Genomic DNA, 272866 nt, shown 5'->3' on the forward strand with positions numbered 1-272866 from the left:
TGCCAACGAGCAGTGCTGTGGTTCGACAAACCCCAGTGCTACTGATGTAGGAAATGTGCAGGTCTGGAGCCCAACAGCCAAGAAAGAACCCTTGAGATGTCTTTGGCGCAAACGGTGGTTTTACTAAAGCACAGGGATAAGACCCATGGGGAGAAAGCGCTGTGCTAGGGTCACAGAGAATGGCTGATCATATACTTCCGAGTTGGAAAGGGGATTAGGGAGAGCATAAGTCTCTAAGCAGGGTTTCCAGCACCCTGAGGAAGCCAGTTATTGTTAGGAAAAGGTCATTTATTACTGTCCAGTAAAGCCCTAGTCATGAGACCCTTCAGAGGTGTATCAGTGTGTCGTATGCTTGGAGAATGATGGCTAACATATATCTGGGGGGGGGGGGGGTGTTTAGAGATAAAGGAAGTTTCCAAGGGAATTTTTATATGTTAAAGTTGACTCACAGGATCCCGGGGGGATTGGGCTAAGACTGCCTTTTGCCCTTAGCAAAGTGTCAGCGTAGAGGCAGCTGAGATCCCTGAGGAAGGTCACTCTACCTGATTCGAGGACTTGTCAGTGGGTTGTAGGAAAAAAGGAAATTTAATTCTTTTTCTTTTGCCTTTGTTTCCCACATCACTTCTTCTTCTGATTGCACAATGCCCTTCAGCAATGACCATCAGGAAACTTCAAAAAAAATAAGGTTTATTTCTTAAAACACTGGAAATTACACAGCACACCTCGGGCCACACAGTGAGGTCACAGGTAGACAAACTGCTCACTGTTCCGGGATTCTACTTTTATTGCGGTCCACAGTGGGGGCTCGAGGGTGGTGGGCTCCCTCTTCACTGGTATATTAAAAATACAAGGGCAGGAATTTAAAGTGAGGGAGGAGCAAATACAAGTGGCCCAAATGGTCTGTTATCAGAATCAAGAAACGTTCTCAAACAAAGGAGCCTTAGCTGAGGGAGACAGTCTTGCCCCTTCCTCGCCGTGTGGCTGGCACTGTGTGTATACACAGCCTTCTTTGAAGTCGGCGCCTCTTTGAAATGGATGCCTCAGCTGTCAAAGCTTCAATCAGGCACTTGCATTAGAAAACCAAAAATAAAACTGTCCAAAATAAAACTGACATTGATGGGTGAATTTTTATGACAGGGGAAATGGAGGCTCAGAGAGATTAAACAATCTGCTTGAGGTCACACAGCAAAGCAGTAGCAAAGTTGAGACGGGGGCTCAGGCCTGCACTGCCCCATAGTCTCACCTTCCACCCTCGTGTCAATTACGCACAGCTCGGTCACCCACCATCAGCTGCACAAGCATCTGAAGATATCCCGCCGGCTGCCGCATTTCTGGCTTGCTGACCCTCATCTCCTCCTTTTGCGTAGTCCACCAGTACCGTGAGCGGAAAATCACTTCCGCCTTTTGTTCAGCTGCTCCCTTGAGTCCTACAAATCTGCTTCCAGTTCTTCAACTGTACCCATCTTGGCACTCATCGACTCTTGGCACACCCTAACCCTGGAGGCCACCAGCCACAACCTTTTCCCAGTGATGGAGCAACCAGTGATGGGGCAAGCCAAGAAGACAGGTGGACCGTCTGCACACAAAGCCATGTTACCCAACCTCAATTTCATTATCATTATGCCTGGGTAAGCCCTTCATACCTCCCGGTTTGATTCCCACATTCCCCGGACTCTTACTGCAAAGGTCTGTCCTCAGAGTCATGGCCACAGTCCCTTCTACCCTTTCCTCAATGAGAAGCTCACAATCCATTTCACCAAAGTCATGGAAGCCCTTCGACGAGACACACACAGCTTTCCCCTCGTCTTCTCAATCATGCGATTGCCTTGCTTCTATCTTAGGGGGAGAAAAATACTTCATCTCAGAATCTATACCATCATGCGTTACCCTTCCACAAATTAAATTACACAAAAAGGAAAGAATCAGTCAAATCCAGAATGTGAGGCATTCTACAATATAAATGGCTCAGTTTTTTCAACTAATAAATGGCATGCGATGAAAGGACTGTCCGGGAAAGGTAGTTGCAGATCGAGAGAGACGTAAAAGAAGTAATGACCAAGTGGAGACCCCACATGGATGCCAACTGGAACAAGCTCTGTGTAAAAAGGCTTTTGGAGACAAATGGGGACAATTTCAATATAGGCAAGGTATTAGGTAACAATGAGGAGTTGATGGCAATTTTTTAAGTTTAATAATAGCATTACGGTTATGAAAACAAAGGTACTTATGAGCATAGAGACGCCTATTAAATTATTATGAGTGAAATGATACATGGTATCTGGAATGTATTTCAGAATACTTTGGCAAATTTTTCTTTCCCCTGTGGCAAGCGGATGAAACATATTTTGGAAAGATTGGTAGCGATCCAAAGCTGGATGACAGGTAATTATAGGCTGTCTCCATTCTTGTGCGTGTTTGAAAATATACATGCTAAAAAAATTTTTAAATAATAAAGCAACTGAAAATCTTTCAAAAATCATTATTTAAAAATTATTCTCTCTCTCTAACTTGGTAAATCTACCTCCGTTTGATCATTCCTCCTTCTGTCTTCAAAACAAGCCTCCTCTGTCCTGATCTTCTCTGAATAGCACTGTTTGCAGACACTGTAATTATTTCCCTAGCTCTCCTGAAACCCTGACATTTTAAGAAAGGAGTCCAGATCACTTCTGTCCTGCCCAAATGACATTCACTCCCTATCCCTCCCTCCCCAGCCCCTCTCACCCCTGGCAATCTGACTGTTCTCACAGCCACTTTTCCAGCTCCAAAAATCTAGGTGCTGAGCCACTACCTAACACACAACAAACAGGTCTATCTCTCGAGCTCGCTCTGTCTGCAACCACCTCTCTCCTCTCTTCTAGACCACTCTAAAGACATGATTTACAACTATTAGCTCATCCTATTGGGTGGGTACTGGTATTATCCCCATTTTATGAAAGGGGGAAATTGAGGTTGAGGACAGTTAACTAACCCATCCATGCTCACACAGCTAGTAACTGGTGGGGCTGGCATCCTGGACAGGCTGACCTTTGGTCCATGACCTTAACCGCCTCACCAATCATCTCTTATTGGAGGCTACCACAAGGCTCCTTCTGCCCCACCAGCTTTGTGCATGCTATACAACGATATGAGATAAGAAAAACATCTGAGACTTGGAGGGTCTGTCACAGTGTCCCGCCTGTCCCCAAAGAGGGAACCATCTAATATTCAGCGTGGTAAATAACATCATGATGAAGTTCACTTGATTTTTAATAAATTAGTCAGCAAAAATGATACAAACATGACAAGCTAAAAGCTAAAAAGACAAAATAGCTAGTGAAAGGACAAGTACTTTGTTCTCTGATATCTCCTAAAGCCCGTGGCGATGATCCCACTCCAAGCTAATGGGAAGGTGAAGGTAGTTTAGGTAATGACAACGTGGCCGCTAGACATTCTATTTTTGTAAATCTTGTCATTTCAAATGGAGATAGATGGATCATCACTTTCCTCGGATGCAGCTGTTTTTCTTTTATTTTCAGCAGCTCCCCAGGAGAACGAAGGCCGGGTTCCCTTCTGCTGGTTCCCCTGCCCAGGAAACCAGCCTCACGGCTGCCTTCCACCACTTGCTGCTGTCTTCCACACAAGCTATCTGCACTTCCTGAGGGGCTGTGCAGTTTCAGCCCCAAGACCATGAGTACCTTCGTTTCCAGTGCATACGTATGAGCCACGCTAACTACAACCTCCTGCAGCCGTCCCTCTTCTCCACCCTTTGGACTCTCAGAGCTCTTTCCAGTGCCCGTATTTACATGCCTCTCACTCCGTTGTGACTATTTGTACCCATATTTTGAGGATCTCTGCTGAGCTGGGAGAGACGCAGCTGAGCTGTCAGGTGTAGGACACCCCATGAAAATGAAGCAAAAATGAAGGCATTGAGCCCTTCATCACATACTGCGATGTTACTATAAGTCAGAGTCTAAAACCAGAGGAAGCACCTGCTCCTCGTGGTCCATTTTCCCCCAGGGAATGGTAGACGGGTTGACCCACGCAGACGAGAAGGTCCTTCTCTTGCCTGAGTTTTGTTTCATGGACTCTGAAGTGGGATGCAGAGGGCACCCAAGGTGGGCTAGAAGTGAACTGAGTCATAGTGAGAGAAAAGGGTCTTCAAAATTCTCCCCCTCATTTCCTAGAAGGAGAGCTCACCGGGGCTGGGCACCTGCAGAGGACGCTGTCCGGACCCCAGCGAAGAGACGGGGGATGAAGGTACTGCACTGAGGTATGAAAAGATGTGAAAGATCAAAACGGCGAGTCCCTTCAGGCTTCAGGGCACCAGTTGAACCCCAAGCCTGCCACAGCTAGGATGACTTCTCCCTGAGGCCAGTCAGGAAAAGCCTTTGTAACTGACTTTAGTCCAGCCTGAAAGATCACAGCTGTGCTTTAACCTGCAGCTGGACTCCTCACACATCAGTCTGTCTGTCCCACTGAGTTTTACCTGCTTGAGGGCGTCAGTCATGACTCATCTTTGTTTCTCCACACAAAGTGGAGGCTCAACCACACCCAAGACCTTGTCGGATGGGTGAATATCTCTTTCACCTGGTATTTTTCCACTTGGGAAAATTCCACATTCCACCAAAATTCCACATCTTTTCCACTTGGATCCAACTGAAAACCACTGGAATAGAACACTCTCGCTCTGGTTGTCTTAGACATCGAATCTTAAAAGGTGCAAATTTAATAAATTTTTACAGTGTTATACCAAGATCCACCTGATTCAAATCTGTCCCAAAAAACAACTATAGTATTTTGTGCCACCTTGAAAAAAAAAAAAAACTAATTCTCTGGTTTAGTAAGTCCAGAAATTAACACAAAGAACTGCGGCGTGTACTATCAAGTTCATCTTGTGCTGATTCTGGTGTAGGACAAAGGTTTCAAAAGTACATGAATCTGATTAAGATTCAGAATTTAAGGCTTACAGTGATTATTGTTTGTTTTGTTTTGTTTTTTAACCTTCCCTTCATTCATTATTAATGTGAGGCATCTCGGGAATATCTGATTTTGTCTAGCATAGTTGTTTTCAGTCTGATTATCTTTGATATTGCAGAATCTAAATGCTCTTTGAGTACCGTGCCTTCAGGATTATTTCCCCAGGCAACCTGCAGGTCCGCACACCTAGGGGCCGTGCCTTCGTCCTCTCTCTTCCCCCAGTGTACACTATGGATCCTGGGATATACAAGGATTCAACATACATTTGTCAAGTTGAATTGACCTACACTTTACCTTAAATGTTTGATATTTAAACAATGGTCTCTCTTACTTTGTGGTTTATTTGGAGAAAGAGGTTCTTATTTTATGAAACATGACTGTGTGGAGATAGAAAAATATTCGCTTCATCCCGTCTAGGTTCTTTGGCTCGTCTAACAATCAAATTGACTCAAAAGAGATAAACAGGAGAAAAACAAATGTAATTACATGTATATGGGGTCTCCACAAGGACAGGAGATGCAAAGCCTTTTGGCTTTTGAGGCTTATGTGCCCTCCTGAGTTAAGTGAGAAGGGGTAGTGGTCTAGAGTCAAAGGGAAGGAAGATAATTCACAGGAAAAGCAAATGTATGGTAAACAAATGCATGCCACACCATGAAAATGAGCCTTTCTAATACAAAAATTATCTTTGGGAATAGATCTCTTCCTTATACAAGCCCTTATCTAAATTCTCTTAGGCAGGTAAGGTGGGGGTAAGAAAATTCTTCTGGAGTCTGTTGGGTCTTGATTGTCTTCAACCCAAAATAACCCACATGCCAAAGTGGCCCATTTTGGGGTAATGTATTCTGTGGCTCCTTAGTCTCTGGGTTAAGGCTTCCTGATTTCTCTATTGTATTTCTTCTCATATTATTATTACGTTATAACATATTATATGTTACGTATAACATATTATTGCGTTAATGGGGTCCCAGCAAACCACAATAACATTTCAGATTTTATCACCCAGCATTACCAGTCTTGTTTTTGATGAAATTAGATATTAACTTTTGATCACACATATTTACGGACTAGGAAGCTTCAGTTGAAGATACTATCATTAGGTTTTATGCATCATTTCTAAGCTGGTGTCCTGAGTCTCCTAAAGAGATTGTTCCTACTTCTTCCTTTGCTTATTAACTGTAAATCATAGATTTTCTTCACCCACATCTGTTCTCTTTCTCATTTGTATTCTGCCAGGTATTAATTATCTTTTGTAGAGATTGGGAAAGAGGGTGTTTGAGAAATGCTTGAAAAATACGATTTATGTACAAACACATGGCACAAGTAATAAAAAGTACTGAATGAAAGTCCTCAACCAAACCATAAGCACAGAAACACAATTAATGCCAAGTGAACTATGAAAAAGAGCCAACACACAGCTTTTAAACTTTAATTATTGCCTGTGTGACACAGAAGGGGAAAAAAAAACCTGTTTCTAGCACTTTGTGTACCTGCTGACGACTCTAAATGGAATCAGACATACAGGTATTTCTCTGGTAGTTAAAGAGGTCAGTACCCAAGTACTGTGTAAAGACATTAATTAAATCCCAATTTCAATCTGCACTAAGACACTGCTCTCTTGAAGCTGTAAATAAATGAGAACTCTTCCAAACAGATTCGGTGCACTGCACGTCAAGGAGAAACAGGAGTGAGGGCATGTCAACAGATGCATTATGAATTAGCTCTTCCAGGGAGAAGAAAAAGGAAAAGGTAGAGGAACAGAAGTGAGGTCTTATTAGATGTGGCTGAGTCGCAGATCACAGTACTAATGGGGCTGGACCGCTCACGTATAAATATGTATGAAGCCCCTACTGTAGCATAGAAACATATAGTGCCCAAAGGCCCTCAGAATAAGTTGATGAAAAAACACACAAATTCAGAAAAAGGCATTGTCACAAGTGTCCACATACAAGATCAACACACAAAAATCAATCACGTTTTTAAACATTTACAATGGCTGTGAAGAAACTGAAATTTTAAAACACAGTATTATTTAAAAATTTCTTCAAAGAAGATGAAATGCTTAGGTATAAACCGAACAAAATAAGTACAGGATCTGTGTGGGAGAGAAGCTACAAAACACTGATGAAAGAAATCAAAGAAAGCCCACCTGGAGAGAAACACTGTTCATGGGCTGGTGAACTCAACACAGCAACAATGTCAGTTCTCTCTAAATTGATCTATAGATGTAATTTAATTTCCATCTAAATCTCACCAAGGTATTTTGTGGGCACACATAAGTTGACTCTAAAATTGATATGGAAAGGGGCACCTGGGTGGCTCAGTCAGTTAAGTATCTGCCTTCAGCTCAGGTCATGATCCCAGAGCTCTGGGATGGAGCCTCACATTGGGCTCCCTGCTCAATTGGGTCTGCTTCTCCCTTTCCCTCTCCCCCTGCTTGTGTTCCCTCTCTCTCTCTTTCTCTTTCTTGCTCTTTCTTGGTCTCTCTCTCAAATAAATAAATAAAATCTTTAAATAAAATAAAATTTATATGGAAAGACCTAGAAGAGCTGAGAAAATCTTGAAAAAGAAGACTATAGTAGGAAGAATCACTTAATTTGATGTTAAAACTGACTATACAGCTGCAGTAATCAAGAGAGCATGATATTGGCAAAGGGATAAATACACAGGTCACTGGGAGAGAGAATCCAGAAATATAAATACACAGGTCACTGGGAGAGAGAATCCAGAAATATAAATACACAGGTCACTGGGAGAGAGAATCCAGAAATATAAATACACAGGTCAATGGGAGAGAGAATCCAGAAATATAAATACACAGGTCGCTGGGAGAGAGAATCCAGAAATATAAATACACAGGTCGCTGGGAGAGAGAATCCAGAAATATAAATACACAGGTCGCTGGGAGAGAGAATCCAGAAATATAAATACACAGGTCGCTGGGAGAGAGAATCCAGAAATATAAATACACAGGTCGCTGGGAGAGAGAATCCAGAAATATAAATACACAGGTCGCTGGGAGAGAGAATCCAGAAATATAAATACACAGGTCAATGGGAGAGAGAATCCAGAAATATAAATACACAGGTCAATGGAAGAGAGAATCCAGAAAAAAACCCGCAGCTTTATGCTTAGCTGATTTTTGGCAAAGGTGCAAATGCAGTTCAATAGAAAAAAGATAGCCTTTTTAGCAAACGGTGCTAGAGTAACTGGATATTCATGAGTCAAAAATGAATCTCAACCCAAACCTCAGGCCTCATGCTAACATATTTTTTTTAAGAGTTTATTTATTTGAGAGAGAGAGAGAGTGAGAGAGAGAGAGAGAGAGAGGAGAAGAAGAGAGCAGAAGCAGGGGGAGAGAGAGAAGCAGACTCCTTGCTGAGCAGGGAGCCAGACCCAGGGCTCAATCCCAGGACCCTGAAATCAAGACCTGAGCTGAGAGCAGACATTTATATATAGATAGATATATAGATATATATATAGATATATAGACCTTATTTCAATATTGACTCAAAATCACCTTGGGCTTAAATGTGAAACAGAAAATATAGAATTTTTAGGAAAAAAAAAAAAGAAAATCTTCAGGACCTAGGGTTAAGCAGAGAGTTCTTAAACTTGATACCATCAACAAAATTCATAAAAGAACACAATGAATTAACCGGACTTTGTTACAATGTTAAAATACGTGTTTTGTGAAAGACCCTGTTAGATAAAAAGATGAGCAACCAGCAGACATGAAAGTATGTGCAAACCACATGTCTGGCAAAGGACTAGTACTTAGAATATATAAAGAACTTTCAAAACTCAACAACAAAAAAAGCAAACAATCCAATTAGAAAAGGGACAAGAGATATAAAGGAACATATTATTATAGAGAATAGTCAGATGGTAAACTAGCACATGAAAAATAGTTCAACCTCACTAGCCATTAAAGAAATGCAAATTAAGACCACATGGGATATTATTACATACCACCAACACAGCTAAAATAAAAAATTGTGGGGGCACCTGGGATGTTCAGTCAATTAAGTATCTGCCTTCAGCTCAAATTATGATCTCAGGGTCCTGGGATCGAGCCCCACATCGGGCTCTCTGCTCAGCGGGGAGCCTGCTTCCCCCACTCTCTCTCTCTGCCTGCCTCTCTGTCTACTTGTGATCTCTCTCTCTCTCTCTATCTCTATCTCTAATAAATAAATAAAATATTTTTTTAAATTGTGATAACACCAAATGCCAGCATGGATACAGAGAAAATCAACCTTCCATACATTGCCAATGCGAATGCAAAATTACACTTCTGGAATACAAATGGCAATTTCTTATAATAACTAAATATGCAAGTACCATATGACCCAGCAACTACATTCTTGGGCATCTACCCTAGAGAAATGAAGACTTATGTTTACACAAAAACCTATACATGAATGTTGATAGCAGCTTAATTTATCATAGTCAAAGCTGGAGACAAGCCAAATACCCTTCAACAGTGAATGACTTAAAAAATCGTGGAAAAAGACAAAAGGTGAATATGTGGGTTGATGGGTTGTGAACTGTTTGTGGGAACTTTGACAATGTATATCAAATCACCACACTGTATGTTTTAAATACATTATAATTTTATTTGTCAATTATATTTCAATAACGCTAAAAAAATCCTGTGGTATATCCTTACCTTGGTATAGTAACCAGCAATAATTAAGAACAAAATACTGATACAAAAACTTTCATCATATTCCAACTTCAAAAGAAGTAAGAGAAAATGGATTCTTCCACTATGATACATGTTTATTGAGATTTTGAACATGATGGGATCTTACCAAGTCCAACTTCCGCTTCCAACAGATGGGAAACCTGAATTTTGACAGGGAAGGGACTTACCTGAGGCCACATAGCTAGAGAGAGGAACTGAGAGCAGGTCAGATACAACGAACCAACTGGTTGGCAAAATGGAAGTGATTATAACTTTGGGAGAAACCAAACATGTGTTAAGACTCCTTGATATCCAAATAGGGGAATTCTGACCCACATTAGAGGTAGACTTGAGATTTTAAAAAGTTAACAAAAAAAAAAAAATTTTCAGATAGGCTATCTAAAAACAAGTAGAGACCCATATTAGGGAAGAAATACTTACATAGATATCTGGAAAGATACTTTTTAAAGACTACATGCAACAGATAGAATGAAAAAGACTTCATCAACATTAAATGACAAATGAATTACACAGACCTATAATCCTATAATTTGAATAATGTCAGAAGAACTAAACCCCAGAACCCACTATAAAAACAAATTAAATTAAATGAGATAAAATAAATTAGCAATAACAATAGTAAAAAATAACTAAGAACAGTTAGCAAAATTAAACGGCTTTTTAAATTGTTCTCTGAGAAAAGAAGAATAAGAGTTTTATCCATTTCTGAAAGCGATGGTTTTATATTATTTGACCAAATTAATATATTTGCAAAATACATTTTATTAAATATATTATATTTATTAAATATGTTATAGAAGCAAAATCAGCTCAGATTTCATTCTGCATTCTCTGTTGAAGAAATGCATCTGAGTCATAAAAGTGAACAACAAACCTGTTGCAGGGAACAGGGTATAATATTCATCCATTTCTTCACCCATTCTCACCCCCCAAAAAAAATTTAGGCTCACACAATATGCTAGGTATTTCTCAAGGGGTACAAAGTGGCGTAAACATGGCACAGAAGGTAAAAAAGTGACAAGGATCTAAAAGTGAGCAAAACCAGGAGACGTATGTTTCCTCAAAAAGTTCACTGATTTACTGTAGGAGACATACTAATGCAATTGTCACCCAAATAAGTGTTAGATCACATTTCCAAAGTGCTACAAAGGAGAAGTGTGTGGTGGTATGATTTGGGAAGATCTGATTTAGAGGAAAAGAGGAGTGTGTCAGGACATGATTGGGACAGGCTTCCTTAGGGAAGGATGACTGGGCTGAGATCTGAAGATGAGTGTGAGCTAAAGTCCGATAAAAACAAGACAGAGAAGAGCCCGGCTGCAGGAGGTAGTTACCAGGGCAAGATCAGGGAAGCAAGGTGTGTACGCTCAGGTACAGAAAGAAGACCACAGTGGCCACGGATGAAGACGTAGGTGGAGTGCAGTGTAGCTGCAGAGGTAGGCAGGGCAAGCCTGGGCTGTGCTTTCTAAGCCACAGTCAAGATTTTAACTTTTATTCCAGAATAAAGGGAACTCAGTATAGAATGATATGATCAGACTCATACCTCAGAAGAGCAGCATGCACCTCAGGACTTGCCCCAGGTGCCCAATTAGGAAGCTATTTCCTCAGCCGAGGCGAGAAATCATGTACTTTGAACTGGTATAGGAGAAGGGGCGTTAATAAGAAGAGGGGAAATGTGAAAACTATTTTGAGAAGGTATGATCCATTGAATTTTTTTGATGGATTGGATATGGAGTAAGATGTTCATGACTGTTTTCTAGTCATGGTTTGCTGAATTGCCTAGATGGTGGTGCCCTTCACCAAGCTAAAATACCACAAAGACGACCATAGTTGGGTGTGGATATCAGGAGTTCAAGATAGTCTGAATCATGTTTGAGACATCCCAATGAAGATGTCAAATTGGCAGTTGGATACGTAATTCTGGCACCTAGAGGCAAGGTTTCAATCATGGAGGAGATTCTACGAAAGCCTTTTGCTGATTCCCAGATGTTAAAGTCTCATACATATAGAGATCAATATAGATGTACAGATAGATAAAAATATCTAGTATTTACTCAGGTATCAAGAAAAACTGTAGATAGAATCTTGGATCTATGGTTCCTCACCTTTTAGGAATCATGCATTGAAGGATTAAGTACCACAAGAATGGGAATGGGAACGGACAATTATTTTGAAGGCAGAAAGGCTGACTCCACAAACATAAATGGGTTGAGTTCAAATTAAAGCACCGAAGAACTCTAGAGTAGATGAGTAATAGTATGATTTGTGAGATCGCCAAAAAGGAAACCCTAATTACCAAGTACCGGAACAGATCAAAGATTAGTCAGATTCATGGGATCTCCTTAATCTAAAGAATTAGCATGAAAATGTGTTAGAACTAGGACCTGGATTTCAGCAAGTCACTTGACAAACAGGCTCCAAATACCCCCAAGGAGCAAGATAACCCATATGGTGATAATGTTAGAGGGACTGACAGCTGCCTCCAAAAAGTAGATTTATGGTCCGTCAAGAAGAAGGTAATGATGATTTGCAGTGCTTTGATGATAGTCCTGTCCTTTTGCTAACATTATTACTTTTAAAATTTTAATTAGTAGATAATAAAGTCAAAATAAAAAAGGAATACCTTGAATCCTAATGTTCTGTACAAGTCCATATCTTCTCAACTGGGGGTGATTTTGTGCCTCCTCCCAAAGACATTTTAGAAATGTCTAAAGGTATATTTTGTTTTCACAACTCAGGGGAAGGAGGGAGAGAGATGGGGGAAGGTGGTACTATGAATATCTAGGGGGTAAGGCCAGACATGCTGATAAACATCCCACAATGCCAAGGACAGCCCCATCCCTGCTTCCATCAACCAAGAAAGAATTTTCCAATCCAAAAATCACTAGTGTCGCTGTTGAGAAAACCTGATATAAGTGAAGAGGTTAGAACAAAGAGTCAAATATAGCAACATTTAATACAGATCATTATTGCCTTTTTTTTTAAAGATTTTATTTATTTATTTCACAGACAGAGATCACAAGTAGGCAGAGAGGCAGGCAGAGAGAGAGGGAGAAGCAGGCTCCCCGCTGAGCAGAGAGCCCGATGCGGGGCCCAATCCCAGGACCCTGGGACCACGACTCGAGCCGAAGGCAGAGGCGTTAACCCACTGAGCCACCCAGGTGCCCCACTTCCTCCCGGAATAAAGGGAATCAACTGAAAATCATGGGCAAGGAATTAAGTGTCACTTCCTTCCACTATGGTAGTGTCCGGAGGGGGTCTTCTTGTTCCTGCTACTCATTTTAAGAATAGAAACCCATTCCCACAGACTGACTTATGTCTCAGGGCTTGTTTCTCTCTTTGTATAAAGAGGAGGTTGAACAAGATGGTATTTGTTGTAGGCTGGAAAACAGCCCCCCCCCAAAGACATCCCCCTTCGAATACCCGGAGCCATATTTGAATAAAGGACTCTTTGCATGTGACTAAATTGAGGGTAGTGGTGCAGAGATTACCCCAGATTCTCTTGGTGGGTCCTAAGTGCCATCGCAAAGGTCTTAATAAGAAAGAGGCAGAGGGAAATGACACCACAGAGGAGAAGGAGGCACTGTGCCCATACAGGAGAGACTGGAAGGATGCTGTCGGGACTCACAGAATGCCCTCAGCTAACAGAAGCCAGAAGAGGCAAGGCATGGGTTCTCTCCTAGAGCCTCTGGAGGGGGCACAGTCATGCAAATGCCTTGATTTGGGTCCAGGCTTACTAATTTCAAACTTGGGGTTTCCAGAACCATGAAAGGATACACTGCTTAAAGCCATCAAGTCTAGGCGATTTACTACAGCGGCCATGAGAAACGAGCAGGGTTTGTTCAGGATGGGTGTCGAGAAGAGGAATCTCCCCTGTATGATCCAGGTGGTCTCTAAATGCAATGATATTCACCCTTATAAGAAAGATGCAGAGGGAGTTTGGGGGCAGACCCACAAAGGTGAAGGCAATATACAGATGACCTTGAGATGCAGTCACAAGCCAAGGAATGCCAATGGCATCGGAAGCTGAAAAAGGCCAGGAAGAGATTGTCCCCTAGAGCCCTGGAGGCCGTACAGCTGCAGACTTCTGGCCTCCAGAGCTGGGAGAGAATAAATTTCTGTTCTTTGGACCTACCAAGTTTGTGTTAATTTATTGCAGCAACTTTGAGAAACTAACATAATATTCTACGATTCTTTTTTTTTTTAATGGTTTTATTTATTTGAGGGAGAGAGAGCACCCACACATGTAGTCAGGGGGAGGGGCAGAGGAGGAGGGAGAAGGACAAGCAGACTCCCCGCTGAGCACTGATTCCCAGGACCCTGAGATCATGAACTGACCCAAAATCAAAAGTCGCCCCTCAACTAACTGAGCCACCCAGGTGCCCCAATATGCTACAGTTCTAAAAATAAAATGGAGAGCTATAATGTCGTAACAGTAAATAACTTTTGTAACTTAAATAACCAAGGTTTCCATGGGCCTGTGTACTCAGAGTTACGTTGCTGTCATAAATGTAATGTAGCCTAGACTTCCTGAACAGAAGATCCAGTATAAAGAGGCTGATGCCCTGTTAACCCCACAGTATGCTTGGATACAATTATTTTAAAGATTTTTTATTTTTAAGTAGTCTCTATACCCAACAGGGTCTTGAACTCAACCCTGAGATCAAGGGTTGTATGCTCCACTGACTGAGCCAGCCAGAAGTCCCATCTGTGCTATAATTTTAAAAAACAATTGACATACTGAAATTTGGTCAAAGAAAAAAGACTGAGAGGAAAGAGAAGCCAAGCATATGCCAAAGTTGAAAAAAAACTTAGTAGTATTAGCGCATATCTTGAAAAAAAAAGATACAAGGGATATGGCCCTTGTCCTCAAACTACACAGAAGTCTGCCTTGTGGGGGAGGGAAGAGCTGATGTTTTCTTTGGCTCTAAAGTTCAGGACGTGGATCGAAGGAGAGGCTACACGGATGTAGATTTGCACGCCATAAATTAAAACCCTCAAATTTTTATGGAAATGCCCAAGTGGCGCTGCATTGTCTGACACCTGAGGTGGTGAATGGATGGTTACGTACTGGGAAATGTGGTCTGGGGAATTCCTGCAGAAAGTCACATATTAGATGAGAAGCCCCAAGGACTCATTCAAATATGACTGTGTAACGGCCACTGCCATTAAGAAAGCGGAAAAAGTCAAGTCCTGTCCTACAACATTTGAAGATTTGTTCATTCACGGCTTAGCCTCTCTTTCTACAGACTGATGAATGGCGGCTTCTTTGATCCTCACTGAGAGTACTGTCACCCAACATTAAAGCACTCTTCACCTTCTCTGAACATGCCAAGTTCTTCTTGACTTCCCCAGCTGCAGAGTCTAGTTCAAATCCCAGCCCCGAACCTGGGTGTGATCAATTAGAGGCAGAACCAGAAAGCAGCAGCTTATATTCTGTTTTCCTGTTAAATCATGTCCCAGTACAAACTCACATTTGCTTTTCTAAAACGGTGAACCATTCAACCTTTGCCTCTACCCTGAGTATTTCTGAACTTCATTTTGTAAAGCTTCCTGAGCCTTTCCATATGAATAAGATACACTTGGAAGGAACTGAACTTAGTTCTGTTTGTTTCTAACCTCTAATTAAATGCTAATCCTATCCTCGAGAGGGCTGCTGTCCTCAGCCAACTTACACTACTTTCTCTTCCTTTCCTCATGTTCTCCAACCAACTAGATAAACAATACAGAACCCAGGGGAGAACTCTGAACCCTCCTCTTTGGCTTTGCCTATAAAAGAGAAACGCAATCTGGAAATCAAAGAACCAGTTATTTGAAAAAGAGAAAACCAAACCACTGGTTTGTCTACTGTTTTAACTGCTTCTGGACCAGCAAAGTGGCTGTGATCTCCTTCCAAGCTTAAAGTGTTTTATGAATGGCCACCTTGTGGGCGTGACCTAGTACGTCCATGGCTCGAGCCTACAATGTAATTACCTAGGAGAAATTAAATCTCTGTCCGTGGTTTCCAAGTATTCCACAGGAGCCTACAATTCTAACAGAGGTTCCCCTTTTTAGGAAGAAATTTAGGAAGAAATTCTTGAGAGGTACCATAATTATGCACTATCATTTACAATATGCCCACCGTGGTGTTGTGAGTTATGGTAAGAAATATATATTTGGTCCTCATTCACCTTCTTGGCACACAACTCTCAAATCTTTTGGAATATGCTAAGTGAGGAGAGCAATAAGGGTGTCTTCTGTTATGCTGATGATATAACATTTGGAAAGCCCTTAGGTAGCCTAAGGATGAGGGCTGGTTGCCAGGAGGCTTACTCATGCGATTAGAGAGTGGGAAATTTCAGTCTCAACATGGAACCTCAACCTCCAAGGAGGGGAGAGGAGTTGCAGGTTGAGTCAATCACCAATGTCCAGTGATTTTTTTTTAAAGATTTTATTTATTTATTTATTTGAGAGAGAGGGCACAAGCAGGACTGGGAGAAGTAGAAGGAGAGAGAGAGGCAGATTCCCCGCTGAGCAGGGAGCACAATGTGGGGCTTCAACCCATGACTCTGGGATCATGCCCTGAGCAAAAAGGTAGAAACTTAACTGACTGAGCCCCCCAGGCATCCACCAATGGCCAATGACTCAATCAGTCACGACTATATAAGGAAGCTTCCACAAAACCCCGAAAGGACGGGGTTTGGGGGGCTTCCAGGCTGGGGAACACGTGGAGATCTGGGGAAGAGTGGTGCACTCAGAGAGGTCATGGAAGCTCCTGCCCTCTCCCCATACCTTGCCCAATGCAAGTCTTCCATCTGGCTGTTCCTAGCTTATTTCCTTTTATAATAAACTAGTAATCTGATAAGTAAAATGTTTCTCCAAGTTCTATGAGCCACTCTGAATAAATTAATGGAATACAAGAAGATGGTTGTTGGAACCTCAAATCTATAAGCAGTAGGTCAAAAGCATGGGTAGTAACCTGGTTTTATGACTGGTGTCTGCAGTGCGGGGAGGGAGTCTGGTAAGACTGAACCCTTAACCTGCAGGAGCTGAAACTATCCCCAGGTAGACAGTGTCAAAATTGAGCTGAATTACAGGATACCCAGTTGGCATGGGAGAAATCCTTGGTGTGGGGGAAGGGACTACACACTGGAATTGGGTACAGAATCATACCCATCAAAAACACACTAAAGTGGAAACTAAAGGGCCCATTACCAAAAAAATTAGATTGACAGATTCTGAGACTTGCTTCCATTGAATGCTTCCTACCTAAGCATTTAGGCACATAATTTTGACTTCAGTTTTCCTGGAACAAAACTGATAACCCATTTTAACTAACATGCCAAATTTATTTCTAAAACACACAAACTAGCAAAGGTTTATTTGAATCCATTGATTGTAGTCTGCAAATGAATTATGAAGTCAAGATATTCAACTTAAATCTAACCTTGCATCTAAAAATTGGAAATGGTGGGGTGCCTGGGTGACTCAGTCATTAAGTGTCTGCCTTCGGCTCAGGTCATGATCCCAGGGTCCTTGGATCAAGCCCCACACTGGGCTCCCTGCTCAGCGGGAAGCCTGCTTCTCCCTCTCCCACTCCCCCTGTTTGTGTTCCCTCTCTCTCTGTCTGTCAAATAAATAAAATCTTAAAAAATTAAAAATTTAAAAAATTAAAGAAATAAATAAAAATTGGAAATGGAATGTTATACCCTAAGTTTGTTTTGTTTTCTTTTACATAAAACAATTCACTCATCAACCAACACAAATGCACGGAAATCCCAAAAGGCACATGATCATTACTAATAAAAATGACTGGAATGCATTTTATTCATATAAAAATATGACGTAAATGCCAAATAATTATAAGTCATTATTTCAATCTGATTTGAGAGGCAAAGCATCTCCATTTGGCAAGACTTGTCCTCTGCGCCTAATCACTGAGCAACCTTGAAATTCACTATCAACAATGACTGGCATCTTATTCACAAAAGCTTTCACATTTTCAAGTTATATCATTTTATGCCAGTTTGGAAGAGTTCTTATTTCGCCCACCTCATGGAAGAGTCACAAAAGTTGAGACAGTGAAGGGTAGAAGTATTTTCTAGGAAGGAGAAAACCAACTTGGTTTCCATGAGCAGCATAAAGAGCATGCCTCCAAAGCAGGACCAGCTGGTATATTAAAGTGAGTTCAGTGAGCCAATCCTCCACAAATACAAACTATCCATTAGCACAGAATATATTAAACTCCATTCTCCCTTAAAGCTAAAGGACTACATCTTTCCCTCATAGAGCAATCTTATATTCTCTCAAGTATTACATTGATGTTCAAACTGTGTTCTGAAGGTCCCCAGGAGTGCGGCTCTGAGTCAGAATCCTACATGGGATCCTCCTGATGCAAACACAGGCCATGCCTGGGAGACCTCACCGTGAGAAAGCCGCCCTCTCAGAGTGAGACTTGGTGCAAAGCCGGTCCACCGCCGTCGCCGGAAGGGGTGGCTTTCAAGGGCTGTGCCTGCCTCACCCTCCCACCCACCAACCACGCTCATACACGGATTTGCATTTCCGGTCTAGGCACCTCCATTCGGAAGCCTCATTGAGTGTGTTGGGAAAGAAGGGGCTGCTCTCCATTCCCCTCAACCCCAGGCCATCAAATGGCAGGAGGCTTTTATCTGGGGGCTCCCGGAGCAGAGAGACCATCCCCTGCCCCCATCTGTGCTGATCCATCTAAATGGTTATGCCATTTTGGAAAGGCAAGAGCCCAGCATAACCAGTCAGGTCATCAATCATTACAGACCACTCTCAGACCAGGGAGGGCTCAGCCATCACAGTCAAGGGGATCCTAAGACTGTATCAAAGTTGTAAAGAGCATGATGGGCATTAACACATATCTTTACTGGAATTTTCCATTCAAGGAGAGGGAAGAGGTGGACACATATCTTATATGGAATCAGTGATTAACAGACACGAGGGTTCTTCCTAGGAAACACCATAATTGGCACCATACCCCAGTGCCTACCGTTGAGTGAATAGCCACATCGCAAACACACACCAGACAGGGAATTCTCATACTTCGTCGGAATTAATCTTTTAACAAAACCTTGAAGTATAATCCCCATTTACTGATGAAGTAACCGAAACTTGAAGGGTTTGAATGATATTTCCAAGGCCACCCAGTAGATGAATTCCAACCGCATCTTAACCAGTTTTTTTTTAAGATTTTATTATTTATTTGACAGAGAGAGAGATCACAAGTAGGCAGAGAGGCAGGCAGAAGGAGGGGGAAGCAGACTCCCCACTGAGCAGAGAGCCCGATGTGGGGCTCAATCCCAGGACCCTGGGATCATGACCGGAGTGGAAGGCAGAGGTTTTAACCCACTGAGCCACCCAGGCGTCCCTAACCAGTTTTATTACAGTCTATGTTTTCAACTCCTACTCAATCACCCCCCCAACATTCCAACCTGCACCACCCAGAAATAATATCTGTTCTATTACTTGTCCCTTGTACTGGGCACCTGGGTAACAGACAACCGACGAAAGAGTATTTCCAGATAGTCAAAGCAAACTAGCTCTGATGTGCTCAGACGTACGCAGGGAAACAAAGCCAACAAACAAAAACAAAACCTAAGGACCCAACCAAATTTTCAACCAGTCACGGGCCCAAACCATATGTGATGTCTTTTTCATCTTTCTACCTAACCATCTCCCCTCAGAGAATGAAGAGTGAATAGGAGGTCCCATCAGCAAACTGCAGGAACATCTGGTTTGACTTTTTCCCTAAACCAGTGATCATTTTCAGTTACTCTCCCCCCACACTCTTGCTTGCCGTGCAATCAAAAACTAGGTCTTCTGATTGTGACAATAAACTAGAAAGATGTTAAACAGCGGTCTGTGGGTTTTGAACACGCTGTCGTGAATTTTCTACTGACCCGTGTTTTAATGAATTCACTGTTAAGATCCAAATCCCAGAAAACGCGACACACGAATTCTCCCTTCTGCCCCCGTGCTCCCCCGACACCTTGACAACACTTCTCACTCCCAGCCCACTCCACGATGCATATATTCCAGAAGAGAATGTAAACTTGAGGCAGCAAAATACTTTTAAAATTAGCCCACTGCCCAGCTCTTTCTCACTTGAGTTAATTTGCATCCGTGAGCAATTAAGCCAAGAAGGTATATTTCTGTGTCCCCGTGCGTGCCTTGGCTGTCGTTTGTCAGTATGACTTCATTGTTAGCCACCGCCCAGAAAGTAAATCTCTCCCACTTCTCCACCGCTTTCAGGGTCAGTTAATAGAGCCCCATCTAGTTGCTAATCCATTCAGCTGAAATTCAATGAACTGTCACTGTAAGTGGCTTAAATGGCAAGTTTGCAACCTACCAGGACAGGTGTCATACAGTCTCCAAGCTCCACCAAAGTACAAAGTACTTGCTCGGCGCAAGTCAGGGCACAGCCGACTTACCTGGCGGTGCTGCGGAGGACTCGCCGCGAGAGCCAGAGACACCGCCAGTGCGAATGACCCTGTCTCGTGACGTTTTCTCCATCTGTCAGCTCGGTTTTAAGATTGGCGGTTGCATTGCCCATTTCTTCTGCCTGAAAACAATCAAAATATCCAAGTCAATTCTAGCCAGATTGGCCTGTATCTTTCCTTGTAGGACTCCAAGACCATACGGGGCAACGGGCGCAAGAGAGTGGAAGCAGAACCTAATGCGCCTGGAGTGAGGTGATGCTGCTCGGCACCTCGCTGACTGGGGAGAACCCTCAGCTTCCGCCAGGTTCTGTCCCCTAGGATGGCGGGGAGCAGAGGTCAGTGAGGCAAGGGACGCGACTCCAGACGAGGAACATTTGTTGTTGTTGTTGTTGTTTAATTTCTATTAAATGACCGATTTTTTCCATTTTTATTATTATTATTTTTATTAACATATAATATATTATGTGCTCCAGGGGTACAGGTCTGTGAATCGTCAGGCTTACACACTTCACAGCACTCACCATAGCCCATGCCCTCCCCAGTGTCCATCACCCAGCCACCCCATCCCTGCCCGACCCCCAGCAACCCTCAGTTTGTTTCCTGGGATTAAGAGTCTCTTATGGTTTGCCAGAACATTTGTACTTCAAAAAGAATTTCCTACGATGATGCTGACTCCGGCTCTCTAGAATGCTGGTACCTCAGGAATCTTGGTATCTCTGCAAATTCTTCCACAAAATAACAGCAATAATGATGATGATGATGATGATAATTTTTTAAATTACATTATTATAATATAATGCTATAATATAATAATATTATAATAAATATGATCGCTGTTATTATTATTAATGGAACCCTTACTCTGTGCTAGGCATTATACTTACTGTTTCATTCATATTAACTCGTTTTATCTTGCAACCCCAGCAAGTAGGCAAGAATCATTCTCTATTCCTACCTGTGAGGCAGCAGATCCAAGCAGTAAGGGGGATGGAACCTAGAGCCAAAGGGCTAATGGGCTCTGCCTCCTAGTAACTCTATCACCCTGGACCTACCCCACGGGGTGATTTTTGCAATTTAAGGTGTGGCCATGCAGAAAGCCCTCAGTCAGCATGCGGGCTGGCTATGATCACTGCCACACCATCAGGGGTTAACTGGGAGCCACAGAGCAGGGACCAGGGCAGTGGATGTGACCCAGTGGCTCCCCCGAGACCCAGCTCTGAAGAAGCACTGCTAGTCAGAAGGCTGCGGTATGGGAGCAGCCCTCATCAGAGACGATAGCCCAGATATTCATCCTTCGTCTGCTGTGAATGTAGCCATCCACAGACCAGCAAAAGACAAGAGGGCGCCATTTCTCTAATAATGCCAAAACCAGATCCTTGCTTCTAGGAAAAGAATGTACCCACAGTCCCTGTCCTTGTGCTCAAATTCCGACCCAGTGGCAAACATCTATTCAAGACAAATTTCCCTCAGTAAGACAGATATAGTTTTTGCCTTATCTGGGGTCCCCTAGAAGCAGAGCCTGAGACAAGGGTTTGGCAAACAAGATTTTTTGAGGGGGTAGGTGCTCCTGAAAAATCCTGAAGGGGAGAAAGAGAGAGAATCAGACTAGGGAAAGGAAAAAAACTGAGCTGGGACGTGGTCTCAGATCAATGGCAGCCTCAACCTGGTCCACAGAGGATTCTAGAATATGAGTCACATCACAAAGTCGTCCTCACCTTGAAGCAAGGGCCCCGGTCCTTTGCACCCTCCTATCAGTGAGTCATTAGCCATGAAGAGCTTCCAGGGTGAATGGCAGCCAAGGGTAGTTCTACAGGAGGGGCAGAGGAGGTGCGTGATAAGCCGTGGGCAGCCAATCCCCATGGCAGCTGGGTGATTGGACAGGGCAGCGAAAGCACCTACTACATTCCTGTCAGGCACAGAGCTATAGAAACAAAGTAATTGCCCCTCACGCCCTTTACACAAGGAGACTCCATAAAGAAAGAGTTTAACACAGAGGATTAAATGGCTAATTTGCCTTCTCATATTTTAAAACCACCAACGTAAAATCTCTGCATCTCAAAGATCAACCCAAGCTAAGCAGACTCAGCAGGGTTCTTTGTTTTCGGGGGGACATGATAGGCTGGAGCTCATCGCCACAAGAAGTTCCAGCTAGCAGTTCTCTTGCCCATCCCCTGAATAAACCTGTTGTTCTGGCTTAGCTCTGCCGAAATGGACACAGGCTAAAGGAAATCGCTTCTGACGCTTATTGGCAGAGAAATTCAGGGTAAGGAAGAATGTTCTCAACATTCCTTCTCTAAGGAAATTACAAGAGTGAGACAGTTCAGTTACAGGAGTGTAATTAATGTTATTAAATCACTGTTGGGGAATGATTATGCCTTGAATTTAGAGGTCACCTCCCCACAGGGATTCACGAAGGAAAAATCCTTCCCTTACATGGTCTTACTCATCTTGACAGCACCTCCTGTGAGACAGGCTGACAATCTGCTGCAGTGTGTGTGGCCTTCCTGGGCAAGCACACACATTTAATTTAGCATCCCCTGATGCTTCTCCTGGAGGACTGGCTTCCTGCACGCCTTTCTGCATTGCGCGCAGCTCCAGCTCTGAGGACGTGTGACCTGCACAGTTGCACAGGGCTCCGCACTTAGAACTTCGGATGCTACCTTCTTGGAACTCCTAATGATTTTTAAATAAGGGGCCACACGTTTTACACTGGACCCCACAAATCTTATAGCCACCCCTGGGTGCCTGTCTTCAGCTGAACCTGGGAAGTATGTAAGGAACGGTCTCAGCAAGCTGACTACGGCATGTAACTCCCCAGGGATTCTGTATCTCCGGGATGTGGTAGGCATTAGCACTGCTGATCAGGAATTTGGGGTTCTTCTTGCAGAACGAGGAAGAGATTGGCCTGGAACTTGCTGCTGATAAAATGTGAGCCGGCTGTGACGATGTCACATCTGGGCAAAAGGTTTAGAGGCCAGAACTCCATTTGCCACATCCCCTTTCTCCTGCCTGGATCACTAGGATGGAGCTTCTCTTGGCGAGTCCCTGAGAGAGACAGAGCCTGCAGCCAACCTGCAATGAGCATGTTCTACGAGCTAGAGAAACTGTGGTTTGAAGCCACCGAGATTTATTTTTTCCCATAATGTAGCCTATCCTGACGGACATGGAGGATGATAAGCAGATTCTCAAAACATCCTTTGCATTCCTTAGAGACTGAGCTGGGGAGAAGGAGCAGGGTGCGAGGCAACGATGTTTCTGAAAACGAAGAAGGCTCCTACACAAAGGGAGGGGTGGGTGGGAGCCCTACAGGCTACTGTTTAATTTATTTAGTCCTACTGTTCACCACTGGACACACAAAATACAGCATTAGCAGGGTTCCTTTGTAACGGTCTCAACAACAAATCCGTTGTGTCACAGGAAAAAAAAAAATGTGATACAATTTGTATATTCTTCCATCTCCGCCATTTTGTTAGTCAAACACTCGGCAAATGCAAATTGCTCCTTTCTGTGGGATGAGGAAAAGGGGGAAAGATAAAATGATCCTAAAAGACCCCAAAAACTTTCCTGGGGCTGACTAGTGTGGCTCAGCAAATACACAGTATTTGAATGAAATGTCTGATTTGATATTTGTCTCTCTCCTAAGCAAGGAAGTCAAGGTCACTGTGAAGGTACAGTAGCCTCTGGAACAGCTCTGTAAAGAAGGGTCTTGTCCTGCCTGCAAGCTGGAACAGCTGCTGAGTTCTTTTATTCATGACCAAATGTTTCCAGAATGATTAAACTAGCACTGTAAATGTGTAGTCTGTATCAGCTGAGTGACAAGGATTAAGCGAGGTTCAGATTAAAATGCTAAGTGAGTTTGTCCCAAGATCAAGCCAGATATATGGTTAACACGAAGAAAATACATGCTGAAGAAGAAGTGTAAAAACAACCACCTAGAGAAAACCTCAGAATAACAAATTGTACCAGAGCAAGTGTCTTGAATGGCAAGTAAGCCAGTGTGGGCTGAAATTACCTTTTTGAAAGTACGACTGCTCAGCGATATTTAGGAAAAATATACAGTGAACCAACAACTTCATCAACATGCGTGTTCACAGTTGGTTCGGTTCTGAGGGGAATGTGCCACTTTGGCATCTGGATTATTTTGAGCTGAAGACAATCGAGGCCCATAAACTCGGGAAGAGATTTTAACTTTGCTCTCAACTACCTGTAAGAATTTAGATAGAGGGCTACCACCAGAGACAACTACAGAGTCTGGGCCAGGTGTGGTCCGCTGCAGGGAGCTGGACAGGGCCTGCATGTTCAAAGCCCTCTCTCTCCGTGTCCTGCTCTCTCCCACTGGCATGGCAAACATCTGTTTATCAAACATTCGCTCTTCCCATCTTCCTGCGAATTGTTTTCCTTCCTGGCCTTGAGTCTCACATTCTGGGGCTCCCATATATAAGAAATTGATTTTTTTTTCTCCTGTTGATCTGGCTTGGATGTCAATTCAGGTAACAGACCAACCAAAAGAACTTGGAATAGTAGAAGAAAAAATTTTCCTCCCCTACAGTTTGAAAAAAAAGGGGGATACAATAATAAAAATCTATTTCATTGACACAATAAATATTGATAAACAAATTTCAGAACAAAATATAAGTTGGAAACCAAAAGTTGCTATTAGAACTGCTAGATTTCCTACTCCAGAAGAATAAGAATGTTTTGCATCATGTAGAGTTTTTCTCCCAGAAAATCCACAATCAAAAGCCGAAGCGAATGCAAATTTATTATTTACCAAATAGTAGCATAACAGAATAAAAAGAAAACACCATGAGAAAAAAAATCTGCACCCACTGCATGAGTAATGCCTTGAAATGTTTCTGTATAATGAATAGAAATAAAATCACATACCCTTTTGCCTTTAACGACATTTAAAGTGATCTGAGACACTGATGAAAAAATAGGGTATTTGAATTGATGCCCTCAAACCTCTCTACCTGTGGCTTTCTCATCTTCTCTAAATCATCTCACATTCCATGGAACTTACTCCCATCGGCGGCAGGTCTTTGCTACAACCTGCATTTTTGCCCGGGAAATTTCCCCTGTTGATTTCATGGGAACAGTCCTTCTCAGACTCATCAGACAATCTTTTTCTTTTCTTTTCTTTTTTTTTTCTTCGTCAGACACCTGGTATGTGCTCCTGGGGGCTGAGTATATATACCCCTCACTCATGAAGCACCGAAAAGAAACAGTGGAACGGTGGTTCTCTTTGCACACTTGGTGACAAAGGAGGGACAGAGACGTGGCCAGGATAAGATAAGTTGGACCCTACAGGGTACAGTGCTTAAGAACAAGGGCTCTGAGTCCATCCAACCTAAGTGTGAACTTCCTGTTGCTCTAGTTTCCACATCTGGGCATAGGGACGGTAATAACACAGAACACCTCATAAGCCAAATAATCTTTGTACATGGACAAATCTTTTTATGGACTATCTTTCACATAGGATGTCAGCAATATTGGGATTGTGATTACAGTGAATTCTCTCTGGGAAAAATCGAGAGACACGCCAAGGCTCTTGGCTCCTCCCACCCTCCTTGAAGAATCACAGATTTCTCCTTCTGTGCTAAGGATACTGATATAAAATAGGTGAACAGATGTGGCTGTCCCAAAATTGGACGGAAAGATAAAATATAGAGTGTTCAAGAAAGGTCAGAAAGAGGCAGCTGCACAGGAAGATGAAGTAGAAAACAATATTTAAGGTCCGACCCCTGATGAGGTGTTAAATGGCCGGTGGGAGCGATCCCAGCTGTAATCCAGTTAACATTTAGCACCTAATTATCACTTCTCAGCAGCGTCCAGACTAGATAATTGTGAACTGCAACCTCCGAGCTACACAGGAAATGTTTGATGCTACTAAGCTGCAGATTCAATCATTTAATAGGCACTGGCTATCCAGGAGCAAGTAACAAGAGCTGTAGGGTATTATTACTCTACTTAACCAGTAAGGCACCATCTCTCCTTGGGATCTAGCACACAGTTCAGCTGATTTTCACCAAACAAGAAGTGGATGATTTTTTTTTTAAGATTTCATTTATTTATTTGAGAAAGAGAGAGAGATACAGCATGAGCAGTGGGCATGGAGCAGAGGAAGAAGCAGACTCCTCTCTGAGCAGAGAGCCCGATGTGGGACTCGATCTCAGGACCCTGGGATCATGACCTGAGCTGAAGGCAGATGCTGAACTGACTGAGCCACCCAGACCCCCAGACGCGGATGATTTATACCAAGATTTCCTTCTAAATTGTCTTCATGATCAATTTCCTCATCTTTCCAATCTTCTGAAAATTATTTCTTTTTCTCAGTATCTCAACAAGACACCTGCTGATGGGGACATAATAATGACAAAACACAAGTCCTACTCACAAGAAGCTCTAATATGAAATTTTAATAATGAACACTAAGGGAAAAGGTGAAGATTTTCCATATAATAATAAGAGCGACCAAAAAAAAAAAAAAAACAAAAAGTGTGGGAAAACAGAAGGCAGAGCAATTAAATCTGCAATGCTATTTATGTCACATCTCGAGAATAAGTAGGAGAAAGAAAAGACTTTCTGGGCAGAAGGAAAGGCAAATAGAACAAGACTTGGAATGTGTGAAGTGGAAGTAGGAAGTAGGAAGTTTGTTGCTTGTGACGCAGATTTGGGGGCACGACGCTGGAGAGATGGGCAGAGGACGTGGAGGGAAACAGGATTTGAGGAATGTGATTAAAGAGACCTAGACATTTGGATTTAAGCCTGTAAGTACTGGGAAAAAATGGTGAGCTGTCTTTCAATTTTGTCCTCTGTTTTCTTTTCTTTCTTTTTTTTTTTAAGATTTTCGTTATTTATTTGACAGAAAGAGAGAGAAAGAAAGAGAAAGAGAGCACAAGCAGGGGGAGCAGAAGAGGGAGAAGCAGGCTCGCCCTGAGCAGGGAGCCCGATGCAGGGTTTGATCCTAGGACCCTGAGATCATGACCGAAGCCAAAGGCAGACACTCCACCAACTGAGCCACCCAGGTGTCCCTTGTTTTTGTTTTCAAGATAAGGAAGTGACACAAAGAGCTGTTCATTTTGAAACATGACTGTGGGTTTAGAGGATGTAGTCGAAAGGAAGGGAATGGGGATGATAAAACCAAGTAGGACATAGTTGTGACGGTCCAGGGAGGAAAGGCTGGGCTTGTGGGCAGTGGAGAGGGGAAGACAGGACAATTTCAAAAGACACTTATGAGATGCAACCCCAAGAAACCAGTGATACTGGATGTCTGGGATGAAGAAGGGAGTAAGTTAAGAATATGTTTGCAGTGAGTCATGGGATGAAAGCCATACTGCGGCACAGGGAGGGATGGAAAGAGAAGCCCTTGCAAGCAGCTTCGAGTGAATGGGAGTTTTTCCCTCATCTCCTTTATGGAGAAGGTCCATATCCTCAGGAAGACTGCGTGGGAGTCATGGAACAAAATGGAGGCTCGTCATGGGATAAAATGAAGCTAAAGGAGTCACCTTGGGTCTGCAGTTCACTAGCCTGGCCTCACCTGAACCACCTCCATCAACCAGCCGCACGCCAAAATTTTTCAAATGAGATACATTTACCAGGTGCATGCTTTCGTCAAGCAAAGCCAGAAAGCAATTGCTTCCAATAGCTCTGCCTTAACCTCAGTCCTCCAGATAGCAGAGCCCAAGACAGACGTGTGTACAAGAAAAGTGTCAAATGGGATCCCAGGAGCGGGAAGGTTAAGCAGGGAAGAAGGCAACTCAACAGAGATGTGTCAGCCGCTGCCACGGGCAGCCCGTTGTTCAAACCTCCAAGCATCCGCCAAAGATGCCACATGGACAAACAACTTCCTTGCCTCTCATTTACCCTCACCATTACTCCTTCTGATATTCAATCACTGAGTAATCACAGGTGTACACGTCTGCAAAACACACCTGTAGCATGCAAAGGACTGCAGAAGTATCCGTTGTTACGTGTACCCAGATCAACATGTTAAAGGTTTTATTCTCCAGGTTCAAGAGAGTTGGTCTGGCTGTGGGTAGCCACCCTTCCTTGCCATACACCTCTTATGCATCGGCGTTGTACACGATTGAATAGTGTCTCCCAAAATTCATGTCTACTCAGGATCTCTGGGTGCAACCTTCTGTGGAAATAGGACCTTTCCAGGTGCACCTGGGTGGCTCAGTGGGTTAAGCATGCCTTTGGCTCAGGTCATGCTTCCAGAGTTCTGGGATCAAGAATTTGCTCAGCAGCAAGTCTGCTTCTCCCTCTGCCCCCTTGCCCCCTGCTTGTGCTCAAGCTCTTTCTCCCCAATAGATACATAAGATCTTAAAAAGAAAAAAAAAGGAAATAGAATTTTTGCAGACACAGTGGGTTGTGATGAGGTCATACGGGATTAGAATGGCCCCTAAACCCAATGGCTGGTCTTCATAAGAGACAGGAAGACATCCAGGACACACGGGAGAAAAGAAGAATGTGAAAATGGACACAGAAATTTTGGTGACACATTTACAAGCCAAGAAGCACCAAGGACTGCTTGCGACCACCAGAACCCAGGACAGAGCCACCGGACAGTGTCTCCCCGCCAAGGCCCCCAGAGGCACCGAGGCTGCCGATAACTTGCTTTCAGATTTCAAAGTCTCCAGAACGTGAGAAATTGTTTGAGGCCTCCCAGTTTGTTATGACAGCCCTGGGAAACGGACATGGATTTCTGTGACAGTCCCCCGATCCGGGTATCGGAGTGTCTGGGATCCGTCCTGGAGCAGCCAAACCAGACCTCCAACTCCATAAAATACCTCCAACCAACTGGCTGCTGTAATTTTCCAAAATGTTCCACCAACCTGTGAGTGAACACTACATCTGCGTCCTCCAAAAAACACACAGAGTTTTATCCTGTAAAGCTGAGTTGAATATTTCTGCTACTGAATTATACTAACCTTCAGAAAACTTGTAGAAGGGCTCACAGACCATCTCTCTCTCTCTCTCTCTCTCTCTCACACACACACACACACACACACACACACACAAACACACACACTTTTTTTTTTAATCTGTAGGTGTTTTAGGGAAAAAGAGGTGGGGCATCCAATTCCAGTGCTTTTAAAATAAGGGCAAGGAGCTGAACTTCACATTATAAAAATGTTCGGGTCGTATTAGGGTCCCTGAAGGGAGAGGAGAAATAAGGGTAAGTGTATGAGAAGATACAAGGAAAAGAAAGAAAAAGAACAGAATAAAGAAACACCCTATTTCATCATTGCTAAGACATACATTCTTCCACAGACTATGTTCTGAAATCAAGGTGCATCACACCATTGGTAAGGTTTTATGATCATGAGGTAAATGTTATGCCATAGTTCCGTGAACATCTATCTTCCTTTGACAATTTCTGGAAAGATTAAAAAAAAAAAGGCAACAGTATCAAAGCACACTGGAATTGATGAAATGTGAGTAATAAGAAGGAAGAAGAGAGAACTTCTGTAGAAGACTTGCTCGTTCACACTGGAGAGGTCCCTGGGGTTTGGGGGACGATGAGCCACACCCTGATGGCCCTGCTCAATGGGGGATGCAGAATCTGGCTTTGGACCCTAGAAAATGCATTCCGTTGTCAATGATGGCAAGATCTTTTTCTTTTAAATAAGAACCTTTGGGGGGGTGAGGGAATTTTACAGTTTTCACAGAACATGAAGGAATGACCAGGAATATTAAACTGGGGGAGGACACGGGTCTTCAGTGTATAATCTCGATTTTACAAACTCGTAAAATTGAAAGACAAAGAAATTAGGCGATGGGCACTAGGTTGCATTTCAGGTGCACTGAGAGCTGAGTATTCGAGATGGCACACGCATCTCCTAGGTTTTAGTGAGCCGTTTGGAAAGAACAATGTAAATTCACTACCTATGCCAAAAACTCATTACACCATCTTTAATCTTTCAAGAGTCATGGACGCTGCATTGCTAATACCTAAGAGTTACACTGAGCCCTGCAAGCCAAATCCAGACTTCTGGTCTAATTGGATCTTGGTTCATACAACATGTATTGTGTTGTCATTGTGAAAAAATGCTGATTATTAGAACTCTGACCTCAGAGGCATGGCATACCATACCTGTTCAATACAGCATAAACTCAATTAAGAATTAAATAGAACTTTTCAGGCATTACTGTCCAACTTCTTGTTGGACAGAAATGTCCAACAAGTAATGTTCAATTGAACAAGTAATGTGCAATTACTTGTCAACTGCTCTTCGGAAGCATTAAGCAGCTCCTCTGTAATTACTATGGCTGACGGTAATCCAGGGCTCAGCCACAGAAGTAGAACTCCATCTGCTCCTTCAGGGCCTCACACCTGAGGCACGAGCTGCTTTCATTGCCGGTCTTCGTTCTTGTATTTCCTTCATTAAGCTTTGGAATCGATACCAGCCAAACACAGACTTTCCTACTTCTATTCCCACTTTAAGCTCTTCAATTCCCTTTGCTATTAGAGATGCTGAGACTCTGTGGAAGATACTCCAAAAACCATTCCTCGTTTTAGACTGAAGCACTGGAGATGCACTAACATGTGTTATGGTGCATGCAATGTGGAAAGGACACCTCTGATTTCTGCCACAATCGGCCATGACCACTGTGACTTTACCACACTGAGCCACCATTCACCACTCAGGCCACCAAGGGAGGGACACAAGAGAGATGAACGGTGATAACACATTTACTCCACGGGTCCTCTCAGAGAAAGCAAGCATGGCTAAACAGCCTCAGGGACCAGGGTCAGAAAACAGCAGAGGCAAAAGGAAAACATTAATAAAAGGTTACAGAGAGAAGTTTCCCTTACTTAACAATGTGGGTTGAGACCTGACATCTGCAATAACAAACCCTCATCCTCTTTCCTCCTCTCTCTCTCTTACTCATTCTCTCCTACACACACACACACACACACACACACACACACACCATCATTCCTGCCATTTTAGTTCTGTATTCAGGGAAGAGATAATGTTCTACTTCATGACACCCATTATACCATTGTTGTGCGGTTAATGCATTAATATATGCAAAGCATTTAGAAGTACGGCAGACATAGGGTGGGTGTCTGTGATTATTATGTATCAATTATTACCACCACATGCTTCCATTTGTATTTTTCTCACACACACACGCGCGCACGCACACACGTTATCGAGACTCTCTCCAATGCCTCACACTGAAGCAGGTGTTACAGAAATGAAGAGACACCAAATTCCTGATTTTGAAGGTTCTGGTGTGATGAAGACACATGAAAACGGATGGTGTTTAAAATCCTTCTGCTAATCTGACGAGTTAAGCGCTGTTACATACCCATGCACAAGTCGAGATTTGGAGAAGTGACTTGGGAATCCACAGCTGATAAATCTTGAAGTTAGGACTTGAGACCAGGTCTGTCCAAAGCCAGATCAGAGCAGTGGTTCAGAGAGCATGACACGTGGTTGTTAGAGTTTTGAGAAGACTCCCGGGCCAATGGTTTGGAAAAGGAAACATAAGAGCGAGAAGGAACTAATTCTACCTGGGAAAATCAGGGAAATCTTCAGAGAGTCGGTGACACTTGGCCAGAGAGGAATTAAAAAAGAGAGAAAAAAGTAGAGGACCTTTCCGTTTAAGGAGAAGTCCCCTACATCAGGGCTTGAGGGATGGGGTCCAGGGACATCTGAGAGCTACTGAAGTCCTCTGCTCCCCTGTCCTTGTTTGGGACAGGTGATCTGCTCCCCTCAGGGACGATTTATGGAGCAACTACTATGGGACAGACATCACATTAGGCACCATGTTAGGCATCATCGTGGATACGAAGAAGATTCCAAACCACACTCCACCCCCAGGGATCTTCCTCCAGTAAGACGCTGAGCGGGTTAGCTCCTCCTTCAGCCTCTTTTTCGTGTTCAAAATCCATGTGTTTCTCCCCCTGCCCTGGCGTGGAAAGCAGGTGTAAAATGTTTCTGGCTAGAGCACACTTCCTGTTGCTCCAAGACTTACTACTTTCTGGAATACCAGAATACAGGTTACAAAAAAATCCTTTTATTTTCAGAAGAGGCACACATGATAGACGTGCCCTAAATAACAAACGGGAAAAATAACAAGGAACCTAGTTTAACCTAGATTACGACTGCGAAACGTGATCCAAAATGGAGAGCACTCAGGATGAGAAACCCCGAGCTGGAAATAGGAGGTGAGCTCGGGACACCTGCAGAGTAGCAGGGTCAGAACCTGAACCGAGGTATAGATCGAAGGTTAAGAAGCCTTGTCCTTGGAGCCTGGTAAACATGATGAAAGGCATCTCCTTGGTCCTGGGGATGGGTGGAAGGTAACTGGGAAATCTAAGTAGTTTTTTTTTTTTTTAAGATTTTATTTATTTATTTGACAGAGAGAGAGATCCCAAGTAGGCAGAGAGGCAGGCAGAGAGAGAGAGGAGGAAGCAGGCTCCCCGCGGAGCAGAGAGCCTGATGCGGGGCTCGATCCCAGGACCCTGAGATCATGACCTGAGCTGAAGGCCGCGGCTTAATCCACTGAGCCACCCAGGCGCCCCAATCTAAGTAGTTTTTAAAGAATTTGAAAATCTATTACATTTGCTCTGATTCTATGACATAACATACTTCCATCATGGGCAGCACATTCTAGTCGCCCCACAGAAATGTACCTGAGTGAACGAGATGTGTCCCGTTCCTGTGGGTTCTCTAGTCAAGGCTGATGTGCTAACAGTCTGTGGGTTCCACCACCGCCACTAAGGACAGCAGCGGTAGCTGACAGGTGTTATTATCTTCATTCTATAGGTAAGTTGACCAAAACTCAGAGAAGTTTAGAAACTTTCCCAAAGAGACACCCTCCTCAAAGTCCCTGATTGCTCAGAGTAAGAGCAGAGGGGGCAACCTCAGACCCCATCGTGGCGGCTGGGCAAGGAGACAGAGGGAGCAACCAGGATTCAAACCCCGCTTGTGCGGCCCGCTACCCCGGCGAGACTGAGCACGGCACTAGACACCGGCCCTTATGCACACAAAGCGAACTTTATGGGGTGACAGGCTGTGCGTGTGCCAAAACAACACCCAGCGCTCACGGCTTCCCCTGTAAAGCTAGCTGGACTGAACAACCAAGAAAACTGTAAGTGAGAGGACAAAATGAGAATTTACCAAACTTAAGTTTTCACTCCCGTCCGCAAAGAGAAGGACCTGTCTAGGATACGGTTAACAGAAGAATCTTTCTAATGCAGATGAGCCATGATGTGATTTGCAAACATTAGTGTTGCCTGACTCCCCCGCACGGCACGTTTACTGCGGGAAACCAGGTGTCCTGGAAGCGTAGTCACGAAGAGACGCCCCTCCCCAGATATGAAAAACTGCTTACAAGTCATCAGAAACTTCCCAAAATGTAACCCCCCCTAGTACTTATTCACATCAATGGGGACTTACACAGGGTGAAGGAGACTGGAAGATACTAATTGCCCAGCAGGTGCCGGGTTTGTTACAGAAGCATCAGCGGGTAGCTGCACTCACAGGGCTCACAAACCTTACACTCTGATACTTCCCGGCTGTCCGTCATCCAGACTCCCGGAGAGACAGTCCGTCCACCTACAGAGACTCCTCCCATCCCCCTAGAATGGCCTGGGCTTTCCAGCAGATTTTAAATATTCTCTCTTGTCGTCAGACTGCGTCTCCCAACATCAAGCTTAGAATATTTGCTCGTGTTATCTTTAACTTACAGCCAGTTTAAAACATGGATTCCTCTGACAGAAGGAAGGAGGAAAGAGAGGAAGAAAGAACAGAAGGGAAGGGAAGGGAAGAGAAAAGAAAGGGGAAAGGGAAAGCGGAAAGGGGAGGGAAGAAAAGACAAAAGAAAAGAGAGAAGAGAAAAGGAAAAAATGAAACACAAAGAGAAGCAGCGAACAAAGCTTTCCTTCTGCCCACGCGAGGACCTCAGGAGGCACACAGCACAATGACTGATCCAGACTGATGTGGGAGGCATGGGGACTCATTCACAAGGGGAAACTGCCGCCCTCCAAGAAACAAGAAGTATGACTGTGTCCAGCCTGGCAGTAAAGCCTCATTCGTAGGTCTGTCTTCCCTACTACTCCCCCCCACACACATTTTTATGTTACTCATGGTCATTTGAAGAACTAATCAACTGCTGGATGAGGTGTGAATTTGGAGTTTTTGCCTGTATATGGCAAGCCTGCCTCCCCTCCCTCCCCTGACAAATTAATTCTCTGCGAACACCTCCCAGCTGCCCAGGACCTTCTCAGATGAAGGAAAGGTGAGGGCAGGCGCTCAGCCTTTCAAAAGGCAAGCACAATGCATGAAGTGATGAAAACACAGGCTCTGACCTGGAGCCAGGACGGAGAGCCTGCTGTGGGTTCTTGGCGACATTGTTTTCATCAGCATCAGTACCACAGGGCCCAGGTCCCAGGACTGCCAGCAGAATGGACGGACTCCTTAGTGCCAGGCGGGAGGAGGGAAAAGTCATGGGGGCAAAGGAGCTGGTAGGAGAGAGGCTCCTGTAACTGGGCTCAGCCTGGGAAGTTCTCCAGGGGAAGAAGAGCGTTTCTTTCTTTTTTTTTTTTTTAAAGATTTTATTTTACTTACTTGACAGATAGAGATCACAAGTAGGCAGAGAGGCAGGCAGAGAGAGAGAGAGAGGAGAAAGCAGGCTCCCTGCCGAGCAGAGAGCCCGATGCGGGGCTCGATCTCAGGACCCCAGGATCATGACCTGAGCGAAAGGCAGAGGTTTAACCACCTGAGCCACCCAGGCGCCCCGGAAGAAGAGCTTTTCAAAGGGAGAAGAGGAGGAGGAGAGGACGGTGAAGCCACAGGGCCCCGCTGCCCCAGGGCAGCACCCTCCCTTTACTGGGGACGGAACAATGGCTTGTTGCCCCTGTGCAGGGACAGAGCTGGTTCTCGCTACAGCAGCCTCCTCATCGGCAGGAGCTTGCTTCCACGGTACCTTGCAATTTCTCCTTAATTGTTCCACCTAGATCAGGGCCTGGTTTTAAATGCCTCAAGGGCAGGAACCAAGATGGTTGTTTCATGTATAGCTTCCTACTGAGCCACACAGCATTTGTATAAAGTTTTAGGGCTTACAAAGCCGTCTTATGTACCAGCTCACCTGTTCTTGGCCATAACCTTGTGCGGAGGGGGGAGGCTGCTGTTATTATTCTCCACAGCGTCAGTGTACACATGAATGCTGCTTGCCCTGTGGACGGTTCATCCATTTTGTTAAAAGCCTAATGTGTTTTTCTTAATATACTGGGTACCCCTCACCCAGATATAGGAGAAGAAAACATGCACCACTTAGTGAACTTGTAAACTATAGTACAGGTTAAAGGCTTGGAGAATTCTGAACATGGGTTTTAGGTTAGAAAACCTCCAAGGAGTATAAAAGAATGTGACAAGAAACGAGGTCACACGAGATTGGCCGTGGTCTTCAAGTAAATCCAGCTGAGAAGGGGAGCTCCCTATCAGCCAGAATAAGTGGTTCTCCGGTCCTCGTGGACATCGAGCATTATCTGTAGCTGAAGTAACATGTCTCCTCTGCATACAGCTCTCTTGTGAACGATCAAATCACATTTAAGAATTAAGAGGGGCAGGTGCCTGGGTGGCTCAGTGGGTTAAAGAATTAAGAGGAGCACCTGGGTGTCTCAGTCAGTTGAGCATCGAACTCTTGATTTCAGCTTGGGTCAGGATCTCGGGGTAGTGGGATCAGGCCCCACATTGGGCTCCTTGCCCAGCAGGGAATGTACTTGAGATTCCCTCTCTCTCTCTCTTTTCCTTTGCCCTCCCTCCCACTCATATGGGTGCTCTCTCTTTCTCTCTCAGATAAGCCAATAAACCTTTAAAAAAAAAAAAGTATTACTCCACTCACAGTAGCAGTTTGTTCATTGTATATATTCTTGAACAACCGTCACTAGATGAACTACTGCTTTCCCCCGAGAGCCATCACTTTTCAAAGGGCCCCCGTGGGGTAGTTGGTCTCACTTATAGGGTCAGATCTTGGAATAGCCCCTGGATTCCTGAGTCCCAGACGATCCTCAAGAAATGTGTGAGCACGGCAGGTGTTGAATCACAGGTGTGCGTAAGGATCAGCCACAGAAGACATGAATGACAAGGGATCTCCGGAATCAACGGTCTCCTTGGATCTCATCCACACCGTGTTCCTAGGAGACTTCATCCAGGGAAAATTCTCCTCCAGGGAAAGAAGGAATAAACAGAGGAGATGGCTCATGGCTACCGCTGTAATCTTTGTTCGTCCCAATCAGCCTGTTTGGAGCTCCAGAAAATGCTCTGGCGGAAATCGGAGAGCGATCCTCAACATCCTCGTTGCCGGCCACCCGTTACTACTTCTCCCAAGCGGAACCCATGCGTTCGGTCTGATTCCAACCAGGGTCCAGCTGAGCGTCTTCACGTGACATTCAAACTGATCCCAGAACTCATTTGGAAGAGCAAATGGGCCAGAAAAGCCAAGATAATTCTCCAAGAGAACAGAACGGAGTCCAGCCCTCCCAGTGTCAGGACATACTAAAAATTACAGTAATTACACGGTAGCAGTGTAGGAATACATAGATTATTTCAAGAAAGTGGAAAACTAAAACGGATTCATGTATTGGTAGGAACTTAATATTTCACAAAAGTGACACTTTCTGAAGAAAGAGTAGATTAGTGAGCAAGTGACACTGGGGATACCAGACTTCCTTTGGAAACAAATAAATTTCCTTCATATGGAGATTCCACATGGATTCAAGGCAGAAATATAAAATAGGCATCTATAAAAGTGATAAAAAGTAGTAGATGATATCTCTGTGGCTTTGAGGGCAACAGAAGTTCTCCTTAAGATGCCAAAAAAGCAAGAATGACAAATTGAGCTACATCAAAATTTAACACTCATGTATACCAAAAGACACCACAAACAGACTCGAAACACAAACAGACATTGGGATAAAATATTTGCAACATAAAGAACAATGGATTAGTATTCCCTACCCGTTAAAAAAAAAAAAGTCAAACAAGCCAGTAGAAAAATGGGCAACATGGATTACCAGGCAAGTACCAGAAAAGAAAATATAAATGGCCAATAAACATATGAAAGGATCCTCAAACCCATTGGTAATTAGCTCATTAAAACAAATGACATACTTTTTCTTTTATCACACCCAAGATTATCAAAAAAATTTAAGGTGATGACAAGTTTGACAAGAAACTAGGGGAAAGGTCTCTCTCGCGTGTTGTGGTTATTCTTTAAATGGCACAGACACCTTGACTTTGCTGCCTTCTCTTAGAGTTAGAAAGGTGCTTGGAAATGATATGTCTTAGGGCACCTGGGTGGCTCAGTGGGTTAAGCTTCCAAATCTTGGTTTCGGCTCAGGTCATGATCTCAGGGTCCTGAGAGCAAGCCCCACCAAGACATGCTCCATGCTCAGCAGGGAGTCTGCTTCTCCCTCTCCTTCTGCCCCTCCCCTCACTCACACTCTTTGTCTCTCTCTCCCTCTCAAAATAAATAATATAATAAATGTTATAGAAAAGAAATGGCACGTCTCCTTGCCATACATAGGCATATAAGTCTTTCTCTAGAATAGGTATGAGGAATTTGAATTTCTGGGCCATGAAGTAAGCACAGATTGAACTTCGACAAATTTGATCAACCTGAGCCCCCAGGGTTGGCACACCCATTGACACCAGGCTAAGCCTGTCACTTTTCAGAGGAGGATGCTCTGGTCCAGGGACCAAAAGACCAGCCTCAACATCTCAGGCCAGCGTTCCCCAGCACGATGTGACATCCTGTCCCAGAACTTCATTCCAGTCCCAGACCAACGTTTCACAAACGCTGGGGTCCACAGGGCAGTGGTTAACCTCCATTAGGTGAGAGTCAAAGGCCACACAATGTTAATCTTCCACCGAAGGGATCCTGCAGCCAGTGGCAGTGGGTTTTAATTGGGTTTTCTATTAAAGTGATTTTCTTCTCAGTGATTTATCATAAAGAAATGAAACAATTAAGTTTCATTTGGAAACACTAGTGAATTATTTAGCATGAGTCCAGCAAAAAGAAAACATGAGCTCTGTTCGTCTCATTTGAGGTAGAAGAAGAAGAACGAGAAGAAACAGCCTAAGACCGCAGGAAGGCGGGGGGCGTGCTGGAGAGTTGCAGCTGTCCACACGAGCTCCTTCATTCCTGGGGACCTCCCACCCCAAGCTGTCCTGGACCGATTCACAAGAAAAAAAAAAAACTTGGTAAATTCTATTTTGGCCAGTCTTGTCCCTGTTTTCCACTGGCCCAGGTAATGAGGATAAAGTCCTTCAGCCTGGCCTCCAAAGCTCATTCTATGGATCTCTCCCTTTCTAGCCTTTACCTTTATTTTCCCACAGAAACCAGATGTGGCTAAGGCTCTGTGCTTCAAAGATGTCCTTTGAAGAGCCTATCCCCATGAACACTGTGTACCCCACGACCTCTGCACAGAAGACTTCACTGGGGAAACCAGACCCAGGCTGTCCTCACACCAATAGCCCCAACACGTCTAGATCTAAACTCCCAGCACATTCTCTACAGATCCTAACGAAGCCTGGCAGCAGACTCAACCACAAACACGGTTTATGTCAGCCCGTGTGCTGGAGAGAAAAATATCATAACTTAAAACAGCCTTTTCTGCGTGGGAAGAGAATAAAAGGACATTTCTCCATGAGGAAAGCTTTCTGAGATGGTGGTCTGCCACTAACTCTCCTGAAAAACCCAAAAGCACACAGACAACACCAGCAACTGATTTGTGACATTTGCCAATTTCTGTGGTGTAAAGACTCCTACTGTAGCCAGTAAGCCCCAAATTCTTGAACACTTAATGAATAGCTCTTTCCAGTCAGCCCTGGAAGGCTCCAGCATGCAGAGAACTCTCATTGGATTCTCAAATAACAGAGGTTAAGCCCCCAAAGACAGAAAAACAAAGAGCAACTGAATTAACTAGCAGCTGGCTCAAGCAAGGAATACAGTAAGTAGAGGAGTCCAGGAGGAGAGGCCAATGAGAAATTCCTGAACCGTCTCGCCTAAGGATTTTTAAAATCCAGTAGGGTATGTTCCTTTGATGTGAGTGATTTGCAACATTGTAATGGAAATTCCCTTAATAACTCTGAAGCTTCCATTAAAGTCGGCTCCGTCTCCGTCTCCACCCTGTGGGGATGGAATTCTTGGGAGCAAAAACATACCAGGAGGCATCCAACAGGGAATTACATGAGAAGGAGAAAAAGCCACTCAGGGCGCCAAGACAATGCCAGGAAACTGGGTGGTTAGGAGGAATGGGTATGTAGAGCTGAAGAAGGAAAACAATCCATTCCACAGCATCCATCCGGAAGTCCCCCCAGAGAGCCCGGAAGCTGGAGACATGAGGGTTCAAGTGCATTCCAGTTGACCTTCAGGAGGCCGAGTGACTTCAGGGAGCATCTGTATTACCAACTGTAATGGCTTTCCTTCTTATTTTGTCTTTATGTATCATGTGTCTGTCACACACACACACACACACACACACACACACACACACACAGAGAAGGACAGACTGGAAGAGTCAACGTTCCAGGGTCAGTTAGACATAAACCCAGCAGAGAATGAAATTCAGCTGCTGTGGGTACATCAGATCCCAACCAAAGTCTCAGAGGCAAGCAAAAGTGAGGAAGAGGAGGGAAGCGTTTTCCAAAGAGACAAGAGAAGTTCTGTGCCCAGAAGGCGAATATAGTCAAGTAGGACCAAAACTCAGTGAGTCAGCATTAGAAGAGTTGCAGAAGGGCAAGGCCAGCCTCGAGGTAAGGGACCTGGCAGCCAGAGAGGCAGGTCTCCATAGGGGGCACCTCAGCAATGGGTTGTGGTCAGAAAGCCAGCCGCGATGCTCATGGCCAGGCGTGGGGGTTCCCTCCTCCATATGGCTGTGACTGTGGCTGTTGGACGGAGGCAGAGGTCATGACCGGGGGCTCCAGCTGACAATGTGCTCTGGTGATTTTAAGGGTCTTTCGGCTCTGCTCTCGAGGCCAAAAACGCAGCCTACCAACTCCCTTGATTAAATTACAGGTGGCAAAGTTACCAACTTTTGTCTTTCTTCCTTCCCTGGGAAACCGGTTCTCCCAGAAGTTCCTGCCGGCTGTTGGTCAGTTCCAGCTGTCCCCGTGCAATGAGCCTGTGGACTTGCACTGGGCACCTGGCTCTCACTCTCCGAAACCATCAAGGAGAGCACGACATAACAGCTTTGGTGAGAGGAGAGGAACATTTTAAAGGACAATGGGATAACTGGCCAAACAAAATCAGGAAACATCGTGATCACCAGCCACCCTCGGAGCCTAGGATCAGCAGCTGTGGGGCAGACCAGGAGGATCACCGCTGGCTCTCTGGAGTGGGGTTTGTTCCCTCCACACTGAGCAAGATGATCTAGGATGCAACAGACTTACGAGAAAATGGATTATTTTGAAACACTGGCACATTTTTCTCGCAGAGATAAATTCTTTCAGTCTTCAGCCTCACGCAGCTAGGAAAAGCACGGGCGTGGCCATTAGCATGCTGCCCGCACACTCAGAAAACCACACACAGTCAGATGCACCCTGGAATTCATCTTGCTGATTTTATCAAGTCTCGCTCAGTTCTAAATTACTGATTCTGAGCTCAGAAATGGCTCCACGGGGGGCTGAAAGAGGTCATTTGGATTCCCAACGTTTCCACGTCCTCCTGCATCGTCTGGCCAACACATTACTTGCTGGGGGAATCAGGCAAGAACCTCAAGTATCGAATCATTTCCCCAAGCCATCGCCTCCTGCCAGCCCCTGGCAGCCCCTCATCCCAGCCTCTGCAGGGGGTCTACCCACACCCAGCCTCATGCCTTCCCAACTTCCACAGAGCAACCCAAAGAGACTTTGCCAGAAAACAAGTCTGATTATCTTCTTGCTCTGTTTAAAACCACACAGTACATTTCTATTGCTCCTAAGATGACTTAGAAGGGCCCACGTGTCTTGGCCTCCCACTTCAGCCACAGCTCCATCCCTCACTGCTGTTCCCCACCACAATCCCCCCAACCCCCTGTTCCCGCCATCATAAACATCAGGGCCTGGAGCAGCCCCTCTCTCCCATCTGTAAACTTTCATGCCCATTGCTCCTCTGGCTCAAACAGTGATCCTCTTGTCCCTTCACCTAATTAGGTCTCGTGCACTCCCTGCAAGGTAGACGAGGTTTATTCTGGGAAGCCTGTCCTGCCCCCAAGCTCTGAGTGAGGAACTCACCAGCTGTGGCCAGCATCTTCCCCCACCCCTTCACCCGCTCCCTGGACACTGTGATGGCTTGTCTGCTGGCCACGGCCGCACTAGCTGACTTCTTTTGGCAAAGCCAGGCACAGGGCTTGTCTGGTTCACAGACACCTCTGCAGCACTGGGCATAAAGCCTGACCACAGAAGTTACACAATCGGTATCTGCTGAGAGATACAGGAAAATAGGAAGTATTGACTATGTATAATATACTCCACATGCATTACCCCAAGTAAATTCAAAACAGACAGTGATGCATAAAATCTTAACGTCTTTCCTCAGTGTCTGACTTTTTTTTTCTTTCTAATCTCTGAGCCCCTCACCACTGTCAGGTTAGGGGTTTGGCAGGTAAATCTCAGTTCACAACCTCAGGGATTTCCCAGATGAAATCTGAAACCGGCCCCTTGTACCCTGAGGGCAGGGAGACCAAAGAAAGAGGCAGGCTCTGCAGGTGCGCAGAGGGTGAGATTCTAATACACAAAGGAGCCTACACATGAGGCTTGTTCTCTATGGCTGCCCGGTCAGTAGACCTCCCCATCTGTCCACAAGAACCTTAAAAATTTATATGGACAGCAAAGGCAAGGGAAGCAAGGGCAAAAATGAACTATTGGGATTTCATCAAGATCAAAAGCTTTTGCACAGCAAAGGAAACAGTTAACAAAACCAAAAGACAACTGACAGAATGGGAGAAGATATTTGCAAATGACATATCAGATAAAGGGCTAGTATCCAAAATCTATAAGGAACTTAGCAAACTCAACACCCAAAGAACAAACAATCCAATCAAGAAATGGGCAGAGGACATGAACAGACATTTCTGCAAAGAAGACATCCAGATGGCCAACAGACACATGAAAAAGTGCTCCACGTCACTCGGCATCAGGGAAATACAAATCAAAACCACAATGAGATATCACCTCACACCAGTCAGAATGGCTAAAATTAACAAGTCAGGAAAGGACAGATGCTGGCAAGGATGCGGAGAAAGGGGAACCCTCCTCCACTGTTGGTGGGAATGCAAGCTGGTGCAACCACTCTGGAAAACAGCATGGAGGTTCCTCAAAATGTTGAAAATAGAACTACCCTATGACCCAGCAATTGCACTACTGGGTATTTACCCTAAAGATACAAACATAGTGATCCGAAGGGGCACGTGTACCCGAATGTTTATAGCAGCAATGTCTACAATAGCCAGACTATGGAAAGAACCTAGATGTCCATCAACAGATGAATGGATAAAGAAGATGTGGTATACATACACAATGGAATACTATGCAGCCATCAAAAGAAATGAAATCTTGCCATTTGCGACGACGTGGATGGAACTAGAGGGTATCATGCTTAGTGAAATAAGTCAATCGGAGAAAGACAACTATCATATGATCTCCCTGATATGAGGACATGGAGAAGCAACATGGGGGGTTAGGGGGATAGGAGAAGAAAAAATGAAACAAGATGGGATTGAGAGGGAGACAAACCATAAATGACTCTTAATCTCACAAAACAAACTGGGGGTTGCTGGGGGGAGGTGGGGTTGGGAGAGGGGGAGGGGGTTATGGACATTGGGGACGGTATGTGCTATCGTGAGTGCTGTGAAGTGTGTAAACCTGGCGATTCACAGACCTGTACCCCTGGGGATAAAAATACATTATATGTTTATAAAAAAAAAAAAAATTGGAAGGGGAGGCGAACCATAAGAGACTATGGACTCTGAAAAACAACTTGAGGGTTTTGAAGGGTCAGGGGTAGGAGGTTGGGGGAACAGGTGGTGGGTAATAGGGAGGGCACGTTTTGCATGGAGCACTGGGTGTTGTGCAAAAACAATGAATACTGTTACGCTGAAAAAATAAATAAATTAAAAATGAAAAAAAATTTATATGGACACACATACAGTCCATATGGTCCCAGCAACACCTTACTCTCAAGGCTGTGTCCTTGAAAATGATCCCCACTGTGGGAATGGTGGAACATTCAGGGGCAGGGGAGGGGCTAGGGAGCCTGGGGCCAGCTCTCTGGTCAACCTGTGGTCACGTCTTCTTCTTGATGATCTCCTCCAACAGCAAGCCATGAAAGCACCTTCTCCCAAGTCCTCGTGCAAGGTCTTGCCAAAGCAAGCACTAGAGTCCTAACAGATTCTCTCTACTCTACCAGGCCCCCCACTATTCTCATGGGAGAAAAAAATCTGATTTCTAACAAAGAAAAGAGTTTCACAGGACTTCCCGATACAACCTTCAGACAGTGAAAGAGGTGATCGTGCAATTTATGATTATCTTCAGAAAATCTTCAGGTTATCAGCGGACTTCTATCTTTCTTCAAATTCTTGGAAGAAAAAAATTCATGTTGTGGACAATTTCATTTATCCATTTCATTTTTTTAAGAATATATTCAGGTCAAAGGACAAGAAACTCTAAAAATCCAAAAAAAAGAGCCATTTTCATGACACGACGCAACATCAGTCAGAGTTAAAATGCAGGGAGGAGGCTAACTGCGGTAGAAAGGGGAAGCTGACCAGTCAGAGATCCCAGCTCACCTGCTTCTCTGCCCTCTGAACTTGCTGTTCCTGAACAGCCCTGACATGTCCAAGTGCCACGCACACCCAGCAGGTACCAAGAAACCCAATTACCTCATTGTCAGAGAGAGAGAGAGAGAGAATGAGGAAGGGGGAGATAGAAACCGGAGCCAGTCTCTCCTAAGATATCTGAGAACTGCCTCCAAGGGAACCAACCCAAGTGGCAAGCATCTGGAAAGCGTTTGGTGAAGAGAGCCCTTCTTACCTGTCCTCCTTACAGAACAGTCTGCAAGCGTTTCTTAGCAGCAAGAAATCAACCAACGAGACATCAAGTAGCCACTCTGTCCCCTGCCCCTGTGTTTGGTGTAGTCCAGAATTTGAGAAGGTCCATTAGGGAGACCCTCCGCCCTCATGGAATTTCAAATCTCGCAGGAGAGCCAACATACATGGAAAGAGGGAAAGGTACGCAGATATGGACAGGGAGCTCACCACTGAAAATTAAGGCATTATTCCAACTTGCCAAACTGCAATGAGACACCACATCACACCCACTAGAAGGGCTAAACTCAAAATGGCTCAAAACACCACCTGGAATGCTCTCATATCGCTGGTGGGATTACAAAATCAGGGCAACCACTTTGGAAAACCTGTTTGGAAGTTTTTGATGGCGCTAAACATACACTTGGCTCAAACTGCCCACTCTGGTGCCCAAAAGAAATGAAAACACATGTCCACCAAAAGACTTGTATGAGAATGTTCACAGCATCCTTACTCACAGTAGCCCAAACTGGAAACAACCCAAATGCCCATCATCGGGAGAGGGATGAATAAACTGGGGCATCTCCCCGTAATGGAGTGCTACTCTGTGACTGCAAGGACGGATCTACTGACATATGAAATAGCATGACTGATGCTCAGATTATGCTGAGTGACAGGACCCAGGCACAAATCCGTAGATGTGACATGATGCCACTGATATGAAATCCCAAATACAGGGAAAATGAACACACTGTGACAGAAACCAGGAAGCTGTCAAGACCACAAAGCATACAGAGAACTCGCTGAGGGGGATGGGAGTTTTACATATATTATTTTGGGTGGTAACCACATAAGTGTATGTCGTCATCAGAATTCATCAAAAACCCGTAAGTTTTCTTTTGTGTTCATCCGTTCTCAGTTAAAAAACATAAAAGACCTAATTCGGCAGGTTAGCAACACGAGCCCTGTTCAGAGTTCCTGGTCTCTGTGACTTAACTGCCACGAGGTCTGGCCTTCTTTATACACCACAGATCTCCTAGAAGAGGGCCTTTTAAACATCTTCAGTTTTGGGGGGTAGATTTGGTACTCAGAGAAGACATCTATCCCATCTTACAACAGGAAGCAGAAGTTCAGAGAGCTTAAGCAACTCTCTCAAAGTCACCTAGCTGGCAAGCAAGAGAATCAACACTCAGTATCATATTACCTGTGTCTGAAGTTTATGCTTTTTCCAATATTCCTGTGACATCATTCCATAGGGTAGAAATCGGTGCCAGGATCCTGCATCTGGCAAAAGAAGGAGGGAATTTTATGACCTTAAGGGGAGATTAATATCCATCAATATGAGTATAAGGAAATTTACTCAACACCACAGAAAGGCATTCCCTTGTCATAAATTCAATAAACAAATCTTAGCATCCAAAAGATATAAAGACCTCCTACAATTTACTGAAGAAAAATACCAACAATCCACAGAAAAATAGCTAAAAGACATAGCAGCAATTTACAGAATATAAAAGCCAAAAAACCGTCTTGGTAACAAAGGAACACAAAGTGAATAATGAAATATGAATTCTGTCCATAAGTTTGTCAAATGTTTTTACAGATTGATAATATCCTGTGTTGGCAGGAATATGGATACTCACACATACAGTGCGAGAGAGTATAAATTGGTACAACATTTTTGGAAGACAATTTGACAGTATCTAACAAAATATAAAACACAAATTCCCTCCAACTCACAATCTCACTTTCATCTTACAGAAACACAGACACAAATCCACACTGACGTGTACGAAGATTTTCATTAAAGCGTTGTTTGCCACGGGGACAGTCGAAGCAATACCCGTGCGCGTGAATAGGGACGGAGTAAACAGAGGATGTTGAATTACATAATGAAATACTATGTAACTGTTAGAAAGAATACACTGGTCTTAAAATGGCAGAGGAAGGGTTATGCTTGGAAAGATGTCCTTGATACATAATGAATTACAGGAAATGTTGCTAGTTTCGCAAACTGGGTCCTGGGCACTGATTCCTCATTCAGTCCACTTTCAGATTGCGTAACATTGAGCCTTTGGGCACAGTAGAAACTCAAATACGGCTTGGGTTTGCTAACCTAGGCCACCAGAAAAGACGGGAGGTGCTGATCCTTGGCTGGCATCCTGGGGGCTGAGACAAGGTCGCGTCTTGGTAGCCCATTAAGATATAAATGACAGCCATGGTTTTTATTTCTTTAGCACTTCAGAACTGTTGAAGTACTTTCTCGTATATTCCCTCATCTAATACTCTCATCCCTTTCTTGGGGTTGGCGCTGTCCCCCACAGACCATGAGGAGGGCGTCTTCATTTAATCAAGTATTTTTTTTATTTATTTTTACAGCATAACAGTATTAATTGTTTTTGCACAACACCCAGTGCTCCATGCAAAACGTGCCCTCCCTATTACCCACCACCTGTTCCCCCAACCTCCCACCCCTGACCCTTCAAAACCCTCAAGTTGTTTTTCAGAGTCCATAGTCTCTTATGGTTCGCCTCCCCTCCCCAATGTCCATAACCCCCTCCCCCTCTCCCAACCCCACCTCCCCCCAGCAACCCCCAGTTTGTTTTGTGAGATTAAGAGTCATTTATGGTTTGTCTCCCTCCCAATCCCATCTTGTTTCATTTATTCTTCTCCTATCCCCCTAACCCCCCATGTTGCTTCTCCATGGAGGAGGGCGTCTTCAGATCGGCTCCCTGAGTAACGCACGTCCACTCCAGTCTGTGCAATTTCCCCACAGTGCTGCCGGGCTTTGGTCACCGTGCCCCGCACACAGGAAGGAAAGGGGTATTTCGTGAGTCTGCGTGTGAGTGGGTGGGTGGGTGAGTGAAAATGAGCAAATTCACTGTCACTTGTGACAGAAGCTCATTCCGCTCACCCCCACCCTTCCAGGTAGGCAGGCAGGGAGTGCCCGGTACGAGACAAGACGATCTCAAGAATACAACGCAAAATAGACAGTAGTGGAATTTAACGTCTCTGGGGCAGAAGCAATGGCAGCTCGTCTAGACGAGCATCTCTTGGGGCAGACTAACGAGCAGAGCTGCCCAGGAGGGTCCCCGTGAGGTCTAGCCCTTCACACCCTCTCATGTCTCTTCCATCAGAACATGGTGGAGTGGTACAGAGACCTGACTTCAGATCTCCGCTCGGTCCCTTGCTAACTTCGTGGACTGAGGACAATCGCGTAATTTCTCTGAGCTTGTTTCCTTGTCTGTACGGGAGGGACACTCATAGCTGCTGCCTAGCGAGGATATAAAGGGTTAATGGGATAATGCCGATGAAGCATGGCATCTGATACTTGGTTAATGAACATGCAAGAGTCCATCACCACCCGGCAGGACCAGCATCGGAAGTAGGACCACAGGCTATCTGCCGAGAGCACCTTAGGCAAAGGCGTCTGCATGCAAGCGTGTGTGTGCTGTTGAGCGCTGAGCAGAGGTGATTTTGTGGTTTGGTCAAAGGGAAGACCTATTTCAAAGAAGCTGTGTGACGAGTGGGGTTCTCAAACTGTGTTACTGTCCCCCTGGAAAACCAGTAAGACAATGCCCAGGCCCAGCCCAAAAGCTGGAGTCACCCCAGGTCTCTCTCCCCTGCCCGAGCAGCCTTTCTGACATCCCTCCCCACACGCGGGCACAATGGGGAAACCTGTAAGAAAGCTTTCTGACCGGAAGCTTGTTGTTTCAGTATTCGACCCCCCAAGAAGTGATGCTTTGCTACCTGACTACCGTGAGGAGTAAGAGAGAAGCCACAGTTCTCTGTGCTTTTGTGTCCCAATCACGTTGACTAATCAAGAGGCTCCATCTATTCCCAAATGTTTCCAGAGTGTCATTCCTCCAAACTGGAGAGGGCTTTTGCCATTTTGCTCGGAATCCGCAACTACTGGGGAAATGAAAAGAGGTAGTTTTCCGCCACCATCTTCATCTCCCACCTGAAATGTTTCTCTTCCCGCTGCTAAGAGAGCAGCGCCAGTCCCAGGAACTCAGCTGCGCTCCTCCCCTTGGCCGTGTTACCACGATGCTCTACGCAGGCGGCCCCCGGGAGTGCAGTCTGGGTTGGGCTGTCTTTCCACCCAAACCATCTAACACATAAGCTTAAGAAATGTCTTCACTGGGGCTATGGTGAGTGCTGTGAAGTGTGTAAGCCTGATGATTCACAGACCTGTGCCCCTGGGGCAAATAATACATTATATGTTAACAAAAATAATTAAAAAAACAAAAACAAAACAAGAGTCGGACATTCAGCCAACTGCTTCACCCAGATGCCCTGCACTTTTAAGTGTCTTACTGAAGAATGTTCATACAATCAAGTACACACACAAACAGACACACACACACACACACACACACACACACGTCCTGAGTGGCACAGGAAACAGAGAGGAGGAAAGACTTTCCAGAACAATCTGGTGTCTCCACAACGCCACACAAGCCCCTGCTCAAAAACTGAGCATTTCCCCAGCAGAACTGCCCATGCTGTTTCCTTCCATTTACTCCCCCACACCAGGCTGCCAGAATTCTCATGAGCTCCCCTGGGGAGAGCTTGTACTGATTTCTGGAGGCTGCTCACCCCTTCCCAGGGATGGCTCTGCTTAGATATGGCGTCAGGTGGCCATTTGCTTGTTTTAAGGATGCCGTAGACCCTGGGGGTCAGCACACACAGCAGAAACAGAGCCACAGACTGCAGGAGGCAGCGAGGAGGGACGGAAGGCTGGCTCTTAAGTAAAAGGAACCCTGGATGGCCCCTCCCAGTGGTTTCTAGATGAGCTGTCTGTTAACTAGGAGTCTCCCAGGAATATTCCAGAAAGGCCAACACAGAAGTTTCTGATTAGTTCCACGAACATGTAGATCATGCTAATGCTGAGTCTTTAAAAATGAGCACAGCACAGGCCTGGCCCTGAGCAACCCATGAGCTAACGCTGGGAGGTGCGCCTGAAACCTCGCCTGCCTGCTGCTCACCTGGTTCAAGCAGGGCTCCGAGGGTCAGTCCGCAGGCAGCGTCCAGTGACAAAGCAGCTGCCGGCCTGGACCAGAGCACACGGAACGGGGCGGGCGAGAGCACACGGAGGAGTTGCCCAGGGCGGCTAGTGCGTAGGCAAGGAATTATCTTCAGGCCTAGGGGCTCTGAGGCTGCAGTGGGAAGGGACAGGGGGTGACCTACTCCTTGCTTACTGTTTGGATAGCTTGAACTCTCTTTGCTATTCCAAAGACTGTAAAACTCCCATACAGATGTCGAGACTGGGGACCTGACTGGTTTGCAAAATGAGCCTTCACTCATCCCGACAGAGGGTACCCCGGCTCCCGGCCCAGTCCTCCAGCCACACCCCAGAGTGTGAGTGAGATTACTCAGCCAAGGAGAACCGTATGCAGTAGCGGACATGCTAGTTGTAGAAAAATAAAAACAGCCACATTTCTCCAAACCTTTACCAAAACTGAGTATAACCATTTACATTTTTTCACTTCAATGGGTGTTTTAATTACGCTACATCTATAAAATAAGATAATATATGGCTGTTGACAATTTGATTTTTGAAAAACAAAGACACGATACAGCTTCAGTTGTATTCCTGAAAAAGATGTGCTGAAGTCCTTACCCCCAGTGCCCGTGAGTGTGATCTTATCTGGAAATAAGGTCAATTAAGATGGGCCGGCCAATATTTTTTACCATATTTACTGGTCCCGTACTTCCTTCTGAGAATTATCTGCTCAAACCCTTCCAGGAAAGGTAATTTTTGAGGTTGAGAGTTAGCACTCCCGCCCAGGGCTCTCCAGCAGCTGCAGGGCTGGCCCCTTGGCTGCCCCACCTTGAGTCTCCTTCACTCCACTCTTTTATGCTCTGAAGATTAAAATCTGATCCCCTCAGATGCCCTTTAATTCCCTTCCAAGGGTCGGTTTGGCCAATGACCTGAGCTTCCTCTTTGGCAGAGAACAGATTCAGTGCAAAATTATTTAGCTTAAATTACTTCCAATGTTTCAAGCACATTTCCTGTTCCAGGATGGCAGAATTAATACAAGTACAATAGCTTAGGAACATTCGATATTGCATAATTGGCTGATTGGGGCTCTTAGTGTTGTCAAGCTCTTGACTGAGCACCTTTGGAATTTAAGATGGGCCTGAGAGGACGGGACGTACCTTCCTGTCCCTATGCATTCCCTTCCTTACCAAGCCATCTATCCTTAAAAGCCCAACACGGATAAGTAGGAATTCATAGGCATGAGAATGTGCGGTCTGCTGCCCTCCCTCCCTCAGCCCGCCCTCTTCCCCATCAATAACAAGCCACAGCCTCTGTCTCTCTCCAGAGGAAGCTGGCCACAGAGCAAGGCTGCTGGTGAGAGGGTAGGGCATGGCCATTTTACAGGAGACGCATTATGAGGTCAGTTGCTTATGGGGTACTTTCACACTGTACACTTTTCTCATATTGGGGGATTTCTAAAGACAATCTATAGTTCTAATTTTTCACAAGCAACCTACTGTCTGTTTTCCTCCCAAACTAATGATTCTCCAGTTGGGAATCCTCAAAGAAGTTATCAAGTGTAAACCCTGATTCTATTATAACCCTTATCACTCTGTATTGGTTTATGGGGTACAGGTATGGATTTGCATTACTAGACTATGAGCTCTTCAGTCCAAGGTCATGATTTATTTCTCTTTGTATTTCCCAGCCTGGATCCTAGATGGTACATGCTCTATACAGTCAATGTCCTTTTGAGGGAGATTTTGAAAGTTTGATCTGGCTTCCTCAGCCCCAGCGTGGGGCAGGATAGAGGGACAGGCAGAGAGAACTAGGAATCATCCACACACCCTTACACTGGGGTAGTTGGAACAGCTTAGGGAATGTCTCCCATAGGAGGTGACCTTCCAACCAGAGCAGGAAAAAAGACTATAATTTTACCCAGGGGGAAGGGGGAATGAAGGACAAGCCCAAAACAGTGTGCAAGCGAGTTTGTGTCATTACTTTGGTGTGACTGGAGCATAGGGCGGGCAGAAGGCCTGATGGAAACCTGCAAAAAGTTGCAAAATGTTCTCCCAGATTGAGCCTTCACCACTAATGAGTGTAGTCATTTTACCGTGGTCTGTTCCTGACTTTAAGTCCAGCCTGGCTCTCTCTCTCACTCAGCGGGCACACTGAGCATCTGCAGAATTTAAGACACTGTTAGGATTTGTATGTCTTGGTCCCGCCCCTACAGTGGGCCATCCACTGCTCTAGAAAGGTGATGCAGACATTCTGTGCCGTCTGCTTTAGCTCTGATCTTAAAGGATGAGCTAGAGATTGCATCTTTCATCCTTTCATATCTTCCCACCAAATACGCATAGATGTTTTATAGTTACGGGTATTCATAAGTGCTTTTGAGTTGAATTAAGCTATTCTCGGGTACAAGGATAGCAGAAGGAAGTGGGATAACAAGTGGGGAGGATAAACACAAAAGAAGAACACCTAGAAAGGAAAATGTTAGGGCAAGGGAGGAAATAATTAGAACAGAGAATAAAGGAGGTTGAATGAGAAATGTTCGAGAGCATAGAGTCTTGAGTCTAAAAGGATGAATCTTGGGTTTAGATGGGTTTCCAGAGACGAAACACTAAGGACACCTCGACTAGGAAGGAAGATGGGCAGGATTCTGACGCTCTCTAACGCTAAAGTTCTGGGCAGCATACAGCAACGTGGCTTGACTCGTATTTGACTAAGCAACTGCAGGCCTATTCACACACCCTCGAAGATACGGCCCTTAGGCCCTGTGCTGAGCCACCTGGCAAAAGGCCGGTGGTAGTTATAGCAGTTGAACCCACGCCTCAGGGTAAATTAGGTTGACAGAATTCCAAAGCATTAAAAAAAAAATCACAATAATCTTTCTTCTCGAAGTCCAAAATACAGTGTCCAAGTTTTGGACTCTGTGGAGGCAGAGGACCCGCCCCAGACTGTGTTATGTCTCCACATTCATTATTTCTGGCAAGCCAAGTGAGCAGCACCATTTCTAACTTGTGCAAATCAAACTGCTCTTCAGATTCGCTGCTTCCAGAGAGAGAAAATATTTCCCAATGTTCCATTTCCCCATTATGGTCTTGGTTGTCATACGGGCATCATAATAGTGACACATAACTCCCTTGTACTGTTTTTATTACATCAAGTTTCAGTGGACCTTGGGGAAGAGATGACTAATGACACCCCCTCCTTCTTCAGCGTGACAGAAATGAATCAGACACCCCACCAGGAAGCAGTGGAAATAGAACTAGCTTATGAATCAGCAATCGTGGCTCTTAGTAAGGTTTTGTCTCTAACTAGTGAGGAAATCTTGCAGACGTTTCTCCAAGCCTCACTGATCACCTCCTTTTAAAAATGTGTCCCTGTTAAACTTTAACATCCTTGTCTCTCAACCTTGCTTCCAAAAATCTAATTAAATTTCTATTTATGGTGAAATGGGTTTTATATGTTCATTGTCTGAGTGTTTTGGAGGACAGAGTATTCTCTCCAGGTATCTGGACACCTGCTGAATAACACCCAGCTGATGCATAAGATTTGCCTCCTCAGAAGCAATTAAAAGCAGAGGAAGAGTTTGGCATTGATTCCTCCAGAATTTAGAGAGGCCCCTTAAACAAAGTCTTCCATTTTGTCGGATGGACTTTTGCAGGCAGCGAAGCTGGAGCCCAGATGAGCTGAGAAAAAGGAGCGATACCATGCATTTCATTTCTCCTCCAAGAACTCAAAGAATTCATTCACTAGACTGCCACGTTAATACTGTAAGACAGAATGTAGAAAGGAAGAAATCTTTAGCTACTGGGTCCTCAAAGGGTAGAGACATTATCAAGCATTTTGAGCTATACCATTAATACTGTAAAGTACTAAATATGCTATTATTGGTACTGATAGTATTAAATTTGCCACCAAAAAAAAAAAAAAAAAGGTGGGAGATTTGTCTCTTTTTAATCCAAAATTTCTTCTCTGGTCCTGTTGACATTGCGGCCCTTCCCTTCAATGCGCGCGGGTCCTTTCTTGACTACCAGATCAAAGAATTATCAACCACTCTTGGAGAATTTGACATGATAAAAAGCTACATACTCGATGAAGGATACTTTGGAATATTTCTGAAATTAGGTAGAAGCTAGAGAAAGACTTTTTTGAGCAATGATCTTCCCTCGAGGCTATGAAATCAGAGTATTCCTACGTGTCAGCAATTTGGTGTCGTGTCACATAAAAAGCCTTCCAGCAAGCACGATGCCAACGAGGCATCACTTTATGGATCACCAGCAACTTTTAACATGAACCAATTACTTAGAAGTAAGTTCAGGTCCTGCCAGCTTCTCTTGGGATTCAAAACTGAACACCTAAGTCTGAAATGATGTTAGAAGCTTCCTAAGGCGGTAAGAGTGAGCCTGAGAAATGTGGACCTGGCCCAGGATGTCCTTCATAATAAATCAGAAGATGTCCCAGTTCAGGTCATGATCCCAGGGTCCTGGGATCGAGCCCCACATCGGGCTCTCTGCTCTGCGGGGAGCCTGCTTCCTCCTCTCTCTCTGCCTCCCTCTCTGCCTACTTGTGATTTCTCTCTGTCAAATAAATAAAATATTTAAAAAAAAAAAAAAAAAGAAGATGTCCCAGTTAACAAAGGTTTAGAATGAAGGGGATCAACACTTTTCTTCCATCCACCAGGCCACAGTGAGTTGCATAGCCATGACCCACCAAGAAGGGAACTGAATGGGTTTTAGCCTTTTGAGAAATAACCTACTTACAAAGTAAGGTCCTACTTACAAAGCCATCTTCTACATATCATAGCCACAAACTGCTATGTTTGACCTCTCTCTCTACTACCTACCTACCTATTAGTTTCTGTCTCAAATAATAACCTCATCCTTGACCTTGAAACCAGAGTAATGGTGAATTCTCTGCGGGGACCACAAAACAGACCTGAAATCAATCCCCATATTTACAACCTTCAATCCTTGTGTTTGAGATGTATCTCTCTCTCTCTCTCTCTCTCTCAATCTCATACACACACACACACACACACACACACACACACACACACTCCAGCCCGTTCTCACATCATACCAACTGGTTCTACAACATTTTCCCTCCAAACATTAGCCTTGACTTGAGAACAAATCTTGACACTCCTGTCTCCACTTCCATGAAGAACTAAAACCTCAGAAGGCAGCTACCATCATGACCACCAAACATTAATTCGTGTTCCAACATGTGCCAGGAACAAGAATTAGAAATACTTCAGAAGCTTCAAGTCTAATTGGGGGAGGTAGAGAAGAAACAGAACGAAAAAGGTAGTAACACTGAATGAAACTGTTGGCTCCTAGAGCTACAGGGCATCACGCTGGGCATTTTTTCCAGTCCCATCTCTGGATTTCCTCCCTGCAGTCACGAGTTTTAAAATTTCACTTGTATTTCAAAACCCAGGTCATTGGACACACTTTTTTAAAGTCTTTCAAAGCCTCAAATCTAAGATGTACTTCATTTATCCCCAAATCAGAAGTGATTTCTCAATTCTTTCAACTCCCACAGCAGCTTATCTGTTTCTCTCCTGGGATGCTTGTATCATAATTATTTATATACATGATTTATTTCCAGGGCCAGATTAGATTAGAAACCTCTGGAGGACAGAATCTATGTATCTATAAATCTCAATATAACCTAGCACAAGGGGCTGGGGAGGGAGGGAAATGGGGAAATGTCAGTCAAAAGTCAAAAACTTCCAGTGGGAAGATGAGTAAGTTCTAGGATCCGAAGGATAGCATGATACTTAGAGTCAGTAATAATGTATTACATTGTGTACATATACTGAAAGTTGCTGAGAGTAGAACTTAAATGTTCTCACCAGAAAAGGGAATGGTAATTACGGGAGGAGATGGAAGTATTAAGCAATGTTCTGGGGGTAATCATTTTGCAAGATATAAGTGTATAAATCAGTGTGTTGTGTACCTTAAACTCATACCATATTGCATGTGTCAATTATATCTCAATAAAGCTCTGGGAGGGAACACAGTAAAAAAAAAAAAAAAAAAAAAAACCAAATAAACAAACAAAAACCAGCATGGAAATACACTGCTGAGATCTGGGGGCAGCTTTCCATATTCTAAACCTCTGTTTTTGCCCAGCCCTATGATATTCCTTCTCCATCCCTAAAATCAATCTGTTATAAGAAAGGATCTAATTGACTTTTCCACTAATCACCAAAGTAGCAGCTAATATATTTTTGCCCTCCAAAGATAAACTTATCAAAGAAACTATTTCAAATACCAAATATTCTCTTGTACCTATTAGTTTACAAGATCCACAAAAGTTTTAGTGTTACTTATTGCTGGGGGGAAAGGAAGGCAGAAGAGCAAATATACTTGGGTAGAGACCAGGCCTGGGATGCCCTCCAATCACCCGCTCCACCTGAGCAAGGCCAAGACCATGCTTGCCCACTGTGCCTTCAGTCCATATGAATCTGCAAAACAAAAATTCCTGCAAAGGAAGCTGGGCCTCAGAACTGGGCTACACAGGATTTCTCAGCTACGGCGTTTCAGAAAATGTGAAATTGGATCTTGATCATTGGGAACCTGCCATCATCATTAAACAGAGAAAAGCAGACAGACATCTGTTCTGTCCGGGAACACAGACAGCATACTAATCACAAGCTACTGCCTGGTAAGGAACACTGTGGCCTCAGTCAGGGACAGGCTGCAGTCACCCTGGGAGCAAAGGAGGCCACCACCCAAGCGTCCTGCCTCTCATCAGTGAGTGAACGAATTATGTGGACCCCATTCTCCATCACTGTCCCCTCCTTCCCTTTGAGGTCCTGGATTCCAGGGACACATCTGAGAAGTGAAACTGTAGGCTGAATCTTGTGCTTTTCATTCCCTAAGCCCGTCATAATACTCTCCTCTCCTCCTTCTGTCCCAGTCTCATCCCCCTGGCAAGACTCATCCCCAGATCCTCGTTCTTCATCCACTGATTTATTCGTCTACCAAACATGAGTACTTACTTTATACAAAGTGATGTGCTAGTCCTTGTGCGAGATTCAAAGTGGATTGTGGGTAGATCCTTCTTTCACGATGTTTACAAGCCTGGAAAGCAAATAAGTACATAAATAATGCCAATAGAAGGCCAAAAAAAAAAAAAAAAGTGGCAGTAGCATAAGACAGATAAGACAGGATGCTATGTGTGTTCGAAATAAAGAGCAATGACCTCTATTCAAACATGTCAAATAAGGCTTCATTGAAAAGGTGGTGGTCACATTTGTACTTGAAGAATGAGCAGGACTTGGAGTCATAGATATGCAGGAAGAAGCACAAAGAACCAGCAAAGGAAATAAAGAAAGAACATGCAAGCTGTGTTTACAGAATACCGAATACATTCAGAGTGATGAGAAATGAACTTAGAAAGGAATCATGAAATATCTACATAGGCAGATTAAAGCCTAATCATAGCATCCCTTCTGGGAAAAAACTTGAGCATCGACAACCTCACCTGACGCACTCTCTCTGCGACTTTCCATAACACTTCTGTCTTCATCTCACCTTCTGAGCTCTGATTGGCACTCATTCCATAAATGTGTGTTGAATAATGAATTAACAAGACCTTCGCTGGTAAATGTTTTTATGTAACATAACCCAGGGAAATTGCGTAGTATGTTCTAAGTGAAAACTTAGTTGCTTCAAAATGATCATCTTTGTTCCCTAATGTTTGCAAAACTAATAAATAAAACCTATGGACTTGAGAAAGGCAAGATAACAGTGGTAACTCACATTTAAGGGCATCTTGAGATGTGTAAATCATCTTACTCTATCTCAAGTTACTTCAGACTGAGAAGGACCCAAAGGCAGACATGCTAGAGAACCTGGAAGAACTGGGTTGCCCCTGAGCTCCTGGACAGGCGCATCCCCAACCCCCAGGTCCCAGGTCCCATGCTACCTCATCAGGAACATCCACCCAGAGGCCAGAGATAGCATACATCTGGTGAAAGAAGAAATGAAGCAAATGGAGAATGTTTGGGAAACTGAGAAGACTTGAGACTCCCAGCTGAAATTCTTTATCAGCTCCCAAAACATTCAGCTAAGGGGTACCTGGGTGGCTCCACTGGCTGGGCGACTGCCTTCGGCTCACGTCATGATCCTGGTGTCCCAGGATCAAGTCACACATCAGGTTCCCTGCTCAGTGGGGAGTCTGCTTCTCCCTCTGACCTCTCCCCTCTCATGCTCTCTCTCTCTCTCTCAAATAAATAAAATCTTAAAAAAAAAAAAAAAACCATTCTGCTAAATCATCACCACCACCATTATCATCATCATCGTGATAATTTACTGAGTACTTCCTATGTATCCGGCATTGTGATAAATGCTTTACAAATAGAATTTCATTTAATACCCCTAACTACCATATGAAGCAATATTACTATAACCATTTTATAGATGAGGAGAATGAGATATACAGTGGTGAAGCCAGCGGACCAGTTTTAACAGCAGGAGTCAGCAGAACCAGGATGAAAACTCGGGTCTGTCCAATTCCAAGCCCTATTCAGACTACCTGTCTGCACGTCTAATGGATGATGGATTCTTCATGCACTGTCCGGGGAGTCCAGGACACTTAGCAGAAACCAACACGGTAGGCAACTGGCAGTCACCTTGACAGAACCGTGACAGGGCTCCTGGATTTTCTGCATGTGCACTGACTCTTACTGACTTTCAAGGATGGAAAACACAGCAGACATGTCACAACCTAAGAATAAATAAATGTTCACCAGATCCACTCACTGAATATAAGAAAACGGAGCTAACAAGCAACATGTCAAAACTCCTTAAAGAAGTACTTTTCGAAGACTGGGAAGGACCTACACGTTTCAACAGTATTGAAAAGTAGTGTAGAAACTTGGGGCAAGAGCTGAGAACCAGAAGAACGGAGAGCACACAGTCATCCCTGTGGTTCCGCCCCCTCGAAATATTTGCTCAGTATTTGCCTTGATGTGCCCCCCCCCACCTTTAATGAAAATAGAGTTGCTTGTGTTTTTTTTTTCCAGGCAAGATATCATTTATATGCTCAAGCCTGTCCGGGAGATACATCTACAGATTCCAGCCCTCCTCTCCCACGTAGTAACAGTGTGACCTGTGACAAGTCATCATGAGCCGTTGTCACTGTGGGTGCAAGCCACTTCTCTCTATACCTCGGCCTCCTCATCTGTAAAATTGGGATAATAAAGAACACCCCCCACACACAGAGCTGATGTGAGGGTTTAATATGCTTATAATTAGTAGATACGGAAGGTGCCTAAAGCAGTGTCTGCCCCGCACACAGTAAGCACCAGGTAAACTGAGGTGTTCTAATTCTCTGTGCAGAACGACTGGGCAGATACTATTTTTGCGGTCATTTCCATTAAATCCCACTTACCAGGGGTCTGCAGAGTCTCCCGAAGCAGGAGTCACTGTATTTACATGTTAACCTGCCCACACCTACACACATTTTTCTGAGATTTTCACAGGTAATTTCTAGTGTGTTCTTGCTTTCACGCATCAGTGTGTGTTTTTTTCTTGAACAACGTCCCTGAATTCACGCTCTTCGTCGTCCTTCCATCTCGCCCATGGGGAGTCCCTGACGTTGGGACCTCAAAGTGCTCAGCGGTGCCAAAGCGGGAAGGTTCTTTCAGCAGGGCCGCACTCCACCTGCCCGGCGGAGCTCGTCTCCTCGCGTGTCGCATCAAAGGCAAAACTTAGGGTCCAGAGAGGCCTCTGCATACCCCCAAATGTACCCCGAGTGGGGCGGTGGTGCAAAAAGCTCAGCTCAGGTCGGCATGCCTTCTCCACTTAGGTACCACGTGGTGCACCTGCTGGGCAGGCACCGTGCTGGGCCGCACAAGACACCAGGACTGCAGGAGGCCAGAGCTGGCGCCGCCGCTCCCCCAGGCCACAGCAGCCGCCGCCACACAGACGACCAGCCTCCTCCTCCAGCTGCCCCCCCGCCCCGCACCCCCGCCGGCGCGGCCGGGCGGGGACCGGGTCGGCGCAGGCGCCCGGCGGGGCCCCGCCCACGCGCCGCCCGAGCGCGCCCCGCGGACGCACGTGGCCCTTCCGGCGGCCGCCGCAGCTGCGCGGGCCTCGGGCGCGCGGGCCGCCCAGCTGTCAATCACGCGCGGGCTGAGCTCCGCACGGCGGGAGCGGCGGCGGCGGCGGCGGCGGCGGCGATGGGACCCCGGCGAGAGATCTGCGGCTAGCTGGCTGCACTTGCTCCACGGGTCAGGGGATCGGAGGGGGCAGGTAAAGCCTGGGGGAGCCCAGGGCAGGTTTTCTGTGCTGCATTTGTCTCTCCCCACTTCTCCCTCTCCTCCCTTCCTCTCTCCTGCTTCTCCCCTCACGCACACAAATTCCCGTTCTGTTTGTCTGTGTCTGTCACACATACACAATCACACACACACACAAGCACACACACACGCACACCCTTACTCATTCACGTTTATTATAGGTGCACGAATCTCTACAAAGATCATGCATATTAAAATCCGGGAACACATCCAAATTACGGGTAGCCAACTCCATGCTTTGGTGATTTGTGGCTTGTGTTACGTAAGAACTGGGGAGGTATACAGGGAAAACTTAAGAGTTTCTCTCCCGGGAAACAAGAAAAGTTATGTATTAGGTAAGAGTCAGATGTACGTATTGGAAGTTTGCAAAGCTGGTTTGATTTGTTTTCCAAGCTGAATTTACCCCACCCCCCACCCCCCACTTGCCCTCCCCATTCCTTTGCCATATTCAAAGATATGTGAGGAATTGGATATAATCTCAGGACCTACTTCTTTGTGTTGTTAGAAAGAGGCGTTGGGTGGGGGTCAGAGCTGATGACCTCAAAGAAAACACAGCTGCAGTTAAACAGCTGGTGTTGACTTAATTGGTTCCTGGCTCTGAAGCAGAAATATTTTCAGCACGCTGGAGAGATCCCGGGCTCCAGACCAAGCCAGCCTTCGGCGAAGGGCAAGTGGGGAGTCATTTCCTTCAGAGAAAAGAGGCAAAAAGACAGACAAAAAGAAGAGACATTTAATTGAGAGAGAGGCACGGGTGGGGACCAGGGGGGCTGGTGAAGACCACTTGTTTTCTTTCACTTATCCAGATCCAGGATCCTAATATAATTTGCTCCCCCCACCTCCCGCCAAATCTGTTCACATACCACCTACAAAATAAAATTTTAGGGCAAAGAAATGAGTCTTGAAGAAGGTTTTACTATGGCTCATAGAGGCTGAAACTGGAAAATACAGGAAACAATCTGTCAAGCCTCAACTAGACTTGCTCACCTCACGTCTTTGAGGTTCTCTTCCAAATGGAACTGCTCCTCAGCAAGAATTTTTAGTGACTTCTTGAAAAATATTGCCCAGCTATTGTTTTACTTCACATGACTAGAGTAATGTAGGGCGCCAGTATCTCGATAGCCAGCCCTGGCGTTTTAATTAAATCTTCCACGGGCACCTGCTTTTCTTAGGCAGACGGAAAGTAAAATGATCATGATAGGAAGAAATGGATGTAGGAGTAAAAAAATCAACCCAATGAGTAAATCATCTAGATAACCTTAATAAGTCTAAAATGCATGTAAACAGATCGAAAATACCATGGCTATAAGATTAATTTACTTTACAGTATGATGGAACAGGCACCAGAGAGATCAATTCTGGAGTATGTAGGGAGCAAATAAAGTTTTTATTTAGAATTTTTAAAATACAGGTGTATTAGTCTAGTTGTATTACTGACTATGCAGAATATAATTATATCAAAATAAGAATAGTGTTTGCATAATATGTTATAGTTTACAAAGCCCATTTATGTTGTCTCATTTACCCTACAAAGTCTCCCGAGAGCCCATTTAAAAGTTATGAAATATGTATACTTCTGTTAAGAACAAATATCCCCCTGCTCTTCAGCAGGAAGTCCTTTGCCAATGGTTTTTGTCAACATTAAAGTGACTCTTTACAGGTCGTAAGAATGGCTTATGAAATTCAGATTTTTATCTATATCACATTCTGCAGAGTTTTGGTTTTTGTTCGTTTTTTTTTTTTTTTTCTTAAATAGGTTTGAAGGACGATGTGCCGTTAAAAAGAATGGCCAAAGACTAAACAAGGAGAAGAGGAAGAGGAAGCTTCAAAGGTAAGATTCCATCCTTGTCACAAGCAAATTCATAAGCACCTTGTGGTTTGCACGTAGATAAAGAAGCGGTTTTAAGAGAATATGAGTTCTTTTTCTCTTCTCATTTTGATTTTGGACTTTGTATACCTTACTTTAAAAAACACCTTGAAGGAGTAATCAGGTCATTGCCTATCATTCCTCCTTTTTTAAAAATTATAAAAGTGGGGGCACCTGGGCGGCCCAGTTGGTTAAGCGGCCGACGCTTGGTTTTAGCTCAGGTCATGATCTCAGGGTGGCGACATCGAGTCCTGCGTTCAGCTCCAGGCACGATGTGGAGTCTGCTTGAGAGTCTCTCTCCTTCTCTCTCTGCCCTCCAACTCGTGCTCTCTCTCCCTCTCTCAATCTCTCTCTCTAAAACAAACAAATCTTCAAAAATAATTATGAGAGTGGCTGCGTACCTACTGACTTAGATGGCGTTAAAAAGCTCAAAGTGCAGAGCCGCAATCTCTACCACGGCTCCAAGGAAATAAAATACCTCTGCGATGATCTTCTGGTAGAAACACATTTTCAAGTTTTAAGGTCATGCTTGTACAATTCTAGAATACCTGATTTAAAAATGAAAGAGCTCTTAGCCTGCTTTCCTGCCTTCCTGCATCCACGCAGAGACTGAGCCCTTTTAGCAAATTGACCTTTTGGTTTGGTGTTGGATAAATGGTCTGAAGCAGCTTTGTGCCTCTGCCCTGCGGCCCTGGCTCTGTGAAAAAGTGGTTCTAATGGGGACTTCACTCTCATTATCTCCGAAGGATTTTATGGGAGCAAAAAGCAGTATGAAAAGATTGAGTGATATTTCAAAGAGAATAAATAGAACAGGGCCTGGGCCTGGCCTCACAACTGACTCACCCAGGGAGCCATGGGAAAGCACTAATCTTTTTTGTGCCTCAATTTTCTGCCTCTCTACCCTCAAGGAGACCATGAAGGCAAATAATATAGAGTCTTTGATGTTCTTGGAGTTTCGAGAGGCATGAAGACTTATTTCTGTTTTCATGGCTAAGAATTTTTTTTTAAGTAAGATGAAAAAGTAATTGCCTTTATTTGACTGAGAGTCGAGTTTCCAACAAATTGGTACGATCCCATATTGGTACATGTAGTGATCTTAATAGTACCTGTATGGGTTTACTTGCTGAAAGAGGAATTGTTCATGGAGAAAGGGAGGAAAAACAAAATAAGATGAAATCAGAGAGGGAGACAGACCCTAAGAGACTCTTAATCATAGGAAACAAACTGCAGGTTGCTGGGTTGGGGGGGAATGGGGGGCGGGCATTAAGGAGGGCATGGTGAAATGAGCACGGGGGGTCATACGAAACTGATGAATCACTAAATCCTACCCTAAAACTAAAAGTACACCTGTGTTAACTAAACCGAATTTAAAGAAAATGTTTTGTTTTTTTTTTTTAAAGAGGAATTGTTTAAGGGATTCTCAGCATTTTCACTCCCTCCAGCTATGAATATCTGAGGTTTTGGATTTAGTTGTTTTTTTGTCTTTTGTGTTTTTGTTTTGTTTTTTTTTAAGATTTTATTTATTTATTTGACAGAGAGAGATCATGAGTAGGCAGAGAGGCAGGCGGAGGTTGGGGGGGGAAGCAGGCTCCCTGCTGAGCAAAGAGTCAGATGTAGGACGCGATCCCAGGACCCTGAGATCATGACCTGAGCCAAAGGCAGAGGTTTAACCCACTGAACCACCTAGGCGCCCTGTTTTCTTGGTTTTTTGTTTTGTTTTGTTTTGTTCTGTTTGTTTTTTAAGATTTATTTATACTTGGGAGAGTATGTGCACAAGTTGGGGGAAGGAGCAGAGAGAAAATCTCAGGCACATTCCTCGCTAAGTGTGGAGGCTGAAATGGGGCTGATCTCATGACCCCGAGGTCATGATCTGAGCCAAAACCAAGAGTCAGACGTTCAACCGAACGAGCCATGCCGGTGCCCCAGCAAATATCTGGTTTTGGTGCCCGTTTTGTCGCCCTTCTTGCTTCAGCAGCATTTCTCTTCCTAATCTAAGTGTCCACTGAGAGCAGATTGTGCCCTCCTCAGCTTTATTATCTCACACAATCTGGCCCATCATTAGTGCTGTAAATACAAGGAAGGAAGGGAGGAATGAAAAAGGAAGGACGATCAGACCATCATCCACACCCACCCAGGGACACTTTTGTGCCAAGAAGTTTCAAAGTGCTTGTCCCGAGGACAGAAAGAGCCCGCCCTCAGGAAGCTCACAGTCCCTCACGTACATAGTCTTTTGGACCATGAACAAATACAGCACGTAGGGAGCATCAGGTGGTAACCAGCCCCATACAAAGAAACAGGTTTGGACAAGAGAAAGAGAGGGATAGAGGACTGGCATTGAACACTCTGATTGTAGAAGCCACTCGAGAGAGTTTGGGAGGGCGCTGAGGTATGACACTGTCCTCCTGTGGGTCTCTGGAACATGGCAGGTGCTGGGCTGCCAAGACCGGAGGAGCCAGGTAAATGTATCACCACGAAAGGAATCGAGATAGATACCACAGATTATAAAAAGAAGAAAACCATGCCGAGATCCTCACTAATTAGCACCTAGAATGTCCTTTGAGGAGAGCAAAAATAACTCCCTCTTCATAGATGACCAAAGAGCCAGATGCTCATGTTGCTCGTGCTCCATCATGATGCCCATGCTGGCAGCAAGGACAGAAAGTCAAACAGGAACCAGGTAAGGTGTTCATAAAAGGAGTACTCACGTAAGCCCATTTAGGTACAGTGCTGGAAAACACTTTCATTCCACCGCCCTCCACCCGTTCATGCACTTCCTGGGATGGTAAGCCTTCCCCAGGACCCATCCCCTAATGAGAGTCACAGACAGAACATTACTGCTTCCCCAGCTGCTCCTCTGGCTGTAGTTATTCCAATACGAAAGCCAGATTTCTCAGGAGACCTTGCTCACTGAGTAAAGGCTGAGCCAAGATGAAAAGCCTCTGCACATACCTTCCCGTTCTTCTCGGCCCTCGTTTGTTTTATAATAATCGCCCAGCTTTTAAAAGGGACTTTATGAAATGACATCGAGTCTCCTCTTGATGATAACTGGAGGCGTCAATCAACCAAGCAGATTCTAAACAAATGTAACATTTTCTCGGTTGGGACAAAAAGTTACTGGCTTCACTAGGAGGAACTATAACTCTGTTGTGTTTTTGTAGGTGCAAAATTCTCGTTATAACCTGGTACGTTTTTAAATTCCTTTCTAGTGATCATTCTCCTCTAAGAATGAATCCAGGAAGTTATGTATCTGGAAAGATGTATGGAACCTCTGAGGTCCCCACGGGATACAGGCATAACTCATTGTAGTGCATTTCACTTTACTGTGCATCACAGATAATGTGTTTTTTTACAAATTGAAGGTCTGTGGCGACCGCGAGTCAAACGAGTCTATCAAGCACCATTTTTCCAACAGCATTTGTTCACTTCGTGTCTCGGGGTCACATTTTAGTAATTCCTACAGTATTTCAGACTTTTTCATTATTGCTCTGTTTGTTTCAGCGATCTATGATCAGGGATCTTTGATGTTACTATTGGGATGGTTTAGCGCATCCGGGAACTCTGCCCATATGAGACAGCAAACATAATCGATAAATGTTGCATGTGTTCTAACTGCTCCATCAACCAGCTGTTCCTCTGTCTCTCTCCCTCTCCTTGCCCCCCACACCATTCCCTGAGACACAGCAGTATTGGAATTAGGACAATCAATACCTCTACAGTGGCCAATAGGAGTTCAAGTGAAAGGAAGAATGAGTTGATATGGCAAACTTCGTTGTTGTCCTATTTTAAGAAATTGCCCCTGCCTCCCCACCTTTAAGTAACCATCCCCTGATCAGTCAGCAGCCTCGACACTGAGGTAGAGACCCTCCACTAGCAAAAAGATTATGGCTCGCTGCAAGGTCAGATATTAGTTAGCATTTTCTAACAATGACTTATTTTTTAATTAATATATAATGCTATTATACCCTTAGTAGACTACAGTATAGTGTAAAAATAATATTGATATGCACTGGGAAACCAAAACAAGTCATTTGACTTGTTCTATATGATATTTGCTATATTGTGGGGGTTTGGAACCAAACCTGCCATGTCTGAGATACCCTTATACTATTTAGGAACATACACAATCCTGAAGTAAGTTGTGAAGCAAATACTACACAACCATTTAATCCACTTAATACCAAGTAATTGACCTACCTAGTCACATATATGCTCTCGTAAACCAAAACTTTCATATACGATAATGATAAGGAATTAGGGACAATCTGACAAAAATGAGAGATGGGAAATCAGTAAACCCAGTTTTTTATCCAACAAAAATAATGGATTCATTCTGTAAACTCATGGCCAGAGACGCTTGGAAAACTATCTCTGGAAGGAATTCAAGGTTCTCTGGCCCCACTGTCTTATTTTAAGGATGATGAAACCATAGGCCTGGTTGGTGAATGAGCTTACCTGCAATGTCACGACCAATACGTTGTAGATCAGGAACTAGGATTAGAACCCATTCTCTGGGGGCGCCTGGGTGGCTCAGTGGTTAAAGCTGCTGCCTTCGGCTCAGGTCATGATCTCAGGGTCCTGGGATCGAGTCCCGCATCAGGCTCTCTGCTCAGCAGCAAGCCTGCTTCCCTCTCTCTCTGCCTGCCTCTCTGCCTACTTGTGATCTCTCTCTCTGTCAAATAAGTAAATAAAAAATCTGAAAAAAAAAAAAAAAAAAAAAAAGAACCCATTCTCTGCCCTGTGTGGTTAGCACAACGCAGGCCGTGTTCTTGTGTTTTGTATGCCTGGAGAAGAAAGTAAGGCTCTTTGGGATTCTTTTTCTAGCACAGATCTAGCATCACTAAAAAATCTGTTCTGACTTAGGGTTACAGCTTTTCATTCCTCAGGCTCAAAAACATTTCTTTAGGACACTTCCCATCGCTTTTATGATTTGACCTGTATTTTGTTGAACGAAGTTGGACTCCTGAGTCCCAACCTATAATGCAGAAGCACTCGACCCCATGTGCCAGAATCTAACCGTGTGGGGAGGGTCTACACTGTGTCACACGGCCAGCTCCGCATCGAGCTCTACCCCGAACAAGAGGGACTTCAGCAGCGAAGACAACTCCTGTCATTGCTCTGAGGAATTTCTTTGTGCCCCCGTCCTATTTTTGCCCTTTCTCCATGTTCAACAGGACACCTGGAAATACGTGTCTGGACGACTTGGTCTGATGATGCAAGTACGTGATTCAGGCCATACTCCTGCTTTCTGCATTGTTGGCTTTCATCTGCTCCCTGACTCAGGGGGTCACCTTTTAGCAGATGACTTTTTGATGCCTCAGTGTCTTCAATGACAAAGCAGAATTCGTAAAGCATGAGTCCCTTCTTGATCAAAAGTTTTTTCTTTTATCGACATTTACTTCCTTTTTTAAAATTTAGATTCAATTAGCCAACCATAGAGTTAGTTTCAGATGTTTTGTTCAGTGATTCATCAGTAGCATCTGATACCCAGTGCCCCTTGATCTAAATTTTATTAAAATGTCTCATCTAAGAAGCGCCTTTAAAATTATTCTACTTGTGGGGGCGCCTGGGTGGCTCAGTTGGTGAAGCATCTGCCTTCAGCTCAGGTCATGATCCCAGGTCCTGGGATCGAGTCCAGAATCGGGCTCCCTGCTCAGCGGGAAGCCTGCTTCTCCCTCTCCTTCTACTCCTCCCCCTGCTTGTTCTCTCTCTCTCCCTCTAATGAATAAATTAAAAATCTTTAAAAATATTATTCTATGTAGACCCTTATTAATCCTCTTCATCATAAGGCATAAATTAAAGGCACTGAAGAGATCATCCTAACACTTAAAATATGGAAACTAGGTTAACAAACGAATTTGATCCATCACAATTTGCTGCTCCAGTCGGGCAAAGTACATTCTAAAATCTTTATATTTTATGAAATAATATCCTTCTGAAATGTTTAAAAGTTAAAAAAAAAAGAAGAAGAAGAAGAAGCTTTTGGATTGTCTCTCATGCTCCCTCTTCCTGGGTCATCGCTCCTGGCAGGGAGGAAGGCCCTAAACGTAATACGGACCAACAGTAAAAAAGAGGAGAGTATTGGTCACCATCAATGGAACCAATCTGCCTCATTTTTCTAAGATCTGGGCCATACATTTTTTCCTGCATTTGACAAGATTTTCTAACCAGAATGCCTTTTTGGCTATGTGCACCCATTACAAGATAATTTAATGGATTCACTTTGTGCCCGTGGGACAGGACAAGGCTAACTCTCTGGGGCTTCAGCTTTGATTTTACCTCCTGAATTCTATCCAGCCAGACTCAGGGTCCGCGCAGGGGCACTTGCTGGCAGCTTGGGTTAACTTTTTCCTTGTAGATAAACATCACAACATGGTTTCTGGATAAGGATTTGGAAATCTACGTCGCTCCTTGTTTTTGTCACCAGGAGACCATGTCCACACAGGGAAAACCATCTGGAGGATAACTGGAAAATCTAAAAAAAAAAAAAAAAGTATTTCACATTTCCAGCTACATATCATATGTATCTGCTTATGTGAAGATACGAAAACCAAACACCAGAGAATTACTAAAAATTTCCTTACCAAAATTGCTGTCCCTTAGCAATTCCTTTTTTTTTTTTTAAACATGGATTAATAACCAAATGCTTCTCTCTAAGGGTACTAATTAGGTGAAATCAAGTAGAAATTTCCATCTTAAGAAGATTGAGTCCCAAACAACCCACCCAGAACATAGTTCCATTTAACAATCCTCTGGCCACTTGTGTATAGTAGACACTTCCTGCAACATGACGACGGTCTGTGTCTACCCTCTCCATTATGCTCTATCATGCCGTATGGACAGATGTGTCCACAAATAATGACTGAAATATTTAGGGTTAGAGTCAGTGAGGTGTAAAGTATTGCCTGAGCCATTTGTGATTAATAAACCATGACACGTACGTTGCTCAGCAGCCTTCAAACCCAGATTCCGTACAACGTGACAATTAGCTAAAATGTGAGAGCAAGATCCATGAGATCTGAGAGGAAAACTGCCAACTGCTGAGGGGTAACACCCTGTATTTTCCACCAGGGAACGTGGCAAAGCATCCAAGAGGACAATCCAAGACAAATTCCATCTGTAGCACGTGAGAGGACCTGTCTAATTCTCTAACATGTAAGTGTAAAGACTACTGGTTTCTAAGAGATTAAAGATTTCTTGTGAAGACAATGAAAATCTCGGCTTCTCTGTCGCTGTTTTTCATGTGCTTCATGCTTCCCTTTTTGCATAATTTAAGTGAGCTGTGCCATTATGTCTCCTTTCATTTATGGAGAACCAGTGTCTAGTCATCGAGTGTCTGGGGGTAATTTTGCATTGAGTCGAAAAGCAGAGCAGCTTATAAGAAAGGCGGGTCTTTAAAAATGTCTTTTCTCTTAAGAAAAGAGCACTGTTCAAATAGACTAACATGACTCAGTCCAGTTCTCACCCTTAATATGCCTTTTAATCCAGAAGCCAGAGCATGGGGCTGACTGATACCTGGGGATGTTGTCATTCCAGCTGGGAAGGATGAGTTCTTGCAGCAACATCTGTGGGTCCAAGCAGGTGCAGGCAGCTACCGAGGGCGGGTACCAGCGCTATGGAGTCCGGTCCTATCTGCATCAGTTCTATGAGGACTGCACCACCTCGATCTGGGAGTATGAGGATGATTTCCAGATCCAGAGATCACCTAATAGGTGGAGCTCAGCATTCTGGAAGGTAAGTAAAGAACACGTGTATAAGGCAAGAGATGGAAATGTTATCGGCTGTGGTGAATCCTGTAGCTGTGAAGAGCTGAGGGTTCCGGTCTTCTCTGTGTGCCTCCGTCTTGATGATCCTAAGGGCAGTCTTCTTCCCTTAGGAAAGGAGAACATAAACCTCGAGCTGAAGAAAGCCCCTGAACGCAGGACAGTGGTTGATTTGCAGGTTAAACGCCATCATTAATTATTGGTTATGGTTAAATGCCATCATTAATTATTATTATTATTTTTTTTAAGATTTTATTTTATCTATTTTGACAGAGAGAGAGAGAGATCACAAGTAGGCAGAGAGGCAGGCAGAGAGAGAAGGAAGCAGGCTCCCCGCTGAGCAGAGAGCCCGATGTTGGGCTCGATCCCAGGACCCTGGAATCATAACCTGAGCTGAAGGAAGAGGCTTTAACTCACTGAGCCACCCAGGCGCCCCAATTATTATTTTTGATACTGATATTGATGGGCCACTGAATTCTCCAGCTGGGAAGCCACCCATAGGCAAAATCAGATAAGCCCTCCCCCCAATAGGCTTAGTAAGCATCATTTGACAAATTGCAACAATTATTAAAGAGAAATTACCGGGTATTGAGAGATAGTTAAGGCTGAGGCATAGTACAATGGTCAGCATGCGGTTTCTACCTCTACCAGCCGTGATCAGGGACTCTGAGCTTGAGCTTCTCCACAGCACCTCATCAGACAGCGTACTCAGTCTTTCAGCGTACAATTAGGAGCTCCTACTCTGTGCTGAGAAGCTGCAATGTGCTAGACATTGAAGTGATGAAAAGGAAAAGCCCTTTCCCTCTTGGAACCTGTAACCAATCATGGGAAACATACCAAAAACGAATAAATCACATACTAGGAGGTCAGGTGGTGACAAGCGCCATCCGGACAAGAGGGTAGGGAGTGATGGACCCGGGCTGTGGCGTAGGGTGTTCATAGACAGTCTTTCAGAGGAGACGCCATTGGAGCAAGTGCCAGGACGAGCTGAGGGACAGGACTGTTAGATGACCTGGCCAAACGTCCTTCTGGGCTGGGAAGAAAGCTCTGAAACGGGAACCGATTTTGTGTGCTTGAAAAGTAGCAAGAGTTCCAGTCTGGCTGGAGTGGAAGGACGGGGGCGGGTAGGACAGGTGGTGGATCCAGAAAAGTAACGGGACAGAGATGATTTGTGTAGCCCCTTGTCGGTGAGCATGAGGATGCTGGATTTTACCTGAAGAGGTATGGGAAGCCATTTTGAGCAGACAAGTGACATGAACAGACTCCTATTTTAACAGGATCATACTGACCACAGCATGGAAAGTAGATTATAGGAGCACAGGGATCGAGGCAGCCAGATTATTTACGAGGCTCTGAAAGCGCCCAGGCAAGAGGTGATGTTGGCTTGGACTAGGGTGGTGTTGGTAGAGATGGTGGGAAGTAGTCTGATTCGGCATAAAGTTTGACGATCACGTAGTGAGAACGTGCCGACAAGGTAGACATGGGAGAGAGCAGAGTCGGCACGCCTCCAAGGCCTGCAGTCTGAGCTATTTACTGAATGATGTTACAGTTTTCCGGGACGGGGAACCCTGGGAGAGCAGTAGCAATGGTGAGGAACCAAGAGTCCGAGTCTGGCTGTGCCATGCTGGAGATGTGAGTGGGGATCTCTAGCGGCGATTCGCATAATGCTTGTGAGCGTGGAGTCCGTCCTCAGATTACACGGCTTCAAACCTCAGCCCTTCCATTTCACAGCCTGTACCTTTGGGCAAGTTAACTGACCATAGAGAGCCCAGTGGTGATGCTTATCATGCCTACCAGGTAAAGTTTTAAGAATTAAGTAAGATGTTTCATATGCGTTCAGGGATTCAGTGTATCAGTCCCTACTATCAGAGGTCCAATGAAACACTGGATCCTGAAGTGGAAAGAAAATTTGAAATCTAGTTAATAAATAAAGTACTGGGCAACACAGTCATTAACAGGGATGAGCCGAGACCCCCGTTAATTCGATATCTTACAAATGTTAGGTACTCTGCATTAAAATTGGTTGGCTCAGCATCCTTGCCCTGTAGAAATGTCATCTCTGATGAATCCTCACCGGCCTGGACCGATGAAATACGCAGCCAAGCTTGGCACATCTTGTATTTACCCAGTGAAGTGGGTGGTTGCTTTCCCATGTGTCAAAAAAACAAATATTTGCCTGACAGATCTGTCGTGCCAAGAGCCTGAAATGCCAGTATCGTACAGAATACTGAAAGCATTCACATGGTTCCAAGGCACGACCAGGATGAGATGTGAGAAGCTATAAATCCATCAAAACAGACTCAGGTATGGATTTCAAATAAAGAACTCACCATTAATGATCAACCCGGGATTCAGACTTTGGAATTTGGTCTTCTATCTGACATAAGCAAGGTTCAAAAGTACTTGTTCCCCATTATGCTGAACCTACTCCAGAGACTAAAAACGGGCAAAAGTCCGTGGGCTCATAGAGATTATATTCCAGCAAAATCCAAATCCTGGACTCAGATCCTAATCACAAAACAAAAGGCTAACATTCAGAAGCTTAGAGTCAACCTGAATCACGTAAGAACTCACTTAGAGACCCGTCCTCTACCGGGGGAGGACACTAACCATTCTTCCGTTTCCTTCTAGGAAGGACAAGGGAATCCATTCCAGTGGGTTTTATGAAATGTTTCCTATCAGTACAGAGAAAGGCAATGATTGTACCCATGTTTCTAATTATGATTCTTTTTTCTGATTTTGTTTCTTTCATTTCAAACCACTGTATGTGGTTCAAGTTATGGGCTTCCCCTTGCCTCCTTCCCAATAAAGCGGTGCTAAGGGATTGTTGGTCTCTCGCTGGAGGCTAGGACATAGCCACTGAGCCAGCTTCAGAGCTGTGGGCAGCTTAGAGAGGCTTGATGAGGATGGAGATTGGACTCTGATGAGCTTGAGTTAGGATCTCTGCCCTGCCACGTGCATCTGGAGAGCCGGTAGCTCACGGTGCTAGTTGTTCTTTCTCTCTGCAAGTGATTCTGTGTCCACTGTGTGCACGGTCACGTGGGAGGCTCTGGTTGTGAATAAGATGTGGTTGTTCACCTGTTAATTAGATACAGCCTTGACCTAAAAGAGCTGGCAAAGAAGGCAGGCATGTCTGCAGACAGCTACAATCCAGCACGATAAACACTACCCTCAAAGGAGTCCCAGACTTACCGGGAGCGCGGGGATTGGGGGCAGGGAGGGTCTGAGGCAGCCTGGGGAAACAGTGGCTCCACAGAGAGATCCCCTGGGAAGAGGAGACATTGGAGGAGAGGGGGCAAGAGATGAATGGGGAAAGGTACACAAGACCGGGATCACAGAAGACTTTGAAAGGCTTTGAAATCGGTACTTTTCTGGAACCTTCTAGCTTGAGTCCAGCAAGAGGGCAAGAAAATAAATGTAGGCTTTCTCAGGGAGGTTGTCTCATAGGTGTACACACACACCCAGGATTACACACACTCTCTGGACCCTGGGTTCTACCCCCGGCTGCCTCGGCCCCACCTCCTTTATCCTAGTTCCTGCAACTCCTGGCACGTGCAAAGTCCCTGTGACGTGATCCTCTGACCCCCTGCCTCCTGCTGCACTGCCCATGAATCAGGCTAGCTGGGGTGGGCCTTTTCTTCTTAGTCTTGCTCTCGACCTTGACAAGAGCTGCTCCCGCCTGTTTGTGCGACAAATCACCTCAGTAAGGCAGCTATGAACTAAAGGAGCGAAACTTTTACCCCATCCATGCTCTCCTCACTCAGAGTCGCCCTCTTTCCTACCTTCTCCTCACCCATACTAGAAACCTCTCAAACGGTGTCCCCAGCCATGTGCAGGCACAAGATAAGACAGCCTCCTCCAAGCCTCTCTTAACGGGGAGCGACTCGGGCTCCTCTCTTTTCTGTCCTGATGTCTCAGTTCCCCCGCTGAGCTAAGTCAGAGTTTGAGTATCTGTCTTAGATTTTCTTCAAAGTGAAGCTAGAGGTTGCCGAGTTGGTTTCATACTAGGAATGAGAGGAGCTCCGTGAATGGGTGGATGGCAGGAACACAGAGAAAGTGGGAAGGAAGGAAGGGAGGAAGAAAGGAAAGAAGGAAGAAAGGGGTACCATTTTGACTATTTGGGGTTTGAGGAGCCTTTGGGACATTTTTGTACAGATCTTACTACTGGCTGTCAGAAGTCCGGGGCGAGAGCCCAGGAAGGAAATCCAGGCTGGAGATGGGAGCTTGGAAGTCACTGGCATGTAGACGGGAGTTGGAACTACAGCTGCACGGGCAACCCTAGAGAGATCTTGAACAAGAGATGTGAGTCAAGGGGGAACCCTGGGGAACACCAGTAATTTGAGAACATCTGGCAAAACAGGTTGAGAGTGCCTTGTTAAAGACGCAGATATAGAAACAGGAAAGAGCCGTGTCAGGGACAACAGTTTTTAAGAAGAAAGCACTTAACATCACCGGCCGCAGAATATTCGAATGAGGTCACACTAGACTGGACAATTAGGAGGGCTTTCGTGCCCTTGGAGAAACCAGTTTCAGTAACACTGTGGGACTCGGCTTGAATATCAAGGATTGAATGAGTTCAAGCCGTAGCTAGAGAGACACAGGGCTCCAGAATAGCTTTTGAAGATGGGGACGGTTGGCTGTCTTCCCACGCTGGAGGGACTGATCCTCCATCAGGTGGGAGACCAAGGCCGGGGTACCAGGTATCATGCCTGAGGGGTGCATGGGCCTGGATCCCAGCTGGACATCGATGGTTGCTCCACAAAGCTCAGTGTCCCTACAAGCAGGTCAGGCCAGGTGAGTTCCATCTGCTGTCATTGCTGGCAAGGGACAGCCCTCAGAGCCCAGGTCCTGCTCAGGAGAGGGCAGGGTGGCCCTCAGGGCCGATGACAAAGACGCATCCCGCTTCCGTCCTGCTGCTGCTTCCCCTGCGTGTTACCCCGAAGCCAGCCGGCTCCTTTCACCTTCAGCTCCCTCAGCTCCCCACCGTCCTTCCCCCCACGCTGGCTCTCACTCCCAGCAGTCATTACAATGCCCTCTGCAGGACAGCCACCCAGCTCCTCCTGGCAGTCCTGCTTTTTTGGAGCAAACGGAGGTGTGTTCCGACCTCGTCGGCTCACGCAGAGATGATGACGGGGATGCTGGTCTGAGTCACAGCCTGCATCAGCAGGGTTTCTGGAATCTGGGTTCTCCTCCCTGTCCAAGCCCCCTTTCCAGCAGCAGGTGCTGGATTCTCACACATCGTCCCCACAACCAAGACGCCATCAGAAGTCACCGTCCTTGCTGCGGCCTGTAAGGTACGTCCCAGCGGAGGCATCCTTCTCTCTTGGCATTGGGCCGGCCCAACCACCAGCCATCCCAGGGGCTCTGCCAGGCCCCAGGGGGCCCTCTCACCGTGGGGTCCCAGCTCTCTGCATGGACCCACACCGGGCTGTCTGAGCTCCTAGACCCTTAAGGACCCCTGTGTTGCATTTTTTCAAACTCTGTTTAATAGAGCCCCCTTTCTCTTAGACCAAGGACCACTTCAACTTAGACCATTCTTACGGCTCTGTATGGCATCACTCCCCAAATCTTCATTCCTTTCCATTCTCCAATATGGTACCAGGTTAGGCTGATGCATCCCAGCATCCCGTCTTGCCTCCGTCCCGTGCTCAGTGGAGACGACATCCTTCAGCTCCCACGCGTGCCCCTCCACTCGCGTCCTCCCGTACCCTCCCAGACATATTGTCGCCGTGTTCTGGGTCCTCTCTGGACACCGGGCTCGGGGCACCTCTTTAGACTTGCGTGGAGGGCTCCTTCTGGACCCTGGCAGTCGGCCGTCCGCCATCACCCTTCCCTCCAGAGACGGCTGCCCCCCTCAGGTTCCCCCATTCAACAAGGGAGAAGGCTCGGGAGGCCAGCCCCTTTCCAGTTCTCGGAGCGAGTGGGAGTTCTGCCATCTGCAAGGCACCGTTTGCCTTGTCGCTTCCGAGGGTTCCAAGAGCGGGTTTTCCTCTCTACATCGTGGCTCAGCCGAGGAGCAGGCTGCTCCCGGATCGGTCACCTGGCTCGGCCGGCAGCAGTCTGGCAGTCAAGTTCGTCGGTTAGAATGTTTACGGAGTGTGAGGCGGGAACGAGAGATGCGGAGAGCAGGGCAGGACTAGCAGACGCGGGCGCTGGCCTCCGTCGCGCTTCAGAACCTCAGAACCGACGGTAGCTACGTTACAGTCGTTGGCTTTTGAAAACGAGCGCCAGTCCCTGAGGAAGGGGACTCAGTGACTCAGGAAGCATGTCAGCGTGGATAGTAACGTTCATTCAGCTCGCGCATTCAGAATCTTCCAGCGTGACTCATTTTTTTTAAGTTAACAAATCATGGTTAGGCTTTGAGGGTGAATTTGCCACTATTTTCGGAAAATTAGGGGAAGCCATCCAAAACGTGATTTTTTACAGCCCAACTTTTCCTATGGTACTTGAGTCTCATGTAGAAAAGTTTCTGTTCTTTTCAGTAGACTTTATATTGACTGGGTTTTTTTTCAGTTTCTGTATAATATTACGTAACGGAAATCTGTCCCTCCATGGTGACTAAAACTCTGTGGTAATTAAAAAACAAAACTCTGTGGTAGTTTAGCACATAAGTAACTGGTGAAGTGCCATGGGAGAATACGAGGGGAGCGTGAGGCTTGGCGATCACACCTACCTCGGTTAGAGCCTGGTCATGCCGCCTGCTGGCCACAGGACCCTGAACCATGCTTCTCCCATCCCACTCGCCTCCATCTCCTCCAGGTGAAATGGAGATAAAAACACCTCCTTGGGGGACCTGGGTGGCTCAGTGGGTTCAGCCTCTGCCTTCGGCTCAGGTCATGATCTCAGGGTCCTGGGATTGAGCCCCGCATCGGGCTCTCTGCTCCGCGGGGAGCCTGCTTCCCCTCTCTCTCTGCCTCTCTGCCTACTTGTGATCTCTGTCAAATAAATTTAAAAAATCTTAAAAAAAAAACAAAAAACCTCCTTTTCAGAAGAAACTGCAGAGGATCAAGGGAAGAAAACATAGCGAACCCTATGCCTAGGTCGTGAGCGAGAACTCCGTAATACCAGCTCTCTGATGGACTTGGGAACACGTTTTCCTCCTATTATCCCAATCTTTATTAGTGCATTACCCTAAAACTTAATAAATAAATTAAATAAACACGCTTTAAATTCAAAGCTCAAGATAGAGAGGTGCTGTGCATTTGGTTTTTTCCCAACATTGTTATGCTCACGAAAAGCAATTAGGGACAGGAGGAAATGTATTTAAATGTATTTAGAAAATAAATAACTATGTTAGCTCAGATCGTTCTGGTGCTGTTGCTGGTGTAGCATCATTTCACAAGAGGCGTGTTTCGAGATAGACGTAGTGACAGCTACGTGTTACAGTGGATGGCTTCGCCAGGCACCGGGCTCTGTTTTCGAGCTTGGCCTCCCTTGGTCCTCTCCACCACTCCAGTTATCGCTTAGCCTTTTATAAAAGGGGGAATGAACGATGAAAGTGTTTAAGCAACTTTCCTTCTGTGACTGAAGTACCCGTTGGCAGTTCCGGAAGCCGCGCCCGAGTCTGTCCGTTCCAATCCACCGCAGGGTGGACAGCCCCCTCCCGCTTCGGCGTGTTACCCTGTCTCCGAACTGAGCTCATGCAGTTTCTCTGCCACTTGCTCGCCAACGTCCATCCTTGGGCCAGTGACCCGCCCTCCTTGAGGTAACATTTCCTGACCTGTAAACTAGCAATTATGGTTCCCTCCTAGCACCTTGGGGGAAGAGGTGGGTACTTAGCGGATTGCCCGTGTCCTGCACCCACATCACCGGGAACACACAGCAGGTTGGACAAGCTGAGCTGATCCCTCGTCGTAGGGAGAGAGGTGACACAGAGAGGCCACAGGGTGTCCTGGGGAATTTCAGTAAGAGTGTGAGGAAGGATGCGTTACGGGACATGGGCTTTAGGCGGGCAAAGGGTCTGTGGGAGCTGGAGTTGGCTCTCGATCGTCACGGCCCATTCTGTGATCGGACAATAAATAAATGATAAATCTGACCCACAGGGAGGGACAGACCAGGGTAAGATCGAAGCTGTCCTGGGTAAAGAAGCAGCCATGATTTGTATTACTGGGGGGCGGAGGGAAGGAGACTGTGGATGGTTGGTGCTTGGCACAATGACCCTGTTTGTCATCTGTGCTTAGACAGAATGATGAAATGGACTTGTTTCGTGTCCCTCCGTGATGGGCGCAGAGCAAGCCTGTCTGACACAGATGTTCTGTGTCACAGGTTATATCCATAGAGGGACACTGCAGCCTCCCTGTGAGCTCCAGGCCAGCTTCTCAGAACACCAGGGCCTGGTGGAGAGGGCAGGGCTCTTCCCGGGAGCAAGACTGCTTCACTTTTGCTCACAGACTCAAGGGGACAACTCAGACCGAAGCTGATGAGGCTGCTGCAAAGCGTTTTGCTTTGAGAAAGCTCAAAGGAAACCATCAAGGCAGTGCTGGCTTGTCTGGTTGGCATTAAAATTAGAAAGGGCCTTTTACCTTCTGTTATTGTTAGGAAATGGTATAGGATTCTCACGTCAAATTTGGGGTGCAGAAGCCAGGTCCTGCTCTGGGGAGCTCAGGAGAGCCCAGGCACTGAGCTCACCCCGTCCTGCCTCCCTGTGTCTTTCCCCAGGTCGGACTCATCTCCGGCACGGTCTTCGTGGTTCTCGGACTGACTGTCCTGGCAGTGGGCTTTCTGGTGCCCCCCAAAATCGAAGCGTTTGGCGAAGCCGACTTCATGGTGGTGGACACGCAGGCCATGCAATTTAACGGGGCCCTCGATGCGTGCAAGCTGGCCGGGGCCATTCTCTTCTGCCTCGGGGGCATGTCCATGGCAGGGTGCCTGCTGACGTCCGTGTTCGTGAAAAGCTACTCCAAAGAGGAAAAGCTTCTTCAGCAGAAGTTTAAAGAGCGCATCGCCGACATCAAAGCCCACAGCCAGCCCGTTACAAAAGCCCCGGGCCCGGGGGAAACAAAGATTCCCGTCACTCTGTCCAGGGTGCAGAATGTCCAGCCTATTTCGGCAACCTGAGACACCTCCCACCCCAGTCCCCCCTCTCTGATTACATGCCGTGTTAACAAGGAGCGGGGCCAGGTTTGGAGATGATGGGGCTTGGGCATTGGCTGGCCCCAGCCCGGGGCTTGGCTGCAGGCAGTGTGGTGCGGGAGCTCACGTCGGCTCGGTTTGGGGTCTTGGGAGGAGGTGACGTCCCTGGAGACCTGTGCATGGCCACCACGCTGCTTCAGGAGGCTCAGGTGCCCATGGGGCGCCCTCGGGAGCTCCCCTCTCAAATATCGTGACTGTCTGTCATTCCCCCGCATTACTGGAGAGCGCCCAGCAGTTTAGACCGGATGACCAGTGGCTAACGTGGTGTGTTTTATTTCCTAATGTCGGTTTCCTGATTTTTCTTGTGTGGTGCTGCTTCTGTTCCTGTCTCACTACGTGTAAGATATTGTCATGTGTGTTCATAGAAAAGTCGAGTTCCTTGATATTGACCCAAACGTTCGTCTTCTAACTATCTTCACATGAGGTTGCTGAGAATGGGTACAAATTTATCAGAGTTCTCCGCCAATCTTTTTTTTGGTTTGGTTTGGTTCTCTCCAGTGTTTTCACTTGAAAAGCTAACATTGCCAACTTTAGAAACTTGGGGAAGAAATGAACTTTAGGAGTTTCTATGCAGCCTCCGAGAGCCGGGGAATGAGAAGCTACGAACCCCTCGCCATGTGACCTTGGGGGTTTGTTTAACCTCCCCTGGCCTCAGTGTCCCCATTGAAATGACAGAGATCCTGGACTATGGTGTCTGAGATTCCTCCTTTGCCGCGTGTCATCGTGTTTCCCAGGGGCCGTGTCTGCGATGTCCCTGGGGCTCTCACCTCGGTGGGACTCTTTGAGATCTGGACTCCCAGAAAAATCTCCGAATCAGCAGCTACTCACGTTCCAATATCCAGCCCCAGCAGTTTATACAGTGCTGTCGTGTTTTTATAGAGACTAAAGTAAGCCATCCTCAAATAAGAAACCCGTGAGTAGATACTACCTTAAAAAGGGTTTTCTTCCTCAAATAAGATGTTTGATTCTCCAGCAAGATACTCATCTCACCCCTATGCACTTTTACTTAATCTGTGGACTTAAACTGGACTGAGGAGAACATGACCTTGGTCTCCTCTCAGAAATCGTGCCACCTTCGAGTTCCGTCTCTCTCCTCTTTCCTCCCTCACTGGATAAATAAAATATGTGCCCAAACAGAACGTAAGTTGCCGTGTCATTCCTTCAGTGCGACCGTTTTCTCTCCAAGGAACGAGTCTCCATCCTGAGGCCAGGCGGGCGAGCTCTCGGGTTTCCCTGGCGAAATGGAAGAACAGAGCAAGCAATTAGCCCTTTCGGTGTGCGCCATTACGCACGGTCCAGCGGGGACCATGGGGCCCATCGGCACCCCCAACAGGGATCAGGGACCAGGTAGGGGATAAATCATCCCAGCTTCCTCGGGTTCTCACCTTGCCGTGGACGTAGCACTTTATTTTATTTATTTTATTTAATTTTATTTTTGACATAGCATTTTAATTGTACCCTTTGAAGCCTTGTGTAAGCCCCAAGCGTCTGTTGAAGGCAAGATCACTGGAAGTGTCCCATGCTTGCTTCTGCGTTGTGTACCAAGGAGTCTTGGAGGACAGGACTTGGCTTTTAAAAGCCCCCAGAATGAAAATTAAGGGCGGCGGGGCTTGGGAATCTTTAGGTACAGGCATGATTGCAGCCATAAAAAAGCAGCTCTGTTCCCCCCAAAGACCTAAAGGGAACCAAACCGGAGAGAAGCTGAGTCTGAAAAAGCAATTCAGCATGTCCCGTCTGGTCCGTCCTGCCCAGGCTTTGTGAGAGCAGGAGCTGGTGAGGGCCGTCCCGGCGCCCTTGGGAGGGATGTAGGAAAGCAGAGGAGTAGGAAGACGTGGTTTGTTCTTTGGAGAGGGCGGACCACGTGTACTCACAGGGAGAAGCCGGGGAGGACTTCGTAAAGCCGGAGTGGGCAGACACGGTGGTATGGCGGCAGAACGGCCCTAGAGCCTTGGGCTCATTCTGCCTGTTTCGGGGGTGAGGAGGGTGATGGGGGAGGGGAGCCAGTCCCTCCCCCCTGCTACTGAATTCCCACAGGTGCGCCGGGCAGACTGCTCACAATGCCACTGGAGATCACACGGGAATGGCGCGGAGTGGGTCCCAGCCCCCGATGGCACGGCCCAGCCACATCATCACGGGTCCCGCACGTGCTTGGAGCAGCAGTGGGGGACCCCTGCTGCCTCCCGGGACAAGCCCCCGCGTCTTCGGGTTAGGAAGCTTACCCCGAGATCTTTCCAAAATCTGCCTTTCTAAACCTTCCACGCATTGGACCAAATCCTATCATTCAGAGTTACCTGCAAGCTAACCCCGCTTATACTCACCTCCCCTCTCCCAATCCTCCCGATTGGGAAGATTTCCATGCGACCATTTCCTGTCCCCTCCCGCATGGTCTTCTGCAGGGAGACACATCTGTGTGCTCCTACTGTCCCTACTTCGGCTGTGCCACCTACGAAATGCGGTCCCTACCCGTTTTCAAGTGTGAATCGGTTTTAGACCCCCTGACTTACTGTGTGCACAGCACCTCAAGCCCAAGAACTGAGGACACGGCCTCCCGGGATCTGAGCTGGCTCCTTCCCAGACTTACTCTGATGCTCACTCCAGACCCCTGCATCCCACCCACACATCACTGCTCTCCTCCTTCAGTGAGCCTTCTCTCACAGGGCTTATCCTCCCGGCTGTAACCACCTGCCCCTGCACTGGTGATCGGACCCGTCATTCAAGGCCCCATCAGGAAATAACAGCAATAATCAGGGACCTAAAATGCACTGAGGGGAAATCAGCCTTTTCCTGGACACAGCCGGCATTGTGTGTAAACACTTATCTGTCTCTGTTATAATTGGTTTACACACCTGTTTCTTTCATTAGCGGCTGGACTATTAGCGGTTGGGTGCAGCGACCACATCTTAATGAGGACAAACCCTCAAAAGTGCGTATGGAAAAGCTGTGTGCTGCTATGACATGGGCATTTAAAACAACTATTGCAGATTTACTTAGAGCCAGGCATGAGAGAAGCAAAGAGATGATTGGTAGAGGCACTAAAATTTCTGCTCTAACGAGAGTGTGTGTGTGTGTATGTGTGTGTGTGTGTGTGTAGGGGATCTCGTGGACAGAACTAAGACCAGAGTATGGATACGGGTGCCTCAAAGCAAAGCTCTCCTCAACCCAACGCTTGAACTGGGGTTGCCCAGTCTAGTGGCTGGCTCGCCATTACAACCTCTAAAACCAAAATCCTCCCTCCAAGGAGCCCTCTCACTGACACAGAACTAGCAGGCTTACGGCTCGTTCCTGGGAGAATCGGATGGAAGACCCAGAGCGGCCCGGGCAAGAGCAGAGTCATTGTCTCCAACACTCCTAAACCAACCACGTGCTTCTTCATCCTTGAACATGGAAGTATGGCCAGAATGATCAGAAACATGGGAGTCAGCACCTTCAAAGAGGAAACGCAGAGAGAATACCAGATTCCATGGGAAGTGTGAGTGTTTCAGGAATCACAGGAGAACTCTAAAAAAATCTAATTAGTCTTCAGGAAGAAATGGCACCCATAAGACAAAAATAGGACGCCATGAAAGAGGAACATCAAATGGTTTTAAAATAACAAATTGCTACATGAATAATTTGAAAACCCTTCCAGAAAAGTAAAATCCTCTCTCATAAAAATTTTAAAAGGAGATTAAAAAATAAAAGACCCAGAGAGTCCATCAAAGATAAAAAGGTAACAGGAGAAAAGGAGAGAGAAATTATCAACAAAATAACAGAAGAAAACTTCTCCTGGCTACAGAATACAGAAATCTCCAGATTGGATGTGTTTGCTGGATATTCAACACCGTGAATGGTTAAATAAAAGAGACACATTTTTGGGAAGTTTCAGGATGAAAAAGAAAAAATTCATCCAAGAAGCTTCCAGAGAGAACAGACATCTATAAAATAGTAGAAATCACAGTGGGAAGAGAAAAGGGCTGTGATTTCAGGCAATAGATGGGAACGTTATTTTTGGCCTACAGAAGCATACACTGACTCTTATCAAGGACAAAAAAAGGCAAGCGGTAGAAACCCCCCGAAAACATTTAGAGATGGGGCTCCTGGCTGGCTCAGTTGCTGAAGCATGGGACTCTTGACTTTGGGGTTGTGAGTTCAAGCCCCACGTTGGGCCTAGAGCTTTTTTTTTTTTTTTTCAATTGTGTTATGTTAGTTCCATATACTACATCGTTAGTTTTGATGTTGTGTTCCATGATTCACTGTTTGCGTATAACACCCAGTGCTCCATGCAATCCATGCCCTCCTTAATACCCACCACCAGACTCACCCACCTCCCAAGCCCCCCCAAAACTCTGTTTCCCGGAGTCCACAGTCTCTCATGGTTTGTCTCCCACTCCGATTTCTCCCCCTTCATTTTTTGCCTTCTCCTAATGTCCTCCATGTTATTTCGTATGCTCTACAAATAAGTGAAACCATATGATAATTGACTTTCTCTGTTTGACTTATTTCACTCAGCATAATCTCCTCCAGTCCCATTCATGTTGATGCCAAAGTTAGGTCTTCATCCTTTCTGATGGCTGAGTAATATTCCATTGTGTATATGGGCCACATCTTCTTTTAAATAAATAAAAGGTTTTTTAGGAAAAAAAGAAAGAAAATTTTAAAATAAAGTGCACAATGAAGTCATAGTCCCAATTATTAAGCATGACTCTGGAATCATAGGGAAGAATTAATAGGAGTCTAAAACAAGAGAAGCCGTTGGAAACCCAACCTGCCTTCCCACTGGGCCCCGTCTACTGCTGGCAGGACAGGATCTGGGATGGGAGCCTAGGGGGACCGAACCCTGCCCTCAAGGATCCTGCCATGACAGACACTTACAGAGCCAAAATAGTGCAAACCGATTACTTGTTTCCAACCTCCAGCATCACACCGTAGACAAACAAAATGCCTAAAATACGATTATGAAACGGACTGCAAGTGTGATCAGTGTGATGCTGTGGCCGTACAGGGAGAGCCAGTAAGGCGTGGAAAGCAGAAGGGAAAGGGGAAGGAGAGGGAAGTGTGGGAAACTGGTATCCTCATCTGCTCTAGTGAGAAATTAAGTATCTAAATGTGAGGGAAAGAAGAAGTGCATGTAAAATTAAGAACTTCATTAAAAAAGAAAAATTTTAAAAACATACTCTCTCCAAAAAACAATAATAATTCATTTAAATTTAATTGAAAATGGGGTACCCAGGTGGTTCCGTGGGTTCAGCCTCTGACTCTTGATTTCGAGTCATGATCTCAGGGTCGTGAGATCGAGCCCCACGTCAGGCTCCCGATGTGAAGTCTGCTTACGATTCTCTCCCCCACCTGCCCGCCCCACCCCTGTGCTCGTTTGTTCTCTCAATCAATCAATCAATAAAACAAAAAATAAAGAGGCAATGGCTTAACTTTATCATTTGTCGTGAAAAGACACCCCAATGGAAGGACTAAAAATGAGGCACAAACCTCAGAAAGAAGAGAAGAAATAAAATGAGCGACAGAGAAGCTAAAGGAAACCTTCCATCTTCCCGTGAACAGGAAATCAGTCAATACGGTCTCAGGTCACAAACCACAAAATCACACAGAAGTGGGTTCTTTGCAGTTGTGGAAGGAGCCACCAAGAAGAGCTTCAAAAAGGAATCACTAAGTTATTAAATTATTAAGCGAGGTCGCCTCTCAGGGACGCCGCGGGAGGGAGGCCAGAGCAGAGGCCGGATGCTCACACAGGGAAGACCAGGGTGGTCAGTGTTCCTGTCCCCGTGGCCTTGACCCAGACTTCGAGCAAACTGCTACAAAGAAGGAGCGTCCGGGATCCTATTCAAACAAAGGGATCTGTCCCGGAGTAGGTTTCTGGGAGGGCCTCCCTGAGGAACTGAGATCTATCCCATGCCTGGAATGCAAGCGGACGTCGACCAGAGGGATCCTGGTCGAGGGAGGAATCTGTTCTTTGTTTTTGGGGGGAGTGGGGGGTGGACTTGAGGCTTTCAAGGCTGAAGCAATGGCATAAAGTGCAGAGCCAAGAGGGAGCGTGGCAGGTGGGGAGAACTGGACCGAGGCCACTGTAGCTAAAGTAGCTCAGGACCCCAGGTTGGGGAGCGTCTGAATTCAAGGGGATTAGAACATTCCAGAGCGGCACCGCATCCCAGACTAGAGGATGAGGCAGAGTCATGGCCGAGGGCAGGCTTTCCTGCAGAGGCCAGGATGGGGCCAGCGGAGAAAGGGAAGCTTGAGTCCCGCAAAGGACGGCTCTGAGCAGCCAAGGGTGGGCGAGCAGAGGGCATGGACCAGATGTGAACACGCAGACGAGGACAGCGGGTGCTCTGTGCCCCGACGCATCAGGCGCCTTGGTTTTCTCCCCAGGCCCCAGTGCCAGTCCCCACCCCGCAGTCTGGTCCAGAGGAGACACTCCCTGGTTACTGTCCTCGTCTTCCAAGAACGAGATGTCAGCTGGAAACAATGAGCCTCTTACTGCCATGTTTTACTTGCCCGGTTTACTCTCCGCTCTGAGGGGGAAGAGAAAGAGAGGAAAGTAATTTTTGTTCTGCTAGAGAGTCTGTTCCAGCACATCACAGGATGAGATGAAACTCCGAAACGGCAGCAAAACAGCTCGTACTTGCTGACCGCGTCCTTGGTTCCCCACCAGGGGGTAAACACCGTTATGCCTTTTGCATTTAGTTTATCCCGGAAGCAACTGTGAGGGTGACCGCTTCTATTTCCTCCCAGTTAAGGAGAAGGAAGTCTGGGCTCGGAGAGATGAAGAAAGTCCCCCAAAACATATGGCCACAAAGTGATCAAACCGGCATTTCCACGCAGGGGGCCTGACTCAAGGACTCCCCTCCCTTGGATGGATTCTGCTGGAAAGGACGAGAATGCAGCTGCCTCTCACCCTTCTTCTAGATGTCCCTGGTGAAACCTGTCCTTTATCCCAGAGTCCTGCACTGGTGTGTAGCCCAAGAACGTGGGCAGGAACTACTATGTGCGTGTGTAACCACGACGCGGCAATTCGGTCTACACCAGTGCAAGTGATGAAGACGAGTCCGCCTTGGACCTCGAGCACTGAGTTTACAAAAGATCCGTCCAGACTGTTATTTCTGTGTTTTCCCCGAAATCTTAGAAAGGGCAGACTTGCCCATCTTTGAGTATCTTGAAGGTCAGTACCACATCTGACTCCTATTTCTCCCCAACACCTAACATAGTTTCTGGTTCACAGCAGAGGCTCAAGAAACATTTGCTAAATCAAGGTTTTTTTGGTTCAAAAAAGGGCAATAATTGTGCTTACCAACCCAATCTCCCCGTGACCTCTTCCCACCTGTATGATGCTGGTGAGAACCGCCTGCCTTGCGTTTTGACCTATCCTAAAATGCATTGGCTGGAATTTCCGGAAGGCAGGGGTGCCTCAAAACCCAGGGGAGGTTGGTGCATTTTTAACTACATGAACACAACCCAACCCTTGACAGGAGGAGATGGCAAAGACCAGTATTGAAGCACATGGACTCTAGAGTCAGAATTCATGCATTCAAATCTTGGCTCTTTCACTCTGTAAACTGTGGAAACGTAGCCAAATCCTTACAATTCTCTGTGCCTCAGTTTCCTTGTCTGTTAAGAACTACAACAGCATGTGCCCACTAGGGTTGCTTTTGGGGATTAAGTGCATGAACGCATCTAAACACTTGGAGAAATGATGTATACCAAGGCAGCACTCAATACAAATGCTAATGGCGTTAGCTGGGACACAGCTCCTTTACGACGCACCCAGTGAGGGCTCCTGGGGTCAGCCTAGGACCCCGCGTCCTGTGCACACGTTTGCTTTCAGCCCTACAGTTGCGCCTACTCTCAGGTCTGAAGAGATTTGCAGCCCGCCAGACAGGGCACTGACCTTTTCAACGTCAAGTTTAATTAAGGCTGGTGAGTAGCTCAAGTGTAATGTTTCATGTCTTTCCATGTAGTTCAGTAAGAAAGATTTATTAACTCATTAAAATGTCTTGTTAGTGAGCTACCCAGAAAGACTACTACTCCCAGACAGCTACTCGTTCCAGAAAATGCCAAGAACAGAGTCTGACTTTCCTGACTTCCTAGGTGGCATCTGCGTCACTAGGTCATGCTGCTCCAGCATGAGGATAAAAAGCTTCAACAGGTGTGATGGTGGATTGGTGGCAGGCAGAAGGCTGCGGACGTGTCATAGGAGACCACGCCGGGCTGGCACCATACTCTGCTTCTCCTTGCCGTGGAGGGGAGCTGCCTGACGGACTGAGTCATCCAGTTCCAAGGAGCTCGGTCTCTGGGAGGTGTCCATCCTGCTTCCTGCAAACCAACCACCTGAGCCCACCAGCATTAAGTTAATCTGTTCCGCTCTCCATTTGGCCCGTCAGACCATTTCCACTTCTAAAATGTAACCTTTCGGGGCGCCTGGGTGGCTCAGTCAGTCAAGCATCTGCCTTCAGCTCAAGTCATGATCCTGGGGTCCTGGGATCAAGCCCCGGGTCAGGCTCCCTTAAGCAGGGAGCCTGCTTCTCCCTCTCCCTCTGTCCTTACCCCTGCTCATGCTCTCTTGCTCTCTCACTCTCTCTCTATCAAATAAATAAAATCTTTTTTTTTTAATAAAGTAAAACATAGGGGTGCCTGGGTGGCTCAGTGGGTTAAAGCCTCTGCCTTCAGCTCAGGTCATGGTCTCAGGGTCCTGGGATCAAGCCCCACATCGGGCTCTCTGCTCAGCAGGGAGTCTAAAAAAGTAAATAAAAAATAAAAATAAAGTAAAACGTAATCTTTCTGCTTCTCCACCTGCCTCTCCCCTCCTTCCGATCAATTTACAAAGGCACAGTCTCCTTTTCAGAATCTCACTATTCGGCCGAGCAGGAATTCCCCTCAAAGTCCAGTTCCTCAAATTGTCTTCTCACCCCCATCCTGTAAAATGTGCTGACGTGTAGCATGTGATAACAAGTCCACACTTATATTTTTGGTCTACGTGTGTATTCCCTCTCTGCTTTCTCTTTTGTCCTCATTAGATCAGAAGCAGTAGAACACAGTGGTTAAGGACGTGGGCTGGGAAGGGGCGACTTCAGGCTCTTGTACTCGATGTGTGACTTGGAGTCAATTATTGACTTTGTGTCTCAAGCCCTTCATCGGTATAATGGAAGTAAGAACAGCCCCTTCCTCACAAGTCTGTTGTTGAGGACTACATTCTGTAAAAGCTGACTAAGGTTCTTAGAAGAATGTCTGTCAATAATTAAGTATCAAATAAACACTGTCATTTCATTCTTGTGATCTTCGTTGTGTTTGTTGTTACAAGGTGCTAATACGCAGGGTCCAGTCGCCCACAGCGCCAAGCAGAGATCGATATTTCATAAAGTTCTTTGGATCATGGGCTATTGATGAGAATAGGAATGGGGGGGGGGAATGCCAAATAAGGTCTAGGTTTTTAGTAAGTTAAAGTAGGCAACAGTGAGTTCTCTGAATGCATTTCCACCATCATCTCAAGCTTCCGATTTATTATGACAATTTCCAGCTTTCAAATATTGAACAGTAAACGGGAAATTAATTTGAGGATGATGGTCTCCATCCAGAAAGGAAAGCAATATCCGCATCAAGTAACCAGACACTCTAACTAGGAAATTTCCTTCAGAAAACGGATATGATGAACATGGACCTTGAAATAATCTCAGCAGACTTAGAAATTTCACTACTAGAAGTGAAGGACGAATTGCACTTCCGGTCTGGGATAGCCCAAATTGTCACCACGACTTTGTTTTATTTTCTAGTTGGAGACCGTCTTCTGGAAATCCACAGAGGGATCTGACTCCAAAACTGAAAAATGGGTGACTGTCTGGTGACTCCCTCCCTCCTTGTACCGGGTGGCGTCCATGGACAGGAACAGAGATGCAAAGTTTGGAGGCACAAAACTATACATGCTGGGAATTCTGTAAACCTTTCATTAATGATAAAGTGGTTCATGTTTAAAACTCCATGTGCACACTAGTGTGATGTGCAAACAGGGGTCTCGTTACCCACAAGTATTTCAAAGGAAGCCTAACGCTGACCACTTCACAGATTGGGTAATAGAGACTGTCCAGTATAATGTTCAAATCACCTGTGACTATTCTATTTGGGCTGCATGGGTTAGGATCAACAGTAATTAAGGCTCTAAGGTAGATGTGAAACAAAACCCCCCAATGCGCGGCAAAGATTAGAAGTAATGTCAAGATGACGATGCAGAAAACAATATGGCCAGCAGAGGGCGCCAGAGGGGCTCCGTTGGTTAGGCTGGGTTTAGGCTCAGACCAAGATGTCAGGGGCATGAGATTGAGCCCTGTGTTGTGTCTGTGCTCAGTGCAGTCGGCTTGGGATTCTCTCTTGCCCTCTCCCTCTGCCCCTAAATCTTTTAAAAAACAAAAAACCACACACACAATGTGGCTGACCATCCCCACTCTCATGTAGACTATTATCTATGGACCATTACCAGACACCATCAATACCATTTCCCTCTCTTTATATGGGACACCCTGAAAATTAAGCAGCAGCTTTAGTGAGAGACAGAGAGCATGAACCCAGTAGGTCCCAGGTAATGCAGGTATAGCAAGACCAACAAAAGTAGTGCTTCGGGAAGTATTTTTGTCGATAATGGAAAAGCACCAATTAAAAAAAAAAAAAAAAGTCAACCCTGGCTCAAAGATAGATAATAAAGAGGCAGCAGGAAGCCAGGGAAAGTTGGCAGGAGTTTCAGAAGAAGATGCCAAAAACCAAGTCAAAGTTAATGATCGTAACATCTAACAGCTGCAGAGGGCTTGCCCTCTGCCGAGCGCCATCCATGGATGCTGGCTGTAAATCTTCACACGTCGACACATTACTGTTATCTTCTCCTTTGTATAGTGAGAAAGCTGAGACTCAGAGAGGTTGATAAGGTTGCCTAAGTCACAGCATATGTGCTGAACGCCAAAACTCAGACCAGGTCTGCCTGATGCTGAAGCACCGAGTTGGCGGGAGTGACCCCAGGTTAAAGGGGGAGACAGCAGAGGGGGCAGCCTGAACAGACCAAGACTGGAACCCCCAGACAACAGCCAGTTCATGAGCGAGCCATTGGAAAAATTCGGCTCGCAGGCTCATAGAAATAGCGTGGACATTTTGCTCTCCACCACGTCTTCTCGATAGGAAAAAAACACATGGAACATGGAAAACTAAAATCCAGCCTGACAATATTCATGGGGTCCCAAGTTTATACTACGCCAGGACTATGGGACTCCTCAATCAAACCCCGAAACTGAGACCACAAAACCTCTCGGGCAGTGGCAAAAGGAAATGTGAAGCCTTCCCAGAGACACTTCCGGAACCCAGAGTATTCTTGTCTCATGCAAGATAAAGGGCAGAGGTGCGCTCACGGTAAGAAGGTGTAAGCCGTGTCAGGAAGGATCTCGGGAGGTCTAGTCAGCAGACAGCGCAGATGCGGAAACAGACACTCGAGAAGCCACAAAGAGCAGCTTTTAAAGTCCTATAGGCCTATAATTAAATATTTAAGTATGTTCAAAATTATCAAACTTGGAAAAGAGCTATGAGACATGATAAAACAACAGACCCTCCACAACGCAGAGTACTAACCACTATCCGATCATGGCACAACAGACCCTTCCAACAGACAAAAGAACCAATCTGAAAAACTAAGCAGAGCTTCTACAAAAGCACCAGTCATTTTTTTCCCAGATTTGTTGAGGTAAAATTGAACATTTATATGTATATACACATATACATATATTTATATACATATATAAATATTTATAATATTAAATATTATATTATTAAATATAATAAATTAAGGATATTAACTATTACAATATTAAATATATTTTATATACATACATATATAAAAATATATATATATGGGGTGCATGATTCGACATATACACTGTGAAATGACTGCCATAACCCAGCTAATTCACACCTCCATCACCTCCCATGGTTATCTTTTCATATGTGGGTGTGGTAAGAACCCTCAAAATCTGCTCTCTTGGCCATATAAAATTGTCGACTCTAGCCACCATACTGCATATTAAATATACAGCACCTACCTCATTTCCCTTACCCCCAGCCCCTCGTAACCACCACCGTAGTCTCTGCGTCTGTGAATTTGACTTTTTGAGACTCCACAAACAAGTGAGATCACACTACTTGCCGTTCTTTGCCTGGTTTACTTCACTTAGCCTCATATCCTCTGGGTCCATCCATGTCGGTGCAAATGGCAGGATGTCCTTCTTTCTCGTGACTCGTCCCCTGTACTGAGGTACTACATTTTGTTGATCCATTTGTCTGTTGCCGCACACGTCAGTTTTTCCCATGTCTTGGCTAATGCGCACAATGCCGCAACGAACATGAGAGTGCAGATACCTGAGATGCTGACTTCCTTTTCAGTACACTGCTGGGTCACAGGATAGTACCATTTTGAATTTTGTGAGGGAGCGCCATACTGTTTTCCATGATGGCTGTCCCCATTTACATTCCCCTCAACACTGTGCGAGGGACCCCTTTTCTCCGCATCCTCCCCAACACATGTTATCTCCTGTCTTTTTGGTAACAGCCATCCTAACAGATTGGGGGGGGGGCTATCTAATGGAAGTTTTCCCATTTCCTTGGTTCTTTGGGATATTCAGCATCTTTTCACATACATGTCAGCCATTTGTATATGTTGAGAAAATGTCTATTCGGTTCCTTTGCATATTTTCCAAAATGTTATTAGGGTCTTTTGCTGTTTCGTTTTATGAGTTCCTTATGTACTTTGGGTATGAACCCCATGTCAGATAGACGGCTTGCAAATATTTTCTCCAATTCTATAGCCGGCCTTTTCATTTGGTCGATTCTTTTGTTACACAGATTTTTAACTTCTTGTAGTCCACTTGTTTCTTGCTTTTATGGCTTGGGCTTTGGGTAGGATGGACATTTAAAGAATATTAAATTTTATCCTATCTGTGAATACAGGATAGCTTTCCACTTGTGTTTTCTTTGATTTCTTTCTTATAGTTTTATAGTCTTGGAGTTTTCATCATATAGGTCTTTCACCTCCTTGATTAAATTGATTTCTATGTGCTTTATTCTTTTGATGCTAATATGTATAAATGGAATTATTTTAATTTCGTTTCTAGATAGCTTGTTGTTCCTGTTTATAAACACAGATGATTTTTATATGTTGGCTGTGTATCCTGAAACTTTACTGAATTTATTAATTCTAACAGGGTTTTGGTGGAGTCTTTAGGATTTTCAACATATAATATGTTATCGGCAAACAGTGATCATTTTTCTTCTTCCTCTCGGACACGGATGCCGATTTTTTTTTCTTGCTTAATTGCTCTGGCTGGGACTTCCAGGACTGTATTGAATAGTAGTAGAAAGTAAACACCCTTGTCTTACTGCTAATCACACAGGAGAAACTTTCAGCTTTCCATCATTCGGATGTTAGCGTTGGGCTTGTCATAGATGGCCTTTATTATGTTGAGGCACATTCCTTCGACAGATAATTTGTTGAAGTTGTTATTATGAAAGGATGTTGAATTTTGTCAGATGAGCTCTATGTACCTGTTGACATGTTCCTACGGTTTTTACCCTTCATGCTGTTAATGTGTGCCACGTTTGCTGATTCGCAGATGTTGAACTCGGCTTGCATCATGAAGATGAATCCCACCAGATCAGGTATGTGGTCCTTTTAATGCATTATTGAATTCAGTTTCCTGCTATTTTGTGTAGGATTTTTGCATATACGTTCACCAGACATTACTGGCCTATAATCTTCTTTTCTCGTAGAGTCCTCATTTGGCTTTTGTATACCTAATGAGTCTGGGAGTGTTCCCTCTTCTTCGGTGTTTCGGGGGAGTTTGGAAAGGATTAGCATTAATTCTTCTTCAAATATTTAGTAGAGTTCGCCGCCGAAGCCATCTGGTCCTGAGCTTTCCTTTGCTGAGAGAGTTTTGATGGCTGCTCTAATCTCCTTATGCGTTATTGATCTATTCAAATTTTCCATTTCGTCGTGATGCAGTCTTGATAGATTACACATGTCTAGAACAATATCTGTTTCTTCCAAGTAATCCGGTTTGTTGACACAACTGTGCACAGCAGTCTTTTGTGCTTCTTCGTTCTTGGGCGGTACCCGTTGTGATATCCCCACTTTCACCAACTTATTTGAGTTTCTCGTTTTCTCCTGGTAAGTTTGGCTAAAGGTTTGTCAATTTTGTGTATATTTTCAAAACCAGCTCTTAGTTTCACTGTCTTTCTCGTGTATTAGTGCATTTCTGTTTCTCGTGTATTTCATTGATTTCTGCCGTCCTCTTTATTATTTTTTTCTTCTTGCTAACTTTTGGCTTATTTTGTTGTTCTTTTCCTAGTTCCTTGATGTGTAGGCTAGGTCGTTCTTTTCTCTCAATGTAGGCATTTATCACTGTAAAAATTCCTCAGAACTGCTCTTACCGTATCCCATAAGTGTCGGTAGGTTGTGTTTCCGTTTTGTTTGTCTCAAGATACTTTCTGAGTTGCCCTTGATTATTCGACGCATGGTTGTGGAGCAGAGCTGTTTCTTTTCTGCACTTGCACTTTCCAGCTCTTTCTCCTGATTTCTAGTTCATACCATTGTGGTCAGAAAACATTCTTGATGTGATTTCAAACTTCTTAACTTTGTTAAGACTTGTGTTGTGGCCCGGACATGACCCGTCCTGAGACGTCTCTGTGCACACTTGAGAAAGTGATTTCTGCCGCTCTTGGGTGGAATGTTCTGTGTGTCTCTGTTAGCTCCATTTGGTTCAAAGTATGGCTCATGTCTGCTGTTTTCTTACTGGTTTTCCGGCTGGAGGATCTATCTGCTGTTGAGACAGGCTTATTAAAGTCCCCCTCTCCCTGTGGTTATTTTATTGCTTCTATTTCTCCCTTCAATCTGTTAATATTTGCTCTATATATTTGTATGCTATGTTGAGTGCATGTCTATTAAGAATTGTTATAACCATAGTCGTTAATCTTTAAAAAAAGTAAAAAAAAAAAAAAAAAAAAAAAACCAAAACACAAAAACCCAGTAGTTTAGATGCTGCTAAAGAAAGATGTGGGGAGGGGTACCTGGGTGGCTGGTTAAGTGTCTGCCTTCAGCTCAGGTCATATTCCTGGGGTTCTGGGATGGAGCCTTGCATCAGGCTCCCTGCTCAGCAGGGTGTCTGTTTCTCCCTCTCCCTGTGCCCCTCCTCCTGCTTGTGCTCTCTCTCTCTCTCAAATAAATAAAATCTTAAAAAAGAGAGAAAGATTTGGGGAACTGAAGAAATATCTGAAGTAATTACCTACAAACCAACATAAAATATAAATGGGTAAAAATATAAAGAAGATCATGATTTGGAAAATGAATTAAGTGCCCAATACCTAGCTAAGGAAAGTTATAGGACAGAAAAAATAGAATGGGACTAAGGTATTATTTAAAATGGGAAACCTGAGAATTTTCTAGAAATTCTTTGAGAATTTTCTAGAATCAGAAAACAAAATAAATATGAAAAACAGATCTATCTAAATGAGATCACATAATGAAGTGAAAATATATGTAAATCAAGCAAACTCTCTTTTAAAACACAAAGATTCACAGATTGAATTTTTAAAATCCAGTTACATGCCATTGACAAGAGATAATTTTAGAAAGGCACAGAAAGGCTGAAAGTAAAAGAATGAAATAAGATATGGCCTACCAAATATTTACCAAAAAGAGCTGTAACAGTAGTATGGATTTCCAAAGAAATAACATAGCCTTTTAATAAGACCTCTGTGTTTACTCTTGACCAGCCCACAGAAGCGCAAACTGATTCTCCTTCTTACTACGTACTGAAGAGGATACATATGCCTAGTCAATACAGGTACATACTATGTATCAGAGGCCGTGTTAACCTCTTCTAATAAAGACACAGAGTTTGACACCAACTTCTGGAATTGGGCAATTTGTTACACGGTGGTGGTGTGTTATTGTTACATGGTGGTGTATTATTGTTACACAGTGGTGGTGTGTTATTGTTACATTAGCAGTGGCCAGGCCCAGTAAATTAAATGGAGATATGATGGGCTACGACCCTTGTATCCTTTACATTTTTAAGAATAGCACTGATCTCTGTCATCCCTCAACATGTGATATTTATTTTCTTGGCCTAGAGGGAGAGTTTCTTGGCTTTCCCTCTGTAATAAGTCCTACAGGTCATAAGAATCAAGGTGAGGGCTGAGAACATCCATTCTACTCATTTGTGACTGGGGAAATGACCCTGGCTGGGTCTGTGGACCTACTGGACTCATTGTGTCATGGACCTTGGCGGACTCCATGTATTATCTAACTCCCGTACATCTCTACAGTGATAGAGGAGACCAGGATATCACTTTGGGTCCCCCAAAATCAATGTCAGCGTGGAACCTATATCCAACAGTGCTCAAAAAACTGGGCATATCCCTTTCCTCCGTGTGTGGTTATTTGAGTACACGTCTATAGTTCGTTTTGGGGAAGGAGTGAGGAAATTGCTAACCTGCCCTTGTCATGGCATTTCAGGGTCCTTCTCCATGAGGACCTGGCTTCTGTAGTTAATTCGTTCTGGGACTAAAAACAAAAGAAGCAGCAGCTCAGGCTGAAAACTAGGCAAAGGATTGTGACCATTGATTGGGGCAACTGACTTAGACCTTCTGCTTAACCACTGCTTACTCCATTTGGTCATCTACATTAAGCAACATCCTTGTTAGCTGCCCAACTATCTTGCCTTCAGGAACACCATATCCTAAAGACCATCCTTGTGCATCCTGCAAAGCCAGGCCCTGCGGGTCCCAATCCAATACTGCTGTCCATACTAGTAAGTCCCCCAACTTTGCTTTGGTTACGTATATTCTGGGACCCCATCATCTTTACTGTTCCTACAAAGCCCAGTTCTGCAACAGCATCTCCTACCATCCATTCCAGCCTACAAAACAGAGCTACGGCTACGCTCCTAAAAAATGCTGGAGCTCACCAGTGTATTCGTTGCCTTAATGAGTGGTGTATCTCCCAAGCCTCCTAACACCTTCCTGTCTTACACCGGAGACTTATCCTAGCACGCTCACATCAGGTGATTTTTTATCTCTTCCTCCATAGCCTGTCATACCCCTGACACATATACTTCCTTTAACTGGAACCGGTGCTTTTTCCAATCTTCCCAGAGCTACCCGAGTAGCATCTTAGAACTGTGTCCCAGGGCCTGTGCTGGGGAATCCAACCTTGTGTCATCAGAGCATGTCTCCGAGTTGGCGAGCTCTCGTCCAGCTGTATATTCTTCCCTGCTTGATCTAACATCCTCCCTGTGGCCGTGCTGTACTGGTTCTCGCAAGATGGTCAGCACAATCTAGTAATCAGTCTGCCCTTGAATGAGACTGCTGCACGGTATTCAGGAAGGGGGGAGGGCTCTAATTTCCAATGATAGGGCGTGAGTTCTTCAGATCCAGAGGGTTCAGGAGAAACTAGAGTGGGTTCAAGGTTCTCAACTGTGTCTACCCAGAGGGTCCCACACCAAGCCTTGGGTTCCCAGTCCTTCCCCATTTAAGGATCTGGCATTGCCATGGAGGACTTGCCTAGACTGAGAATTCAGCCTCCTTTGACTCCTTCTCTTATTATATCCTGGGTTTGGTCTGCAGTTCTATCTGCTTCGTAACATAGAAGGAAAGAATTCTTTTAAATGCTGCCGATAAGGCCCTTGGAAGTTCATACCCTGCTTTAAATCACTAACAGACCTGAACCTGTCATTTTCTTTCTTCAGTGTCAAAGAGCACTTAGCAAGAGCCACGTAATTCCAGCCGTCCTCCTTAGCATAACCACTTCCCCCATGTACCCCTCAAATCCCAGAGACATTGCCCCAGCGAGTGCATCCCCTTCCCCTACACGCCCTCCGATGTTACCTCAGATGACACAGTACAGCAGAGACGATCAAAACTCCGCCGACCTCCAGGGATGGGACGCCCATTGCTGAGTTCTCCACGGCCAAAATTCCACCTGAGAAATCTGTTTCCCAAGCCATGCTATTCTGGTATCCCCCGGCGTGGGTTGTATCTTCCAGATGCAGAACCTGAGATGAGGATTCGTGTAGGATGCACAGAGGGTGGGAGGAGTGGGAGAGAAAGAGAAGAGGGCGGAGGGGAAAGTAAATCAAGGAGGTGGCCCCACTGAGAAGTAGCCTGATCCCACAGGGAGGTCTGGAACAGAAGCTGCACATGGAATTGGTGTCATCTTGAGACGGTGTGGGCGGGGGGCTCACATTATTTCCTCCCATGTCGGTCGTTGGCTGCAGACCGTCACTGTACACTCGTACTTGTGATATCTCTCTCTCCCTCTCTCTGTCAAATAAATAAATACAATCCTTAAAAAAAATCATTCATAGCTCATCCTTTCAGAGTTTGTAAATAAAACAACCTCTTAGGAAACTACAAGTGAAAGAGAAATTTAAAATACTTTTATTTATTTATTTGACAGACAGAGATCACAAGTAGACAGAGAGGCAGGCAGAGAGAGAGAGAGAGGGAAGCAGGCTCCTTGCTAAGCAGAGAACCTGATGTGGGGCTGGATCCCAGGACCCTGAGATCATGACCTGAGCCTAAGGCAGAGGCTTTAACCCTCTGAGCTACCCAGGTGCCCCTGAAAGAGAAATTTAACCTGATAAAAGTTACTTACCAAAAATATGAACAAATTCTCCTTTTTTGTAGGGTCTTTGCCTGGTTTGGGGATCAGGGTAATGCTAGCTTCATAAAAAGAGTCTGGAAGTTTTCCTTCTGCTTCAATTTTTTGAAACAGCTTCAGGAGAATTGGTGTTATTTCTTCTTTGAAAGTTTGGTAGAATTCCCCAGGGAATCCACCAGGTCCTGGGCTCTTAGTTTTGGGGAGGTTTTTGACCATTGCTTCAATTTCCTTACTAGATATCGGTCTATTCAGGTTTTCAGTTTCTTCCTGGTTCAATTTTGGGAGTTTATAGTTTTCCAGGAATGCATCCATTTCATCTAGGTTGCTTAGCTTATTGGCATATAACTGTTGGTAATAATTTCTGATGATTGTTTCTATTTCCTTGGTGTTAGTTGTGATCTATTTTCATCCATAATTTTATTAATTTGGGCTTTCTCTCTTTTATTTTGGATTAGTGTGGCCAATGGTTTATCAATCTTATTCTTTCAAAAAACCAGCTTCTAGTTCCATATAAATTTTAGAATTATTTGTTCCATTTCTTTGAAAAAAATGGATGGTATTTTGATAGGGATTGCATTAAATGTGTAGATTGCTTTAGGTAGCATAGACATTTTCACAATATTTATTCTTCCAATCCAGGAGCATGGAACATTTTTCCATTTTTTTGTGTCTTCCTCAATTTCTTTCATGAGTACTTTATAATTTTCTGTGTATAGATTCTTAGTCTCTTTGGTTAGGTTTATTCCTAGGTATCTTATAGTTTTGGGTACAATTGTGAATGGGATTGACTCCTTAATTTCTCTTTCTTCAGTCTTGTTGTTGGTGTACAGAAATGCAACTGATTTCTGTGCATTGATTTTATATCCTGACACTTTATTGAATTCCTGTACAAGTTCTAGCAGTTTTGGAGTGGAGTCTTTTGGGTTTTCCACATATAGTATCATATCATCTGCGAAGAGTGATAGTTTGACTTCTTCTTTACCAATTTGGATGCCTTTAATTTCTTTTTGTTGTCTGATTGCTGAGGCTAGGACTTCTAATACTATGTTGAATAGCAGTGGTGATAATGGACATCCCTGCTGTGTTCCTGACCTTAATGGAAAAGCTTTCAGTTTTTCTCCATTGAGAATAATATTTGCGGTGGGTTTTTCATAGATGGCTTTGATAATATTGAGGTATGTGCCCTCTATCCCTACACTTTGAAGAGTTTTGATCAGGAAGGGATGCTGTACTTTGTCAAATGCTTTTTCAGCATCTATTGAGAGTATCATATGGTTCTTGTTCTTTCTTTTATTAATGTGTTCTATCACATTGATTGATTTGCGGATGTTGAACCAACCCTGCAGCCCTGGAATAAATCCCACTTGATCGTGGTGAATAATCCTTTTAATGTACTGTTGAATCCAGAAAAGACCTCGAATAGCCAAAGGAATATTGAAGAACAAAGCCAAAGTTGGTGGCATCACAATTCTGGACTTCAAGCTCTATTACAAAGCTGTCATCATCAAGACAGCATGGTACTGGCACAAAAACAGACACATAGACCAGTGGAACAGAATAGAGAGCCCAGAAATCGACCCTCAACTCTATGGTCAACTAATCTTCGACAAAGCAGGAAAGAATGTCCAATGGAAAAAAGACAGCCTCTTCAATAAATGGTGCTGGGAAAATTGGACAGCCACATGCAGAAAAATGAAATTGGACCACTTCCTTACACCACACACGAAAATAGACTCCAAATGGATGAAGGACCTCAATGTGAGAAAGGAATCCATCAAAATCCTTGAGGAGAACGCAGGCAGCAACCTCTTCGACCTCAGCCGCAGCAACATCTTCCTAGGAACAACGGCAAAGGCAAGGGAAGCAAGGGCGAAAATGAACTATTGGGATTTCATCAAGATCAAAAGCTTTTGCACAGCAAAGGAAACAGTTAACAAAACCAAAAGACAGCTGACAGAATGGGAGAAGATATTTGCAAACGACATATCAGATAAAGGGCTAGTATCCAAAATCTATAAGGAACTTAGCAAACTCAACACCCAAAGAACAAACAATCCAATCAAGAAATGGGCAGAGGACATGAACAGACATTTCTGCAAAGAAGACATCCAGATGGCCAACAGACACATGAAAAAGTGCTCCACGTCACTCGGCATCAGGGAAATACAAATCAAAACCACAATGAGATATCACCTCACACCAGTCAGAATGGCTAAAATTAACAAGTCAGGAAATGACAGATGCTGGAGAGGATGTGGAGAAAGGGGAACCCTCCTCCACTGTTGGTGGGAATGCAAGCTGGTCCAACCACTCTGGAAAACAGCATGGAGGTTCCTCAAAATGTTGAAAATAGAACTACCCTATGACCCAGCAATTGCACTACTGGGTATTTACCCTAAAGATACAAACATAGTGATCTGAAGGGGCACGTGTACCCGAATGTTTATAGCAGCAATGTCTACAATAGCCAGACTATGGAAAGAACCTAGATGTCCATCAACAGATGAATGGATCAAGAAGATGTGGTATATATACACAATGGAATACTATGCAGCCATCAAAAGAAATGAAATCTTGCCATTTGCGACGACGTGGATGGAACTAGAGCGTATCATGCTTAGTGAAATAAGTCAATCGGAGAAAGACAACTATCATATGATCTCCCTGATATGAGGACATGGAGAAGCAACATGGGGGGGTAGGGGGATAGGAGAAGAATAAATGAAACAAGATGGGATTGGGAGGGAGACAAACCATAAATGACTCTTAATCTCACAAAACAAACTGGGGGTTGCTGGGGGGAGGTGGGATTGGGAGAGGGGGAGCGGGCTATGGACATTGGGGAGGGGAGGCGAACCATAAGAGACTATGGACTCTGAAAAACAACCTGAGGGTTTTGAAGGGTCAGGGGTGGGAGGTTGGGGGAACAGGTGGTGGGTGATGGGGAGGGCACGTTTTGCATGGAGCACTGGGTGTTGTGCAAAAAGAATGAATACTGTTACGCTGAAAAAAAAATAAATAAATAAAAAGGGAAAAAAAAAAAAAAAAAGATTATCCACCATGACCAGGTGGGATTCATCCCTGGGTTACAAGGATGGTTCAACATTCGCAAATCAATCAATGTGATAGAACAAATCAATAAGAGAAGAGAGAAGAACTACATGGTCCTCTCAATTGATGCAGAAAAAGCATTTGACAAAATCCATCATCCGTTCCTGATTAAAACGCTTCAAAGTATAGGAATAGAGGGAACATTCCTGAACTCCATAAAATCTATCTATGAAAGACCCACAGCAAATATCATCCTCAATGGGAAAAAGCTTGCAGCCTTCCCGTTGAGATCAGGAACACGACAAGGATGCCCACTCTCACCACTCTTGTTCAACATAGTATTAGAAGTCCTAGCAATGGCAATCAGACAAAAAAGAGAAATAAAAGGTATCCAAATTGGCAATGAAGAAGTCAAACTCTCTCTCTTCGCAGATGACATGATTCTTTATATGGAAAACTCCAAAGACTCCACCCCCAAACTACTAGAACTCATACAGCAATTCAGTAACGTGGCAGGATACAAAGTCAATGTACAGAAATCAGTGGCTTTCTTATACACTAACAATGAAAATACAGAAAGGCAAATTAGAGAATCGATTCCATTTACTATAGCACCAAGAACCATAAGATACCTGGGAATAAACCTAACCAAAGAGGTAAAGGATCTGTACTTGAGGAACTACACAACACTCGTGAAAGAAATTGAAGAAGACACAAAAATATGGAAGACCATTTCATGCTCTTGGATCGGAAGAATAAACATTGTTAAAATGTCTATACTGCCTAGAGCAATCTATACTTTTAATGCCATTCCGATCAAAATTCCACCGGTATTTTTCAAAGAGCTGGAGCAAATAATCCTAAAATTTGTATGGAATCAGAAGAGACCCCAAATTGCTAAGGAAATGTTGAAAAACAAAAACAAAACTGGCGGCATCACGTTACCTGATTTCAAGCTTTACTACAAAGCTGTGATCACCAAGACAGCATGGGACTGGCATAAAAACAGACATTTAGAACCAGTAGAACAGAGTAGAGAGCCCTGATATGGACCCGCAACTCTATGGTCAAATAATCTTCAACAAAACAGGAAAAAAAATATACAGTGGAAAAAAGACATTCTCTTCAATAAATGGTGCTGGGAAAACTGGACAGCGATATGTAGAAGAATGAAACTCGACCATTCTCTTACACCGTACACAAAGATAAACTCGAAATGGATAAAAGACCTCAACGTGAGACAGGAATCCATCAGAATCCTAGAGGAGAACATAGGCAGTAACCTCTTCGATATCAGCCACAGCAACTTCTTTTAAAATATGTCTCCAAAGGCCAAGGAAACAAAAGCGAAAATGAACTTTTGGGACTTCATCAAGATCAAAAGCTTCTGCACAGCAAAGGAAACAGTCAACAAAACAAAAAGGCAACCCATGGAATGGGAGAAGATATTTGCAAATGACAGTACAGACAAAAGGTTGATATCCAGGATCTATAAAGAACTTCTCAAACTCAACACACACAAAACAGATAATCATATCAAAAAATGGGCAGAAGATATGAACAGACACTTCTCCAACGAAGACATACAAATGGCTATCAGACACATGAAAAAATGTTCATCATCACTAGCCATCAGGGAGATTCAAATTAAAACCACATTGAGATATCACCTGACACCAGTTAGAATGGCCAAAATTAGCAAGACAGGAAACAACGTGTGTTGGAGAGGATGTGGAGAAAGGGGAACCGTTTTACACTGTTGGTGGGAATGCAAGTTAGTGCAGCCACTTTGGAGAACAGTGTGGAGATTCCTGAAGAAATTAAAAATAGAGCTTCCCTATGACCCTGCAATTGCCCTACTGGGTATTTACCCCAAAGATACAGATGAAGTGAAAAGAAGGGCCATCTGTACCCCAATGTTCATAGCAGCAATGGCCACGGTCGCCAAACTGTGAAAAGAACCAAGATACCCTCCAACGGACGAATGGATAAGGAAGATGTGGTCCATATACACGATGGAGTATTATGCCTCCATCAGAAAGGATGAATACCCAATTTTGTAGCAACATGGATGGGACTGGAAGAGATTATGCTGAGTGAAATAAGTCAAGCAGAGAGTCAAGTATCATATGGTCTCACTTATTTGTGGAGCATAACAAATAACATGGGGGACATGGGGAGATGGAGAGGAGAAGGGAGTTGAGGGAAACTGGAAGGGGAGATGAACCATGAGAGACTATGGACTCTGGAAAAGAACCTGAGGGTTTTGAAGGGGTGGGGGATGGGAGGTTGGGGAACCAGGTGGTGGGTAATAGGGAGGGCATGTACTGCATGGAGCACTGGGTGTGGTGCCAAAACAATGAATACTGTTATGCTGAAAAGAAATTTTTAAAAAGTGAAAAAAAAATATGAACAAATGTTACATCTCGTGTTAACTACCAGAAACATTCCCTTAATGTCAGGGAAAGACAAAAATATCCACTATTACCACTTCCATTCAGGACGTGCTGGAGACCCTAGCTAGTTCAAGAAGAATAAGGAAAGAAAAAAATATTTTAGGATTGGAACAGAAAAAAAAACAGCGTTAGTTTTGTACACAGCATTATAGTTTTCATTAAAAATCCCACTGAAACTTATAAACTGCTTTTAATAAGAGAGTTCAGCAAGGTGCTAAATACAAAATTAGTATAGAAAACCGTGACATCTCTCTACACCATGAATATATCCTTGGAAAACATACTTTAAAAAACTATTCAATTCACAATAGCCATAGAATTATAAACTCTGTGGGAATAAATATATTAAAAAATGTTCAAGTCCTTTCCCAGTAAAAAGTATGCAAATTTTTTAACTTTTTTAAAAGCCCTGGATAAATGAAAGTTTCAGATTTATGGCTATCTCAATATTATAAAGATCTATGCAGATTTAATCAAAATCTCAACAGAGTTTTTCATAGATCCTGACAAGTTTAGCCTATAGTTATCTATGGGACAGTAAAGAGCCAAGATAGTTTTGAGTAGAGTAGGGGGTTTGTGCAACCAAACATCCCTTCTTATTATAAAGTTATATATTATTTAAGAGTGAAATTTTGGGGCGCCTGGGTGGCTCGGTGGGTTGGAGCCTCTGCCTTCGGCTCAGGTCATGGTCTTGGGGTCCTGGGATTGAGCCCCACATCGGGCTCTCTGTTCAGCAGGGAGCCTGCTTCCTCCTCTCTCTGCCTGCCTCTCTGCCTACTTGTGATCTCTGTCTGTCAAATAAATAAATAAAACCTTTTAAAAAGTAAATAAATGAAAGTGAAGTTTCAGCATAAGGAGCCCAACAAAACCGAGGGGAAAGCGGAACATGAGGCCAATCTATGGACAGACCCTCCTCTACAAATTAACAAATAGGCCGTTTGTCACGGGCATGCTTCCTTCATCTACGAACACAAGAACTTAATACACGATCACAAGGAGAGCAGGGTACTTCCAACACCTGAGTCATTCCTGTCCCAAGAGGTCACATCTTTAAAAAAAAAAAAAAAAGAGAGAGAGAGAGATGGAGAGATCGTATCCAAAAGTTTTAGAAAAGGGAAGGCATCAAGCATGGAGTAGGACATGTCTTTAAATAGTAGTCCCCACATCGGTGCAGAAGCAATGTCCAGACTCTAGTGCGGAGCTTGACCCTGGGCAGGCTTCGTTGGATCCCCGCCCCCACCAAGAAAAACTCTCACACTCTTCGGAGGACCCAGGCTCATGAGCAGGAGCCTAGAAAACAAGTGTGCATGAGACAGGACACTAATGTTATCTTGACTATCAAGAGAACTGGTTGGCAATAAAAGTTCTGAGCGAGAATTTTCTCTTGTGTATTCACTGACCAAATAAATAAATAAACACATAAAGCCCATTACACCATCAGGACCCAGCAGGAAGGGATGTGGTTCCGTCCACTCAGCCGCCGTAATGAGATACCACGGACGGGGTGACTTTGACAACAGACACTTATTTTCTTACCGTTCTGGAGGTGAAAGTCCATAATGGAGGTGCTGGTGGGTCTAGTTTCTGGAGAGGGAGACAGAGGGCTGCCTTCTCGCTGTGTCCTCTTGCGGCCTTTCCTCTGTGTGGGCAAACAGGGAGTGAAAACATGCGTGTCTCCTTTCTTGTCTGCCAGTCCTAGAGGTTTAGTTCCCATCCTTACCACCTGCTGTAACTAAATGCCTCCAGGAGGACCCCATCTCCAGATACAGTCACATTGGAGTTTCCACATACAAGTTTGGGGCTGGAGGGGGAGAGGGGGGACACAATTCCGTCCGTAATAGGATTCTCCTCCAATCTTGACCCAAGAATGTCCCTAAAACACATGGGAAGTTGGTCCAGTTCCCAGTACAGATCGATGGGAGAAAAGACAGCCTGTTCAATAAACAGTGCTAATGGAACAGAAAGCACAGCGTAGGGAATACCGTCAATACTGTCGCAACTTTGTGCGGCGACCGACAGAGGGCGACTGCACCTGACCGTGGTGCGCATACGGTCAGGTGTACAAACGCTGAATCGACATGTTGCACCGCTGAAACCAATACAACACGAAATGCTAACTATACTGGAATTAAAATACTTTTTTTAAAAAAAAGAAATACATTCCTTCCGCTTCCCTGACCTGCTGGCCACTCTCAGAAGCAATAAATTTTTTTTTTTTTAATAAATGCATTTCTAAAAAAATGGAATGAGTTAGAGGCAAGGATGGGGTATCCAACAGAGAGCTATATGCCCAGGTCTGGAGCTCCATGCAGAAGACAGCTGACCTGGACACCCAGATCTGGAGTCCCGAGTATGGAAATGGCTGTGACGATCATGACTGTATGTGAGATTGCTCAGGCAAATCACAAAGATTCAAAGAGAAGGAAGAGAAACCAATAAATTAGCTGCCGGAGTTGGGGGAGAACCACAGTAATCCTCAGGCTTTTGTATCCACAAAGAACAAATACAGTGAAACCAAGGGGCTTTGCCTTGAGTTTTAAACTTGATGGTTGTTGGGTTTTGTTTGGGGGATTTTTCGTTTATTGCATTTTAAAATCATTTTTGTTATTCGGAAACCAGTAATAAAACCAATAATAAATGAAAGAGACGTGCAGGATATCTCTGTATCTTTTGTGTCTTTAGTGGAAGATTGAGTTTGTGAGGGAACTTGAGAGATCTGTCCAAACATTGAATAGATTAAGGTCCCATTAGGAGGGAGAAAAACACTTGGAAACCTGCAGAAAAGCTGTATGTTTATTTTCATAAATAAGAATTTTATAGGCGGTGCATGGCTACTAGTCACTGTACAATACCTTGTAGTAAAGACGGTCATTTGTGGTGGTGGGAAGGATGGAAGGAATTTTGCCTTTGGCAATCCAGAAGACTTCTTGGTTGCTGAGGTTTCCTTTTTCATTCTCTTGCAATAACAGAAATGTTTGGGTCAACTGCTCAAGAGGTATTCTCAGCTGCCATACCCCCAACCCACATATTTTGTTACTACATATCAAGAGGGCAAAATGCTTGTGTTTAACAACTCTGTTTCTCAAACGTGAAGGGAAAACATGAAACAACTTCAATTCAGTAGAAGGAAAGCAGTGACTCGCCCACAAACTAAACCCAAATTTTAGCTGACCTCTGTAAAATTGTAAGTTTAAAAACAATTATAAGTTTATTCCCATAGGTATATCTATACAAAATACGTGTAAGTTGGGCAATTTGTTCTGTTTTTAAAGATATCTTTATTCATTGCATAATGGGAACTTTGGATCCATGTTTCCCTAATACCATTTCATGAAAGAAAAACAATGTTTTTCTTTTTTAATATACCTGAAATTTTCATCAACTAAACAACATGTCTATGAAGATGTAAACAATTTTTCTGTACATAATGAAGTTTAACACCCATGCCAAAGAGAAACAGAAGTATTGTTTGGTGTGTTGAATTTCCACATGGTTTAAATCAAAAAGTTTGTACTGCATTTTTGAGAAAGTCATGTAGAGAATTGATAAATGAAATACCAACCACACAAGCTCATAAACAAGCAATAAAACAGCCAGACACATTTTAGTTAAATAAAACAAAGATCTATTTACTCAAGAGGAAACAGTAAACTTTCATATTTCAGAATGAGCATGGATACAGAAATTTTTAAAAAACTAACGCTCATCATTTGTATCAAAGCACAAATAATTTTCCTTACAAAAAGAAGTCATAATTATAAATCACATAAAAATGATAAGCGTGACTTAACCTTTACTTACAACATCAATAATTACCCATTATCATTGTACATAGTAAGGATTTAAGGCACAAAAGAAGCAGCGAAGCAAAAACCGGGGTGAGTTTTCTCCAAACTTCTGAACAGACTACAGTCATTCCGTCTTCCCACTTGCCATGATATTTGTGACAATAACTCAGTCACTCAGTGAGACTGTGTGGTTTAAGCTGATCAACTACAGAGAAACTACAGAGAATTCATTCGGTCCCGCTCGTAGATTGAAGCGAAGTCTGTTGTTGGCGTAAGTCAACGGAGCTCCATTACTGACCTCTTGATTTGACAAATGTTTTACGGTTATCCAGACATCCAAAAATCCTTTCCTAATGCCCCATATTTTGCAGGATGTCATACCTCTTCCAAAGCAGGGTTTCCTTCTTCACCACCATGGGGCACATACTTTCATGCTCTCTCCAAGTCCCTCAGAGTTTGTGGTAGGAAATATGCAAACTTTATGTGGAGAGGACAAAAATCAGACCCACTTCCACACTGGGACAATTTCTGGAAAGCAAGAATCTTAGAGTATTTACAAGACCGATATTTAATAATAAAGAATTGCGGGTGCTTGTCACTGAAGAAAAACAGACTAACCTTAAAAAAAAAAAGGGAAGAGAAAACAAGAAAATGTTGCTACTCGAGGACATGACAGTCACTCAAGGACCCTACAAAGCTTCTGCACTGAGCTAGAACATCATAGATCAAGTTGTGGAATAATCAATCAGTCCTGTATTCTATTTGTAGCGAACCTGGCTACTTGGTTCCAAAGAGAGTTCTCTATGCATTCCTGTAAATCACACTCGCATAGTCACTCACAGGGATAAACCTTCCGGCAGAGCCGCTGTTGGTGTGGAATATTCCGCAGCTAAAGCATAGGGTAGTTAAGGCTGGTAACTAAGAACTAAGGGTTTGTACTCTGTCGTTAGGTCAGGAAAACAAGATGATCTATCATCTCTCTGTCTGTCTGTCTGTCTATTTATCTGCAATCACCCCTTCATAGAATAATTTTTTCATTAAAATTCTGGAAGCTTTCTAACTTGGAAAACTTTAAAGCTCTTAAAGCCTGCAGGAAACAAGTTTAAAGCACCATGATACAGATCATTTCTTAGCGTTTCCTCTCCGTGTGTTTTTACACATTGCTTCTCTCAGAAGAGCCTTGTTCTATTAGTAACGCTGTGCCTGAGGGGGCCTGTCCACTGGTTTAAAGTGTGCACGTACACCTGTACAGTATCTGATATGCAGATGTGAATTTCTATACATTCTCTTTCTGTTCAGATTGGCAACAGTTCACATGGGATGTTTCAAAATTTTCGAGTTACCACTTACTGAGCAACAAGGAAAGGACTGAGCGGATTTTTTAGGAGGGCCCGTTAAGAACGTAAAGAAGGCTTCCTGATGTTCTGTGGCCACAGACATTTCCTAGGGGAATGAACTTTATCCCTTATGTAAAAGATAGGTCATTGAGCGACATCCTCCAGGATGCCAGATTATGAGCTATATGCTGGAAAAGTTAGCAAGATTACGTTCGCGTTAGTGTGGCTTCACAACTGTGAGCCCACAGAGCTAGCTAATGGGCTCTGAGCCACGGGCACATGGATGGTTCTGACTTCACGGGCCACAGCCGAAGCCAACGCTCGCAGAATGAAACAGGAGGATGAGATTATCCTGCTCTTCCCATGAGCTGGCATTCGAACATCCCCCAAAACACATTAAGGGGAAGAGCAATGTCTTAATAAATGGAAAGGCATCCTGTGGCTACAGAGAAAAACAATGAGTAAAAAGTTATCGTATGGCTGTAATATCATGTTGTGTGACTAGACAGCTAAAAATCTGTATTTTGCTCTGCAAATCTCTAATCTTCCAATTCAACCAAGAAACCGGTTGTTTACGAATGTCTTAACCCCGAGCTAAGCTTGAGAAATGAGTTCCATAAAACTAGAACTAGGTAGGGGGTCTGGACCCACAGCCCAATGAAGAACTGACCTACGGAAGCCTTCCGCTGGCTAAGTCACCAGAGTTACAGGATTTTGTCACAGCGTCCTCAGTCCTGGAAACACTCCTTGGATCTCTTCTGCTCGCTCACATACACGCTCTCCAGATCTGTCCGTGAGTCCAGCTCAACTCGTGCAGCTCGCCTGCCACGGAGACCACAACTCCCACAGAGACCACGTCCACACGGGGTGGATGGTCCTCGTGCTGATGTCATCTTCAAAATGGTGTTCGCGCTCCCTGTTCTCTGTGAATGATGCTTTCCTTGGTTAAATGACAGACTTCATTTTTATTTTTTTTAATTTTTTTTTTTTTTTTAGTGGTGTACGTTTGCAAGTGTTTTCAGGTTATGAGCTGTGTCCGTCCCAAGATAGGTCACAAGTACATCTTGTTAACAAAGGGTAAAAATGCACATCCAAGACAAGAATTACTTCCTGACTTTTCCATTTTTTGCTACAATTACTATGGTCCATTGTCTTCTTAAAGCATTTGTATCTTTTGCTTTTCATGTAAAACAACATTGGGCTTCATTGAGATGACTTGTAAAAAGATCCGGAAAACCTGAGTTTATGGTATAATGAGGAATGGAAGAAAAAAATGCAATGTATCTCTTTTAAAGAAGGAAAAAAGAGAAACTCATGAAAGGAAGTAAAGTGAAAGAATCCCCTTGAAAATTAGTTATAACTTCTTGCATTTAATTCCTGATTTCTATAAACTATTGAACATCATTAACCCCAAGCCCAGTGATGGCATGGGAATTTAACATCAAAAAAACAGCCAGTCTATTTCCCTAGTGACTCAAGAGTGTTGCTTGTAGTCTACAGGGTTTCGGATTGTCTCCTTTGAAAAAAGAAGTCTACCTGTAATAAAGCACCATCTAGATTTTATACCAGAAATATAGAACCCCCCACTTATAACTCATCCTGCCAGATCAACATACCCTTATAACACCATCTCTTTTCCAATACTGTTACATGATTGTCTCCATTTACGCTTCTTATTTGTAGAAAATATTAAAATAGCTGCTAGAGAAAAAAATACATTCATTTTCTATTAAGTATTTGATATAAATACCCTTACTCTAAATGGTTGGTTATGAGACCTGGAGGGGAAGAAAATCTTTTAACCTTATGATTAATAACAACTTCTACAAAAGCGCTAGAAGTTTCCTTCCAAATTTATAACATCTAAATCATTAATAAAAATATTCTTTAATATGAGAAAAATATATTATTTCTATATTTAAGGAAGATCTGCATCATCTCTTAAAAATTCAGAAAACTAATACAATTATGTCTTTCCCCATATATACTTAACAAGGCCAATATGAGTTCATTTAATTAGCCCACAAAATTGTAATAAGAAACTGGTTTCATCATGACAATTTAAACATTTTTCAACAATTTCTATCATAAGACTTCTAATTATATAGGAAGGAATCTGCTTGGAAGTCTAACTATAACCGGCCATTAAAATAAACATTCGCTGATATCCCTAGGGGCAAAAATACAACAAGGCTAATCCTAATAGAAATAAGACTTTTAAAAAGCAAGTCAAATGCACTCTTGGTTCTTTCGTAAAAAATTGGAAAGAATTCAACCTTTAGACTAGCCAACATTGAGTTTTCTAATGTAGTAACATGATGGAGAAGAGATGGGTATTCTTGACAAAGGTAGACTAGACCCATGAAAACCCATAGAGTATCAGAACTTGCAAACCATCCTACTGGGCTCACTCACTAAAGCCCTTCCTGAGTGTGTCATTAAAGCCGTAAGGATTAAAACCCAAAGCACTTGAGGGAGAGGCTTGCCGAAATGAATCACTAACACACTGCATGGAGACTGCTTCCTTCCAAAATGTGCTCTTTTTAATTCTTGGGAGACGGATTTGGGATAAGGAGGAAGAAAGGAAGGAATGTCAACAAGTCACGAATCTACTGCGGTCTCTGAAACTAAATCACCATTTGTTTATTCAAGAGTTTATTGCTTTAAAAAAATAGTACATGCCTTCCTATTATCGTCTCTACAATTCTATGCCTTCCTGGATACATGCTTTAGAACAAGCTCCCATCTACCAACCTCCCTTCTAAATGTATAGAAAATACAGATGGGCGTGCTCCTATCTTTTTTCATCACTTACCAAGACAAGTGGCCCATTGCCATCCGTGCAACTTCTATCCCTCGACCCCTCCTAATATTTCCAAATGACTTTTACAGACACATCCCATGACCAGAAGCCACTCTGGTTTAGTGGCTACTCAAAATCACCTAGCCTTTCCATTAAGCCTCTAATCTTAGAATTCCGTATGCAGCCTTCAACCGTACATCATGCTCAGCAGCAACTATATCCTTATTGTTCAAGTGTCATAACCCTTCACTTTCCCGATAATCGATACACTCTCTTCTTAAAAATCATCTATGCTACGGCAGCATAGTCCTTGTTTTGTTCGTTCTCATTTTCTTGTGGGCTCGTGATTTTTACTTCTGGTCTTGGTGGTCTTTGAGGGTCTGAGTCAGCCTGGAAGAAAAGCGATCAAAACAAAGATACTTAGTTCTTTTGTCCCAAAGGTCATTAAATTCACAAGGGAAAAAAAAAATGACTCCATATTTAGGTAATCATATAAACAGTCAACTAAAAATAATTCCTTGGGTCCCCTTTGTGTTTTAGTTGATCATCCCAGGGCACACGCCATCCTCAACACCTTACTTGCACAAAAGCCCTACCTGGGACCATAAGAGCACAGCAGGGGAGCGGCAGGAGAGGGGGACGCAGACTCCCCACTGAGCAGGGAGCCCAACATGGGGTTCCGTCCCAGGACCCTGGGATCATGACCTGAGCCAAAGGCAGATGCTTAACCAACTGAGCCACTCAGGTGCCCCTCAATTTTTTTTTCTTGATCTCACTTTAAGTTTTTATTTTCAATAGCATATTTATACTTTTCATTTCAGCATTTTCAGAGAAAAAAAGCACAGCAATTCTACCTCCGTGTCACATTAACCCAGCCCACACCAGCTGTTCTTGTGTGAATCAGAGCTCACAAATTCTTTGTGACTATGATACCAAGAACCATCAGGTACAGAGATAAGGACAGGAAGCAAACCAAGTACCGAGGCAGGATTTCTCCAATGTTAGGAGCAAGCCTGCACTTGGACTTCTTTTATGCTGTTAAGGATCTTGTCTCATGTCCAATGAGCCCGCCTCCCACTAGACGGAAATCTAAGCGGATGAGCTCAGAATTCCCTGGTTTACAAGCTCTGCTCTGTGGAACCCTGCAGTCTCCACCGTCCTCGCAAGGGCCACCCGAGTGGGGACAGGAGGACTGGCTCCAAGGCCCTTTCCCTGCAGCCGTAACTGATGGTCTAGAAAGAAAAAGAAAAAATATCGGGACTCCCTTTTCACACTGTTATCTCAGGAAGTGTCTCCAACACCGCGTGACCTCCGTGTCTGTGGCTTGTGCTGCGTTTCTCCCGCTTCCCTGCTGTCTGTCTGTCTGTCTGTCATCCCAGCACACCGTACCTAAGAACGGCTACACCGGACAACACGGTACCTGCTGAACTGAACCTGGGGCCGTTCTAGAAACAAGCCGTCTTTTTGAAATAGTTAATCTTTAAGGTATAATTTGTAATTCCTATGGATCTTGGTTTTCGCATGTTCGATACGCTTCAGATGTACCTGAAGGAGCCCATGAGGGAGAATGGAAACAGCCTGCACTGTCCTTAGGGGAGAGAGGAGTGGAGCGAGATTCAGTCTCTCTGCGGGTGCCTGCCCTCTCTGGCATTTGCAGAGTTAACAGCCCTGACTCGTCACACAGCAGGGACCGAAGTTCAGATTCCCCGTCAGAACACCCCGGGAAGGCCTGAACTGCACGTTACAGGACCCTGATCTTGACTGAGGCCCGATTCTTATAAGACATCTGTTTTTAAAAGCTGAATTTACAGAATGGACAGACAGGTCCCCCACTGGTTTCGGTCAGCTGTTTGAGGGGATAGCACTGAACTAAAACCCAGAGCACTGCGAGAGGCACTCTTGGACCTCACGACCAAGGTCCCACAGAGGGTTTGCGCTCGGGTTTCCTGCTGGAGACTTTCCTCAAAGGCAACAGTAACAAAGAGCTTCATGAAGCCGACTGCCGTGGTTACCACATCAGTGACAGTGAGGGCACCATCCTCCACGTTACGGTGCTTGGCGGGTGATGCCCCCAGATGAGCCATTTCACTTCCCTTGAGAAAGTGTGTGTGTGTGTGTGTGTGTTTCTTGAGATGTTCATTTTGTGTCCTTATTGAGGGAAAGAGAATCATGTTATGGACTGATTTCCTTTTCTAATTTTAGCTACAAACAACTTCAGGAGACAAATTTTCGCTCATTTCCAGTGACTCTGCAGAACGTCATATGGGGAAGTTCTACCTGACTACAACTGTGATTCCCTCACCTTAAGGGAAGATGAAACAGGAGACACATTGAGTGTTTTCATTTAGATGCTGAGAATGTATTCATATAAACCAGACAACAGATTACAGACGACTCTGCCGGTTATTAAAACCAGGCCACAAGAAGGTTTTGCTATTTTACCATTACTAAATTTGGTTCCCCCTGCCAAGCAAAATAAAACAGATGAGTCCATAGTACATCATCAAGAAAACCACAGTCATGACACCAGGTGTCAGGAATAAAGACATCCAGGCCCACGGGAGAGGTTACAGCCTGAGGGACCGGGGCCCTGAACAGAGGAGAGACAGGCGGGGTTCATTCTCCTGGATGAGAAGAAGGCTGCGGAGTGCATCCTGCCTCTTACGCTATGACATTGACCTTGACTCTATTCTCCAGTCTCTAATTTAATCATCCAACCTCTGGAAGGATGCCTGCACGTGAGGCTCTCCTGCTGCAGGGACCCTAGCAGGAACACGGGCTAGGAAGGAGCCGTTACAATGTCATTCCTTACCCTCTTGGTCTAATGAGTAGCACCATGTATTAATAAATGCCTGGTGCATCGAATGCTTGATTCAGTTCCTCCCTTTAATGGGAACTAACCAAGTGAAACTTAACAGAGTATAAAGAAGTCACCCGTGACAGAAGGGATGTTCCTTCTTTCATGTCTAGATCTCATGGCCTTGATGTTCATTTCTTGTCTGTGCCCCCCCGGATCTTAACTTACTTGTATTGGTTCATATTTGTTATATACGTTCTCGGGAGCCTCTGCCAACTCCGTAGGATGAGACGAGGGATGGGAGGGTGGATGGATGAGTGATGTGTGGATGGGTGGGTGGAGGTGTGGAATGGGTCGATGAGTGGGTGGATGGCTGGACAGACGGATGAGTGGGTGGGTGGGTGGGGACAGACGGACAGAGGGGTGAGCGGGTAGATGAGTGGGTGCATGGCTGGACAGACGGATGAGTGGGTGGGTGGGTGGGGACAGACGGACAGAGGGGTGAGCGGGTAGATGAGTGGGTGCATGGCTGGACAGACGGATGAGTGCGTGGGTGGGTGGGTGGGTGGGTGGATGACAGGACAGATGCGTGGATTCTCTGAGAGGTGGATGACAGTACTTGTTAAGTAATTGACAAGTACTTAACAAGTGTTGAGTCCTTCCCGGCTCGGTAGTAAGTGGCTTCAGTGCAAGTCCTAAGTGCTTGGACAACTCCCGAAGTGCACGGGCACGTGCACCGCACACACATTCATGCACGAACACACGTGAGCACCAGCAGCAGAAGTACCTCGCCCTGGGCACCGCCAGCTCCTTGCGACTTGACGTCCTCCTCCACGGCCTCCTGAGGCTCGGGATTAACCTGATCCAGCTCCTCGCCGTTTTCCTCGTCGGTGCCTCCGTTACCGCGGGCGGGGGCCGCCTGCTCCTCGCTGTGACCCGGGACGCCCTCGGCCTGCTCGGAGGCACCTGGTGCCCCCTCTTCTCCTCCTCCTTCAACGGCACCGTTCATTCCCGAAAAGTCTGCTTTCTGCTCTGCATCCTTGGTCGCTTTTCCTCCGTCTTCCTCCTCATCCACGATTTCCGCTGGCCTCTGGCGGGTCAGAACGAATAACGGAGGAAAGTCAGCAGGGCGACAGAGATTCTCCACCGCCCGTTACGACGACGTGACGATGACCACACCACAGTCACGTAAACGTCCTCACACGCGCACAGCGCTCAGCAGCGGACAAGGCGCCAACCTTCCCCGAGAACCCACGGCGCACCGCTCTTCGCGAGGGATCTCCCGCACTGGCCCTCCCAACAGCCCTGCGCGGTTGGTGTTAGTCCCCTTCTACGGGGGAGAAAACCAAGGTACAAAGAGACCAAACAGCTCGCCCAAGATCCCGCTGTGTGGGAGTCAAAGAGCCAGGACTGGAACGAGGCATGTGACTCCAGGAACAGTGCTCATAAGCCCTGCAGCAGAGACGAAGCCAGACTGTAGGGCCTTCGGCCCATACCTAGTGGAGCGTCCAGCCCAGAGGAGGAGGTTAAAAAAAGTCTCTGTGGAGAATTCGACCTCCCCACCGCGGTGCCTGGTGTGTATTTAGATCACAAGATGCAGAGCGCGCAACGGTGCTGGTGCCGGGACGTGAGGCCGGGACGTGAGACCAGGCCTTCCAGCACCACACGTGGCCCGCTGCCCACACAATGCCTGGGGCTCCCGGCGTATCTCAAAACACAAACACGCTCATGCAGCTCCAAGGCCAAACCACTCTATATCCTTCCTATAAAAACGGTAAGTGCTCAAGAGTCTATGAGCCCAAATTAGGCAATTTTCAAGTTACTTGGATACATGTACACCTGCTTTAAAAGACAGCAGGAGGCTGACTTCCAGAGCCAAGACTTGGGAGAAGGGCCTGGGCTCAGGGCTTGGGCGGGTACTTACTGGCTGTCACCTCCTTTCCATGAGGGCCAGAGTCCCCAGGTGTCACATGAGAATATCATAAAACATGCAGGGGGGGTGAAGGAGAGAAGTTACACTCGGTGCCTCCCACCCTGCTTGGCATATCACGTCTTAAAACACCAGGGTTGCCTCCCATTTGCAGGACACGCTCTGTCCAGGAGTCAGATGTTTCACTGCCTGTGATAAAATAACAGCTTGTCTTCTGAAGAACAGGACAGGAAGAAGACAGGATTTTCTCTAAGTTAGGACCTAGACCTGCCTCTTTCTGGTTGACACCGGACAGGTCACGTGGTCCCCCAGCACCTATAAAATGAGGGTCTGAGATGAAATTCACCCGGGCCACCCCCAGTTCCAGCCCTGGAAATCCCTTCTCCCCAAACCACTCTAACGCTTGTTAGGAGGTCTTAATGGTCTTCTCGTAAAAGTCAACGTAATACGCTCCATTTTGCAAGAAAACAAAACAAAACCAGTGGACTAAAAGTTCAGGACAAAATTCCACACAACATTACTTCGAAGAGGAAAAGAGATGAACCGTGAAATCTCGCTTTCTGTCCAACATAGTGCCTCAGTTTTGACAGCATGATGTCAAAGATGCACTTGAAAAAAATGAAAGAAAAAAAATTAATTGTTCTTAAGATATTCCAGTGACCATGGCGTTGGCTATCACACAGCTTAAATCACAGTATACGGTGAGGCTGGGTCTCCCACATTTCCGTTTGGACGTTCAGGGTCGAACGGCGTGGGGCCCCCACGATCCCTAAGCTTGCTGCCCGGGTGAGGCCCTTGGGAAGGCCAAATGCGGGATAGAAATGGGCATGTAGGGGGGTGAATCCGCCAGATGGTGTGAAGAGAGAAGACGGAGACTTACGAAATGGAACCTGTGCGGGGTTAGGGTTTCGTGCTTTGATGTGTGAGACCGAGATGAAGGGAGGTGAGGAAAACCTCCAGTTTCCAAGAGGCAGAGCCATATGCGCCCATGCCCACACCCCATCCCACTCTCTCTCCAGAGAACACTCATGGCAAAGCCCCGAGACAGACTTCCTTCCAGCGACGAGCCACGGAAGAGTGTGCTGAGGGACAGGACAGGCACGGTCGTCGGGAGGGCAGGGGAGAGGAAATATCCAGGCCAGAGGGGGTGTGTATGTGTAAGGAGCAAGGGCTTGGAGGGGGCTTCCTCAACAGGACCCCAGGACAGAGAGGGGACTGCGGTGGGAAAGAACTAGAACAAGGAGCCGACTCAGAATCACTGTGGGCCGCTTGCCATGCCCATGTCACAGGAGCCCAAGGAAAGGCCGAAGGGTCTCGGGCCCAGAGCCCACAAGCTCCTTCCTTAGGGACTCTGAAGGACGTGAGGGGCACTCCCTGTGGGACCCTAAGAGACATCTGGAAGGCTGGGTCACCGTGACTCGGGAGTGGGCCTGGGGTCACCCCTCGGCGCTGAGCAGCACTGGGGGTGCCGGACATTTGGAGACAAATCTGACAGGAATCAGGGAGCTCAGAGCCGGGCAGGCACCGGGCACACCGTAAACAGCCCAGCGCAGGGGTCCGGAAAGGGACCTCGGGTGGTGGGCATGGCAGCCTGCCACCCGGGCTCGGTCACGGCGCCCGCTGCGAGCCCACGGGAACGCTGTGTGCAGGGGCAGTGTGTCCCCGGAGTCCCCAGCTCCCGTCTGCGCTGAGTGTTGTGCCCTGTGCTTGCACACGCGTCACTTCGTGAGACCATCCCGACACCCCTGCCAGGTCTGCCTCTTAGGCCCCCGCACACGTCAGGAAAAGGAGGAGCCACGCAACCCCAACAGCATCACACGGCAACGACCAGGCAGGGCGGGGACTGGAACCCAGGGCCACAGCTGGCCCCCGGGGCCCAGTGCTCGTCCTTAAAGACATACCACGTGGAGCTTCTCCTTCACGCGGTCACTGCGGCGAACACCCCCGCGTGTCCTTTCAGCGGCTGGAGCTGTGGCTCCGAAAGACGCAGCCCCGCTTCAATGTGGAAACAATCACCGAACATTTCCAGATTTCTCTGAAAGACTTTCGGCGGGATCCAGGGAGGGCGCGTCCTGAGGGGGCAGGGCAGAGTCCCCGAGGTGTTACACAACAAAACTCCAGAAATACCACAGCGCCAGGGCCAACGGGAGCAGAGTTCTTTTTAGATTATTTCTGAGAATTGGATAATGGTTAGTGTACCTAAACTCGCCCCATTCGGAGCAACATTTAGTTTTGGCTTTAAAGGGAAGTTATAGAGAATTCTATAATAAAAACATGGAAGATAATGACAGAGAACACCCCAAGTTCACTGCCATCATTCAGGAGCACAGATCTGTCTGTCCCTTGTCTCTCTGAGAATCTGTTACAAGAACACGCTAACGTCTATTGAGGTGACGACTTCCGTGTCGAGTGAAGTCTGTTTTCCTTTCCATGAAATCTTGATTTATTCTGAAATGTGGGAAAATAGTGTGAGTTGGTTTTTAGTTTTTAGTTTTGCATTTCTCATCTCACTCTTTTTTCCTCATTCCCAATTCCCAAACACATATACATTTTTTTTTTCTTCTTCCCTCACCTCTGTCCAAGGAAGGAGACGCCCAGCCCTGAATTCAGGCTCTGCTGTCCCCACCGTTAGGAGCGCTGCTGTAAACACACGGGCTCACCCTCCCCGCCCATTCGCTCTGTTACACTTTCCCACCACGGCTGTCTCACCGTCATCCCACGAAGCCACACCTGGTTAGCTCAGCTTTACGAAATGGAAGATTAAGGTGCTGCACTAAAAGCTGGATCCATTTAAATAAGATGGTAATGGGAGTTAAAAGGCTTATAATGCTTTAAAATATCCACAGTGTAGAACACAATTTATTATTACTACGACACTACAACTCAGGCCAAAAAAAAAAAAAATCTGCTGTGACAGATCTGTAATGAATAAATGAAAAGCAATGTGCTTTTTGGTGTAATCTCCTTTGAAGCAGACATTAAATTATTAAAGATGTTTCCAGTGCATACATCAATCAAATCATCCCCAGAAGGAACACTGGGTTTCACACCCATACACACACACACACACATAAAATCTATACCATGGCGAGGACCTTCAGAGAAGCGAAAGAACGCCCCTTCCACAAGACGGTGGGGGTCCACAGTGGGAGGAAGGGAGGAGGGAGAGTCAGCAAGCCGCACACTCCCCCAATCCTTGCCCTCCTTCTCGTGCTGCAGAGAAACTCCCCAGGAGGACGCTGGTGCCCCTCGCACGATGCTGCCCTGACGTATGGCCCCGGCAGCGGGACGCCCACAGTGGAGAGTCTACTCAGATGAATGCCGTTCTTAGAGGCCTTGGGATCTCCCCTCACAGCAAGAACAGCTCTTCCCGGGGGGGGGGGGGGGGGGGGAGGGGCAGGCTGTGAGTTAGCTCTATGCAGAGCCAGGCACAGAAGGTCACTTACTGTATGATTTCATTTCCACAAAAATACACAAAACATTCAGAATAGGCCAATCTATGAAGACAGAAAGTGGATTCGTGGTGGCCAGGCCTGAGGAGAAGGGAGAATGGGGAGAGGCTGCTTACTAGGCAGGAGGTTTTGGGGTGCCTGCGTGGCTCAGTCGGTTGAGCGTCTGACTCCTGGGTTTCGGCTCAGAGCATGATCCCGGGGTCCTGGGATTGAGTCCTGTGTCAGGCTCTGTGCTCAGCTAGAAACCTGCTTCTCCTCCTCTCTCTCTCCCTCTGCCCCTCCCCCTGCTTGCACACACTCTCTCTCTCTCTCTCTCAAATAAATAAATAAATCTTTAAAAACATAGGCATAGGGTTTCCTTTGGGAGAGATGAAAATGCCCGGGAACTAGACCGAGGGAACAGCTGAACAACACCGTGAGTGTCCGAAAGGCCCCCGATCTCTCTATTTAAGAACTGTCCATGGTTTGTTGTATATTAGCAGAATCTTCAATTTCTTCTCTTCTCTTTTCTTTCTTTCTTTCTTTCTTTCTTTTTTTTTTTTTAAAGATTTTATTTATTTATTTGACAGACAGAGATCACAAGTAGGCAGAGAGGCAGGCAGAGAGAGAGAGGAGGAGGAAGCAGGCTCCCCGCCAAGCAGAGAGCCCGACGCGGGGCTCGATCCCAGGACCCCGGGATCATGACCTGAGCGAAAGGCAGAGGCTTTAACCCGCTGAGCCACCCAGGCGCCCCTCTTTTTTTTTTTTTTTAAGAGAGAAAGAGAGGAAGCACGCACGAGCAGGAGGGGAGAGGGACAGGAGAATCAAGCAGGCTCCGTGCACCGCACAGAGCCCATCGCAGAGCTCGATCCCATGGTCCTGAGATCAGGACTTGAGCCGAAATCAAGAGTCAGATGCCTGACCGACCAAGCCACCCAGGTGCCCCTCTTGCTTGTACTTTTAAGGAAGCCATGTGCCCCCACTCCTGACCACCAGGTAGAGCTGTGTGGCACCTCTCTGTCTGCTAAGATGCCCTGGGAATGTACCACCTGAGCAACCAGCCTCTGGGTATCTCCCTGCTTTACTGGGCAGTTACGCTCCAGGCAGACACCTCCCTTGTCTCAGGTGTCAAACCTTCCCTTCACAGACTGTCCTGTGACTCCTGGTGGGAAGTCACTGCTGGTGCGGAATGAATGAACTAACAAAAAGATCGGAGAGGAGCAGCTCACTTAGAATTAAAATACAGAAAGTGCTAGAAAAATATTCCTAGTGCCCCACCCCCTCCACCAAAAAAAAAAAAAAAATCTTACAACTATTTAATGTCCTCAAAATCCCCAAGTAGTTCTCAGCCTCTGTGCATTTAGCTGGACCTGCCCTCTGGCTGGGATGCGGGCACTGGCGTCGAGTCAGTGAACAAGGCTCAGGGACATGGAGCCCATGTTCCATCCCCACCTCAAAGAACCCTACAACGATCCTGGTAATGTTAGTAATTCAGATAAGAGAGGTAGACACAGCAGCCAAAGGGAAGGGCTGGGGAGTATGGGGAGGAAGGAGGAAGGATCCCAAAGGAAAAGATAAGACTAGGAAGTAGCAATTCATCTGGAGGGAGGTGAGAGAGGAGGAAAAGGAACAGGAAGGAAAAAAGGCCTTTTCGCCTGAGTCCCCACAAAGTCACTGCACCCAGTCTGGGTCCCGCCAAGTCACCGCTGCACCCAGCCTTTCCCCTCTTTAAAAAAAAAAAAAGCATATTATTTATCATAAGCAATTGCTCTTACAAAGCTCCACTAGAAAGCTTCCATATTTCTCCTTAACAACACGAGTGTTGGTATTCCAAGTGCCTTTTGCCTGCATGCGCTTATCTGCGTGTCTTACTATTTATTTCCTAACAGGCAGTCTGAGATAATGGTTGATTTGGATGGCAAGTCAGGAAAGGTCTGGTAGTTATTAGCGCCGGCTGCGTCCTCATGGGGACTGCGCCGAGGATTCAGGATTCCTAGAGTGAGCATGCAGTGACTAAGGTTAACTCGAGATTCCTGCGTGGTGAGAGGAAGGGAGATGGAATATGGAAATCATATGGAAATGAGTCACAGAATGTCGAAAGTGTCAATTACTTGGAGGGTAGTCACGGACAGCTGGAGCCGCTTGGAGGTCGTGCACTAGAAACCCCCATCACACCTCTGACCGCCACAGCAGCACCCACACTAGACACGGGAGAGACATTGAAACAGAGACTACAGCTGAGGTCCTGCCCTCTTGAGAAGTAAATATTTATTTGTCATATTTACACTGAGGTTCCCTGAGGATTATATGTAAAGGTTTAAGACCCCGGTTATCTGAGAGAACAGTGCAAGTTAGAACTTTCTAGTCAAGGTAACCACTTGTGTCCTCCTCCCTAGTCCCTAACCTCCTTAACCGCCCTAACCACCGTGTCTCCTCCCCAGTCCCACGGGTCACTGAATCCTCCCTGAAACCCACTCCTCCCGGGAGCCGAGATCAGCACCAAAAAGAAACAAAATGACAGAGATCAGTATCAAAAAGAAACAAAATGACAGAGATCAGCACCAAAAAGAAACAATGAATCCACTTCTCAAGTAACATTTACCACCTTCCCTTGCCGCTTTGGGAAAGAGGGGAGGGTCTGTTTCAGGCTCTCCGCGGAAAGTGTTTCTGTGGAGTTCTGGCAATGGGGTTGCAGACATAGCAGTCACCCTACGTGTTTTTGTTTCCGTTGCCATGGAAACTCAAAGTCATCCCCACCCAAGCTGAATGAGGTGTTTGGAAATACTCAATTTCAGTTTTTCATGAAAACGAAATACCACTTCTGGTTTTCAGCTTTCACAGAGGGGAAGAGAAAAATAAATAAAAGATTTAGATGTGGTTTGAAGTACCGTGACCTATAAAAAAGGGGGGTTTCTGTTCACAGCTGCAACCCTGCAAGGACAGAGCAGAGTGAGGCTCCAGCCGGGCACCTGCCGAGAGCTGGCCCACCCGAGCCCACAAAGTTCCCCCGTCCTGAGACACCCATACGGGAAGACAGAATACACTGTAAACATAGCCAGATAGCATGAGACTATTTTAGTCATCATTAGGGAAAAAAAAGATCTCCATTAAGTTCTCTCACTTTAGAAGTAAATGTTGATTTTTCTCTCACTTACATCAGAAATCCCCAAGGGCTACGTTTTAATGTTTAACGCCATTTCCATCAAGTAAACACAAATCTAGAAACAGGATGTTGCAAAGAGCCCGGCTGAAGATGCACAGGGAAGTTAAGAAGCCAGATCACCCCCATCTCAGCTCCCGCAGCGAAGCACGAGCCCTGCGGTGGACGTGCACTCGACTTGTGGAAAGGCTGGGACCTGGAAGGATGTGGAGACGTTGTTTACACAACGATCCCGGTCGCTTCAGTGAAGGCGGTGACAGCCAGGGAGCCCTCCACACACACGGCATGTGTTGCTGTCTGTGGGAAAACCAGAAGCCCCTAATCTCCCCCGTTGCCCTCCCTCGAGGTGCTGAGAGAGAGTTCCAAGCTGGAAGCCCCGGGCACCTGCTGGGACACCTCCTTCAGCAGGCTGCGGCTCTGCAGGAAGATGAGGCCTTGTGTCCTCGATGGCAAACTAAGGAGCTTGCACCCAGGTCCCTTCTGGTTTTAAACATCTTATAATTCTTACTTTCACAAATACATTCCATGGAAGTGGGCCTATGGGTCTGGTCCGAAAAAGCAGCTCCCTTTACCTTTCTGTGTCTTTTATTATGCGTGGAACAGTAATGCGGAGAAGCTCTCCATCTAGCTTGCCTGCCATAGGAGAGCCCGCCGGTGGTGGCCGATTGCCCGTAAGCGGCAGTTTGGGTAAGCGGCGACACCACGCGCGGGCGCGGAGAACAGAACTATGTCAATGGGCACCTTGGGATTTCAAACCTTGCTCTTTCTGGTTAGACTACAGATTTTTATTTAAGATTGATTGATTTATTTGAGAAAGAGAGAGAGAACACACAAGCAGGGGAAGGCGTGCAGGGAGAGGGAGAAGCAGACCCCCCCCCCCCCCACTGAGGATTCGATCCGAGAACCCTGGGATCATGACCAGAGACAAAGGTAGACACTCAAATGACTGAGCCACCCAGGTGTCCCAACTACAGGTTTTTTTAGTTTTTTTTTTTTGTGTGCGGTGTTATGTCAAATGCCCCCAGGGTCTGGGCAAAGGACACAAGCGTGTAATCCAGGACCAGTGTTGGTCACACAGTGTGCTGGGGTCTGGGGTGCACTGAAGAGTGTCCAGGCTACTGAGGAGATTCTGTGAACCTTGTGCCAGCCGAAGAGTCTCTTGTGGGGGATCTGGTCAGGCTGCCCGTTTCTCATCACTAGTGGAGGTTCTATAAAGACAGTTAATTTTCCCTGGGATGAATTAGTGTGGAAGGGATTCCTGGTTAAATACAGCATGTTGAACAAATGTGATTTTTTTTTCACTTAGCTCCCTTCTGACATCCCTCTAAATTGTCAGTAAAGGCAATTAAAAACAAAACAAAAAAACAAAACAAAACAAAAAAAAAACCATGACCCCATAAGGGCACAGAAGCCTGGGAAGGAAATAATAGCCATAAAAATCTGGGAAAGCCAATGGCTGTGGGGCCAGTGACAGCAGAACCGATGCTGCTAAAATTTGCCCCTGTGGGAGGGGAAGCCAAGAAGCAGACCTCTGCGCGCTGAAGGACCTACAGAAAGCTAAGGGACAGGCAGCACCATCTATCTCTGGAAGAAGGGGCGTACGTGTGACTAAAAACAGGGGGACTGGCTTAGAGTCTTTAAAAGAAGTACCAAGACTCCCAAGATCCCCTCCCTGCCCTTGAGAAATACAAGAGTTTTCTTCTCTAAAGATGTTGAACTACAGGGGAGCCAGACTCAGCACAGCTGAGAACAAGGGCACCACGGGCACCATACTGAAACCAAGAAGTATACATTTCTAAATAGCAAGATCTCCAATGCCAATGCCCCACCCCACCATCAAGTCCCCAAATGCTCACATCCAGGCTGACACCCAAAAGACTCCATTCAAAGGAAAAAGAAAAATGAGAAACGGAAATCTACCAAAGAAATGGCAGAAAAACAATCATCCTACAGTGAAACTCCTCCAACCCAAGGAGCTGAGCCTATGCATACAGAGTTTCCCTAGTGCTTCACCCTAAAATCATACATACACCTTAAAGACATACACCTTAATGTGGTGTACTTTAAATTGATAGAATGGTGTAGGCCAGATACATTGTAATTAAAAAAAGAAAAAACTCTAATCAGACAGCCAAGAAACACCTCTAACATGAAGACAGAAATTAAAACCTAGAAAGAAATGAAGAAACACAGAAGAAACAAGAGATATTGCAGGAAAAGAAAGTTTAAAATAATAGATGAATCCTTGGAGATATAAAGGAAGCTATCACATCCATAAAACAAGAACAAGAGGTTATAAAAATGAACATTCAGAGAATATGAGACAAATTAAAAACAAAATATGATGACAAGGGAAATAAATCAAGAGATGGAAGATAAACGCTGAGGCTTTTTGACTTTAAAAGAACTTGAGAAAATAGTAAAAAAATTATAGATATGAAACATAGGAGAAGTGGAGGGTCAGTCTAAGAAGGCCTGTATTCAAATACTTGGGAGTTCCAGACAGAGTAGAAATGGGGAGAAGGAAACTCAAAGAGATAGTTCAATATTTTTTTTTCCTGAACTGAGAAGCATTTCAAAAATTAAAAAGCCCATTAAGAGAGGTCTCCGACTTCAGTTCACGTCATGATCTTGGGGTCCTGGGTTGGCCTTGCATTAGGGGCCTGCACTAGGGAGCCCTTCCCCCTACTCATGCGCTCTCTCTTTCTAACAAAAATCTTAAAAACAAAACAAAACAAAAACAAAAACACAAAAACCCACTTAGCACCCAGTACAGTAAGCCCAAAGAGCTGCAACAAGGCACATAATGGGAAATTTCCAGAACATCAGAAACAAAGGAAAGACCCTAAATGCTTCCAAAGAGGGAAAAAGGATTCTTTACAAAGGTTCAGGAAACAGAATGGCATCAAACTTCCCAATTGCGCTTCTGGATGGAAAGGACAACAGAGCGGTGGTTTCAGAATTCTCAGAGAGATCATTATCTCACCTCAAATTTTACACCTAGCCATACCTATGGTGAAGTTTGAGTAGGAAAAAAAAGACACACTCGGACACATAAAGTCTCAAACACAACATGCTTCCCAGAAGGCCACTCAGGGTGAATTCCACAACAAATGAAGGTGTGACCAAGAAAGAGGGAGATGTGGAATCCAAGGGAGAGGAGACCCATCCCCTGAGGAAGTGAAGGAGATTCCCAAGACCATGGTCAAGAAAAATCCCAGGATAACTCTAAAAAGCAGATCCACAGAACACGGAACCAGCCTGAACCCGAGGACTAATGTGTTTGAGAGAAAAAGATGACGGTGAAATGTCACCGTCACTGCACACGCTGGCATACACAAGGCGAAACCCACCACCTGGCAGAGTTTAGAGATGGCTTGGTAACAGTTACACAGAAAAGTAAGCAAATGAATAAAAAAAAAAAAAAAGCAATTACTAAAATAGGAAGAAGGGAAAGAGTGTTATGCAGGAATGTAACCAGAGTCCACCCTGTGGCTCAACTCACAAGGCCGACGTAGCAAAAATAACGTACAGATTAAATACTGACTCAGCCAAAATCGTCATTACGAGCGTGGAAAGAAAGAAGGAGAGAGTCGTGCATTTGTGTGTTTGTGTGTATGTGGCCTTATTAGGGGGTTGGGGGAGAAGAGTTGGTAAGAGATCTAAACAGCCAGCTTCCCCAGTCATTAAAGATAAAGTTAACGGTATCAACATCTGAAAACTAAAATCAAGAAACTAAATACTTTATTGGGGTGCCTGGGTGGCTCAGTGGGTTAAAGCCTCTGCCTTCGGCTAGGGTCATGATCCCAGGGTCCTGGGATCGAGCCCCGCATCGGGCTCTCTGCTCAGTGGGGAGCCTGCTTCCTCCTCTCTCTCTGCCTGCCTCTCTGCCTGCTTGTGATCTCTGTCTGTCAAATAAATAAAATCTTTTTAAAAAAAAAAAAAAGAAACTTACTTTATCAAATTTGGGATGTCACCTACTTAAAAGGATCTCCATTAGTTTAGGTACCTCTTAGAATTTAAAAAAAAAAAAAATGCCAACTAAACTACGACATGCAATCACTTTCAATACCCAAAGATTTCAGAGGTATTAAAATGGAAGGGAGGGAGGAAGTATGGTTTAGAAATACAATGGTGTGTTCTGTGAGAAAAAGCTGAATGGGTTCAAATGGGTTATCTCTGTGGAAGAGGAATGCAGGTGGGGAGAGGTGAGGAACATGGTTGCTACTTTTATTGTAATCTTTGTTAAATTGTAAACAATATTATATATTATACATGTAACTTAATGGCTAATTAAGTTTTAGATAAACAAAGAAGAATATGCAACAGAACTTCCAATTTTAAAAAAAACTTTCACTTCTCCAGTGTTCATGACACAGCTTAAATGCTATTTAATGAAAACTACTTAGCATAAAAACAGCTTGTAATTCTCATGATTTTACTATTCAAAATCATCTACAAATGGATGAGGAGAGTTCTGCCCTCTTCTGTAAAATGGAACAAAATCCAAAATATAACTTCTTATTTGCCTATTTTCTAGGTATTTGTTTGCTTGGGCTTCTGAGATGGTGGGTTCTCCTGCCTGATCCGTAGTTACAGAGCAAGCTCACTTCTTGCCTCCTTCGCTTGGAAAAGCATCCATTTAGAAGAGACACAATTTGGAGTGTGCACACACCAAAAAAAACCCTAATTTCTAAAAGAATACTTTATTCTTGTTAGACCTGAACTCTCTCCTGAGAAAAGATATTCATTCTGGCCTCCCCAAATACATTTTTTAAAACATGCCATTCTTCAGTTTCCCATGGGTTTGGAAGTAGTTAGATCCAGGGTCGTCTAAAAAATGACAAGAGTCTGAACGCTTGGACAGAGTTTGGCCATGTTCTTGGCTGGAATGAGTCCACATCTGCACACACTTAAACACACCAACACTCATACAGGAGACACAAGGACTCTGGAAGGTCTGGAATTTTACCCCACTCACAAGTGTCCTCGTTAGCCTGCCATGATTTCAGAGATGTGGCAGAAGACATGAGACTCCCGGGTCAGAGACAAAGAATTTTATTGCTCACGGCAACAGCAGTAGCCAGAGCATCACCACAAGCACCCACTCCCCGGGACCCCGTTCCCACAGACCAATGGGAAGGGGAGCCCAGGTGATGCAAATAGCGGCTCACAATCTAGGGAAAGAACCCAATCTTTTTCCGAATACTTTTATTGTGCTAAAAAACATGTAACATTTACAGTTTTGACTACTTTCTTTTTCATATTTATTCATTTATTTTAGGGGGAGAGAATGCATGTGTGCAAAGGTGGGAGAGGGAGACCGTCTCAAGCAGACTCCACAAGCCCAATGCAGGGCTCAAACCCACGACCCTGAGATACGACCGGAGCAGAAACCGAGTTGGACGCTTAACTGCACCACCCAGGGGCCCCATTTTGACCAGTTTTGAGCATACAGTTCGACGGCACCATATCTTTTATAATGGATACTAACCCTGCCTGACCTGCAGTGCCGGAAGATGTTGTCCTTACGATACTGGGCAGTAAACAAAGCTGGCCTTTGCTCTATGCCAGGGGTTCTCATCCCAGTGCTGTTAACATTTTGGACTGAGTAATTTTTTGTTGGGAGGGCTGTCGTGTGCATTACAAGACATTTAGCCGAAGCCCTGGCCACTTCCTACCAGATGCCAGGAGTACTCCCTCAGGTCTAACAATCAAAAAAATGTCCCCAGAAATTTCCAAACCTCCCTCAGAGGTAAGACTGCCCCGAGCTGAGAGTGATTGTTCCAGAGGAAGTCACTGTGTCTGTCTTCCAAGCTTGTTCAAACACCGTTAAAAAGACAGTCCAAAAAAAAAAAAAAAAAAGGGGGGGGGAGAGAGATAAGATAATCCAGAACAAAGGCGATCTGTCCCTCTGCTCATAAGATATGCAGAAACACAAGAGATCCACGGAGAATTGGCTCCTGGCAATATTTACTTCTAAAACTTGATCTGCTTTTCAGGCATCGGATACACTACTTGGCCGATTACACATGGTATTTACACACACACATACACACACACACACACACACCCTTGTCCACAGCCCTTTGACTAAAGTTATAACATGAACCATTTAGATGATAGGAAATCCGTCCAAAGAAATGAACTGTGTCAGCCCAAGACGGAGTGTACATCAGCGTAATTTATGGCTGAGCCAAGTTGTATGTGATGACTACATTTCCTTTCCTGTGCAGGAATTTTTTTCCTTCCTTAAGCTAGTAATTGGCTTTTTGGGGTTTGTGTTTTTTTTTTCTATGTGTGCGTGTGTGTGTGTGTTTGCATTTAATACTCTTTCCCTAGATCACCCCCACACTTCGAAACCGAACAGACCTACATTCAAATACAAACTCCTCCGCAGAACGGCACAACCTTGAACAACCAAGTTCACCTACACGAGCTCACTACCTTTCTCCATATGAAGTAGGGGGGTAAGACTTGTGTTTCAGGGCGGTCACCACAATTATACGAGATGAAAGTGCCCAGTGTGGGGTACCTGGCCTTGGTAGGTACTCAGCAAACAGCACCCACCGCTTCCTGGAGAACATAGTGGGAGGACATCCGCAGAGTTGTTCTCAATGATCGTGGAGCTTTCCACTAACTTCTCCACACCCTCACTGGGTGCTTCACAAGACCCTTAACACAGATGCTGAGGATACGGAGCAGAAGGTCAGCAGGCCACAGAGAGAGCGACTCTGAGACCGGACCCTGTGGTAAGCATCTCTCGCCAACCACGGCCACCAGCTAATTCCAGCTCTATTACTTATGGGGTCAAAGAAGAAAGGAATTCTGACCTTTGGTTATTGGGTTTTATTTCCTTCAAACAGACATCAGTGTGTTGACCTCGCCCAGTTTTCACGGGGCTGCTTACTCAGTATCTCCACAGTCATGCATTCTAGTAAGTGACCCCTCTCCGGTCCCGTGAGCAGTGGAGCTCTGCAGACACCCACCCCGGGCTGTTCTGGTAGCGTCAGAGACCAGCTCCTTCCCTCTCTCGGCTCCCCTTCCTTGTGACGCCAAACTTACAAGCAAAGAAACACCTACCACAGACTCTGAAACCTGTGAAGTGATTAACAAAGAGCCTTCTCTTTTGGCTATCCGAGTCTGATTTTCCCTTGATCTGTGGCATTCTGACTCTGGAATAAATCTGTCTTGTTTTGGGGCAGCTGTTCGGGGCTGTACACACAGACGATTACTCTCCTTTGTCTTCCACTGTAACATTTAATTACAGTGTCACAGAAGACTTAAATTTCCATTTTCCCTCCGCGAAAAAAAAAAATTACCTGTAACTGGAGTTTATGAAAAATTATTAGTTATAGCTAATCCTGGGTAAGAAATTGGATTTTTGAAATCTGTGTGATTTTTAACACATGAGGCTTTTCATCAGGAAGGCGACGCTTATGGGAAATGCCTGTGGAATCATCAAGCAGCAGTCCCACTGCCCCTCTGTGAAGACAAATACGACTGAGAAGTTCGTCTATGGAACCTGTAGGATTGAAATTTGCTTTCTGTAAAGGGAATATCACATAATAGTCAGAGGACAAGTGGCAATTCCTAGTGAATTCTCATTCCCTTGAGCCTGGGGTTATGATGTCCCCCCCCCCCCCGACCTCAATTCCAATCCTCCATCTAGAAATGTAAGAAATACGGCTGAATTGTATTAAAAAGCCTAACTGACTTATTTCTTGCATCATTTAACCAACATGAATACTCCTTCATCCCTTCTACAAGCACAGTGCGTGCACACACACACACACACACTCACACACACACTCACACACACACACTCACCCACTCTCATTCTTTCTCTCCTCCAAGTACCATGTTCCATTGGCCTAAAAAGAAAATCAATACACACACAGCAAATAAGCGCGTTGTGTTTGTATACGCAATTCTTTTATGAAAAATAAATTCCAACCACAATTTCAAGGACCTAAAGGAGAGAATATCACAGCGTTTAAAAAAAAAAAAAAGCTTTTCTGAATGGAGGACTTTTTTTCTAGATAAAAACCCCCAGCCAATATGCTTTTTCTGTATCAAACCTTCTCCCCCTTTGCATCTCAGGGCTTATCCCAAAATCCACCTTCAATGCTATTTATTAAAGTCACCTCATTTCCCATGACTACAAAATAAAAATTTAAAGACAGTCCAAAGGGCTCTTCTCTGAAGGAACACCAGGAAGACCTAAGGCTGTGTCGTGGGTCATTGGGCCACCCCGCTCCTGAGATGCTCTAAGCGCACGCTTCCGAACAGCCTGGAGCAGATAACCCAGAACTTGAAAGAAAAGAGTGGCCACTTGGCTTGTACATGGAGACTACCTGGTCAACCGGGATCTCCACTTGCGTGTCTTCATCTTCCTGGACTTCTGCTGCCCCCCGTGTCTCAGACCTCTCTGCTCCCGCCTGGAAAACGCCTTCACCTATCATTGGAGACAAATGCACAGCGAAAATCAAAATCCAATTGTGACATCATGTGGCTGAATGTTGAAACTGCAAGCAAATACTAAGGAAGATCATGCTTTTTAAAGATTTTTTATCTATTTGTTTGACAGAGAGAAAGTACAAATAGGCAGAGAGGCAGGCAGAGGGGAAGGAGAAGCAGGCTCTCCACCAAGCAGGGAGCCCAATGTGGGGCTCGATCCCAGGACCCTGAGATCATGACCTGGCCGAAGGCAGAGGCTTTAACCCACTGAGCCACCCAGGTGCCCTGATAATGCTTTTTAATAGGTATTTTGCCTCCCTTTGTACTGACGGGGCTTTTGCAGTCCTCTCTCCGCCACCCTACACACACACGTCTGCATTTTCACAGGGAAGAAGGCTGGAGGGGAGGACAAGCCTGACCCAGCAGAGCAGGGCTGTGTCCCAGACTCATCCTCACCCTGGGGATCCTGACCCAGCAACACAGCTGCCCCCCCCCATACAGGTATCCAGACAGAAGGGACCTCACACCTGTTACCTGCTCCCCACTGCTATCCCCAAAGCAGGGATGATGCTTGGTGCCTGAAAATACTAGCTTTAGAGGTTCTCCTTTCCCAAGAGAATGTCATGCACTGAATATAGGGTGTTGGAATAATTCCATTTGGAACAATATTTTAAAATATACGTGTTTCTTCCTGCAACAGAATCACAGAGCTGACTCTGGGTCTCACACAAATCAACCTTGTGGTTTACAGATGTCCACAGGATTTTCACAACCTAGGTCTCAAAAATCCTTACCTGCAAAATGTAATCTAAATCTCCAAGGCTTTAAGTTAAGCTCCTGTGACTTGTCTCCCATGGAAAGCCATGGTGGCTCTTTTCCGTACCCAGAGAAGTTTTCCTGTTTCCCCTCCGTCTTCGCTACTCCAGGCCGAGCCATCAGAGAGTCACAGAACCGTCTGTCATCGTGTCATATTGTTAAAGTTTAAATGGAAAACATCCCTTTACCTTCCTGGAAGAGCGATTATGCACACAGCACCAAAATACACTCGGACGCAGGCTAGTTGCTCAGGTTGCTGACACACCAATGAGTGTGTATTCCGAGATGTGAACACACCCCCAGTAAGGTTTTCCCCGGAGGAAATGCTGGACCAGGTAGGGCTGGAGCAGAGCACCATGGGCACTTAGAAGATCCAGCTGCGTGAAAAGGGAGGGAAGGCAGGAGGAAATACAACCAAACTCAAGCCCTTCTCGTTTCTCCTAGAGAAGCCATTTTCCTTTTTAACTACTTTTTTGGTGACTTGACTGGATATTGGCTTCTCCACTCTCCTTTTTAAAGATCAGGGACAACAGAGCTGCCCTCAAAGCTGATTATACACGTTAGATTAATTTGCATGGATTAACTCATTTTGAGGATTATCTACAGCAATCATTTAATCCCAGACTGGTTCTTCCCGTCATCCAACAAAGTCTTTCCACCCAATGATCCCTCCTTCCATCAGCTCTTGTATGCTTAAGCAACCCAGAGTAGTTTTCATTCATTAGAGTTTCCTCAGTTAAATCATCCTCCATGTATATGAAAACTGAAAACATACATATATACAGGAATCCCTACAAGATCATCACCAAATGAGGATGTCAGCATTCGCAACTGTTTTGGATTGTCACTAGCACTAATCCTCCCCAAAGACACGGCCCACACAGCAGAGCCAAGGATTACATCCTGCCTTGGTCTTGTCTTACTACTGAGGACGTGAATCCACAATGAAATCCCAGTCGGAACCTCAACATCAGAAGAAAGAATATAGAAAGCGACACGGAGAATGTGCTGGGTCCTCATGGATGTAGGAAGAAACCCACAGCGTTCTGCTCATGCACTCAACAAAGTCATCCTGGACCTAGCAAGAGTACGGGGCAGGCCGCTTTGAGGGGCCAGGAAGATAGCTCACAATTATTCTGTCGTAAAGCAGGAAAAGCAGAAGTGAGTAATCAAGTCTACAAAACTGGGAGTCAGCAGAGATACAGTAAGCTCTTGGTCTCTCTGTCAAACTCTGGAATCGGAACTCAAGAAAACAATGGCAGAAACGATGGAGATTCTGCCTTACTCACATGTGGAATTCGTAACCTTGAGAACGTGAACAGGCTGCACAATTTATCAAGCGTTATCTCCGGTGTGGTTGTAAAAGGAAGATTAGGCATGTTTGACATTCATTGCTACCTTCTGGATCACCTTAGAAGACAGGAATCATACCTCGCCCTCAAAACGTCCTTTGAGTCAACCTTCAGTGAAAGGTGCCATGCTCTAGTTATGACCTGAGTACACGACATTTTTGGATGACGTTTTGGCACCAAGTGTTGCACCTGCTTTCAAAGACACAACCAAGAGAAACCTACAGATCTGAAAGGAATATATCCTTAAACACTCACATCCAATGAAATGCTTAACTGTACCCAGCCAGAGTTATGAATGACTTGCAGATGTGTTTTAGAATAAACATTTCACAGGAAAAGAAAAATAAAATCAATAATAAAAAATAAAGTAAGATTGAAAGGAGACTGGAACAGAAAATGGCAGCCACAGGCTATAAAAGACAAAGAGACAAATCAACAAAACTCAATGTTGTGTACAGCGACACAGAAAACAGATAAACGTGTCTGTCTGTGGTGGGGTGCAAGGTCTCATTCATCAGCGAACGGAAACGTGCGCCATCTCCTTCAGCAGCACAGGGCAAGAGAGGAAGGTCAGAGGGGAATTCACAGGAATAAATGGTGGCCAAAAAAATAAATAAATAAAAAAGAAGAAGGTCTAGGAAGTTACTCTGTGATGGGAGAAAGCCTACTAGGATTTTAATGTTTACTACACGTGTTATATAAAATTAAAGAAATATGAAGTTCTAGAGAAAAATAATTTTACACAGCATGGGCTGATGATACATTGTTTATATAATACTTATGCATTGTAGAAAGCTTGGAAAATGAAGAAAACAAACATCCTTCTAACTTCATGACCTAGAGATAACCACCAATAATAATTTGACAATGGACTCTTCTTTTCTTTGTCCTTCTCTTTCTCTCTTAAACACACACACAGGGACGCCTGGGTGGCTCAGTTGTTTAAGCCGCTGCCTTCAGCTCAGGTCATGATCCTGGGGTCCTGGGATCGAGTTCGGCATCTGGCTACTTGCTTGGCAGGGAGCCTGCTTCCTCCTCTCTCTCTGCCTGCTTGTGTGTACTCTCTCCCTCTCTCTCTCTGACAAATAAATAAAATCTTAAAAAAATAAAAATAAATAAACACACACGCGCGCACATGCACGCACACACAAACTTCTTAAAGTGGGATCTTATTGTATATACAGTATTTAAGTGTTTTTTTGACTTTAACTTCCTGAGCACGGCCTATATCATGAAACGTTATCTGAACACACAGTAAGTTGCTGGGTTGGCGGCACCACATTGTAACTAATGGACAATACTAAACAATGAAACAGTGTTTTTAAACGAAAAGGTAGACTTCATTCATTTGATTGAGGAGTCAATATGTATCAAGATCCACCATACAAAAATCACCCCAGGAAACCTGAAAGGTTGCTCATGACAAGCGTAGCAGGTTTGGACAGCTCACAGACCCAGGGGCTCCTTATCTTTGCACATACCTGCCCTGTGGCTCCTTTCCTGCCCCAGGGGAATAAGCACGGTGCACCCGCACACCAAGCCCTCAATACCTGCTCATTGAACTGTAAGTGGAAAGACAAGTTCGTGGTTTCTGTCTTCAGGCAAGTTGAGTCCCTTCCTGCTCCGCACCCCTCCCTCGCTGTCACCAGGTCTGGAATTGCTCTTCCAAAACTCCCCTGCACCTGCAGACTTCCCAGTTTTGGTACAACTTCCACTGGGATGATCATCTCCCGTAAACCCCGGGTCTCTCCATGCAGTGTCTCATTGTGGAGGAAACCTCACCGTCTGTCTGTCTCTATCCTGTACCCACCACCTGCGTGGTTTCAATACCCGGGTGACGAGCCACTCCACACTGTGGCCTGAATCCTTCCACTTCTCAACGCCACGGGCCACGCCAGCTCCACGTTAGCCCACGCCCCCTTCATCCTGTGCCCGCGCGTCCATCGCAGCCCACCTGCAGAGTCCACCCGCCCTCCTCCCATCTCAGGCTTGCGTCCTCAACCTCCGGTTTACTCCTTTCACCCTCGTCCCCACGCGGCTGCCTGCTGAAGTCCGTCTGTCCATCAGTCCGTTTCTCTGTTAAACGCTCGGTGTTTCGGCACCGCTACCAGCTGCTGCTGCTCTGACTCCCTGCCCAGCCCAACCTTCTCTGTTCACGTTCTAAGTGCTGGACACCCAGAGCTGCATCGTGGGTCCACTTCTCTCCTCGGACAGTCTCATCAAGATCATGGTTTGAACACCAGCCATATGCCAATAACTCTCTAACCTAGACAAGCCTCTTCAGAAATCCCAAAACTTACATATCCAGTTGTCCGACTTGACAACGCCCCTTTGATATGAAATGGGCATCTCAACCTCAGTGTGGCCAAAACAGAACTCTGGGCCTTCCCGCTTCTACTCACTGCCCGCCCACTGTTCATCATCCCCCTTCCCCACCCCAGGAAGTGGCAGTACCGCTTCACCCCCAAATCGGGGAATTACCCTCACTTCCATATTGCCATCACTCCTTGTATCCATCCCATTGATGCCTTGTCAATGCAAATTGGGATAAATATATCCCAAATGTGTGAATATTATTTCCATCTCCACTATCAACTTGGTCTAAAAACTAGTTAGAAACTCTCTAATGTCTTCCCATCATGCAAAGAACCCAGGTTCTCTACCATGGCTTCCAAGGGTGAGATCAGGCACTTACTTCCCCCGTGACACACACCTCATACCATCTTGCCTTTGCCCATTCCACGCCAGCCGCATTCTGTTTCTCCAACAGAAAACTCATTCCCTCCTTTGTACTTCTTAGGCCCTCTGCCTGGAAAATTCTTTCCCTTGCTCACATGAGTGGCTGTCCCTTGCCATTCAGATCTCAGAAACCCACCCCCCTCCCTATTCCAGTAGCCACCAAGTCATTCATACTTCTTGTTTTAGTCCTCTGCCTACCATTTACTGCGAGCTGACATTTTTCCTATTTATTCAGTGTTTCTGTGTTTGTCAGTCTCCACCAAGCCATAAGCTCCACGAGCAGACATAGACGCCCATGCTGTTCAGTGCCATCCCCAGTAACAGAGCCCAGCACGAAGGTGTTGAGAAGGTGTTTGTTGAGAGAATGAAGAGCAAACACTCAACAACATTTGCTGCATGGAGATGAAATGACGAAATGTGAGGAGCATGCCATTTAAAAGCCACTAGCCAGCCCATTAATTCTCTGTGCTATTACAGGGTTGATGCCCGCCTCTGGCCATACGAAGCAGTACAGCCTTCGGGTGAGGAGCGGGAGTTTGAACAGAAAGAAGGCTGGATACAACCTACACGGGGATCGACTCTGTGTGCTGTGCATGGTAGCTAAAAGAACAGCCCCCAAAGATGTCCAGGTGACTACATCAGAAACCGTGACTACGTCACATTGATAGGAGACAGGAATTACGGTTGAAGATGGAATTACCGTTGTTAATCAGCTGACCCTGAGATGGGGAGAGGATCCTGGACTATTCTCCTGGACCCAGTGTGATCACACAGGTCCTCATAAATGAGAGAGACCGGCGGGAGAATCAGGTTCCCAGGGATATGGTGTGAGAAAGACTTGCCTGGTCATTGCCGGCCTTGAAGATGAAGGGGACCGTGAGACAACCTTTGAAAACTCAAAAAGGAAGGATGTGAGTTTCCCCCTTAGAGACTCAAGAAGAGACAAAGTTCTGCCAATGCTCCACGTATAAGCCAGTGAGGACTATTCTGGAATTCTGACCTCCAAGACCACAACGTAATGAATTTGTATGTTGTGTTAAGCCACCCAGTTTGTGATAAGTTGTTATAGCAGCAGCAGGAAACTAATACACCATGTGTCTAAAGATCACGGTCGAGAGAGAACGTCAGGGCGGTCCCCACGGCCTATCCCCTTTCTGACTCCTGCAGGTCCCTCCCAGACTGGGGCCACCAGCTCTGACGCCATCTGCCCCTTCTGCCTTTCAGGCGCTGGTCCGAAAAGCCCTTGCAAGTCCACTGGCTTTTGCTTTCATCCTCTGTTAATACTTGTCCTTGACACTCCCTACAAGGTGCAGAAACCAACTACCACCGCCCCCAGACACCCCCCATCGGCCAGCAGGACAGGGATTCCATTTTTTGAATGTCTTCCCTACCCCTGAAACCTTTGTAATAAAAGCCATTTGCAAACAAACTCAAGAGTGGGGATAAATTCGATCCACAATCCTGCTCTCTTTCAATTACTCTACTAAGGCTCCAATTCCATGCTTGGATGCACAGATACCCAAACGCAGCGCTAATCTTTCTCGTCTGACTCGCGAGTCGGCATTTTAGTGTCTATTACACCATAAAGCAACAGCAAACACACTAGTAAAAATAAAAATGCTCCTCAATTATTTTTCACTTATCCCTTATGAATTTTATTGCCTAAAAAAAAAAAAGCCGAGCTTTGGAGGTGGAGCCCTTGCAGCATTACCTTGGAGTTCCTCATAAATAGGAACCTGTCTCCCGCAGAAAGGGAACACAGATGCTCATGCGGGGTTAGCCTCTGCAGCTCGAGGGGCGGAAACAGAAGGGTTCCTGGTCTCAGGGCATCCACAGCTCCATCTGGTGATATCACAGGACTCGGACTTTCTTGAGTAACAGAAGTTACTAGATTGTGAATGACAGGAGCACAGAACTGGTGATAATTAGTCTTAAAGCCCAGCCACCTTGTTGAAAGCATACCTCCTCTCTACAGTTACTCACAGTTGTTTTTAGATAGTTTCATAAACTGTATTTTGATGAGCTCTGTGTCTGAAATCGATGAGAACTTATCAGGACAAATAAGAAGAAAAATCACAGTCTGGTGCCCGGTTCTGAGGACTCCCTGGGAATGTGAGATACCTAGTTAGCGGAAGCCCTCCATGTCAGCAAGAAAAGTTTAATGTGCCCGATGTGCCGGTCAACATTGTAATAGGATTTACTACCGAGACAGCCTCATAAAGAAATGTTAAATGAGAAACAAGACATTAATTTTAAAATGTAGCTCATTAAACCCAGTAGAGAAAAAAATATGAGGAAACAAGGAGTCTACAGTGTATAAAGTAATATTCTAAAAAGAAGAAAAAAAATATATAGGCCTATTTATAAAAAAGCTATGTACCCTTTATTTATTTATTTGACAGACAAAGATCACAAGTAGGCAGAGAGGCAGGCAGAGAGAGGGGGGAAGCAGGCTCCCCGCTGAGCAGAGAGCCCGATGTGGGGCTCGATCCCAGGACCCTGGGATCATGACCTGAGCCGAAGGCAGAGGCTTTAACCCACTGAGCCACCCAGATGCCCCACCTATGTACCCTTTCTGTGCATCGTATCAGTCACCAGAGACAGAATTGAAATTAAAATGGGTAAGAAGGTGACATAAAAATTATTTTCACTAGCTAATGTGAATGGGAATACATTCACGTGTGAAATACATTCAATTTCTAATATGTAACTCTCCGTAGATACAGATGACCCTCATCGTATCTTACTGAACTTCAAGGCCCACCCAGCGGGAGGCAGCCCCCACACCGTTCAGCAGGCGGCGAGGCGGGACGATGAAGGCGTCCACGTGTCATGACACTTCCTTGTGAGAGGACACTGGCCGGCCTTTCCCGATGCTCGTTACGACTCACACCATAGCCTCCTCGCACCACTCCTGTGCGTTGACGGGTATTACCGGGAGGAGGAATCCCAGCACGGACAGCGAGCGCTCTGAGCGTGTCGGAGGCCGTGCGGAAATAGAACCCAAATGTTTTCTAATCACTCATCTTCCCCATATGTCTCATTTTGTCCCACAGACCCAAAGGGAAACTCCCTACAGAAACAGGAATATCACAAGTGACGTCTTTCTTTGGCAATTCAGAACATGACAGGAAAACAACTTTACCCCAACGCTTCCATCGGCTGAGCGTTCCCAACCACAGTCGAAGATATGTGGCTTCTTTCTACTCCCTGACCCCACTGCGGGTATCACATGTCACCGGTGACACAACTGAGGTTTCAGTCTGACTGTGGAGCCCGCATAGACGTGACCCCACGGCCGTCACACTTTAAATGGGCGCAACAACGTTTTCCTAGGTAGACAGAACACGGGCAGTTTCAATCTTATCCTGCATTCCTTTTCTAATCCTTTTTTAGATACAGATGTTTTATGATTTTTATCCAAATCAGAACTACTCAGAGGACAAAGAATGAAGCACACATTTACAATACGTAGAATTCATGACTCAACCATTTTACAACCTGTGTAGGTTTTGCCATAATTTCTAAAGTCTGTATCCTGTACAGGACTAAGAATGAGAAAATAGCTCTGCATAGGTTTGCCTAAGTCAACAAGGGTATGTGGCTTTACCTTTTTGTTCCTAATTTCGTTACCTTATAAAAATTCCCCTGCAAATTAGTTTTAGTTTATCAGAATAATTGAATTGTTCCTCCTTATACCTCAGGGACTTGGAGTTACTTAATAAGTGGCCTAAAATCCCCGGTTCCTGTTCTTAATGCTGGCTGGTCCAACTATCTTCAAACAACCTCACGTGCTCGCCTGTAACAGAGCCAGCCCTCCTCAAACTACTTCTCCACTCTAGGAATTTTCTCTTGGTAACAAAGTCCTTGCACGTAATAGAAATACATGGTTCTATTAAATTCCTCAACTTTCTGGTCATTCATTCATTCCTTCATTCACTCATTATGCCAGTGTCTACTGAGCCTCCTCGTGCTCAGACATGTGCTGGACACCAGCCGCAGAAAGAAGAACAAGATGCTTTCCGTCTGCAGGGGAATCGGAGAACATCAAGGGCACAGAGCAAGTGTAGCGAGTGCTGCACCAGCTGTCTGGCGAGAGGGCACAGAAGCAGGAAAGGAGAGTGCACAGGGGGACAGACAGAAGCTACAAATCTAAGGATGGACAGAACTTGGCCCTGAGGAGCAGAGGACGGCCATCCAGATGGAAAGATCAGTCAGCGTGTGCAAAGCCCAAGAGGCAGGGACTGCAGTCAGATGGGCTGCAGGGCCGGGGGTGGGGAAGGTGGAACAGACTCTGATCTTGATCTTACAGATGATGAAGAGCCACCCAGGGGCGGGAGGTGGGGGACGGTCCTGGAGGAGGGCTGTCCCAGAGGGAAGGGGGCGGGGATTTCTGGCAGTGTGTGCGCCCAAAGGGGGACAGATGGAAGGTACTAGTCCAGGCATTCGGGCACAGTACTGCCCCATGGAGCGATCGGGTCAGAGTGAGAAGACTGGCTAAGACCGGTGAAAGGAAAAGTCTGGAACGTGGGTCAGACGGAAGCATTAAGAGGCTGGTAGCCTGGAGGGTTCCAAGGATGGGAAGGGAACTAAGGCGGGGAAGGACAGGTCCCACGCATCTGTTGTGACGGCGGGACAGGCACTGCTCAGGGGCACTGTGGTCTGCGTGAGACCGGTAGCTCCCGCATGACGGCAGTAACAGCAGGATGGGCGGAGGCGGCAGGAGGGACACGAAGCTATACTCACAGGGCTCCGTGACCCCCGGATGGGGGAGGGGAGAGGTGAAAGAGCCAGAGGGGACTCTCGGGTTTCCCGCCGGGGTGTCCACGTGGTTAGTAGGGCTATTTACCAAGATGAGGGACAGAAGACAAGGCGGGTGTGTCATAAGAAGGGAGACGATGAGTTCTGAGTCGGATGTCCTGGCTAGAGTCCCCTGGGAGGCATCTTGACAGACACGTCGGGTAACTGGTTGGATATACAGATCTGTTGACTAGGATAATGTTCTAGGATGAGGATACAGATTCGGGTAAAGAAAGTCATCGGTCTGAACAACAACTTGCAATGAGAATAGAAGATGACTGGAGAGAAAATTCTAGGAAACAATGTTTAGGGATGGGCAGAAGATGAACCTATGAAGAGAAAACAAGTAATGACCACTGTGGGAAAACAATCAGAGCACGAGCTGTCCGGGAAGCCCAGGGAAAGTGAAGGCAATGACGAAGGAGCAATCGGTGTCAAAAAGTGTCCTCCAGGGGCACCTGGGGGGCTCAGTGGGTTAAACCAAGCCTTCAGCTCGGGTCATGATCTCAGCGTCCTGGGATCGAGCCCCGCATCGGGCTCCCTGCTCAGCGAGGACCTTGCTTCTCCCTCTCCCTCTGCCTCTCCCCCTGCTCGTGCTCTCTCTCTCTCTCTCTCAAATCAATAAATAAAATACTTTTAAAAATAAAAATACAAAATGCCCTCCAAGTTGGTGTCCCAATGATCTGGTCAAAGTGGTGAGAGCAACTTCATGAAGCGCGGCGATCAGGGTATATTGGGGTGCGGTTTGAAACAGGGTGAGGAAGTGAAGGCAGGAGTGGGGTTCACTCTTTCAAGACCGTTTGCTGTGAAGCAGAGACTCGTAACACTGAGCTCAGAGGCCTGAGGCCATGAAGGTAGGGAGGGCTGAACCGGGGTCAAATCCCACCTTTTCTAACTCCTGGCTTCCAGTGAATTTGTCGCGGATGTCCGCACTATCCCTTATGTCCCCCGGGGACAGACATGTCCAGTGAAATCCAAGCATTGTTGCAAAGACTCAAACAGTCCCCCCAGCCACCCGTGACCGAGCCAAACCAAAGCAGACCATCTTCATCTTGATAACACAAAAGTAACTAGAACTGTATGTCATGAAAATACCAATCATTCATGCTATGCAGACATGTAGTGGGGTTTAAACCTCAGCTAAAATGTCTACATGGTAATCTGTGTGCAGGGGGTCGGGGAGGCCAGCACCAGTCCCAGGAAACAAGGCACCTTCAGCCTGTATGCCTAACCGATGAGATCTCTAACAATCATCTCAGAGGGAAAAAAAAGACCGCTTAGCTCCAGAAAACTAACAAGAATTCATGCGAGGAATCTCAAAACCCAAAGACTGGAAAAAAAAAAAAAACAGGATTTAAAATTTTCAAAAGCTATTTGCAGTTAGTAAAAATTGAGATGGAAGACTGAAATAGTTCTGTAAATATTTGTTTCCAAATTACATACAGGCATATACTTATGGGATTAAATACCTAGTTCAAACATGAAAATAAAGAGAGACTAACTGTGCATTTTCAAAAAGTTGGTAATTAATCCCGATTATTATTAAATTACTCCTTTGAGATTCTAAGCCTCCAACGTTTGCTTTCAACAACCAGCAATGATAGGCTTTAAAACACTACATTCAGCGATGCCGGTACTACTGGAAGAAACGCCACTTTTACAATGAATTTGATCCTGAGACAGGTGCCGGAGATTCTATGAGCTGTGGTCCTCGATCAGGGTAGAGGGACACACGGGGCAAGTATGCAAATTGGGCAAACCGGTCATTCTGAATAAAGGGATGGGATAATTTTTCATCTCATCTGTTTGGTGAAGGTAAGACGCCTGAACTGCTCGTGAAATCTGAGTGAGAGTGTCTCAATTTAAGCATTTTGGCATTTTAGATACCGTGTGCTCCTATTTGCTCGAGACAAAGCAGGATCTTTCGAATGCGTAGATTGCAGGTGTTTATATTTGCTCCACAGATGATAAATTTTTGTCAGAACTGACGCCCCGCCGAAGATGTAACTTCGCTTTGGTTAACATGCCATGGGAAGTCACAATATACTCAATTCAGCGCTATCTCTATAAACTCCGTGATTCAAGGAGCTGCCGTCAATAAGTAGCCGACAAACAAATCTTTGCCCAAGACACTCTTCTCTGCAGTATCCACCATGTTCCAAATTTTATTTAAAGCCACCTAAGGTGAATCCACTTAAGTGATCCTACTGAATTCCATCGTAGGATGACTCGATAACCACACGTAGGACTGACACCGCACTTTGATGCAGACATGGACATAGATATTCAGCAAGTGGTACGGACATTCAGATTTAAAGCGACTACATACTGAGTACAAAATCCGAGGGAATCAAGGAAACCAAAAATCTCAAACCATCAATGGGAAAAGTGATCCCAATAGCTTCTATTAATGATGGGAAATCACGGGTTAGTTACAAAGTAGGACTCTGTGTTATGAAACTCTTAAGGAAGAAAACGGGCCAAAACAAATCAGTCTCACTTCACTTGCTCAGACTTAATGTTGCTCAAACAACACAGGCTGACCGGACACCCTCCAAATTCTCCACTCTTTCTCCAGCATTCAGACTTGGAGGATCAGTCTGTATTACGACAAAAATCTAAGGAGGCTGTACTTTCGCGACGATATAAAACATTGTCCTCTAGCATTTTTGCCTGTGATTGAAGTTCATCGCCTAATAGTTCCCTTCCAAAAGGAAGAATTCTGGATCCTGAAGCTCAGGGAATGGATATTCCTTTCAAATATCCTTGCTGCTGGGGCGCCTGGGTGGCTCAGTGGTTTAGGCCACTGCCTTCGGCTCAGGTCATGATCTCAGGGTCCTGGGATCGAGTCCCGCATCGGGCTCTCTGCTCGGCAGGGAGCCTGCTTCCCTCTCACTCTCTCTGCTCGCCTCTCTGCCTACTTGTGATCTCTCTCTGTCAAATAAATAAATAAAATCTTTAAAAAAAAAAATCCTTGCTGCTTTCTTCACTAATCATTGAGAAACACCAATAACCTACTTATGGGGCTTCTTTTTGTTTCATTTTGGAGAGAGAGAGCACGTGCGTGTGTGCATCAGCATGGGGAGGAGGGACAGACAGACACAGACAGAATCTTACACAGACTCCACCCCCACTGTGGAGCCCAACACGGGTCTTGAACTCACAACCCTGAGGTCCTGATCTGGGCCAAAATCGAGACTCAGATGCTTAACCGACTGAGCCACCCCAGTGCTTCCCTGACAATCTACTTTTTTAATCTTGGGGAGGGGGAATCAGAAATAAAGAAATCTTTCTTTGGATCTTTCATTAACCTACAATTTTTAAGTATTCCCGTTGCATGAAACGGGTAAGAATTAACGTTTGCTTCATTGTATAATGGTTTCACATACGTGCAGTTAAGATAAAACACAAAGATTGGTAAACCTAAGAAAATGTCTGTTCTGGAATAGGGTGGAAATGCTTATTATCTGGTCAGGAAACATTTTTTTTTCTTCAGCATTTACCTAAAACAAGGGAATAATAAGTGATAATATTAATAATGATGATTAGCTAATAGTTCACAGATGCTTATCATATGACAGGCACAGTTCTCGGCGCATTGCATGTGGAACTCACTCACTGCCCAAAACAACTCGATGAAGTAACTAGACTTGATGAAGTACCTGCTGACACGACCTGCGTTTTACGTACAGACGACGAAGGTACGCGAACGTTCCCCGGCGGCGAGTGTCGGGGGCAAGACTCAGATCCAGCGACTGAAACTAGACGGCTTGACCATGGTTTGTTTTTTTTTTCCCCTCATCATAGCACATACCGTCCCCAATGTCCATCACCCAGCTGACCGTGCTTTTAATGCAGGCTTTCTGACGTGCCAGTCCTGACCCATTAGCGGATCGTGACATCAATTTAATGAGGCGCAAGTAGTGGTTTTCAAGCACAACAGAAGAAACCAGAAGCTGGATTGCGACACCAGGGTCAGCTTCGTGGGTGTGGGGGGTGGTGAAGACCGTGCTGGCGAGAACACTCCACTTGGCTTCATGCTCTGCGGGTACCATCTTGGCATTCTTTTTTTTTTTTTTTAAGATTCTTATTTATCTATTTGTCAGAGAAAGAGAGCACACAAGCAGGGGGAGCAGCAGAGGGAGAGGGAGAAGCAGGCTCCCCGCTGAGTAGGGAACCCAATGCGGGACTCGATCCCAGGACCCTGAGATCATGACCTGAGCCGAAGGCAGAGGCTTAACCCACTGAGCCCCCACCCCCCAGGCATCCCACCACCTTGACATTCTTAATAATTTTATCTTTGAAGCTGCGTTTTGTAAACGAAATCTGGTGAGATGACGGAGCATGTCTGTGAGGAGAGGAGACACGGACAACACATGCCTGCAGTTGTTGGCCACCCTGGTCACCTACGGGGTCTGCTGTGTCCCCCGCTCCCCAGCGCCGTGAGCATGGAGTTCAGGCGGGGACTCACGGCAGGGGAGTCTGTGTGTGGCGACTCAGAGTGAGTACCAGGAAAGCGTGTTGTGCCTGCATCAGAGCCTGGGGCTATGAGGTCACTGACAGCCCCTCGAGGCCACCCAAGCCACGAACACCAGAACTTGCTTCCAAGCGGGAAAGGGTCCAGTGGTGCCCTAGGAAATCCTAAAGAGCAAGGGTGCTCCTGGCCTGCTCTCTCTGACTCGAGTGGCCTCCCTGGAGAAGTCGAGCACTTCTGGAAACAATGACATGGCCTGGAAGGGAAACAGGGGCTGACCCTTGGCCTCGTCCCTTCTTAGTCCTTCCTCACTCACCAGCAGGCCACCGGGCGGGAGGGCGGGTCGCACGTGTGCACATGAAGAGTGGAGGGCCGCTGAGTAACGGTGACACAGGAGTCCCACCCGTCTGGCGAGGGCAGAGGCACGCGCAGTACGGGCTAAGAGACACCAGCTGCATCCTCGTGACCACGCGTGCGAGGGAAACGCTCTTACGTCTCATATGTGAAATCGGCATCGCACGATAGAGACGAAGGGCAAAGTTCATCCTCGTTAACATTTTTAATTTAATTTTAACTTCTTTAGAATGACAGTAACAGCAAAAAAAAAAAAAAAAAAACCCACGGAGAAAGAGAAGGAGCGTGGAAGCAAGGGGAGGGTATACGTTTAAGGATGCTGAACAGCGCTTTCCTCCTGCTTTCTGAACAAAAGGCGCCACTTGTCCACGTGGTTCACTGGATCTTGAAAATTGTGCCGACAGACAAGCAGTCCCCACAGTGACTACTGCTCCGCACCCCTTTACTTCATGATACAAATGTTCAGAAGCCCACGCGTGTGTGCATGACACTGTACGGGTTTTCCACACTGCGGGTCACAGAAACTTAAATAGCCCTTCACTGCGCTGGAGCGAGTAAGAGGCAATACGGACCCTCTCTCCTTGCCACCCGGAACGATGAGCCACTCCTTCAGGACAACACAGCTTCTGGCAGTCCTGCCCCGCGTCATGTTCTGAAAGATCACCCTAATCCGGCCCAGCTCAGACCCTCCAGCAGCACGTCCCAAACCTCTGCCACCAGGCCCTTCACCCCACCCCCCAGAGCAAACCCAGTGGCCCTGGGCGGCCCGTCCTCACCTCCCTGTCCCCCTTCGAGTGGGCCATCTCCCCCTTAGCTCGGCACCTGCACTCACACCATCTCCAAACAGCCACCCGGCCCATCCGTGCTTCCCTTCGGGATGCAACTCAACGGCCACCTCCCAGAAGGCTTCCATCTCTCTGAGCTTTCCACACCTCCACTCCGGACCCTAACAGCACCACATGGTAGACAGTTAGACACTGTCACACAGAGGATATGAGACTGTTTCAACTCACTTCATGTCTCCCAACGCCCCTAACGTACGACACAGTTGGGCGACACATAGTGCTCACTCTGGAGCCGGGACAGGGGAAGGGAGGTCACTTTCCTGAAAGCCTAGTACGAACGCAGAGAACATTCCTCATAACCGCCCTGTGAAGGAGGTACTTCTATTCTACTTTATGGACCAGGAACCTGAGGTTTCGATAACTTGCCCAAAGTTGCCCAGAGCCAGACCCAAGGCCCAGGTGTCTCCCACGACAGTGCCTTTTACAGGATACCCACCTTGGAAGACGCGGCCCCATCATGAAGGTCAGTACCTGCAAATTACACAGCCAGACAGATGTCTGAAGAGTCACAAGGGAGAGCTATTTTCCTTCTGAAGTTCCAGGCTGCCCTCCAAGTTATGGACGAGGAGAAGTAAACTCAAAAGTGAAGAATGGAGATCGAAGGCCAGAGAGGGGAAGGGGGAAGGTGAGTAGCTTTGAGATCATTTTGGGAAAACAAATGAGAAAGAGAAAGAACACTGGAGAAGACATCAAAGCTGGAGGGAAGTTTAAGAAATGAAACTTTGTGGGAACAACAGAGAAGAGAGAGGCATCAGTTTAAAAATGTTGGCAGGACGCCTGGGTAGCTCCATCAGTGAAGTGTCCAGCTCTCGATCTCAGCTCAGGGCTTGATCTCAGGGTCGTGAGTTCAAGTCCCAGTCCCAGCCCCAGCCCCAGCCCCAGCCCCACATTGGGCCCCACACTGGGCCCCACACTGGGCATAGAGCCTACATAAAAAATTTAAAAAAAAATTTTTTTTTAATGTTGGCAACTCAGGCATAGAACTCAAAGAATGAGTCTTTATTTAATGATTGTATTTATTTGATAGAGAGAGGGAGAAAGAGAGAATAAGGAGAGAAGCAGGCTCCCCACTGAGCAGAAAGCCTGACGTGCGGCTCCATCCCAGGACCCCGGGATCATGACCTTAGCTGAAGGCAGACGCTTAATCAATGGAGCCACCCAGGTGCCCCTCAAAGTATGAGTTTGAGTCTGGTGTGTGCCCTGGAGGGAGTTTGGAGAAAGAAAGAAATTTCGTCTGCTTTTGGCTTCATGGAGGGTTAGCTGAAGAGTCTATGGTGAGGTTTTCCTTAAAAATCCTAACCCGTGATTGAACCCCGTAACCATCACTCAGGATAATTCTTCTTCCATGTGAGGGAAAACTGCACCTTGCCTGACTTAGAGTTTAACTGCTGGCACCCATCCACCAAAGGCGTGATCGCCAAACACTGTATCAGAAATGCCGGCGACAGTACTACCGTTAATGTGGGAGATGAGCGTAACCAGCAGTGATCCCCGAATGAGAACATCCGTAACGACGTCCTTCCCGGCTCCACAGCAAGAAGCGAGAGCTTTCACTTCAGAGGAAAGAAACTCTGAAAAACTACCTGCTTCCCTTGGACGTTCCTAAGCTGATATATATTTCCCTTTTCATTGAGAGGAGACTTTTTAAAAAAAAAAAAAAAAGTGGGAGGAAGGAGCTGCTCTCCAGATAGAACGGGATACCTGTCAGGCGGCAAAATAAAGCAGACGAGATAAACACAATCAAAATAGTGAACACCTCTTCCAACAGCGAAGTCATGAAGTTCCATCATCATCAAAACTTATTTCTATTTTCAATCACATTCGCGTCTTGGAATATATTTTCCTTTTCGGGTACAAAAGCTGAACTTTTATGGGGAAGAAAAAAAGGTAATGCGGCGAGTGTTTATTTTCATTGGAGTACTATGTACGAATTAAAAAAAAAATCAATATATTCCTTTTCTTAAAGTCAGCGGCCAGATGAGTTGAGCGCATGTTAATGAATCCCACAGCTGGGGTTAAATGGAATCTCGCAAACCTCTACTAGAAAGCGTTCAGAAAAAAGCTTTTCAATAAAGAGGGAGCTCCTCATATTGAAACTGTGTCTAACTGGATGGACTTTGTCCTGAATGCTTCTCTGAGAAGTTCAACAGGCCAACCTTACATTCAAGTGTATTCCATGTTGTTCTTAAATACAAGCTAAGCAGCCTATTTTAAAGCCAGAAGATGAAGCCACATGCCGGGGTCACGCGTGGCTGTGAGGGACCCGGGCAGAGGAGCCCTGGGGCTCGGGCTCAGCTCCGCACGCCCTCCCAGTCCCTTACAGAGCTCATGCAAGTTGCAGCAAACTTACCTTAACTCGGGAAAGGTCGCTCAATTGTCAGACCGTACCTGCTGGCTAATTAAGAACTAAAGAAATAAACGCACAAAGAAAGACACATTTACACTAAATTAACTATGCAAATCTGTTGCACGTCTGACATACTTCCCGGGATTTATTAACTTGCAAGAGGAAGCTATAAACTGCCCCGCCCAGGGATCGTGCCAAACAGGCTTCTTCACAAACTGTCCTGTGCCTGAGGATTCGCAGCCAGCAGGACCGGCCATACGCACTGATGCAGCGGTCACTCCGCGCTCCCCAAGAAAGGCAAAACGGACAGAGAGAAAACCGTTCAGACATCAGGTCATCAGAAAGAGTTCAAGAGTAAAAACTGTTCTTAGATGTCACCATACGGAGCTTTCCCACCAGCGGAACATAAACGTGAGAACTGGCTTTTGTGGGACACATCACATGACCTTGACATCGCCCCTGACCTTTGCCTTCGCACAGAGGATTGGGACAATCTGGATCATCAGCAGATGAGCCCACAGCACGCAGAATCCCACCAACACCCTCGGGAAAGAGGAGGAAGCGTGTGGGACGGTCTCTCCCTCAAGGGCAGAGGCGGCAAGGACTCCGCATCCCCAAAGCGCACAGGGAACAGACTCCAGATCTGACTTTACCATATATAAACCCATATATAAATGAGTGGGGCTGTGCACTCATTCATTCTTTCACCGTCTGAACTGTGTCCCAACCCACCAAAGAAGACAGCCCCTGCCCCGACATTCACAGACCACACGGCGGGTGCTCCGGCGGTCTAACGGACAGCTGCGTGGCGTGCTGTGGGGCACCGAGCATCGAGCCATCAAACACACAAGGAGAAGGGCATGGAGGAAAGGGTGTTGAAGCTGGTGTGAAAGAAAAGGCAGCAGGTGCAAGGCCACGTGAGGGACGGAGCCCGGCGGTCCAGGTTCAAGGAGCCGTGCAGGATGGCTCTGGGGGACCGACTGGACACGGGGAGAGAGAAATCCTGCAGGGACAGCTGACGCCCACTGTGGAAGGAGTTCTATCAGCCAGTCCTGGAAAGGGGGGCCTCTGGCAGGGTTTTGAGCAGAGGAGGAAGGTTCCAAGGTCTGAGCTTTAGATAAAGCACTCTGGCAGCAGGTGAGGGGTGCACTGCACACAGGGGGACAGGGGAAGCAGGAGGGTCCCGGGTTGGGGGGATCACAGTCCATCCACCTGGGACATCAGGTGACGAACTCAGAGACTCGAACGTTGAAGGGGAGGTAGGTAAGTTAGAGGAGTCAACGAAGAAGCGGAGGCAGGAGGAGAACCAAAGAGGGCTGTCCAAGTCAGAGACGGCTTTAAAAAAAAGAGTGATGGGAAGACTTAAAGAGCACCTCACAGGGCTGGGCTGGCTTTGTGACAGGCACTCCGCGTGCATGAGCGCAGTTAATACGAGGCTGCCATCACGGCGGTCCTATTGTCCTCTCGTGCTACTCGAGAGGAAATCGACGCAGAGGGCATCTGAGCAACCTGTCCAAGGTCACACACGTGTGAAGTGACGCAGGACGGGCTGAGACGCCAAGTGGGATGAAAGTGGACAGAACCTTCTGGAGGTCAAGGGCAGCGCGTACCCCTGCATTTTCACTGGAAGTCGAAGACTGAGAACCATTTCGCGAGACTGGAGTGTGACAGGTCGGCACGCCGTCGGAGAGGCCGGGCGGAAGCCAGTGATACTGGCGTCTTTACTCACACGATCCGCTCCGTTCCCTGCAGCTGAAGCCCTCGGCGGGTGTGTGTAAGCGCGTGCACACGTGTGTGCCCGCCCACACATGCAGTGTGTGTTGATGCTTGAAAATGAGAAGGGAGAAAGCAGCTGGAAGGCCAAGGTCTCATAAGCCCCTGTCGGGGGCGAAGGATGTTGCCCTAAGGATGGCAGGAACCACTCACGACCTCCGGAGTCCCCGCGCCTCCCCGAGGCTTCCCTCGCCCCAGCCCCTGGGTCTGGTTTTGGCTCTTCCCTTCTGCGATCCCACCTGTCACAGGGAGTGACAGACTAACGTACCCGGCTGGGAGCGCCCCGCGGGAAGGGACCACATCGTCCTCGTCTTCCTATCCTTAGCATCTAGAGCCAGGAAATCCATCAATTAAAAAACAAACGTGTGGGCATGTGTTTCTGGCAGATACGTGTTTTAGAAATACCCCTCTTGGCGCCGTGTGTGAGCCCGCCTGGAGAGCCCTGGAGGGAGGACCTTTCTTCGAAGTCACAAAGATGCTTTCTGCTCTCAGGTTTTCCTCCTCCAGTTCGGGGGCTCCTACCACCCCCAAATCTTGCTAAGCAGCTGCTGAGTCTATGCCCCAACAAAACCTTGTAAATGCATCACTGCTGTGGGACTCCAGGTGCTTCCGAAAGATGTTTAAGTGGAACAAAATGTTTGTTCCATTTCGGTGAGATGTACAAAGAGGACCAGGCTGTCAGTGAGTCATTCTCGAGTATCTGTGGTGGGCTGGACAGCTTGTTCCATGGAACCGAGCTAGAACAGGCTAGGGGACAGGAATAAACGAACAAGTCTGCCCCCCGTGTGGAAAGGCATGCGGCTTAACTGCATAAGCACACACACACAAATGAGTGTGCATACGTGTACATGCACACAGATCTGTGTATCCAGACAGATGCGCCCGGCGTGCCACACCAGCCAGACCATTTAACTCCTCGTTCCACTGGGAAGGAACTGCTAACGTGGGCAAGCCCAGGATTTGCTTCTGTCTGTGTTACCTACAGACCGCCTTGCACGGGCAGTTTTGTCTATAGGATCTCACACACACACACACACACACACACGGATATGCATGTTCTGGGGCTACAGCTCTTTGGTTAAGTCCGAGACTCCTTTTTCTTAATTTGCCTACCAAATTCAACCTAGATAAACGTTCCTCCAAAATCCTGCCAATTAATTTCCCACTTGAAATGTCTGTGCTCCCATTAATGCCAGAGAAGTTTAAAAAAAAAAAAAAGGTGGGGGTGCATTACGCACCAAATCATAACACAGCACGACTCTGCTCCAGCGCACGTCAGTGAAACACTAGCATCTAGTATTTCAGCTACACACCTGTCTCCTGCTGTTCGGCTCCCTCTTGCTTAAAGCCTTTAAAAAAACAATTTTTATTTATTTATTTATTTGAGAGAGAGAGAGAGAGAACGAGAGGGAGTCCAAGCAGGCACGGGGTTGTGGGGGTCAGGGGTGAAGACAAGCGGACCCCCTGCTCAGCACGGAGTCCATTGCAGGGCTCGGTCCCACAACCTTGAGATCAGGGCCTGAGCCGGAATCAAGAGTTGGACGCCCAAGAACCTGAGCCTCCCGGCAACCCTGCTTACAGTCCTAACACAAATTACTCTACAAGTATTTATTCTTTTCTCGCAGATAAGTTCAGCATTATATAAGGATTTTTTCAAAGTTTAGCACATAATAGCTGCCCGGTGACAGATGTGTATTTTCACTGAAAGTGAACATCCACTGACTTTTATTGACACGCGCTCCCACCGTCCGTGACCCTGACCAGTATCGTCCTAGCATTCAGGACCCAGAGGCAAAAGACGTGGACCCTGGCCTCAAATACGTCATGTTAACAAATAAAAACACGTTCTGTATAATAGATACCATAACGAGCGTGCGCAAAGAGCTAGTGGTCCCCTAAAAAGAAGAGTGATGATTTCTGACTGAAGGCCTAGTGGAGATTTCACAGACACGGGAATCTTAGCCGGTTCCTGCCAGGCGTTCTCAAGCCCAGTGGCAGGACTGTCCCCTGCACGAGTGTGAGCCGTGAAGACAGGCAGACCCGACCAGGCTCACGAGCCACACACAAGAGACGGGCCCGGCTCAGGTGAGCAGGAAGCCCCTTGTTTGCAGGAGAGAGGCATGATCCCATCTGTGTTTCAGACAAGAACGTGCAGTTCTCAGGGACAGACTGAAGGGGAAGGTGGCTTGGGGCTGAGAACCCCTGAGCTAGGGGTGCCCGCAGATAGAGAGAACAGGACCTGGGGTGATGGAACTGGGGAGCACAGACGACTCTAGAATATGCTAGAAAGGGACCAAACGACGCCCTGGGGGATGTAGCCGGGAAGAAACAGAGCTGAAGGGGGACGCTGAGGGCTCTCATGTAGGCATCTCAGTGAGATATACTAGGAAGATGTACCTGGAGGGAGACACAAAGCATGGTTTAATCTAGAACCTTCCAGGTTTGAAAATCCAGTGCATCTGCGAAGGACTTCAGCAGGTAGCTGGGATGCAGGACCAGTGCTCCAGGGAGAGACAGAGTTCAGAGATGCAGAACCCAGGGGAGAGCCTCTGACCTCGCCAAGGGACACTGCACTTGAAGACAGACAGGCTGACGTCTCTTCCCAGACTGAGAAGGAACGGGAAGGCAGAAGGGAAGACGGCAGACAGGAACGTCACCAAAACCAAGAGAAGAGGTTTGAGAGGACGGCAGGGTACCCTCAGAACAGTGGCATGATGTACCGACTTCATTAAGCGATAAACAACACCGACAACTTTTTGGAAAATGAGCCTCCGGATCAGATGGCTGTTTGTGAGTCAGTCAGTAGATGCTAAAGGTTCAGGTCCATGAGCATGAGACAGCGAGGAAGAAAAGCAGAGCCCTAGGACCTTCCAGGCAGGAAATAAAAGCGAAAATGGAGCATCAAGGTGTCATCAAGAAACCTAAGGAATGGGACCTGCCTGCTAGGATCCTGCTGCAGCGGGGTGGGAGCTGGAGCCGGACCCACTGAAGGACTCCTGAAGAGCCTTAACAACCCAGCAGAGACACTGGGACCCTCCCAGACCACCGCGATGCCCCCGGGTCCCGTCTGCTCTGTTCCAAAACCTGACCACGACCACCCCACATCATTCCTGGCAGCTCCCTCCACACCAGCTCCTGCCCTAACAAGGGGCTGGGCAGGAGGGCAGGAGGGCAGAAGGGCAGAATCCCCCCGAGGCTTTTCTACCAGCCCAGGCTGCAGACGACCCCGCCTGCCCGCTCTTCCGCCAACCTCGCCGGCCCCACGTGCACAGCGGACCGTGCCCCCATTAATCCGGCAAACCGAAGGGGGCACATCAAAAGTGCCCAGCACCTTACCCGTGGGAAATTCTCGTTAACCTGACTATCAGGGTGGGAAGGAAGAGATAAAAGACCCAGACTTGCTCCCTGGTTAACAGTTGTTCATAGATGGTGATTCTCACACCTGCTGATTCTATCCTAAAAGAGCCTTGTGAGGCAAAAAAGGACACTGTTCACTTTTTTCTCTCGGGTTTTCTTCCTTCGCTTCTGTGGTGCGGGAACGAACAGCCCCGTTGCAGTTCACAGGTGGACTACTGGTCAGCTTCTTAATTCCGCTGAAATACACATGGTGGTGGATTATACGGGAATTATCAGTGACTTACATAACGGAACCCGATGAACAGAGAGGGGTTTCGCTCTTAAATAATTAGGGGAAAATCAGTTCTGGCTTCTTTTTGGAATCTGGAAGTTTCTTCCTACTGTAGACAGGATCAAAAGGTTACTGTAAATTTGGAGAAATGTCTGCACACAGCTTGGAGAAATTTACACATTGGCTTTTTAAATGAAGGCATTTTTTTATAGCATTAATTGGAGATTTCCAGCAGCAGGGGGTGAGATTTCATTTTTATTTTGTAAGGAAAAGTCTAACCGTTGTCAAATGGCCTGGGTAGAAGTGAATTATTTTGAGTTTTTTCCTGAAACTCTCAGAAATGGAGCTGTTACTTCCCGCCGTGTAATGGCCTTCTTTTGCCATGGAAATGTGGGATCAATCTAGCTTTAAACAGAAAGATTTTTCTAATGCGTTTTTGGTATTTTTCAAGCTGTGATACAGCGGATAGGAGTTCTTATAAAATGTGAATTACAGGAAATTCATATTTATAAGCTCCCGCGAGTGATTTCAGGATGCTGACTTTTTAAACATCTGCTAATGAAGATTCCCAAGAGCAGCCCCGCGCCGCCGACACTCCCCATTCCCCACGTGGGCCCCTCCATGTGGCCCCGGGTACGGGGCCCACGATGTGAACTTCTGGTCTCTGTCCCTGAGCCATAGAGGAGGAGAGAGGGGCCTGGACCGCGATCCTTGGGCGAGGTCCCCAGGGGTCACCTGCCAGGTGTGGCAGCCAGAGGCCCCTCAAGAGCTTTGCAGTCATGTGTTGCTTTTCATTTTCTCTGGAACACGGGAAATCATGACACCTTGAAGGAGACACGTGGTGGAAACAGTCGGAAGCAGGTGGGCATCCCCTGCTCATCCCGTCGTGGTTTCCGACCTTGGTGGTAACAGATTAGAACCACATGCGTTCATTAGCTCCCGGATCCGGAGGTCAGAGTCTGAGATGTGTCTCACTGAGTGAGGACCTGGGCATCAGCAGCGCTGTGGCCGTCCTTCCTGGAGGCGCAGGGGAAGAATCCATCTTCTTGATGGCTCCAGCTTCCAGACGTCTCCTCCATGCCAGGCTCGTGGCCCCGCTGCATCCTCAAGGTCAGCAAAGGCCTACTGTTGAGTCTCTTACAAGGTCAACTGCCCTGCTTTCTCTCCCACATCTAAAGGACCCCTATGACCCACCAACGTCATTCGGGACAACACCCCTGTTTTAAGGCCATTTGATCAGCATCCTTAACCCCCCCTTGCCTCACACCAGGACGCAGTCACGGATCCTGGGCATGCAGACATCCATGAGGACGTGGTTCTGTGGGGACCGTTATTCTGCCTACTGCATGCCAACTAAATTTTTCGGGAGAAGGTTTTCAAGTCATTTTTACAGTAAATCAGCTAATCATAGAGAAAATCTGGTTTCCTCACAACCCTGACATTCTAATATGATTTTTTTTAAATCCCCAACACTCAAGACCACGTCCAAACAACCAGTAAATGAAGTGAATCGTTAAGTATCTCTCGGTTACGTTATTTTATATGCCTGTCTACAGAACCAACCAACCCGAGAGGCGAGTCCCCATGTCCACATTTAACAGCCACGGATCTGGGGGAGACCGCAGGAGAAGTCAGGGGGTACCGAGCCCACACCCCACCGCTGGCCAGCTCCCAGTCACACCATCTTCTATGCCCGACTGGGGCAGCTGCCTGGACCACATTCCCCTCCTCCCTGGACCAGAAAAGGATTAGCATTTCTGATCTAACCCCTAAGTCCTAAAGGGAAATAGCCCCTTCGAGATTTTTTTAAAAATAGGAAGGCTTGCAAAATACTTTTTTAACCTTTCATGAATTCAACAATTTTGATTAGGCGCCCTGCTCTAGGTCAGGCCTGGTTCTAAGCACGAGGAATGCAGAGGGTGAACAGAAGCAGAAATCTTTGGCCTCCTGGAGCATGGAGGGAGGAGGGACAATGGAGAGAGAAACAAAAACACGACCAGGAAGAGCAGGACTCATAGCTCATCATCCAAGAGCTATGAAGTAGCTGCAAGAGGGCAATTTCAGCAGGCGACCAGAGTGGGCCTCCCCGAAAAGGGGAAAATATCCCAGGCAGAGGGAATGGCTGGTGCAAAAGTCCTGAGGTGGGAGCATACAAAGAAAAAGTTACCAAGCATTAGGAGGGTATAGATTGTTCACTCCAAAAGGTACCCCTAAATTTCACGTATAGACAAAAAGACTAGATCAGATCTTTTAGAAAAAAACATTTTCCTCTACAACCATCTTCACTGTTTTTGAATCTTAAGACTCTGCCCAGTTATTCTTTTCATCAACAGATACTCTGCACGGGCCATGCTCCAGACCATGGGGTAGGAGCCAGCACTGGGGATGCCAGAGAAACTCCACACCACGGAGGGGCAAAGTGACACAGAAAGGGGGACCTTACGAGACACATGCTCTGCCTGACCCACAACTTGCCGTCAGTTCTGAGGATTCCAGACTCCCAAAGGGAAGCTGGAGAACACCTACACCCAGGGCGCAGCTCCCTGTTTCCTTCCTGGTATCACTGTCCCCTGCCCTGCCTGATCTCTGCATCCGTTTCCTGCTTTGTTGACTGCCTCCTTCACTAGAGTGGTCCCCCCCAAGAGCAAGCATCTCACCTGACTTGCTCGCCCCCTCCCCTGCGTTACCCCCAAGAGGTGGCCCAGGGTCACCTTTGGTATCATCGTATGGGGTGCTCTTCCTGGGGTGCAGGCCAGGGGCCCGGTTCCCCGAAAAAGGAAAAGATACCAGGCCAGAGGCGGATTCTTTCCCTGCAAAAACGCTGCCATTTTTCCATGCGAGCAAGTTTACTTTTAAAAGAAGGTGCACCTGCTTCCTGAAACACTTCTTTCCACCCAGCGCAGACCTGGGTCTCGTTGGAGCGAGTGCCTCCCTTCTGCCACTACCTGGGGAAGCCTTCCTCTGAGCGGAGTGCTGGTCTCCACGCTCCGATGGACAGCAACGGAGCGAGCTGGAGGAAAGTTATGGCAGGGGGCATTAAAAAGAAGCAAACAGAACTGTAATCATTTCTGTGATGAAAAGCTTGTTCTCGAGCTGCTGTGCACTCGCACAACGTGGCGGTGGTATTCCCATCACATTAATAATAATAATAAAAAGGCCTTCACCTCCCATGACAAGGAGCTGCAAATCTAAATAATTTTATCTTCTCCTCTATTTCCCAGGATACAACAGTAGCTCTCAGGCAGAGAGAAATTATTCACTGAGAACATTAAAATACTCCCTTTCAAAAATGACTTTGAGATAATATTTGTTATGCGACTTTGCTGATTATATAGACGTATGTATATATAAAATTATAAGGTATATAATTATATACACACACTCGTATAAGCTTCTTTTACTTAAATGCTCCATTCTGTTGCTGGAACAGCTGAAGCCTAACCCATCAATTTCACCTGCGGTGGCGTATATGGAAAGATCGATGTCTCTGCCTCGTCTTACTGAGGTCTGAGGTGTCAGGAACATCCACATACTCAAGCACCGCATTTAAAAATGTATCCGTACGAAACGCCTTACAATCAAAGCCCCGCATCTCAATTAACCAGGCTCAGAAATGCTTGAACCGTTCTCCCACGGCATAATGTTAACTCGTCCCGTGTTCAATCCGCCCTGAGCCGTGCACGTGTTCGCCTCCCCTCCACGCGGGAGATGTCCTCGTGTGCGTGAGCGCTCTGGTCACCGCGTCGCAAAACTCTGTCTCCTCTGCAGATTCACAAAGTCAGCTCCGTCCACACGCTCGGGCACTAACCAAACTCACCAACATGAAAGTGCGAGCCAGAAGGCCATCAAAATTAATTAGAGTGTATTTTAGAGCCTCAAAGTACTGCCGAAAGCCAACAGTTCAACCCTTTCATGTTCCGATTGAGAACAGAACTGTGGAGTAATTCGCCCAAGGCAGGACTAGACCCACATTTCTCACTCAGGCAGGCAATTCTCCTTAATTCGCAGTACGCTATATCCGGCTGATGGGCAAAATAGTATTGGCAGGGGGAGGGGAGGGAGAGAGGAGCTGAACGTGAATTATCAATTCACAGTGCTGCTTTGGCAATCACTGAACGGTCTCTGGAGCTCAACAGAGTACCGAGCAGAGAGCCACCGCCCAGCAAGAATTCCTGAAGGTGAATGAGTGGACAAAGTGTGAATGAGTTACAAAGTGTGTTTGTTTCAGATTATCCTTCCTTCCGGCCGTGGGAAAACCCAGCAAACTTTCTGTTCTGCGTCTGCCTGGGGGCAATACGGGGACGGGCATTTCCAAACCGAATCAGGAGCAGCATGAGGATCCCTGGCAGCACTCTGTGGTGTTTCCTGTGTTGAACCCCTTTTGGTTTCCTTCCCTAGATCAAGTAATGTGTCTTCAACAGACACAAGCACGGGCAGCGAGGTGTCCGATCTGAGGACAATGGCTCTCTGACTTCATCAGAAAGTTCTGATAAAAACCATCCGCCACTCTTCCCAAAAGTTACACCATTTCTACACGTAGACGTGTGGCAATGTTCATTTCTAGACCCACCTGGTAGCCTCACAATTAGCTCAGCAGGAGGTCAAGGGGGGTCTGTTTCCCGGACCTGTGTCTGATTCCCTCCAAATTCACTGATGCTTTGTCATGCAGGTGACAAGGGACCGTGGGAGGGTTTCGGCGTGGGAACCGCACACAGCCAAGTTGTGTTTCAGACTGGGGACGTGGGAAAGGAGTGCGGAAGGCAGTGGGGAAAGACCAGACAGAAGGATACCTGTTAGGAGGTTACTCCTGCCGGTGGAGAACAAAGCAGAAGTGGGAACAAGCACTGTGGTGGAAAGACGAAAATCAGGGCACCCTCCCGACACTGAGCAAGGAAAATCAGCAGAAAACGGCCGGCAGCTGGGACGGAGACTGTGCCATGATTTAGGACACAGGTGTACATGGGATGGCATTGGTCCAGATGGAAAGTTGTTGGTTTAGTTTCAAGAAATGTCTTTGAGGGGCGCCTGGGTGGCTCAGTAGGTTAAAGCCTCTGCCTTCGGCTCAGGTCATGATCCCAGGGTCCTGGGATCGAGCCCCGCATCGGGCTCTCTGCTCTGCAGGGAGCCTGCTTCCTTCTCTCTCTGCCTGCCTCTCTGCCTAGTTGTGATTTCTCTCTGTCAAATAAATAAAATATTTTTTAAAAAAATGTCTTTGAACGCTCCCTCCTCCCCACAAATGCTCACAATGTCAGGGCGTCAGTTTGAAGGACAGGTGCTCTCATTGGCCCCTATCTGTTTCGATAAACTTATCAGAGTACTTGGATGCCATATAGATAGCCTACTGCCAAAGATCAGATTATGGTAAGATGAAAAAGGTAGCAAATAAATAAATAGATGAATAACAAATTCAAGACCCAAAATGGTCAGGCCAAGCCAAGATACAGATCAACAAAATCAAATCTAATAGGAAAACATGGGAGTCTGGCATCATGGGATCAGAAGATGTGACCCGACAGCTATTCATGCCAAGATAAATGGAAAATTAAGTAGCACTTAAACTTAATCTAACCTACACCGTGTCTACAAACTTGGACTCCATAAAAATACATAATACGGTTTCTATCGATACATTTTTCAGGTTGAGGTGGGCCACCAAACCCTCAGAGTCCCACCCAATGTTTCGGGGGCCACCACCCTATATGAGGAGGGAAAACAGGCACAAGGGACCAGAAAACCCCCTCAACCAGAAAAAGATCCCCTTTATTTATTGTACAAAGTGGACTTTGTGTGAAGTCTCCTTTAATGAAAGCTTTCCCCTTCGAGAGCCCCTGATTATCATCCTAGGGCGTAATCATTCCATAGTAAATTCTGGGGCATAATCATCCCACAGTAAATGCTGCACAAGTCAAATCACATCTTGGGTGTCTGTGCTCAGTTCCAGGCCTCGCATCTGAAGGTGGCCATGGACACACCCAAAAGTTTATAGGGAGCATGTAAGCAGAAGGGGGGATCCAGAAATCCTCCTCACTGAGGGATGGCTGCAAGAACCAAGGATGTGTTTGCTGGAGAAAGGCCACGATGAAGGTCAACATCTATCTCCAAATACCTAAAGGGTTATCAAACGGAAAAAGCCCTCGGACGGGTCCATTGGTAGGAACCGGTGGAGACTGCAAGGGAGCAGAGTGCATCCGCTTTAAAAGCTTCGTGTTGCCATGAAAAAGTGCTCCACGTCACTCGGCATCAGGGAAATACAAATCAAAACCACAATGAGATATCACCTCACACCAGTCAGAATGGCTAAAATTAACAAGTCAGGAAATGACAGATGCTGGCGAGGATGTGGAGAAAGGGGAACCCTCCTCCACTGTCGGTGGGAATGCAAGCTGGTGCAACCACTCTGGAAAACAGCATGGAGGTTCCTCAAAATGTTGAAAATAGAACTACCCTATGACCCAGCAATTGCACTACTGGGTATTTACCCTAAAGATACAACATAGTGATCCGAAGGGGCACGTGTACCCGAATGTTTATAGCAGCAATGTCTACAATAGCCAAACTATGGAAAGAACCTAGATGTCCATCAACAGATGAATGGATAAAGAAGATGTGGTACATATACACAATGGAATACTATGCAGCCATCAAAAGAAATGAAATCTTGCCATTTGCGACGACGTGGATGGAACTAGAGCGTATCATGCTTAGTGAAATAAGTCAATCGGAGAAAGACAACTATCATATGATCTCCCTGATATGAGGACATGGAAAAGCAACATGGGGGGTTAGGGGGATAGGAGAAGAATAAATGAAACAAGATGGGATTGGGAGGGAGACAAACCATAAATGACTCTTAATCTCACAAAACAAACTGGGGGTTGCTGGGGGGAGGTGGGATTGGGAGAGGGGGAGGGGGCTATGGACATTGGGGATGGTATGTGCTATCGTGAGTGCTGTGAAGTGTGTAAACCTGGCGATTCACAGACCTGTACCCCTGGGGATAAAAATACATTATATGTTTATTAAAAAAAAAAAAATTGGAAGGGGAGGCGAACCATAAGAGACTATGGACTCTGAAAAACAACCTGAGGGTTTTGAAGGGTCGGGGTGGGAGGTTGGGGGAACAGGTGGTGGGTAATGGGGAGGGCACGTTTCGCATGGAGCACTGGGTGTTGTGCAAAAACAATGAATACTGTTACGCTGAAAAAATAAATAAAATGGACAAAAAAAAAAAAAAAAGCTTCGTGTTGCAATGGTAGAGTAAAAGACTCCGGTCATCCAACGACCTTCTGTGCTTCAGCTCCGCTAGACGCTACTTTCCAAGTTTATTCATTTAGCAAGTATCGGGCATTCATGTCCAAACTTGGCTATCTTCAAACATGAACAAGCACGGTCCCGACCCTCAAGGAGTCCCCAGCCCAGCAGAGGCAGCAGGCTGGTGAACAAATGAGGACACTATATGTGTTAAGTATGACTGGGGGAAGGACAAACGACAGCCCCCCCGGAACAGTGAAGAGAGCACATGACCCAGTGACTCATGAGTCATTCCTCCCCTGCCATGATACTCCCAAGGAGCAGACACATGACATGAAGCTGGACCAACGAGAATCTTCCTCTGTGACTCTTTTCAGTCTCAAGTTAAAAGGTAAAGCTCTCTTTGCTTTGATGTTTGTTCCTGGACAATCCCATCATGTGAAGGACATCTGTGTTCAAGAAGGAAAAATGCATGGGGCGCCTGGGTGGCTCAGTCAGTTGAGCATCTAAATCTTGGTTTTGACTCAGGTCATGATCTCAGGGTCCTGGGATCCAGCCCCATGTGGGGCTCCGAACTCAAGCACAGAGTTGGCTTGTCCCTCTCCCTCCCCCTCTGCTTCTCCCTTCACTCACGCTCTCTCTCTCAAATAAACAAAATCTTTAAAAAAAAAAAAAAAAGAATACACATAAAAATCAAGCATGACATTATTTGCAAGTTTAAAAGTCAAAATATTGGGGCACCTGGGTGGCTCAGTGGGTTAAAGCCTCTGCCTTCGGCTCAGTTCATGATCTCAGGGTCCTGGGATGGAGCCCCACATTGGGCTCTCTGCTCGGCAGGGAGCCTGCTTCTTCCTCTCTCTCTGCCTGCCTCTCTGCCTACTTGTGATCTCTCTGTGTCAAGTAAATAAACAAAATCTTAAAAAAAAATAAATAAGTCAAAGTATTTTAGAGCAAACGAACAGTGGTATGGGCCAGTTAGAAAACCAAACACACCTAGTGTGGGTTTTGACCATAATGCTAACTACCAGCTAAAAATCAGGCCTGGTGATAGTCAGAATGCTTCTTTTTTAATTTACCCTAAAAATTAATTATCATCCTTGAATCCTCTGTGGCTTTTAGGGGATAGGGAAGGAGGAAGAGGTTAGAGGTAGTAATTGAACATGGAGTGTGTATCAGTTTTTCTGATTACAAGTCATCATGCAATTTATCTGCTGCTAATTGAACTGCAAAGTTTTTTCCACAGGGATTTGGGGGCTAAATTTGAAAGTGGTGGACTTTTATGAAATTATTTGGTCAACAAGGTAAGAATAGGCCTGTTTAGCCACACTGCCTGCCTAGCCATTTCCACGAGCTAATAAATTCACAGAGCAGACCCACGTAGTGAAAACTTATTAACGCTATTATTCTGATGATCCTTCTGGAATAAATCACTTACGGACTGGGGAACCGGTCAATTTCAAAATCAAAGTGATCTGGAGAGGTCAGTCAGGGCTCCGCCATCACACGCAGGCCGGATTGATAGGACACGGGTAATAGCATCAAACTGCGGGCAGGAACAAGAGACAGCCCACATGGGGAAGTACCAGATAAAGCTGTGAAAACAAAGAATCAATCCCTTGTGCAGCTGAGAGTTTAAAATACTCATAAAGCTTCCCCTGCCCAAAAGCAGCAGGGGCAAGCTTCATTTCAATTAGGAGAACGGGAAGGAAATTGAATATTACAGCAAGATAATGGGCTCCTACGTGGGCACGACTATTCACGTAAAAGTCAAAATGTCTGCTCGCCAAGCGCCTGACACCACTATCAAGACAACCGGTAAGAATGGAAGTCGTTGGTAAAAATGCTTCCTTGGGGGGAGCCTGGGTGGCTCAGTGGGTTAAAGCCTCTGCCTTTCGCTTAGGTCATGATCCCGGGGTCCTGGGATCAAGCCCCGCATCGGGCTCTCTGCTTGGTGGGGAGCCTACTTCCCGCCCCCCCCGCCTGCCTCTCTCTCCCTACTTGTGATCTCTATCTGTCAAATGAATAAATAAAATCTTTAAAAAAAAAAATGCTTCCTTGGGCGAAATCGTGTTTTGCTGGTTGTGGGATTCGGGTACCTGTCAATTCCTACAACAGAGTACAGGTGAAGCTTTACTGATGGGTTATAAGACCCATGACCCTGAGCCGGCAAGGGCTGGAAACAGAGTTTAATGACCCATCATGACCAAGCATAGGGTATGATTAACCAACAGACGCATTTAAAGGAGGAGAAAAAAAAAAGGCTCTTGGGCTTTACACCTTGTGGTTTTCTCAGAGACCTTTCCAAACTATGACCACGTGAAATAAGAACCATGAGTCCCAAACTGTTATAATGCTAGAAATTTCTACACGGAGCCTCCTGGAGGACAGCACAGTTTATATAAATGTATTTCATGTCTTCCTACCCTAAACCTTGACTGTGTCCGGAGAGCAGGTTTCATTTATAGGTCACAATAAAAGGTACAATCACCAGGGTGCCTGGGTGGCTCAGTCGGTTGGGTGGCGGACTCTTAATTTAGGCTCAGGTCATGATCAGCGTCCTGACACTGAGCACCCCCGTCTGGCTCTGTGCTCACTGGGGCACCTGCTTGACATTCTTTCCTTCCCCATCGGCTTCCACCCTGTCGTGCTTGCGCTCAATCTCTCTCTCTCTAAAATAAGGAAATAAATCTTAAAAAAGAAAAAAAAGGTACAATCACCAACTTCCCTTGTATTTATATGGGTAAGTTTCAAGGGAGAAGTGAAAAATTTAAAAATTTGGAGAAAAAATAAGCAGTGAACCGTATTTTTAAGTTGCATTTATTTCCTGGGATTTTGAAATAATTTCTCAAGTATTTCCTAACTGCAAAAACTCTACAGCAAACAAACAAAAAACAAAGAAACAAAAAAAACTGCTCCTCCATACTCATGAAAAGTTCACTAGGGAGAGTATTTAAGTATCTTCTGGCAGTGTTTTTAAAGACCGACAAAGCACTCAGACAGTAATCTCAAAAGAGTGTGTTTAAATTGGACACCCTCCCCAAAGTTCTTCAGACCTGCGATTGTTTACTTTATGTCTTTCTGTATTTTCAGGTCTTATTCCTGAAGGGGAGTAGGATATAGGAGTAAGCTTCCTGTTTTACTGGCTGTACAAAGGGAGAATACAATTTCCTCAAACAGAAAGGACCCAAATAGCAAACTCCTAGTTTGTTATTATGTCTCGGCACCTGTAACAGCCACAGAATACGATCCGGACTCCTTAGTCAGCTCCCCAGCACCCTGTGAATTCGAGGCGGGGGCTGCCTTTCCAGCTCCGGGTCATTCCACGCCCTGACATCCCCTTTACTGGCCCACACCTGGCCCCCCAGGGTCACCCCCAGCTCAGCGCCTGGGCGCAGGCTGGTTCTCTGTCCGAAGCAGCTCCTCATTCACCTATCCGAAGAAGGCTGATGACAGGCTCTGCTCCAGAGTCTCCCCGACCTCCCCCCAGTCTCTCCCCGGCTTCACTCACCCCCAGGAAGAGTCGAGTCAGTGGCACAGCCCCGACACAGCCCAGAAACCACATCTGACTCCTCACAGGAGACCCTGAGCTCCTGGAAGACAAACGCGGCATTTTGTCTGCCCAGCCTGGAGGAGGTTGGTCATGATGAATGAATGAATGAATGAAAATGTTCTACTGGAGAAGGCACTAGATCTTTCCAGTCAAGCAGCCTGGAAGTCTGTTCTCTGAGGTGTCTCCTCTGTCCAAATACGGTTTGCAATGAGAGAAAACAGAAGAGAAAAATCAGCAAGACACGGCCAGATTCGGAAACAAGCTAACCCTCTCAGCCGTCATGGAGAAGCAGAGTGGCGAGAAGGCTGAAAGCCCTGCCCCGCAGCTCCTTGTCTGGAAGAGGGCGGAAAGGGTGGGCATCTTCCCCTGCAGGGCAGCCCAGCGACAGGGACCAGCGCCAGGCCGCACAGGAGGCCACGCACCGCTGTGGAGTGAGACAGACTGCGTCCAGTCCTGCCATCCAGGCCCTGCCTCCAGCAGTGAGCCGTGTGATCCTGGGCAACTCCCTGAGCCCACCTCTTGTTTCCTCAACTGTCAGAGGAGACTAGTAAGAGCCCCAGCTCCCCAGTCACTGGGGCGGGCTGTTGGGGGGATATTATTATGATCATCACCATCCTTGTTCAGAGGATGACAAAGGCCCTCTTGGCCATTGCTTCCAGGGGCTGCAGCTGACATGGGGCTGGGAGCTCGTGTGGAAGGAAGACCCAGGCTGGGCCCGTGGCTCCCATGACCGATTCCACATGCCCTGGGGACCCCACGTGGGAGGGACCCTGACTTCTGTAGAGAGTCTGGTTCTGGCCAGCAGGATCAGCTAAGCAGAGAGAGCAGCCCAGCAGCCACAGGGAGGGGGGCTGGGGGGTGAGGGCAGTGGGCAGGGAAGACAGGGCAGGAGAGGGAGGGACCGCAGGAGTCTGGAAAGGTAAAACTCAGTAGGGGCTCCCCACCTGCTTCCTAACTTGGGATAATACTTAAGTCCCAGCCACAGTGCCCGTGTTTCATGTCGGGAGTCACCGACGGTGAACGTGCATGAGGAGGGCGGGACGGCCCCCCCGGAAGGAGAGTCATCTCCCACCAGCAGCCGCGGGAGCCTCCACTGGGAGCAGGAACTCACAGCCAGAGCCCCGGCTTCCGAAGCAGACCGCTGTCGTAAGCACAACATCTACAACCCAGAAAGTAAAATCCAGAAGGCTCCAGAAGGAATAGCTCTGTCTTAGACAGGTGAGGAGAAGTCTTCACTTGGCAAATGGGAAAGAGCGCGTTTTGGAGTTCTGCTTTGCTTTTTAATGGACTCACCTTTTCCGGGTCCATACGTGTGCCTTCTCCTCCATCCTGGCGCACACATGATGAAGGGAAGGGGAACTACCATGAAATTGGTCCCATCCTCTCACTGGTTTTCTTTATAAAATCAGAAGAGTGTCCCCACAGAAAAAGAGAACTCCAAAGGGGATGAGAAAACCCAGTAAAACAATGGGGCTTAATGTATGTAAAGAGTCAACCACTGTTACGTTCTGAAGAATCCTAAGAAAACCACATGAGAAATCTGTTTCCAGCCAGTGCCCACTACCTGGAATTCCCAGAAAATTAATCCGGAAAATCGATCATAACTCTGGGAAGAGCCAGTGTTAAGGCACTATGATTTGAAACCTGGTGCAAAGGAGGTTCCTGTGGTCCTGCAGCGTGTAACTTTACTGGGGAGGAAGGAGATGGGTCGGAGGCTCCAGTCACCCGAAGGTGAAGTGCAGGGAAGACGGGGTGTGCTGAAGAAGGGGAACAGATCCTGGAGAGAGGAAGGAGAAAGCTCTGAACTTTCCAGATAAAACTACTCAGTCACTCAGATATATGCTGGACTATCTCCTGTTCAAATAAGGACTCGCTACGTCCAACAGGCTCACACGAGGAGAAACCGGTTTCAGTGGGGACAGCTGGGAAGACAGGGATAGCGATGGGATTCAGAGCCAGAGGTATCTGTCTGGAAACTCAGCTATGTCCCTTAGGACCTGTGGAATCGTAAGTATGTTCGTGAACGTCTCTCCAGCTCAGTTTCCCCATCAGTCGGTTGGGGGCATTCGGTGAAAACATGTTGTTGACAGTACTTAGTATATGGGATGGAACATTACTGAGCCATCAGAGGGGATCAATCTACCATTTACACTGACGTGGAACTGGAGGAGATCGTGTCAAGTGCGGTAAGTCAATCAGAGAAAGACAACTGTCACATGATCTCACTCGTATGTGGAACATAAGGAACAGTACAGAGGATCACAGGGGAAGGAAGGGAAAACTGAACGGGAAGAGGTCACTGAGGGAGAAAAACCATATGAGACTCTTGACTCTGGGAACAAACCAAGGGTTACGGAAAGGAAGGGGGTTAGGGGGATGGAGTAACGGGTGATGGGTATTAAGCAGGGCATGTGATATGATGAGCACTGGGTGTTATACACAATTAATGAATCGTTGTCCTTTATAACAAAAACTAATGAAGTACTATATGCCGGATAATTGGATTTAAATTTTTTTTTAAAAAGTGCTTCATCAAATGCCAGCACTAAGTAGCTGTTCAAGAAACATAGCCATCCTTTGTCTCTCCAGACATGGGTGCGGTATCGCTCCGGGGAGCAGGGCTTTGGATTCAAACACCAACGCCCTCATTCCCCAGATCTAGGGCTTCATACACAGGTCACGTGCTCTGAACTCCTCCAAGATACTGATTTCTCCTGTAGAACTGAGAGAGTAGCTGTCTCATGGCACCATTACGAAAATTAAATTCTACAACATGCATAAAGAACTATTTAGTATAGGGGCGCCTGGGTGGCTCAGTGGGTTAAAGCCTCTGCCTTCGGCTCAGGTCATGATCCCAGGGTCCTGAGATTGAGCCCCACATTGGGCTCTCTGCTCAGTAGGGAGCCTACTTCCTTCTCTCTCTCTGCCTGCCTCTCTGCCTCCTTGTGATCTGTCTGTCAAATAAATAAATAAAATCTTAAGATACCTGGGCATAAACCTAACCAAAGAAGTAAAGGACCTGTACTCGAGGAACTACAGAACACTCATGAAAGAAATTGAAGAAGACACAAAAAGATGGAAGACTGTTCCATGCTCTTGGATTGGAAGAATAAACATTGTTAAAATGTCTATACTGCCTAGAGCAATCTATACTTTTAATGCCATTCCGATCAAAATTCCACCGATATTTTTCAAAGAGCTGGAGCAAATAATCCTAAAATTTGTATGGAGCCAGAAGAGACCCCGAATTCCTAAGGAAATGTTGAAAAACAAAAACAAAACTGGCAAAAAAAAAAATAAAAAATAAAAAAAAAAACAAAAAACAAAAAACAAAACTGGCGGCATCACGTTACCCGATTTCAAGCTTTACTACAAAGCTGTGATCACCAAGACAGCGTGGTACTGGCATAAAAACAGACACATAGACCAGTGGAACAGAGTGGAGAGCCCAGATATGGACCCTCAACTCTATGGTCAAATAATCTTCGACAAAACAGGAAAAAATATTCAATGGAAAAAAGACAGTCTCTTCAATAAATGGTGCTGGGAAAACTGGACAGCGATATGTAGAAGAATGAAACTCGACCATTCTCTTACACCGTACACAAAGATAAACTCAAAATGGATAAAAGACCTCAACGTGAGACAGGAATCTATCAGAATCCTAGAGGAGAACATAGGCAGTAACCTCTTCGATATCAGCCACAGCAACTTCTTTCAAGATATGTCTCCAAAGGCCAAGGAAACACAAGCAAAAATGAACTTTTGGGACTTCATCAAGATCAAAAGCTTCTGCACAGCAAAGGAAACAGTCAACAAAACAAAGAGGCAACCCACGGAATGGGAGAAGATATTTGCAATTGACAGTACAGACAAAAGGTTGATATCCAGGATCTATAAAGAACTTCTCAAACTCAACACACACAAAACAGATAATCATATCCATAAATGGGCAGAAGATATGAACAGACACTTCTCCAATGAAGACATACAAATGGCAATCAGACACATGAAAAAATGTTCATCATCACTAGCCATCAGGGAGATTCAAATTAAAACAACATTGAGATACCACCTAACACCAGTTAGAATGGCCAAAATTAGCAAGACAGGAAACAACGTGTGTTGGAGAGGATGTGGAGAAAGGGGAACCCTCTTACACTGTTGGTGGGAATGCAAGTTAGTGCAGCCACTTTGGAGAACAGTGTGGAGATTCCTGAAGAAATTAAAAATAGAGCTTCCCTATGACCCTGCAATTGCACTGCTGGGTATTTATCCCAAAGATACAGATGTAGTGAAAAGAAGGGCCATTTGTACCCCAATGTTTATTGCAGCAATGGCTACGGTCGCCAAACTGTGGAAAGAACCAAGATGCCCTTCAACAGATGAATGGATAAGGAAGATAAGATGTGGTCCATATACACAATGGAGTATTATGCCTCCATCAGAAAGGATGAATACCCAACTTTTGTAGCAACATGGACGGGACTGGAAGAGATTATGCTGAGCGAAATAAGTCAAGCAGAGAGAGTCAAGTATCATATGGTCTCACTTATTTGTGGAGCATAACAAAGAACATGGAGGACATGGGGAGATGGAGAGGAGAGGGAGTTGAGGGAAACTGGAAGGGGAGATGAACCATGAGAGACTATGGACTCTGAAAAACAACCAGAGGGTTATGAAGGGGCGGCAGGGGGGTGGGGGGGGGTTGAGGAACCAGGTGTGGGTAATAGGGAGGGCACGTACTGCATGGAGCACTGGGTGTGACGCCAAAACAATGAACACTGTTATGCTGTACATAAACAAATAAAAATAAATATAAAAAAAAATAAATAAAATAAAATCTTAAAAAAAAAAAAAAAAGAACTATTTAGTATAGTGCCCGGTACCTAGGAAGACTTTAATCCATGGTAGGTGTTACTACTTTCAGGTACAACTTCCTAAAACCAACTTAACTGGTACAAAAAGTGTGATGAAGCAAGAGTCACTGGGTGACCTGTGGAATATTAAGACACAGAGGGGTGAATTTCATCTGTAGCTCTCCCATGCCATCCATGGCAGAAACCCCAGTCAACCCCGTGCCAGACCCTCCACTCGCGGATGACTCCCCCGCGTACACAGAGAGGCGGGCTCACCTTGCAGAAAAGACACAACAAATTAGAATCACGATAAACATTTTCAAAGTACAAACTTCTGCAGAAATGTGAAATTAAGATGCGAGTTCACCAGGGAATAACTCGTCAAGTGTTTGGAAATAGAAAGCATCTGTGTTCGCATTATACCAATTAACCCAATGCCCTTCTTCCTTTAAACCTGCAAATGCCAATTACCAGGCTGCCACCCAGTGACCAGTGCCAGTTTCTTGCCAGCATGAAATCATTTCAAGGATTTGTTCTTAGAAAGGTGTGAAAGGAAGTGACCAAAATCTCCAAGGTCCTTTCTACTTTGATTTTTGTTACTCTTCTTCAATACCTAAAACTCAATCCTACAATGAGCCATTCATTCTAAAGTGACTCGCTTAAGACTGGCGGGTGACCCCTGCACAAAGGAATTAGCAGAGGGAAAGCCTCTGCTTTATGAGTCTATTTAAAGGAAAGTTCATGGGAGCTGACGAATTTCAATGCCTCCATAATTAAAAATATCCTACAATCAAAGCTCCGTGGGAATGTTTGACTTGCTAAAACCCATCTAACTAGTATAAATTGCTAAAATTCTACTTAAGGGATCTGAGAGTTTGACTTTCGTGTCGCAAGACAATTCTTTATTCACTACGATACTTTTCCTTATTCAACTGAGAAATGTAATACAGATTCTCTTCCACAATTTTCCAACGGTGAAGCCCAACTTCACTCACACCTATGCTGCTGAGACACACGGTAATGGGAATCTTTCCTGGAGGAATAATTCTCAAGGTCTTAGGAGAAGGTGTGGACGGGCTTATTGCAAAATGCCTGCATTTTAGGTTTCCATCACCATATCCCTGGTGTGTCTTTTATCCAAATCTAAATAAGCCCAACCAACAGTGTCAAATTAAAAATAAAACCAAAAAGGTATAGGGCTGCAGACTGAAGACAGCCTTCATTGTCATTTATTGATGACTCTGACAACCACAGTCCTCAGGAATATCATACCCCTTGTTCAGTGTTGGAGAGTAAATGTTCCAGGTGGACTTGTTGAATGAGTGGTTCTAGTCCCTCCCCAACCCCATTCCCTTTCTCTATTTACACATTTAAGTTGCAATATTCTTGGAATTTTAAATTTGAGAATTAAAGGTCTTCTTTTCTGTCTCATAATGGAACCACTGATTGGAGTCCAGCAGGATGAAATATGGTATGTAGAGGAGCAAAAATAAATTTCATTCCACCCTCTAAGGTGGTATGATGGAGGGGTGTGAATAAACTGACAAAAGATTAACAGGAGGAAAAACACCATTCTACATGCACACAGGGGCTTCAGAGAAAAGAAGTGAAAACCCCAAAAAAGTGGTTAGGTATGGGGGCTTTTATACCATTTTAACAAAGAACGATAATTTATGAAGAAGTGGACAGACATAGGAAAAGTGGGGTGGGAGGAGCAAACTGTGGGAAGGTAAAAATATGGGGGAAACGAATGGAAGATACTTGTTATTTGAGGAAGGTTCATATATGCAGTCTGAGGTCAGGGTCCTCTCCAGTGATTACGAGCTGTCCTCTCCCTGTAATGGGATAAAGAGACACTTCCACAAATGGAAATGTACACTTTGCTTTTAGGCAGAAAGGTAAAGGGCAATGAGTTTCTCTGGCATTTGCTCTTTCTCAATTGCCTTTAGCTGGAATAGTGGCATATTCTGAGATGGGATATTCTGATCCTCTTCTCTCACCTCGAGAATGGCCACATGTAGCGATGAGAGCAGAGACGGCAGCTGGCTTGTCCATCCACTCCCGATGATGACAGTGGTCTGTGCTCCGAGCACAGTGCAATTTGAGAGGTCAAGTCCTTTGCAATTTGCCAGGTTTCACCCCCATTCTTGGGTAGCCTCCACCCCCCACCCTCTTGACCTTACCTCCCTGATAATCTCTCACTCGAGGCAGTAAGAGGTAAGGGGTGAGTAGGGAAAGACCCTCACTGACAGGAAGAACCTCCTGGCAGGTTGGAATTCATTAAGCCACAGGTGAGGGCAGATGGGTCACCAAAAGCAAAGCAGCCAAATTCAGATCATCAAGTCCAGGTTATGGGCCCAAAGGAGAGAACAGGGCCGAGAGTAAGCAGAGGGTGGTCTGAACCACAAGCCCTCGTCTGCTGCCAGTAATTATAAGGTACAGCACCAGGGTGGCCCCTCCCTACTTAAAGGACAAGGGCCAAAGGGACCCTCCAGAGGTCCACAATTTTGCTTCCTCTTCAGGGCAATAAAAACCGTGTCCTGATCATGAATATATTCCATGCATTCAATTTCTGAAAGAAAACTGCACTTTCTAGTGCTGGAAGACAAGCGCTATCGGTGGCACGACCTTAATATGCACAATTTGCATACAGTAAATATGTAAAATATGCGAACAACTCTAAAAACCCGGACGGCATTAGAAAAACGGAAATAATACAAAGTCATCTGTAAAATGTCATTTCCCGACTTACGTCCCGATTCTTACACCCATCCTATTCATTCCGTACTAAAGAAAAAAAAAGGGGGGGGAAACACCCAGAAAATATAAATCATACCCCTAAAGCACTAATACATCAGGCACCAAAATTACATAGCATGATGATGCATAATTACAGCACTTTCAAACAGCATTTGAGAGCGTGTCACAAGCGATGAAAAATGTCATTTATTTCTACTGACAGATATTAATTGCTCTGTGTTAGAAAATTTTGGAACCATTCCTGATATGCAGAGATGGCAACCTAAACGCTGGGAAAACGACTGCAGGGGAAGCCGCATCGTTCTGATCATAAACACTCCCATGGCATGAGGAAAAGCAATTTCTCAAAGAGGACATCTCTTGTGAAAATTTGTAAATCATCGCCGTGATACACAACAAGAGGCTCGAATGTGGAGTCGCTTCCAGCCCACTAAATGGTTATTAATCTCTGATAGCGCTGGTTAATTGGAATTTAGGATTTTGCCTTGTTTCCCCAGCAAAGTGTCTTTATTATGGCAAAACTGGAACCTTCTGGATGGGAGGATACACGCAGAATAGATTCTTCCTTTAAAACAGAACCCCAAATGGTCACAAATGAAATTCGCTGGTGGTTTAGGAGGGCTGTGCTTTTCCCCCATCGCTATTATTTATTACTATTACTTTTCCCCCGTATTACTTACAGCTACCACTCCGGCTGACTGGCTCCCGTCTGTTCCCCCAGACTGTGGAATGTGGCAGCGGTACTTGCTTACGTTGGCTTCCACAGCCCGTGGGGCTAACACAAGGTCAGCCCAGATCTTGCGAGACTCTGCTATCTTCAAGAGAAGTCCAGGTGAGGGCCTCCCACCTGCCATCTTCACCCCCTCCCCACACCTGTGTCAGCACGCACCCTCTACACTCTGAATGCCCACCTCGGCCAGTCCTCCCTGCACAACACTGCTTCTCGCTCCTTGCTCTTGGGTACCATCTTTGTGTCTAACTTCTGCTCTACGTCCTTTCATCCCAACTCTGCCAATAGCTCCTCTGGTCTCTTAAAAACCGAGGCCAGATTTCTTGAATTATCATTGAACCCACCTTATCCCCTGCCCTAAGACTCCGTATTAATCTGGTACCATTTTGCTGTGCACATTGTCATCTCAAATCAAATCATTTTTCCAGGGTCTTTCTAAACTCCTTCCAATTTCTTTCTGTCACAACGATCAGACCATTCTCCCTAAACACAGGACGTTCCCCACATCAGACCACGGCACACATATCCGTAATCTCCAGGGCCATCCCTGCAAACCTGCAGGTTAATGTCTAAATGTATCAGCTGCACACTTAAGGCCCTTTGTGATCTGACCTCAATCTACCTTTTCGGACCAGGTTACTGTAATTCTGCGAACTGATACTATCCCCTCTAACTAGTGTTATCTGTAAAATACAAACGCAGAACAGCGAACTTTTCCTGCCTCCACATTTTCATTCAGGCAAACTCCCTGCAGTCCACATCCCCATTTCCCCCATTTTTTGATGTCAGAACAAATTCCAGGCTCTCTATAAAGCCATTCCAGCCCATAATGACTGCCTTCTTCTTACTACACTCACATCGTTTTTATTAACTACATCCTTATATTTGTTGTATGTGGGGGTCCTGATTCCAGCCGGATCACAAGCCCTTGAGGGCATGGACTATGCCCAGTATTTCTGAAATCCCATAACCTGTGCTCCGTGAATGCCTGCTGACAGCTGTCTGATCAGCATCTTTAACACGCAGAATCGGAAGGCAGGGGAGAGTACCATGCTGGCCTACTGAACAAAGCCACGGAACCAAAGTGGTAAAGGGCAGTAACAGAAACAAGAATCTTCAGCAGAAGATAGGTCAGAGCCAAAAGGAACCACGTGAAAACATATGTGAATTCAAATATAGCTTGGCCAGAAGAGGAAGCCATGGTGAAAGCAAACAAGAGAGCAAAGGGATTTAAAGGAACAGAAGAGGAAAAAGCAGATGGTAGAGGGAGGAAGAGTCTGGAGCTATTCCAAAGCCAAAATGCAAAATTAAGAAACTTGACCTAACTGCACACACACACAGGACATGGCTCTCGGCGATCACGTCACACAAACATTTTATAGTACCTCCGTCACTGCTAACAAATTTAACCCCTGCAAAGCCACAAAGCATGTCTCAACGATTTAAAGAGGTTAAATTATTTAAGTGTGTTCTTTTTGAACACATTTTGAGCTCAAAATCAAAATAGAATAACTGGAAAAATTTTTTTTAAAAAGCAGTTTTGAAATTAAGTCATCCCACTTTAAATAACCCCATAGCAAAGACAAAATGGCAATGGAAATTTGAAAACAATTGGTATAAGTGATGAAAATAAGACAAATCAAACATGTATACTGCTAAAGCCAATAGGAGGACATTTATAGGTTTGCACATATATACTAGAAAAAAGAAAGACTGAAAATCTACGTTCTAAATATCCTTCTCAAGAAGTTAGAAAAAGAGTAGCAAGCTATGTTCAAAGAAAGCCAAAGAGGGGAAATAATAAATACAAGGGCAGAAATTCAGTGAAAAATAAAACAAGTTCTACAGAAAGATGAACAAAGTCAAAATTAGTGATTTTGAAAGACAAAATTGACGGACCCAAAACAAAACAAAACAAAAAACTAATGGACCAGTAATTAGCAAGACTGATAATGAAAAATGAAAAGAAGTACAATTACCAACATGGGGAAATGAAAAACAGTACATTAATATAAACCCTATAGGCCTTTTTAAAGAGGATATAAGAGACAGCTTTGAAGTAATAAATTTTAAATTTTAAGTGAACTTTTAAAACACAACTTACCAAAACTGATGCTGAAAAAGATAAAAAACATAAATATCCCTACAGCCATGAAATATCATGGCCAGTTCGGACTTAATCCAATTTGGATTTGATCCAGAAATGCCAATTAAGTTTGATATCCAAAATTCAAGGTAATCATCGCATTATAAAGAACAAAGGTGTGCGGGACCCCTGGGTAGCTCAGTGGGTTAAGCCTCTGCCTTCAGCTCAGGTCATGGTCTTAGGGTCCTGGGATCGAGCCCCACATCAGGCTCTCTGCTCAGCAGGGAATCTGCTTCCTCCTCTCTCTCTGCCTGCCTCTCTGCCTACTTGTGAGCTCTCTCTCTGTCAAATAAATAAATAAAATCTTTTTAAAGGGGGGGGAGGAATCATAAAAATCCTTTCAACAGAAACAGAAGTCATTTGATATGATTAAAATGCATTCCAATTTTTTAAAAATCTTAGCAAACAAGAAAGGAAACTTCCCCTAATAAACAGAACCTCCTTAATCTGATAGAATGTACAAAAAGTCAGAGCAAACACCATTCTTCATGGTGACTTACTGAAGACTTTCCTCCTGGTGTCCAGGAGGAGATACAGATGTCTGGTCTCACTGAGTCTATCAATTTTGTAATGGAAATACTAAAAAAAAAAAAAAGGTAAGGAAAAGGCTGTAAGAATGAAAAGAAGGGTGGAAAGTACTTTGCTCAGGTCTGTGAGTTTTTCTGGCAAATTATCAAATGGGAGTGAAACAAGTTTCAAATTCTCTGAGTTTGTAACCACGTGGGACAGAGGTGAGGTCACCGACACTCACAACCGGAGTCCCAGCCGAGGGCGGTCTTACGGAGCAGAGCCCGTAAGCCCATGGAGTCCGACGCCGAGTCTGGTAAGGGGTGTCAGATTGGGACTGGATGGTGGGACACCCAGGCGGTGCTGGAGAGACGCTGTTGGGAAAGACACACGTGTTCAGTGTCAAGAAGAAAACGTCACACTGGAGACATTCTAGTTCTCGATCCAGCTGTTGGCGACACCGGTCTGCTCAACTCATCAAGATTCAGCCAGATCTGTGCTTGGGATCTGGGTGCTCTTCTGGACATATACATGAATGAAGAGTTGTTTTTTTTTTTAAACATGCCCGTGTGGTGTGTGTGCGCGCGTGTGTGTGTGCAGCCCCCTCCCCCCCGCAGGCAGTTGGATGCCCAGGTAACGAGAAGAATCTCCAAATATCGGGGTATTTCTGCGAGTTGAAGTCTAAGAGAACAGAGCCCAGGGAAAAAATAAATGACCAGAGCACAGTGAGTGGCCAGAGCCCGCATGAGAATAGGAGAGGGATTCATCAGAGGCTGGACAGGCTGGCTTTGGAGAGTTTTGTTTGCGGGGAGCGTGGAGGGGGGCACGATTTAAGGTTACATGCCATCATTTACTGTGAGAGATTAGACATGTAAATAATCTTTAGTCCAAAGTGGCTTTTAAATCCTCTAATAATGGAAAATCCGATAACATGTAGACAGCCCTACACAAAGAACCACTTCACATTATAAATTGAGGAAAATTCGTCAACCCTGGTTTGAACAGCCTCCGTTTTTTTTTTTTATTGACATCTTTTTCGAACTGATATCTTAGCAGCGTAGTGTCCCAGTTCAGGGGCCTTTCAACCACATGATGGTTCTTCTTACTATTATTGAATTATAACAGGATAAATTTTTCAGTTTTCCCCACACAGGGCCATATATAACACCAGCACGAATATTGGTTTCTCAAATCAAGTAAGCGGTCTTGTCTCTAACCTGTACTTCACCTTGAATTTGAATAAAATGCGTCTCTTTCCATGGCTGTCCATCTACTTTGCCTCCTGGAGAGTGGCGGGGGCAGGCAGACCCTGCTCACCTCTATGCCACTAGGAGACGTTTGAGCAGCAATCTGTTTTGTTTTCTTCAAGCTAATCTTGAAGAAATATCATTAATAACTGCAACGCCCAAATGCAAATAAAAGCACAACGCCCCCCCCAAAAAAAACAAACACATAAAATGTTCGGCAAGTTCATTCTCTCATGGAACTTTACAGGACTCACGACGTGTTGGAAATGGAGCCGGATGGTGAGCCTGCCGGGATGGGTAAGGCAATAATGAAGGGGATCCTGGCCCTCAAATTGTTCACAGACTGGATTTTATAGAAGAGAGGTTAGGACGGGGAGTCTGCGGGAGAACAAAGCTGATGGGAACCGGGAGGCGATTCTAGATACACACAAAGGAATGTGGAAAAGGCTCACGGAATCAAGAAACTCTGAAACGTTCTCTGTGCCCGCCATGCATGCGGCAGTCTCGTGGAAAATGAGGTCGGAAGAGAGGCTGGGAAAGCGGTAGGCTTCTGAAGGAATCTCACCGGAGGGTTTTTGTGTTTTGAGGGGACGGGGCTGGCGGGACTGTGAAGGACTGTGAAGCAGGGAGCTTGGGAGACCCTCTAGAAGGCTCCTGTGGTCTGTGTGGAAAATAGGAGCTTCAGTCAGGAATGGTGAGAAAGGCCGTTTCAAGAGACTTGGAGAAGGCAGAACCGATGCCCTTGGCTGTGACTGAGTGAGGGGCATGGAAAAATCTAGACCGACTCCAAGTTAACAGGATCACAAGGATGGACAGGGTAACGTGAAGGGGATTAGAAAGGGATGGGCCAACACACGTTGTTTCCTGTCTTGCTAATTTTGGCCATTCTAACTGGTGTTAGGTGGTATCTCAATGTTGTTTTAATTTGAATCTCCCTGATGGCTAGTGATAATGAACATTTTTTCATGTGTCTGATAGCCATTTGTATGTCTTCATTGGAGAAGTGTCTGTTCATATCTTCTGCCCATTTTTTGATATGATTATCTGTTTTGTGTGTGTTGACTTTGAGAAGTTCTTTATAGATCCTGGATATCAACCTTTTGTCTGTACTGTCATTTGCAAATATCTTCTCCCATTCCGTGGGTTGCCTCTTTGTTTTGTTGACTGTTTCCTTTGCTGTGCAGAAGCTTTTGATCTTGATGAAGTCCCAAAAGTTCATTTTTGCTTGTGTTTCCTTGGCCTTTGGAGACATATCTTGAAAGAAGTTGCTGTGGCTGATATCGAAGAGGTTACTGCCTATGTTCTCCTCTAGGATTCTGATAGATTCCTGTCTCACGTTGAGGTCTTTTATCCATTTTGAGTTTATCTTTGTGTACGGTGTAAGAGAATGGTCGAGTTTCATTCTTCTACATATCGCTGTCCAGTTTTCCCAGCACCATTTATTGAAGAGACTGTCTTTTTTCCATTGAATATTTTTTCCTGTTTTGTCGAAGATTATTTGACCATAGAGTTGAGGGTCCATATCTGGGCTCTCCACTCTGTTCCACTGGTCTATGTGTCTGTTTTTATGCCAATACCACGCTGTCTTGGTGATCACAGCTTTGTAGTAAAGCTTGAAATCGGTTAACGTGATGCCGCCAGTTTTGTTTTTGTTTTTCAACATTTCCTTAGCAATTCGGGGTCTCTTCTGGCTCCATACAAATTTTAGGATTATTTGCTCCAGCTCTTTGAAAAATATCGGTGGAATTTTGATCGGAATGGCATTAAAAGTATAGATTGCTCTAGGCAGTATAGACATTTTAACAATGTTTATTCTTCCAATCCAAGAGCATGGAACAGTCTTCCATCTTTTTGTATCTTCTTCAATTTCTTTCATGAGTGTTCTGTAGTTCCTCGTGTGTTGGAGAGGATGTGGAGAAAGGGGAACCCTCTTACACTGTTGGTGGGAATGCAAGTCAGTGCAGCCACTTTGGAGAACAGTGTGGAGATTCCTGAAGAAATTAAAAATAGAGCTTCCCTATGACCCTGCAATTGCACTGCTCGGTATTTACCCCAAAGATACAGATGTAGTGAAAAGAAGGGCCATTTGTACCCCCAATGTTTATTGCAGCAATGCCTACGGTCGCCAAACTGTGGAAAGAACCAAGATGCCCTTCAACGGATGAATGGATAAGGAAGATGTGGTCCATATACACAATGGAGTATTATGCCTCCATCAGAAAGGATGAATACCCAACTTTTGTAGCAACATGGACGGGTCTGGAAGAAATTATGCTGAGCGAAATAAGTCAAGCAGAGAGAGTCAAGTATCATATGGTCTCACTTATTTGTGGAGCATAACAAATAACATGGAGGACATGGGGAGATGGAGAGGAGAGGGAGTTGAGGGAAACTGGAAGGGTAGATGAACCATGAGAGACTATGGACTCTGAAAAACAACCAGAGGGTTATGAAGGGGCGGCAGGGGGGTGGGGGGGGGAGGTGGGAGGTTGAGGAACCAGGTGGTGGGTAATAGGGAGGGCACGTACTGCATGGAGCACTGGGTGTGATGCCAAAACAATGAACACTGTTATGCTGTAAATAAACAAATAAAAATAAATATAAAAAAAAAAAAAAAAAGAAAGGGATGGGCCGTGTAGGAAGCAAGCACCATCTTGGACAAATCGCCATGGGGAGCACTCTGGGACGCAAACCCTCCTGAGCACCGCCCCCAACACATCCCAACCGCACCCTCAAACACACCCTTGGGGCACAAGCCCCCCCCATCTGCACTGGACCTATCCGGACTGAGTCTCCACCGGCTCCTCCAGCCAGAACCCCCACCCCACCACGTGTGCTCCCAGACTCCAAGGCTACAAAAGCAGGTCTTGGAGATGGTGGGGTCAGCCAAGACATACTTCTGTCCCTAAGTCCCTGAGATAAACCATTTCTCTTCACACTGGACCTGCCAGCCTTTTCCTTTAGTGTTCAGGCTCCCTGGGCTCTTGGAGGCTGTTTTGCGTAGACCTCCCCTCCGCGGGACAGACCTCCCCTCCGCGGGACAGACCTCCCCTCCGCGGGACAGACCTCCCCTCCGCGGGACAGGCAGGAACAGCCCGTGTCCTGAATCATCACTGCAAGCTGACAGAAACGGTCACTCCCATGACCCCCGTCCACACACATGGATGACCCCAGGGTTCTGGCTTGATGGAACCCTGAGCCAGCAACTCTGTGAGGAAAATTCAGCAAATAAAGACAATGCAGGGTTTGGACCGTATTTTGTGTAACACCTGCTGGTGGGGTGCTTGCGGGAAATCGAGGTAGGCATTTCAAGGACTGTCGATCCTTGCACGATGTGGGTTTGAACTGCGCAGGTCCACCGTTGGGCAGACTTTTTCCCCATAAATACGATACAGTACTGTAACTGTATTTTCTCCTCCGTATGCTTTTAATACTAGTTTCCTTTCTCGGGCTTACATGACGGTAGGAATACAGAATATAACACATATACAAAATACGTGTTCATTGATGATTCATGTTATCGGTAAGGTTTCCAGTCAACAGCAGGCTATTAGCTAAGTTCCACTCAGATTTTTGACTGAACAGTAGTAGACGCCCCTCACTCGGCCCCCGCCTTGTTCAAGGGTCCACGGCAGTCAGATACGGGCCTTCGCCTAAGACCAGCAGTTCAGCCTGCAAGCAAGTTCCAATGTCTCGTCCAGAAGGAGGCTTTCAAGAATATGCCAAGGGCCTGTTAGTGAGGGATTTGTGAGAATGAAAAATTAAAGTCTCCTAGTCACTTTAAGGAAAAACCCCAAATTTCATTGTTTTGGGAGCAATGGCCTTCAGCGTAAATGATGATGTTAGCCATCACTATTATGATTTTTAAGAAAAGTACACAGGAACTTTCGGGCTCATCCAAGAAAGGATATAAAGATAACATTATAAGATTAAACCATCAAGGAAAAGTTCCCCCATCGCGGAACAAACAAATTACAGCAATTCTGCACCGTCCAATAAACAATTCCTGAGTAATCCTTCCCCTTCCCTGCTCATATTAAATGCAATTACTATTCTAATTTGAAAGATTAATTATCATTTAACTACTCTGGCTTTAAAATGCATTAGAGATTTGAATGCTGAACTCGGTCCTGGCTTTGCTATTCTCCCCCCTTGCCCAGATTTGATGCCCAGAACTCTGTCTCTCAGATAAATATCACTTCCCAACCGTGGTAATCAGATTCAACCCCTCTCCCCCTTCTCAAAGCCTTTCACACGGACTCTGTCCTGCCACCTCTGTGTCCGGCCGTGACTAGACACACTTCTGTATCTCCAACCCTAGGTGAGTCTTCACGAGATGAAAATCAACCAGGCTGACCCAGAAACTAACTGGCGTGAGAGACAATGAGTGCTGAATGCCGTATTTTTAGAGTTTAAAAAAAAAAAATTTTTTTTATTAGGAAATATGACATCTGCCCTGTTGATCTTTTCCTTCTGTTTCCTCCTACTCCTTCCTAATCCTGCTGACCTTCATCCGTCCAACACTTCAGCTTTGGGCCTCAGGCTACTGTGGCAACTGAGTCTGGAGAGGAGGTGGGGGAGGGGCAAGCAACAAGGCAGCTCCCTGGGGCAGTGGGAGTGAACAACGGGGGCTCCCTGACCCCCCACTGTCAGGCTCACTGATTCGAAGTACTCCAAGTCCTCATTTCTGGAGGAACATTCTGGAGATCAGCCCAAACTAACTCATGGCTCCTTACACATGCACACAGCAATTAACCAATAGCCTCTTTAGGCTGTTTTCACCTTCGTTTTCAGAAATGCTCCATCATTATTAAAACACTAAATAACCATAACCACGCTTCTAAGTTATGACCTCAGGGTCAGCCTGGGAATAAAGTCTATAGAGAAATTCGATTGTCCTTCCAAACTAATTTCTAAAAATTAAACAGGAAACCAGCCTCACAAATGAAAAACTGCCTCATCTCCATCTAGCTACCAGAGAAACTTTATTCCTTTGTGCCTTCCGTCCCAGGCTTGCCGAGAAAATACAAATCCATAAGGGGTGAGTCTGTCCATCTAAATGTTACCGAGCACCAGACTAATTAGATGTGGAATTCTATTTTCGTGAGCAAACCTTACCAAATCGAAAATGCGATAAATCTCACATGCTTAAGGTAGAAAGCGCCAGGAAAAATATGGAGACTGTCCGTCGGTGATGGTTTGTTTCTGTCCTGGGTGGCTACTCTCCTTGTCATGCAGAGCAGGGACAGCCCACGGCACTCATGCCAGCATCAGACGGAACCAGTGAGAACTCTGGTCCCAGTAAGGGGTAAAGTGTGGCATTTTTCTTTTAATGAAAGAACAGCCATCATCCCCTTGTGCCCCTAACACATCTTTGGGCTATGTGACGTGGAGACCTTCCAACTGGATCTTCTGGTCGTTCTGCCGTGAGAGGGGAACAGTCATTCACATTCAGACTGCACTGTGTTCATGCACTGTGTTCGCCACCTACTAAAAACACTTTCAGGATTCTGAACGATCATTTCTTTCACACCCCTCATTAGGTACAGTTTGAATCAATTTTCTTGCTGTTATTTTTCTGTTATATTTACTGTGCATAATCAGACTGTCTCTGTTTTCCACCTGAGATGTCCACACGCTGTCCCTCCTCTGGGGCTGCGCACACAGGTTAACGACGCCAGGCGTCTACAAGGTAGGGAAGACCGTTAGTGACAGGCGGAGAGCTTAGCACCTTCTGTCTGGTCTCAGCTTCCTATAAAACAGACACAGCATCTCTCCCACACATCTGGGCTCGTCACAATGACAAAGTCTGATGAAGGCCATCGCGATCGTGGGAAAAACTCTTGGCTCACAGGCCAGGACACCTTGCCAATTAACCGTCATTTATTACACGACTTCTGGCATGCGGCAGACTGTGGGATACAGGGTCTTCCTATCAGTCTCCAGATCTGTAGAATGGAAATGAGGACTTCCATCTATGAACAACAGCTACCCCGCGGAGTTTGCGCCCTAAGGCGAGCACGGTAGTTAGAGGTGTAAGAGCTACACAGATGCTTTTTCATGCCTACTTCTCCTCGCCCTCCTTCTGAACTTGCTCTAAGAGTCGGGGTTGCCCATTCTCTTCAAGGTCTACAGGTGTCCCCGGGGCTGCTGCTTCTGCACCTGACTTGGATGCTCACCTATCAGCTACTGGCCTCGGCAGTTACCTCTGCAAGACAATCTTCCCATTTCCATCTAGTCCTTGTACACCTATACCGGGTGCCGGACAGGTCCCTCTATCTCCATGTGTACAGCCTTCCCCTCCTCCCTGGTGCTCCCCCAAGAGTTACGGACACAGTCATCTACCCAGGACCCTTGCATGTCTCCTACTCTCTCACTCCCTCCCCACGTGACCTCAGCTCACAATCATTCTGTCTCCTACATGTTTCTCAAACCATCCTCTCTCCTCTATCCACCGTCAAAGACTGCCAAGTCTGACATCTCTCCTGTCCTGGTTTGCAGCAGACCACCTCAGGGAAGTCCTCCCCTTGCCCTGCCCTCATCCTCTCGGCCCAGCCCAGAACTCTACTGGTACTTCAAGTTCCTGCCTCTGCCTGAGGCCTTCCTCCGGCCACAGACGCTCATTCAGACTGAACGTGGACAGGCCAGAGCAGCAGGGAGAACCACCCTCAACCAGCGAAGGACAGGATTTGGCAGGCAGGTGTCTCGGGGTCTCACCCCTGCAGCGGACAGTTTGGAGGTATGTCCATATATTCCCTCAGAAGATTCCAGCAGCAAGACTCTAGCTGTCTACAGGGGACCTGGGGCTCCTCTAGAGTACCCCATTCACAAGCTCCCCTCTCTTCTACGTCAGACCTGCCCATGCTTCTGGGGTCACCTCCCAAATGAACTTCTTGCACTCAAGTCCTTCTCTGAGATCCTCACCTATCGAGCGATGTTTTAGGGAAACCCGCGCAGATAAGCAGGAGTGAGAACGGCATCAGATTTCTTAACGGCAACAATGAAGTAATACACTCAGAACACGCAGTGACAAGTACCAACAACCAAGAATTCTGGGTCTGTCCGAACTAAAAATCAAACACAAGAGCACAGTGAAGACATACTCAGACACGCGGAATGGGAAGCCTCATAGAGTCAGATATACACTGTGGCCTTGTCTGGGTTTCTGGCACAGAGCTCCCAACATGCTTGTAATCGCCTAATGTGAGCAATGTGGTACCTTCAATGTTTGGTCTTTTATCCGCAAATAGCTCCAGCTCCTAAAATAGTTGCGGAGCAGGGGTGAAACAGTGTCTTGCTATTTATAACAAGCCCTTTCAACTGCACCGGAGTTTAAGCGCATGAGGTGACTTCCAGTGAGCTCCTAAAGACGGGGGCTGGTTGCCAGGAAAACCAACCGTGTGATTAGGGGGCGGCAAACTTCCTGTCCCATCGCCCACCCCACACCTCTAGGGAGGGCCGAGGGGCTGGAATGGAGATCATCACTCATGGCCATGATCTAATCAAGCCTGCCTACGTCCTGAAACGTCTATTTACAAAACCCTACACTCAGGGGTCTGAACAGCTCCCAGACTGGCTGAGGACGGAGACGCAAGAAAGGCCCGGAAGCCCCACGTCCCCTCCCCTACTACTTATCCCCGCGCGCCTCTCCCATCTGGCTGCTCCTGAGTTTCATTCCCCCAATAAACCAGGGGGCTGGTAAGTCAGCTGTCTTGCTGAGTTCTGTGGGCGGCACCAGCCAACTGTCAGATCCATGGGGGGGGGGGGTTCTGGGAACCCCCAATGAACAGCTGGTCCGTCAGACGTACAGGAAACAATCTGGACTCCTGGTCAGTGTGGGATTCCCTCACTCTGACCCAGGATCCACCATCTCCGGGAGAGCACTACACCTCCTCTCCCACCGCCGTGACTCTCCTTAAAGCCCCTCGTAGCCAGTAAGGGAAGGAACACGGTGAGGCAGGTGCCTACCTACATGGCCTCCCCGCCCGCCAGAGTTCTCGGATCTGTCGGAACCTGAGCGCCTTCAAAAGCACGCTGTTGACTTTCTTTGACCATCACTAATAAACGCGATTATTGGTCCCTCTGCACACACACAGGCCATTGTGAACTCACACCCGCGCATTGCTCATCCGTGGGACGGCGGACGACACTCCTGGTCCACGGCCCAGATGCGTGGTCCTGCAGGCCCCAGACAGCACCCCACAAGAGACCAGAACGGCGGGTCCCAGCCTCGGCGGCCGGCGGCTCGTTCGGTCAAAGACAAACTTCCTAACCCCTCAGCATTGGGCTCCCTTCATGAGTAAAATGAGGCTGGCGCTAACAGTAATGCCGCCTGAGTCCTAGGGCTGCTCGGAGGACTAACGAGACCGGAAACCCACGGTGCTCAGTCGGGTGGGGAGCTGCTTCCATGAGCTGCGGCTCCGACCAGAAGCCCCAGAGAGGTGTGTCTCGCTGGACCCTCATCATAAATCCCCATGTGCCTTGCAACCCCGCAAGGAAGGGATGTCGTGAGCTCCGCAGCCCGGCACCCCTCATGCTGGGCTCCGCACGACCGTCCTCCTGCCAACACGCTTCCGCCATGGGGACCCAGAGTCCCAAGAAGCAAGGGACACTTGCAGGGGAAGGGCTCTGCGGACACTGCAGCAAAGACAGCGCTTCCCGGGCTTCATGGGAGCTTGGCGCTCTTACTGCGAGAAACCCCTATTCAGAGCACGCAAACTGCTGCTCTGCGGAACCCACTCGAGGAAGCCACTGTAGTTCTCTGGCTGAGAGCCGCTACCTGGAGATCGCCCAGGTGCTCTGGGTGAGGTCGAGGGGTCCTGGGGCAGTGCGGAGCGCTGGCAGCCTCTCCAAGGTCGCAGGAGCTGTCCTCAATGACCTGGGCAGAAGTCGCCTGTTTCTCACGGGGTGAGAAACCCTTTGTGTTGGCACCCTTCCCATGGTAACCTTCCCGTGGTAAGCACCACGAAGCCCAGGAGACAGCCGGCTCCCATCAGTCCAGAGGTGACAGGTGTGTGCTTTGAACTCGGGCACGGGCAGAAGGGGCCTGTCAGCTTCGCAACCCGTGAAACACGCTTTTCAGTACGGACGAAATTTTCCTTTTTTTTTCTTTTTTTTTTTTTTTAAGATTTTACTTATTTATTTGACAGAGAGAAAGAGAGAGAGAGCATGCGCGGGGCGTGGGGGAGGGGGAGGAGCAGAGGGAGAGGGAGAAGCAGGCTTCCCGCTGAGCAGAGACCCCCAGCATGGGACTTGATCCTGAAACCCTGGGATCATGACCTGAGCTGAAGGAAGAGACTCAACTGAGCCACCCAGATGCCCCACGGACGGCATTCTCAAGGGAATGCTACATTGCCTGACTTCAGAGAGACAATCCGGTATTATCATCCAGGAGTATAAAATAAGAATAAATGGACAGCTTAAAACCTACAAAACGCAAACGCACTTTGCAGATATTTTCTGTTTTTACACCCCCGTGGCGGCGATACGCTACATGGTGATTTGCTACCCTGGTTCTATCTTCTTTTGAAAACGAGGGTTCCTGAGAAGAATAAAAATAGCATTCGTACCTAAAACAGACCCCGGTGTACAGAGGCGACCCCGTGTACCGTCCGAGTGGGGAAAGCTCCCTGCCCTGTCTGTAGCACCAAGACTAAGCACGTTGCAAGCAGAAATGCTATTTGCCCCACAGAAAAACGGGATACAGGGGCGGATCAGCAAGAAGGAAAAACACGCCAGTGCCTAGCACATAAACACACTTCAGCATCTGCGAGTGGTGAATGGAGCTGGGTCATTGAAAAGGAGAAGGGAATTGCCTCTACCTTACTGAGGATGATTTCTTGGTCAAGGTGTAATGCTGGCTCCCAGGAGAAACCAGGCTAGTGCTGAGCAGTTAGCACACACGAGAGGGAAGGGGCACGTCCTGCAGATCACAAAACGTGCGGTACCCAGGAAGCACTCAGTCGGTGTTTACTGAAGACACGACCGTGGTGTCCTCCGAAACGGGACGGGGCTCCTAAGTCCATCAGAAGCAGCCAGATGGGAGAGATGCACAGGGTAAGGGGAGGGGATGTGGGGCTTCTGGGCCTTTCTTGCATCTCCGTCCTCAGCCAGTCTGGGAGCTGTCCAGACCCCTTCCCTTCTTGCAGGGTTTTGTAAATAGAAATTTCAGGACGTAGGCAGGCTTGATTAGATCAAGGCCAAGAGTGATGACCTCCACCTCCAGCCCCTCAGCCCTCCCTGGAGGTGTGGGGTGAGCGATGGGGACAGGAAGTCTGCCGCCCCCTAATCGCATGTTTGGTTCTCCTGGCAACCAGCCCCCGTCCTTAGGAGCTCACTGGAAGTCACCTCATGCGCTTAAACTCCGGTGCAGTTGAAAGGGCTTGTTATAAATAGCAAGACACTGTTTCACCCCTGCTCCGCAACTATTTTAGGAGCTGGAGCTATTTGCGGATAAAAGACCAAATATTGAAGGTACCACATTGCTCACATTAGGCGATTACAAGCATGTTGGGAGCTCTGTGCCAGAAACCCCAGAAAAGGCCACAGTATATTTCTGACTCTCGGATGTGGAACGCCTGTTCCACACATTTCTAGCGCTCTCGGACTTATAGTAAAACGTGACCCACATCCCACAGTCCACGCTGCCTCTGAGATAAGTCACTGTGGATGAAGGAACAAAAAGCCCATGTGTCTCCGCCCAAAGGTGAGCGGGAGGCAGCAGACACCCACAAATCCGAAATCTCACCACAGTGCCTTCCAATCAATGCCCTGCTTTGGGAACTCATCCTGGCGCCTTCTTAGAGACTTTCTTCCCGTCCCTGACCCACCTCAGAGGGTGAGGCTTGGGGGCGCACATGTGGACTCGCGCCTCCTGTTCTAGTCTCGGAGCCTCCTGTGCCTGAGCTGGTTCATCGGCTGAACCCAAGCAGCTCGAGTTTCCGCGCCCCGTGATCGGACTGTGGGCACACACAGCAGCAATGCTCCAGGCCCCGGGCGGCGCAGCAAAGCACGCGCAGATTGCAGAAAATTCAGGCGCAAGACCGCTCAAGGGCAGTCCCCCAGCAAGGTCAGAATATTCAAACACCCCCTCCCCGCGCCTCACCTGCCCCATCAATCATCAGGAATCCGAAGGTGGCAAGTTCCTTAGGAACTATCACAGAAGGATGCTGAGAATAAGCCAAGAACGGAGTCAAGTGAGATACGTGTGTGTGTGTGTGTGTGTGTGTGTGTGTGTGCACGCTCCCATGCAGAGAGTCAAACAAACTTCAAAAAAAACAAGTCTTGGTTTTGGTTACATTTTAAAACTCTGCTTTAAAAAAAAAAGTTTATAATGATCCATGATCCATGATCAATGATCAGTACCACGTAAGCCGCAGCGGACAGACCCACCTACAGAAAGCAGCCTTTCCAATCTTTCCAAGGCGCCCTAAATCCACTGTATTTCCTGTGTTCCAAAGGGTCTAAAGACGCTAATTTTTTTCACATGGAAAACAGTTTAAATATCAATGAAAGCAATCAATCCCAAAATACTATTTCAAGACAATCATCATAACTACTTTGCTCATTGGTGGAAAGGGTATCTCAAGGCATTACAAATCAAGTGGAAAGTGTACGGAAAACAGGCTGGCCAGTTAAGCCAGTATTTAAATGCAGCACTAAAAATGCATTTCACACCCAACTTCATCAATCACCAACCAATCTTACTTTGCATCTTGGCTACCAAAAGAAAATGGGATTTGTTTCCCTGAAGAAATATGTCACAGCTCTGCCTGAATTATTAAGCTTTACTACTACGGAAAAAAAACAGTCGGAAAGGAAACAAAAAAAAAAAGGAAGAAAAGCAAAAGAAAAAAATAAAATTAGAGCCAGGTTGCCCTCTACAGACAGACATTAGCACTGCTCATTCATATAGCACAAGACACCCAAATATGAGTAAACAGCAACATTAAATAAAGACAACTTGTATGAGTAAGTCTTCATTATAATAAAAATCAAGACAGCCTAAAAGAGTCTCTTTTCATTAACATGAGAACAGTATATAGATAACAAACACTGGGTCAAAAATCTGCACAATTTAACATACATTATGAGATAATCCAGATATTCATTCTAACTCTAAAATTTAACACTTTGAAAGAAAATTAAATCAACCACTTAATTCCAAATGTAAAATAAGGGCAAGTAGAAAAAACCGTGTTTCATCCCTGACATCAAATTCTTGCATTTTTTATTCGATTATTTGTATATATTACAAAACAATCACCACAGTTAGTCTAGTTAACATCTGATACCATACGGACTTTTCACACCTACTCTCTTAGCAAACTTCAAATATGCAATATGGAACTAAATTCTTGCATTTTTTTACTCATTATCTTGACTCACCACACACTTTCCCTTTCCTTTTGCTTACAGTCTCATTGTTTTTACTTTTCTAGACACCAAGAGCACTCCTGAGATAGGACTAGCCAAAAGCACACACTTAGTTCTAATGACTAGAATAGAGGACATTAAAGTAAAAAACAATTGCAAGAAAAAAAATGCAAGAATAAATGAATAGGAAGCTGAATTAAGGAATGCAAAAAAGAGCTCTGATACTATAACCTGGAAAATTTCTATAGCCAAAGACATCTGGATGGAGATCTCATAAGGGGAAACAGCTCGGTTGGACTTAAGCTGATATCCTTAAATTTGTCAAGTGACATTTTAGTCTACTGAACTATACAAAATCTTTTTTTTTTTTTTTTCATTTTCCCTGGGGGAAAAAATGTTTTTGGAAGCCAAGATTCATTTTCCAAGTTATATGTCATTTCTATCAAGAGGAAAAGATACAAAATGCTTCATCTCAACTCTTACATACATTTCTGGATCATGTAAGTTTCTTACTGGGGGGGGAGAAAAAAATCCACCCCCTCAAACTGCCACTTGAAAGAAACCAGCAGGGGATGCCTGGGTGGCTCGGTCAGTTAAGCATCTGCCTTGGGCTCAGGTCATGATCTCAGGGACCCAGGATCAGGTCTCTCATTGGGCTCCCTGCTCAGTGGGGAGTCTGCTTCTCCCTCTCACTCTGCTCCTCACCCCTACTTGTGCACGTGTTCTCTCTCTCTGTCTGAAAAATAAATAAATCTTTAAAAAAAATAGAAGACGCCAAAGAGGTCCAGCAGTTAGAAGCTTACATTCCGCTCATTCCAAAAAGACACTGAAAAACAGACACTTAAAATAGTCGATTATCTAAAACAACTGCCAGGCTCTCCACACACAAGGGAAGATCAGTGATGGCCTTCCAACCTTTTCTGAGCACTTTAAAAACATGTTCCTTGTTATTTCCACCCCATGGGTACCACTGTCAAAAAGTGAGAATATCTACGAAAGCAAAAATACTGATCATTTGACTTTTCAGTAAAGGTTCCTTTCCAGTGCAAGAGGAAACTGGACGTAACCTCATTCGGCATAATTTCTGCAAATGAGAATGAAAGGTCCCCTTTCTTCTGAGAAGCAACTACTGAAACTCAAGACTTTAAAATATACATATTACAAGAAGGAATGGGGATTTTTCACAGGCTGAGATGAGCCTCACAGAAAATAACTCACATTTTACAAAAGCCTTTAAAGAAAAATGTTTGTGAAAAGATTCAAAGTATTACAGAGAACTATTTCGTGCCTCCAAGCATTCGTTTCCCAATATTTATTAAGGGTCTCGTATTTATCAGACCCGTGCCAGTGGTTGCGAATAAAAACACAACAGCTAGTAAGACCCATCCCAGGGCCTTGGGGGCGTCACAACCTGGTACATTGATTAAAATAAAGCCCCTGTGGGTTGAAATTCTCAAGGTATGGCATATGCTTCCAGGCGAGCTTTGTTCCCTTGGCACCTGCCATAAAATACGCATTCAATAAACATTCGCTGCCCACAGTTGACTTTGGCCTCCCGTTTCATAGTTATCTGCGAGGGATTACATGACCTAACGATAAGCAAACTTACAAGCTAAATTTTAGTATGAACCCACGTTTTGCAGAGAACTGACGGGGCCCCCAAAAGTGGCTTGCCCGAGGTCAATCGCAGGGCTGTACCAGGATCCCCCCATTCCATCTGGTCTCCCTCACTGGAATGATGTAAAGTCCCCTGGCATTCTACCTCCTCTTTGTAACTGGTTCATCATGCAGGCTCTTCCTCTCGGTCTCACACAGCTTTCCCATGACCCCTTTGTCACCTGCCACATCCTCTGAACTCCCACAGGTTCAGGTGTCCCCTTCGTTGTGAGGCCCACGGTACCAGTCATTCTACCATGACTCTTCACATCAACTTCGCAAGAAACTGAAGCTCCCAGTGGAAGACAGAGAGCTGGCCATGAATCCGAAATGACAGGCCACCCATCCACCTCCCTCCTGCCCAGCATGTCCCCCAACAGATCCCAGGGCGAAGGAGAATCAGTCCCTCCGTGGGGCTGTGGCCCAGCCAGCCCTCCACCCCTGCGGGCTCGCTGCACAGACACCATACTTGGAATGAAACCAGAAAGGGCCTGTCTTCCCAAAAGTTCCCACGAGAGTCTTCCCACGAAAGTTCACAATTCTGACCACACAAATCTCGTACTGATGAAAATGTTTAAAAGCTTATTTTACGGCATCTCTTACCTAGCCAGAGCTAATTTGGGGACACGTTATCATCCTACTGGTAAAGTTTTCTGGATGTGTTGTATTTTCTTGGATATTGGTAAAATTAGGGAAACATCTTTTTTGGAGAAAGGGACATGCGACTCAAAGTAACCTGTGACCCATGTGGACAAGGGTTGTAGATACACAAGTAGGAGAGACCAATGTCAACAGCAGTTAGTAAACACATTAATCAAGCTCTTTCAGTGGAAGAAAAGGTTGACAAGATTTACCTTTTTTATACGAGACCAGCACAAGAACGATTTTACCTCGAAACATGTGTTCTTGTACACAGCCTCGAATTATAAACAGAAATTTTGCGGAAAAAACAGAAGAATCATTCCTATGCAAAGTCTCCTTTGAAAACTCTCCTGGAGGACGATAAGGAGTATCTTCCGTGGGTCCAGAGAAACGAACAGATCTATTTAAGAGTTAAAATCGTATCACAGCCTTAAGACGATAATCCATAAAAATATGATAATAAGGAGGACAAACTTACCACCGTTTGGACTTATTTGTGGCGACTTCTTCAACTTTACATTCTGTTTCCCTTTCTTGGGTTTTTCCAAATTCACCTCCTCTTTTTTCCCTTTCCTCTTGGGCGGCTGAGGGGACGTGTGGTCGCTGGATCCAACCGTTGACTTGGATTGACGGTCATTTCCCTGAGTGTCAGAAGACCAGACACTGAACCATGGGCTAATGAAATCCCAAAGTGACTCCTAGTCGATGCAAGTCATTAACCGGTGGTCAGTGGGGGGGAGGGGGGAGATGGATGTGTTCTGCGGATTCCCCAATCTCCGTTTTAATACGTGCACTAACTTTTCCTGGGGCCAGGAGAAGGGCCTAGCTGAGGCATGAGAATAAAAATAGCTAAAAAGTACTTAATACTTAACCAGCACCAGACAGTCTATAAAATCATTTCAATCCTTACAACAGTGAGACAGGCACTTCGCGCACTGCGGAGAGGAAGAAATGAGGCTTAGAGGTGGGATCTTGCCCAAGGCCACAGGGCCAGCAAGGCCACTGCCTTAACCATTCTCTCCCTCCCGTGACTTCCAGAAAAATCTACCGGATGAAGGGTGAAGACAGCCCTCAGCTGGACCACTTAATCCAGACACACCTTCTTAAGTAGTGGCCGGTGTGAATACGCCGCTGTCATCCTACAAGGAGACACATGCTGTCCTTGTAGACGTCCTCAAGTACGGACTCCTCGGTTGTGGACTGCCATGCTCCCTATGAATCACAAAACTGGAGCCACACAGACTCGAGCAGCTCAAGACTACGCTCCCACAAGGTGACCACCCACGGGCATATGTTCAATGGCTGCCTGTGGCCTCTACGTGCCTCTGGAAATGAAGACCTTGCCTCTGCAAAGGAGGGTCTTCAGCACGATGGGGAGGTTGTGTTTCCCTAGTCCAGCGACAGCTCCCGGGGGGAAGGGGGAGGGGCACCTAACAGCCACGACACCAGGGGCCACTGTGAGCCCCCGAAGAACAGGTGCGCGCACACTCTGTCACAGCTTCGCCATCACTACAGCAAGAACCTCCCTCCCCAGCGGACAACCTGGTTCCTGGATGCTCAGGCACTAAGCCCACTTGAGCGTCGCGTGTACAAGGTGTGAGGCTGCAGGACATAGAAAGAAGGCAAGTTTTGGAGACCAAAATTCACGGTTCAGAGCCACTCCGCACCCACTGACCACTTATGGGACCTCCGACTAACTAAATCCTGCCTTCCTCGACCCTTTCCTTCCCAGCTGAGTGGGGCTAACACACCCGCCTTTAGGTCTCTCGTGAGGAGGAAATGGTAACATTTATAAAACAACCAGCACAGCGCCTGTCAGACAGTATATACGCCAAGAGCAGCAGAGTGCTCTCTCCAAGAGAAGAGCGAGTATCTCTTTCCTTACAAATCATATGCAACTCACACCATACTGGGTGAGATCTTCATGCAACATCTGTACTGTGCTAGGATCTGAAAATAAATGTAGTAATATCAAATCAACAAATCTGCCTAGAAACCTATTATAACTGCTCATTTTACACATTTATATATTCAGTCATCCAGAAGCATTTAGATGGTTTTAGCCATCACCCAATTAGGAATAGAAAAATTCACAGCCTTACAAATGAAGTTATTTATGCTATTTTGTCGGAGCCTACAAGAAAATGAATTATGCATAGATTTATTAACAGCATGAAAACTTGTCCAAATCTATAACATTCCTTTGCATAATTTAATTTCCCATTCCAACTGCAATTTAAACATACGCTTCCATTTAATTATTGCATTAAATGCAACCAGAATCGTCGCTTATTTTCTTTCCTTTCTCACAAGGTCGTGGACTGCCTGGCAGAAGAAACACATCCCGTGATTCTAGTGTGGCGTCCACACCCATCCTCCAGGTCTCTGGTTCCAGTCTCTTTTCCAGCATGACGATTCGTCCCACAATTCTGAAACTTCGGAAGCCTTGGCTGAGCACAGCCCCCCTTCCAGTAGGCCTACCAGAAGGTTCAGAGATGCTATGGAACTTTCGAGAACTAAAATGAAGCTCAGTGAGGAAAACCCTCTGGTTCTGGACAGAATGGTCCTACACAGCTCTCTGGGAAAAGGTGTTTTCACAAACCGCCTATGACAAGGAAGGAGTGGAATTGTGCCTGGGATTCATACAACCTGAAAAGTCAGCTCTCTCACCGACTACGCAGGAAGTTCTGATTTGCTCTGTTTCTGATAAGGACACTCGAAAGGGCTTATTTTGGAGCATTGAGAAAGCTGGGTGGATTCCAGTAACGCTACAGGCTTTGGTAACGGACCCCCATGCACGGAGTTAGTGAATCATGACTGATCGCAGGGCGCTCTGTGAGGCCAGCATTAAGCTAAAAGAAGGGAAGGAATTTGTTTTGCAACTAGAAGATTGGAAACAATTTGAATGCCTGTGTTTTTTAACAAAGACAAAAATGTTGATTCATCTAAAGTGTCAACAATATGAAATAAATATGTAATAATGATACAAAAAGATACAAGTTGCATAAGTTATAGTCATATTTATTTGCATAGTTATGTTATATATATTCATGTTTATTTACATAGTTAATTATATAAATTACAGCTGGTCTACAAATAAATTGTGGAGGGTAGGGGGACAAAGGAATGGAGAGGGGGATTTTCCTTCCTTTTTTGAGACTTCCGCATGGGACTTATAACCTGGATACATAAGTGAAGAGTTGTGGCTACTTTGGGGGTATAGGAAATAAAGGAGTTTTCCCTTTCTCGTACAGCTTTGCTGGGTGATAAAACGGTGTTAACGAGGACTTCTCACATGCTAAATACCGTTTAACACAAATACGATATTACTGTCACCATTTTACAGGTACAGGGGGATTCACTTTCTCAAGGTTACCCAGGTCTGGTTTTCCTAGGACACGAAAGCTTCCGGATGCCAAGACACTGCAAAAATTCACTACATGGCGTGATTCCCTGAGAAGGCCACCGGGAGGTGACAAACCGTGGCTTTACGCCAGAGCAGATCCAATCAAGAAGCAGCCTGATTGTGTGGCGTGTCCTGGGAGAAAACCAGAGGCAGTGCAGGACCTGGACCACTGCCCTGCTTCCGGCCCCTCACGCAGCAGTGCACGGGGCGGCACCAGAAATCCTCCGGCCCAAATCAACGAAAAACTGAAAGGACCCCTTCGACCCCTCCTACTTTATTAAAACTGGGTTTTTTTTTAAGAGCTCCCTAGCCTCTTTCCAGCACGAGCCTGTCAACTCCGGTGTCTTTCGTGACCACAGGAAAGACATCCAGCCCCCTGGACACATGCTGAAAGCTCAGAGGCCGGAAAGCATCAAGTTGAAGAGAACGTTGTGAGGGTTTTGCCTCACAGAGGAGCCCCCGCCTTGGAGATGCACCCAGCAGGGAGACTCCTGACCAGGAACCTGGCCCCAAACTCAGGCTGGCATTTCTCTCCCTGGCGTCTCTGGTGACAGCCCGTGTGCAAAAAGCCCTTTTACCTACACTGGACTCAGTTTCCCAAAAGGCAAAAATGGAACTTCGGGAGCATCTGGAATTTATCTCGCGTCACAGTGACTCTGTGCTACGTGGAGAACCGTGTTGTTTGTTTGTTTTTAGCAGAACTTCAGCGATGACAATAGATGACAATATTCGAGTCTGTGAACTACCCATCACAAGATTCAACGGCCACATGGTGAGAAGAGCTTTCCTTCCAACGGTGTCTGAGTTTACACATCTTCCACGAGGGGGCGCCCTGACCCCACGCCGTGTGCCCCGGCAGCCTCCCGACGTGGGGGGTGGTTTTCACACTGCAGAGACTTTAACACCATCCCGGTCTATCCTCCTTTTGTTTTCAAGGCGGGAGCTCCAAGCTGAAATTCCCCTCCGTTTGCTCCTGTCTGTGGTTCCCCCAGCACTAGGAGTCTGGGTAGGGAACGGCTTTCTGGGGCCGTCCTGCTCCGCACCGGACCGTTCCTGGGCTGCTCCGCCAGGGTCTACCTGAGCCAGGAAGTCCCTGCCCACCCACACTCCCTGCCACCGGGTGGGTGCTGCTGGCCCACCGGCAGAGCCCCCTGCATGCACTCTGGCAACTTTCCCTTCTTTCCCCACTAAGTTCTCTCGGGCTCCCACCCCCCACTCCCCTTCCTTAGGCAACACAGCGATTCCTAGAAAGCTTTGCCAGAAAAGAATTCCTAAAAATCCAGTTTGCATCCCCTCCAACTTGAATCGGCATTTCAGGGGTGCCTTTCCCTCTGACTCGGGGGTGGCCCGAGCTGGATCTCCTCCGGCCCCCTCACGCACACCCCCACTCGGTGCCAAGCAGTGAACGATCCTAAAAACATGTACGTTCTCCAGGGACCCAATTAATTAAAGAACAGGAGTAAAATAATCCTTCTGTTTAAAAAAAAAAAAAGTCTGTGACTTTGGAATTGCCCGCGACGATGGTCCCTCCGTGGGGCTCACCGTCTGGCTTCCACCCGCCCACTGCGCCGGGTTCATGAGGGCCTGCGTGTGCCAGGCGCGTCTGCCCCTCTGCTCGGATACAGCCTCCTGGAAGAGGCCTGGCCCGAGCACCCAGAGGACACCGCCCTCCCACTGCCTCTCCCACGCCCTGATGTTTTCCGGCTCATCCCGGATCAATACCAAACGTACTGTGTGCCTGTCTTTCTCCTGCTCTAGAAGGTACGATCCATCCCCTTCCTGTTTTCTCTGCATTCGCTGCCTCCCTCTCCCCACACACCCTCCAGCAGTGCCCAGGACATAGCACGCGCTCAGCAAATGCCTGCTGGGTGAATGCGCCTGTCAGAGACCACTGTGACAAGTTCCTCTGGGACGAACTGTCACAGATGTCCATCTCGCCTGTTACCCCGTCCGGGCCACCTGCGTCCCAGGCTGGGTCCAGTCGCCCCCTCTTCCCCCCTGCCTCCTGCTTTGGTTCCCCCCCCCCGACCCACCTCCCTGCAGACGCCACAGCCCGAGGGAGCCTCAGACATGTACGTCCAACAACATCCCCCTCTTCTTCTCTCCTAACCCTCAGACAGTGTCCCATCAAGGAATAAAATCCAAACTCCTAGCACAGGGTCTACAGACCCGGCCCGACGTGCCCTTCCCATCTCAGACCCCTTGGCCTTCTTCCTTCCCTCCTCCCATGCCAAGAAGCCACCAAGGGCTTTTGTGACCATTGCTGCTGCCACAGAGGCTCTTTCCGGTGCTGCCCCACCTTACAGGACCGGCTCCTGTACGTCATTAAGGTCTCAGAGAATTTTCTACCAATTCGGGCCTTGCTACATTTTCCTCCTAGTGCTTAGCACCATGTGAAATGTTGTCTCTGTTTGTTTAGAGGTGGAGAGTCTGTCTATGGTCATCTTTCCTCCACCACAACTCCCCCCGACACACACACACTAGTGCTAAAAGGAAGGTTCTGTGAGGTCTGAAACTTGATCTGTTTGCCACTGCAAGCCAGTCCTTTAAAGTGGCTCTGATTAAAAAAAAAAAAAAATTAAATTTAAAAAATTTTAATTTTTTAAAAATAAAAATAATAAAAAATAATAAAAATAACAAAAATAAAGTGGCTTCAAGCACCTTAGTAATTGCTCAGAAGTATGTGTCAGATGGCCACCTGGACAAGCAGATGGACAGACGGATGAACAGACAGAACACTCTTGGAGTGTGTGGGAAGAGGCAAACCCTACTGTTATTTTATTTAAACCAGACCGTGGAAATATAATTTTGAATCTTTGCTTTCTATGAGACAGACACACGTCATGTCGTTGAGTCTTTTCTCCAAGGTCATTTCCCCAGAGAAGGCCTGTCCCGACCTACTTACCTAAACAGGTTCTCCTTTCATAGTCTCCTATTGCACTTTTCTTTCATTCCTACCGCACCTCGTAATTACATACTGATTTCTGGAATTGTTAGTTGAACCTTGTTCTCCCCCAAGTGCACCTTGAGCTCAGAGCGCCCTGTCTTTTTCTGCTCATCTCCATCTCCCAGGGGCTCTGTTCTGTGCCGGAGATGCAGGAAACTCCATTCACCATGAGATGAAGCAGCCTTCATGGTACAGATTCTAAATAACTTCCAAACAAGCGAGAGAACAAGGAAACTACACGGACGTGCCTCTCGCCCATGAATTTTAAAGCAGGAAACACACTGCACATTTTTAATAAAAAAAAAAAATTAGACATTCCGAACCTCAGAATAATAAGCACATAATTCCAAAGTCTGCTAACTGTGAATGCAAAGAGTTGAGTTATGGCCTTGGTTCTGACGCGAACTTTCTCAACTGACCTCGGGTCAGTGATGAAGTCCCTGGGGTCTCGGTCTGACCACCACTCTTGAAGTGGCATTGAGGGGATCGATAAGCCCACACACACCTTGTAGACAGGAGGATTCTGCCCCAAAATCCTGAGGAAGAGCGAGAGGACAAAATTTCCAAACCCTACATTCACAGGTTCTACTTAGCTTCTGTAGTGGCTAAAATCGATCTTTGAGCCACTGGAACATTCTCTCTCCTCCCTCTCCCCCTCTGCAGACCCATGCTGTCAGGCTGCCTTGGGGCTGGATCCTCTGTGCTCTCTCCAGGCTCCCCCCAGACAGCAGGAGGAGGGCTGCCCCCCAGTGGCCTGGGCCTGGTGCCAGGAAGGAACAGCAGAGCCAAGTCTGCTCTCCAGCTATGACCACTACGCGGACGGACTTGCGATTGTCACCCCGGGCCCTCGTCAGGCCTCCGTCTCCACCAGTTAGAGCTGCTTGCTGCACATTCCCAACTAGGTTTCGTGATGACACCCCCATGCAGTATGTCTGAAACTGGGCAGGTCATCATTTCCTCCAACGGCCCTCTTCTTGGCCAGCCAGGGTCATACTGTTTTCCAGGCGATCCAAGCTTGAGAACTCACAGCGATCTCTGGCTCCACGTTCTCCTTAACCGTCCCGTCACCAAGAAAGTCCTCCATCGCCTCAAGGGCAACAGGTGCCTCCCTAGCCTGGCTCTTTCCACCTGATGCCAAGGCTCCTGCTCGCAATGGCGACGTGATGGACATTTCTCATCCGCAGCCTCTCACCACACAAGTCCTTCCCCACAAAAAAGATCCGACCTTCCTAGAATGGATTTGGATTCACATTCTCACTTCACGGAAGCCTTCGTGAGCTGCCCTCTACTCCAGGATAAGGACTAGACTCTTGGTTCTGACATTCAAGGCCATCTGAAAAGGCCACCACCTACCACTCCAGACATACCAGCCCCCACACACGATGGAGCCCCTGCTCCTACGCGGCTCCCTGTCCCTGGGGGTCATGAGCCTGAGTTCCCTCCCGATGGGCCATCTGGACTCAGTGGAAGCCTTTGGAGGTGCTCCTTCCCCTGTCTGTGCAGAGGTCCCCTTCTTGTTTTTAAGTACAGATCACAGCCTGCGTGACCGCCTCTCAGAGAACACACCTTGGCTCCTTTCTCACACCATCCTTTCCATCTGAAACCCCTTCCCCTCATCAGCCTTCACCTGTTGCCAACATCCCTCAAAGCCATGGCTCACGTTCAACTTCCTTCATGCACTTTGGCAAACACACGTTTCACTCCCTCTGCCTCGCGTTTACCGATCTCACCGGATACTCGCTGTTGAGACGTTTTCAGGCTCTGTTCTCCACTTCAACTCGATTGTACGGGTCCTGGGGGCAAAAGCTTGGTCACCAACTGTGTGAGAGTCTCAGCTCATGAATGGGTCAGGTATATCTGTCACTTGTTATTCTGAGCTCAGCACTATTTCACACAGATTTTTTTTTTCCTAAGAATTGTGCACGATATGTAAAAAGTTTGGGGGGGGCACTAAATCATCAGGAGACATGTCATCGCCTGGCCGTCACCGATGTCACAAAATACCAACAGAAGAATTGTGCGGAGTTAAATCAGGGGGCAGTGTGCAGGCTGGGGGGAATGTCAAAGCACTTCTGATCACTGCTGGTCCGGCAGCTCAGTCGAAAAAGCAGAGAGAAGCCCCAGTCAGAGAAGCCTGTCGCAGCAGACCTGCAGCCTGGCGTCACACCCCTCCCGGTGAGGGGCCACGGACCGAAGATACAAACGGGTTACGAAGTCACCTACTACACACTCGCCACGGTTCCCCCGGGAGAGGTCAGGAATGGACATTCGCTGAGTTAACAAGTATGTGGACCAATCACGGATGGAAAAAGTTCTGAAAGGGAATGAGGCGGAGTGATTCTCGGTCTTTTAAAGGAAGTTAACTTGAGGATCGCTTTTTTTTTTCTTACAATAACTTCCTTTTTTTTTTTTAAAGATTTTTATTTATTTATTTGACAGAGAGAGATACAAGCAGGCAGAGAGGCAGGCAGAGAGAGTGAGAGGGAAGCAGGCTCCCTGCCGAGCAGAGAGCCCGATGCGGGACTCGATCCCAGGACCCTGAGATCATGACCTGAGCCGAAGGCAGCGGCTTAAACCACTGAGCCACCCCTTGTCGGAGAGAGAAAACCAGACTGAGCAGACCACGAATGCGAACTAATGCAGCCTTTCCTCTACTTTTATGCATCATTGCCCAGATTTCAACCATGAAGTAAGTCACATCAGGTCTATATACAAGGGAAAAGATACCTACTTTGGAACCTCTATTTTTTAAATGTTAGTTCACTTTGAAGACCTTAACTGTAACATTAACATTCTAGCGTTGTCTCACATAATTGCTTATATACCACCAGGCAGCTAAGTTTTATGTCTTCAAGTTTGAATGAAACCCAGAGGACAGCCTCCCTGTATCACATAGAAATAGAGAATATTTAATGAGTAAAGCGTCTGATACTCACACTCCCTTTAGACTTTCTGGATCCTACAATCGGAGGTAGTGAAGAGGCTTTCTGACTGTGGAAACAAACAGCAATTTAGAAATCGGGATGTTATTGACAAATAATACAGAATGCAAGATAACTGTCATCCCAACTTGTCATCCCAACCTGTAAGTTATCTGTTTAAGGGACACGGGTGTTTCACAAAAAATACCACATACTTTCCTGATTTCACAAAGACCACCTTACAATTATTAAAGTCCATTCCAAAAGATCTTCAATGTTTAACGTTAAACTATTGTAATCAATGCTCCCTATAAACTTTTTTTTATTTTAATTAAAATTTTTTTTATTAAATATTTTTTATTTATTTGACAGAGAGAAATCACAACTAGGCAGAGAGGCAGGCAGAGAGAGAGGAGGAAGCAGGCTCCCTGCAGAGCAGAGAGCCCGATGTGGGGCTCGATCCCAGGACTCTGGGATCACGACCTGAGCTGAAGGCAGAGGCTTTAACCCACTGAGCCACCCAGGCGCCCCTAATTAAAATTTTTTTAATTTTTTATTTTATTTTTTATTTTTTAAAGATTTTATTTGTCAGAGAGAGAGAGAGGAGCGAGAGTGAGCACAAGCAGACAGAGTGGCAGGCAGAGGCAGAGGGAGAAGCAGACTCCCCGCCGAGCAAGGAGCCCGATGTAGGACTCGATCCCAGGACGCTGGGATCATGACCTGAGCCAAAGGCAGCTGCTTAACCAACTGAGCCACCCAGGCGTCCCGCTCCCTATAAACTTTTAATATCACCTTAAGTTTTTCTGTAGCATTTTTATTCAAATCCCCAAACTTTCTGGATGTGTTTCAAAAAGTCATTTCCTAAGTCGAGGGATGGTTTTGCCAAATTGAGTCAAAAACAATAAACATCTACTGTTTTCATAATGTCCTCAGTGTCTATGAAGCTCAGAAAGGCAAAAACACTGGCATCTATATTCAAGGGAGCTTCTAGACCCGTCGTTCTCAATAAAAAATGAAAGTTCTCTTTGGCTACAGGAATGTTGTCCCCCACAGGGAAGGGAGAGACCCACTGACCCCCTCTGAAAAGAACTCCGCACATAGAGGAAGGTGTGTCTAACTGATTTGCCTGCGAGAGGCCACCATGAGCTACAGACTTCTCCCCACCCTCAAGAACACTCTGTAGCCCACATCAGGGGAACCCAGTGTCGCTCAGCAGAGATGGTTACGGATCCAGCATCATGGATGGCGAAGGATGGTCGTCAGTAAGTCTGCTGGCAAGTAATTCTACAGCGCTGGAAAACCCTGTGCTCTTACCCACTCCAAACACCGCCCCCAAAGTCCATTTCATCCCTTACTTATTTGGAAGTCCTGGGCTGGCCTCACCATCAAGCTTCACAAACTTCAAATTAATGGAAAAAAAAAATCAGTGACCTCCTGCTCTCTCTGTGCAAGTCACACACACCCCAGCAGAGGACAGTCACAAAAAGTCAGGTTCTGAGAGCTAAGGGGCCACAGAATGTCTGGGAGAAGCAGCACAGGCGGTAAAAAAAACCACACCATGAGCAAGCCAGGGGGTGCCCCCACCTGCCCGGGGCCAGGCCTCTGCATGCCTGCCTCTGCCGGCCCTCTCCTCAGCTGAAGTAAGGCACCTCCCGCAAACACATGACACCCCGTAGAGAAAAAGGGGTCACGGGGCACTGTGTGTAATTAAAGGATCAATCTTTAAAATTTTGCATGTAACAATTATAGTCTCTCTTGCTGCCCTACTTACTTGTAACTACTTACTTACCTACTTATTATAAGGAGAATTATATCATTTTTATCCATTGTTATTAAAAGAAATGTAAAATATTATGTTTTTCAACACTTGTAGATGTTTGTATAGGCACCAACTGAAAATTATTTGGTCTAGCTAACTAGCAGAGACAGCATTAAAACTTCAAATGATGTATGCTACATAGAAACCCACAGCCTGGTATCTTCTTCACCAAAATAATTTTTATACTTACTATGAATTCATAAGTGAGTAGTTTAAAAATGCTATGTAGTCTTTCATAGTTCCCCCAAAATTGTGCTTTTTGTGCAAAAAGAAAAATCTCCAATCTCCAATCATGGCAAAAATAAATGAATTTTCAAAAAAATACACGTATGTATATATATAATCTCACACATGCTCTCCATTCTAACCGATGTGGAAGATTATACAAGATATACTGTTGGTCAGCATAAGACTCAGTGTTATTCCAAGTGAGAAGTAAAGTAGAGATGTCAATGAGGATGAACACTTACCCGTAGGACCTTCTCATGGTGGACTTGTCAAAAAGTAATTCGCTGTAAGGCAATTTCTTAAACTTATCTCTGCCGACGGCCACGTAAAACTGCCCATTCTCCAACTCCGCCCCGCTCTCAACAAGTTTTCCTTCTAACGTGTAAAGTCTGCAGAAACATGAATGCCCACAATTAAAATTCTAACAAGCATGAAAGAGCTGCTTAAAATTACGAAGTTCAGAGAAGCATCCCTCTCTTAAGTTGGCTCTATTTGTTGTTACTGTTTGTTACTATTCTAATTATCGATTTCAAAACGCCTCCAACTCATGAGATGCATCCAAACACCAGGGTTACCATGTGGAGACAGCTACATGGTCTACAGAGAGAGCTCTCTCTCTCTCTCTCTTTCTCTCTCTCTCTCTCTCTCTCTCTCTCTCAGCACAAGTTCTTCATCCCAATAAACTACCAACCCAACAGCAGAACCCTCTCCTGTTGTCATAGTAAGATTTCAGATGGAAAGAACTGAACACGATGCTTTATTTTATCTTGTAAGATTTTCTTTATTTATTCATGAGACACAGAGGGTGCAGGGGGAGGCAGAGGGAGAAGCAGGCTCCCCACCGAGCAGGGAGCCCAATGCAGGACTCGGTCCCAGGACCCCAGGATCATGACCTGAGCCAAAGGCAGATGCTGAACCGAATGAGCCACCCAGGCAGCCGAACGTGGTGCTTTAAATGGAGCTCAGCTCCCGCTAAGGTTGGTTTTTCTACTTCTATTTTGTGAACACATTTACAACTCACTTTCCTGATGTATTTGTCTGGTTGACAAACTTCGTGCATTCTGTGCAAAGGCCCTCAGCCAAAACATTACACCAAACACACACAGAACGGGGGCAGAAAACAAGAAGCAAAGGAGCCCATGACGAGGGTTAATGGTGCAGAACTGCATAGCATTCGTGCCTCTTTTCTTTTTTTTTTTTTTTTTTGCCTCCCCTCATCTTCCCAGAATCAAGGGACTTCACAAAGAACCTCCCTTTACTGTAAAACTGCCGCATGGACCACAGTGAATATGTTACTTATTAAAAGAACAGTGATAACTTCACTACACGATTTAAAGTGTCCACAGAAAAATTTTTTTTACAGAACAAGAAATAGCAGACTATTAGAAAACACCATGAAAAAGACAATGCTTATTTCTGAAGGTGATAAACAAGAGTTTATAACTGGAAGGAGATCAAGAAAACCTTTAAAAAATTCTTAGGCTTCTTAACATTATCTAATAAAGGTTGGTGACACGTGCAAAGAAAAAGGCATTGATCTGTCTGCTTCTTCACCGATGATGGATGAAGGACAAAGAAACAGCCACAAAAACCCTGAAATATGTTTGGGTTAATTTAATGTAAAGATGCTCCTTCTTTCTGACCCGTAATTATAGTCCTGTAAGTCTAATTATCAACACTTAACCCAGATTTTCTGGTTTTCTCTCCTTAACCTAGACCATGGTTTCTGAACAACGGTGCCGCTGGCATTTTGGATCTGATAATTCTTTGTCGGGGGGCAGGGAAGGAGGGTTGAGAGCCTAGCTGTGAACTAACTGCGGGTGTTCCTAATAGCGCCCTTGGCTTCTACCCACTTGATGGTAGTGGAAGCCGCCCCATCCCCAGCTGTGACCACCAAAAATAACCCGATGCTGCCACATGTCCCCCAGGGCCAAAATAGTCCCAGGCTGAGCATGGCTGGCCTGGACCCAGACATTCCCTTTGCTTCAAAACAGCAAGATCGGAGTCAGTAATCAACTTTTATGGCTTGAAATTAAAAGACAGCCTCATTGCCGAACTGGAAATTGCCAAGATTTGACTGGTTTCCTCTGCAGGCAGTTAAGCGTACTGAATAAATTCTTACCCATGCTTTTACCCTTCTTTTATAGGACTTTGGTTGACCTGATTTCTTCCTTTTTTACAAAAGGCAAGAAAGAAATAGGGAGTTGAACCACTTTTAATGGGATGTTTCTGGTACAGAAATATTCTAAAGCACAGGGAGGGTCCAACCATAAGAATTTTTAATGTTCTGTTAAAGGAACATGGGTATGTCCCAAGTGACCAGCAACCAAATCTCACGCATATCTGCCGTTACACTGAGAATTGAGTTTCTCCAGGTATTCAAATATTGGGGTGGGGTGGGACAATATATATTTTCATTTCTGTATTTAGACTTGCAAATATTTTATTTCCATGTATGAATTTGTTCCAATCAATATAGGTATGAACATGTGTATCTGGGCATGCAACTATGTGTATATATCTCTGGGTGCTTTATATTGGGTTTACATTTATATATATGTCAAAAGACATAACTGCATATCTAAAAAAGAAAAGAAAAGAAGAAAGAACTTTTAAGATCTGCCTTCACCCCTGACACCAAAATAAATCTAGAAGGATCAAAAGTTTAAATGAAATTGAAAGTACATGATGAAAACACTGCAGAACATTTTTATAGTCTTGGAATAAGGAAAAACTAAGTTAGTCATAAAACTTAATGATCGTAAGAAAAGACTGAAAATTTGTACCAAAATTCAACTTAACTATATACAAAAAAGGGGAAAAAGAACCATAAAGAGAATCAAAAATACAAACTAGAAACATTTAAAACTCATAGGAGAAAGAGCCAATTGCCTTAATATGTAAAGAGCATCTATAAATCAATAAGGTAAATATGCAAAGGCAATACAGATAGTTTACACATAATTAAAGATAAATTTGTGACATTTATTTAGAGAATGGCTTAGTAATTAGAACACGGGCTCTGGAACCCAGACTGCAGTCCAGTGACTCCCCAGAGAGTCCTGGGATCATCCTAAACATTTCTAAAATCCATCCACCCATGGAAGATGACTTTGGCGTACCTGTGGACAGCCCCACTCCTCAGAGTGACTTTTTCCGTGACCATTTGTAGCACATGATCCCATTGATTCAAGGTTTTTCTGGGGATGAGGAGGCGAGAAGCTGGATTTATAAGGTCTCCATTTGCAATCAAGCTGGGGAGAAAAAAAAAAGGTAAAACCAGCCAGCTCTGCCATTTGAAACAGTTACACTTTTAAAGCTACAAAACAAATTGCAGACCTCAAGGAAAGCAACCTTCCAACCGCAGTGTGAAAGTCCTCAACTTACAAGATCGTGCAGGGCTCCTGAAGCGATTTTCTAAAGCGTGCGGATACATTGATTCTGCTGTGCATTACGGGCTTCACCTTTAAAAAAAGCAAAGAAATGCACATCACTGAGCATCTGTTAGGTTTTCTTTTTTTTCTAGGAGTTAAAACTACAGGTTTTCAGAGACGGGCTGAGACCTGTTACACCTTTGTTAAAATCTTGCTCTTTTTTTCCAATGACATAAACACTCCGGGCTCACTTTCTAGCAACATTGCATGCCCTTAACTAAACTCTCAAGAAAAATTTCCCTTAAGCCCTGGCTTACTGCTCATGATCTGCTCCCGCAGTTGGGCCTCTCCTGAGAATTTCAAGGCAACATTTTAAACACTGCTTTTGGTAAGAAAGAAACAAAGTAATCTTATAAAATCTGGCACTCTGAAGGGCTCCCCCTCCATCCACAGCACAACTCCTCTCTGGGGCTGAATCTAGGCACGTCCTCCCCAAGGTACGTGACCCCATCTAGCCCTCTCCCCACCTCCTGCCCCTGCAATATGACCCCATCCCATTTTCCCCACGGATTCCACTTCTCCCCTCTCCATCAGCCCACTTTCCCTAAACTTTGCTTCCAGGCTCTCCATTGCCAGTGGCAAGAAGCTTGGGCCCCCCAGGGCACCTTCTCCCGAGGCCAGGTTTCGGCTTACAGCCACCCTCTTCTCCCTACTCAACGACATAGTGTTTTTCCTTGAATCCCCACCCCTCATGCTGCTCTAAAATCCCACCGCAGACACATTCACTCTCAGCAGCTCATTTCCTTCCAACCTTAAGGAAATTGGGGCCAACGGGCATGAAGCCGCCCCAGCTCCCTTCCCTCCCCCTCATCTCCCTCTTCATCATTTTCTCCCTTCCCCCTGCCTCAGGTGGAACCTCAGCCTTTTATAATAAAGCTAAAGCCCACCGTGGTTTTGTCTCCAACTACCTCTGCCAGATCCATGAATCACAGGCTTGCCTTAAAGCTTCGGCCAGCACCCTTCCCTGCTGATTTTCCCAGAGCACTTACCGTCATCTGACACGTGACACATTTATTTATCTGATTTTCCACTGCTTATCCCTACTGTGTCCCTATGGTGTTACCCTGGCTATTACATATTGTATTGAGTACATACTCTAGTAATTTTGTTCAAATGGCTTTCGACTTTGATTATATAAGACCTTCCTTGTTGGATTCCTGAATTAAAGGTAAAGGTGAACATGTTATATAAACAAATAACTTCAAAGTTCTTGTCGAATTGGCTAAAATGTGCTGTTTTTCTTTAAAGCATATGTATCTATAAACATGACATACAGAAATTCATAAATACACAACTCAAAAATAATCATATAATTCTGAGTATATAGGTTGTTACTAGAATTAAATCAAACCACTTGTTTTTTTTTAATATTTTATTTATCTGACAGAGAGAAATCACAACTAGGCAGAGAAGCAGGCAGAGAGAGAGGAGGAAGCAGGCTCCCTGCGGAGCAGAGAGCCCGATGCGGGGCTCGATCCCAGGACCCTGAGATCATGACCTGAGCCGAAGGCAGAGGCTTTAACCCACTGAGCCATCCAGGCGCCCCAATCAAACCACTTGTTTTGAATAATAATTGTTTTCCTCACTCAGCATGGCAAAAATTTTCCCCAAATGTTCATGATTAACCAGATGAAGTGAAGATTAACCTTAAATATATATTGCTTTGAGTTATTATAATTAAGTTAACTAGGTTGTTTTCAGATATACTAATAGAATCTAAAAAAAAATAATCCAAATAATACATTGAATTGGAAAAAAAAAGTAAGACCATTGTATAAAACAAATGAAACTTTTTGGGAACAGTACTATTTTTCATTTATGGTGCATATTTTAGTTGGCATTTCAAATAATAACCTCAATTATTTTTGCACAACAAAAATAAGCCAAATCAACTGCACATGAGGGAAATTTTCCAGAACCCTTTTCAGAGATGAGGACTTGGTCACGTGGTGCTAATGTAGAGAATTATGACTTTAGATAATGGAAAACATAATAATCAATTAGAATATGTCTCTAAAATTTGTAAATCTCCTTATCAGTCCATACAATTTTTCTTGCCCTTTAAAAATAGTATGTGAGATGTGAGTATGATGTCAAGTATCAGTCAACACACTAGTTAGGGAGGGATGGACACCCGGGGTGGGATGTGAGGTTCTCCCACTCTGACCCTGGGTACCAGGAATGGCCTGCACTGGTGACTGGCCAATGGCTGGCCAATGTTGGTCGTGGAACCTAGGATTATGGGACCAAATCAAACGAAAAGGTATCAATTCAAATCTCCAACTTTCATTTTGCACCCAGCACACTAATAATCCTCCTGACTGGTCTGGTCAGTTCAGAACCACCACAGAGTAAAGGGGGGACATGCTCACAGCTGCTCTCTTGACTGAGTTCTTCACTGCGTCCAACACTTTTCTCAGAAAACCCAGTTTATTTGGATATGGAGAAGTAGGAAAACCTAATTAATCAGAGAAGAGTCATTCCCTGAGTGGAAATTAGAGAGGTCAACAGGTGGGGAGGTCGGTAGGGAGAGAGAGATCTGAATAAATACCTGCCTCGTATTGTTCCTGAAACCAGTCCTAAAGCCAACAGTGGTCAAAGTGGCAGAATCATGTTTACTCTGTTAGAACACGGTGAACCAGGACCCTAGTGCGGGTCTCCGGGTACGAATCACAGGTGCTTTCCAAAATATCCCTTCGTCTCTCCTATCTTTTTAAAATTGTCTTTCTGTCACCGATGGCCATAATAAACACTTTTCAAACCCCATAATGTTTCATGTGAACCCCATAAGGCTATACATGATTTAACTCAAGTTCACTGATTCCCCGTGTCATTTAATAGGACAATAACCACAGCTGGGTCAAATTCAAGCGAAACCTACATGCCTCAAAAAAATATGCACCTGCTTGTTATAAAAACGAGCTCAGTGTAAACAGAAGTGTTACTCTGAAAATATATCTTTGAAAGAGTAACTCCAAAGTTTACAAAAGGAGTAAATGGCTACGGGGTCCACGATTCTGCCCTCTAGGACGGACAGCCACACTTCCGAGGAGAACCAATTCAATGCCTCACACCTCATTTTCTTAATCTGTAAAAATAGGGATAATCCTGCTAAACTAGCCCAAAGGGAGGCTCCATGAACTAATTAACCAAGAGGCAATGCCACTCCCTTGGGCTGTTCGGCTGAACGCTTCAGAGGATCCACCTGCCTTTTGAAACCTCTTGAAACCTCTCGAAATCTAGGCCAAGAAAATCAAACTCAGTCTCAGGGCCTGAGAAAATGATGCTGTTAAATGAGCACCATCCCAAAAATCTCATGACTGCTGACCTCTTGGAAACACTCACTATTTTTAAAGTCAGTATTTAAAAAATAAATCAGGTTTTTGTGACTGCCCATAATAAAGATAAACCTAGGCGTTTGGGAGGGTGGGAGAAATGTAATGAAGTTATTTATTTGCAAAATATACGCCAACCCACACAAAGAGATTTCAAATCTATTTTCCTAACTGTATGGATTTAAGAAAGAGTAGTCTCTCCAAATGGTAATCTTTGGGGAAACGTTGTTACTACTTTGCAAAAAAAAAAAAAAAATCATCAATTTCCACCACTTTTTGATAAGTAAGAAGAAAAGGGCCAAACATTTATAGAAGACACGAGAGCTGAAAATAATTCACCTATGAGTCAATATAGCAGACACACGTCCAAACTAGGAATTGGTCCCAAGAAGTTTTTTAAGTAATTATCCTTTTTCTTCAGTATTACTATTTTTTTTAAAGATTTATTTGTTTGTTTTAGAGACAAAGCCAGCAAGCATGGGGAGGGATAGAGGAAAAGAGAGAATCCTGAAACAGATCCCAATGTGGGGCTCGATCCCAGTGGCTGAGATCATGACCTGAGCTGAAATCAAGGGTCAAGCCCCTTAACCGACTGAGCCACCAGGTGCCTCTACTCATTTTTAAAGATTTTTTTTTTTTAATTTATTTGACAGAGAGAGATCACAAGTAGGCAGAGAGGCAGGCAGAGAGAGGGGAAGGAAGCAGGCTCCCTGCTGAGCAGAGAGCCTGATGCGGGGCTGGATTCCAGGACCCTGAGATCATGACCTGAGCTGAAGGCAGCGGCTTAATCACTGAGCCACCCAGGCGCCCCAACCTCTACTCATTTTTAAATGGAAGAAAGACTGGCCAAGATGCGTGATGGATGGTGATGGTACAATGTCCTGTGGTGATTGTTCACATGATAATTAACAATTGTAAAATGCCTCTATCAGAGGATAGTTCATGCTGAGAATTACATCCTAAGCTTCATGGAATGGAACCATTTTTCATGGAGATACTCCAGGTGCAGGGGTTGGAAGAGAAATGGAACGAGGGAAGGCTGTGTAATGAGAGAGGGGAACAATAACCAAACTTCTCAGAAGAATAGCCGACTCTCCCTCTCCTTGGATTTCTATCAAAGGTATCATAACTGTATCTCAATTATTTTGAGTTGACACCTTCTAACCTTCAGAGTAACACAGACCTTCTGACACACAAGAATTACACCGTTTTTCTACCACTATTTTTCCCTTTTTCATATCTGAGGAAATACAGTCTAATAACTGGTATGTAATTTGACAAATAAAAGGCATCTTCTCTGCCCATATCAGGTTGTTTTTCCAATTGGAAGAGTTGTTGTTGTTTTTTCCATATTCAGGTAAACTAAAGGAGAGTTCCACTTCGGATTTGGAGGTAGAAGGTTGTAGGGGACTATTGTTCCCAACATGACTACAAAAACTGAAAGATAAGCTAAATAGCATGATTTTCTACATGTAAACATCCCCCGTCATGTATGTGTGTAAGACATGCAAGTACACACCCTTACAGAGTGAAATTTTTAAGTGTGGTTAGTCTTGGGGGGTAGACTAGGGCAGGAGAAGTACAGGTGATGTTATAATGATACTCTCCCTTTTAATACCCCGATCCTTTCTGTATAACTTCTTTTCTTTTCTTTTATCTTTTGACCCCTGACCCATTTCTCCTACCCACCCTCTCACCTCTGGCAACCACCCAATCTGCACTCTCTATCTATGAGCTTGCTTGGGTTTTGTTTTTTTTTTAATGGCTCATATAAGAGAGATCATCTTATATTTCTCTTCCTCTGACTTATTTCACTTAGCATAATGCCCTTGAAGCCGTAGAGACCCAGCCATGTTTTCACAAATGGGAAGAATTCCTTTTTTTATGGCCAAATATATTCCATTTTAAATTTATATATCACAGTGTTTATCCATTCACACATCGATGGACCCTTGGGTGGATTTCCTATCTCGGCTCTTGTAAATAATGCGGCAAGAAATATGGGGATGCAAATTGCTTTTCAAGTTAATGTTTTTATTTTCTTTGGAAGATACCAGAAGAGCCACTGCTGGATGACATCATATTTTGAGGAAGCTCCATACTGTTTTGCACAATGGCTTCGCCAATCAGCATTCCCACCAGAAGGGCACAAGGGTTCCTATTTCTCCACATCCTCACCAAAACCTGTTATTTCTTGTTTTGCTTTATTTTTTGATAATAGTCTTTCTAATATGTATGAATTGATATTTCATTGTGATTTTGATTTACCTTTCCCTGATGATTAATTAATTATGCCTCGTAAGTATCTTTTTGTGTACCTACTGGCTATTTGTAGGTCTTCCTTGGAAAAACGTCTACTCAGATCTTCTGCCCATTTCTTAATTGGATTGTCTGGGAGGCGGTTTTGTGGTTTTGTCATTGAGTTGGAGGAGTTCTTTTGGGCATTAACCCTTTAGCAGATCTGCGATTTGCAAATATTTTCTACCATTTAGTAGGTTGCTATTGCTTACTGTGTCAGATTCAAAAAATCATAGCCGAGACTCATGCCAAGGAGTGTATCACCTATGTTTTCTTCTAAGAGTTTTATGGTTTCAGGTCTTAAACATTCAAGTCTTTAATCCATTTTCAGTTAATTTTTGTAAATGGTGAGGGACAGTGGTTGAGTTTCATTCTTTTGCGTATGGCTGTCTGGTTTTCCCAACACTATTGAACAGACTATCCTTTCCCTACTGTATATACTTTCCTCCTTGTCATAAATTAATTGACCATATATGCATGGGTTTATTTTTGGACTCTCTGTTCTATTGATCTATATGTCTTTTTCTATGCTAATACCATACTATTTAAATTACTATAGCCCTGTAATACAGTTTGTAATTGGGGAGCATGGTGCCTCCAGCTTTGTTCTTTTTTCTCAGGACTGCTTTAGCTATTTGGAGATTTTTGTGGTTCCATACAAATTCTAGGACGATCTTTTTTCCTATTTCTTTGAAAAAACATCATTGGAATTTTGATGGGGATTTCACTGAATCTGTAGATTGCTCTGGGAAGTAAGGACATTTTAACAATATTTATTCCTCCGATCCATGAGCATGGTATATCTTTCCACTCATTTATGTCTTCTTCAATTTCTTTCATTAATGTCTTGTAGTTTTCAATATACAAGTCTTTCACCTCCTTGGTTAAATTTATTCCTAGGTATTTTGCTCTTTTTGATTCAATTATAAATAGGATTGTTTTCTTTCTTTCTTTCTTTCTTTGAGAGAGAATGTGCACAAGTGTGCACACACAGCAGGAGAGGGGCAGAGAAAGGAGAGAATCTTAAGCATGCTCCACCTCAGCATGGAGCCCACCACGGGGCTAAATGTCACCACCCTGGGATCATGACCTGAGCCAAAATCGGGACTCAGACTCTTAACAAACTGAGCCACTCAAGGACCCTTCTTTATTTTTCTTTTTGATGGTTATTAGTGTGTAGAAATGCAACTTTTTGTGTATTAATTATGTAAACTATAACTTTACTGAATTCACTTATCAGTTCTAACAGAGGTTTTTTTGTGAAATCTTTAGGGTTTTCTATATATAATATCATGTCATCTGCAAGTAATGACTTATTTTTTCCAATTCTTTTGGACTTTTTTTTTTCCTTGCCTAATTGCCCTGGTTGGGACTTCCAATAAGATGTTAAATAAAAGTAATGAGAGCAGGCAACCTTGTCTTACTCCTAACCTTAGAGGAAGCTTTCAGTTTTTTACCATTGAGTATTTTAGCTATGGGCTCATAATATACGGCCTTTATTCTATTCTCCCTATGCCCACTTCATTGGTGGAATTTTAATCACAAATAAATGTTGAATTTTGACAAATGCTTTTTCTGTATCTACTGAGATGACCATATGATTTTTATCCTTAATTTTATTTCACTTATCCACATTTTGTTAATGTAGTGGTATATCACATTGAGTAATCCGAGGATGTTGAACCATCCTTTCATCCCTGCAATACATCCCGCTTGACTGTGGTATATGGTCTTTTTAATCTATTGTTGGCTTTGGTTGACTAATATTTTGTTGAGGATTTTTGCATCTGTGCTCATCGAGGACATGGGCCTGTAATTTGCTTGTAGCATTCCTTGTCTTGTTTTGGTATCAAGCCCAAGGTATCAGGGCAATGTTAGCCTTATAAAATGAGTTTGGAGGCTCCTCTTCGTTTTTTTTGGAAGACTTTGAGAAGGATTCATATTCATTCTTCTTTGAATGTTTAGTAAAATCACTAGTGAAGCCATCTGGCCCTGGACTTTTGTTTCTTGGTAGATTTTTGATTTCTGATTCAATCTTTTTACTAGTAATCCATGTTTGGATTTCATTATGATTCAGTCTTGAAACGTTGTAAGTTTCCAGGAATTTATCCATTTCTTCTAGGTTGTGCAGTTTGGGGCATATGATTTTTCAGAGTAGTTTCTTATGAGCCTTTGTATTTCTATGATATCAGTCATTTCTGATTTTATTTATTTAAGTCCTCTTTTTTTTTCTTGGTGAGTCTAGCTAAAGGCTTGTCAATTTTATTTATCTTTTCAAAGAAACAGCCCTTGGTTCCAGAGATTTTTTTTTTTTTTCAGATTTTATTTATTTATTTGACAGAGACACAGGGAGAGAGGGAACACAAGCAGGGGGAGTGGGAGAGAGAGAAGCATACTTCCTGCGGAGCAGGAAGCTCGATGCAGGGCTCGATCCCAGGACCCCGAGATCATGACCTGAGCCCAAGGCAGATGCCTAACGACTGAGCCGCCCCTCCACTGATCTTCTTTATTGCTTTTTTAAATCTCTATTTATTTTTTCTCTAATCTCTGTTTTCTCTTTCCTTCTACAAACGTGGGGCTTCATTTGTTGTTTTCTTCCTTGTTCCCGAATGTGTAATGTTAGGTTCTTTATCTGAGACTTTTCTTGTTTCTTGAAACAGGCATTTATCACTATAAACTCCCTCTTACAACTGCTTTTGCCACACACCGTAAATTTTGGTGTGTTCTATTTCCATTTTTGTTTGTCTCAGGCATTTTTTTGTTTCCCTTTTGATCTCTTCACTGCCTCACTGGTTGTAGAGTGGCATGTTGTTTAATCTCCACATGCCTGTGAATTTTTTACTTTTCTTCATGTAATTAATTTCTAATTTCATACCATTATGGTCAAAAGGACACTGGACATGATTCCAGTCCTCTTAAGTTAATTGAGACTTTTGCAGCCTAACACAGGATTAGGATCTATCCTGGAAAATGTTGAACTCTTTATCGTGTAAATTACTTATCTCCATTTTGTTAAGGTGTTTTCTTGTTGTCATTTCCCTGAAGTTTTATCCTGTTCTTTCATTTGGAATGGATTCCTCTGTTTCTTCATTTTTCCTGACTCTCTGTGCTGGTTTCCATACAGTCTATGAAACATCCAGCTGTCCCAGTCTTAAGGAAGTGGCTCTGTGCAGCAGGTAAGCCCTGCTCAACCCTGCCCCAACCCTTTGTCATCTCCCAACCTTTGAGCTTGCCCGAGCAGCTTATTATATTTTTAAAAGCTCCCAGTAGTTGAAGATGTGCCAAGACCTCTCAGTGTCCCTAAGGGGAAGCTCTCCGCACCTAGATTCTTGCTAGAATCCAAGTCCTCAGACAGCAGCTTTTAAACGTATGCAGATATATACAGTCCTGGATAGAGTCTCGGGGACTACAAACCTAAGCCCTACTAGCCTGAAGATCTGGCACGATCCCATGGGCAGCAGTTACAAAAACTAGAGCTCTAGACATAAAAGCAGGGTACCAGCTCCCATCTAGGAGACACTGTGCTCTGGAGCATGGCAGAGGGAGAACATGAAGATAGCATCCGTCTTCCACCGTCTCTGGAGAAGCTCCCAGTGCATCCCTCAGCACCTGTAATTTAGAAGCCTGCCCCTCGGATTAGCCATAGGCCTCTTCCACGGAAAGACGGAGCTCCTGGGTCTGTTGCCTCTTGCTTGGTCCTGGGGGGGTGGCAGCTGTATAAGAACTCTTTCTCTACCGGTTACTGTCCTGTGGGAAACACAAGCATCAGCCCCACTGGCTGCCAGAGCCAGGCAATGTGGAAGTGTTCCCTGGTAGTAACTGCAAGAAGTGGGGTGTGAAATAAGAGATTTAAGCTCCTTTCTGGGTGCCACCAATTATTACAGTCCCACAGGACCAGGGACACAAGGTCCCTTGGCCTCCAGAGCCAGGTGGTCAAGAGGTGTCCCCAGGGTGGGAGCCACAAAGACTGAAGGACCCAATTCATGCAAAAGCTCCCTTCCAGGAGACACTGGTGCTCCCAAGCACAGGAGAGAGAGACTGCAAAGATGGCACCTGCAAGGGCTGGTCCCTGGAGAGTGTTCCCGCAGGCTCTAGATGTGAGTGTCAAATTAGACATCTGCCCTTTGGACAATGCTCCCGTAGAAGGAAGGGAGACTTCACTTTATGTGTGGGCGCGGTCAGCTACCTCTGAGCTGGACCCCTGAGTGGGTGAAGCAACCACACAAGCCGCTTCAGAGATGTCATGCCGACCACTACAGACTTGTGGGTGTTGCGACACCAGCCCCACTGGTTTTCGAAGTTGGATATTGGGGGGCTCATCTCTCAGGTGCAGGTTCTAAAAGCTCAGGTCCCCGGTGTGGGGTTTGAACACTTCACTCCTCGGGAAGGTGTTCCAAGTTTTGAGTTTTCTCCCATTTGTGGGTTTCCCCTGTCAGGGGTGGGGTTTATAGTAAGCCTTGCGGGTGCCTGATGTGGGGCTCAAATCCCTTGCTCCTCAGGGATGTGGCTCCATTTTTGCAAGATCCCTATATCTTGGGGGTAGCTGCACTGGGAGTGGGGTTTTGGTCAAGACTGTGTCTCTGCCTCTCCTAGACATTTCAGTGTGTTCTTTTTATCCTTTGTTTTGGAGCACTCAGCTAATTCTTGGGTCTCCTTCAGGGAGAATTGTTGTACAGGTAGCTGTAGATTTGGTGTGTCTGTGGGACGTGGTGAGTTTAGGGTCTTCCTAAGGCTGCCATCTTGAATCTTCTCCAGATTTTTTTTTTGATCAATGCAAAATCACAAGAGATACATAATGCCTATGTGCTCTCTTCATTTTCATAATACAATTCTATTAAAGGGTTTTTTAAAACAAATACATATTTTAACCTTGGGTATTTCTCACAAAGCATATCCTACACAATATCTGACATATTAAAATATCTTTTCCTAGGACTGGGCTCTTTTGGACTTAGGGAAACGAAGGTCCAGAAATACTGTTAATCCAGAATAGATACTTGGGGTTTATGATCCTCTATGAGAGTGAAGAAAAGCAAAGATGGAATGTGGGAAATTTCATCCCAGTTCAGCAATACGTCATCCAACTTCGTCTTTCTGTGACCACTGTCAGTTTCCTATGCTAAGAAACATTCCTGCCCACACCCAAATGTTGGTTCTTCCCCCAGGATTCCATCCTAGCCTTCTTCTCTTTATAACCCAAACACTCCCCCGGTCACATTTATCCAACTTGATGTTGTTTATTATCAGCATCACTTTATTGATGATGATCCGATCTCTGTACTTAGTCCAGATCCTGATCCCAAACCATTTTTTTAGGTGTACGCCATGCCTAGAACTGCATCAGATACTTTCCATACGGTGCCTTAACTTTTTACATCACCTTCATAAGATAGTTAATTTCAAGTAAGTTTATAATTGTAAAATACATCAGAATTTATAAAATGTTTTCATTGGGGCATCTGGGTGGCTCATTCAGTTAGGCGTCTGACTCTTGATTTCAACTCAGGTCATGATCCCAGGGTCCTGGGATTGAGTCCCACCTCGGGCTCTGCCCTCAGTGGGGAGTCTGCTTGAGGATTCTCTTTCCCTTTCCCTCTGCCCCTCCCCCTACTCATGTACACTCTCTCTCAAATAAATAAATCTTTTAAAACGATGAAATACTTTCATTTACAGTGACATTTGTTACTCAAAATGACATTATGAGGTGAGTATTATTTTAATTGTATAAATGGGAAATGATGAACCTTTCCACTTGTCAAGGTCACATGGTAAGCAAAGCGGCTGACCCAAGACCCCACTTCTTCTAATTCCCAGCCCAAGCAGGGTTCAGTCCTACTGCTAAGGATGCCTGAGACAGAAATGGGCCACTAGCCAGAGTCGCAGACACATATTCACACTTACTTAAATAAGATCTTTCTCAAATTATTTGTAGCTAAATCTATGCAAATATTGATAAATATAGGGGCACCTGGGTGGCTCAGTGGGTTAAAGCCTCTGCCTTTGGCTCAGGTCATGATCCTGGGGTCCTGGGATCAAGCCCCTCATCGGGCTCTCTGCTCAGCAGGGAGGCTGCTTCCGTTCCTCTCTCTGCCTGCCTCTCTGCCTACTTGTGATCTCTGTCAAATAAATAAATAAAATCTTTTTAAAAAATTATAAATATATAAATAGGTATACCTAGAATGTCTTATTCAGTGAACCCCCTTTTTTCCCAAGACCACTTAGGTTTCTCTCTTTTTGACTGTTCTCATTGAAGTTCCATAAATTATATATCAGTATAATTTATAGAATCCCAATAGGAATGAACGTTGAAATCCTTTAGCCCCCAGAACATCTAGAAATCCCAGAAAGGCATGGGAGCAAAATCAGCCCAGCCACTGACATACTTTGGAGAGAGTATGTTCATTATTACACAATAAGAAAAAATTCCAACTACTCTAGCTTCAGTGAGGACCTAGTTATAGAAGATGTCTCTAATTATAATGAACAGGCTGCTCAGGACATTCCCAGAAGGGTCCAATTAGTCTCCAGGAGCTGATGAAACCGCTCATCTCTACCTGGGTCCCCTGTAGGTCCCCATGGTGTTGTACCCAGTCCAGGGGCTGATTCCCAGAGGAAGGAGATGGATTCATCAGTCCAGTGTGCATTAGTATCTCTTATTTGGGGTTATTTTTCTGCCAATACAAGACACCTCGGCATCAGTTGTAGAACTGTCTTTCCAACTATTCTCTGAACGAATGCCTCCCATCCTTGAAGCAGGGAAACAATTCAAAACAGAGTCACAAAGAAAGGACATGACCATTCAAAATCACGGCAAGGTAAAAGATTTCCTTTTAGCTTAAAAGTGACCCAAGAGTGACATGTTATTATGAATTTGTCCAAACCCATGAAATGTACGCCCAGAGTGAGCCCTAATGTAAACAGGGACTCCAGGCAATTGTGAGATGTCGCCGCACCGCTCTAACTGAGGACGTTGGTAATGGGGAAGGTGTGCCCGCGTCGGGGTAGAGGTGCATGGGACATCTCTGTCTCTTCCCCTCAATTTTGCTGTGAACATGAAAATTCTCTAAAAAAAAATATAGTAACATCTCATAAAAAAAAAAACACTTAAAAAGTGAACCAAAAGATTATCAATTAAAACTACCACATTTCTTGGAAAACTCTTAAGTATAACTATAAATTTAAACAAAGTGTCCAGATTGCTCAATCGTCTTGCCTTAAAAAGTAGAATGCCATCAACTGTCATCATATTTTGAACCATCAAGTCAGTTTCCCAGCATACCACGGATTTTTAAAACCGTGGGCATTCTCGTTCAATTTTCTCCTTATTGCATCTTGAAGAATATTTTTTAAAAATCAGGTCATCCTCAACATTCTGAACATATCATGCTGAACCGCACATTTATTATCTTTATTCTAAAAATATTATTTGCAGTGGGCACTACCTTATAAGGAAGCTGAACATGACCTGAGTCATTTTTAAGGCGCTTATAAGTAAAGTCTGCAGGAGTTTCCCTAATGCTGGGCCAAAGAGGATAGTATGACCCTGACAAAGTTAAAAAATAACCGATTAACCCAAGAGAACTCACAGGAAATTACAGGAAATACCACCAACCAAGCATTTAAAAGATATTAATTTTTTAATTGTCTTTTCTTTGGAATTCCTTCTTCACTCATTATACCTTGCTTTACTATTTCACCAGGAGTCTTGGGGTTTTTTTGTTTGTTTAGTTTTCCCAAGTGGGAATTTGGTTACCAAACCACTCTAGGCAATGGAATGTAAAATTTCCACTAGGAATGCAGGGCCGTGGGAAGCGCCTCCGTAACAATGCGAGATGAAAGTCAGCAATGCTGAGTATGTGCGGGGTCCTATGGGCGGGGCGGAGAACCGCTTCCACCTGCCTCCATCCTGGGGAGTCCCCGGGACCCCCACTGAAGCCTGCGCACCATCTACATTCAGTCCTTCACAAGCACTAAGGACGCTGTTAACCCACCAGCACAGACCAAGGGAAGGGCCCTTGGTGCTCGGAGGGGCTCTGAGGTCTTCACCCCCACGTGCTGGCTGTGCTGAGGGCAGGTGGGGGTTCTCCCCTTTCACGGAGCTACCTGTGGGGTGGGATGTGGGCGTGAACAAGGCTGTGCAACATTCCTGAGGAGCACTAGGCTGGGAGGCAGCCTCCAGCCCTTAGGGGCCCGCATCTTCACTGAGTCACCGAGGCCAGTCACCTCACCAATGTGGGTGGCCCTGTCCACTCGGCCGTAGGATGGAGGGGACCGCATTCTGGTCATCTCTCGGCTCGCTTCAAACTCCCACAGTATCCCAAAATATTGAAAAGAGTGATCAAAATGCAACCCGCCTCGAAGGAAAAGTAAAGCTTTTGAAATAAAACGATTAAAAATATCATTGGCTAACCCGATGTGTCGAAGAATTGCTCCGACAATTGAGATCTCTCTGGTTCGGAACAAAACATCTTTATGTACATCAAGGAGGACCCAATAGGGGTGCCTTCTCTTAGAGAACTCTTAGAGAAACGCAGTCAATGGGGTTTTTGATAAAATCATCTACAAGCTTCAGTTTCAACTGCTTACAAGAGGCACGTCCACCACCACACCCCTCCCAGGACAAGGAGGCCGGTCATGGCATCTGAAATAGAAGAGGCGATGTGAGAACAGTAGGCTCGGACTCACACGGCTCAGAAAACACCCTCCACCCGTCTCATAGCTTGTTTCCTTTCCACGTAGATGGTTCCCTCCTTCAGTGACATCCGTCAGCTGTCCCAGTTACCCGCTGTGTACGGGGCAGCGGGGAAAGGCCTGAGTGCTCTCTGGTAAATGACTCAAGATCCCCGCCCTCACGAAGCCCAAAGAACAGAGTTCAGGAATCAGTATCAAATAAAAAGTGAAATAAATAAAATAAAGCCAAAAAAACACACAATCACAAATGATGAAAAGTGCTCTGAGGAAGATGAGGCCATGGTGAGGTAAGGCCAGCGGGAAGCAGCCGAGCGTGCCAGGGGGAGCAGGAAAGGACAAACTGGCAGGCACCGTGCATGGCCCCACCAGCCACGGCGGGGAGGCTCGATGTCAGCCTAAGTGCCCGCAGTCTCGACGGCGGGTTTCCACAAGGCTCACTCCGAGACCCAAAGACCTCCAAGGAAGAGACGGTGGGGGCTTTTCCTAGGGGCTGCCTATGGGGAAAGAAAAAGTAGGTAGAGCCAAGACATAGTGGAGGCAGGAATTGGAACCTCCTGGAAGAAGCATGTGGACGGCGAGGGAAAGGGCTTGAGCAGGCGGGGGTCCAGCGGGGCTGCACGCGGGACAGAGAAGGAAGATCTACCCCAGCTGTAGAATCAACGGTCTCATTGTGGACATTATGAAAGAGACACCTGTGAGACCTCCAAGCGGGGCACCCCACAGCCGAGCTGGAGCTCATGGAAGAAGCCAGCACTTGAGAGGCAAACAGGGGGTGACCAGAGGGGAAGCCGTGATGCTGAGTGAGGCCACCAAGAGAAGGAGCGGAGAGCAAAGACGGGGCTCAGAACACCGCCTTGGGGTTGGACAACAGAGGAGAAATCATCCCACAGGAGACAGGACGGAAGAGGACAGACAAGCCGCAGGTGAGCCAAGAGAGTGTGATGTTCCAGAAGCTAAGAGAGAGGGCCGGCTGCTTGGAGCCAGAATAAGACGAGGACAGGAAAAGGCCCGCTGTCATGGCAGACACCATGGGAGAGCGTGACAAGAGCATCAGGAGAGGAACTCGAGACACGGAGCCCTGCTCAGGTAAGTTTGGGGCTTGAGAAGCAGAGTCGAGAAGCGCAAAGGCAGCTTTCCGCTGGCCTTATTAGGGTCTGCAGGAGACACAGAATAAATTTAGGACAAGCTCCTTCCTGTCCATACTTATATCTGTATTTGCTGAAGCCAGGATGTGTAGAAGGCATTTAGGACGGGAGGAAAGAGTATTTCCAGCTTCCGTTGAAACACGGAACCAGCTCAACTCAAGAAGCTAAGCGAGGGAGACCTTTGGGGTCACGCGATTAGATGCGCCACATACACGGGGTCATGAACGAGGACGGTGCAGAACCCAACCACGAGAGGACTCCATGGAACCCTCACTGACCTGAAGGAGCAGAGAGGAGGTCGGCTGGACAGAGCATGAGAAGGAGCCCGAGGAACGCAAACCACACCTGCATCAGGGCATGAGACTGGATTATCCAAATGTAACTGGTGAAAACTGGGAAATTTGTACAAAATCGCTGTCCTACTTTTCTCGTTCCCGAGAGATTGCTAGAAGCATTTCAACCAACAAGAGAAACACGTGCCAAAATACTATCACATTCAGAGTGTTTTGAGAAAATTGAAACTCCTACGCATTGAGACTAGTTAAATACCATTCTCCCAATGCGAGGAGACTTAGGGCAAGACTATATTGTTGATAACATTAAATTAATTTACCAGTTTTATGTGGAATTTCATGCACAAAGTGGGCTGTATGTGCCCTCTGACACCTCTCACATTTATCCTGATCGAATAATTCAGAAGTAGAAAAAAGCTACATATTGTTACATACTGTTAACTAGGATATTACAGAGCAAAAACAATAGAGATTATCTAAATGTAACTGTAACTTATAGCATCAACTCAATAAAACAGTATACATTACTATAAAAAATGATAACAACACTATGTAAAGGTGAAAAATATAAGAAAAACAATGTAAATGAAATACGGTAAAAAATACAAAGCATGTATAAACTACATGTAAGACAATATAAAATCTGTATAAGCTGTATTCTGTAATTACAACTGTCTCCATGCACAGAAAGATAAATATATCTTATATACTTATATAAAGCTAGACAGACATATATATGAAGAAAAAGTGGAAGAGAATTTACAAAAATGAAATCCAATTGTTTTAATGATAGTCTTAGGGAAAATACAATTTTCACTTTAAATTTTTTTTTTACTTATTCAAAGCTAGGATTCAGGATGAACTTGTGTGTTCTCAAGTCCTCTGCTTGAGGAGCTGTTATTTTTTATCTTTAAAATGTGTATGGTGAATGACATCTGCTTGGCTAAATGAGAGAGTAATGTTTCCTTCTGGCTTTGCCGTCTCTGCCCTGTGAGGCACACCGTACTTGGGTCTGATGCTTATTCAATGATAAAAGTGCTTTCTTTCGCTACTGCCATTGTGGAGACAATTTCTGGATTGAAAGAGGAGATTCTGTGTTTAATTCTATTTCCCCAATAGTACCCCTTTCTGGCATGATGTCCCAGGCAGGGAACAACCTCAACTAATCACCAGAAAAACATCAGGAAAATCCAAAGGCAAAGATATTTTACAAAAAAAGTGACCTTCAAAGTTGTCAAGGTCATGTAAAACTGAGAAACAGTAGCAGGTTGGTAGAAACTTAGAGGATATGACAACTGAAAGCAGTGTGGGATCCTGAATTGGATCTTGGACTAGAAAGGAAAAACATCAGTGTCAAAACTGACAAAATTTAGATAAGATTTGTGGGAAAAAAAGGGGGGGGAGGTATCAGTTTTCATTTCCTGCCATCAGTCGTTGCACCATGCTTGTATAAGATACTAACAAAGGAAACTGGAGGCAGTAAACGGATAAAGGATTCTCTGGGTTAGTTGGCAACTTCTGCCTAAAATTATTTCAAAATTAAAAGTTAAAGCAATGTGGCATTTAACCCCCCTTATCATAACTAAAAATCTAATACCTGGGAGACCTCCCTCTCGGTGTCTTTGCCTCCCATGGCGTCTTCTTCCAGTTCTCAACCACCACTCTGTGTTTAAAATGTTAACAGAAACAAAAAATACCTTCTGAGAAAATCAACGATAGTCTCTCCATTTGTAACTAGACTGACCTTAAGCACTTCTGTCTTGGGACTGTATTCAGTTTTGGGGTTAGTTTCAGAGCAACTGGATCCTCTATTGCTTTCTTAAGCCGAGAGACAAGTTGAAAAGAAGAAAAAAATCATCAAGCTACATCTGACATTAAATTAGTTATTTATACATTAGCCAAAGCATACTTAATGCGTGGTGCATATCTAATGCCCAAGGAGCACAGAGAAATACCTTCTCCGTACATACAGACGCTTGACAAGCTCCTGCTCTGGCCACAGGGTAATTCTAAATCCCCTGCCTATTGGCACTGAGTTGCCAGCAACCGGGGATTTTCAAGCGGAGTCCCCTGTGTAGATCTACATTTACGGTTAGTAGATCTCCAAGTAATGAGGAGCTTAGGTTCCAGTAAAGCCCAGGACAGGGGACGTTCACCTGACTGTGCTTCTGGACACCCAAATATGCGATGCTTGTGAATTCAACTAATTGAGGCCACAACTTACATCTGAATGTCTCTGGGCAAAGGGAAGTCTGTATATTTAGAATGTTCCAGAAATTGAGATCCACTGCTCTGGGGACTGGTTATATCTGGGGGGCGTTTCCATCGCGTGAGGCCCCCGGCCTCTCACACCCCAAGGGTCAGCAGCACAAAGTCCAGAGGACCGCAGCTGTGAAATGCTATGCTTCTGTGTCCTTGCCCATGGGATTCTTACCTCATCTTCAATGTGTCTACTCAACTACCGATTTTTGAAGACCCAGGCCCTGTGGGGGTGTCCCCGCTCCGACCCTCTCGCCATAGCAATATTAATCACATTCCCCTCGGAACGCTGGTCAACGTGGGATTCACCGTGGTGTGCGACCATCACTGGGAGGCACGTCTATCATTCTTGCTTAAAGAAGGCTCATCCCTGGGCCATGCGGGGGTGGGGTGGGGGGGCTCTTTTTCATTTTCCATCCCGTTCAGCATCTGGCACACGGCAGACCCCTCACTTAACGCCTCATTTTAATAACTACAGTGCCGAGACGGACAACACTTCTTTCCGGTTCCAAATGAGGAAACTGTATGCTACGTCCCAGCATCAGGATTAGAACTTTGGCCTCCTTGGTTCCAAAATTCACATTCTTTCCTCCAGGCCGTGCCATTTCTCCACCATCATGCTAACCTGAGACATTCAGATAAAAACAGATGGCCATTCCCTTATTGGCAGAAGCATGTAAGTTAAGGCCCGGAGCCATCATCCAGGAGGGATAAGCCTTGTTACCCAGAACATACGCAGATACGGAGTAAGCCGGGAGACATACAGTAACACAACGGAAGGAGAAAGCTCACCCTAACTCCCTCTGCACAAAGAGGCATTTCTTGGAAAAGCCTTGATCATGTTTGTGTGTTGGTTTTCCTGAGCATGAAGTATCACATCGGGAAGAAAAAGCAAGTTCCACTAAATCTGTCATCAACCTGGGTCTGTGGAAATATTCGTTGGAAGGAAATCCTGCCGTATTTCTGCTTCATTTCAGCTCCTCACTTCTGCCCTGCAACCGCACGATTATAAAGGTGAATTAGAATGAGGACCGCTCGGAACCACAGGCACGCCGGACGGAGACAGACAGCATGGGCAACCGTCCACGTCGGTCACCTCGATTCCAAACGGAACGAGAAAATGAAGAGGGAGGGATGCCTGCTGTCGCCCCCAAACTGGAAACAACCCATTTCCATGATTCGTCTGGGTTTTACAAGAGGTCTCCCTCACTTGGCCCTTTCATCCCATTCAGGGCGAAGAATTCAAGGCCGCGGTGAGAGGACGCAAAATCAGCCCTCCCACCCCCGAAGCAGTGCGTCTTCCCTGCACTATCCACTCTTCACCAGCAGGAATAGTCCTGCCAAAATGAAGACATGAATGAATAAAATGGAGAGGGGTTGTTTGTGTTCTAATTTCCACGCTGTGTTCCTTGCCATTTAATTGTAGTGCTTATATAATAGGAAACGCCAAAGAGGGGAAAAACACATTTATTTAAAGAAAGCAAGGGGTGCCTGGGTGGCTCAGTGGGTTAAAGCCTCTGCCTTCGGCTCAGGTCATGATCCCAGGGTCCTGGGATCGAGCCCCACATCAGCCTCTCTTCTCTGCACGGAGTCTGCTTCCTCCTCTCTCTCTGCCTGCCTCTCTGCCTACTTGTAATCTCTGTCTGTCAAATAAATAAAATCTTTAAAAAAAATTATAAAGAAAGCAGTCCTCTTATCCTTTCTTGGATATGGAGGAAAAGTAGCTACACAAGCCTTCAAATGAAAAAGGATTGTAGCTCACCCACTGTCCGTCCCAACTGAAGTCTTTAGCAAACACTTTACCAGGGACTGTGGAATTATTTAATGATTTTTTTAAAAAGTTCCACTGCACAGTGATTCAGAATTACTGTACCCCAATTAGCAGCAACCGTGAACGAGAAGCCAGCCTCGTTTGCAAGGACCGTCTAGTCAATTCCTGGCTGATCCCTCCCAGTATTGCTTTCATTACGGGCACTCAGAACAGTAACTGTTTGGCCGGCTTGTTGTTGCAATTAGGTTTCCAGGTTACCAGCTACCAAACAACCCCAGGCTGTAACTTCTAGACGAGCTTCTTTAAAGACTCCAAAACCTGCCCTAAGCATCACAGGATAAATCGCAATCTTCACACCCCTGGGGAAGGGCCTAAGAAATCAAAGGAAAGGGTCACCCTATATAAACAGTATTGGTTGGGCAATCTTGCACTGGCAAGTCACTCCGTCTGGCTTTGAAGGAGAAGGGACTTGCCTCCTAAAGTATCTGAAAACTTGGCCTTTTCAACTGGGTCACCACGAAGAACACTCAAGAATTTTGATCTTTGTGAGTTTGCTTTGCTAGGATGGAATGCAGGCTACCTTCCTGATTCGAGATGGGCCGTCTCCTTCTAGATTACTGCATGCAGACAGGATCCCACAATTCCAAATCCCAGGGAATTTGCGAGGAAAGAGAGCCCACTCGGTCTGAGTAAGAGAAGGCTAGGCTGTGGTTGAATCCAGCTTTTTAGCACTGTGATGAACTCTCCCCCAGCACAGAGGTGCCCGGCTGAGTTCCCAAAAAGCTTAAATTTATTGCAGTTTTCGAAACAAGGTATTTTAATCATCAAAATGAATCATGGTGAAAAGCAACTGGAGCATTTTCTCTTCTCCACAAGTACAATATTTGGGGAGAAAAGGAATATTGAAATAAGAGGCTCTTCCTTTGTTCTTCCCAAATCCACGTGGACATCCATCAGCGCCCCGACCCGTGACATCCATCAGAGGTCCTCCCATCTTTTACTCAAGCAACTCCTGTCATCTCACCCAGTCTACAAGATCTTTCCTACCTGAGTGAAGATGGGAAGGGAATCCTGTCTGGGGACAGGTCACTTCCATCGGTTTCCCTCCCTCAGCCTTCTGACGCACATCCAGCCACTTCAGAATCAAAGTCTTAGCTGAGCGTTGTTTCTCGGGTCTTCCAACCTTTCTCAGCACCATCTGCTTACATTATAAGCTCCTAAGGATTGCCCGGCTCTCTTTCTCAGTAAGCAACCCAGCACGGAGACATGAGGCATGTGGACAGGACTGTGGAACATGGAAAGGAAGGGGCAAACCTCCCCTCATATGCAAATGATTTGACAGAAATGGCTTTGCGGGGTAATTCCATGGAAAATCCCTATTCATTTCTTTAAATGACCATTGACATGCATCGGCTTCTGAAAAGGAAAATGGACCTCCCGTCAATTAGGGAATAAAAAATCCTTATGCAGTTTCCATGACGAATGAAACAGACACATACTTGTTTGCAGTCGTTCTTGGAATAAATAGATGGAGACCTTCAACTCACAGGATGTTCTAAATCATCATTTACGCTATCTGCGGGAAACAGGGAACTACTTTTGTCATATTACCAGTGAACATCTCCTTCTACAATGTCTTCCAGTTGGGGAAAAATGGTATATTGTAGGGCGCCTGGGTGACTCAGTGGGTTAAGCCGCTGCTTTCAGCTCAGGTCATGATCTCAGGGTCCTGGGATTGAGCCCCGCATCAGGCTCTCTGCTCAGCAGGGAGACTGCTTCCCTCTCTCTCTCTGCCTACCTCTCTGCCTACTTGTGATCTCTCTCTGTCAAATAAATAAAAATCTTTTAAAAAAATGGTATATTGTGCCCTTCGGGAAGCTAAGAAGAGAGAGGAGGAGGGGGGAGAGAGAAAGGAAGAGAGCCTATATGCTAATTCACAAGGGTCTCATCAAACCCACAGATGCCTGAAGGCAGGCAATAACCATATCGAGATGCTATAAGCAAAAGAGATGTCCAGGGTGGCGGACTACATCTTCCAAAAATGGTCACAGCCATATTTCTGGACCGCTTTTTCTAGAATCTCACCACTCCCCCTCAAGAGGTAAAATCTATTTCTTTCCTGAAAACCTTGGAGAGGACCTAAGACTGACTGGAAGAAAAGAAGGCAGTAGAAATGACTCGGAGTCTCCCTCTCTCTCTTCCTCTCTCTCTATCCCCGTCCTCTCCCAGTCACCCGTCTCTCTCCCACACTCTCCTCTCCTCCTCTCCCTCCTCCTTTTCTTCTCCCTCCATCTCTCCCTTCTTCCTTCCATCCTTCCCCATCCTCCTCCTCCTTCTTCTTTCCCTCTCTCTCTCTCTCACCCTGGCCCCACTTCTCCCTGCATCCCCCTCTCTCCCTCCTTCTCCCTCTCCTCCCCTGTCTCTCTGGCTCTGTCTCCCCGTCTCTCTCTGTCCCCTCTCTCATTCATCCTCCTCCTTTCTCTCTCTCCCTACTTGCCCCCAGCACCCCGCCACCACTCTGTGAAGATGCTCCGTCCATCTAGCCCGCAAGGAGACCTCATGGGACAGGGCAGGTACGGAGGAACTACAGCCCAGCTGGCGACCTACATTAGCTACACTCACGCGAGGGAACAAGCCTGCAGGGACTCTGGCGCGCAGCTCTCAAGCGTACAGCCTGGACTCCGGACACGGCTAAAGCAGAGGAAAGCTCTCTCTGCTGGGTCCTCCCCGACTTCCTGACACACAGGACCCAAAAGCAAAGTAAATCACAGTGATTTACTTCCGCAGCTTTGTTGCGGAAGAACGATGCCAAGACTCAGACACACAAACAAGTGAGTTCATGTATTTAATACTAATCACCCCACTGTTTATCAGGCATGGAGTCTGGGGCACCCCAGTCAGAGGGAGTGAGAAGCACCCCGCAGCACCCGTGATGGGTGGGTCGTCCCCAAGCAACTTAGGTTACATTTTCCCCTTCTGGCCACAGCCCGGAGAAACAGCTAGTATGATGGCTTATTCCACTGACCAGCTGCTCAACCCACAGAGCCCTGACAGACATCACAGCCACCGGGCACGATGTCTATCGACCAAGTTCAGACTATGCACTTGGCACGGTGCTGAGAGCATAACGTCGGTCTACATGCTTCCCATCTCCGCCACAATTCTTTGAAGAGGTACTATTATTTTGACATTTCAGATGAAGAAATTGAGGTCCACAGAGATCAGGTGAATTACACCTTGGGGTCTTGCGGGGGGGGGGGGGGGGAGTGAAATTCGCGTCCAACACAGACGCCTCCCATCCTCCTTCCACCCACCCCGGAGGCTGCTCTCTGAGCTGTTAGTCCACACATCGGGTCAGAATGTTTGCTAAAGAGACTGAACGGCCCTGTAGCAGTAAACACGACGACAATTAAAAATTCATTCATTGTTCTTGGTTCGATGTCTCCTTCTCTAACCTCTTTGCACCCTGTGGTAAATTTCCATTTAAAAATATTTTAGGTTTCCTGGGGGAGCCGTTTTATAAGTAGACATGCCAAAGCCATTTCGAGTGCTGTATTGGAAATATTCAGCATAAATATCCTGTCCTACAGGGAATATTAGCAAAGGTTAAAAAAAAAAAAAAAAAAGTCCCCTGAGACTACAACTAAAATAATGCCAGGCAACATCCCGTGATTAACGGTAACTTGTTAAAGAGTGTGAAGGATATTGAAAGAAAAGTGTGCCCCTTTTCCGGATTCATTTCCCAACCATAGTCATGTATCTTCTCTTCCCTGTCATCGTTAAAGAAACGTAATCAATAAGTAAGACTCTTTGCCCTCTCAGCGCCCTCTCAAAACCAAACAAGACACAATCAGTGCCTCTCGACTACGAGCTCTGTGGCACCGTGTCTTGTTCACCAGCTTCTTCCTCTGCAAAAGGGAATAGTAGGGGCGCCTGGTGGCTCAGTGGATTAAAGCCTCTGCCTTAGGCTCAGGTCATGATCTCAGGGTCCTGGGATCGAGTCCCGCATCAGGCTCTCAGCTCAGCAGGGAGCCTGCTTCTTCTTCTCTCTCTCTCTGCCTGCCTCTCTGCCTACTTATAAAATAAATAAATAAATAAACCGTTTTATCGCTGGATCCCCCTCTACCTCCTGAGTCTCATCTCACTTATCCCCCTCCCCTCCCTGCCACCTCCCATGCCTTTCCATGCTTCAGTCAAACAGAACTGGTGTGAGTTTCTGAAGGTGCCCCACGTTCCCTCATCTGCAGAGGTTCACACAGGCTGCTCCCTTTGCTGGGACCTCCTCCTTCCCTGCTGGCCTGGCTAACACCCACTCATCCCTTCGGGGCTCCACTGAAATGCCATTTCTTCCAGGAAACGTTTCAGGAGTCCCCTGGCTCTGGTCACCACCCCTCCAGCACCCCACGCCCCCCGGGCTGCGTGCTCTGTTCTGACAGCTTGCTGGCCTCCAACAAACTATAGGCTTCATAAAGGCTATGACCTAGTCTGGTTTCCCTGCCCTTGTAAACCCAACGTAGCAGGATGCCTGGCACATGAATCAGGGGCGTGATACTTTTTTTTTTTTTGGATGAAAAGATTTGTGATATTAATTTTTTACTACCAAAAAAATCCACAAAACGTGGGATCGGCGGCATTCCCTAAAGCTCCCAACTTTCTCCTCCGTGAAAGGAGGCCAAAAATAACAGCAGAGACACAGAGCAATTCATCTCCAGACTCCCCTGGCCCACACCCTGGAAACACAGCCATCTGCTCCAAAGTCTTTAGGATTGCTTAGATGGGGCACGAGAAGACTGCCATGATGATTTCATGGTTCTGCCTATAACTCGGAGTAGCCACGTGGTATCCGCAACACACAAGCTAAAGCAGCATTGTTATCAGATTACAGGTACATGTCTAGCCAGGACAGCCTACGAATGAATACGTTTATAGTAGGCACTGGGCATGTCCTATTGCCACCAAATTGGATGCACTCAACCCTACTGACTTCGTACCAGAAGGTAGAGCAAAGGGAATTCCCAGATGGAGAATTATAATTTGACTATGGTTATAGGGGAACAAGTGAATTACAAAGGTGGGGGAGGTGAGGAGAGTTTAGAAATAAATTACAGTCACTGAGTTAAAATGCTGAAAGTTGCCAGGGACAAATGCCATCCCCGGCACTCCATTATATCCACACCCATCACATGTCATAGATAGACCACCAGTTGGGAAGAGCCAAGGTTAATCCATATTATTGATAAATTAACTGAAGCCGGAATAACACGAGTGAACAGCAATCTGACCAGGAGAAGCACCGCCTCACAGAGAGGTAATTTAATTCAATTTCCAAATATTCTTTGACTCAATTAAGTATCAGCCAATGGAGCATTCATGAGAAACAAGCTCTCCACTTGCAAAAGCCATACCAAAAGCTATAGTAATACGTACACATAGTAATATATATATCATTTAAAGTTGAGATTTCCAATCACCTTTTCAATGCAGTTTTCAAAAGCAGCAGTGGGAGAGAGCCCATACCCACTAATGCAAGCCTTGCAGCACCAGAAATCTAGCTATCTGTTCACGTCTAGGAAAACAGGCTGCGAAGCTGGCCTTTGACCCATCAATGTGCACTTTACAATATGGGTAATATTAGATGATTTGTTTTGTAAAATGTCCGCAAGTCAGCAGCCCGGTTACATTAGGTTGTATAACCTGAAACAGGAAAGATGGCCATGGGAGTTCCTAAATCTCTGAAACTCAAGATGAGACACACACCCAGCAGCACAGGCCGCCATCAGAAATTTCCTAGACAGAAATGTTCCAGGTTAAACATTAGACACTGCAAATATACCGAATCAATTTCGTTTTCTCTCTCCCACAATCCCTTCCCACTTCTCAGCTACCAGGTGAGCTGAAACAGCCTTGTTTCAACAAACCAAACATCCCAACTATGTAATCATGCCATGACATCTGGGCCTGGTCTGGGTGGCTGCTTATAAAGGAGGCTTTCACAATGATAAATGAAGTTCTCACTGTTGACCAAGCCAGACACCAAGGCACACCACCTGTGTACTTCCTGCTGAAATCAACCAAATGCAAATAAATAGCCTATTTTTTTAAGTTGTCTCCATCCTGGGTGGGGAGCCCAACACAGGGCCCAATGCGGGGCCTGAACTCATGACCCTGAGAACAAGACCAGAACCAAAATCAAGAAGCAGATACCTAACGGACTGAGCCACCCGGGCATCCCAATAACCCTATCTTAAAAAAACACTTCCATCCATCCATTTTGAAGTAGGCTGAAATCTGTTATTTTGTATATAGAGATAAGACTATTAGCCTGGGACCTACCGTCGAGATAGAGAACTTTACAGGTGTTCTTCCAGCTCTGTGGTAGAGGTAAGCTAAATTACACATACATTCTCGCCCATGCCTTCACCAGCACCACACTTGAGGGCTGGAGGCTATCTGGGGAGCAGTCTGGGGCACAGACCCAGTAGAACAAGAGGCCCATGGGGTCCAAGCACAAGTCCCTGCCTCATTTCCATGCTAATCCACCGGCAGATGTCCAAGGGCTTTGAAAAGTCCAAGACGTCTTTGAAACAAAGCTTCTACACGTAGCCCATGTGAGAATAAAAGGGGAAATGCAAACACACACACACACACACAGAGAATTTGCTCTAAAGGGAAATAAAATTTAAAATTAGGCATACACTGACAAGCTTTAGTACCATAATCAAAAATGGGTGCATCATCACAGATGATGTTATATGCTTATTTCACGTCACTGATTCCTCTGAGTTTCACCGCTCTTATTCCTTTCACATACCACTCTCTTGGGGTTTTTTCCCAGACTTACACTGTGGGGGGGGGGGGGGACCTGAAACATCTCTCAGGATGGTTGCTCTATCTGTCCAGGATGCTGGGGTACCTTCAGGCCAGCGGTCCTCTCCCACACACAGCCTCTTCCGTGGAGGGCATGAGAACCCAAGCACGGGTCTTCCTGAGTCTCCCAGGAAGGCTCCCACAAAACCTGGATCAGAGGGCATTTTGAACCTCACGTCAATCTCAACTCGGCTCAGCCATCTTGGTATGCAAATGAGACATGCAAGTCAGAAGAATGGGTCTGTCGTTAGAAACAGGCGGAAAGGAGACGTGACCTATTTTTTCAATAACTGCTTGGAAGTCATCACCAATTTTCTTAAAAGTTTTCTTCCAATCTGACTCAAATTCTTCAGCCCCTCACCCTGTATTCTGATTTTGTTTCCCCCTTCTGGTACTCGGCTGTGACAGAGAAGAGCTAGTCACCACCTTCTTTGTAAGTACTGAAGCCAGTTAAGATTTAGGTCTAAATAAATCATTTTCTCCCCTTGGAGTAACAATCGCTGGTATTATATTTCAATCTTTTTCTTCTTTTTGGTGTATCTTATCTCTTCAAACTCTTTCCAGCGTCCTCCTACAACAATTACCTTGTCCTATTTTCTGATCTGCACGTGGTAAGGGTCTTTTTATGTCTGTATGGCCGGAATCTAGCCCACTGGCTGGCAGTCAGCAGGCTCTTGCTAAATCTTCTTGAGAAAATGTGAAAGCATTCTTGGACAGTATTCAATAAATGGCTTCATTTGCCTTCCTTGGCTATACTTTGCTATTTGTCTAGTCACGCTTTCCTGATTATTCCGACATCATACATCCATCATGAATAGTCCCTTCGACCTTAGCAGAAAACTCAATAAGCTCCTTCTAACGATTATCCTAAAACATGAAACTAAGTATTGATTTTCGAGTAAGCGCACAACTAGAAGCTTGGTATTCCGTGGCAGAATCCTAGTACACATTCCTAAAATTTCATCTTGTATGTGTCTGAATCCCATGCGGTATAAGAACAAGAAGCTTTTCTCTGTTCAGTAGGTTTTGTTGTGTAGTGGGGGCTTAAGTGTCTTATTACGAACAGTTTGACACTTCAATCAAGTGGTATTTTCAAACACATACATTTAGTTAGCAATTTATTTTACTAGATACTTTTTCTGTTTTCTTCTTAAAAGGTTGATAATTATTTTCCAAATGTTTATTTTAGGTCTGTCTTTGCTTAGAACAGCTTATTACCATAAATTTTAAAATTACACATTTTCTAATTACATGTCTTTCACTTTCACACTCAATCTCCTAAAAACATGTCTAAATGCCAAATAGAGAATACAAAATATTTGGAACAAAAGTCATGATTCGGGCTAATGGACAAACTAAAATCACCAATCTTTGAGTTTTGGATCAGAGCTGATTAGGGTTATTAATGGATACTCTTCATTAGACCAATGTTTTCCCGACTGACATAAACACTTTTTTCTCACTCTTGTTCAAACACACACACGTACACAGCTCAATACTGAGAAAAAAAAAAAGAAAACAAGAAAGTGTGAAAGGGAAATGAAGTATAGCCAGTTGGCTTTTCAATAGAAAATTTTGTCTTCATAGAGCCCTGATAAGGTCATACTCACCTTGGAATCACCATGACCACTGACGGGCACTTACCATCCTTGGAAAAATACCTCTGACTTAGCAGTTACATTAGAGAGGCAGGGGGAGGTAAGAAATAAAAGACCGGGGAGGGGCCTCGATTATTGTTGAAAGATCTCACAGATGTGGGTTTTATCTTCTTTGATTCTTCTGTGAATTAGTAAACCTGTCTAACATAATCTGGAAATCTTTCCCTAAGTTAAAGAAAGAAATATTTGGGACTTTTCACTGTATAGCAGTTTCCCCTTTGAACCCAGAATTCCCAGGCTAAAGATCAGTGAGTTAAATCACAGAGCCCCATGCCTTCCCCTCAGCAAGGTTAATAATTATACCCCATTTAATGCCTAGAATCCCATTTCCAACCAAAAGCCTTTAAGTAGCAACTCTCATAGTATGTTTCATTAGAGATTATACCTAATGATTAAGCTGAAGTATGAAGTTTTAAGAATTATATTCAAAACCTTAAAGCTATGCCCCAGAGGAACCTACCTAAAGTACGGGCAACCCCCTTTACCCCAAACTTGTCAGTTTGGATATTCCCGAAATCTCTCGTCCCACCTCTCCACGTCTCCCAGGGGCCCCTGCCAGGGCTCCTCCCCACTAAGAAGAAACAGAGTTCCCCCAATTCTCCAGAATTGAACATCTAAGATGAGGGACGTGGATTCAAGAGAATTCAGGGCGCCTGGGTGGCTCAGTTGGTTGAGCGACTGCCTTCGGCTCGGGTCATGATCCTGGAGTCCTGGGATCAAGTCCTGCATCGGGCTCCCTGCTCTGTGGGGAGTCTGCTTCTCCCTCTGACCCTCCCCCCTCTCATGCTTTCTCTTCCTCTCTCTTGTAAATAAATAAATAAAAATCTTTTAAAAAGAGAGAGAGAATTCAACCTGATGGCTCATCCAACAAGGAGGCTCCCACTTCCTCAGAAAGGCACTCGCTGGAGTCCTAGTTCAGAGTTTAACCGGCAGATTTCTCTTTAAGGCCCCGGTTCTCAAAACTATAGGGAGCGTCCTTTTTTCTTGGGTGCATTACTCAGACCAAGGCAAGCCTGATCTTCCGCCGGTCGAGAGGTGCACGTGTGCCTGCTGCCTGCGCTCACACATGAGAAAGAGCAGGGGAAAGGAGAAACCCAAACAGATCCTTCATTTCTTTCAGAAATAGGAATGTGAGGAATGGGCAAAAATGATCTTTTCTGCTGAGTCTGAGAACACGGAGTGGCAAGAGTCAAGAAAAGAAAGTTCTGGGTTGTTCTGTATTAGACATCGATGGACACTCGCATTTGGGGTAGAGCAGAGAAGAACAAGACACAGGGAGAAGAAGACAGGGGAGGCCGGGAAGGAAAGTCGGAGGCCCGAGCCTGAATTGGCCTAGGAGACCAAGGTACCTTTAATAATGGGGAATTCTGATACTCAGTTCAAAAACCATTCAGCCCTCAAAATGAGGGCCTTGAATCAGACAAATGTACAAGTTCTTCAACAAAGATCATTGGCAATGGAGTTAAAATCCATCCTAGCAAACAAGAGAGGCCAGAGAGTGGTCAAGTCCATGAGGACAGCACCTTGTTGCTGGGCTCCCAGGGCACAAGCCCAAATCCTCGCATACAGCAGGCAGCCAATAAATCCTTGTGAAGTCAATAACATTCATTTCATCCAGCTCCAAACGACATTGGAGACACAATAATGTATCACACAAAGGGCTAATTTTATCCCTACAACAAAATCTAAACAGCTGTTGGCCATGAAGTACTGTAGGTTTTTTGCAACATCCCATTTATATGGGAAGCACAGAACAACCACAGTTCAGCCTTTGCTGTAGCGTGATGGAGTCAAGACCCCTTCAAACGCTCCACACACTGGATTGAAGCCCTATCAAATGCAGTCACTTATCGTCTGGTACTAGATGGCACACATCTGTCTTTTCAGCAAGACCCTAAATTCCCGAGGGGTGAGAGGCTCTGTGTGTCTTGCTGAACTTTGCCCCCAGCGCCCTGTCAACGTGCAGCCCAGTACAGGCGTCCAGTCCCATGAAGGCAAAGCAGATGAGGTGGAGAAACAAGGAGAAGCTCCTTCAGTTGAAGCAAAAGGGCCAGAGCACAGTGGAAAGGCATCCTTTGTGCAGGTTAGAGGCTTCTAGCACCGGAGGGCAGAGGAAACACAGCCGGCTTAGGTGGCAGAGGAAAGAAAAAAGCTGGTGAGTTAACTTGGAATGTGGAAGGATCACAAGAGATCTGCACCTGGGCTGAGAGGAGGGGAGAAGGAAGCAAAGAGAGGACCAAGAAGGAGTAAATAAGAGATGAGCTGCTCAGGTCAGAAGATGAGCAACCCATCTCTATTAAGACCCCCCACTGATGGAGGGAGTGTCGGAAGAAAGATGAGAAGACAGCTATAGAAAGTGCTTGCGGACTGGGAGCATGAGTCCGCCTGGCCTAGAAACTTCCTTTATCTGAATATCAGTAAAAGAAAGACCTGCATTCAGGGAGACAAGGGACATCTGCTCTGTACCCGCTGCGCTGCCCACCTTGGAGCAGGGGCGAACCCTTGGTTTTTAAGACTTATCTCCTTTTTCTTCTCCCCCTTTCCTCCTGCCGTCTGAGGTGTTGGCCAGGTCAGATCATGCACTTCTTTAGGGTTAGTGACAGAGGGCTGGTAGAGTTCTGCCTTCCTCTGTCCTGGTGATACGGCCACCAAGAGCAAGAGGAACAGGCCTGGCTGCCCTTTCAGTGGCTCTTCAAAGATGAGCCTCATGGAACAGAAAAGCAATGACGGAAACCACAAAAGGACTTCAAATGTCAAGGTGACACGCACAGTCTCATTGCTGTGACCTGTGGTCAGCAAGTGGATACCATATGTCTGAATTATTAACTAGCTAGAGAACATCCAGATCAGATTGTGGACTTGGGTGCGGGAGCTCTGGGATCAGGGAAGGAATGCTGTTAGCTCCCAGCGCCCGCTGGCCGGGCTTCCTATCACGTGCGCAAATGGCCCGCAGCGCCTAGGACACAAAGTCACACACCCAGCAGAACGCTTCTGAACTATAAAGGGTCTTTCTAGGAGTAACATGGGCTGGGGATTCTTAGAATTAATATGTTTAAGCAACGAGGATAACGGACTGGTGCACCGGTGTGATGGTCTTTGTTACAGCCCAACACAGACAATACAGACAGTATGATATTATCTCACTTCTGAGGAAAATACCCCAATTTTGATAAGTAATGTTACTCACCCTTTATACCGCAGTATCTCTGAACAAGCATGGTCCGTGTTCCTACTGCACGGGCAGATCCCCCCTTGAACCTACTGTCCACCCTCTGATTCTATGTAACCATGTTCTAGACCCACTTCAAGAATTCTCTGAACCCTTCCTTGTGACTGGGAATGAGATATACAGTGGGTCATCAATAGCCTTTGACAAAGGAGTGCCACCTTTTCTCGGTAGACACAAATGCTAAATGAAATCACCACCTCCGATCAAGAAAGTATCATCGATGGTTTTTGTGAAAAGCCGGTGTCCATCAAGTCTGTTCTCAAATTCTGAACACAGATAGTCCTCTTAACCTTAAACTTGTTGCATTCTAAAAGTCTGTACATCAGTCGTGGAAAAGAGAGAGGTATATCCCCCCAGTAAGAATTACACACATAGCAGGTTCTCAGAACAGCTCAGAAATCTAGTCCTTTCCTTCAAACAACAGGAATAATACAGTAGAACTGAGAGCTCGAGTGGTAACTTGATGAGAAAATGCATTCACACTTCCCTTTGGGGATGCCGGGAACCCCAAAACTCTCTCTTTCTGGCAGTGAAAGGAGGGGCTCCTCTTGCTCAAACTGGCATTGGGTGGGTCCTGGCATGGACTTTGGGAGGGAGGTCTCTGTGCTGAAGATCGAGCCCAGGAGTGCAGGGGGAGGGGAATGAATGCATCCATGTTTAGACTGGGAGGTGGGGCTGGAGAAGAGAAGGGGACAGAGGGCCTCAGGGAGGAGCGGGGCTTGGGGAGTCGAGGAGCACAGACACGCTGCTTCCCACCACCTCTCCCATCTCCCCAGCACGCCCAAATTTCTTCCACTTCTTTCTCTTTATCTCCCCTGGAAGGCTTTGTGGGGAAGGGCTGAGAAAAAATGGAAGGCGGCAGCGGGGTCTCTGCAGTTGGAAGAAAGGAGAAGAGGAGGGAATCCACCAGGGAGAAATACAGTGGAAGAAACACAGTCGCCTAGTGGGGAGGGAAGGAAGGGGTTTCTCACAGTGATGGTGAGATGGTGATGCGCACCATCAGTCAGAACCTTGTCTCCGGGGCAGGGGCCCAGACCCGCAGGTAAGAAACACTAGACACTACTGCTCCTCAGCAGAACACTCGGCACTTAAATGAGAGCCCTTGGGAACACTTTCTCCACGAAGGATGATCTTTTCAAGAAAGGGCCATCAAAAAATTAACCGCACATCTGTTGCACGTTGCCAACGTCTTCCTCTGACACCTCGAGCCCAGAGAAATATACGCTCACGTTTAAAGAATTCACACACCTCAAATCCCAGCGCAGAAATTTGGCCTTGGTCACCAATTTCCAGCAAGGTAGCCAACCTCGAACACTTGCGCATCCTTCAAATAAAATTCCATCCAGAACCAGAGCACTGATGTACTTTTTACTACTGGCTACTGATTCTAACCAGCGGTCATTCTTTAGCTATAGCATAAGCAAAAGACTGAAAAATATATACTTTTGTCTATAAATGATTAGAATGTCATCCAAGCTCTAAGACATGCAGTAAGAAATACGGAAATGGCATTGTGATTTACTGAAGTCTTCAAATGTCATTGGCATTACCTCTGTATTAACAGCTTCCACAGGCCTCCTCTTCATTTCTCCTATGTCCAAGTAACTGCGGGAGGAAAACAAAACAGTAAGGTCTCTTTTGTTGCTTTGAGTCAGTTATGTAAATTCCTTATTAAAAATTATTAAGAAGTAAAGCAAGCCATAGGCAATGCTTAAGCCTAAAGCAAAAATCAATAGTTAACAATTAAAAGCAATGAGGGAATTAGGAACTGCCCCGAGCATCACCGACCAGAGCCAATCCATGCCTTCTTTGCCCAACGTCAATGACACCGAAGTCTTAGAAACACACACTTCTTCGAGGGAACGTTTTTCCCCACAATAGTTGGCCCCTGACTATCTATGCAGTATTTCTAATTCTTACACTGGTTTTTTTTTTTAGATTATTTAGTTATTTATTTATTTATTTGACAGAGACACAGCAAGAGAAGGAATACAAGCAGGGGGAGTGGGAGAGGAGAAAGCAGGCTTCCCACGGAGCAGAGAGCCCGATGCGGGGCTCAATCCCAGGACCCAGTGCAAAACTCTCTGTGTTTAGCAGTAAAATGGCTCTTTTGCACATCTCAGGGACTGGTTTCTGACGTAAGAGCAAAACAGCTAAACTGCCATTTGCAGAAAAGTGATCTCAGACCCACAAAATTAATGAAGTGGAGTCAACTTCCAAAAACACACAGGAAAGCTTTAAGGAAAACAGCTATCTCTAGAATTCTCTGCTATAAAATAAAGGTTGAATAGCTACCTCAAGTTTAACTGTGGTTTCAAAAATTTTAGGAAAAGTCTGAGTCAAAGAAATTCAAGAAGGAAGTTGATCATTTTCATTTGAGTATCTTTTTCTACCATTGCTAAGTTCCCCAACATCGTTTAGGGTCCAAATGACATAAATTACCCTTGATATCTTGTGGGTTTTCTTTTCTTCGGCCGGTTGCCCCATTTGTTACGTAAACTTGCAACTGCTAAGCTTCCAACACATTCAGCATTTAAATCTTCAGGGCTTATCATTATAACCATAGATAACCCTACTAGAACAGAAATAAATAAACTGTTCACCTGTCAGCATGGAAAACTAACCATGGAAACTATTATAAACAAACAGGAGGGTTTTTTTGTATATGAGTAAAAAGCAAAGATTACCATGCAAATCTCTTATATCCATATAAAGAATGACTTGAAATACACTTCCTCTTTGGTTTGGAACTGGACCTGTTCTTATCTTTTGAGTTGGTAGGGCCAAATAAACAAAAGAGAATAGGAGTTACAAAAGTGAGTCTTAGATCTGGAGTGCCTGGGTGGCTCAGTGGGTTAAGCCTCTGCCTTTGGCTCAGTTCATGACCTCAGGGTCCTGGGATCCAGCCCTGCATTGGGCTCTCTGCTCAGCAGGGAGCCTGCCTCCCCCCTCTCTCTGCCTACTTCTGGATGAAATAAATAAATAATCTTTTTTTAAAAACCAACAAGATATATGACGAAATATGTATTGTACATGGACATAGTGATCCTTTGTAATTCCATGACATTTTGATGTTTACAAAGCAGCTCACATCCATCGCGCTCACTTTCCTAAGAACACCATGATTCAAGCATGGTTATGCTCCTTGTAGGTAGCAGGAGGCTGACTTGCTGAGGCAAGTGCCTTGCCCAAAGATACACAGCTAAGAAACAACTCAGCGTCATGTCTCCTGATTTTTAAGTGCTAAGTATCTTTGAAGCACATGGCTCCATCTAGTTCTTATCCATGAAGTTGGCCAAAGTGTGCTGAAGGAGGTTTCCAAATGTATCTGTCATCTCCCATTAAAAACAATGTCTGGCAGAGGAAAAAAGCAGAACACTCAGAACTCAGTTAAAGCAGATTCAGGAAAGGAAAAGTGAATGCGACAACATCGGGAATATTGGGGAAAATATTTCTATATGGTGAAAATTAGAATTCCCAAGTCTAGACTTGGCAGTAAGGATGTGTTTTTGCTCTCCTGAGGCCCAAGCCAAATTTCAATGAAAACATTGTATTAACAACTATGAAACATAAAGTTTCCATGCGATCCAGTAACTCCACTCCTAGGTATATAACCAAGAGAAATGAAAACTTGTACACAATTGCCTCCAGCAGCATTATTTCATAATAACCCAAGGTGAAACAACCCACATGCCTATCAAGGAATGACCAACATGTGGCATATCCATAACCACGGGATATTCTTCAACAAGACAAAGAATGAAGTGTTGATACACACGACAACTTGGATGAGCCTGGGAAACTTCATGCCAAGTGAAAAAGGCCAGAACACTCAAAGGCTACATACTGTATGATTCCATCGGTATGGCATATGCAGAACGGACAAATCCATAGACACAGAGAGTAAGTAGATCAGCAATTGCCAGAGGATGAGGAGAAGGGGAAATTGGGGTTTTGTTCTGGAGTGCTGGAAATGTGCTCACATTAGTTCATGGTGATGGTTGCACAACTCCATGAACTTCCTAAAGATGACTGAAATAAGTAAAATCTATGTGGTGAGAAATGTATCTCAATAAAGCTGTAAAAGAAGATCCTGTGGATATTATAATTCTACCTATCCTCCAATACCTACCCCCACCAGAAACAATGTCCCTGAACTGTGAACTTCCACATAATTTTATTTTTCTAATTCCAGTTTTTCCTTTCTACCTTGCATTAAAATGATCAGTGTGCATGTAGTCTCTCTCCTGCTAGATCTCAAACTCTTAAAGACAAGGAGTCACATCTTGCTCCTCTTTGTTCTTTTCGCAGATCTAAGCACAGCTTGCTAACTCACTGACCGCCTGTATGAGTGAGCTCTCTGCCAGGAACTGGGAATAAGCAGACTGACCCCCTGTGCCTGACGGTCTGGCCATCCAGTACCTACAGACAGACATACAGGCAGATACCATAAGCCAATAAGCTTTTCCAAGCACTATGCTAACAGCGTAAACAGGCAGGTGGTTGGGAGGAGGGTCACAGCAGTCGGGCATGGTCAGTTCTACCTGAAATGAAAATTTGGAAGAATTTAAGCAGGTGGGGCGAGGGGAAGGGCAGAAAGCAATTTTCTCCTCTGGTGATTACATAGTATCCAATAGTTTTAAATAATTTTTAAGAAGTCGTTATTTAAACTCAGAAAACAGGTGCCAAGGAAAAGGAAAAAGAAAACAAGAGGAAAGAAAAAAACAACGGAAAACGCTCAAGTGTCCAGTCTGGTCACTGAATACTTTTCTAAGATTCCTGTTCCTCTTGCTCCCCAAGCGAAATTCCTTCTCCAGTCACACATAACCCCCCACGCCAGCCGCGGCGGGAGCCCCGAGAGGCATCCACCCGCGCAGCCCCAGCCCCTGGACACCCGGCGGGTGGGAAGCCGGGGCTCCCTCCTTTGCTCAGGGGACCCGCACCCTTCAGTGCGACCTTCAGCGGTGGGCGGAGGGGACAGACGGACTCACTTGAGCTTCTTGAAGGCTTCCTGGCCCCCGGCCACGTAGTTGCCCCCGCTCTGGATCTGGTCTAGCTTCCGGATGCGGTGCCCGCTCCGCGGGGTGTAGATGTTCCTGACCGCCCCAAAGGGCGCCTGGACGCCGCCTGTCACCTCCTTCAGAAAGACGTCGAAGCTGGACACCTTCTTCTCGTGGATGACGACGCGACGCCCCGCGAAGAAGGGGTCCCCGTTGCGGTACACCAGCACGCTCTTCACGACCGGCTGGGACAGGTGGCTGGACCTGGCGCCTGTGCCGCTCATCTTCCCCGCGGGACGCCGCCCTGCGGGCTTCTCAGGGGAGGTGCCTCTCTGCCCAGACGCCTCGCCGCGCGCACCCCGCGGGGTCGCCTGCTGAAACCAACGCGAAACACACAAGCCCGCGGTTAAAAAAAAAAAGAAGAAAAAAGAAAAGAAAGAAAGAAAGAAAGGCCGAGCGCGGGGTGAGCGCCCGACTTCACCCTCAGCAGACCCTGCGGGCTGCGGGGCGCGCGGTGCACGTCCGGCTGGTTCCCCACAGTCTGCACAGCCAATCAGCGCTCGCCGTGCGCGCAGCACCCCTGCTTCGCACGCTCGGGGCAGAGCCCGGGTCGAGCCGCCCCGGGACGCGAGCGCGCGGGGGTCTTCACGCGGGGCAGCCGAGGGGCCGCGGGAGGGAGGGGTGAGCGCGCGCGCCCCCACGCACACACGAAGGGCAAGGACGCTCCAGCTCCAAGTCTCACTTCCTCGTCGTGGGGCTCTTGCAGACGCTTGCCCCTTCTCGCTTTGCCCCCTCACCCCTCCCTCTCCTGCTTGCTCCCCAAATGAAAGCAACGGAGAGTCTGGCTCGGATTGCCCACATGCTTATTTGCCGAAAAAGAATAGCCTAACGTGCGTTGAGGGAGAAAAGGGGGCGCTCGGGAGAGGCTCGAGCTTCCGGGACCCTTCGCCCCTCCGGCGACCAGCAGCGCCAGCGCGGGCGAAGGTCCCCGGGCACCGTTTGAACCCCGCGGCGCGCCACCGGGTCCCAGGGCGGGAGGCAGCGGGTGGGGTCCCCGGGGACGCGGCCCCCGCGGGGGTACCTGGCGGCACTCGAGGGCCGGCTGGGGGAGGGCGAGGGCCGGGCGGGGGCGCGGCGCAGCGGTTCGGCTGGCACCGCGCTGAACTCGGGGGCGGCGCGGCTCTGCCGCTGTTCCTCCGCTGCCGTTGCCTCCGCGGGCCTCCCTCACGCCCCGGGGGGCCGGGGGGAGGGATGGACTTGTTACTTCTCGCCGTTTCCATAGCGACTGCAGCCACGCGCGGAGCCGCGTCCGCCAACGAGTCCGGGCGCGCGCCCGGGTCCCTTAGGCTTTGCCCGGGGCCTCCCCAGAGACAAGGAGAGCTCAGGGTTTGCGGGGGTGGGGGGATGGAGGGGACGCCCGGTGGCATTACCGTGCCGTCGTAATATAGATGGACGCCCCCTGTGTGCCAGGCGCTATGCTAGAGGTTGGCGATACCGCGGCGAAGACGGCAGGATCTTGAGTGTTGCCCAAGCCACGCTGGGACATACGTATTGTGGGGCCAGGAAAAGTGTCCTTGAATTCTCCTTGCTGTGTGCAGACTTCATTACTGACTGTTCCTAACGCATCATAAGTGAACAGAAGTAGCATTGATAATATATATAATATACATAATATATTTAATAACTGCTATTAATGGAATGTTTTCTATGTAGCCGGCACTGCGTTAGGATCTTTATTACACTGTCTCCTTGAATGCTCACAGTCACCTTCAGAGGCAAGCATTATTCTATCTTCTGATGAGGAAACCAAAGAAACTTACCTCGGGTCACACACAAAAGTTCAAGCCTCGTTCTCTGCGATTCCAGAACTGTCCTGACCACCACGTCCTATGAATCTAAAAGGCGAATGCGTAAAACATTGCCATCTGGAGCAGAAACGTTTTTATTAAGGTTACCTAATACATTCATGTATGGAGAGTTCACAGTTTTCCAAAGAGGACCAGAGAGAAGAGAACAATACAGAGAGAAAGGAGGAGGGAATTCTGTGAGTCAGTTGTAAAGCCCCACAGGTTAAGGGAATGAATGGGGAGATTCTCTGTGCGAATATGCTACCAAATAAGGAAATAAGGCAGAATACCTGTTTTGAGGGAAAGAAGGCAGTAAAGCAAGCAAGCCCCAGACCACCCAAACCCCTCTTCTACCGCCCTGGCACAAAATGAAAACTTGCTGCCTCTTATTCAAAAATTAAGAATATCAAGGGGCGCCTGGGTGGCTCAGTGGTTAAAGCCTCTGCCTTCAGCTCAGGTCATGATCTCAGGGTCCTGAGATCGAGCCCCACATCGGGCTCTCTGCTTGGCAGGGAGCCTGCTTCCCCCCTCTCTCTCTGCCTGCCTCTCTGCCTACTTGTGATCTTTGTCTGTCAAATAAATAAATAAATAATTGTTAAAAAAAATTAAGAATATCAAGATGGCAACAGGAAAGCATTAAACCAAATACAGGGACGTTCATAAGTATGGGACCTTGTCGTAAGTCCATGAACCCACCACCCCACACGTACGTTCTGGTTCCTTCCACAGGAGTATCTCTGGTGCAGATCTGTCTCCTGGGGCCAGACTTATTTACCCAGTTGTCTCTTGGTGATGCCGTGACAAGTGTTTAGTTACTGGCTGTTGGGGAGGGGAAGGCCTTGATTCATACCTTTTACCAATTTTTGTAGTTTAAATATTGCAAATGTGGCTGGTTTCCAGCTACCAGTCTCATGTCACTGAAGGCAAGAGAGGCACAGTTGCATGCCTTTATTTGGTATTTCCACCATACTGTTAGAGTAGACACAGAACTTCATAGATAATAGTAAAATACAGCTGGTGGCGAGTTTTGGGTTTATTAATTACCTTTGTTTATAATACAGTTTATTTAACTGTACATGTAATATAATTTATTTAACTGTACATTTATACAGTTTAAACTTTTTATTGGCCGTGTTTGAAATTTTTTGAAAATTTAACAATTGACTCTCACAAGGCGGCTCCTGAACATCTTCCCTAGACTATCAAAAAGCAACCTAGATTCAACATGTTCATAGGATCTCATGTTTTCACCAACACCTTCTTTTTCTCTCCTTCCCTTCTCCATAAAGGGGCCATCCTCGACCCATCTGAACACCCCTTCCTCTCACTCGCAGAACACATTTGACCATGCAGAGAAACAACAGCGAACGCAGTCATCTCTTCAACCTCTCTGCTCCTTCTGTTTGCTGAATTTGGTTTTGAGCTGTGCTCTCTCATGCAGAAGCCCAAAACCACTGAGCAAAGGGAGAAGCATTTCTGAAGCCACCAAGAGTACCTGAACCCTGATCTCAAACAGTGGAGAGGGAACGAGAAGCCACTTCAGAGACGGATGCTGGACACTCTTAGTGCACACACAGAGAGAGGACAGTTTTCTCTTCCTGCTTCTTCCTAAGTGTCAGAAAGACCTTGAGGGTGAGAGATGGCAAAAGAGGATTCTTTTGACAGACAGACAGAGCTCACAAGCAGGCAGAGAGGCAGGCAGAGAAAGAGAGAGAGGAGGAAGCAGGCTCCCCACCGAGCAGAGAGCCTGACACGGGGCTCGATCCCAGAACCCTGGGACCATGACCGGACTGAAGGCAGAGGCTTTAACCCACTGAGCTACCCAGGTGCCCCTCAAGAGAGGATTCTTAAAGAAGTTTTAGTGTCCATTAAAAATAACACCATAAAGATACGTGGCATTCCTCAAGAGCCTGAGTAAATCTCTGAAATGCTTCCAAGTCTACCTTTCTGCAGAAATAATAATTTCAATGGGATACTGGACTGAAACCAGACCACATTGCTCCCTGGGTTTCTAAGGGTGCTTCAGTCAGTCACCATCCTCTATCCATTCTCCCTCTCAAATATTCCTTCATAAGTGAATCCATTTGCTCATCTCCAAATCCATTTCCACCACCATCACCAGAAGTGTGACCCTGTCTCCTGTTGTGTTTCCCTACTTGCCACTTTCCACAGGACAGCCAGCCTGAAAGTCTGTTGAAAAACACACATCCCGTCATGTCACTTTCCAGCTGAAAACTTTCTGGATGTCCCTGCGTTTCATAAGACAATCCCCGACATCATCCACAATAATCCCAAAGCCCTGGATATGCCCCCTCATAACGTTTTCAGTCCATTCCCTTCTCACTCGACTCTCCCTGTGGCTTCCCGACGTCAAGAGCTGACCTCCTACTTCCTCGAGTTTCTTTGTACATACTTTCCAGCTCCTCTCCCCGCTCACTGCCTTGTGTTCCAACCAGTACTTCAAGTCCCAGTTCAATGTCATTCCTCCTCCTTTCCCAGCTCAAGATAGCTCTGTACTTATTGTATCTTTTCCTCCACGGTCTTATCAGTTGTAATTATGAACCTTTGTAAAATTATATGTTTAATTTTTGTCTTCGTATGACTGGATGTTTAATCTTTCTATAATTATATGTGTATAGGTACAAATTCCCAGAAAGAAAAAACTATGTCCATTTTATCCCACAGAGGCTGATATATATATGTAAAATATATATATTTATATATAAAATAGTACTAGCACAGAGGATAGCATATATATATAGAGAGAGAGAGAGACTACCACAGAGGCTGATATATATTAGATATATATATATATAAACACATATATATATAAAATAGTACTAAATAATGATTTTTTTTAAGATTTTATTTATTTATTTGACAGAGAAAGATCACAAGTAGACAGAGAGGCAGGCAGAGAGAGAGGGGAAAGCAGGCTCCCCGCCGAGCAGAGAGCCCGATGCGGGACTCGATCCCAGGACCCTGAGATCATGACCTGAGCCGCAGGCAGCGGCTTAACCCACTGAGCCACCCAGGCGCCCCTAAATAATGATTTGATGAATACATAAAAGCAAAATATTTTAAGTTTAAAAATTAAAATACTGCTTCAAAATATTTAGAAACTGCTCCTGTGGAAGAAATTTTCAGACGAGCAAATAAAGAAGTACTTGATAACTAAAGAGGTTCTAAGCGCTTTGGAGAGAAAATGCTTAACCGGATGCAGATGAAAGCACGGACACAGGACGCCAGACCCTTTTTTTTTTAAGTCAATTGATTAACATATAATGTACTATTAGTTTCAGAGGTAGAATTTAGTGATTCATCAGTTGCGTGTAATACCCATTCTCATTCCATCAAGTGAGGCAACCAGACTCTTACCCACCACTGAGTTTTACCAGTTTTTGAAGGCATTAGAGATGTATATAGAACGCGGGACATATTCTACTAGTTTTTCCTCAAAGAGTGTCATTACTTTACAACTGGGGTTCATAACTCGGTCTCAGAAAGAGCAACAACTTCTCGAGACCGTGTGTCTTGGATATACGTTTGGATAAGGGTGGCTGCTTCTGATAAGCCCTGACTTCCTCTTGTCTGGTGACCTCCGCTGGTTCCAGTAACGACTCTACTCATCTTCATAGCCAGGGATATGGGGTGGGATGTCTACCCCAGATGGTTATATTCAAAGGTATCTGTAAGAGGGACCACCCTCTTCTCCTATTTACAGCCAAATCATGTAGGTTCTAGCTACTAACATGCCCTAACTCTCTCCTTCTCGTTATGACCCCTCTCCCTACCTGGGTTTGGAGCTTAGTAAAAACGTTTGCCACATATCTAAGGAGTTATGAACAATAACAAATAATCGTTTCCTACTTTAGCTGAGTTATTGGTATTTAGAGTATGAGATGAGTAACCACAATCTCCTGAAACAATAAACTTGAAACTTCTTTTTTTATATTGCTTCCTGCCATAAAATAAACCCCAAAGGAACCTCTAGCAATTTATCTTTGAATTATATAGAAACTGAATATCACATTTTCCTACGTTACTATTTCCCCCCTCTGAAAAACATACAATTTCAAGGGGAGATTTTTTTTTAAAGATTTTATTTATTTATTTGACTGACAGAGATCACAAGTAGGTGGAGAGAGAGGGGGAAGCAGGTTCCCTGCCGAGCAGAGAGCCTGATGCAGTGGTCGATCCCAGGACTCTGAAATCGTGACCTAAGCCAAAGGCAGAGGCATAACCAACTGAGCCACCCAGGTGCCCCTCCAGGTGAGATTTAATATCAGTGAAAAATTTTGCAGTTCACACGGCTGTGATCTGCAAGCCCAACAGAAAATTTCCACAGAGGGTTTCTATTTTCCCTGAACCACAGAAGGAAATATTATCTTGCCTGAATTTTCTAGCCCTTAGCATCACGGTAAAGGCTGCTGTTCAATAAATATTTGTTAAATGAATTAATCTGAGAATTAAGCATGATGCAGACATGAAGGAAGAAAGCAGAACCAAGGGGCGCCTGGGTGGCTCAGTGGTTTAGGCCACTGCCTTCGGCTCAGGTCATGATCTCAGGGTCCTGGGATCGAGTCCCGCATCGGGCTCTCTGCTGGGCAGGGAGCCTGCTTCCCTCTCACTCTCTCTGCTTGCCTCTCTGCCTACTTGTGATCTCTCTCTGTCAAATAAATAAATAAAATCTTAAAAAAAAATAAAATATTTAAAACGTAGCAGCAGCATCAGCAGCAGCAGCAGAAAACACCCCCCCCCAACTGCAGGTGCAAGGAGGGAGAGATAACTCTCCCCCTTTTCTCCCCTGAAGCATCCTCTGCCCATTCCCCTGGGAGATGTCTCCCCTATCGCAGAAGGGGGAGTGAGTGACATCCTTTTAAAAAAAAAAAAAAAAAGAAAGCAGAACCAAGGCATCTTGAGGAGAGCTGAACCACTGCTATAAGGTGCCAACACTGCGTTCAATGCTATTATGAAATATATTTGTTCATATATGATTTCTGCCTTTAGTGATTCTTTAGAAAGGATACTGATAGAACTCTATCTCCAACACAAGCTAAATATCCTGAATCACTATTCTTCTAAAACAGTAAAAAAAAACAAAAACAACTGGATAAGAAACGTTGAAATCTTTTTATTTTTTTTTAAAGATTTTATTTATTTATTTATTTGACAGACAGAGATTGCAAGCGGGCAGGGGGCAGGGGGTGGGGTGGGGTGGGAGCAGGCTCCCCGCTGAGCAGAAAGCCTGATGCGGGGCTTGGTCCCAGGACCCTGGGATCAGGACCCTGGGATCAGGGCCGGCAGAGGCTTTAACCCACTGAGCCACCCAGGCGCCCCTATTAAATGCACTGCCAATTTGGCAAGAATGAAAAGAATTCAGAAAAGCCAAAAGCTAAGTGAAAACAGCAACCTTGGGAGGTAAGCAAGTACTGAAATCAGCTTTAACCCTAAGTACACCTGGCTATGCCCTCGACTGGCCTGGAACTGATGTTCTGTTAGCTGTGCAGGGAGGCAGACTCGAGAGAGAAGTCTGAGACCTTCTCAGTATGGACAGACTGAGAGGAGTCCCCCATGTGGACCTGTGACCTCAAATTACACCGTAACTTGGGCAGCCAGAATTAACTCTCTTCACAGAGCAGGTACAGTGAGGAGATGTGCTTGATTTCACATTCATGCTAGAGGTAGAGGTGGGAAGGAAGGATGGAGAAATTTCCTCCAATAATTGATCATCATAATGATGAAGTTCCAGAACCTAAGTCAGGTTCGGTGGGGTGAGGTTCGGAGCCGACGGCTAGGAAAGATTTCTTAAGACGTCTCTGGTGCAAAATAGAGGTTTATTAAAGCACGGGGACAGGACCCATGGGCAGATGGAGACACAGAGATGCTTTGGCGGAAGGTGAGGGGAAGGGAGGTTTCAACGGAGTTTTCTTATGCTAAAGAGGGCCCACAAGGTGCCGGGAGTATCCCGGAGGTCTTCAGGGATACCTGAGGTGTTCTGGGATACCTGAGGTCTTCTGGCTTGATCAATGTTGTCCATTAGCATCAAGATAGTTGGGAGATTCCTGGTGGGATGTCACAATCCTGCTATCAAGCATCTTTGTTAGTGAGAGTTAGGTGCAGAAGAGATTTAACTATTTTACATTTCCTTCTGCCTCAGCCTCCTTCAGTTTTGTGTATGGAGGGGAGGGCTTGAGGAACTGAGTTATTTGTCTCTGGAAATTATCAATAGCACAAGGTAACTTCTTTGTTTGTGGACCTCTAGGATATTTGTAACCCAAGGGGAACTATTTCTCGTTTATGGTGGTCAGGGGTGCCTGAGGAATGCAGATGGAGAGGGGGTGGCAAGGTGCCCGCTTTTACTTTGTCCTCCGCCAGCCTCCTGCTCCCTCATCAGTAACAGTTGACTCTGGATAGCTACTGAAACTCATTACTCTACCTTTGGGATCTAAATTATGTGAGGCAGAGAATTAAATTTAAATTTAAAGTGATTCTGGGCTAGAAGTACTCTCAGATGGCTGAGAAAGTCAACACAAATCCTATCCGGAGGAGCACAACTCTTACTCAATCTACCAATAAATCTCATAGATAATATTCTAGAGAACATGCGCTCACAGACAAAACACATAAAACTTTTAAGAAAACAAGCCCCGAGTGAGAGCCTGAAGAAACAGCAGAATCAAGCCAGACCTGAAAAGATTTAAGATCCTGGGATTACCAGAGGTGGAACATAAGATAATTACTCTTAATATGTTTAAAGAAGTAAAATTGTTGCAAATATGAGTAAGGAACAACAGACTTTAAGAAATTACCAAAGTTTAAAAAAATAGTAAGAAGTGAAAAAAATAATAACTAAAATGAAAAAACGTAATAACTAAAATTTAAAACTCCATAGAGAAGTTAAATAGCAGATTAGTCGCCTCTAAAGAGAGAGTTACTGAAAAGTATATTTGCAGACGTTATCCAGAAGCTGCACAGCAACATGAATAAATGAAAAATACGAAGGAAAGGTCAGAGGCTAAATTAACACTATTTGCCAATTGTACGATGAAAATTCCGGAAGGAGAAATAGATACAAGGGCACAGAGGCTCTATTTGAAGTATTTTCCAGAATTGTTGAAAGATACAAATCCTGACATTTTAGGAAGTCAAATGAATCCCAAATAGGATAAATTCAAACAATCACCATCTATATATATTGAAGTGAATCTGCCATAGAAAATATACAAAATATGATCCTAAAAGCAGTTTTTGGAAAAAGACAAAATACCTCCAAAGGAAAGACATTAATGGCTGACTTCTCAAAAGCAACAATAGAAATTAGAAGAGAATGAGTAAGATCTTTGATTTTGAGGAAATAATTGTGAATATGAAATTTCTACTGAACAAAATTATCTTTCTCAAGAATGGGTGCAAATTAAGAGCAATTTGTTACTAATGGGAATTCACTAAAGAAAATTCCAAAGAACTTAAGGGTAAAAAAAATGGTCCTGAATGAAAGTGTGAAAGGCAAGAAGGAATGATAGACAAAGACATTGTTAACTATGTGGTACATATTTTTAATGACTATGTGAAACAGTAATAACAATGTCTGAGGTATGGTGTTTATAATACAATTAAAACAAATGTGTTAAAAATAAGTGAAAATGAAGAAAATAAAGTAAAATAATCTGCCTTTTTAAAAAAGAGCTAACGTACTAGAGAATAATTGCATACAAACAAGGAGGGGAGTGATCAAATTTAAGTATTAGAAGAACCTCTTGTTTTCACACCCATTAGGATAGTTGGAAGAGTTTAAAACGACAACAACAAAAAATATGTGTTGATGAGGATGATGAGGAGAAATTAGAACAGTCACACAGGGACATCTGGGGGGCTCAGTCAGTTCGGCGTCTAACTCTCAATTTTGGCTCAGATCATGATCTCAGGGTCCTAGGATGGAGCCCCTGGTCAGGCTCCCTGCTCTGCGGGGAGCAACTGCCTCTCTCTCTCTGCCCTCCCCAACCCCTACTTGTGTGCTCTCTCTCTCTCTCAAATAAATAAAAAAAGAAGTAAAATCTTTAAAAAAAAATATTAGACATAGTGTTTCATGTGACCCAGCAATTCCATTTCTAGGCATATACCCCAGAGAATTGAAAACATATATTCACACAAAAACATGTAATAAATGTTCACCGTATTTCTAACAGCCAGAAAGTGGAAACAACCCCATCAACTGATGACTGGATTTAACACATTGGGATGTACATGAGGACTGGAAGCTCTGTCTCCCGTGTCCTAGCCTTTGGTCCTGGGACAAGTCTACTTCTCTTAGTACTTTTACTCTCGGGGTAGTGTTTTTCTCTGGGGCTGCCCCAGTTCCTCGTAAAGACACATTCCTGGTGGGTCCATCTGACAGTCTGGCAGACATGCTCGGATATGTGTGAATCCCTGTAGTGGACGTAGCTGAGACCCGAGCAAAGACACCTTCCTCTCCTCGCCCCTTCCCTTCCCCCTGCCCTCCCTCCCTTTCTCTCTCCTGCTCCGCCATCGTGTGTCTCTCCTTCTAGGCCCATACGGGTATAATGTTCATTTGCTCAACTGCTCTAAGCACTCGAGAAAATAGTGTCCCGCTCTTCTGAACATTTTAGGGACTGGCAAGGGCTATGAACAGCCAAGATTGTGGTGAAAATGACCAGAGATATGTGGGGTTAGGAAGGCCTTTCTTTCTTTCTTTCTTTTGTTTTTATTTACATTCCAGTTAGTTAACATACAGTGTCCTATTAGTTTTGGGGGGACAGCTTAGTGATCCAACACTTCCATCCATCACGCGGTGTTCATCAGAAGTGTCCTCCTTCATTTCCACCACCTGCTTCACCCATCCCCTCCCTAGCTCCCCTCTGGTAACCAGCAGTGTGTGCTCTAGAGTTAAGAGTCTCTTTCTTGGTTTGCCTCTCTTTTTTCCCCTATGCTCATTATGTTTTGTTTCTAAAGTTCCACATACGAGTGAAATCATATGGTGTTTGCCTTTGTCTGACTGACTTCTTTCACTTAGCATTATACACTCTAGTTCCGTCTGTGTCATTGCTAATGGCAAGATTTCATTCTCTTTTTTTAATATTTTTATTTATTTATTTGACAGAGAGATCACAAATAGGCAGCCAGAGAGAGAAGGGAAAGCAAGCTCCCCGCTAAGCAGAGAGCCCGATGTGGGGCTCGATCCCAGGACCCTGAGATCATGTGAGCCGAAGGCAGAGGCTTAATCCACTGAGCCACCCAGGTGCCCCGATTTCATTCTTTTTTATGGGTAAGTAATACTGCATTATATAAATCCCACATCTTTATCCATTCATCTGCCGATGGACACTTGGGTTGTTTCCATAGTTTGGCGGTTGTAGATGATACTGCTGTAAACATCGGGGTGCATGTACCTCTTCGAATTAGTATGTTTGTATCCTCTGGGTAAATACCTCATAGTACGATTGCTAAATTATAGGGTAGTTGTATTATTAACTTTTTGAGGAACCCCCATGCTGCCACCTACAGTGGCTGCACCAGTTTATAAGAAGTTATAAAACTCACCATCCCCAAAACAAATAATCCAGTTAAAAAGTGGGCAGAAGTGGGGCACCTGGGTGGCTCAGTGGGTTAAGCCTCTGCCTTCAGCTCAGGTCATGATCTCAGAGTCCTGGGATCAAGCCCCACATCGGGCTGGGTCCTGGGATCAAGCCCCACATCGGGCTCTCTGCTCAGCGGGGAGCCTGCTTCCTCCTCTCTCTCTGCCTGCCTCTCTGCTGACTCATGATCTCTCTCTGTCAAATAAATAAATCTTGAAAAAAAAAAGTGGGCAGAAAAAAAAAATGAAAAGACATTTTTTCAAAGAAGACCTCCAGATGCATGAAAAGATGCTCAACGTCACTCATCATCAGGGAAATGCAAGTCACAACCAGAATGAGATCGCACCTCACACCTGTCAGAATGGCCAAAATTAGCAAGGTAGGAACCAACAGGTGTAGGTGGGGATAAGGAGGGAGGGGAATGCTCTTACACCGCTGGCAGGAATGCAAACTGGTGCAGCCACTAAGGAAGGTCTTTCTGATGAGGTAAACGTTCAGCTCAGCTCAATGACAAGAGAGACTCAGCTCTACAAAACCCTGGCATTTAAGCATTCCATGCAAAGAAAGTAGCCATGTTTTTATTTATGTCTTATGTATTATATGCCATAATCTGAGAGCTTCCCTTGCCCCTAAAGTTGGAAGAGGTGGGATTTTACCACCCCTGGTTGGCTTGTTCCACTCACCCAGGTATGAAGCTGGAGTCCACCTCGAGTGGGACCCGCAGGGCTCTCCACTGTAGGGAGCCTCTCCAGATCCCTCTTGGGGCACAGCCATATTTCCAACTTACTGCACGTTCTAATGGGGCCTCTGGGCATATGGTTTTCAGGGTTTCTCACCTCATTCCACAGGGAGGAGAACTTCAGGGAAATCCTAGCTGAGGTACAGAATCACAGCGAGGAGAAGACAGCGGGGAGCCCATATCCCCTATTTTCAGGGAATTCCAGATTCCACATAACTAAGCTCTAGAAGATGAAGATTAGGAATTTCTCCACTCTCTGTAAGGCATTCTGATGGAGCACGAGCATAAAGCCTAGATTCCCCAAGAGGCTGTGGGACTCAGAGGGCTCTGGCACCTCCATGAGGGTCAAGGTCTCCTTTTCAGCTCCTCAGAGGGGACCGTGGTCACCACCAGCTAGGCCTCCTCTCGTCTTTGTTCATCTTCTTTTCCTCACGAGAATTCCTTTCATTTTCTCTCCACCCTTTTACTGTATCATATCATATCAGTTCGTAAAGGCCCATCTCAAAACTCACCTCCTCTGGGCAGCCCTCCCTGATTGCCGTCACCTCATTAATGTCTTCTTTGCTGAACCCTGACAAATACCCAGTCTCTTACACATACCCTCTTTGTAACTACCCTCCCTTCCTTTTTCCTCACTTTCTTCTTTCTATTCTTTGCTTTCTTCTTTCCTTCCTTCCTTCCTAATAATAAACTTATTCATCTCAAGCCTTCTAGAAAGAAATTATTACTTTGGTTTGAATGCATAATGATAATATTTCAAATGCATGTGAGGGATCTAGAACATTAACAATAATACAAAGATATGTACACCCCCCACCAGCTCAAAAAGAAAATATTACCATTTCCCCATGACATCCCAGTGTGCCAGACTCATTCCCTGCATTCCCCCTCCCCACCCCAGTGGGCAACCACTGTGCTGAATGTTGTGTCTATCATTCTCCCTTACTTTCCTGTGTAGTTTGGCCACTTTGGAGCCCTAACCAACAAATTATTTAATATTGCATGCTTCTGAATTTTACACTAGTAGAATTTTCCTGTGCATACCATTTTGCACGTTATTTGTTGGACTCTTGGGTTATGTTAGTGAAGATTCTTCCCTGTTGACCCATGCTGCTGAGTTCGTTTTCACTGCTGCATGGTGTTCTATTGGACAACTGCATCATTATTTTTTTAAAAGCATTTTATTTATTTATTTGACAGAGGGAGAAACATCACAAGTAGGCAGAAAGGCAGGCAGAGAGAGAATGAGAGGGAAGCAGGTTCCTTGCCGAGCAGAGAGCCCGATGTGGGGCTCGATCCCAGAACCCTGAGATCATGACCTGAGCTGAAGGCAGAGGCTTTAACCCACTGAGCCACCCAGGCGCCCCTGCATCATCATTATTTTTTTAATCTATTCTATTATTCTCTCACATTGGGATTGTCTGTATTCTTATTATGAGAAATACCATTGTAAAGTTCTTGGAGATGTCTCCTGATGCACCTGTGTCGGAGTTTCTCCAGGATATGTACAAAATATTAGAAATCCTGGTTCTAAGGGTACACACGTATTCAACTTTACAGACGTTAGATGATTGCAAAGTGGTCTCCACAACCTTCATGACCTTGGTTTGTCATCTCTTAATTTTTGCCAGTCTGGGGCAAAATCTTGGAGATTTTAGTTAGAACTTCTCTGGTTTCTGGGGTGTTTGGGTGGCTCAGTCAGTTAAGTGTCAGACTCTTGATTCTGGCTCAGGTCATGATCTCAGGATCATGGGATGGAGCCCCATGTCAGGCTCCCTGCTGGGCATGGAACCTGCTTAAGATTGTCTCTGTCTCTCCCTCTCCCTCTGTGACTCCCCCCCCACCTGTTCACACATGTACTCTCTTTTTCTTTAAAAAAAAAAAGTATTCCTCCAATTTTTAATGAAGTTAAATATACTTTCATATATATTTATCGATTATCTAAGTTTCCTCTCTTGTTAAGATCCTATTCACATTTTTTGCCCATTTAAAAAATTGAGTCTAATATTAGGTATTTTTTTTCTCCTCACCTTTTTGGATGTTGAGTAGCTCCTTATATATTCTCAGCAGCAGTCCTTTATTGGCTATATATTTTACAAATATCACCTCCTTGATTGTGGGGTTTTGTTTTCTACTTATGGCTTTCTTAGAACTGAAGTTCTTTAATTAAGTTAGAGGTGTTAATCTTTTCCTTTATGCTTTATGCTTTTCGTTATTATTTAAGAAATTCTTCCTACCTTGAGGTCATGATGATATTCTCTTATATTACCTTCTAAAAGCTTTACAGTTTTCCCTGTCACATTTCAGTTTAATCCATCACAAATTAATTTTTGTGTGCTGTGAGAGAGATCAAATTTCATTTTATTTTTCATTTTTTTCATAGGGACAACATATGGTTGATATCATTTATTACATAGTCTCCAATAACTTGCCGCTATCTCTGCCATATGCCATCTCTCCAAATATAATGTAGATCGGTTTCTTTGCTTCTCTTCTGTTCCATTGGTCCAACTGACTAGGCTTGCCGCAAAACTATCCTATCTTTATGGCTTATAATAAGTCCTCATGTTTTTGTGAGGCATGTCCTAACATATTTTTCTTTTTTTAAAAAGAACATTTCTTTTTTTAAGGAACATTTTGGTATTTTAGTATTTTGCTCCCCTATAACAACAACAAAAAGATAGAACAAAGAAACTAGATTGGAAATGAAAGAGGAGAGGCTAATTGAAGAGGCCACGGATACTGGAAAGAAAATCAGAGCATGTTATGGACAGCATTACACCAATGCATTTGAAAACCAATAAAGTAAAAAATTCTCTAAGTATACAACTAAGTCATCAGACTCAGCATGTGATTTAAGAGTTTTGTTTTCTAGTTATTGCTGACAATGTATACATATGCAATAGATCTTATTATATTTATTGTGTCCAAAAACGTAAGCTCTCCTGGATTTTGTTTAGAATTTTTGCATTAATGCGATTTGCTTTTTTGTTGTTTTTGACCTTTCCAGATTTTTAAAAAGATTTTATTTATTTATTTGACAGACAGAGATCATAAGTGGGCAGAGAGGCAGGTGGCGGCCGGGGCGGGGGCAGGCTCCCCGCTGAACAGAGAGCCTGATGCGGGACTCGATCCCAGGACCCTGAGATCATGATCTGAGCCGAAGGCAGAGGCTTAACCCACTGAGCCACCCAGGCGCCCCAGTGTCTCCAGATTTTGTTATGTAAAAGTTATGGTCACCTCTGAAAGATTTGATATTAGATCAAAATTATGGTTCTTTAAAGTTTGGTTAAAACTCACCAGTGAAATCACCAGGGCAGTCATTTGGGTCTTGTTAGTCATTTTTGTTTTAATCAGATTTGGAAAGTTATATATTTCAGCAATATGCCCGCTTCCTTCTTTTTCAAGTTCATTGGCATAAAGTCTTATCTTCTAAAGGTCTACAGCGTAGGCGGCACGTCCTGTCTTATCCATTTCTGCCATTGTTTCTTTATAATACATTCTTTCACTCATTAATTTCACCAGAGTTTTGTTAATTTTATAAAGCTTTTCGAGAGACCAACTCTTGGCTTTATTAATCATCTCTATGGTATGCTTTATCCCTTTGTCATTAATTTCTGCTACTTTACAACAATTACATTTCCTGTTATTTTCTTGAGTTTACTTTGCTTTTTCCCCCAGCTTCCAAAGATGAAAGTTTATTGTTTTGTTTTTGTTTTTGTTTTTTTAGCTTTTCCACATCGATCCATGATCAGAGGACGGCAAACTATAGCTGAAAAATCTGAAATAAATATTTCACTATGAATTCTACAAAGCATTTACAAACAGTCCTCCTTTTATACCGTGTGTAAAGTACAATGTGGGTGGAAGGGGGGAAGAAGAGAGGCATTCTGATGTAGGGAGCAGACCCCGCCCTGCAGACCCCAAGGACTCTAACACAGCATCCATCGTGGGATACTGGCCAGGACACAGCGTCACTCCACAGAGGCAACGGTGCAGAGGGGCCGGCACCTGCCTTCACAAGCAGTAGACTCCTCAGGAAAGAGAACCAAAAGAAGTTAGAGCAGGGCATGAGGGACAACTGTGCCGCTTAAAACCTCATTCCCTAGGAACTCCTAGAAATAACTGGAGGGAACATTCAGAGATGCAGAGGGTTATGGGATGCACGTGTACTTTTCATAGGAAGCAGGAACCTGCCAACATATGCCTTATTAAATTTGACCAACTTTGCAATATGACCTGGGAAAATACAGGGCTTTGAGTCATGAAAGCAAGGGAGTGGGCTATAGGCAAAAAATTAATAGAAGCTAGTCACGTTGAAAAAGACGAGTTAGTAACTATTTTAAATATCAGTGTGTGTGTGTTTAAAGATTTTTTTTTATTTATTCATTTGACAGACAGAGATCACAAGTAGGGGGAGAGGCAGGCAGAGAGAGAGGAGGAAGCAGGCTCCCCGCTGAGCAGGATCCCAGGACCCTGAGATCATGACCTGAGCCAAAGGCAGAGGCTTTAACCTACTGAACCACCCAGGTGCCCCTGTGTGTGTGTGTGTGTGTGTGTGTGTGTGTGTGTGTCTGTGTTTCAAGATCAGAAGCAGCTCTGCATTAGAGTTTCACCCAAAGATGCTGAGGTTTACATGACTATTCCTTCACAAACACGCCGCTCCTGGAGATCCCATTCTAAGGGGTATGGTTAATGAGATTCTTTGATCAATAAGGCCACTTGTAAACTACAGAAATTCTCAGAGGGATTCATCAATGCCCCGTGCCTTCTGGAGGCATTTAACTAGCCGCCTGGAGAATTCCCATCTCTAGACAATTATTTCGCAGTAAGGACAAAAAAAAAAAAAAATTGCCTGAGGTTTTCAGCTACAGTTAAATTCATTGGAGTCAACATGGCAGACATCCTTGTAGCTGCTGCAAGTCAGTTAGGCGCAAAGTTTTGCTCCCGAAGGATTGCTCATTTCCTACGTTGGATAGCATATAGATAGGACCAAAAATAATTTATTCCAGACGACAGAGAATCGGACCTGCAAAATCAACCCCCTCAATATTTGTTAGTGACGATAGACTTTTATTACCAAAGACGAATGACAGTTGCGGAGTTATTTTATGTTTTAAAATGCATACATATTGTTGGGGTCCTGGGTGGCTCAGTCTGTTAAGCATCCGCCCTCTGCCTAGGTGGTGGTCTCGGGGTCCTGGGATCCAGCCCCGCATCGCGGTGGGCTCCTCGCTCCTGTTCGGAGAAGTGTGTGCCGTGCAGTTTGCACCCAAAAAACACCATCTCTCGTTGTTTAAAATAAATTGTTCTTGTGGGGATGAATGCGGTCAGTTGTAGATATTACACAGAGAGCAATCGGCAGGCTCAGTAGAGTGGCAGAGCAGGGAGAAGACAGCCCTGCCTTGGGTTAGTCCTGAGGTCAGTTGCCTCCTTGCCTGAGGCAGACCCTGCTGGTGCTCAGCCCAGGTACTCTTGGGTCCCCGTGACCCTGGGTGTGTCCTCTATGTGCCACACCTGAGACTCTTTTCTACAGGTGGCCTTGAGGCTACTGGAGCGGCATCTTATGAACCCGCAGAGCGCAGAGTACCTGAGAGTGTCTTTCTGTCCCCACCTTCCACCTACAATCATCCTGCACCTGCCTTCTGCCTCTCACTACGCCCCAGTGCATGCGGGTGAAAGCCCAGACCCCTTGCTTTAAGTCGGGCTCTTTCTAAGGCAGAAGACGTGTGTCAGAGCTCCCCTGTTGAATCAAGTGGAAGCTGCCCTTGGTAAGATGTTGCCCAAAATCACATCCTCACCTGGCTTCTTTCCAGTTACCCTGAAAGCATTTCCGAACTAAGTCACTGTATACAAGCCTATGACTTGATCCATTCTGACTTTCTGACTTCCAGTCCTGGACCTTAGCTGCCTACCTGATGTGCTCATTCATTCATTCATTCATTACTTCGAAAGCAAATGCTAGCTCAGAATCTACTCTGTACATAGCACTATTCCTGATTTACACCGTGTGGCTAATATTCTGCCCTTTCTCCATCCATCTGCATCTTCTGTTTCTCTATCCGGTACCTCCCAGTACTCAACTGTATACCCATGAATGAAGGGAGGACGCGAAAGAGGGAAAGAAGAAGTAAGGGATGAAGGGTTTGTTTCCAACGGAGTTCAAGCAGGCCTTGGGGTCACGCGCACGCACACACCCCTCAGCATCCCCATCCTCTCTCTGGTGGTGAAGTTCTGCAGCCAGACCAGCGGTGGTCAGTAACCCTTCGGCCTCCAGATAGTTAGGGATCATGGGAACCAGCCCCGGGTGAAAAACGTTAAGCACTTGGGGCGCTGTCTGTTGGCTGTTCTTGTTGAACCGCTTCTCCTAGAGAGCACCGCTAGGATGCCGCCAGGATGGGCCCCATCTACAAACCAGACTTAAAACCGAGAACCCCCACCCCCAGAAGCACCAGTGGGTGGCCCAAGTGGCCTGCCAATATCGACCCGTCAGGAGGAGCCCCTTCCAACCAATCGAGACGACGCATTTCCCCCCCTTTCCTCATTAGCGTATTGGACCACCTTGGGAACCTGAGCAGGAAATTTCTCTGCATAGGCAGGTGCCCTCTCTTTTCCGGGAGGTCTGCCTAACTATTATGTGGGTGCTATGTTTCTCCTCAGCTTAAGCTATCACCCCAATAAAGCCTTTCTGTGCCTTTGATTTGGGGGGTCCGGTCTTATTTCTATCCCTGTCGGGGCCAAGAAGCCAACTCCCGTGACATTTTTAAAGGTTTTCCCCAATGTACCATTTCAGACACTAGGAGACGCCTAGCATTTAATAACTGCTGTATGTCCCCCAGTACTGCGTGAGATACTTGGAATGTATTTTAAATCAAAGAACATAGTGGTTAGTGGGCTATGGACTGCCGGAATTCGGCTTTGAATTCTGATTCAGCACAGCAGGCATGGTATTGACCTCCCCATGCCCCAGTCTTCCCATCTGTATAATGGGAGCAACGGTAGTACCTATTTCGGGTTAACCCCTCCGTGAAGCGTCTGCCTTTGGCTCAGGTCATGATCTCAGGGTCCTGAGTTCAGCCCCCCATCAGGTTCTCTGCTCTGTGGAGTCTGATTCTTCTCTCCCCCTACGGTTCTCTCTGCTTGTGCTCTCTCTCTCATTCTGTCAAGTAAATAAATAATTTTTTAAAAAATGATAGTACCTATTTCATAGGTCATAGTGAGGACTAAACAAGATAATACATTTACATTTAGTACAACTAATTATAAATGCTGGTGCTTCGTCTATTTTGAAAAAAAATCCTCACATTCTCGGGGTGACTGGGTGGCTCCGTAGTTAATCGTCTGCCTTCAGGTCATGATATCAAGGTCCTGGGATCGAGCCCTGCAATCAGCCCCGTGTCTCTCTCTCCCTACCACCCCCCACTCGTGCACCCTGTCTCAAATAAATACTATATGGTGACTAACGTAACATAAAAATCAATCCATCAATCAATCAATCATGGCACCTAGCCCAAAGCCCAGCCAACTTGGGTGAACTCCCAGATCCTAGCATGCATATGTCAGACGTCCATGCTATTTTCGGTTGATAGACATTTTTTTTCAAAGATTTTATTCACTTATTTGACAGAGAGAGATCACAAGTAGGCAGAGAGACAGGCAGAGAGAAAGGGGGGAAGCAGGTTGCCTGCTGAGCAGAGAGCAGGGCTCGATCCTAGGTCCCTGAGATCATGACCTGAGCTGAAGGCAGAGGCTTAACCCCTGAGCCACCCAGGCACCCCGGTTGATAGACATTTTTAATGATATTCTGCCCAGCAGCAAAGGGGATGCTCTTTTGTGACTTAAGAGTTTCACCATTATTTTAAAATACAGCATGATAGAAAATTTCAAAAAAATAACAAAAATTTTAAAAAGAAATAAAATCTTTTTTCTTCTTTTTAAAAAAAAATCCTCGTGTTCTAAACCACTCTTTTTGTGAATGATCATAAGAAGAAAGTGTAAATCCATGATGATAATATTCTGAGGTTAGCATATTTAGCCTATAATATAGATAATACTATTATTTATATTAAAAAAAAAAAACAGCATCGGCTCAGAGTGACGTGTGGAGCTGCCCTAGAGGAACGGCTCCTGCTTGCAGAACATCGAGGTGTCCGTGACGTCAGTTGGCTGGGGTTGCCATGACAAAGTCCCACAGACTCAGGATTAACAGAAATGCATCATCTCTCAACTCTGGAGCCTGAGGTCCAAGATCAAGGTGTCAGCAAGTGGTTTCTTCTGAAGCTTGTCGATGGCTGTTTTCTCTCTGTGTCTTCACACGGTCTTCCACAACTGTGTCCTGATTTCCCCTTATAAGGACACCACCCCAATAACCTCACTTTAACCGAACTCTCTCTTTAAAAACCTAGCATCACATTCTGGGACAATGGGGCTTAGGACTTCAGCACATGAATTTCGAGGGGGAAATAACTCATAATATTCATTATTTGTAATAATAGCCGTCCTAATTCTAGCCAATCACACCCCCTTCCGGTTACACAATGTTCGTCCTAAAGGGCATCCGGTTGACATCTGTTTGTTATACCAGTGACTCCCTTGCTAGGGGCAGACAGGCCTACAGGTCTTAAGGTGCACTGAAGCAGAATTTAAAGCTGGTGGCCAATGAAAAACACTAATCATCACAAGTTTCAAAAACCTTTAACTTTTAAAAAGATTATTTATTTATTTATTTATAAAGATTTGACTTATTTATTTGTCAGAGAAAAAGAGAGCCCAAGCAGGGGGAGCGATGGGCAGAGGGAGAAGCTGACTATCTGCTAAGCAGGGAGCCTGATGCAGGACGCGATCCCAGGTCCCTGGGATCATGACCCGAGCAGAGGGCAGATGCTTAACCAGCAGAGTCACACAGGCACCCCTTATTTGTGTATGCTAGAGAGAGAAAGAGTGGGGGCCCATGTGTGTGCTCAAGTGTGGGGGAGGGGCAAAGGGAGAGGGAGAGAGGGAATCTTTTTTTTTTTAAATATTTTATTTATCCGACAGAGAGAAATCACAACTAGGCAAAGAGGCAGGCAGAGAGAGAGGAGGAAGCAGGCTCCCCGCGGAGAAGAGAGCCCGATGCGGGGCTCGATCCCAGGACCCTGGGATCATGACCTGAGCCAAAGGCAGAGGCTTTAACCCACTGAGCCACCCAGGTGCCCCGGGAGAGAGGGAATCTTAAGCAGATTCCATGCTAAGCACCGAACCCACCCTGGGACTTGAACCCACGTCCCTGAGATCACGGCCTGAGCTAAGATCAAGGGTTGGATGCTTAACCAAGGCACCCAGGAGGCCCTCAAAAAGCCTTCAAAGGATTGTTCAGTTGCATGAGGCAGCTTAGAAGGATGAGGCAGGAGTCAGAGCTGAAGTGATTACCGGTTCATTCACCCTTTGATTTGATTCTGTGCATCTGTTGGCCTGCCGGTTCACACCCTCTCCAGAGCTTTCTGGATATGATTTGAAACCAGCTGTAAGGAGACATGGAAGGAAGAAGCAGCCATTCCAGTCTGGCAGGTGGTGGTTTTAAATAAACAAAGGGAACATTCATGTGAGGCTTGTCTCGTGGGGAGCGGGACAAATGGATCCCCACATCCACCTGTCGTATCTAAAACGTTTATAAAGAGGCTGTAACTGGGTTTGGTCATGTGTACCATTCAGGTGTTCTCAGCACCGCGTCACCGTCCCAAAGCTGTGTCCTTGGAGCAGCCTCTGGGAGTGGGAAAAGCAAGGGGAACCCGCATTCCCAGGACAGGGAAGGAGGGAGAAGCCTCCGAGGCCCGAGTCTACCTCACCAGCCAATCATGTCTTTTTTTTTTTTTTTTTTTTTAATTTGACAGACAGAGATCACAAGTAGGCAGAGAGGCAGGCAGAGAAAGAGGAGGAAGCAGGCTCCTCGCTGAGCAGAGAGCCCAATGCGGGGCTCGATCCCAGGACTCTGGGATCATGACCTGAGCCGAAGGCAGAGGCTTTAACCCACTGAGCCACCCAGGCGCCCCTTTTTTAAAAGATTTTATTTATTTGACAGAGAGACACAGCAAGAGAGGGAACACAAGTAGGGGGAACCAGAGAGGGAAAAGCAGGCTTCCTGCCGAGCGGGGAACCTGATGTGAGGCTCCGTCCCAGGACTGTGGGACCATGACTTGAGCTGAAGGCCGACGCTTAACGACTGAGCCACCCAGGCGCCCCCACTATTCATTTTTTCACACAACGGACAGGCTAACTGACCTTAATTCTAGACAACCTCAGCACAAATTTTCTTTTCTTTCTCTCTTTTTTAAATTCCAAAATAAAATCACTGTCCTTTGGCACCAGCAAGCATGTTTGGATGACTCTGGCTGAGTCTATCATCATTAAAAGGCTACTTCCAGCAAAATCTTAGACGCCCAGTGTGGACTACCAATTTTTTTAGGAAGTGCTTTGGAAGAGTTTCCTTAACTCGCTGACAGTTAGTGAGGTAACATAGTACTACCTTTTAGTACCTGGGAGGGTTTTTGTTTTGTTTTGTTTTGTTTTAAGGTACAATGTCTGAAGCCACAAGGGACTTAGCAAGTGGAAGACTTGGATGAAAGCAAACTACCCCCTGCTGTGAACAGCCAGGAGAGAAGTTAAACATTACAAGGTACCAATTTTGCAGGAAATTATGTCACTGAGGCAGAAGTTACTCATTAACTGCAGTCTGGTGTCTGGATTAATGGACAGAGCTGCTTTAGTGAGCCATGATGTTCTGATGTCATTCACAGTTTGGAAATTCTAATTTAGAAAACCTGTATCAGTCAGCAAGCCCATGACAGCGTAGGAAGCAGTATTATTGAGGCCAGACACCCTAGTATTTCCTCCCCACATATATTGATTTCTACTGTAATTATAAACTAACTACAGAAGTTTCAGTGATTGCACAATACATTTTCAGCCCCTCGGTTTTAGGTCCTGTTTGATCATTTCCTAGTGACATTTTCAGATAGTGCAGTAAAACCATAAGGAGTGTAGAATTGAAAAGCACTTCTTAAAACATCTATGTGAACAGACGAGAAGGCTTTTTAAGTCCATTTAAGTTAAAATGCAGTGAAACCTTACCTATTAAAAACCCAGCACACCCTGAGCTCTGCCTAACTGATTTTCCCCGTGATTAACTCAACAAATGACAAACAAAGCAAAAGTTAATATCAGGAATGCATTCAAGCCAGAAGGGGGAAAAGAGGAAAGTAGAAACAAATCACCACATTACATTTATTCCAAGAGGCACGTTTTTTCCTGCCATCTTTAAACCAGGGTGTACCTTACAGGCAACGAAGTCTTGCACCTGCCCTCGACCAAGTGGTGAATTGTATCGTGTGAACAGGGAGGAATCTGGCCGTACCGTTCACATTGCCCCCCCATGAGCTCAGCTATGTGCGTGGTTAGTGCCTCACATGCTAAGCTTAATTCACTTTTTAAATGAAATTTTTTTAAGATCACACCAGGATTTAACATGGAAGCAAAAAAGTTTTAGGAATGTCTTTACCAACACTTTGCTTACATTTTCCCACTTATGTACAAGAAAGTTACCCAACAAAAACTTAGGTCTAAATGAAATCTGAAAAACAGCTTTCAGTAGTATAAAACTTCAAACAACATATAAGAAAGAGGGGGCACCTGGGTGGCTCACTTGGTTAAGCATCTGCGTTGGGTTCAGGTCATGATCCTGGGGTCCTGGGATCCAGCCCCCTATTCGGCTCCCTGGTTATCAAGGCCCCTGCTGGGCTCCTTAAGCAGTGGGCACCCTCTGCCCTTCCCCCTGCTCCCACCAGCTATTTCTCTCTCCCTCAAAAAAAAAGGGGGGGGGCACATGGGTGGCTCAGTTGGTTGAGTGACTGCCTTCGGCTCAGGTCATAATCCCAGACTTCCAGGATCGAGTCTGGCATCGGGCTCCCAGATCCTTGGGGAGTCTGCTTCTCCCTCTCACCTTCTCCTCTCTCATGCTCTCTCTCACTCATTCTCTCTCAAATAAATAAATAAAATCTTAAAAAAAAACCCTATAAGAGAGTATTATGTCATCCTTTATTTGAAATCTTTTCTTTGTTAGGGTTACGTAAATAATGGGCATCTTGTACATCACAAGTTTTTTTAAATTATTTTTATTAACATATAATGTATTATTTGTTTCAGGGGCACAAGTCTGTGAATCATCAGGGTTACACATTTCACAGCACTCACCATAACACATACCCTCCCCAATGTCCATAACCCAACCACCCTCTCTCTATCCCCCTAGCCCCCAGCAACCGTCAGTTTGTTTCATGAGATTAAGAGTCTCTTACAGTTTGTCTCCCTCCTGATCCCATCCTGTTTCATTTTTTCCTTCCCTACCCCCCACAATCTCCCACCCTGCCTTTTGAATTCATTATCAGTGAGATCATATGATAATCTTCTTTCCCTGATTGACTTATTTCGCTCAGCATAATACCCACTAGTTCCATCCATGTCACTGCAAATGGCAAGATCTCATTTCTTTTGATGGCTGCATAGTATTCCATTGTATATACATACCACATCTTCTTTATCCATTCGTCTGTTGATGGATATCTAGGTTCTTTACATTGTTTGGCTATTGTGGACATTGCTGCTATAAACATTCAGGTGCATGTGCCCCTTTGGATCCCTACATTTGTATCTTTAGCGTAAATACCCACTAGTGCGATTGCTGGGTCGTAGGGCAGCTCTATTTTCAACTTTTTGAGGAACCTCCATGCTGTTTTCCAGAGTGGTTGCACCAGCTTGCATTCCCACCAACAGTGGAGGAGGGTTCCCCTTTCTCCACATCCTCGCCAGCATCTCTCATTTCCTGACTTGTTAATTTTAGCCATTCTGACTGGTGTGAGATGGTATCTCATTGAGGTTTTGACTTGTATTTCCCTGATGCCGAGTGTACATCACAAGTATTTTACTTGGAAAGAGTGTCATTCCCGTCCAGGGGTATCAGTCCCAATGTGTAATCCAGTTACAATCCAGCCTCTCCCAGTGCCTTCCACTTGAGCTGGAAGCCCCACCACCCGCTCTTCCCTGACAAGCCTCTGTCCTTGCTGCCGCCATCATGTCTCCACCCCTAAAATCAGAGCATCCCTGGGAAAGTAGGAAGCAAAACCGGTAGCTGCTTCCACAAGTTCCTGCCATCGTCAGCCAATTGTGATTTTACGACGTTATGGAAATCAAGAGTTCAATCAGTAGGAAATCACCTTTAGAACATGACCCAGCCCCCCAAAGTTTCACGAACTGCCACAGAAAAGAGTAACAGAGTTAGACACATTCCCAATAGGAAGGGTTGGAGCGGAAGTGGCATCTAGCTAACCACCCATTGGCTCAGTCTGGAACCCACTCCCTGTACTCTCTTGTAAACTTACATGATGCCCTCCTGGATTGCAATTTGGATCATACGAGATTTTTCCTTGGGCACTTAGGGCTGTATTAGAAATGTACAGATGCATCTCCATCAGTTTTAAAACTTCCCTTCCTACATTTGGTAAACTGCGGAAGGCCTAGAACATGTCCATGAAATTCCATTCTTCTCACATTATCCTAGATGATTCATAGCCGAGCATGGCTTGCCATCATGCTGGGAGAGGAAACAGAAGAAGAATGGCATATCCTATGGCAAGTTGGGTTTTTAGAAGACTAGAACGGTAACATTTAATAACAGAACACACGTGAGACATGTCATTACTCTATTTAACTCTGTCTCTCCCAATCTGAAATTCTTGAAAGTAATTTTCTTTTTTTTTTATATTTTATTTATTTATTTGACAGAGAGAGATCACAAGTAGATAGAGAGGCAGGCAGAGAGAGAGAGAGAGAGGGAAGCAGGCTCCCTGCCGAGCAGAGAGCCCGATGCGGGACTCAATCCCAGGACCCTGAGATCATGACCTGAGCCGAAGGCAGCGGCTTAACCCACTGAGCCACCCAGGCGCCCCGAGAGTAATTTTCTTTAAGATTTTATTTATTTCTTTGACAGACAGACAGATCACAAGTAGGCAGAGAGGCAGGCAGAAAGAGAGGAAGGGAAGCAGGCTCCCTGCTGAGCAGAGAGCCCGATGCGGGGCTCGATCCCAAGACTCTGAGATCATGACCTGAGCCGAAGGCAGAAGCTTTAATCCACTGAGGCACCCAGGCGCCCCAAAAGTAATTTTTCATCGGATTTGCTGTCTTGTGTTCTTGGCTGTATCCGGGGCCAATTCAAGTGTATTATAGTATGAAGGGCACGTACTTTTTTTTTTTTAAAGCATAGGAGTGTACACTTACGAGGCCCACTATCTTCACAAGCCAAAACATAAACTTTTGACAGAAGCTAACTCTTCATAAAAAGGAAAAAAGAAAAAGAAGAAAGAAAAAAACCACCAACTCAGATTTAGCACCTTACCGATCCATACACCTGCCGATCAGATATAAACATAGAGACTTTATCAATTACCGGATGTCTGCACAAACCATGTGCTCTCTTCAAAGTTTAGTTTTAACACTTTTATTCAAAGAACTTCTTTTAAAACAGCTGGGTGGTGCAGCAATCTTTCGTGTACAATGCTACCTGGCCATGCTGATTTTGAAAATTATCACTGAGAAAGAGAAATGCAATGCCATGTGGGCATGAATGTCAATTTATAAGAATGGAGATGGAGTTAAGAGTCCTGATGGGTGGGACGCCTGGGTGGTCAGTTGGTTAAGCGGCTGCCTTTGGCTCAAGTCATGATCCCAGCATCATGGGATCCAGTCCCACATCGGGCTCAGCGGGGAGCCTGCTGCTCCCTTTGCCTCTGCCTGCCACTCTGTCTGCCTGTGCTTGCTCTCTCTGACAAATAAATAAATAAAATCTTGAAAAAAAAAAAAAAGAGTCCTGATGGGTAATCCAGTTATGATGGTTAATTTCATGGGCTGACTTGAGAAGACACAGATGGAACAGTATTTCTGGGTGTCTGTGAGGGTGTTTCTGGATGAAATTAGCATTTGAATCAATACAGTCAGGAAACTGTTGTTCCTCGCATGGGTGGGCATCATTTCATATTTAGGGGACCTGATTAGAGAAAAAGAAAAGCAGAGGAATTCACCACTTCCTTCTTTCTGCCTCACTGCTTGCCCTGGGATGTCTGCTCTCATCTTCTCCTGCTCTCAGACTGGCACGTAAAGCATGGGTTCCCCTGGTTTTCAGGCCTGAGACTCAAGACAGATTCACATCACTGGCTTTGCCGGGTCTGCAGTGTCCAGAGGCCGGCGCCGCAGATCATGGGACTTCTCAGCCATTATCATCGAGGGGGCCAATTCCTCATAAGAAGTCTCCTTTTCTGCTGTTGGTTCTGTTTCTCTGGAAGATCCTGACTAATCTACTACCTGCGCTTCTGATTCTTAGGTTAGGAATTCCCTGCATCACTTCACTCTGAAAGCAGGTGTTAAAATAGTTAATAAATAATTAAGCAAGCATAGGAATAGTGCTCCCTCCTGTGGCCAAAGTCCCAGAAAGTTTTCAAACGTGGGGATGCTCTCGCCTGAAACCGCCAGGTGGATCACAACAGAGCCAGACCCCAGAGAAGCCAACTTACCACAGCAGGTGCTGTGTGTGTAAAGACGACGTGGTTTAAAGGTTGGCCTTATGGTTTCGGGTCATGGGCACAAAGAGATCAGGACACATGTTTAAGTTGTAAAACAAAGAAAAATAAAATTTAACTCAGTGCTGGAGTCCGGTAACATTGGATTTGGATATTTTAATGTCTACTGTGTGTGAAGAAGATGTCTTCTTTAAAGGGATAGATCTTCTAAAAGGAAAAAAAAAAAAAACAGATAGTAAAGAGTCCCAGAAGTCTGAACTTAACAGCAAATTAAACCGGAGGGAAACATAAAACCATAATGTTGAATTTACTTCTGATCTGTATCACTGTATTTCCCCTCAGCAAAATTATTTTGTACCTTAAATGATGGAGTACTCTGCCAGTACTCCAGTACTCCAGTACTCTGGAGCTGGGCGGGAACAAGAGATTTGAGCATGGGATGCCTGGGTGGCTCAGTCATTAAGCGTCTGCCTTCAGCTCACGTCATGATCCCAGGATCCTGGGATCGAGCCGGCATGGAGCACTGCTCAGTGGGAAGCCTCCTTCTCCCTCTCCCACTCCCCCTGCTTGTGTTCCTTCTCTCGCTGTCTGTCTCTATCAAATAAATAAATAAAATCTTTAAAAAAAAAAAAAAGAGGTTTGAGCATATCAGTAAAGACTTTGAAGTATTAGGGGAAAGTGGTGGTAGGGGTTGCTAAGAGAAGGTAGTAAAATAATTATCAGGTGGAATTAAGGTCAGAACAGGAGACTTGAATTTTATGGGCCCCAATCAACTAAGGATTAAGCTACGGGAAAGCAGTGTATGAATTTCCTAGGGCTGCCGAAACAAAGTACCACAACCTAGACTTAAAACAGAACATTATCCTCTCACAGCTCTGTGCTAGGAGACCAAAATTAACGATCTCAGCAAGACCACAGCCCCCCTAAAGGCCCTAGGGGAGAATCCATCCTTGCTTCTTTTGGCTTCTGGTGGCTTCTGGTGTCCTTGGTTTGTGGCTGCATCACGTCAGTCTCTGCCCCCACCTTCACATGGTTCTGAGTGTTCAAGTTTCCCTCTCCTTTCTCTGGTAAAGACACCAGTCATTGAATTTAGGACACACCCTAAATCCAGGATGATTTCGTCTTGAAGCTCTTAGCTAGTTAAACCTGCTAAGTCTCTGCTTTCAAATAGGGTCACATTCTGAGGTTCTGAGGGACCCATTTTCAACTCACTACAGATTGGTACTTTGTTTCCTTCACTCCTCTATCCTTAGAACCTAAAAATAGGCTTCACAAGTACTTGTGAAATAAACAAGTTCATCAATGAATCCAAGAAGTGCAAAGATTCAGGGTGCTGAGGAATGTAAGTGTTTACACTGAGGTGTCAAGGGGGGGGGGGGGGAGCAGCACCATAGTCCATTACCAGATGAATCACCAGATGTAAATTTCAAAGAGAAAGTTCTCAGGAGCCATTACACAACTCTTGGACCTAGCATCTGAGTGGAAAACATAAAAGGATTAGAAGACTGAAGACTCAAAGCCAGACACTATGTGGAAAATCTAGAAAATCTTCCAGAGAAAGATTCCACTCACTTCAAGTCTAGTGAGTGGAACTTCTCAAGATCCCTCCAAGGGCTTAAAAAGGTCACACAGACTCATACCTAAGCAGGGGATAGATAGCAGCTCTATGCCAGGAAAGTAACTGTGTTCCCTCTAATGGTACACGAATCCTGGGGTATAGACGTGACCATGGGAAAATCAGTCTGGGTTGTTTTTTTTAAAAGATCCTGCCCCAAAGAGCAGCATGTGGGGAAGAGAGAAGCATGAGGCAAGAAGAGGTAGACTCTGAAAATGATCAGGAGGGTCACTGTTCATATCAAAAGAATGGCAACCACATAGGCCTGGGGGAGGGGGAGGACTTCCAGAGAACTCTGGACCAGCCCACAAAGAGGTCAGCTTTAAAACCTGCCCTGCCTGTAGAGAGCACGATGCCATCTTTTGGTAAAAATGTTCCATTCATTCTTACTTGGCCTCACTGCCCCCAGGCAAGTCAGAAATGGCAGCCACAGAATAAGAAAGGAGGTGGGAAGGGATTGGGGGAGCTGACTGGGATCTCCAGCCACACCAAAAATTCTTCGTTGCCTCCAGGCTCAACAAGAATAGAGGAATCAAGTCTTTTCTTGAATGATGATTGCAGCAGTAATTAGTGTATAGGGTCTGATATTGCAAATTATTGAATTGAAACTAGTATATGGAGTGGACATTTTCAATTACTGAATTGATGCTGGAGAGAACATAGGACTGAGAGATCAGGAGAGTCATGGAACCCACCCAAGTTTTTAAGAGGCCAGAGAAGGACTAGCACCACTCAGCAGGTTTGCAGGGACAAAAATAAAGTGGCATCTATGATTACACCCCATGAATGCCATGTGTTCCAAGTACTAGCCATAGTGGTTTCAGATGATGAGTTACATAATCTGGGCTATATAGAGAAGGGAGAAGAGCTGCCAAGGGTCTGATGGGAGACTAGAATTGTAGGGGGTATAAAGCCTCCAAGAGGTTAGGGTCAGATAGTGTATTATTGGTATTTCTGACACAAAACAGTTCTGGATGAGAACACAGTCCAGAGTGTGAGCCTGGCTTGAGGCAACTGACATGCTTTGGAGCTCCAGAGCTAAGGAAAGGGATTAACGAAGCTGAAGGCCAAATTGTTATATAGGTGCAGAAGTCTTCTGGGATTCTGTCATGGCTTGGGTTGAATTGGGAGATGACCACCCAGATCCCATTCCCTACCCCTCTATGGAAACTGCTCCTACCAAAATCACCAGGAAACTCCAAAGTGTCACTTCCAACAGAGGCAATGCTCATTTCTCTCTTACTTG

General features: G+C 45.5%; 2 protein-coding genes across 2 annotated transcripts; one reads left to right on the plus strand and one right to left on the minus strand.

Annotated features, from left to right (window-relative positions):
- The first annotated feature begins 59231 nt into the window (after window positions 1-59231).
- On the plus strand, window positions 59232-79334 carry NRSN1 (neurensin 1). The gene is made up of 5 exons (XM_046006747.1): window positions 59232-59395; window positions 61193-61267; window positions 68372-68455; window positions 68837-69034; window positions 77722-79334. Exons 4-5 carry the CDS (start codon window positions 68846-68848, stop codon window positions 78118-78120), a joined length of 588 nt encoding a protein of 195 aa, XP_045862703.1. The 5' UTR covers window positions 59232-59395; window positions 61193-61267; window positions 68372-68455; window positions 68837-68845; the 3' UTR covers window positions 78121-79334.
- A 26684-nt stretch (window positions 79335-106018) lies between these two features.
- Window positions 106019-243325, minus strand: DCDC2 (doublecortin domain containing 2). Its single transcript, XM_046006600.1, has 11 exons — window positions 243306-243325; window positions 242216-242598; window positions 238775-238829; window positions 205632-205708; window positions 205367-205498; window positions 202487-202633; window positions 200213-200267; window positions 191402-191564; window positions 129970-130070; window positions 113879-114181; window positions 106019-110684 (listed from the first exon to the last, which is right to left on the minus strand). Exons 2-11 carry the CDS (start codon window positions 242506-242508, stop codon window positions 110583-110585), a joined length of 1428 nt encoding a protein of 475 aa, XP_045862556.1. The 5' UTR covers window positions 242509-242598; window positions 243306-243325; the 3' UTR covers window positions 106019-110582.
- Between the last annotated feature and the right edge of the window lie 29541 nt (window positions 243326-272866).

Source organism: Meles meles, chromosome 5 (assembly GCF_922984935.1).
Source record: "Meles meles chromosome 5, mMelMel3.1 paternal haplotype, whole genome shotgun sequence".
NCBI classification, from domain to species: Eukaryota; Metazoa; Chordata; class Mammalia; order Carnivora; family Mustelidae; genus Meles; species Meles meles.

What these genes read in the sequence shown, in the direction of transcription:
- DCDC2 (XM_046006600.1), bottom strand. Translation starts at nt 242,508, where the DNA reads ATGAGCGGCACAGGCGCCAGGTCCAGCCACCTGTCCCAGCCGGTCGTG. An exon ending in AGGAGTGGGGCTGTCCACAG is followed by an intron (nt 202,634 to 205,366) that starts GTACGCCAAAGT and finishes ATGTTTCTGCAG; the next exon opens with ACTTTACACGTTAGAAGGAA. An exon ending in CTGGCGGTGCCCAGGGCGAG is followed by an intron (nt 110,685 to 113,878) that starts GTACTTCTGCTG and finishes CTTTTCTTCCAG; the next exon opens with GCTGACTCAGACCCTCAAAG.
- NRSN1 (XM_046006747.1), top strand. Translation starts at nt 68,846, where the DNA reads ATGAGTTCTTGCAGCAACATCTGTGGGTCCAAGCAGGTGCAGGCAGCT. An exon ending in GGAGCTCAGCATTCTGGAAG is followed by an intron (nt 69,035 to 77,721) that starts GTAAGTAAAGAA and finishes GTCTTTCCCCAG; the next exon opens with GTCGGACTCATCTCCGGCAC.